This window comes from Rattus rattus, chromosome 7, assembly GCF_011064425.1.
Source record: "Rattus rattus isolate New Zealand chromosome 7, Rrattus_CSIRO_v1, whole genome shotgun sequence".
Classification (NCBI taxonomy): Eukaryota; Metazoa; Chordata; class Mammalia; order Rodentia; family Muridae; genus Rattus; species Rattus rattus.
This window is the reverse complement of record NC_046160.1, coordinates 97,774,839-98,021,257: the sequence shown is the minus strand read 5'-3', so window position 1 is coordinate 98,021,257 and position 246,419 is coordinate 97,774,839. Positions and strand designations below refer to the sequence as shown.

The following is a 246,419-nucleotide window of genomic DNA, read 5'->3' as shown; positions in this document are numbered from 1 at the left end:
ATATGTTCTGTATTCTGGTTATATATATCCTTTCTGGATAATGACTTCTATGCAGTTACTACACACAGTTCAAAATAGTGTTCCCTCTCTATCTGTCTGTCTGTCTTTATGTATGTAGGTATGTATATACATACATATCCTAAGCCTACCTGTACTGGAACGTGAAATTCTGGGACGCATGGCTTTACAGGTGAGAGGCACCACACTTGTTTTGCCCATGGTGTTTACTTAGACTCAGCTCCGCTCTCCCGAGAACTTGCATCACATGCTTGGTCTTGGGATCTTTTTGGTTTCCAAGCAGCAGCACCAGTTAGATAACCTTTGTCCACTTTATGCAAGAGCCGAAAAGTTGTACCAGTCTGTCCCTGAGATAATTATGACCTGAAGTCAACTGCTTCTTACTGACAAGTATGAGCTTGTCTCAGGCTTGGATTAAAGGTCTGTTTTGAGTCTAGTCAGCCTGTTAGCTTCAGAGCAATCAGGAAGAGAATATCATCTCACTGGAGAGCTCTGTAACAAAGGTGTCCCTTTGGAGCAACGGTCTGGAAGCTTCAGGAAACAGAGGACAGAAGAGAGAGGATCGAATGGGAGTATTTGTGACCAAGTAAAAAGGGATGAAAAAAGAAAGAAAATACCAAAATCATGGATCTGTCAAACACAAGGATCTGGTTTCCACATATCATCTTGTTGTTCTTTTTGTTTATTTGGGCTATTTAGTAAAAGCCGTACTGGTCATGAACATTCTGGAATCTTCATGCATCCTCCAGTGAATCAAAGTGAATTTTGTTCTTTGTTCGAGACAGAACCTTTAGATTGAGCTAAATCCCCAACCCCTTCTGTTTAACTTCTAACATGTAATTCTGTACTCAAGCAATCCTCCTGCCTCAGCTTCTAGAGACCCATGTAGCCCAGGACCTAGTTTGGTTTTTTTTTTTTTTGTTTTTTTTTTTTCTTTTTTTCGGAGCTGGGGACCAAACCCAGGGCCTTGCGCTTGTTAGGCAAGCGCTCTACCACTGAGTTAAATGACCAACCCCCAAGACCTAGTTTTTAAGCAGCATTTATGTACAGGTAAAACTATGAAAGAGAGGGAGAAGTGTCATATCCTGTACAATCATCCCCCTAGGTAAGTTTGGCCTTGTAAAAATCAGTCAGCTTGGAAAACTTGTTTGAATTTGTTTGGAAATTGCTATATTACACTGATAAGGTTCAGCTTAAATCTTTCTTTTTTCTGTGTGTGTGTGTGTGTGTGTGTGTGTGTGTACAAGTGTGGTCTATGTTCATGTGTTTGTATCACGCTTGTTCTGAGATCCAAACTCCAGGCTTTGCAAATTATTCTTCACCTGCTGAGCCAGCTCTCTAACCTATCTGCTTGTACTCTCCCAGGACTTTGCTATTGATCCTGCTGTCAATTAACATCATTCGGAAAAAGCTATCCGAGTCTACCCAAGATGAGAATACTTCGGTCTCCGATTCCAATACAGGAACTCAAAAATGCCCTGGTTCCTCTATGATCAGAACTCTAAGTAATGACAGCGTTCCCCTTCCTTTCATCTGGAGATTTCAAAGCATTCTGAGAACAGCGCCCATCCCCGAGGGAGCCGATTAAGCCACATCTTTTGCCTAGGGTCCACCCCATAAATTGGCTACTGAGCTGGAAATAGTGTAGGCCTCCTGATTCCAGGTCTCACACTGAACGCCCACTTCCTCTCTTGCCAAGCCAATCTTAAGGCAGTTTGTGCTGCTCCTACAGGGCACAGCTTTTATAGGGCCCTGCATCAGATCTGCCAGCCTCTCAGCTGTCATCACCTCCCACTGATTACATTTTTGGGTTCCCTGGTGTCCTGGCAACTAGGCTGTGCCTCAGCTGTCCTGGATGTGAGAAGTGTGAAAGCGTCTTTGCGGATTCTTCATGGCTCATTATCCTTCATCCCAATTTATCTCACCCCTTCCCTCCATCCCCCTTCTGTAGAAGTACTGTGCCCTCTGGCTTATTTTTTCTTCTCCATCCTCCTCCTTTGGAGTAGAGAGAGAGAGAGAGAGAGAGAGAGAGAGAGAGAGAAGAGAGAGAAGAGAGAGAGAGAGAGAGAAGAAAAGAGAGAGAGAGAGAGAAGAGGAGAGAGAGAGAAGAGAGAGAAAGAGAAAGAGAAAGAGAGAGAGAGAACGAACCACAACTTTCTCTTGCCTTGCCCTCTTGTTTCCAGTGAGGGACCTAGGGGATGAACCTTGGCCTGAAAGGATAATGAAGGAGATTAGAATGTTGAGTGTCCATTTCCAACACCCATCCTAAGGGAGTTAACTTGTTTTTGCCAGAGGAGGGGTGGGTGACTCAGTCCAGACCATAGATAGGGAACTCTGCTCAGAGCCTGAAAGGGAAAGCCACCGAGAGGCTTGGTTGGGTCTTTCATTTCAGACCAGAAAGGTTTTGCTGAGTTAAGGGAAATGGACTTCTGCCTGTTCCTTGTGTTGGCAATATGGAGGGCACTAGGCAACTCCACACAGATTGTCTCAAAGGAATGGCTCTATCTACAGGAATCTAACAGAAACAGGTAGTGGGATCCCAAATTCAGGGTGCTGGAATGGCCCACAAGTACTAGTTAGTGGAGAGCTTTATTTAGTCACTCTCTACCACTGTCCTTTTACCTACTAATCACTATGACCACCAGTGATCATGATATGATAATTAGTACATGCCTTTTTAAAAAATAAGACCTCAAAATAAATGACTGTGGCCAGGCTACTCCTAGAGACAGCTTCTGACTCACACATTCATTCACTAAATACTCAGTGATCTACTGATGTCTGGACCCTGAGGGAGACAAGGCAGTCATGAGGACAAATGATATGACCTTTGCTTTCACAGAGCTGACACAATGTAGGCTGGAAAGGAACTAAGTGACTTAATTAAGGAATGAAGGAGGTGCATGTCACAGACACACGTAATCAAGTGTGGCTGCACAGTACCTTTGAGGATGACCTGTTGGGTGAAGGGGGACAAGCAAATGAAACCCAGCTTTGGGTACAAGCTATGAGGTTTGTAAGAATTGTAGGAAACACAAAGTTTAACAAACCCCACGCTGCCTTCTCATGCTCACTCTGACAGAACCATTAGGCTATGCCAACCCCAGGCCCCCAGTTTTGTTTCAACACGATGGGAAGCTACTTTGAGAAAGTGTGGAATTTTACTCAAGGGGAAGACATTACTATTATATTGAAGGGGAGAGGGAGTGAGAACAGGAACCGAAGAGAGCATCAGGGAAACAGACTTGGAGATCAGCTTCTGAAGGATGAGAAGATGACTCAGCCTGAGCTCAGATTCTCAGCATCCATGTAAAAGGTCAGGCATGCAATGTGCATATCAGTCATGCTAGTGCTGGGGAGGCAAAACAGGAGCATGCTGGCCAGACAGTGGAGCCGAAACTGTGAGCTCTGGGTTCAGTGAGAGGGTTCATCCCAAAAAATAAGTCGAAGGGGTTGGAGCAATGGCTCAGAGGTTAAGGGCACTTGTTTCTTTTCCGGAGGACCTAGGTTCTGCTCTCTGCAGGTACTTGGTGGCTGCCTCCCACATATCCATAACTCTAGATCTCCTGACCTTCTTTTTACCTTCTTCTGACCTTCTTAGGCATCCGACACACATGTGGTGCACATACAGACATACATGCACATACAGACACACATGCATATATAGACACACATCATATATAGACACATATGCACATACAAACACACATGCACATTCAAGCACACATGCACATACAGACACATGTTCATATAAACACACATGCCTATACAAACACACATGCATATATAGACACATATGCACATACAGACACACATGCATATACAGACACACATGCACATACAGACACAAATGCACAGATACACATGCATATACAGACACACATGCACATACAGACACACATGCACATACAGACACACATTGTTCAGACAAAATACTTCTAAGAAATGTTAAAAAAAATAAAGAATAGTGATATACCCACTGGCCTCTGTACGCATGTGCACACATGCACACATCACATGCACACACACCTATCCGCACACAGTGAAGAAAACCAGCCTCTGCTGTTATTTCTAAAATCAGAACCAATTCTCTAAGCCATTGGGATGGTCTATGTCTGGGATGGGAAATACATTTGTCTGTCTCCACTTGAGTGACAACATCCTTTTTATCACTTGCTGATAAAAGACAATGATGTTCTTTCTCAGGAAACTAACAGGAAAAGAAAGAAAGCCTACCACTAAGTACACTTCCTGAGGGTGAAACCAAGCTGCCACTGCTCTCACTGCAGGGTAGGAAAAGGCTGAAAAAATAAACTCAGCATCCCCATGTGGAGCCAGTCTTCTTTCCCTTCTAAAATTGGCCAGTCTGCTAAGGGGCAGACAGAGGTCTTCTCAAAATATTAAGAGGTATTGAAACTCACTAATCTCTTCTGTCTCAAACAGAGGACACTTAGAAAGGAAGAGTCACCGGAAAGAGGAACTTGACATTGGTACATACCTTCCCTTTGTTCTGCTGGGTCATTCTCAGCAACTTCTGCTTTGACTCTTTCTTGGTACAAACGTGATAATGTTTAGGAATGTGGCGGGGGAGAAGAGGCCAGGGTTAGTGGTACTCAGAAAAACCTGTGGGCTTTAAAAAACAAAGATCCCCCACAAACAAACAAAAAAAGGTCTCACAAAGAGCAGGCTGGCCTTGAACCTGATATGCAGATAAAGATGAACATGAACTTCTGATCCTCTCCCTTCTGCCTCTGGAATGAGGAGGTTACAGGAGGGCACCACCACACCTAGTTCATACACAGAGCTTTGTACATGCTAGGTGGGCCAGCTATTGACCCAGCTCTATCCCTAGCCCCTCAGGTGACTTGATTTTGAGGCAAAGGCGTAAACCAGCATCACCTAGGGCTATTTATTGACCTTTAAGGTGCAGCACTAAGCAGATGTTGCTTAGAGATGACTCTGGATCTGAAGCCAGCTCCAATCTAAAGATTTCTGAAGTGCTTACCTGTGCGGATAGTGTAACACAGTAGAATAGAATATGGGAAAATGGGGTTGGGGATTTAGCTCAGTGGTAGCGCTTGCCTAGGAAGCGCAAAGGCCCTGGGTTCGGTCCCCAGCTCGAAAAAAAGAACCAAAAAAAAAAAAAAAAAAAAAAAAAAGAAAGAACATGGGAAAATATAGATGGTAGAGGAAGGAAGAGGGAGGGAAGAGGAGAGAGAGGGGAGGGGAGAGGGAGGAGAAAGGAAGAAGTGAGGGGGAGGGGAAGGGGTTTGAATAGGTATCCTGACCTGAAGAAATGAAATGGAGTGAATTGCAAAGACTTGGACCTTTGTCTCCCTGCAGGGCTCTCAGCCTGTGTCTCAAACCCCACAGGGTTTCCATATCAGATATCCTGCCTACCAGATATTTATGATTCCTAACAGTAGCCAAATTATAGTAATGAAATAGGAACAAAACAATGTTATGGAACGTGAGGAACCGTATTAAAGGGCACTGGGAAGGTTGAGAACCAGATATGGTTTTTGTACTCTTTAAAAAATGTATGCCTGTATGTGTGCAAGCACATGCCGTCATGTATGTGAAAGTCAGAGGATAAGACAGTTCTCTCCTTCCACCCTTAAGTAAGATCTGAAGTCGGATCCAGGCTAGTATGGTGATGCTCTCCCAGGGTGAGCCGACACTGGTACAGCTGGGTTATTCTATTTTGCTAAGTAGATCAGGCTGAGGCTGGAACAGAAGTTTCAGTTTAAAAACCATTTAGACTTCAGGAATTTTATCCTCCTCCCAAAGTCTTCTTGTATAATAGTCATGGGTGAGCCTTGAGAAATGACTCAAAGCCAAAATAATGGGGTTTCCTTGATTATAGTTCCTCCTTTCTCTGGCTAGAGGCCAAGCCTCAATATCCTCCTCCCTTATAAGGAAGCCAGCCTCAACCCAGCCCCGAGGGATCACTCTGACCTCCTAGTGATCACGCTGCAGACTGGACTCTCTTCTTACCATCTTCTAACTGTAAAAGCGCTGTGCATTTTCCAGTCTTAGCTCACGGTTCCGAACACCCCAAACCCAGGTGTGGGGTGCCGTCATCCTTTCTGCTGAGACATGAAGCTTCCTCTTTCGGATCCTTAAAAGTGACCAGCTTCTTTTGGGAGGTCAGAGATCACACCTCTAAGACATCACTTGTTCTTCTGGGCACACTCCTCCTTCAACAGACCCTGGATGGATACACACACACACACACACACACACACACACACACACACACACACACGCAGACTCTTTGGTTCAGAAGAGCTCTCATGATTAGCCTGTCTTGCAGGTTTTGAGCATACCCTCCTCAATAGAAGAAATATAGGAAAATTAGACTAGGTTATGATTCTTTGGACATATTTTAGGAAGTCTAAATCTAGAATTGGTGCTCTGGCAAGGGTAGGCCTCTCACTGAAAGAGGGAACATTACAAAGTTAGATCAACTTGTAAAAGTCACCATTTGATAGTATTCCTTTCCAATAGCTTGAAGAGAATTAGGTATCACACACTAATACTGTTAATAATAACTAACGGTTATTAATTAGTTATGACTGTCAGGATTAGATGATGTATCTCATTTATTTCTCATAAAAGATTTCCTTCTAGAAGCCAGGAGAGAAAACCAATCATTATATACACTCAGTAATAAGATTAATAGTAATAACAGTTATATATTTGTTACATTACACATCGCATTATATACGCTGGCCCTGAATTGCATACATTCTCTGAATTCGTTTTATTTTTAAATGAGCCTTGTAGGTAAGACTTATTATTATTCTAAGGTAGGCTAATTCTAAAAGGGTTCCTGAAAACGACCCTCCTGCTAGTGTTTCTATATGGTGTAAGCTTCTCCCCTTAAATGTAGGCGGAGCCTGATAGCATACTGCACACTAAATAACGTGGCAAAGGTGATGTGACATCACTTCTTTGATCAGAGTACAAAGGACGGTTAGCTTCCCTCTTTGTCTGGCCTTCTCTCTCTCTGCTTCTTGCTAGCTCTGATGAGGTAAACTGCCCTGTTATGTCATGATCCATAAAAAGTCTCCAGGGCGAGGCCCTGATGAAGGCCTGCTGTCTGTAACTCCTTAGGAACTAAGGATTTAAGGCAAGGAACTTAGTCCTGCCAAGGACCATGTACGAGAGCCAAGAAGCAGATGACCACACCTTAGAAGAGACCCAGAGCCAGAGGACACAGCAAAGCTGCAGGAGGATTTCGAACTCCAAGATACTATGAAATAATCAATGTAACAAACGTTTTAAGCTAGTAAATTGTAGGACGATTTGTTATACAGCAAAGGATATCAAATACGCATTTCATTTTGTAAGTAAGAAACTGAAGCTTAGGGAGGTGAACCAACTTCCCTAAAGTTACAGTTCTTTGTAAACGGCAGAACCAAAAATTATTAATGACATGGTGTGGGTGAGTGTTAGATTCAAGAGGATATTAGTTCAAATGGTGCATACCTTGCAGTCCCAAGACTTGAGCAGCTAAAGGAGGAGGGTTGCCACTAAATTTGAGGACAATCTGGGCTATATAATGAGAACAGTCAAAACATAACAAAGAAGGTTTAAATTTGCTTTCTTGTAAGGTTCCATGTAACTGGGACATGAGAGTTCTTGAAGGCATTTTGCTTGAGAAATCTTTGGAAAACAGCCATGTTTCCAGGAAACTCTCTTCACGCATGTAAAAACAGGGATGGGCAAAACTTTAAATGGTGCTAAGTACTTTGCTTGGCCCACTCCCTGTAGTAGAAGAATAGCTGGTCCACCCAGAGATCTGATGATAGTAACTAGGGGCCCTCCTTCAATAGCACAGCGGCTGCACTATGAGCTAACACCTCCTCCATTTTATAAATGAGCTCACTGTTTTACCTATAACAGGTGGATCAGGTAGAGGGGGCACATCATTTTTCTTGAGGATGAAAATGAGTATTTACTAATTAGGCTTGGTATGGCATTAAAAAAAAGATCACAGGCATCTGAAACAAACAAACAAAAAAAGCAAATAGTTCTGCCCGTGAGAACAACCCTTTCCACACACTCCCCAGTTTCTCCTCCTTATCCACGATCCAGTCTCAACTTTGAAGCCATAGTGCCTAGTTCCAGCATGGAAACCTGCTTGGTGCTTCCGTGTAATATTAGTTCTTCAGCTTGGGATGGTAAAATCATCTTTTCCCTTGTGTTCAGCCGGAGACACGTCCTTCCTTTGTCAGTTCTGACCTGCTGCCAGTTAGTAGGCTTTGGACTTGGGGAAGATTCCCAGGAAGATATGGAATGAGCGCACTACAGACTGCATCCGTGGCACTCTTCCCTTTAAGCAAGCAAACTAGCTAGAGGCAGACTCTGCACTTCTGCAAGGTATGAAGTCCACAGGCAGCGCAGGCCGAGGCCGCCTCAGCCTCACAGGCACCTCAGCACTTTCCTGAGCTCTCAGACTGCACTCTAGCTTTCCTCACCTTTTCCTCTCAGGTCTGGTCTCTTGCTTTTCTCCTTTTTCCCCCATTCTTTCTCCCCCTCAAGTCCCTCTTTTCTCTCTAACCCCTTCTACCTTGTTAGCCTCCTCCACCTTCTGGGATCAGGAAAGCTCAGGAAACCCGCCCCCCCCTCCGCCCCCAACCCCTTATCAAGCAATCTTGGCTTGCCTCCAATGGTTGGCTGGTGGCAGGTAACTGTGGCCCTTGTCTGCTCTCAGCAACTTACTTTTCTAGGCCATTTGGAATTGAAATTGCATCTAGAAACGGGGAGGTGAGAGAACTGAAGAATTCCATAGGCAAGAAATAGAGCTTATCGAAGGTGGGGTTTTTGTTCCTTTAGACCCAAAACAAACAAAAACAAACAAATAAAATACAAAACAACAAAAACCCAAACAAACAAAAATTTAAAAAAAAAAGCAACACAAAACAAAACCCAACAATAAGCAAAAAGAAAAGGAGACTTGGGTGTTGCCCTTTGAAACATGGCGCTGTAAGAAGGTAGACAGGAAACGCCATCAGTGCCCATGAAGGCCTGGGCTTCTCCTGCACCCCTCAGATATCGGGGTGCTATACTGAGCCCCCCATTTTCCACTCAGTTGGTATTTATAAGAGTCACATTTGCCCTTACCATACCTGCCATCACGGTCTGAATCAAGAGGTTCTAAACAGATAGCATCTGCGCCAACCTCCACAGACAGCCATAGAACACAGAGCAGCAGACAACCAGGCTCCAGGGCTCTTGATCTCTAAGAGGAGGTGTGGGGGGGCTGGGAGTGCCGGAAAAGTTCAACACAGAGCTGGAGGAAAAGCAAAGCTGGGGGTGGGAGTGGGGGGGGGGCAGTCACGTTGCCCGCTAACCTTGTGAGTCTAAAACCAAAGCGTGCGCTTTGAACAAGAATCTCTCCCAAACCTCCCGCGTGCTGCACAGGCTAACCCAACAGCCTCTGTTAGTTCAAAGTATGTGTGTTTAAGCGTTCCTTCCTTCAAGTCTTCCTTGTCCTGCTGTTAGCATACGTCTATTTTAAATTTCCTCTTATTTTACAAAGGAGAACGGTGGGAAAGGTGGAAGTAGACGGGTAGGCGTGGCCAAAAGCACCCTGGAAAAAAAAAAACAAACCTGTTTTCAGCAGCTGAGATAAGGAGTGGCTGACCTTTGTGGCAATTATCCACCAACCTTTGTGATAGTAGTCTGAGCCCCTAAACTTAGATGTCGAGTCCCCGTCGTGAGACTGGCCTAATTCTATGTTCCTTATGGCACCTGGTCACTGGCTGTGCAAAGCCGTTATTACCCAAAGTACCATAATAATGGCCGTGCCCTCCAATGACGTCATTGTTTCCTATCTGCTAGGACACTCATTGCCTTCTGACTTGCCCTAAAACTGGTAGCACGGCACACCGCCAAGGCTAGCGAGGAGGGGGCTGCTGGCGAAGCATTCAAAGGCTGTGTAAAGGGATGCTGGGATGCTGCATCCTCACCAGGTAGCTTCCTGTCTGCACATTCGCCTCACGTGGGATGTTAGCTCGGGCCTTCCGTCTTCACTTCCATCTTATCGTGGTCAGTGCGTGGTCTTTTCCTTCAGTGAAATGATTCAGGCGTCTCTGGAGTTATTTTGGCTTTCCCACTTTCCTTTTATGGATTTTCTGTGAGTCACTGAATCGAATGGGAGGTTATTTCTAAATTGGAAGGTGAGGATGAGAGAAAAAGGGAAGAAGGTTCCAGAAGATAACTGGGGGGGGGGAACCCCACTTTATTGTTATGTATAGTTACTGGAGGAATAATTTCTGCTTGGTTTGATGATAGAAATTTGCAGTTTATCTGAGCTCAACTAAAAATACATGCTAGAAAATAGACACCCCTCAACCCTGCCCCATCCCAACTAATAAGCTTCGTAGTTTTAGATCTGGAGCTTGCTTTGCAAAGGGCAGAGGGCTAATAAATAGAAGAGATATGGCACGAAGAGTTACAGCAAAAAGGCAGGGGCAAAGTACACAATTTCCAAAGTCCACTCCTGGAGCCACAGGAAGGCCTTTATTCCAAGACCTTGTGTTTGAGAGCATAGACTTCCTTAAAAAAAAAAAAAATCTATTATCGTAGCTTTGCATATTCCGGGTGGAGTTGTGGAGAAGGTATATTTAAACTTGACTTAGAAACTGAGAGAGTAACCAGGCCAGCATTTTCTTATTTAGAAGCAGGAAAAGCGCTGAAAAGGAAAAAGGAAAGCAGAGAGAGCTAATGACGAATGCATTTCTAGGAGCAGAGTTTTTATAGCAACACCAGATTTCTCAAAAAATGCCTACTGAGATTTGTACCCAAATGAATAAGAAGTGCAATCATTTATTTTCGTGTATTGTACCAAGTGATGGGGGGAAAAGCCCTGCGATTCATTCAATGGTCCTAATTTAGACTGCTAAGAATAGGAGAGGTAGAAAGAGAGCGAAAGGAGAAAGGGAGAGAGAAGAGGGAGGGAGGAGAGAGAGAGAGAGAGAGAGAGAGAGAGAGAGACACACACACACACACACACACACACACACACACACACACACACAGAGATTGATTGATTGATTAGTATCTGGCAGACAGCTAGCAATACAAGAACTCCTAAACTTAAAACTCAGGTAGTGCTAGGAGGTGGTAGTGGGCGCGTGAACTTCTTATTTCTAAAGCACTATAAGGATAAATAGCTGCCCATGTTTTCAAATCTTGATGGTTGTTTGGTCACTTGGCAGACCCAGGAGAGTGGGTCTGGAAGCTGAGAAACTCTTAAAACGACAGACACAATTATAAATATTATTTCTTGACGATATTTATAAATGCAATGGAAACAGACTGCTGCTTAATAAACAGTTGCGCTCTGCCCTAACCTTAAGCATGGAGACTACCGGAAAGAACTTCAGGGAAACTTGAAGAAAACACGAGGGAAAATTTTAATCTATGAGATACCTTTCTGTTGAGGAATTGGACCGTTCTTAGACACAGCCCCAGAAGTCGTTCCCTCCTTAAGCTGGCAGAGATGTTTCCCCTTTTAGGAAGAGAACCAGAAAAGTAAGAGTTTACTGCGCCAGCCCCACAACAAAGAGTTAACCCTTCCCGGTAACCTCGGACGTGAGCATCTGCCCCTTCTTTGCTTCTACTGCGCAACCAAACTGTGCACGGGGCTTGAACCAACCGCGGCCAGCACACTCCTTGCCAGTTAAGGTAACAGACACTATCAGTAGCCTATCATAACTTCGAACTACCCAATCATCAACCAATTACAACTAAAGCACGATCTAGGCCGGTCCAGGTCCGGGCGGGGGCGAAGACTCGGTCCAGGAAAAGGGGCGGTAAAGACAGGATGACGGGCAGGAAGAGTCAACCAATCATAGCAGAGAGCCGCCGCCCCTCCAGCCAATGGATAAGTTGGAAGTGTGGGATGGGGCGGGCCTGTTGTCATGGGGGAGGTGGTGGCGCTTGGTGACTACTGGCGGCGGAGGTAGAGTCTGAGGCGCCGGAGTTGTGCAGGGCCAGCGGCAGGTGAGTGCGGGTGCGGCGGGCCTGAGGTGCGGAGGCGGTGGCGGGCCGGAAACTCTAGCTGTGCGCTCGGGAGGCAGAGGCCGGGGGCCTGGGCTGCGGGCCCGGGTGCGTCGGGGTCGGGGTCGGCGGGAGATCGGCCGGGTTCCTGCCGTCGGAGTTCGCGCTGGGAAGGTAGGTTGGCGCGGGACTCCGGCGGGGGCAGGCCGGGAGGTCTCTTGGGCTGCCCAGAGGCAGCCCTGGGGACAGTGACGGGAGCCCGTGTGTGTGCGGCTTCCTGAAGAGACCGGAGCGGCGGGGGTCTGCGAGTGGGGGCGACCCGGAGCAAGTGGCCCCGGGGCCGGAGAGACGAGGGGATACCGGGGTTTCTCGGGGCTCTGGGAGCCTAGGGGGCCGAGAGAACTGGGAGTGGCCCCTGTCAGAGAGTGGTGGGAGGTGAGGAGACCGAGGGTGGCGGGGGTCCGGGGTGACAGGGAGTGGAGGAAAGGCACCGAGTACGGTGCGAACCCCCGTGAGAAGGGCAGCTGTCGGAGGAGGAAGGGTCTGCGGGGTGGAGACCTTGAACGAACTCCTGCGGGGAGGGACCGCGGCGCCCTGCCCCCCACAGCGGGTCTGGGACTGGAGTCTGGACTGAGGGAGGACCCTCAAAGTGACGGCTTCGAGTCGCACGAGTTGGGATTTGAGACTAGGATAAGGGTTCAGCGGCAAAGTGGAAGTTCCCCTTAAGCAAAAAGGGTTGGAGGTAAGAGGGGAAGAGTAATTTCCCTGGAGGGAGGGAGTTAAGAGAGATCTGGGGAAACTTGCCCGGGAGTGGGTGAGTGGTCTTGTGGTCTTGTGGAAGCTGGCCAAGCCAGTGGATATGAGAATTTAACAATGGTGCTAGTGAGGGCTTCCGAAAACAGGAGAAACTAATTATTACTAATATGCCAAGCTGGACCAGAGACTCCGTCCTTAAAAGCAAGGTTACAGTGTCTTGGAGGCTAGGGCTTTAGAAATAAGTTTTAGGATGACAGCGAAAATACTGGAAAATAAGAACATCAACAGGATGGGGAATTTGAGAGGAAAGGGGAAGGGATAGCCGAACTAAAGGACTTCTGTGACTTGATCAGATAGAGGGTATTCATGAAGTGGATAGGCATGCCCTGCTAAATTGAAAATAACTTAGAATTCTTGTACTATTACTTCTTTGGTAATACTAACAGTTTTTACTGAGAGGGATTTAAATTATATTTATTTTATTATTCATTCATACGTTTGTCAGAAAGGGTCTTTCTCTGAAGCCCTGGTGAGATCAAGCTCACCTTGAACTTATAGAGATCCCTCTGCCTCTGTCTCCTGAGTGCTGAGACTACAAGTATTCCAAAAAAGTTGTTGGTTTGTTTTTTTTTTTTTATGAATTTGTAGAATTTTTGGAGTGGTGACTGGTGCAGAACTCAGCACTGGTTTGTTACTTAGAAAGATCGAAGACTGGAAACACCTTCCTACAGGTTGGTTGGCTCCACCTGAGATTTCCGATCCAGAAGGCCTAGGGGTGGGGTTCAAGAATTTCTCCCAAGCGATGCTTAGTGTTCTTCATGGGATCATATTCTGAGGACAACTTGCTTTAGTGAAAAGTAGCAGCAGTCAGAACCTTAAAATACTAGAATACCTGCCCATCTTGCTGAAGAGATGAGAGAGAGAACACATCTTATTATAAAAGGTACCCCCCCCAGTACTGTGGGTGATATTAAATATCTCACACATGCTAGGCATGAGCTCTATAAAAAGTGCTACTCCCCTAACCCAAGAATTTTTTTTGAGATCTTAAAAAAATGGAATATTGAACATAAAACAGAATATACTACTTGATAAAGAAAACTCTTGTTTAGGGAAACTTCTTATATCTTTTAAGTCACAGTGTAAAATCTTTGTCTTACAGTCAGAAAAGTTTGACAAACTATTTTGAGTCACACAGCATGGCAGAAGCATCAATATTAAGCATTCAGTATTAAGGAATTAAGTTATTTATTTTGTGGTAGTTCTCAGGTGGTGATACAGCAGTTTGAATTACTGTGAATTGTGTTGAGCCTCTGATTCTGGGGAACTTTTTTGGATCCCGAGAACCTGGCATGCTCACTTACAGGGAACGTGAGGCAGAGAAACAGTGGCGTTGTTCAGATGGCCCTCTGCAGCTTCACCTGTGCCCTCCTGTTGCCAGTTTTCCTCTCTCTGTACTGAGAAGACATATTAACATTGATCAACTAACTCAACATTGAACTGGTTTAGAATATTTCATGTATAAAGGATAAATAAGCACAAAAGTAAACATTGCAAGAGAGAAAAATGAAAGGATAGCTTAATTTTAGAGGCTAATCTCAGCACTCTGATATCTGAGGCAGGAGGATTGCTGGAAGGCAGTGGCCAGCCTGAGCTAGAGAATAAGACCAGGCTTTAAACAACAAAACCAAGGAGGGAGAAAGGAGAGAGAAAAAATACTGATGGGGTAGAGGCTCAGTTACACTTGTGGGTTGTGAAGGAGCTTTTGTTTTGTGGATTTTATTTTCCTGAGAGTGAAATGGGTTCAGTATATCTTGTATACTTAACTTGTCTCAGGAAACTAAATGTAATTTACAGTATTTAAAGTGTATATGAACGTTTTGTCTTATTCTTAGAAAAGTGTTTTTTTTCTCTCTCTCTCTCTCTTTTTTTTTGAGCTGGGGACTGTTTTTTCTCTTGAAAACCAGATTAACTGTCAGGCATGTTGGTGCACAGTTATAATTTAGACACCTGAGAGGATGAAGCAGGAGGATTGATGTTGATTAGAGGCTAGCCTGGGTTACACAACAAGCTACCCCCCTCTATCCCCCTCTTTTTTTTTTTTTTTTTTTAAATCTTTTTGAGACAATGTAGCCCTGGCTGTTCTGGAACTGGCTCTCTAGACCAGGAACTCAAGAGATCACCTACCTGCTTCTGCCTCCTGAGTGCTATGAGTGAAGGGGTGTGCCACCACTCCTGGTGAAGACCTTTTCTCAGTGACAGTAACAACAAAACAAAACAAAACAAAACTGAGGACTAGATGGCTTGTTTTCAAACAAGATGGAATTGATTTAGATCTGTTTCTGTGGATATAAGAATAAAGAAAGCAGTACTGAAAACTGAAAAAGACAATCCTTGCAGGTCTCTTTAAAAACCTTTAATCCAGGGGATTATGCAACCTTTCGTTAATGTTTTATGAAATTGTGAAGGAATATTGCTGCAGCTGTGCATCAATACTTTTCAGTTTTTTTCTCTTTTTAATTCTATTTCAGATGGTTCCAAACTAAACAAAATTTTGATTCCAAAATTAAATTCCAAATGGGAGGCCAAAAACCATATAATCATTTTATGATTTCAAAAATAGTCTTTTCACAAAACAAATTCACTATTTGGGGTTGGGGATTTAGCTCAGTGGTAGAGCGCTTGCCTAGGAAGCATAAGGCCCTGGTTCGATCCCAGCTCGGAAAAAAAAAAAAAAAAAAAAAAAAAAGAAAAAAAAAAAAAAAAAATTCACTATTTGGGGATTGGGGTAGATGAAACTTCCAAAAATGTAAACTTTCAATTTTTTTTTTACATTGAATTAAATGCAGTTTTCCTATCACTATTGGATTGCACTTTATATCTTTGTGAGCATAAGAATTTTGTAAGAATTAAAATCTTAAATATGGAGAGAAATATAAAAGTTCATTCCTCATAATGTTGGATATTGGGCAATTAGATTACTTGCTTTAATAACTGGACTTTATTCAGTTAATGTATTATTCACCCATAATTTAATCATACTTATCTATGAATAGCTTTGATTGCTCAACTCGTTTTACAGTGAAATTCATTAATCTGTAGTTGGATAAATGATAGATTTTGAATCCCAAAGAAACCTTTCCCAACTGGACTTGAGACTCACTTGCACTTATCAAGGTTTATTTAGATAAGTGATTTTTAAATGAAACTTTAATTAGTAATAGTTTATCTTATTTTCTATTTTAGGCAGGCCTCTCTTTCCGTTATAATACCTTCTGTTCAGCCTTTTCTGCCTCCTGGCCTCAGCTACTCATATAGTAATCCTTGGAAATGTTGGTGCCTGGGAATCCAGCCTGTAAAAGCCAAATTCCCTCTCTCTGTGTGGTTTTTACTTTGCTTCAAGAATTCCTTTATCAGAAAAGATCCTATAGTAAACTCACTACCTTTTTTGAAAAGTGCTTTATTCAATAAAGTGCCTGAAAAACTCTATTTTTTAAAACCTTGGAGTTAAGATAAATCCTTTAGTTGCAAAGAAATTGTGGTTTTATAACATACTGTGAATTTTATCCTTAGATGTAGAACTACTGTACAAGGCTTTAGGATACACATTCAGAAGTAAGACAAGAATAAAGGGAACTTTTGGAGAATACATACTATGCACTTTGAAATCTTGATGCAAAAAGAGGCTTGAAGCTAAGGAAGAATAGGCATCCTTGACATGCTTAAGGAAGAGCTGGAGGATCTGCAGGAAATGTGGCTAGAGGAGGGAGCTGTCCTTGGCAGTTTTCCTGCAGTGACATATGTAAAGGAGGACGGTCCTGTTTGCAACTTTCTGGACTTATTCTTAGATCCCTACAGTTCCTGCTGCTTCTCATAACTGTGTTTTCTCCCACTCAGGCAGTAATGCTAGAATGCAAGTAAGTGAGCCGATGCTTCTGAGTCCTGCGAGATGAGAGGAAGGGCAGGACCGTGTAGGCTTATTGCTTCCCTCAGCCCTTAGTGCTGGTGATCTGACCCAGGACCTAGGAGTGAGCTACAGCCTTGCCTCAGCCCTGTGGAGTTAAGAAATCTCAGGATTAGCCAAAGAGCTGTTGTGTTAGCCATTAAAGTTCAATGACTTGGGGTTGGGGATTTAGCTCAGTGGTAGAGCGCTTGCCTAGGAAGCGCAAGGCCCTGGGTTCGGTCCCCAGCTCCGAAAAAAAGAACCAAAAAAAAAAAAAAAAAAGTTCAATGACTTCCCCTTCTCTCCCAGCAAAAGCTGAGTTTCTTTTCATTTATTTTGTATTTTAAATTAGGCATGGGCTGTGTTTTTAAATTACATGTGTGCGTAACTCACACACACACACACGTATGCACGTTTGTCAGACTTGGCAACAAGTTCCTTAGTGGCTGAGACAGCTCCTTGGTTGTTTTGTGTTTGGAGTACTGAGGATCCAAACCAAGCCTTACGAATGCTCAGCAAGCATTCTACTTTTGCGCTCCAGCCCAATTCTTCTCTCCACTTGCTTATTGCTTCCTTATGCTTTAATTTCTTTTTCTTATTTTAGTTAAGTTTTGAGGTGCTAGAAATCAAACTCATGGCTTTTTATGTGTTAGGCAAGTGTTAAAACACTTGAGTCTTAGTCCCAGGCCTAATAACTAGGCTGCTTTGTTTTAAAATTTTTAAAAGTTTGTTTGGAAGTAGGGTTTCAACTCATAGTTTAGTCTGGTCAGTAACTTGCTGTGTCACCAGATAGATTTAAGCTCAAAATCCTTCAACCTCAGTGACCATAATACTAGGCATACAGGTATGTACTAAGACATAGCAACTAGCCTTAAACTAGCTATCAGAGTCTTGGATTATCTTACTAGAGAGCAAGAGCTCAATTATGGTAATTTGATTATATTGTTTATATATTAATTCAGAAAATGATTATTAAATTTTTCCCCTAGGGTGTGTGTGTGTGTGTGTGTGTGTGTGTGTGTGTGTGTTTATTTAAAATTTTTCATACAGGCTTAGGCTGTACCTTAGGCTGGCCTTAGACTTTTCAAATAGCTCCTGGTTTTTCAGTCTTCACCTCCGCAGTCCTGGAATTATAGGTATTGTACCACCGTGGACCCCGCCTCCCCATTTTGTTAGTGAAGAGGAAGGATAGCAAAGTGAGAGAAAGGAAGAACCTACAAATTTGCCAATTTTATAACTTTAAGATGGATCTCGATTATCTTTTGCTTCGGAAAGGGATGTTAGTCTGTATGTCTTCATACATTTCAGTCATATTGTGGATAATGCTACTAATTCTTAAAACTTGCTTTTATTTTCATTTTTTTTAAATGTGTATTAGTGTTCTTGCCTTGTACTGTGTGTGCCTGCTACCCTCAGAGGTCAGAGGGGGGCATTGGATCTCTTGGAATTGAATTACAAATGGTCTGAGCTACAATGTAGGTGTTGGGGCTTGAACCTGGGACCTCTAGATGAGCACCAAATTCTCTTAACTGCTGATCCATCTCTCCAGCCCCCTTTATTATCGATTTTATATTTAGAATGAGAATGTATTACCTTTCCTTATCACTGACAAATTCCCAGAAAGAAGCTGCTGCTGAAGGAGGGCTTCATTTTTAGCTTACAGCTTTAAGGCAGGGGTGGCATAGTGGCTTTGGGCTCCATCTGTAGCAGGAGGAACTTGCATTGTAGGTTGTAAAGCAGAGAACTTGGACTGGAACTGGAGCTGAACCGTAGATCTTCAAGACCTACTGTCCAGTGATCCACTTCCTCCAACTGAGCTGCAGCTTCCAAAGCTTCCACAACTTCCCCATAAGCACTATGTGATGCCAAATGTTGAAACACCAGAGCTTTTAGGAGACATTTTACATCCAAACTATTACTTTTTTGTTGTTGTTCTTGTCCCTCATAAGCTTAGGTGTATTGCTCATAGTGTGAAATACATTTAGTTCAACTTCCAGAGTCCACAAAATTGTAACAGTACCAACAGTTACTAAAGTTCAAAGGCCAAAGTCTCTTGACTCTTAGCCGTGAGCAACTATAAAATAAAAACAGGTTGCCTACTTCCCTTGCACAGTTAAGAAATGAGGTTAGCAAGTAAAAATTAGCTGAAACAAGACTAAAACTCAGCAAGGCAAACAAATCCTGTACCTCCATATCTGGCTTCTGGGTTTTGTGGTGGTGTCACATACTTTAGTGGACTGGAGCTTAGCCCTTAGTGTTGTCACTAGTATAGCACATGGACCTTTCTCTAGGGCTGGCTCTTCTCAGTACCTGTAGCTTTTTCAATTTCAACAGACAGTTGAACAGATAACAATTCCTGGTATCTCCAACATGCTGGGTTTCCATTGCAACTTAGACTTCTTCCTCGGAGCGTCACACATCACTTTCTCAGGGCCTCTTTGTTTGTAGTGCCTCTCTGTTTATATTACTGGGCCTCATTAGCTTTTTTCTGGAACCTTGGCACAAGTATGCCTCCAAAATCAGCACCACCTGAATGGGGACTGTTTGCCAGCTCGGCATGTAGCTTGCTTGGTTCCTACAGATATTGTAATTGTAGCAGCCTTACCTGGGTGGGTGAATCTTAGGTGGCCCTGTTGGATTAGGGTGCCACTGCTCTGGCATTCTCTGTTCAAACACTTCCCTTTTCCAGGCACTCCCCTTTTAATTGAAGATTTACCAGAGGTTGCATTGTTTCACCCTAGAGCTTCCTCTGGGTGGGGTCTTTCAAAGTGTATAGCTTTTCTAAAGTGTAGCCAATTTAATAACGGAATATGGGTATTTTTAAATATTCATCTCATACACAACTTTAAATGTTCTTATGCTTTTTCCCTTGCCAAACTGCACATTTTTCATGCCTTTCTGCCCCATTTGGCTTAGATTTTTCATTGAGAACCTAGTTGAAAGCAGCCAGCAATAAACGTGTCACAGCCTAGATGCTGTGCTGTGCGTTGAAGTTTTCTCTTCCAAATGATTAATACATTTTGAATTTAACCTTACTCAAATTATCAGGATATGGAATATAGCCAGATTGCTCCCTACACCCAGAATGTAACTTGAATTGAGCCTGTAGACCAATTCCTGTTATATCTTTTTCTCTCAAAAGTTCATGAGTCTACTGTCTGCATGTCTAATGGCATTCTGTTCTTCTGATTCCCACCAAAATGGCTGGTTAAGCTCTGTTTACAGCATTCCAAGACTTGTTTAGCTTGCTGATCCAAACTCTTCCACATTCTTTCCATAAATTAGTTCCAAAGGCCTTTGAACCACACTGTCAGGCTTACTACAGCAACAGCTCCATTCCCGGTACCAATTTTCTGTATTAGTTAACCGTTGTCCCTCTGGAGAACTAAGGTAGGAGAGGTTTGAGTCATATTTTAGTGGAAATAGAGTCCGTCTTGTCAGGGAAAGCATGGTGCTGCGGCTCTGTCCTCTGTGGTTGGTTGGTGCTTTTGGCATGGTTTGTTATAGCTACATAGACAAAATAGAGAGCTTGGGCTCAAAGCCTGCCCCCTAGGAACCTACTTCTTCCAGCTAGGCTCCACCTCCTAAAGGTTGAACACACTCCCAAAACGGTGCCACCATCTGGCTACCACGTATTCAAACATGAGCCAGTGAGCCATGAATCCAAACCATAACACACTTTAGGTCTTGATATTTCTTAGTTTAAATAAATCCCTCTTTTATCTTCTTTTTTTTTTTTTTTTTTTTTTTTTTTTTTTGGGGCTGGGGACTGAACCCAGGGCCTTTCGCTTCCTAGGCAAGCCCTCTACCACTGAGCTAAATCCCCAACCCCCTCTTTTATCTTCTTAAAACAAAAAGACAAATCTGGAGTGTTACAGAGCCACAGATTAGCCTGATTATTACATAGACATATCTGTATCTGTCATATAATAATATTGGAAAAGATGTGATTACATCTAGCGGAAGCATGATAAAACGGATAAAATCCAACTTTTATAAAGTTGTAAAAGAATATAAGTATAAATTATATAAAGAAATTATCTTATTAATTTATGTCTAATAAACATAGTTTATTAGAGCTTTTACACTCAGTTTTTTCATCTATAAAATTGAATCTATTCTATGCTCATTACCAGGTTAATGTTGATAAATGAGAAGTCTTTTGTAATTTTATAGTTTATAGTTTATAACGTTTATGCTATAGTCTATAGTATTTGTGGGTAAATTGTTACAGTTAAAACAACTTTAGGCTTAAAAATTTCTCTTTTACAGATTAGCTGAGCTAATATCCCAGTTATTGTAATTATATGCCGTGTGGCAATTAGGAAGAGAGTATACTTTAACATTTTACATATGGGGCTGGAAAGATGGCTTAGTGGTTAAAAGCATATACTGCTTTTGTAGAGGACCAGCATTTGGTCCCTGGTACCCATGTCAGGTAGCTCATAACCTCCTATAACCTAGCCCTAGGGAGTCCAGCCCCGATTTTTGGACTCTGTGGATGCGGCACTCATGTATAAACCCCCACAACAGACAGCACACACACACACACACACACACACACACACACAGACAGCACACACACACACACACACACACACACACTATTAAAAGTAAAACCTTTTAAAAAATGAAATTTTACATTTTAAATCACTTTTAACTACTTTTGTTTTTGTGTTTTTGGCTTAATTTGTTAATTTGGACTAAAACTCCAGGCAAATTAGGCCAGTATTTTATTGTGTAGTTAAATGCTGTGTCTCTAGCATGTAAACTGAACCTCTTCCAATTAAGTAAGTTTTTACTAAGAGTGGCAAGGAAGCATTAACTCTCCTTTTTAGAAAGAAAGTTCAACATTATATTAATGGCTTTACTAACACCATTGCTTTTATTGAATGGTTTCATTTAATAATGCTGTTAATGTCTGTGTGTCTGTGTGTGTGCGCGTGTGTGTGTGTGCGTGCGTGTGCGTGTGTGTGTGTGTGTGCGTGTGCGTGTGTGTGTGTGTGGACAGAGTCTTGCTCTGTAGCCCTGCTGGCCTGGTACTTGCTGCTTAGTGCAGGCTGCCCTTTAACTCAGAGAACTTTTCCTGTCTCAGCTTCCCAAGTGCTGGGGAGAGTAGATAAATATACACAAAAAGCTGAGTCCCTTCCACAGCTATACACAAAAATTACCCCAAAGTAGGTCATAAATCGTAAAAAATAAGAAAATACATAATATATAGAGATATATTAAAAGATTATATAAGACAGAAGAAAATATATAGAAAATTATCTATACAAGGTAGAAAATACAAATCATGTCTGGTAAGAGACTTATATCCATAACATATAAAAAATTTATAACTCCTAACAATGAAAAGACAATTTTTTTTCAAAAGATAATGAATCTGTTGATAGGAGATCCGAATAGACATTTTTTCAAAGGCATAAAAGGCTAATAAACACATAAAATTTTCAACATCATTAACCATCAGAGAAATGCAACTTAGCATCTATTAGAATGGCTATAGCTAGTCTTAACACATGGTGACATATACCTGCTTGTAATCTGAGTTCTAGGGAGGCCGAGGCAGGACAACTATAAATGTAAGTTCAGCCTGGGATGTATAGTATGATCTATATTAAAACAAAAGTTATATATTATATCAAAAATAAGACCTGGAGAGTGTAGCACTCAGTGTAGTCCCCTGTGGTGGATGTGGCCCTTGGCTTGATCCCCAACATGGCAGGGAGGGACAAATAGCAAGTACAGATGAGGATGTGAAGAATCTGGAACGCTTAGAATCTGCGTGTGATCTGGCATGCTCGTAATTTCCATAATTGGGAGGCGGAGGGAGGAGGATAAGGAATTCATGGTCAACCTTCACAATATAGTAGAGTTGAAGGTCAGCTGGGGCTATATGATACCCATTTCAAAATACCAAAAGGAAAAGAAAAGAAATTGAAATTTCTATTCTCATTGCCTGCAGGAATGTAAATACTACAACTGCTTTTTAAAACTCTACAGGTGGAAGCCCATGACATAGCTCAGTGGATAAAAGCACTTGCCACACAAACCTGGACACTTAAGTCTGATTTCTGGAACGTACATAAAAAGCAACAACAAAAACAAAAACAAAACCCTACCATATAACCAATATACCCAATAGAAATAAAAACACATGTCCACACAAAAATTCATATATGATAGCTGAAGAGATGGCTTGTTGGTTAATAGTGTTTGTTACTCCTGGCTGGAGAGGTGGCTCCATGAGTAAGAATACTGGCTGCTCTTGTAGAGGACTCAGGTTTGGGCCCCAGCATCCATATTAGGTTTTCACAACTGTTAACTCAGTTCCAGGAGATCTAATGCCCTCTGGCCTCTGTGCTCATCTGCATGCATGTGGTACACATAAGCTCATACAGACATATACATGTACACAATTTAAAACAATGAGTAAATCTTCAAAAAGTGCTTGCTACTCTTTTAGAGTTCTGTCCCCAGCAACCACTTTAGGCGGCTCACAACTACCTACAATTAGCTCCAGGAACTGGCTAAAAACTGTAAGAAATGGGGTTGATGGATAACTCGGTGAATAATGGCCCTTGCCCTGGAATCCTGACAGTCTGTGAGTTTGATCCCAGGAACTCAGGTAAAGGTAGAAGGAAAGAACTGACTTCTTTTTTTTTTTTTTGGTTCTTTTTTTTCGGAGCTGGGGACCGAACCCAGGGCCTTGCGCTTCCTAGGCAAGCGCTCTACCACTGAGCTAAATCCCCAACCCCAAAAACTGACTTCTGACCTTTGTATGCATGACATGAAATGGATGCTCCCCCACACATCCTGTACAAACACTAATTGTAGTCTTTTTGTTTGCTTTTTAAATAAAAGATGGACTGAGGGTATAGCTCCTCAGTAAGGCACAAGATTGGAGCTATAGCAATACTAAGAAGAGAAAAAATAAATATCTTACAACTTAGAAGACTTATGTGACATTTTGAAAGAAACTTACTGGTTTATAGAACTCTTCTTGATTTAGAGTTAAATATATATTATTTGTTATTAAAAAATGTGTATACACACACACATACACACACACACACAAAACTTTTCTGTGCTGGATACCTAAGGCCTTTTGCATTTTAGGCAAATGTTCTACTGAACCATATCCTTACCATTAAGTTGGGCTTTTAAATTGTTTTCCTTGTTTTCTTTTTCTGTATTACAAATCAACGTTTTGTTTACAGCTGTGGGTGGTTTGTTTATTGTATGATTGTGTACCATGCACATGCAGTGCCTGCAGAAGACCAAAGAGGACACCAAATCCCTTGAGCTGGAGTTGCCAATGGACGCTGGGAATCAAATTAGAATCCTGGAAAAACAGACAGTATTGAGCCATCTCTCTAGCCCTTATGATTTTAATAGGTCTTTATTTATCTCTTCTGGATGACTTAAAAACAAAAGCAAGGGAAGTACTTACCTCTGCCTGTCTGTCTGTCTGTCTGTCTATCTACCTACCTATTTTCATATATATGTACATATATACGTATCTGTGTATGTGTTTTACATTTGGATTTTATGTGTCTCATTTCTGTTTTTAGGGCTCTGTTTCAGATATGAGGCCAGTTCTTTGCCAGGAATGGACTGACTTCCCGGGAAGCAGACTGCTGGCTTGATTGACATCTTGCCATGCCTTTCTTTTCCTTTTGTTGTTTTGTAAAAGTTGAGTTTTGTTCTGTGGAAAATTACTGACTCTTCTAATTATTTTTCCTAATTCAGATTAAATATGTTGGTGTATGTTTACTTTGCACTGAATTCTTTACTTTTTCATTATTAATAGATTTGTTAGCAGACTCTGAAGAACTTTGACTTCATTTGATAAATTGAGTATTCATAACTGAAATTACATTAATGGCGTTCCTTTAACAAATACTCATATTCTTGTGGTCTTTTTCCTGCATCCAGTAGACCTAGTTAGTGAGGGAGTATGTGTTGTTGTAAAAATATAAAAATAAAAAAGAGGTATTGTTGTCTTTTACCCCGCTAGGTCCAGCACTGCGGTGCCCCAAGATGTCTGCTAGATATCTTGGCGGAAGCACATCCCTACTCCATGGTGGCCCAGTGTCTCTTGCCACCACACACTTTCCTACACTCAAACTGTCACATAAAAGAACACACAACACAATAACCTTTGACCCAATTGGTAAGATATAATTGTCCACCCAAACATACAAAGCCTGGTACCATCCATCCCTTAAGAACATTTGTAACAACCTGTAAAGGTACAGCGTAGAATCTTAACGTCACCCGCCATATTGCCCTGCCACGGCTTCTCGCCTTGTCCCTCCTGTCTCCCTTCCTTTGGTCCTAGTCTCCTCCTCTTCCTTCAAACTTCTCTCCCGCTCATCCTTCCTTCTCCTCCAATCACAGGCTTCTATCCTGTACCTGCCCCTCACTTGTATTTTACAGATTCGATGGGGAGAAGGTTCTGGTGAAGTCACCTGGCCCCTGAGTACTGACTAGGCAGCTGTCCTTGGGGCAGTGGAACAGTGGAATTAGCATCAAAATACAGATAACTCCAGGGCAAACCATAACAGGTAGTGGTGGTGCAATGCCATTAATCCCAGCATTAGGGAGGCAAAGGCAGGTGGATCTACGAGGGAGTTCCAGAACAGCCAGAGCTACATCCAGAAACCCTGTCTTGGGGGATGAGTGTGTGTGTTTGTGTGTGTGCGCGCACACTCGCACCTGTGCGAATATATGCACGCGCCATAGCAATGTCTGTTGTTCCCATTATTGGCATACAAATTTAGTTAATGTGATATTATTTGAGTATACAAGGCATTTATGCCACTGGGGCAGAGGTTGTGAATAGCTTGGATTTACAGCTGGGAAGAGGACCATCTTGTTTTATATCATAGGCAGTGGGTGGTTTCAGCTCTGTCCAGAACAGGTGGAATTTTATATTATTTACCTTCTGTTCCTCTCAAGATGCTTGCCAACAGAACTCCTTTCATAATTAAATTGTAGAGTTCCTTAGGATGACCAAGAGTAAATTCTTTGGACTTGAGAACTCTCTTTTTTTCTTTTCTTTTTTTCCCCCCGGAGCTGGGGACCGAACCCAGGACCTTATGCTTGCTAGGCAAGTGCTCTACCACTGAGCTAAATCCCCAACCCCGAGAACTCTCAAAAATTCATCCGTGGCATGGTGATGCCATGGTGATGCATGGTGATGCCTGTCCTTAGCCTTAGTATGTCAGGAAGCAGAGGCAGGTGGATCTCTGCAAGTTAGAGGACAGCTTGGTCTGCATAGCCAGCTCCAGACCAGCAACAACTTTATACACTCCAGGAAGAGCCTATTCCAGTCCTAGTCAGCTCTGCCCCATTGTCTCCACCTGACTAAAGGTGAAGCTGACAGATCAAAGAGATTTACAAACTGGCAAAGACAGACCTGATCCCTCACAAATGGGTCTGGTCCTTGGTGTTGCATAGTACATGTGACTAGTAATAAAGTACTTTTTTTATATTTTTGAGACAGTCTCACTATGTAGCCCAGACTTGGCATCAGATTCAGAATCCAAATGCCTTAACCTCCCAAGTGCAGGATTATAGGCTTGTATCACTGTACCTGAATACAGTGAGGAACTTCAGTTTTTAATTAGCGTACAAAGTAACAGCTTTTCTTATGGCATTTTCATACATACTTAGTTTTGATTGATTCTGTCCCTCTCCCCTCTTAAATAGAGTATGCTTTTTAATATAAGTACTTGAAAATGGTTTACAGCTGCTGGGGATCATTTCATTCATTTCATCTTTTGTGCAATCAATTTTATAGCACTAACTTTTAGATTCTTTAATTTTCAGTTATAAATGACTAAAATTATTCAATGAACATTTTAAAAAAGTGTATTTTATGTGTATGGGTGTTTTACATGCATGTGTATGTAAGTATACCACGTGCGTGCCTGGTGATATGGGTGTTTTACATGCATGTGTATGTAAGTGTACCACATGCGTGCCTGGTGACTGTGAAGGCAGGAAGGGTTCCTAGAACTAGAGTTAGACCTGTGAGCTACCATGTGCTTGCTGGGATTTGAACCAAGCCCTCTAGAAGAGCAGCCAGTACTCTTAGCCACTAAGCCTTCTCACCAGAGAACATTGTTAACTATAAGTCTTCATTTATATTTCTGTATTTTTAGAATAGATTCTTTTTTTTTTTTTTTTTGGTTCTTTTTTTTTTTTTTCGGGCTGGGGATCGAACCCAGGGCCTTGCACTTCCTAGGCAAGCGCTCTACCCCTGAGCTAAATCCCCAACCCCTAGAATAGATTCTTATAACCAGAATGATTAATTCAAAGTATTTTAACAGACTTTCAGGCTTGGGAAAGCACTACACAGTTCCTTTCTAGAAGTGGTGCCAGTTTGTGTTTTTATTAACAGTGAGGCTCAAATGCTTGGTACCATAATGGGGAGAAAATGGTAACTGATTCTGAATTTTGTATATACTTGATGAATTCAACATTGTTGATCATTAGAACACTTAAAGTATGATCATACGGGTTGAAGCAGAGACTTAGTGGAGCATTTTTGTGTTTAACCCATGTGTAAGAAATGACAGTCCTGTAGGTTAGGTAATGACCAGCAGCGTCAGTGTGTTACAAGACTTGTTCTCAGTTCTTACATTACTCACTGACTTAATCCTCTCAGCAACCCGTTGAGTTGCTGTTTGGTTTTATTTTCCAGCTAAAAACTTTGAGGCATAGAGAGCCTGAGTTTAGCATACACATTGCCCTAGGTCCAGTCTTTGGCACCAAAATTACAAAATAAGAAAAATAAGCTCATTAACCTTTAAGTATTTCCTTTTAGTGATGGTATGTATGTCTTACTACCTGTCATTTGTCTTTGGGGTGACCTGTAAGGATGGATTCTTTGGGTGGATAGTCTTCAAACTTGTGATTCAGTATACAAAAATAATCCGTAGAAAATTGTTTCAAGATGTTTTCCCCCAAATTATAAATACCCTTTTGTATGGAGGGGAAATATATTGCCATTTCGCTAAACCAGCATTTACTGGTTTAGTATAGCAACAACCACTTTTGTACTAAATCAGTATAATCTGTAATTACAGTCTAAATATTTATCCTTAACTCACAGACAGGATGTGAGGACTGATAGAAAGTGGAAGGTTCATAATCTCACTTCATTAAAAACAAAACTACTTCTGAGAGCCTAAATGAATACAAGTTGTTAGATAGCTGTCTTTCTGTTTTCTTATCGTATATATCCAAAATAAACATACTATTTAATTTGTACAGCCTTAAGAGAATTTAAACCCACATGGTTTAATGGATTTAACATGCACCCCTATACCCTGTGACTGTTAAGGCTTATATGTGTGATTTCAAACATTCCATATTAAATTTTTTTTTTCTTTTTTTCGGAGCTGGGGACTGAACCCAGGGCCTTGCGCTTGCTACCTGTGAAGAGACACCATGACCAAGACAACTCCTATAAAGAAAAGCACTTAAGGGGTTGGGGATTTAACTCAGCGGTAGAGCACTTGCCTAGCAAGCACAAGGCCCTGGGTTGGGGTCCCCAGCTCAAAAAAAAAAAAAAAAAAAAAAAAAAAAAAGAAAAGCACTTAATTACAGTTTCAGAGGGCTAGTCCATTTTCATGGCTGGAAGCAGACAGACATGATGGTGGAGCAGTAACTGAGAGCTTTACATCTTGAACCATAGGCAGCAGGCAGAGAAACTGAAAGAAGGATGGATGGATGGATGGACGGACAGATAGATGGATGGACGGACGGACAGATAGAGGCAGACAGACGGGGCCTGATATAGACTTTTGAAACCTCACTCACTCACAGACAGACAGACATACAGACAGCGCAGGCCTCGTATAGTCTTTTGAAACCTCATAGCTCACACCCAGTGACAGACCTTCAACAAGACCACACCTCTTTATCCTTCCCAACAGTCCAACTAGGAACCAAGCATTGAAGTATATGAGCCTATGGGTTCATTTCACTCAAACCACCACAAGGTCTAAGCTTATTTTCTCTTAAGATTCAAAAACTCGTATTTATTGTTGTTATACTCTTTGTAAAACAGTTAGGGTTTTCATACATAGCTAAATGTACACTTACAATAATGATCTAACAGTAGTAGAAGATATGTATGCAAGTGAAATGAAAACATCACACAGAACCTTATATGCTTAATGCCTTAACTGCCTCAAGCCAGAAATTGTCTAGATATGTTTGTAACTGGTAAGCTGAGACACTTTGGTACCTCCATACAGTGGTATTTTACAATACGAGTGAATTCAGACTCGCAAGGCTATGTGTGATTCCACTACAGTATCTTTTAGATACTGTGCGCACGCAGGTACCTACAGAGATGAGAAGACGGTGTCAGATTTCCTGGAACTGGAGTTACAGGCAGTTGTGAGCTATCTGACATGGGTGCTGGGATCCTAACTTGGGTCATCTGGAAGAACCTCCTAACCACTAAGCCGTCTCTCCAGTCCCCCTCTGTAATATTTTAAAGCAGGTAAAACTACAGGGATAGAAAACTGTCTGGTAGTTTCCAGGAGTTGAAGGAAGGTTTGATTGCACATGGCATGGAGGGACTATTTTAAATATTCTGTATTTTTTATCCTGACCGCTAGAAAGGCTACCTGACTATGCAAGTTCATAGTCAGAAATGTACAGTAAAAAGTTGGGGTTTAGTACATGTGCAGTATATCTCAAAGTTCTAGTATATAAAATATTTAAAAATATTTGGAGCCAGACATGTTGGCATACATCTGTAATTTCAACGTTTGGGAGGCAAAGACTCTCTAAAGTTCAAGGTCAATTTGGGCTGCATAATGACTTCCAGGCCAGTCAGGGTTGCATAGAGACAGTGTCTCAAACGTAAAAAAAAACAAAACAAAAAGAAAACCCAACTTATTTCAACAATTTTGCAGAAATACATCACAAACAGTGTTTTAGCTTCAGCTTATTATCACTTGGGGAGGAGAATGTGGTATATAGGCATTATTAGCACTGGAAAAAATCTTTGATGTTCTTGAGAACATTATGCAAATGTTACATATCTTTATGCCTAGCTGACTTCATAGCATGCCTTTAAAGAGGAATTACAGTGTACATATGGTGGTGCATGCCATTAATTCCAGCAGACAGAGGTGGCAGAGGCACATAGGTGCAGATGACCTTGAGTTCAAGGTCAGCCAGAACTATATGGTGAGAGCCTGGTTTTGTTTTGTTTTGTTTTGTTTTTAAAGATAGTCCAGTGTTACAAGAGACTAAGAGACCTTGACTCTATTCTTATTTCTAGGTTTAGAGCCCAGACCTGGTTGGATTATCTAAAATTGAATGGCTAATTAGTGGCAGAAACAGATTGTAAATTATGGAATAGTAATTTGGTATTGATTTGACTTAATGCATACACTTAGAACTCTGATTTCTAGTTATTCTCTGTGGAGACTGTTTTAATTTCCTTTTAGAACCTTTCAATTGTGTCATCCTAAAAGTAGAAACCACTCCCTTCCTAGAAGTAGGAAGGCCCTGTGTCTGGATGATAGGAGGGCAAATAGCAGAGATCTCATGGCACTTGAGTTTGCTTATAGCCAACAAATTAAGATACTTATTTAGCTGAGTGCAATTTGGATGTTTATACTATAAGTTATCACGTACTTCCATTAAACATGTATTTTTAATTTTATTGTATTTAAAGAGGTTTAGTGACAGGATCGAAGGGATTTGAGTTTGCTGGGTTCTTTGCAGTTATCATAAGTGATGAGGATTTTCGTAAATACCGAGGAAGGTGACAGAGCTTCAATCATCTTACAGTCAGGGAATAGCGAATGCAGTGTCCTTCAGAATACAGCGGCAGCCTCAGGTCTTCTGGTTTTGAGATTCAGATTTCATTGTTCTCTGGGGCTCTGGTTGTGTAACATTTTTATAGTTGCCGCTGAACCCCGATTCTAAAACCGTCCTTAGATTTCCTTTCCCAGAGAGATTGATGGCTTGAGAGCTAGTAGGTGGCTGGATTCCCCCCCACCCCCACCCCAACACACACACACTTTGATTTGGAAGCTTTATCCATGTTCTCCAGGATTTCTAGTGCTTTTATTGTTTTTCTTAACCGTTATTTATTTTGGGTGTGGGTGTTGGTGCCGGTATATATGGAGGGCAGAGGACAGCATAAGAGAGCCAGTTCTTGCTTTCTTCCATGTTGGTCCCATTTGGGACCAGGGTGTTAACATTTGGCAGCAAGTGTTCTTACCTGTGAAGCCATCTTTCTGTGTCCCCATTTTCCCTCCACTCTAGCTTTTTACAGCGTGCATGGTAGTGATCCAAACTCAGTTCCCCATGCTGGCATTACAAGCACTGTGCCCGGTGAGTCATCTCCCCTCCCCATAGATTGTTCTCACTGAGGGTGGATATCCTTAAGTTTTTATCTACCCTCATCATATCTTTTTTCACTGTATAAGAATTTATCCTTGGGCTGGAGAGATGGCTCAGCAGTTAAGAGCACCCGACTACTCTTCCAGAGGTCATGAGTTCAATTCCCAGCAACCACATGGTGGTTCACAACCATCTGTAAAGAGATCCGATGCCCTCTTCTGGTGTATCTGAAGACAGTTACAGTGTACTTATATATAATAAATGAATAAATCTTAAAAAAAATTATTAAAAAAAAAGAATTTATCCTTGCCAAAGTTAAAAATTGGTAAGGCTTTTTATTATCACATTTAAGTTCAGGGTGTCTTGAAATCAAACATAGACCTCAGATTCTCCAAGGCCTTTAGTGTTGTTTTATTTTATAGTTTAGTTTTTGTTGTAGTTATTATTTTGACGGGATCTTTTCAGTGTCAGTGCAGGCCTTGACTCATGATCTTCCTGCCTCTATTGCCCAAGTGATAGGATTAGATGTTGGCCTGGGCCTAATTTGTAATGGGAACAGCATTGCTGCCTGTGACCTTCGAGGGTATGTCTCTTGCTGCTGTAAGGATTGGGATAGTATTGGTATTATGGTATAGCCATAGTATTCAGTGAGCAGGAAGCAACCAGAAACCCCAGATACCAAAACCCCAAGTATGATGCAACCATGTGTGGTTTCTTTCAAACATTCCTACAGACCTTTCTGTAGGTGAAAAACCTGTTCATACTCACTCGATCGGTATATCCATTTTGTTTTATATTTAAACACAAAGGAATTTTTAAACTTGGTTTTAGTAAGACTGAATTTCCTGAGAAAGCAGCTACTGAGTAAAAAAGAGAAACTGTACTTTGTTTTGTTGAGGGCTTTAGAAGAGTTGTTTGCTTCTTAGGAAATCTTACTCTCAGTGGCCTGCTCTGATTGTCCCATTCACCTCATTTGTCTCACTCTGCAACTTTAGCTATCATATTCATGGCAATTTGATATAAACGTACAAGTGTTATTTCCTTGATACAAACACTGTGTTTATCCCTGAGTACTTACATATTAAATTCAAGTGATTACTTTTCTTTTTTTGTCTTATATGATATTAGGCATTATATTAATTTTTCATTGTTTTGCAGTAAAATCTCACCATGCTTTCTTCCCAAATTCATGATCTTCGGTCCTCCTCTACAGCCACCATAGCACCTGGAGACCAAAGGTGCATGCCATTGTACCTTTTGTTAATCTTTAAAATTTGAGGGCAGGAGGCTGGAGAGATGGCTCAGTAGTCTTGCACAGGATCCCTCTGTGGGCACTTGTACTCAACATGTACATACCTCCACATGGTTATACACAATACTCATAAAAGTAAAACTTTAGCCAGGTGGTGGTGGCACATGCCTTTAATCCCAGCACTCAGGAGACAGAGGCAGGCAGATCCATGAGTGAAGCCAGCATGGTCTACGGAGCAAGTTCCAGGACAGTCAGGGCTACACAGAGAAACCTTGTCTTGAAAATCCAAAATAAATGAATAAATAAATAAGTAAAACTAAAAGAACAAAATGAAGGCAGATTTTCCGCTTGTGTAGTGTTTCTGCTTTATGCCCTTGGTAGAACAAATGTATTAAACCGTGTTTTCATAGTCATAGTACAGTCCAGGTTACATTTTGAAAAGAAATAAGATCCTCTGTTATTAATAATCACCTGTCTATTTTCCTCCTCCCCTTTCCTTTCCTTTTTCCTTCTTGTTATATTATAAAGTGTTTACTATATTGACAAAATAGTACATAAGTAATGATGCATATACTGTACTTTTTTAAAAAGATTTATTTATTATATATAAGTACACTGTAGCTCTGTGGGACTGTAGAAGAGGGCATTTGATGGGTGTGAGGCACCATGTGGTTGCTGGGATTTGAACTCAGGACCTCTGGAAGACCAGTCAGTGCTCTTAACCACTGAGCCGTCTCTCCAGCCCAAAACTGTACTCTTTATGAGTCTGTCTGTTGCCCAATTTAAGAAATGACAGTGCCAGTAAAGTTGGTATATTTCTCCTGATTTCCATTCAACTTAACACTATAAGTAAAACTATTCAGAATTGTGTTTTAATTTTCCATTATTTATTTATTAAATTTACATCTGTATCACTGTCATTCCCCCCCCCCCCAGAGTCCCTTCCCCTATTCCCACCCCTTCTTCTCTGAGAGGGTGAGGGCCACCCCTGGGTATCCCCCACACCTTGGCACATCAAGTCTCTGCAGGGTTAGGTGCATTCTCTCCCATGGAGGCCAGATAAGGCAGCCCAGTTGGGGAATGGATTCCACAGACAGTCAATAGCTTTAGGTGCAGCCTCTGCTCTAGTTGTTGGGAGACTGAGCTGCACATTTGCTATGTATGTGCCAGGGGCTGTGGTCCAGCCTGTGTATTCTCTTTGGTTGGTGGCTCAGTCTCTGAGAACTCCCAAGGGTCCAGGTTAGTTGACTCTGTTGGTTTCCTGTGGAGTTCCTATTCCCTTTGGGGCCTTCAGTTGTTTTGATTTTTGTTCATCAACCCCTTTTCCTTCAGAATTGTATTTTTTAATTTTGTAGTTTAAAAAAAAAACAAGATTGTGTGTGTGTGTGTGTGTGTGTGTGTGTCTGTGTCTGTGTCTGTGTCTGTGTGTCTGTGTACTTAAGTATAGGTGACTGTGGAGGCCAGAAGGAGGTGTTGGAATACCTTGGAGCTGGAGTTACAGATGGTTGTGTGCCCTGGTGATGTTGGTGCTGGGAACTAGATTTAAGCCCTCTGCAAGAGCAGCTCATACTTTTAAATACTGAGCCATTTCTCTAGCTTTTAGTTTTGCTGTTTTAAAAATTGTACCATGAGGGGTTGGGGATTTAGCCCAGTGGTAGAGCGCTTGCCTAGCAAGCACAAGGCCCTGGGTTCGGTCCCCAGCTCCGAGAAAAAAAAAAAAAGAAAAAAAAATTGTACCATGGCTGCCTGTGCCTGGGACTACTCACTGCTGACCCTACCTACCCTTAGGGGTTGGAGGTGAGGTGGTGCAGAATCAAGGCTCAGACTCTAGGAGCAGGTGAGAAAAGCCACAGCAACAAGCTCCTCTGAATGCTGCTACAAGCTCCTTTAGTACCCTCCACCCATGCTTCCAAGACTGCATCTCTTCATTGTCTGTGTCAGCAATCCTTGGTCTCTCAGGCAGCCCTCCTTAGGTCCTCCTGCAGGAGATCCTTTTGCAGCTGCCCAGCCCTCAGCGTTTACATAGAGGTGGCCCTGCTGTTCCTGCTACATTTCCACTCTTTTGTTTTTAGACTTTGACTGCCTAGTGGGAGTCAGGGTGCCATTGCTTGACATTGTTGACCCCACCTTAGAGGATTTCCAGTATACTGGACTGTGCCTGTTTTAGGTTGTCCTGTCTTCAAGGATCTTACTGATCATTGACTACCAACCCTCAAAGAGATAGCACTCTGGAGCTTGTCACACAAGGAAGAGATGAGGAACAGCCTACCTGGTGGTCTGACAGATCTCTGCCATCTGTGCTTTGATCATTTCCTTAGGGGGGCACAGTTGGGGTTTTTGAGAGCCATCAGCACCTGGAGGGTCTCCTTATTTATGGAATGCTGCCTGGAGATATGCTGTGTGAGACATTTAAACAAAATAATTATTAGTATGACAATTCCTCCCATCATAGCATAAGTGGTTATCCATGAGGGGTCAAATAGCCTCTTAATTTTGTCCCAAATTCTCACATCTAGGGAGAGTACAGATAACCTGGTCTCATTGATGTTGGCTACTCTCTCCCTTAACAGCACAGCATAGTTAAGGAATTTGTCTGACCAAGTAACTTCAAGATATTGAGCCAACTGTTGTTGGGCTTCAGTGGGGTTATGTATCTGGTTAGGACTTAGGTGGGTCAAGTGAAATCTGGGGCTGCATACCAATAGAGACATGTCCCTAACTCTTCTGCCAGTGATCCGTTGTTATAAAATGTGGATGGATTGATAAAGATGTTGATTTAGCACCTCCTATGCCTGTAGCACCTCAGTTGACTTACAGACTACAGCATTGACTGTCTCCACCAGCGTGACTGTCTGGGTCAAGGCAACAGCAGCTGTTGTTGTCCTGGCAATGTCTATAATGATGAATGATGACTGCAATGATGGCAGCTGTAATACTAGAATCTTTCTTTCCCCAATATAGGTGTCATCAGACTGTTGGCATGAAAGTGAATGGTATTTACCACAGGCATCTAAATGGCGGCTAGTTCCCTCATCAGGACAGCTGCTGTTCAATACCCCAGCCAGCAGGCAATCAGGAGACATTTCTCATTAAAGAAGTTAAGGCTGCCTCTGACAATGGAGAGAGGTATTGGTGATCAGAAAGAAAAAGGGAGGTCAGACACAGACTGGTGTGGCTTTCCAGCCAATATGGCTGCCAATAGACAATGATCACATTCACTGGGGTTCCATGCCCAGCATGCCCTGGTCCACATTTCACATTGGAAGAGAAAAGAACAGGCTGACCAGTTTATATAGGCAAAAATATGTCCCATTGAGGAAAAAAAGCAATTGCCATTGAGTTTATTGAGTCCCTCCATCTAAGGACAGGAAAGGAGTATCTCTCAGCAAAAATGACCCATGTTTCTAAGCAGGGCTTAGCCCTTTCTCATCAAAGGAGAGAAAGTTCCCATGGAATAGGACCTCTACCAAGACTAGGTGTAGATCTCATGGATTCAGGGGAGGTGACCTGAACAAGTGCTCCTTCTATGATAGATTGGCCTTGAGGATTATAAGGTATCACAAAAGAGTGAATGATCCCCCATGAGGATAGGAAGGCACTGAACTGCTGAGATGAATAAGGCTGAGCAAGTATCCACCACAACATGTACCTACCTAAGATTATTAAAGGCTGGGTACCGAGTGACATCCATTGGCCAGATTGCATTGGGGAATAGACTTCTAGGGTTAACTCCTGATCTGCCAAGGGTCCCCAATGGTGCAAGAGGTGTGCATGTTGCACAGGACTTTGCAATATGTTTACATTTCGACATAGGCAATTCGGGCAAGAGCTTATGTAAATTCTGAGGAGAAAGGTGAAACATTGCTGGTGTAACATTCTGGCTTGTTCTAGCAATTCCTTGTCTACAGCCCTAATCAGGGCATCAGTTCTCTCATTTTCTTCTGCAAATAACGCCAGGCAATTTAGAATGCAATCTTATGTCTGAGGTGAACGAGGGATGTGCCCTATTCACAAGAACCCCCTGGATAGATCGCATGCAGGCATGTATAGGGCTGTTTTGCTCTTTATTATCGGAGAAGGACAGGATATGAACAGTTTGTACTGCATATTAGCTATCTGAGAAAATATTAACTGGCTCCTGTTGGCAACATTCAAACATTTTCAGGAGTCCAAATAATTCACCCAGTTGCACTGAGCCAGGATTAGGGAGAATATGAGTTGTGTCCTTTTCCTCTCATCTTTGGATAAAAACCCCATATCTGGTGTTATTAGCATCAGAAAAGGCCATGGTTCCCTTGGGAATGGGGCGAGAGCTAGGTATGCTATGGGGTCTAACTGTAATTGGCAACTGGGACAAAGCAGTAAGTTCCCATGGAACAGGACCTCCACCAAGGCCAGGTGTAGATCTCTTGGATTCAGGGGAGGTGACCTGAGCAAGTGCTCCCTCTTTGATAGATTGGCCTTGAGGATTATAGGGTATCACAAAAGAGTGAATGATCCCCCATGAGGATAGGAAGGTCTAGTGGTATATGATTATCCAACAAACCTGTAAATCCCGCTACTGTTTCTTGAAAGCTGATGGAATTTGCCCATAATGATTGAGAATATTGTAAGGAGAATGGTAAATTTAGGCTAGTTCCTTGTTATAAGTTCTCCTTGCTAAGCCTCTTGCCTTGAGGGCTAGGCAGAAGGCAATATCAAACTTTGAGGTAACCTTAAGTAAATTAGAGTGGGCCTGGTGCAACCACATGAGGGTCCCATTCTGTCATGACACTCCTAGGACCTCATCAAGGGACCACAGAATTATGGCCAGGAGGGGTTTCCCTGGATCATGCCTTTCCAGAGTTGATAGAGAAAGGAGCGCCATGACTTTTCCTGTAGTAGGTTGCTAGCCTCAGATGGGCTACTAGGCCCCTCCAAGAGGGGCCTCATCTGACCTAGAATAGGCAGGAAAGGTTTGAGCCACACAACTGTTGTAGTTCCAAAAGAGAGGATTCTTTTACCATGATGGAGAAAGCCAGGGGTTTAGTCTTGTCAGAAGTAGGAAAGCCCAGGAAGGTATATGGGGGACTCTGAAACTTTTTGGGAGCAACCTTCAAGTTGAGGTTTTTCAAGTTATGCAGCAATTGAGAGGACACCTTTTCAAGATCGGGCAGCTAGGGTATGCAAGCATGATATGTAACCCATGTAATGGGTTACAAGGACATCCCTGGGGACTCCCTGTATGGCTTCAGCCACATATAACTGACATAGTTGGGTTATTTTTTCATGCCCTGAGGCAGGCAGGACTGTCTACTGATATCTTTTAGCTGGTTTATTCATATTAGGCTTCCATATTGTGAAAGCAAAATAGCATCTATCCTGGGGAGCCAGAGGGATGTGGAAAGAGCAATCCTGTATCTAGGACCATCAAATGGGACAGCACTAGGATGAGGCAATCCCACTTGAGTAGTCCTCATTTTTTCCATGTGTTCATTAATGGCTCTCAGATCCTGTAGAAGCCTGTATTTTCCCTGACTTCTTTTTAATAACAAAAATGGGAGTATTGTGTCTGCTGGTTGAGGATTCCAAATGACAAAGCTAATTGTTCCAAGACCAGTTCCTTGAGAGCAGAAAGCTTAGTTCCAAGATGGGCCATTGGTCTACCCAGATATCAGCTTTAGACAGCCAGGCCAATGATATAGGGTCAGGTACCTTGATGCCAATTGGCACTGGGTGGCCAATGGCCATTAAAATTGGGGGTGATTTCCTACTTTGTGACCCATGTGGTCTACTTGGTCATGTTGCATAACGTCATAAAAAAATGCACTACAGACAGCACCCATGTCTTCCAGAATATATATCTCTCCCCCAAAGTTGTGGGGAACACCAGCCACAACAATATAAAAGATCCCAATTGCATTCCAAATCCTGCCATTAGACAGCTTGGGTAGTTATTTTTGTGGCCTGTTGATCTCCAAATCCTGTAATGGAGGGACCAGGCTGAAATCTCCAGTAGGGAACCTCAATGATTCATTTTTTGTTATTATAGTGACAGCTGCCCCTGTGTGAACCAACCCATTAACGGGTATACTGTCTAAATGTACAGCCATCATCAACCCTGTAATGGGTATACTGTCTAAATGTACAGCCATCATCAACCCTGTAACAGGTCTACTGTCTAAATGTACAGTCATCATTAGGGAGTTAAGGAAACACATGCAAAGTCCAAAAGACTCCTGACTGAGCAGTGGTCCCTCTTAACTGGTGGGCTGAGGGGTCCCCCCTTTTGGAGTTTAAATTGTCTTCCTGCTTTTGAGAATGACAATCCTTAGCCCAATGGAGACTTTTGTTACTATGAGCGCATCTGGTCTTGGGCCTAACTGAGGAGTATAGGCCTTACTGGCCTTAAAGGCTAGATCAGCAACCTGGTTAGGTAAGCATAGAGCCCAATAGTGGCCTGAGTGACAGTATTAATGTATGCCCCATGGCTAGTAAACATGTCAAAAGTAACATTAAGGTTATAGTCCAGGTTAATCCCAGTCTGATTCTCAGCCAAGCTATGATATGCAGACCTCTAATTAAGAAACACAGCAGGGTCAAGCACTACCTTAAAGAGATTATATCAACCGTAATAGATCTGGAGGTGCATGGCCCATTGCTTCGGTACTTGGTCAAAATAAAGGGAATCTGGGCCAGAATTGTTGGCAGCTTTTCTGATTAGTGCCAAGTCTGCTAGAGGAGTGGGAATACAGGGCCTAGTCCCTGCATCAGGGCCAAGATTGACAAGGGAAGCATGAGGGTTGAGCATTGTAGAAGTGACCACCACAGGGGTGACCACAGGAATGCAAAGTCCCCCTGAATCACGCCAGGGGTAAGGTGAGGGGTACCTCTGATGAGGCAGGAGTGGAAGGGCTAGTAAGTGAGGGACCTGGGACAGCAGCACTAGAGGACACCTTGGAGCCTGACAGCCAGAGGGCTGGAGCAGAGCTGCCCTCATCCTCATCGCTCAGATCAACCTGAGAAAGTGGGCCAGGGTCAGTAATGGGAAGGTGAATATTAGCCTGGCAGTGTTCATTAGGGGCAGCCACCACTCCCTCTGGGGAAGAATTCTTAAGACTGGCGACTGCAAGGAGGATAGGGACAAAGAACAAGGGAGGGGTAATTCCAAACTGTACCCCTTGCTTTCGGGCAAGGAAGAGAACATGCATCCAGAGGTCAGGGTCCTGTATTTTCTCTGGTGATATCCAGGGGCCGAAATAGCAGCTTCCTCCCCAAATTGGTCCAGATTGTGAGTCTTAACCTTGAGTCTTAACTTTAACCATGAGTAACCAGAAGGGTTTCAGTGCCCTAATCTGGGTTTCCTTGATGGTGGAGGGGAGGGAACCCATAACAACGAGTACAAATGAGGAACAGATATGACAAATATGACAGGGGAGGTGATGGAAAGTCACGTACTAAGCAGGGGTCTCCCTCAGGTGTAGTTCAAAGGCCTTATGCCTGCATAGTGTCTCTGGGATGGAAAAGGAACTCGGGAGCCAATCCCTGGTACCACTACCGTGGAGACCAGCCCCTATGTCAGTTACTGGGTTGAATCCAAACCAAAAGTGAAAATGAGTGGACAAAGAAGACAGAAAATATGTCCGCTGTATGCTCACTTCAGCCCACTCGCCCAAAGACAAAGAAAGAAAAGATGGCCGCTGCAAGCTCAACCTCACACCGAGACCAAAAGTGAAAGTGTGATGGTCACTGGAATGAACAACAAAAAAGACAAAGAAGACAGAAATGAGGTCTGTGCACTCACTTTCTCAGGACCCACAACATAAAACACTAAGGAATCAACTCACGAAGAAGCGACTGAAAGGGGCACAATAGCAGCACCGTAAGGAGAAGAGCTTATCTTGTCGAACCATGAGCACAGTCCTTGAAGCAACAGGCAAAGAATGAGCCTCCTGAAAAGGAGATTCACAAGCAGCCACAAAAAAATGATGTAGTCTGTCTACGTTGGGCGCCCATGCACTGCCTGACTCCACGTGCACTTGTGGGTTGGAAGTGAGGTAGTACAGAGTCAATGGCACAGACTCCAGAAGCAGGTGAGAAAAAGCACAGCAAGCTCGTCTGAATGCTGCTACAAGCTCCTTTAATACCCTCCACCCATGCTTCATTCGATCCATTCGTCCTAAGAAAGCATCTCTTCTAAACAGCACTTCCCATTGTCTGGCATTGACTGTGTCAGGAATCCTTGGTCTCTCAGGCAGTCCTCAATTAGGTCCTCCTGAAGGGATGCTTTTGCAGTTGCTGGACCCTGGTGTTTACATAGAGGTGGCCCTGCCATATACTTGCATGCATGCGTACATGCATGCATACTTACATTGCTTTGTTGTAATCAATATTGTGTTTTCAAGAGTCTGTATTGGCTGCTGGAGGTGTAGCTTCTTTGGGAGGGTGCTTGCCTGGGATGCTTGAAACCCTGGGCTCAGTCCCTAACTGTATAAACTACCTATAATCACAGCACTCAACAAGAGGCAGGAGGCTCAAGAGTTTAAGGTCATCTTTGGCTACATGGTAAACTGGAGGCCAGCTGGGCTATGTGAGATCTTTTCTCAAAAAAAATTTTTTTTTTAGTCTATACTGATATGTAACTAGTTCATTTTTTTCAGAGAAGTACATTGTCTAACTATTTCAATTCATTCTCCTAAACATGGATTTATTTATTTATTTATTTTTTGGTTCTTTTTTTTTTTTTTTTTTTTTTTTCCCGGAGCTGGGGACCGAACCCAGGGCCTTGCGCTTCCTAGGCAAGCGCTCTACCACTGAGCTAAATCCCCAACCCCATGGATTTTTTAAAAGACTGTTATTACATATTTTTCTTACGTCTTCAGGTACACACGGACAAGATATTTTTTTCTACAGTGAATTTTTTCTTTTTTTCTTTTCTTTCTTTCTTTTTTTTCTAAATTTTTTAGAGGGCATTGGATCCCATTACAGATGGTTCTAAGCTACTATGTGGTTACTGGGAATTGAACTCAGGCCTCTGGAAGAACAACTAGTGCTCTTAACAACTGAGCCATCTTTCCAGCCCTCTACAGTGAATTTTCTTTTTCTTGTATTTTTTTTATTAACTTGAGTATTTCTTATTTACATTTCGATCTACAGTGAATTTAAAAAAAATTTTTTTTGAGATTAATTTTTCTACATAGTACTAGGCTGTTCTTAGGCTGGTGACCTTGCCCTTTGCCTTCTGAAATGCTGGGATCACAGGTGTACACTACTGCACTATGTTGGATTATAAATATTTTTGACTGATTTCTTATAGAGTTAAAAGAAATTATAAATCATTATTCATCCATGCGTGTGGAATGTAGTCATTTTTTTCCATTTCTTCTTCCATGACTTCTCCTTAAAGCTTATTGTGACTTAAAGATATCACAGTTTATTTTCTTAGTTGAAGAGATGTCCTGATATTCTTTGAAGAGGGAATGTTGAGCTGCCATTCCTTTCTTTCAGGTTGTTAGTGAGCAGCATCTCAGAGAATGCATGCCTCACTAAGCTGGAGCACTGCTCCCCGTGCCTAGAAACTTAGAGGTTTTGGGCTCAGTGGAGTTTGCGCTGGGACTGTATATTTAGATTTAGTTATTAAATATCTCTCTATCTCATGAAGTAAATTTCTGAGGTGCCCTAAATAGTTAGGGTTATATCAGTCACACCATTCTTTGAGGATGCAAGGGGTGAGATAGCATTGTTTCCATGGTGTGTGTGTGTGTGTGTGTGTGTGTGTGTGTGTGTGTGTGTGTGTGTGTGTTTGGGTTTGGTTGGCATTCCTCAGTCATATACCATAGGCTAGCTGGCCAGAGAACTCCAGTGATCTTCCATCTTCCTGAGACTCCTCCCCAGTACTGGGATTACAAGCGTAGGGCACCATGCCCAATTTGTTGTTTGTTTTAACCTGGGTTCTGGGGATCAAACTCTTGTACTTATGCTTACCCAGTTCCTCCTTTTGAGGCATGTTCTTAGTTGTAGCTCAGATTGTCTTCAAATTCACAGTCTTCCTTCCTCAGTGTTGGGTGCACTTGTGGAAGTCAGAGGACACTTTGCCAGAGTTGCTTCTCTCCTTCCACCATCTAGATTCTGGGGGATCAAACTCAGATTGCCAGCTTGGCGACAAACACCTTTACTTGCTGAGCCATCGTGGGAGCCCCTGTTGTTTGAACTTTTTGAAGCTGGGTCTCATGTATTCCAGAGTGAGCTCTAACTTAACTGTGAAGTGAAGGGTGACCTCGAACTTCTGATTCTCAGTCTTTACCTTTGCTTGTTTGTTTTGCTTTGTTTTTTCAAGATGGGGTTTCTCTGTGTAGCCCTGGCTATCCTGGAATTCGATCAGTAGATCAAGTTGTCCTCTAACTTACAGTGACTCACCTCCCTTTGCCTCTGTAGTGCTGTGATTAAAGGTGTATGCCACTGTACCTCTACAACTCATGTACACACCAGAAAGTGCTAGGCAAGCACTCTTAGCAAATGTGGTTTATCCTAGCCTCAGTTATTTACTCATTTTTTAAATATAAAAGTGTTGTACTTATACTAAGTTAGATTGCTTTTTATGGATATCTAAATATTAGATCTCTTATTTCCTCTTTTTTGGTTAATTTTAGGTATATAGGATGTGGTCGATGGGTTAATTTGCTCTAATGTTTTGTATTATTTGTCTTAATTAAAGGCTATTGAAGTGGGTATTTTGATTGGTATTTCTGTGGTATTAGTTGCTTTGTCCTTTTCTAGCCCAAGTCTCTTGATTATGTATAATCTTCTTCTCCTTCCTCCCTCCCTCTCCACTTTCACTGGTGGTGGACTGTTGTGTGTAGTTTTCAAATCAAAACCCATGCTAAATCTGGCCATTCACTGGCCTCGGTGGTTTTGCCTACCCACATGGCCAACCCCAAGCGGCCATCTTGCCCTGGTTTCCACTGCCAGCCTGCTGCCAAGCCACTCTGGTCAAAAACTTGCACCCAAGCACTCTTAAGTCTCTGCTTGCTAAGCTGACAGAACCAGTCTTTCCTGAAATGCCTGGAGTGGCTTGCTTGTATTTCTTAGGCCATCCACCCCTGTGACTTGGCCTGCAGAAAGCCAGTTACCGCACACTCAGATCCCCTTAGCCCTGTGAAATGAAAACAAGAGACTTAGAGTATACAAACCAGATTTATAATGGTAAATCTCCAACCAAAATGCCTGTGCAAAGAATACACAACTCAATAATATAGTTATAAGCTGCACACTTAGATTAGACAAATATTCCACTTCACTATTCTACTGCCCAGCTGCGTAATCCCTAGCTACTGAGGCTCCCCCAGGCCATGTGGGTCTGCACCATCTTCATCTGCTTCACCTTCACCTTTCTCTCCCTCTGTCGTCCCTCTTGTCTGACCACCTTCTTCCTCCTTCCCCTCTCCAAAACTTTCTGCTCCACCTTTTCCCTCCACTGCCCAATCACGGGCTGTAGCCTTATCTGACCAATTAAGATTTCACCTGACCTCACCTGAGTGTGTGATCTATTCCTCGTTGGGGCAGATAATACAAACAGCTATCCACAACATTGGACAAGTGCTCTGATGTCACTGTCTCCTGTAGAGTTACTTTTATTCCTTTCCTTTTGTTAAGAATTGTGAAGTCTGTGTCATCTGAGCTAAAGATCCTTTGTTTTATTTTTGTGTATGTATGTGTGAATATGGGTTCATGAGTGTACATATAGGTACATGCATAGAGCGAAATGGATGTGTGTGTACTTGGCAGGGTTCAGCTGGCTCTCGCCTTTTCATTCAGTCTGGGGCCTAGCCCATGACTTGCTGCCACCCACATTCAAGGTGGGTCTTCCCACGTCTATTAACTTAATTAAGAAAAATCCCTCATAGGTATGAACTCAGGCCAATCTAATCTAAATTGTTCTCATTGAGACTACTTCCCAGGTGATTAGTCTAGATTGTGTCAAGTTGATTAAAACTAACCATTACATAGTGTTTTAAATTGAGACTTTAGAGATTTAGATATTTTTCCTTTTAATATTTTTAGAAGTAATCTATTTTCATATTTTTTAAAAGTAACACCTAGCCTATTCTAATCCTAAAATGCCAAATAGTTCATGCATATGTGTGTGTGTATGTGTGTATTTGTATGTGTATGCATGTGCATGCATGTAAGCATGTATGTGTTTTGAAACAGAGCCTCAGTGTGAGGCTGGCCTCAAGCTTTTGGTCCTCGGGTTGTCTGCACTCTGGGATTTCAGGCTTGTTTCACCATGTCTGGCTCTCACTCATAAATTCTGTCTCCTTGATTAGTGTTAGGATAGTTGACAATAGCCACAAGACAGTAAAAAGGCTTCATTTAGTTTGCTGTTACAGAAGCAGAGAGATGGAAAATGTCCTGGAAGAATGTGAGATTTATCCTAGCACTCTAAATGTCTACTTTTGGTGTTAAGTTTGCTCAAGTACATGTCAGGTGTTTTCACTAGTAATATGGTTTAACATATCTGAAAAGCAGCTATACCTATTGTTACTTCTCTGTGTTTTGCTGCTGTTTAGTCTCTTTGATAATGTAATTGTTAAAATTGAAAGTAAAATATTAAAAACTTTACAATCTGTTCAAGAATTAGGCCAATGGAAAAATGAGCTGAAACACAATGTTGGTTAAAACTAATGTGCAAATTACCTCTGAAATTGTTTTGGTAGTGCATCTATTGGAATGAAATTCAGCGGTTGTTATTCTGTTATTTATTTATTTTTTTAATAAATATCATTATCCGAGAGTAGATGGCTGTGCAAAACAAGTTGTGAATGCTGGTCAGCTTTTAACTCCTTCCCTCATTTTTCCTTTAAGGCCATATAAGCTGTTCCTATGTACCATCTCACACACAAGCTAGTAAGAGAGAGAGAGCGCTGGGATACAGCACAATGGTAGACCCTAGATTCCCAGTGCCCCAAACGGTGTGGGGGTAGAGACAGAAAGAAAATTACAAATGAACCTAGCATCATCATCATTATTAGCGTTAGTATTTTGCAGAGCTGAGGGTTGAACCCAGGGCTTTGTACATGCTAGACAAAGAAATACTCTACCATTGACTTGCTTAGTGTCAGTTTAGCGTTGCAATGCCACATTAAAAGGTCTTTGAGGGCAAGCACAGCACTATATAGTTATGTTTGACCTAAGCAATAAAACCTCTTCATGTTCTGTTAGCAAAAGTATTTGTAGCAAATGTTTCTAGTTTTGGTAAAAATCTAAATTTTATAAGTAAAATTGTTTTTTTTTTTTTTAAAAAGGACTTTAGAGTCAGGTATCCTGATCTGTCTTATTAATTTTTTTAGGATCAAACAACTATTTTTTAAATTGAAAATAGATTTTTTTTTATAGAATATATTGATTACAGTTCTCCCCCAACACTTCCCAGATCCTTACCACCCACCCAAATTCATACCCTTTTTTGTTCTCTATTATTAGGAATAAAAAAATAGACATCTAAGGGAAGAAAGTAAAAACCTTAGCCCCACCAGTTAGCAATTTTGTGCCCTTGAAACTTTCTAAACTGGCTGTACCTCAGGTTTGCTAGTTACAAAGCGACAATGTTAATAGCTCATTTTATGAGCCATTAAGGATTAAATAACTTAACTCATAGAAATTGCCTAGGGAAAATTGGCAACTAGTACCCAGTAAACATTAGCTGCTACCCACCTTTTTATTCAGAAACACTTCTGTTGTATCAATATGGTGAATTTGTATTGTGTGTGTTTGTTTGTTTTGAGACAGGTTTGTTTGTGTACCCTTGGCTCTACTAGAACTAGCTCTGTGGACCAGGCTGGTTTCGAACTCACAGAGATCCTCCTGCCTCTGTCTCCAGAGTGCTGGGATTAAAGGTATGTGCCGCCACCACCTAGTTTGTATTGCTTCATAAAACAGGCACATTTTGATTCCAATATGATATATGTGGCTAATTAGACTACACACTGAAGATTACTGCTACGTGGAAGCCCTAAGCACTCTACTTTCAGATTCTGTACTAGCTAGTGTGTGGCTACTAGAAACAAGACGGAGCTGTTTGGGAAGAGGGAACGTCAGTTGAGACAATCTTTCCACTAGACTGGCCTGTGGGCAAGCCTGTGCACAGTGCATGTTCATGATTAAAGACTGATGTGAGAGAGTCTAGCCCACTACAGGTTTGACATCCCTGGCCAGTTGTCCTGCATGGTATAAGACATCAGGCTACACAAGACCTGGGAAGCAAGCCAGTCAGTAGTGTCTCTTGATAGCCTTTGCTTCATTCAGTTCCTGTCTCTAGGTTCCTGCCTTGGGCTCCTACCGACTTCCTCAGATGGTGGACTACAGGTTGGGAGATGATATTAAATCTTTCTTCCCCAAGTTGCTTTTTGGTCATGATATTTTATTACAACAATAGAACTCAAAGATAGAAATCATAACTTTTTTGTTTTGATTTTGATATAAGGTCTCATAGCCTAAGCTGGCTTTGAATTCACTGTGCAGTTGAGGATAACTTTGAATTCCTGATTCTCTTGTCTCCATCTCCATTGTGCTGGGATTATAGGCAAGCAACACTTGGTTTTTTGATATTTTGAGACAGTTTCTCACTCTGTTGCTCAGGCTAGCTTAGAACTTACTATGAAGTCCAGACTGGATATTCCCCAGTGCCTATGTGTGGTATCTCCTGCCTATAATTCTAGCAATGGAAACTGTTTTTGATGCTGTCACACATTAAACAACAACAACAAATACTGTGTTATCATACTATAATAAAACAAGAATTTAACCTCAAAAAAATAGGAAAGGCAATCTCATATTAAGCACAGTTGATAACTTTATACACACTGTCTTGTCATGCATGATACCTGTTTAGGACTGGATTTCAAGAATTAACTAATTTAATCTCCTCTTTTAAAGACAGGACTGCCCCTAGGGGTGTATCAGAGCTCTTATAGCAGAGTAGAATGACAACTGAGTCTAGACCCAGATCACCCAAGTTGTAAACCTATCCCTCAGTTTCCACCACATGAGAATTTGTGCTATAAAGAACCAGGCACAGAGAATCCATGACTTAATTAGGATCAGTAGTAGCTCTTAAGAAAACAGAGATGGGGCTAGGCAAGATAGGCACACCTGTAATCCTAGTACTTAGATCACAACTTTTAGACTGGCCTGGGTTGATGGGGAGACTATCTTTAAAAAAAATAAAAAAAGGAAGGCTGGGGGTTGGGGATTTAGCTCAGTGGTAGAGCGCTTGCCTAGGATGCGCAAGGCCGCAAGGCCCTGGGTTCCGTCCCCAGCTCCGAAAAAAAGAAAAGAAAAAAAAAAAAAAAAAAAAAAAACTGGAACTTGAATCTACAGTACCCATCTAGTTTTTGCATGATCTGACTCCATTTTTAGTGGAACTTGTTTTCTATGTACCTTAAGAGACTGTGTTCTCCTATACATTTTTATTTGTTTAGTGTGTATGTGTGTGTGTGTGTGTGTGTGTGTGCATGCTTGCACATGATAGGAAGGGGGCAGGAAGGGTGTATACCATAGTGTTCATATGGAAGGCAGTGGAAAACTTTGTGGAGAATTGAGTCTCTGATTCTACTTTGGATTCCAGGGATTAAACTCTGTCACTGGGCCTTTTTAGTTTATGGAGGTAGACTATAAGGAATTGAAATTGAAAAGATGTATCTATATTTAGAATTTCCTTGTGTTGCAGTTTTCAGATTTTGGAGCCAAAGAACATTTTTCAGGGGAGACTGCCAGCACAGCCACCTTGGCAACCAAGATCCTGACCCATAGCCACAGACTGGAGTACTGGTGGGCCACAGTCCTCAAATACCTGCTTAAGACAGGTAGGCAAAAGACAGTGGGGATGGAAAAGTGGGGTCTTAACTGCAGGAAGTCTTTCCTTCCCGTTCTTTCTAAATTCTACTTCATATGTATGGGTATTTTGTCTGCACGGATGCCTGTGTTATATGTATATCTTTGTACCATATGCATGCCTGGTATCTGAGAAGGCCAGAAGAATGTGATGAATTTGGAATTGGAGATAAAGGGTTTTTTTGAGCCACCATGTAGGTGCTGGGAATCATATCTGATTCTAGAAGAGGAGTCAGTGTTCTCAGTGGCTAAATCATCTCTTCAGCACCCTTTCTGTTTTATTTAATTGGCTTTGAATTTTTAGCCCCTTTTCTTGGTAAAAACAAAGCACCCCAAATCTTAGGCAGTGGGTAATATACTTTGTTTATTTTAAAGAATATTAAATATTCTTTAATAAATATTTATTTAATGATAAGTTTTAATTATTTTAATATTTAATATTTAGTTGTAAATATTTAACATTTGGTGGTAAAACAGGATAATTTTGTTTCCTTTTTTGCATTTTTTTTTTTTTTTTTTTTTTTTTTTTTTTTTCGGGCCTGGGGACCGAACCCAGGACCTTGCCCTTCCTAGGTAAGCGTCCTACCACTGAGCTAAATCCCCACCCCCTCCTTTTTTGCATTTTCAAATTGTGTTTATGAACTTGTGTGACAGTGATTTTATTACAAATTACTGTAAATTTAGTAGCTTTTAGAGCATTAACTATCTCTCTGTTACCTATTTTGTTTTGAGATAGGGTCTTATTCTGTAGCCTTGGCTGGCCAATAACTTGCTATGTATTCCATGCTGGCTTTAAAAAACTCAGAGCATTTCACCTGCCTCTGCCTCTTGATTGCTGGGATAGAAGGTGTATGTTACCATACCTGGCAGGCATGTTTGTTTTAATAATAGAATTTGATGGTTTGCTTGTCTTCATTAACATGGTATGAGGTGGGGTAGCGAGGAGTGTGACTCAGTGGCTAAGAAGTGGAATTATTTAAATGCTTGCTCACTCCTGTGTCTGGTGGTGGATGCTGACTTGGCTGAGTGCTCAGCCTGGGCTGTTAGCCAGAACACTTACACTACACTTCTCCTTGTGACTGCTTGGCTTTCTCACTGCATGGTTAACTAGATTCAAGAAAGAACATCCCAAGAGAGGAGGGTGAAGGGACATGACTTACTTGACTTAGCTTGGAAGTCACATAGGATCACTTCATTCCGTTTTTCAGAAGTTATAAGAGTCCATGTAGGTTAGGAGAATTGGAAAGTGGAGGGCAAGACTATCAGCATCACATTGTAAGAGCATTTGATAGGGAGTCAGCTGTTCTAGATACCTTTTGGGGATATAATTTGTCACAGCTTGTATTTTTAAAATTATATTATTAAATGTGTGGGGGTTTACATAAGTGCCATAGCACACACGAAGAGATCAGAGGGCAACTTTCAGGAGTCAGTCCTCTCCTTCTACCATGGGCACTCTTGGGATTAAACTCAGGTTGTCAGGCTTGGCACTATGCACCTTTTCTCACTGAGCCATCTTGCAGATCCAAAGAAATAATATAATGCATGAGGCCTTGGACTTGATCCCCAGCACCACAACTTTATGATATATAGATATGGTAGTACACACTGTAATATCATATTAATAAATAACTTAATCTCAGTCATAAATCTGGGAGGCAGAGGCAGGTGGCTTGCTGTAAGTTTGAAGCCACCCTATGCATTGTAAATTCTAGATCAGCCAGATTTACATAGCAAGAATTTGTCTCAAAATATCTGAGTGTGTTTGTTCATGTTCTAAGTGTTGTATATACTTACAGTCCCAACACTTCAGAGACTGAGACAGGATTAAGGGTTTAAAGTCAGCTTGCCTGGCTATAAAGTATGATCCCCCCACCCCCATTCAAAAAACAAAGGTGTAGGGCTGGAAAGGTGATCCACTGGTTAAGAGCACTTGCTGCTCTTTTAGAGGACCCACATAGTGGCTTGTAATTCCCATTCCAAAGATCTGATGCCTTTTGACCTCCTTTGGCACCAGACATGTACATGATGCAAATCATACATACATGTAGAATACTTGTATACATAAAATAAAATAAATATATGTTTTAAAAAAAGGTTTAAGCTGGGCATGGTGGCACACACCTTCAAACCCAGCACTTGGGAGGCAAAGACAGGTGGATCTCTGAATTCTAGTCCACCCTGTTCTACAGAGTTAAGTTCCTGGACTACATATAGAAACCTTGCCTTAAAAATAAACAAACAAACAAACAAACCAAACAGAGGAAAGGTCTTAGGGCCTCAAGTCTAGACGAAGAGTCACAGGTAACTGAGGAATGCTAAGATTGGGAATGATAAATAGTTTCTTAGAAGAGCACCTTACTTGGTCAAGGACCCTGAAATCATAGACATACAAGCAGTATTATATATACTGACAGGTTGTATTTAGGGACACACACGCACACACACACACACACACACACACACACGCACACACACACCACACACGCTACACATTTGACAGAGAGCCAGTAGATTCATGGGAAGAGTTGGAGGAAAGAAAGGGAAGAGGGGAAGTGATATAATTTTTTTTTTAATTTAAAAGGTAAAAACTGAAAAGTTTATTTTTAAAAACCAAAGGGTGTATGTGTTTGTGTGTGTGTGTAATGAAAAATATGAACATTCTGTAAGAATTTGAGTTCTTCTTGTCTAGTGGAGTATGATTTTAAAGTAATTAGGGCTCTCGAGGAATAAAATACAAATACACATATTTTTTAAAAGGATTGTATTAGATCGTCTTACACTTGAAGTCTGTCTAGCCAGTTCAGCAGTGGTCGTATGCATGCTTAGAAAGACAGAGAATCCAGGTAACTTCTAAGTCCATTAAGTAAGAATGAGGGGGAAGGAAAGGGGCTCAGTGATGCCTCCCGAGGGAGGCTGAAGGCCTGGAAGTCCCCGCACGGTTGCTGTGCGAGTCTGTACTGAAAGCCTAAAGAAACTGGAATCTGATGTCCACAAGCAGTGGCAATAACAGTAGATGCACTCACTACTCAGGAAGAGTGGAGTTTGCACACACTGTCTGGCTTCCTTCCACCTTTTGTTCCATCTCCCCCAGCATCTCCCCAGGCCCCTCGCCTGTTAGAGGGGCCACCTATAATCAAGTGGCTTGTTTTTCCTCCTTAGTTGCTGCTGCATATGCCAATCATCTCTAGACATGCTCTCACAGACATACTTAGAAGTCTGCTTCATTAAATGTTCTAGATGTTTCTCCACCGAAGCAAGTTGACAGTCAAGATTAATTATCCAAATGCCTGAATACAAAGAAAAAAGACTTTGGGTGTTAATTTGTGATATCAAAGTAATAAATACATAATTATGATGGTTATGATAGTAATTTTACAATCTAGGTGGATTTTTCCTCATTTGAATAATTTGAGAGTTATTTGAGGAATTGATGTTCAATTTTAAATTTGAAAAACTAGTATCATCTACTGTTGAGTTTTGTGTGTGTGTGTGTGTGTGTGTGTGTGTGTGTGTGTGTGTGGGTATGTGTATGTGTGTGTGTGTGTGTGTGTGTGTCTTTGCTTCCTTTGAGAAAACTATAGCTGTCTTTTTAGAATTGTACAATCCTACTTGGTAATTTCTTGTAAATTAATTGTAAAAACATTCATTGATACAAGAAGACTTTAAAGAGTTGTGTAGTGTTTGGTTGGTTGTCTTGTTGATTAAAGTTACAATTATATAAATTTCCTGTAACAGATTATACCTAGTTTGAATGTGACACTATGATACTGTTAGATAATGCTTCAATAATTACAGAATTCTATATCCTGTTTTATATTTATGTTTGTGGAAAATAAAGGAAGGTAAGGTAAGATTTATCAGAATGGAAGGCTTCCCATCATTTTTGTTTTAACTTGTTTTGAAATGGTTTTGGAGTCATAGGAGATTGTAGCAAGAAGGCAGTGAAGTGCTCATTACCTAATTTTTCCCTAGAGATTATATATTACACTGTTATAAAAGGAAATCCAGTCCAAGAAAATATATTAACTATGATTTTTTACTATGAAACCTTTCGGATATACAAGGTTGTACAGAATAGCATGTTGAGCATCTCTGTATTTATACGGATAATTCTGCAATATTTTAAATTTACATTGTGTGTGTGTGTGTGTGTGTGTGTATGAGAAAGACAGACAAGACACAGAGACAGAGACATGGAGACATGCATGTGAATGGATTGAGGTCAGAGGACAGTGTGTGTGTGTGTGTGTGTGTGTGTGTGTGTGTGTGTGTGTGTGTGTGTGTGTGTGTATGAGAGAGACAGACAAGACACAGAGACATGGAGACATGCATGTGAATGGACTGAGGTCAGAGGACAGTGCGTGTGTGTGTGTGTGTGTGTGTGTGTGTGTATGAGAGACAGACAAGACACAGAAACATGGAGACATGCATGTGAATGGATTGAGGTCAGAGGACAGTGTGTGTGTGTGTATGAGAGAGACAGACAAGACACAGAGACATGGAGACATGCATGTGAATGGATTGAGGTCAGAGGACAGTGTGTGTGTGTGTGTGTGTGTATGAGAGAGACAGATAAGACACAGAGACATGGAGACATGCATGTGAATGGACTGAGGTCAGAGGACAGTGTGTGTGCGTGGGTGTGTGTGTGTGTGTGTGTACGAGAGAGACAGACAAGACACAGAGACAGAGACATGGAGACATGCTGAGGTCAGAGGGGACAGTGTGTGTGTGTGTGTGTGTGTGTGTGTGTGTGTGTGTGTGTGTGTGTGTATGGGACAGACAAGACACAGAGACAGAGACATGGAGACATGCATGTGAATGGATTGAGGTCAGAGGACAGTGTGCATGAGTTGTCTTCTTCTACCGTGTAGATCCTGGGGATTGAACTCGGGTCCTCAGTCGTGGTATACGTGTCCTTTATTTGTGGAGTGTGCCCACAGTGGTATTTCTCTAGTGTTATTTATATGTCAGTCAGGCCAAGGTATTTATATGTGATGGTTTAGTTGTTCACATAACACTATGGAGTAAGTTAGGGTTTTTTTTTTTTTTTTTTTCCGGAGCTGGGGACCGAACCCAGGGCCTTGCGCTTCCTAGGCAAGCGCTCTGCCACTGAGCTAAATCCCCAACCCCGTAAGTTAGGGTTTTGTTATATCCCTTGCAGAAAAGAAAACCAAAGTTAATGTGTTTGTAAAGTGCATCTAATCAGCAAAGACTTGGAGAAGTTGTTTCTCTCCTTACATCATGTGGCCCCAAGGATCAGACTGAGGTTGGTCAGGCTCTGCTCACTGGGCCTTTTTGCTGGCCTGTTTTGTAGTTTTGATATAACGGTCTGTAGCACTCAGTGAGAGGTCCCTGACTAACTTCTTGTTGAATCTGTACATTTAGACTTCTTTGATGAGACACAAAATGAAACTAAGACCACAAAAATACCATTGAGTTTCTTTATTTGTATTAATCAACTCTAGGGCCTGCCCTGGAGTGTAGTTGATATATCCAGTGAGACTCCATTGAGAAAACTGATTTTTTTTCTTTGCCAGCTGATCTCACATGCAGATAGCTCCTTAGTTAGGGATAGGGTCCCATGTCCATTTTCCACCTCTCAGTGCCACAATCCCATCTGGCTTGAACCTTGCATGTCCTGTGCATGCTGTGACTTCATATGTGCACCATTCCTGTTCTGTTAGAAAGACAGTTTCTTTGAGGGCATTCTTCACCGCCGCTCTTAAGATCTTTCAAATCTTTCTACCTCCTCTTCCATATAGATCCCTAAGCCTTGAAGGGAGGTGTTTGATGAAGATCCCATTTAGGATTGAATCTACAGAAGTCTCTGACTCTTGTTCAGTTGTGAGTCTCTGATAATTCCCATCACTATAAAAAGCAGCTCCTCTGATGTGGGTCGAGTGAAGCATTGATCTATGGATATGGCATTATGTCATTAGGAGTCATTTTATTGCTGTTCCTTCAGCAGAAAAATTACTCCTACAACATTTGTGCCACTTTTACACTGTATATCTTGGAGGCAGGTCACAGTTGTAGCACAGGGGTTGTAGGTGGGTGATAATTGATAATTACCTTTCCCCTCTGGTAACCTGCAGAGTACTTTCTAGCACCGTGAACACTAGTCAGTAGAGGTGAAGGCTCTAGATAGGCACAACTCAACTTCTCTGTGTTCTATGACCACAGTAAGTGCTGTCTTCAGCAATAGGGCCTTACTGTTAGGTTATGAAGGACAACCAAAAGCCTTGGCAATAGCCTGTGATGTTTGGTGGTTTCTGTGGGACTCCCTTGGCTAACAAGTCAACAAGGTATAACCTATTCCTGGCATTGTAGGTTTTACCTGATGGCCTAGTTGGAGCTTTGTCTCCCTATTATGTGGTGACTCCATTTAGATGTCTTTCATATATATGAAACCTACTGTAGAGCCTTCATATACATACATATATGTATGTGTCTACATATATACACAGATATGTGTATTTGTACATATATATGTCTGTGTATATGTATCTGTCCATCCATCCATCTGTCCATCGTCCGTCCATCCATCTGTCTGTTGTCTGTCTATCCATCCATCTGTCCATCTGAGACTTTGTATACATGTATAGTAGGTTTCCATATAATTTTTGCAAACTTTAATGTTAGTTGTCCCTTCCTATTTAATTCTCAAATTCTAGTTTCTCTTTGTCTCTGTAAATACTATATTCTATTTCCCCTTTCTTGGGAGATGATCTTTTCCTCCTAGTCCCCAGGGATCTTTCTACTCCCCTCCTCCCGGAAGCACTGGGATTTTAGGCTTACACTCAGCATTTATGTGAGTACAGGGGATGGAACTCCAGCCTCTATGCTTGTCCAGTAAGCACGTTAGCCATCTCCCAACCTTTATTTGTTCTTTGACAATTTCATTTATGTATACACTGTATCTTGATCATAATTCAACCCTACATTCTTTTCCTACTTTTTCTGAGTTTCCCCAGTCCTTCTCCCTCCTACCTGTATATCCTCTTTTACTTTTTTAATAACTTAGAGAGTCCAGTTAGTGTTTCTGCATGTGCACTGTTGTGAAGCTAGAGCATGGGCAACGTAACCGTCACCCTACAGTCTTGGCTGTCCAGCACTTCTGCTAATGGTTCCTAATTTGACAGTGCTTCAGCCTGGGAGAAGAGAGTCCTGGGAGAGGCAGAAAGTCAAGTGTGTCCTTTAGTGTCTCTCAGAGCTGTTCCTCATTAGACCTGCCTGCCCACTCCTATCAGCCAGCAGTTGACAATAGCTCCTTAGTTAGGGTGAGGGCTGCTTACAGTCCCTCTCTTGTCCATGCTGGGTTGTTACCTGGCTTGATCTTATGCAGGTAACTGTAACTACTGTAAGTTCATTCTGTACAAGAAAATTGTACAAATTGGTTTTCAGGTATAGTATAACTATTGAAAGTTGTGGGATGTAGTGGCATATGCCTGCAATCCCAGTATTCCAGAGGCAGAGGGAGAGGTAGGCCAAAGTCAAAGCCAGCCTGATTTACATATCGAGTTCTAAGACAGCCAGGGCTACATTGAAAGATCATGGGGGTTTTGTCTTATTTTGTTTGTTGTTGTTGTTTGTTTGTTTGTTTTTGTTTTATTTAAGTTTAAAGTTACTTAAAAATGTTTGTAGTCTGTTTTTCTCCCATGTTTATAATTCCAGCACTAGAAAGGTATAGGCAGGAGGGTCAGGTGACCAGGGTCATTCACTTGTATATAGCAAGTTTGAGACCAGCCTGGGCTACATTTTACAAGAAGGGTTTTCCTGAACGTTAGTTTTAGTGGCAGGTCTTCCCCAAACACCACCTAAGAGTCTTTTATCCTTCACTTGATCATACCCCGCCTCTGCCCCCGTATAGAATAGAGTTTATTCAGGGCGTGGGGAGGGAAGTCAAGAAGGTAGTAGGGGCAGAGAAAGTAAGAGGGGGGGAGGAGTAGGAGTAGAGACTGGTCATGAGCACGTGGGGGGAGGGATGGGGAGAGAAGGGACAAAGGGGGAAAGAGGGTAAGAGAGCAAGAGAGAGCAGGAGAGCAAAAGCCTTCACTTGATTTCTTAAAGTCTCAGTGATTGGAACTAGGCTGAGTACTTATCAAATTCCCAGGAAAATCTCTGTGGCTTTAAAGTCTTTAGCATGACCACATATTTTAAATTGGAATTACTTATTTCTATTTTCATCTTTCTGGCAGAATTTCCAGGTGGTGGTCAGTTAGGACAAAGGACTTTCCTTCTAGAATCCAGGAAGATTAAATATGAGTTTCTGAAAATCTTTTTACTTTGTAGAATGTGCTTTCCTGACAGAGTAGCCACTGTATCTCAGTAAGAGAACCCATTGCCAGAGCATCCACTAGAGCAGGAAGCTGCCCTGCTAATGCTGAGGTGGCGGCCTTGTTGTTTTAAACCTACAAAGAAATTTAAACCTACAAAGAAATTATTAGCAACGTTAGAGCACTGATCAGCCTTTTCCTTCTCCAGAGGTTGATAGGGCAGAGCAGAAAAGAGGAGAAGAAAGGAGACTGAGCTGCTATAAAGGATTAAGTAATACAGTAAATGAATGTTTAATTAGCTGTAGTCATTTTGATCAAAGCCTCTCATTAAGTATAATTTGAAGGCCTCTAAAACGTAGTTGTTCCTAAATCACATTAAACAAATCAGGGGCAGGGGCATAGGTGATCACAGAACTTTTTCTCTGTAAAATTCTAGAAAAGCCCATTAGTTGTATTGTAGCTAGATTTCACAGTTACTTTTTGTATAAGTATATTAGCTTTACTTTTTAAAATCTTCTCATTGATCTTTGTACTTCAAAATTTTCAGCTACTGGAACAAAAAGAATGATTTGAGTACTTATGTATCGCCAATGACTAAGCTTTACCTCTATCACACTGACTCGCTCTTGTCCAACTATTATTTATTTATTGTTTTTATATGTCACCCTGGCTGACCTGGAACTCATATAGAACAGGCTGGCCTCAAAGCACAGAGTCTCCTGACTCTGCCTCCCAAACGCCGAGATTAAAGTTGTGGGCCATTATGTACAGCCCAACTAATTTTTAAAACCAATCTCATTATCACTGGTATCTGTTAATGTTTTAGAGTTATGCTACCAAGTACAGAAGCCATTAGCCATATGTGGCTGTTTAAGTTTAAATTAGTTAAAACTGAGTAAAATTAAACTCTGGCACTTCAGTCAAACCATTTATATGTCTCTCAGGTATTCACTAATTAGTGATTACCATGTTAGCAGAAATATCTGTTAGTTAAGATTGTTCTGAAGGCTCCCCATTCTATCTTACTTCAGGGATTTTTGTTCTTGGCACTGCCAACATTTTAGGCCAAATAATTCTTTGCTGTGGAGGCCTGTTTTGTTGGATGTTTAGCAGCGTGTTTCTGGCCTACCCTCAGTCAAGTAGGGGACTGCACCTGTCCATGAAGGCCGAAAATGTCTGCAGAAATTTCTGTCAGTAAACATTCTGTTACTATACTATCTGCCTAAGGTGATCTTATAAATTGAAGAGGTTTGATTTTTGGATCATAGTTGTGGATGTTCAAGTCTGTAATCAGGCGGCCTTGTTGTTTGACCTATGATAAGGTTTATTAGTCATTTTTTTGTTGTTGTTAAAAATAACAAGAATGAACTGACAAAAGTAAGTTAAGAATGAAAGGATTTGGGGTTGGGGATTTAGCTCAGTGGTAGAGTGCTTGCCTAGCAAGCGCGAGGCCCTGGGTTCAGTCCTCAGCTCAGGAAAAAAAAAAGTTGACTTTAAAAAAATATTTAAAAAAAAAAAAAAAAAGAATGAAAGGATTTATTTTAGCTTATAGTTTGTGGGTACAGTCTATCCTGATGGTGAAGTCATAGTTGCAGACACTAAGGCAGTTGGTATGTGGTATTCATAATCTAAAGGCAGACTCAGGAATGCTCTGAAACCGCAGAGGAAGAATCCATGGCTTCTTCACTATTAGCATCTTTCAAGTTCAGTTTTGGTTTTTATATATTATAACCTAAACTTAGCTCAACGAAATTTTCTATTATCCTTGTTCACCTCTTTTTATTCTCATTCAACTTCCCAACAAGTACCCCTACTACTGCCATGTTTTGGTCTGATTTGGTAACCCATTGAGTTTTAGTAAGAGTTGCTTGCCTGAGTTTGATGGGGAGATGTTATTTACTGGAAATAGACCAGTTACTAGTGGCTGCAACACTGAAGATTTAAAACAGTCCCTTTCCCCTCCCCATCCATATGGAATGCTAAAATACCCTGTTTTGTGCAGATTGTGTTTTAAGCACAGGTGTGGTTAGTTCATGAGTGTTATGGCTATGTCGTATCCAGAAGACAGAATTTCACAGGACTCTTCCTTACTGTCTGGTACCTCCATTCTTTCTGCTTTCTTTCCGGTGATTGCCCCTGAACCTGGGAGGATGTAGTATAGATACTTATTAGATACTGGTCTCTGCACGTTGACCACTTGTTAGCTTCTGCATTAATTGATACCTGCTACACACAACTTTCTCCCACTTCATTGCAGTCTGAGCCTCAAACCGTGAAAAGTCTCATCCACATTTAGAGTTGTCTTTTATGTAACCTAATCAGATAATGCATCAGAGGAGTCTCTAGAGTCTCCTTGATTTTAGATCCTGTCGTTGAGAATCATTAACTATACACAACTCTAATCCTTGTGAACTCAAACATATCACTTATCCATAGCCTTCTCTCCTTGTCTCTGTAGGCTCATGGCCATCTCACAATGCAAAATTATATTGTCTAGCTTCATATTCTTTAGTACTTCCAACACTTTTTGAACATGTAAATGCAGAATCTCGTGTAAGACTTGGGCAGTCTCCCTCCCACCCCCCAGACATGGTTTCTCTTTGTGGCCTGGCTGTCGTGGAACTCACTTTGTAGACCAGGCTGGCATTGACCTGAGATCTATTTGCCTTTGAGTCCTGAGTGCTAGGATTAAAGATGTGCCCCACCACCACTTTAGGCAGTCTCTTAACTATGAGCTCTTGAACAAATAAAATGCAAATTACATACTCCAACATACACTGATTCCAAGTAAATATTATTTCCATGAGAATAAAGGCATTGCAAGCAAAGATGAGATTAAAGCAAGACTCAAATTCAACAGGGAAACACCAGAGCATGTAGCTCCATGTCTGGCATCTGGGCCTTGTGATAGAATAACCTGGGCCTCAAAGGCCTTTGTTTAGGCCACTCCGCCAACTCTGATGCCTGCACCAGGCATGGCTTCTCTTTTGAGCCAGTTCTGTTCTATGCCTGACGCTTCCTCTGCAGACATTACGCTATTTCAGCATCTCTAGTGTACTGGTGTCTCCAGTGTAACTTAGGCTTCACTTTGTGTTGTGTTTTGTGATGTCTTTGTTGTTTGTTTGGTTTTTCCAGACAGGGTCTCTCTGTGTAGCTCTGGCTGTCTTGGAATTCACTATGCAGACCAGGCTGGCCTCCATCTCAGAGATCTTCTGCATCTTCTTCCTGAAGGCATTCATCATAATGCCTGGCTTACTTGGGCTTCAATTTTGTAACTTCAGACAGTTTTCTCTCAGAACTTCATTGTTGGGACTTTGGTTCAGGCACACATTTCAGAGAGCCACTCTGAAACCAAGAAACGAGACTCCATGACCTCTTCTGTGCTGCATTTTTCATGCCTCCAAAATGAGTACTACATACAGTAGCCTGGCCTCCTTAGACCACAATTTTGGCAAACCTCGATATGCTTTGATGGCTAAATTTGTACTCTTAAGAACTACTTTCTTAGAGTTTTTGAGCAGGGAAACCCTACACAACATTCTAAGTGAGGTGGATTTGCATTTTTATAAGCTGGAATCTTTGCCTTCAGAACACCTTTCCTGTTTAACAGTTACAGATGTCACGTGTCTTACTAGAGTTCCTATCTCTTGTGATGAACTTTCAAGACCAACAGCAAGTGGGGGAGGACAGGTTTTATTTTGTTTACACTTCCTGCTAACAGTCCTTCAGGGCAGGATGCTGGAGGCCGGAGCTGAAGTAGAGGTGGCAGAGGGTGCTGCTTATTGGCTTTTCTCATGGCTCTCTCAGCCTGCTTCCTTATAAGGTGCCATCTCAGGGGTGACACCACCCACAATGGGCTAAACACTCCAATATCAATCACTAAGTAAGGCAATGCCTTACATGCTTCCTACCACCTTATCTTATCGAGGTCATTTTTCAGTTGAGCTTCCTCCTCTCAGATAACTCTAGCTTATGTCACAGTGACATAAAACTAGCGAGCACTCTGTTGTAAACACCCTCCTTATCTCTCATTTAAACTTGCTTACAAAAACTTTTCTTTCTTGTTTTTCTTGGTTATTTGCTGTCCCACTATAGATCTGAACAAGAGCTGTGGGCAGTACCTATGTCATAGCCTAAATGCTATGCTGCTTATGCCAAAGAAATTAGTCCAGTACTTTTAAATTGAAATATTCAAGTGCTCAGACATGAGCAGAATACAACTGGGATTTTCAGACTATCACGTGAATGGGGCAGTTCTCCCCCTCTGAGACTTCTGAGCCTGGTTGCTACTGTCTATGTTTCTTATTCTTAGCTTTCCAGGCTTCCACCAGAATGGCCTATTAAGCTCTTCTTAAGGTATTAAGGCTTTCAGTCAGAAGCTCCAAACTCATTCTACAAATTACTTCCAAAGACCTAAAAACCACATGATCGGATTTAGTGCAGCAGGGACCCCACTTCTGATCCCAGTTTTCAGTGTTAGTTACCTTTCTGATTCCTATTGTTAGGATGCTAACATACCCAACAAAAGCAATGTAAGGGAGAGAGGATTTACTTTAGTCCACAGTTTGAGGATACTGTCCATCATAGTGGGAGGTCATGGCAGCAGGTGCTTGAGGTGTCTGGTCACCAGTCATCTACAGTCAGGAAGCAGAGAGCAATGGATGTGTGTGCTCAGCTTCCTTCTTTGGTTCTGCCACAGCTAAAGGGAATCTTTCTATCTCAGTTTAGCTGATCTAGATAACCCCATAGCTATGTACAAAGGCTGTTTCTTTGACAATTTTAGCTACTGTCAGGTGAGGATCAACATTAGCTGTTCTGTGCGGCAGCAGTATCATGGTGGTTGGGCACTATGTTCTACTGGGAAGTATACAAAAGGTGAAGAGGAAGGAGCTGGTATCCCCATCCACATTCTGAACTTGCTTCAGTGATCAGAAGATTTCTCATTCTTTGCTGTAAAATTATAAAAAATACTGTATTTTACCCTACAGTAGGTCTGACACTGTAGTGCCCCAAGATATCTGGGTAGATATCTTCTCAGTCAGCAAAGCCTCTCACCACTTTGTTATATCTCATATCACACTGCCGATGGCTTCTCTCTGAGCCTGGCAAGAATCTCTCTACCCATTTAGTTCCCAAGGCAGGTTGCTACCATGCCAGATACACAGGTCTCCAGCCACCACATACTCTCTTGAACTTAAGTTGCCATGTAAAAGAGCACATAACACAATAACCTCTGATCCAATGGATAAGATATAATTTGCTCATCTAGACATACAAAGCCCTATACACATCCATCCCTTAAGAATATTCATAACAAGGGGTTGGGGATTTAGCTCAGTGGTAGAGCGCTTGCCTAGGAAGCGCAAGGCCCTGGGTCCGGCCCCCAGCTCTGGAAAAAAAAAAAAGAATATTCATAACAACCTGTAAATGTGCAGAGAGGAATCTTAACATCCACCTCCATGTTCTTTAGGCTGCTTCCTCTCCTTTCCTTGGTTCCTTTCTCTTGCCCATCCTTCCTTCTCATCCAATGACAGGCCTCGTTCGTTCTTGTACCTGCCTACACCTGTGTGATGACATCATCCTACATTTCACCTTTTTTGTCTAATTAAAAAAAAAAAACTTTTCTCTCAAATATAAGCTGAGCACAACTATTATCATTTTGTAACTAAAAGCATAAAATATATCTAACACCCAGCCCAACACTTTATCAGTTAAACCGAACATTTAGTTATCGATTTCAGTTTAATAAAGGTTTAAAATCTATGTTATATCTTGGCTAGCTTGTATACTATCTGATAACTATCTAATAAAATATGTATTTTCGAAGTTAAACAGCCTGATAGGTTATGAGACTATATTCAGTCTTCAACCCTGTCAGAAATCTGAGAATGACCAATTATCTATAAACATAGGAAGCCTAACACGGCTTCCAGAACTGAGAGGTTGTAGAGACAAATCTCCACTAGCACAGTCCCCTGTTAGCAACATGTGAGTGCAAGTCTTTTGCCTTCTGGCCCAAAGTCAACTAACAGACTCTTGAAATGCAGAAACCTCAAAGGGCTGATAATTCTGACTCGGTAGAGATTATCAGTCAACAACCCTTCTGCATAAAGTATCCCTTTTTGGACAGTATCAGTCTACAGATGAAACAGGCAGTTTCTAGCCAGTGGCTGCCTAGCCACAAAGTATTGCCTCACCTGGAGGTAGAGATGCTCAATTTCTTCATTAAATCCACCAAAGGGGAACTGTTAGGAGCAGATATGTCTCAACAAAAGATAAATAAGTTTACGTCTCATAGTTTGGATTTCTGACGTTTTTTGAAAACCATCTATCTATATAAGGTAATCTGGACTGTTGTCCATCTGTTAACTATCTTATTATTTTGAAAGTATTCTGACAAACTTAGAACTGTGAATTTGCTACTTGGCCCTTAACTCACATGTATAATCAACTCAGAAGTTTGTGATGGCATCAATAAAAGGACTGACTCTAAACCTTGTACTTTGGAACTTTTTTAACAAATAAATTCTATACCAAAGCAAAGATATGATTTTAGCTTAGATACCAAATGAGATTATGGCTGTACAATTCAATCTAACTAATTCCTCACTGTTAAATTATGACCAATTCTAACTTCCTCATGAAAACAACCTTAGGATAGCCACTTTCAGCCCCCCTAAAGGTCCAGGGAATTGGGGCGACAACTCTTCAATAACTTCTTCAAACTGTACGTGGGCATTGAGATATCCTTGGGAGATAGGGGGTAGGGAAAATGGACCAAATTATGTAGTGGGATGTGTGCCTTGACTGGACCCAACTCAAAGTCCTTGAGACCAGGAATCCAAATAGATACATTCTACAAAATATAATTCTCAAGACAAAGGTTTAATAGAGATACCTTTTTGTTTGATTCTCTTGAATCTAGTTTTTCAGGAGGTCTCCCTCTCTCAAATCTGATCAGTATGACTCTGTGAGGTTTCCAGAGCCCAATCACTGTTTTTTTTTTTCTTTTTTTCGGAGCTGGGGACCGAACCCAGGGCCTTGCGCTTGCTAGGCAAGCGCTCTACCACTGAGCTAAATCCCCAACCCCCTAATCACTGTTTTTAAGAACACAAAAACAAAACCTTTCTCCCAAAATACTGTGTTCCTTAGTCTGTAACCAGAAAAGCTTGTATCTTGCACGCTCTCCCAGAGTAATAATATAACCAGAAAACTCAAAGTCACACCCATTATGAAGATTAAACAATTTTAAAGAAGTAATCTAAACAATAATATATGAGCCTGTCAGGCTTTTTAAATCTGTCATATCAGGAAATCAACCCAAAATTCCCGTGGAGCCCACCTTAAGAGAATCTGAGCTTTCTATTGTGGAAAATATAAAAAATAACCACAAACCCTCATTAGCCGGCATCAACGTGCCATAAGGTCTTTAGCACAGTAATTCATAAAACAAACTAAACTTTCTATCAATTCCAATATCAATAAGCAACTTATCAAACCAGGACTTTAGCCCAAAATATATCAATCTGTAAGCTCTCTACCTGGAACCTCAGATTTTTATTTAACCTTAATACCCAAAATATATCAATCCGTCAAGCTCTCTACCCAGAGCCTCAGATTTTTATTTAACCTTAATAACTTGTAAATATCATAATTCTCTACTTGGAGTCAGTGACTAATTTTTCCCTAACTAAGTCCCGAACCATGGGTGAAAATCCCCACGTGATTCGGGCAATCTCTGTACTCTCAACTTCTTTTTTTTTTTTTTTTTTCTTTTTTTTTTTTTTTTTCGGAGCTGGGGACCGAACCCAGGGCCTTGCGCTTGCTGTGCTCTACCACTGAGCTAAATCCCCAACCCCCTCTCTACTTCTTAAAAACAAACTTAATCACCTTCTAATAATATCTGTCATTAAGAAGTAGCTTATCTAACTAGAATTTTAACCCAAAATGCCCATGGAGCCCATGTCAGAAGGAATATGAGTATTCTGAAAGACTTTCTAAACAACTTTTTAAAAAAGCAGCTTTTAATCTCTAACTCTCTGAGCTGCCACTACTTATCACAGCAGGGGACCTACAGCCTGCAAGCCTAGGCTGCTACTGTGTTTCTTTAAGGTTCCCACGCTTGAGATATCATGTGACTCAACATGGCACTGGCCTCCTCTTACTTAGAAAATAAAACTTTCTTTCAACTCTCAGGACTACTAATGGATTCTTGCCCACCACGTTGGTTCACCACCTGTTGCTGTAAAAAGAGAAGCCATTGGCAGTGTGATATGAGATAGAGCAAAGTGGGTGAGAGGCTTTGCTGACTGAGATGAAGATCTCTACCAGATATCTTGGGCATTGCGGTGCCGGATCTAGTGCGGGGTAAAAGACACCTTCATTTTTTATAATTTTTCAGCAACACTCATTAGGCTTCAACTTCAGTTGTAGAGCATTTGTCTAACATGTGCTAGACCCTGGGTTCCAAGCTCTATCAAATTTTTTTTTAAAAAAAGGGCTTTTAACACGTAGACCTTTGAGAGACATTTAAGATCCAAACTATAGCAACCAGATGTCTATAGGGGGGGAGCATAGTTAACCCTGTTTGAGGATCACTGGTCCATATTTAAGCATAGTAAATACACATTTAAGTTCTGTAGCTTGTGTGCATTAAAGCTTAGTTCATAGTTGGTAGACTAGCGTTGTCCAGCGTACATATAAGGAAGCATTTTTTCTCTTTTTGTATGAGTCCTCCGTTAGGCTAGCTCATTCGCCTGATGGTTTGAGTTCTGGAAGTAGCAGGGGAGAACAAGTCTAGTTGTGCAAATGCTTTTCAAGTCTCAGCTCATTTTCTAACGTTTCAGTGGCCACAGCAAGTCAGCACAACCAAGCCAAATTCTCTGGGAAAAGAGATAAATTCCATCCTTGGATCTGAGGAATAGCAAAGCCATATTGCAAAGAGTTATGCGTAAAGAATATGAGGGATTATTATTGCTAGTTTTACACACACTTCACTGTTGTTTTCTGTGCCAGTTTATATTATTCCCATATAATCTTGTTTTGATTCACTGTTATTTGAAATAATCTATGGTTTTACTTTTACCCATGTTTCTTCTTTGTAGTATTATTTCTTTCCTGTTACTGTACTTCCATCTGGAATTTTCTGTTTTGTTGTTTCTTTGTTTGGAGACATGATTTCTCTGTGCAGCCCAGGCTGTCCTGGGACTCACTCTGTAGACTAAGCTGGCCTTGAACTCAGAGATCTGCCTGCTTCTGCTTCCTGAGTGCTGGGATTAAAGGCATAAGCCACCATGCCTGCTGGAATTTTCTTGCTTTTTTTTTTTTTTTTTTTTTTTTTGAACTGGGGACCGAACCCAGGGCCTTGCGCTTCCTAGGTGGCGCTCTACCACTGAGCTAAATCCCCAGCCCGCTTTTTTTTTTTTTTTTTAAGATTTATTTATTTTATGTATGAGTACACTATTGCTCTCTTCAGACACACTGGAAGGAGGGCATCAGATCCCATTACAGATGGTTGTGAGCCACCATGTGGTTGTTGAGAATTGAACTTAGGACCCCTGGAAGAGCAGTCAGTAGCCCCAAGTTCTCATATGTCCCAGGCAGGCCTCTCTATGTCCCAGGCTGTGTAGTCAAGAATGACCTTGTATTTCTGATCCTCCTCCCTCTACCTCCCTGGTGTTGGACTTATAGACCTGTGCCACTATACCTGTTTTATGTGGTGTTGGAGATTGAACTCAGCAGGGCTTCCTATGTTGTTAGGCAAGCACTCTACCAACCACATTTCATCCCTAGCTGCTGCCTGCCATGCTACTGTCTGTGCTCTCCAACCTTTTCCCACAGGGCTCCACCTGCTTTGTACAGATGTACATTCTACTTCACTTCATGTCCAATCTACTGCTCAAGGCATCTGCTATATTGCTAATTATATAGTATTTATTAGTTCTAGAATCCCAAGGTTCTTTGTTGTTGTCTGTTTGTTTTTATAGATTCCAATTCTCTGCTAAAATTCTTATTTGTTACCTATTTTCTTGAACAAGTTTATACTTGGTAATTACAATGTTTGGATATTTTGTGGTTGTTGTTTTGTTTTGTTTTGTTTTTATGTTGTCTGCTTTTTCTCTTGGTTTTCAGTCATTTACTCCTCTCTCCTTTTTCTAGTAATTTTAGAAATGAATATCAAAAACTTGTATCTGAGGAATGTAGATGCTCCTGATGCTTTGCTTCCTTAAAGAGGATCTCATTTTCTCCTGACGGTAATTAAAAGAAGAAGCAAGTGACCTTGATCCATTGTAGGATTGAGATGGCTTGAGCCTTTGTTTTAGGCTTTTCTAGTTCTGGTTTAAATCCAGTTTCCACTTACTTCAAGCGTTGCCTTTCAGAGGTATCAAATGAATCCTGGGGTGTTCGCCAGGACCTTTCATTCTTGGCAGGTCTTGAACTCTTAATTTATTTCTCTCTTAATCTGAAAGTTTTACTTTTTTATATATACTTTAAAATAAGACGTTTGCTTATTTTTCGGCCTCTTGCCTCATCCAGGTTAGGATTCACTAAATTACTTTGAGAACAGCAATACAAGATGTCTACATTTATTTTCCTGTAGTTTCTTTTCCTCTGGATTTTTAGACCCTGTGCTGGCTAGTTCTAGGTCAACTTGACACACAAAGTAGTTATCTGAAAGGAGGGCGTCTCAATTGAGAAAAACGGCTTCATACAATCTGACTCAAGTACCAACTTTTAATTTTACCAAGTTTTGATTAACATTAGTAACTTGTAATAACAAATTAACATATTGATCATTAATTTGCTGTATGAGAATTCTGCCCTTATACAACTTACATTCTTGTAGGGAAAATAGTTATTTAGTACTTACTTACTTAAAATTGTAATAAAACAGTAAAGGAGAGGTTCATAGTATTATGAGCTTTTAAAGGTGACCAGTGTGGTGACAATGTGGAGGTGGTTAACGGCAGCTACTTTGAAGAAGAGGCTTTTGAGCAAGGCTCTGAAGGATATACAGATGAATTTAAGAGAAAGTAATGGCTTGTGAGGACTGTGGATTGCAGACTTTGAGATAAGATTTGTAGAGGATTTAAAGCTTCAAAGAAGGCTGAGATGTTTGTTGGACTGGTAGGTAAATGCTAAGTCATGCTTAACTTTATAAATTATAGTAAGGATTTTTCTTAGTTTTCCTTTTTCTCCCAGCTCTAATTTGATCATTAATCTGACTCTACTTTTTCATTAGTCTCCTCTACCCCAGACAGATATATTTATTCTATAGAATTATATTAGGTATCTTTTATTGGTAAAATTTAAATTTGGTACTGTAGTAGATTAAAGAAAATGTGGGTATTCTGCAGTGCTGGTCCTTGAACCAGAGTCTTACACATAACTGTGTCCTCAGCCTAAACAGTCACTTTAGCTTCAAACTAACTTTAATGTTAAGTGTAGCTCTATAACTTTCTTTTCCTTTTTTTTAAGATAACAATAAATGGGTTTTTTAAAATTTTTCTTACTAATTTTTATTTATGTAAGTACACTGTAGCTGTCTTCAGACTCACTGGAAAATGGCATCAGATCCCATTACAGATGGTTGTGAGCCACCATGTGGTTGCTGGGAATTGAACTCAGGATCTCTGGAAGAGTAGTCAGTGCTCTTAACTACTGAGCATCTCTCCAGCCCCAATAAGTGGTTTTTCTTTTTTTTTTTTTTTTTTTTTTTTTTTTTTTCTTTTCTTTTTTTTTTTTTTCAAGCTGGGGACCGAACCAGGGCCTTGCGCTTGCTAGGCAAGCGCTCTACCACTGAGCTAAATCTCCAACCCCTATTTTTTAAGTTTTAAATTTATTCTTTGAGAATTTCATTCATGCATAGAGTGAAATAAGATCACACATCTTTTTCCTCTATAACTTCTCCCGGATGACTCCTGACACATATACCTCTCAATTTCTTGTCCTATTATTTCTTTAAAAATCTTCTAAATTCAACTAGTGTATATGTGCACGGATTTGGCATTCACTGCATCTTGGGCAATTTACCAGTAGCTAACACCCAAAGAAGGAGGAGTCTCCTAGCATCGAGCTTTCACCAGCTCCTCATCTAGGGTATATAGCCCCTCCCCACCCATGCTAGAATTTGATTTTGTGCAAGTCTTAGTAGGAGCCACAGCTTCTATGTATTTGGGAGTGTATCAACTATGTCATGTACAGAAGACAGTATTTTACAACCATTCTTCTCAATCCTCTGGCCCTTTTACTTTTTCAGTAATGTTAGACATTTGCAGTATAAATAATGGACAAAGGATGGATTTCCACATGACATGAAGAGCGTCTACAGTGTGATATGTAACAGACAAAATAGCAAGTGGGAAAGCAGGGGAAATATATGATCATGAATTTCATGCACACACAAACTCTGTAAAATGGTAATGGTATGTATGAGTGCTATAATGGTCCAACGCATCACTGTGAGACGGGAACGTTTTGCTGTGTAAGAAACTGTACAGGAACCGGACTTAATTATCTCTAACCACAGTAGTTAATCCACATGCTACTTTATAATCAGCTCAGGAAACAACAGTGACTTCTTACCCGAAACATGACCCCTGCAAACCCTACAAGAAATATGGGTGGAGAACCAGCCATCTCCATCCCAGTCAGTCAGTAGATGCTCTGTCTTCTTCACGAATAGGAGCATAGTAAGGAAAAGCAGGCAGTAATTTGCATTCATTATTTTTATAAAAAAAAATAGAAATTTGTAACTTAGCAAGTATTGCTCAAGAAAGAACATAATAGGGGTTGGGGATTTAGCTCAGTGGTAGAGCGCTTGCCTAGCAAGCACAAGGCCCTGGGTTCGATCCCCAGCTCTGAAAAAAAGAAAAAAAAAAAAAAAAAACAAGAAGAACATAATAAGAATTCTTAGGTTCTCAGAAGAGTTTTGCTTTCTAAAATTATAGGGGACTGGAGAGTTGGCTCAGTGGTTAAGAATACTGGCTGTTCTTCAAAAGACCTGGTTCAGTTCCCAGCATCCATATGGCAGCTCACAGATGTCTGTAAGTCCAGCTCCAGGGGATCTGAGAGATATACAAAAACCAAAAACTTAAGAAGTTTTTAAAACTTATAATTATTTTAGAGAAATTTAGATTTTGAAAAAAATTACAGTGTTCTTATAATGTTTTGGCCCACAAACCATTACCCCCTTGTGGTAGTTTGATAAAAATAGCTCCCTATAGGTGCATGTATTTGAGTGCTTAGTCATCAGATAATGAACTATTTGGGAAGGACTAGGAATTAAGGCCTTATTAGAGGAGATGTGTCCTGGGGGTGGGGGAGGGGTACAGGTCCAGTACTCGTCTCTCTGCCTGTGGACCAGGATGCAAAGTAACTTCTTCATGATCTTCAATCGGTTAGTTTCTCTTAATCTCAAATAAATACAGGCAAGCCTAAGTGAAGTATTACTCTACAAAATAACTGGTCTGTCTTGTTGAAAATTTCAAGTCAAAACAATAGAGAAAGACTGAAGAACTATTTGAGATTAAATCTTAAAGAAACCTGACAGTTGTAATTCATGATCCTGAATTATATCCTGAACCAAGGCAATAAATAAACCTAAGGCAAATAATTTTATAGAAAGTGTAACATTGTTGTAATACGTATTTGTTTAGCTGTATTGTGATCAGCTACGCAATTATCTTCATTCCTAGGAAAATACAAGGAAGTGCTTATGACTAAGTGGTCCAGTGTCTGCAGTTTACTTTGATGTGGTTGTTTTGGTGTTTTTGTTTGTTTTGTTTTTCAAGTGTGAGATAAAACCCACCATTCAGGAGGCAGATGTAGTTGGATCTCTGTGAGTTCAAGGTCAGCCAGGGATACAGAGTGAGACCCTACACAAAGGGAAAAAAATATAAATATAGATATAGTGATAAAGTAGAACAAAATAGTCTTTTTTTATTTCCTTTTTAAATTTCTTCTACTTTGAGGTTATGTAAAACTAAAAGTTTATCTTAAAACTCATAAATTGCTGGGTGGTAGTGGCTCATGCCTTTAATCCCAGCACTGGGGAGGCAGAGGTAGATGGATCTCTGTGAGTTCTAGCCCAATCTGGTTTACATAGTGAGTTCTAGGGCAGTTAGGCCAACACGAGGAAACCCTGTCCCTAGGGAGTGGTGGAAACTTCTAAATTAACATCTCTTTATATATCTGAGTTGTAAAAAAAAAAAAAGAAAGAAAGAAAGAAAGAAAGAAAGAAAAGAAATTATATAGTATACTGGCTGATTTTTGCATGTCAACTTGACCCAAGCTGGAGTTATCACAGAGAAAGGAGCCTCCCTTGAGGAAATGCCTCCATGAGATCCAGCTGTAAGGCATTTGATCAAGAGTGGGAGGGCCCGTTGTGGGTGGTGCCACCCCTGAGCTGGTAGTCCTGGATACTATAAGAGAGCATGCTGAGCTGAGGGGAAGCAAGCCAGTAAGGAACATCCCTCCATGGTCTCTGCATCAGCTCCTGCATGCTACCCTGTCTGAGTTCCAGTCCTGACTTCCTTTGGTGATGATCAGCAACGTGGAAGTGTAAGCTGAGTAAACCCTTTCCTTGCTTCTTGGTCATGATGTTTTGTGCAGGAATAGAACCCCTGACTAAGACATATAGAGAATGATTGGTTGATTGATTTTATATATTTTTGAGACAAAATCTCATATAGCCAAGATGGATTCTGAATTCCCAATCTAGCTGATGTATCTTGAACTCTTAATTTTTTTTTCTCCTCTCAAACACTAGGATTATATTATAGGAGTGTACCACCATACCCAGCTGTAATTTATTTTTAAGAAGCCAAGATAATTGTTCTCATTATTTAAAGAAAATAAAGTGTTGCAGGAATTCCCAGTCATGTAGAAAAATTTCAAATTAGTAATATAATATTCTTACTATAGGACCTGAATGGTTTTGTTTGTTTTGTTTGTTTGTTTAATTGTTCTGTTGCCTCAAGGAACTTGTGTCCTATATTTTGGCCCAAATATTTGTAAAATAGGTATTTTGAAGATTTCTTTTTATTACTATTATTATTTATTTAATGTCTATGAGTACACTGTAGCTCTCCTCAGACACATCAGAAGAGGGCATCAGATCCCATTACAGATGGTTGTGAGCCACCAGGTAGTTGCTGGAAATTGAACTCAGGACCTGGAAAGAGGAGTCAGTGCTCCTAACCACTGAGCCATCTCTCCAGCACCCTGAAGATTTCTTAAATAAACATTTTCTGTCTAACTAATATGCTTCCTTATGAAAGAATATTTTGTAAAAAGTGGATAGCCTTCCATTCCATTCAAATACCTCTATGAATTTACTTCTAAAATTTTAAAATTTTAAGCCAGTTTTGACCCATTCTAGTAGCCTGAACTCAGAAGGGTTGTGAGTAGGAGGTCAGCACAGGCTCCATTGAAAACCCTGCCCCCAAACAAAGAACAAGTAAGATGCAGTGTTGGTACTTACTGAAGAACTGAGATTCAGGGGACAGCTATAATGATAATTTAAGTTCAAATTCTAAAATGCCAGAAAGGGTAGGACATGATATACAGTTGTAATAGGAAATCTAGAAAACTTTGTCAAATATTTCAGAGCTTAACATGTGCAAAACTGTGGTTTGTGTAGTAGGGAAAGAAAATGAATGGCATGTTCTTTTTAAGCAAGCAGTTCAGACAGTGCTTGTAACAGAGAACATTAAATAACATAAAGCATAGTTTTAGTGGTGGGAGATAAAGCGAAGAAGTAGCATTTAAATACAAGCTTAAACAGGGAGGATTCCAGTGTTACATGTGACAAAGAGGGGCATCCAGCAGAGGGAATCAAATGGATGCTGGACAAAGATTGTATGAGACTACCAGTTTTATAGCTTCACCTTGAGGAGAGAAGAGGAAAATTAGGAAACTAATTCAATTCAGCATATATTTTATATCAAATACTGTATTTCCTTGCTTAAATACCACAGCATTATCATCTTTATGTCAGGGATGGAGAGTGAGACATAGTCTCACTATTTAGCTTTAGCTGGTCTGGAGCGCACGGTGTAGGCCAGTCTGGCTTTGAGCTTAGAAGAGGCTGCCTATCTTTGCCTCCTCAGTCCTAGGATTTACTTTTTTTTAAAAACAAGTGAAAGTGAATTGCAAACACTTTACCATTTTAGCCCTAAACATGGTGATTAACACTATGTACCACCGTGCCTGGCACAAACTTTATAATTTTTCACTGAAGAATTGAAATCCTAAATAAATTGTCTAATGTTTGCTATTGTTGACATTGGAATTCAAATTCACATTCGTTTTAAGATTGTGCTTTCAGTTTTTTCATGAGTTGATTTTTAAAAGTTAAAATCCGGGACTAGAGAAATGACTCAGCGGTTCAAAGCATTGGTTGTTCCTCTAGAGGACCTGGGTTCAATTCCCAGCACCCACATGGCAGCTCACAACTGTCTGTAACTCCAGTTCCAGGGGATTCATGGCACCAGGCATGCATATGGTGCACATATTTATTGCATGAAGGCAAGATACCATACACATAAAATAATCTTTTTTTAAAAAAATCTTACAAGCATGGAATCTTGATGATCAGTTTGACTTCATTTAGAGTCCCCGTGATGACTCATTTCTGGATATGTCCGGGAGAGGGGTTCCAGGGTGATTTAACTGAGGAGGGAAGACTCTTCCTATTTTATATGGGTAGTGTTATAATTAGGCTGGTCTCCTGACAGAATAAAAAGGAAGAAAGTAAAAAACAGAAGATCACCCATATAGCTTCCTGTGATAAGGCACATTCCCTTCCCTACCACAATGAATTGTACCCTCAAACTGTGAACCAACAGGAAACCTTCCTTAAGCTGCTTTTGTTGGGTATTTCTGTCAGAGAGAGAATAAACTCATAGAGAAAATTGGTATCAAGGAGTAGGCTCCGATGATAAACCTCACCACATGATTTATGCCATTTTCCAGAGGAATGTAGAACTCCAGGCTGGAGTATTGCATGCAGAACTTAATAGGCCATTCCTGTGGGACTATGAAAATCCAAAATGCCAAGAGAAGTATGGGCAGCTCATAAGGGGATTTTTAAAAAAGTAAGTTTCTAAAGTAGTAAAAGTAAATAGATAACCTGTTATTTTAAATGTGTTTTCTGTTAGTCTTTGAAGTTTTTTAGTATAGAACTTTAAGGTAGTTGAAGTAAATGGAAATTTACAAATATGGTTATTGTTGTCTGTCTCGGGGTTTTACTGCTGTGAACAAACACCATGACCAAGGCAAGTCTTATAAAGGACATTTAATTGGAGCTGTCTTACAGATTAAGAGATTCAGTCCATTATCATCAAGGTGGGCAGCATCTAGGCAGGCATGGTGCAGGCAGAGCTGAGAGTTCTACAGGTTTATCTGAAGGCTGCTAGTAGAATACTTGTTTCCAGGCAGCTAGGATGAGGGTCTTAAAGCCCACACCCACAGTGACACACCTATTCCAACAGGGCCACACCTTCTAATAGTGTCACTCCCTGGGACAAGCATATACATACCATCACATTCCACTCCCCTGGTCCCCTTAGGCTTGTTCAAACATGAATCTATGGGGGCCATACCCAAACATAGCATAATGCAAAACCCATTTAGTCCAACTTCCAAAGCCCCAAAGTCTGTAGCAGTCTCAACAGTGTTAAAAGAACAGAGTTCAAAATCTCTTCTGAGATTTATCCAATCACTAAACTATAATCCCTAAAGCAAGACAGGAAATTAGCTGGGCAAACTTCAATTCTGCATCTCCATGTCTGATGTCAAAGCAGTCTTCAGATCTCCAACTCCTTTTTCATCTTAGTTGACTGCAACAAACTTCTTTCTCCTGGGCTAGCTTCCTTAGCAGATAGCCCATGGCTCTGGCATCCCAAACATCTTGTGATCTCCAAGGCAACTTCCATGGTAGAGCTTCTTGTTCCAATGTCTGGGATCCACATGATCTTCTGGCCTCTTCCGAAGGACTGGCGTCAGTTCTCCAGCTCTCCCTCTGTGGCAGTATAAGCTCAGGGTGATCCACTCCACTGCTGCTGCTGATCATGGTGATCATCTGGCATCTCCATACACTGGGATCTTCTGCTGCAACTAGGCTTCACCAATAGCCTCTAATAGGCTCTCTTCATGGTGCCAACCTCAAAACCTTTGCATGACCCCTTCAGTCCTAAGTTGTCAACTGCAATTAAGGCTGTGCTTTCACCAATGGCCTTCCATGGCCTCTCCCAGTGCCAAGCCTCAGCTGCACTTTATGACCCCTTCATGCATTAAAACCAGGATCACCTGGGTGGTTACCAAGTCCAGCTGCAGCTGAGGTACAACCTTGGCTATCTCTGGAACACAGCTTCTTTGTGCACTCAGAAAACATTTCTCAGAAGATTTCACCTCAGTGATGCTGGGCTCTTCTTCTTAATCACCACTAATTTCTTAGCTCCTGCTGACCAGCATCAATTGCCCCAGTAGTCCCTTTTATTCAGACTCTAAAGCCAGAGACACGTGGCCAAAGCTGCCGAGTTCTGCTTGCTGGGTCTGGAACGTGGCCCCCTTCTTCTATTATATTATCACCAGCTTTCTGTTTCCAAATCCTTCCAAGCTTCAGTGCCTAAGCTTGGCTGCCCTGGAACTTGCTCTGTAGACTAACTTTGAACTCAGAGATGGCTGTCTCCTAAACACTAGGATTAAAGATGTGTACCAGCAAGCCTGGATTTAAGCTGTTCTTCCCCTAGAACTTGCTGTGTTCTAGGCTGGCCTTGGACTCAGAAATCTGCTTGTCTTTGACTCAAGGGATTAAAGGCTTGTACTACCATGCCTGGACCTAAATTTAGCTGGGTGGGATCTTGCCCCAAGGTCACCACTCCCTTAATTCAATTCAATATCCTTAACATAGGATTCAGCTCCACTTCACTTGGTGCTGCCTCTTTGATACCATGTATTTTATATTTTTTCTTTCTAAGCTTGCTACGCTTGTTCAGAATGCTCTTCATGGCACTTAACCAGAGAACAAAGTCTCTGCTGGGTCTTTTGAGACTTCCTTTGTCGGTACAATTAATATAAATCTCTTTGCCTTAGCCTCAGGTAAACTCTTCAGACAAGAGCAAAAAGCAACTACATTCTTCACTAAAATACCACAAAAACAGTCTTTAGGTCACATACTGAAATTCTTCTCTGAAACCTTGGGCCAGGTCTGCACAGTTCAAATTACTCTCAGTAACAAAGTTCTCCATATTCCTACTAGAATAGCCCATTAAGCCCCACTTAAAACATTCTATGGCTTTCCAAATTCAAAGTCCCCAAATCCACATTCTTCCAAACAAAAGCATGGCCAGGCCTATCACAGCAATACCCCACTCCAGGTACTAGCTTCTGTCTTAGTTAAGGTTTTACTGCTGTGAACAGACACCATGACCAAGGCAACTCTTATAAAGAACAACATTTAATTGGTGCTGGCTTACAGGTTCAGAGGTTCAGTCCATTATCATGGAGGAGGGAACATGGCAGCATCCAGACAGGCATGGTGCAGGAGGAGCTGAGAGTTCTACATCTTCATTTGAAGGTTACTAGCAGAATATTGGCTTCTAAGCAGCTAAGATGAGGGTCTTAAAGCCCACACCCTCAGTGATTACCTACTCCAACATCCTAATAGTGTCACTCCGAGAGCAGACCACTACATTGTCAATCTTCTTTTCAAAAATACTCAGATTTATTTAGTACATTTTTGTTTTATATTCTCATATTTAATAGTAACCAGCAGTGACTATGCACCTTGTTGACTAAAGAATAACTTTGGATTTAATTTGTTTTTATATTCAGAACTTAGGGTTGTCAGTTTTTTAATGTTTTACTTCTTAAGAAACCTTTCATTTTTCTCTAACTCAGTAATCTCAACTTTTAAAGCAGATAGCAATTTGTTTCTTTCTAAATGCATTTTAGTGTCATAAAGGTTTATGTTTTTATATAGTTTTGGAATTATGAGAACCTGAAGAGATAATATCACTGTTCTTCTGTACTCCTGATACTCTCAATATTATAATTATATTGCACATAGAGAACGTTATATAAATACTTGACCTGAATTGTCCTTAGTCTTGAAAACCATTTTATAACTTAACTTTGCATGCACCGTGAGCCAGAGACCTTCAGTATACAGATTTCTGTTTTGTTGCTAGCAGATGTCTCAGTAGGTAAAGACAACAATGTTTCACCCAAGTTTAGTCACGGGAACCCACATAAAGGTGGAAGAGGAGAGAATTGATTCTATAAAGTTATCTCTTGAATTCCAAATATGCTGTGGCACATGGGCTCACACCCATCATAGAAACACTAATAATTAATAAAACATTTTTAAGAACAGATTTCCTGGGGCTAGAGAGTTGGCTCAGTGGTCAAGAGCACTGCCTGCTCTTGGAGAGGACCCAAGTTTGGCTCACAACCATCTGTAATTCCAGTTCCAGGAGATCTAATGCCCTCTTCTGATCTCCACAATCACTGGGTGTGTGTGATACATGTACACACACACACACACACACACACACACACACACACACACACACACATGGCCGCGCGCAAAACACTCATACATAAAATAAGTGAATCTGTAAATGATATTTTAGAAAACAGATTTATTTTCACCATGTTTCATGTGTGAAGATCCAGTTCCAGTTCTTAACTGTAATTCTATATTTATCCTTTATTGGCCTTGTATTTTCTTTGGCACTGGGAAGAAATATATAGAACAAAAAAAATCAAATTATAAATGAATCTTTAAAACATAGAGGAGCTTCTGTTTGATACAGGAAAATGAAAAAAAATTGTCTTAGTTGATATGAAAAAAAGGAAAAAAAATGGCAGTTTGGTGGTCCTCTCTGCTCCGTCCTACTCAGCTCCCTTTGAGACCAGATTCAGCTGCAGTTTTCAGAGGTTCCCCTGGTGCCTATGTGATCCTGGCCTGAACTGCCCAACCTGAGGCTCAAGGTCTGGCTCAGCCCTGACGTCCTTCCTGCCTCCACCAGCAGTCTCCCAGAGCTTTTCTTCCAGCTTTTCTGCCCCGCCTGCCGCCCTTTTTAAAATCTCTTGGGGGCATGGGTGTAGTCATGGAATTCAAGAATGGCCTGAGGCACTATTCCCCTCCCCCTCACTTCCCCTTTAGTGACCCATAACTTGGTGTCCAGCGGAGGACAAGGACACCTCTGCCTAATACCTAAGGTGTGTTTTGTTTTGTGAGAATGGATGAGAATTAATTCCTCTTGAGAAGGGAGGGCGAGAGCGCCAGGAACTGCAGACTGTATCTTTCTCTCATCATCCCTGGAGATGAGAGCTGCATCCTAGGCCCTTCCACGGTGACATTTGAGGGATGGAAAGAATCTGTTCCACATCAGAAATAAAACTCAGGATGTAAACTGGAAAGAAAGAAAAAAAGGAAAGAATGGGTAAGACTTTAGAATTAATCCTAGAGCTGCCTCTGTGATTTTGAGTAGGTTTCCCTTGCATACCACATCTCTGGGTCCATTTTCTACCTTTTCTCTTTTGTTCCCATAAAAACTCCTTCCTAACTGTGCCAGGAATTTTTGAAACTGAACTTACTCTTTTATCCCTTCTCCCTTGACCTTTCCTTTTGTTTTATTCCCAGGATCCAGTGTTTAGGCCAAGGAGTATGTCTCAGTAGTAGTAGTAGTAGTAGACTAGCATGTGCCTGCAAAGCTCGTGTCTGTCATTCTGTGTTGTGTTTAATCAGGGAGAGGATCTCGAAGCTACTCATTACTCATTGCACTTGCAGCAGAGCCATTTTCTTTTCTTTTTTTTTTTTTTTTTTTTTTTTTTTTTCGAGCTGGGGACCGAACCAGGGCCTTGCGGCAGCCCTAGGTAAGCGCTCTACCACTGAGCTAAATCCCCAGCCCGCCATTTTCTGACAAAAGGTTGAAAACCTTTTTTTTTTTTTTTTTTTTTTTTTTGTATTTTTGTCACTAAGAACAATTGTGTAAGACATTTATTATTCTCATTTTGCAGATGAGGAAACTGACACTTGGTGAAGTTACGAAATTTGTCCAAAGTCACACAGCTTGTAAAAGGCACAGCCAAGATTCAGAGCCAGGTCTGTCCAACTTCAAAACTACTAATCAAGGCTTAGACACTTGGAACTAGCAGTGATGCACCAACCTGTGATGGGTTGTATTAGTATTAATAATGTGGGTAATTTTTAATGGTGAGGTTTCTGTCCTTTTTGAGGATTATGAGAAGCAGTGTAGCATAGTAGCTAAGGCTGTGGATTTTGGAGAGAGATAACCTGGATAGAGAGGTTTAAGCTTCTATGTTTACTTGTGTGACATTGGTGAAGCTACTTAACTGCATACCTGAGGTTCCCTTTCTGTAAAACAGTAATAGTGCTGTTGTTCACCTGATGAGATTGTTGTGAACGTTGGGTAATTTAATACATGTAAGAAACTTCTACTTGTCTACACTACGTATTTTCATCTTTTAACAACTAGTAAAGAAACAGTCATTATTTTAAATTATCTAACAGGACATTGATTTGAGCAAAGTTTAGGCTACAGTATACACAAACCAAAATTAAGCTTGTATAAATTAGACCTAGAGAAAAATAACTAATTTGATCAAATTCAGATCTGCTGTGAATCGCGTAGCAGTTTCCAGGTCTGACATTTACAGGGACCTTATGTATTGTATTAGTTACTTTCGCATCACTGTGATGACAGCACCTGACAGAAACAACTTAGAGAAGGTGGTTTTGGTGCACATCCTTCCCACGTGTGAGGCCGTAATGGCAGGGAAGGCTTGGCAGAGCCTTGAATTTGTGCATAAGGAAGCGTAGGAGACTGTTTCCTGATTTAAGTCCGTGTTCATAGATTAACTTGGTGCTTGATATAGAGATGCACGTATGTATATGTGTGTGGATGTTTTGGTCATATCCATGCCCTCCCATGATTTTTAAAAGTATTTTCTTATTCTGTGTGTATGTGTCTGAGTGTGTGTATGTATGTACACAGTATGTGTACAAGAGCACTTGGCAACCCAAAGAGGCATCAGATGCCCTGGATCTGGTATGGGTAGCAGTGAGTCACTGTGTGCATTCTGGGAATGAACCCGGCTCTCTGGAAGAGCAGCCAGTGCTCTCAACTGCTTTCAACTGCAGAGCCTTTGTCACCCTTCTCATACATTTCTGTCTAGTAGTTTCTGCGCCATATTGTTGGCTCGCTAGTACTCATAAGATTTTTTTTTAAAAAAAATTACAGTTTTGCTAATTACTTTGTGTTGTTTTACAGTAAGAAAATTGGCCGGATAATCTAGCCTAAAGTGTTATTAGGAATGCTATTTTCTTCTCATTTTTATGAGCTTTTTTTCTATTTATGATTCCTTAAGATAGACACTTATCAACTTTTCTTTCTCCTCCTTTTTTTCTTTCTGTAGTTCTGGGAATTTAACCCAGGTCCTCACACATGCTAGGCAGAGGTATCCTAGTTTTCTTTTTTTTTTTTTTTTTTTTTTTTTTTTTTTTTTTTCTTTTTTTGCTGGGGACCAAACTCAGGGCCTTGCGCTTGCTAGGCAAGCACTCTACCACTGAGCTAAATCCCCAACCCCTAGTTTTATTTTCTAATCTAATTTAAAAGTGGCCCTGTACTGGTTTTTTTTGACTTCAAGTGACTTTTTTTTTTTTTTTTTTTTTTTTTTCCGGAACTGGGGACCGAACCCAGGGCCTTATGCGCTTCCTAGGTAAGCGCTCTACCACTGAGCTAAATCCCCCAGCCCCCATGAGCCTTTTATTATTAATTGTATATTTTCAAGTGCAAGGTTTTTATTTTTATCTTTCTGTCATGATCAGCTATAATCTGCATAAATCCATGTGTGGTCTTTTGAAAAGTGTGTATATGTTTATATATACACATGTGTATCTTTCTGTCACATTCGATTTGAATTACAAAACAAGATTCAATTGTCTTCTATAATCCAGAAGAGAGGCATCTGAAGCACAATGATCCAGACAGTCTAAGGCTAGAAGGATGAGCAGGGTGAACAGGCAAAGGAAGACGGTCAACAGCAGCTGCTGTGTGACAGCGGCTTGGTGGCTTCTCCTCATGCTCATGAGGCTTAAATGAAGGACCAGTGATCTATGTCTTTATACTTACAGTGGTTTCTAGAAAACTCACTTAGTGTTGTTAATAGAACAATAGTTTCCTTTTTCTCTTTCTGTTGATACTTTTCCTCCCTGTCTACCTCTTTGTCTTTATAGACTTTAACATCTCTGTAAACTAGGAAGTGCCTCTCATTTTATTTTTGATGATTTTTTCATAATTAATGAACATTAACACTTTCAGCAGCATTTTTCTTAGTGTAATATAAAATAGTGGTACACTTTGCAGTTGATGGTATCTCGTGTTACCGGTTTCTTGAGTCAGAGTCAAGTTTTCTGTCTCATGATCAAGAAGAATGAGGAACAAGGACAGTACAAGAAGGGTAGGCAAGCCAAGGTTATTGAGAAGAATCAGCTCTCTAATGAGTTGCCAAATAATGCTTTTGGAGCAGAGGGTGTTTGTGTCCTAGGAATGGACCAGTTTGGTCCTGTCTGTATACAAATGAGATATTAGTCTGTATACAAATGAGATATTAAGCTAGGATGAATCCGGTTAGTTAATTTATATGTTAAGTGGGTAATTCTGATCAGACAGGCAGGCATTTATAAGCTCAGGAAAGCCCACCCTAAGTTCCATGTCAGGGATAAGAACCAGCAAGTAAAAAGAACAGAGGCTGGTGGTTAACCACTGTCTTGATGGCTAGGGCTTTTGGATTTTGATTCTTTAGCTTACCAATTAGGTCATTCATTTAAAAACCTTGGTGTTCATTCAGAGCCTGCCCCACATGTGGCCCATGCATATACAGCCATCCAATTAGACAAGATGGATGAAGCAAAGAAGTGCAGGCTGACAGGAGCCGGATGTAGATCCTGAGAGACACAGCCAGAATACAGCAAATACAGAGGCGAATGCCAGCAGCAAACCACTGAATTGAGAATAGGACCCCCGTTGAAGGAATCAGAGAAAGAACTGGAAGAGCTTGAAGGGGCTCGAGACCCCATATGTACAACAATGCCAGGCAACCAGAGCTTCCAGGGACTAAGCCACCACCTAAAAGACTATCATGGACTGACCCTGGACTCTGACCTCGAGGTAGCAATGAATATCCTAGTAAGAGCACCAGTGGAAGGGAAGCCCTGGGTCCTGTTAAGACTGAACCCCCAGTGAACTAGATTGTTGGGGGGAGGCGGCAAGGGGGGTAGGATGGGGAGGAACACACAGAAAAGAAGGGAGGGGAGGGGATGTTTGCTCCGGAAACCGGAAAGGGAATAACACTCGAAATGTATAGAAGAAATACTCAAGTTAATAAAAAAAAAAAAAAAAACAAAAAAAAAAAAAACCTTGGTGTTCTTGGAGGTGACTATCAGTTCCACCAAGACATAGATTACTGTTTCCCTTGGCTCTGTATCCTGACTGCCTACAAGTGAAGGCTGCATTGCTCCTAACTCCTACTACTACATCTGATAAAATACACATTTTTACATATACAGTACAGCGTGGTTCTTTACCTCATCCTACTTGAAATGTCTCCTTTCTCCATTGTCACCTTATATTTAAATCATTCAAAACCTCTCAAGGATGAAATGTGTGTGTACACATACACACAGTCGCACTCTGTCTTACCCCTGCTAGTCGAGTACCATATACCCTGCCTGAGGATATAGTTCTGTTTTCTTATCCTGACTGTCCTTCCATTCTACACAGTCTTTTGTTGGATACAAGGTATTATTAGCAATTAAGGGAAGTATGTAGGTCTGATAAATCATAATACAGACTGTAATATTTATGTTAGTGACCAGTTAAAGCACTTTGAAAGAAATGAAGAGTTGTGGGATAAAATGGGGTCAAGTGTGGAAGCCCACACCCTTAATCCCAGCACTTGGAAGACAGAAGTAGTTGGATCTCTGTGAGGCTAGCCTGGGCTACATAAGAAGTTCTAGGACAGTCAGAGATACATAATACAGGTATCTTGGGGTTTTTTGGTTGGTTTTTTTTTTTCCCTAAAGAATTGTAAAGGACAGGAGAGATGGCTCAGTGATTGAGTGTGCTTGCTACTTTTACAGTCGACATGGGTTCAGTTTCCAACACCCAGATGAAGGCTCATAACCATTTGTAGCTGCAGTTCCACTAGGATCTGATGTCATCTTCTGGCTTCTGTGGGAGCCAGGTATGCATGTAGTACACATTACATACATGCAAGCAAGGCATTCATAGACAGAAATTTAAAAATAATTCTAAATTTTTAAATTTAATACCTTTTAAATAGATAAATCTTTTTTTAAAAAAACAAATTACAGGGAAAGTTATTTAGAAAGTGAAAATGACCTCATCGATGTCATCAGTCAGTGACATTAAAGGTGAAACTTGGACATATGACAAAGAAATAAGTTCTTGGAAAGTCAAGAAGAAAACATTTTAGGAAAAAGAAACAACAGGTCCCAACTAGAAATACTGGAAATAGCCTTCAGGAAACAAAAGAACTATAATGACTGACTTATGGAGATTGCTGTTCCAAGCTAAGAGTCAGGCGGGGGCCATATGTTAGTACATGTACATTTAAGGAGTATTTAAAACAGCATGCTGTTTTAAGCATCTGAGTCACTAAATGTTTAGTTTGAACTTGATTCGAAGATAGATTTAGAAAGCCAGTGGATGTTTACACAATGCCATAATCTATTTTTAAAAGATTATTCTGGGGGCTTGAGATGGCCCAGCAGGTAAGGGTATCTGCCACCAAATTTGTTGATCTGAATTTAATCCCCGGCACCCTCATGTTGGAAAGAGAAAACAGACTTCTACACGCAGCAAGTCAGTAAATGTAGTTTTAGGTATCATGTACATGGTTGATAAGAGAGGAGCAGTAGAAATAAGTCCTAGTTCTCACTTTACAGTATTCCAGGCAAGAGCTGAAGTTGAGTTGGGCTGTGGTGGCTCTGGCGGTGGAGGTAGAGTAGTGGGCAGGTCGAGGTGATTTAGAAGTGTTTGTTGAAGGCTTTGGTTAGGGAACAGGGATGTAAGTAAGGTGAGAAAATGATTAGAGAGGGTTAAAGAGCTGAAGACATGTAAAAATCCTTCTGAAGTGATAGCATTTCCGGTCCTGCCCTCTCCTCCTCCTCCCTCTCATTCTTTCCTTCCTCTTGCTTCCTTCTTTCCCCTCCTGCCTACCACTTTCCCGCTTCTTCTCATCCCCCTCTTCTCACTTCTCACTTTTGGAACCTGGCATATTTTTATTCTAGTCTGCCTCTCCAGATTCCAGCACCTTCCTACACTTGACAGATGCTTAGGAAAGGAGAGTCAGTGTAAAAAGTAGGTTATCATTCTCAGGAACTCTGCCCTTTGTCACAAACATGTTCCTTGCTAAATCAGTTGTTGTTATATAGAACAAAATTAAATTTTGTTTTTTAAGTGGAGGTAAGTTCTTGAGTATGTTCCTAATGCAGTCAGCCTATGAATGTGTGATGGCCATATTGCTTTGTTGTCTTTTGTTTTCTCAGGTCTCTCTGTTTAGCATAGGCTCAGTTTGAACTCCTGATCTTCCATCTCAGCCTTATAGGAGTGCTAGCACTTCAGTGTCTGGCTTTGAGTCTATACATATGTATTTTTAGTCTGTAAAATGTCAACATGACTTAAGTATTCACAAATCATAAATTCAGTTCACCAATTGTTTTCCAAATTAAAAAAGTAAAACTAGGGCTTGGCAGGATAGCACAGCAGGTAAAAGCATTTGCTTTGTAAACCTGATGGCCTGAGTTTGATCCCTGGGGCCCACAGTGGAACTGACTCCCTAAAGTTACCATCTGACCGATATGCTGTGGCATTTGTACACCAGCAGTCACAGTCATGTAATATATGCACGCTCAGTAAAATTAGTTTTGTGGTTACAAGAAGAATCATGTTTGGTTGGTTATGGAGTTTTTGAAGGGCTAAGAAATGAAGCCAGGTCCTCGTGCCTGGTCAGTGAGTGCTTTGCTGGTACCAGAAATCCAGAGAAGGCCAGGAGGAATTCCTCAATTACTGCCTCTGAGGCTTTTGCATCTCTCAGTATTTGAGAGAGCACATGGTGGCAGCAGGCAGACTAAGGCAGTAGTAGCACTCGCTAGTGTCAGTAGCTCTTGTGTATGTGCTAGTTAAGGAGACTGTTGGGCCAGCAAGTGTTAAGAGTTCCTATCTAGGTTCTGGGTAGTGATTGGCATTGCAGCTTCAGACAGGCCTTGGGTACTAGGATTTCAAAATTTGACAGCTTTTAAACTCTTCTCTGGCTCTGTCTTTTCACTTCAGCTGAAGCCCTCTATCATCTAGATGCCTAGTCAACCCCCTTGAACTGTTGAGCTGTCTCTTTATGCTGTGGCCGTCGTCACTGATGGCCAGTGTCAAGCAGGCAATTACTGCCCATCTTTCACCACCTCCACCATAGTCAGCTGCCAGTCTTTAAGCCCCATCCCCTTTGCAGCTGCCAGGGCACCTGGCCACTCTGCCACTTTTCCAGCTTGGCCTGCTGACTGCTCAGCTTTCATGGCTATTGTCTTGCTGTTTCTGTCACTGCTGCTACTCTGCTATCTGCTCTACTTTTCTTCATGTTACCGGCTCAGGCTGCACTGCTAAAGTAGGCAAGGAGAGACTACTTGAAAGATGGTTATTGGATGTAAGGTTGCAACATTAGGGAAGCAGGTGCAGATTCGTGCAGGATTGCCTAGGTCTGGTTCACGTAGGCTGTGGTAGCAGAAAACCTATTACATAATGTTTGAGACAGCCATGGCTGTACCTGTACCTTTGGAAGCCAAAGCAAACAGTTTCCGTTGTCTTGTAGTTTTTCTCAGTATCTATATGTATTCAAAAAGGCCAGTGCTGGCTTATGGGTAGTCCAAGTGACTGTTGAAAAACAATCCTAGCACTAATACTGATTTTAATAGTGCTTTAATAATGGGTAAACAATCCTAGCACTAATACTGATTTTAATAGTGCTGTAATAATGGGTAATACCAGTCTAGTTCTCCAGGAAAAGGTGGGTGATTCCCCCCACCCCCATCTCTGTCACTGAGTCACGCTGTGCCTATTGCCCTTACATTGTTTTTCCTAAATATTTCCAGGTTCACTTTTGTGTGTCTGTGTGTGTGTGTGTGTTTCCCCCAATGTAAGTCTTTTCTTGTCCCCAAAGAGCCCACACTGTGCTTGGAATCGGGATCTTGTTTCTGGAGCTGGTAACTTAGGTCTTGCTCCTCAGCCTGCTGTGCTGTTCCGTCTTCAGGGACACACAGATGCCACCCATTGTAGCTTGCCAAATCAGAGCTGCTGGATTTAAAACAGGTTCAGTATCTTTTCCTTCAAGTGTTAGTTCATCTTTCTGGGTTCAAGAGAGACAGAACAAGCAACACCTGTCCTCATCCAAACCCTACAGATGTATTTTTCACCCAAGAAATTTCAGATTTCGACCAAAGACCTATTCTCCTAAACAGTGACCTTGATGGGAAGTGGGCATACCTCACCTTGTAGCCGAAGCTCTTGTCTGAGTTAGGGTTTCCTTTGATGTGAAGAGAAACCATGACCAAGGCAACTCTTAGAAGGACAACATTTTTTTTTTTAACCCAACAATGAGATTTATCTGTTAAATTCTCATCCACAATAAATACATCCACACAATAAACTCACAACCTGTTGATAAGCGTATAAACCGCCCACCTAGATAAGATAAATTTGCCCACAGAAATCCATCCCAGCTACCTTGGCAATTCAAGACCACCCAGATCTTGGTCATCCTTCTCCGTCTCCATCTTGACTCTCCTTCCCTCTCCTTCTCTCCTGCCTTACAAAAGCTTTGAGAAGGACAACATTTAATTGGGCTGGCTTACAGGTTCAGAGGTTCAGTTCAGTATCATCAAGGCTGGAACATGGCAGCATCCAGGTAGGCAGACATGGTGCAGGAGGAAATGAGAGTTCTACATCTTATTCCGAAGGCCAACAGGAGAAGTGTGTCTCTCACTTGGCTAGAAGGGGGTCTTAAAGCCCATGTCCACAGTGATAACACTTCCTCTAACAAGGCCACAACCTGGGCCAAGCATATTCAAACCATCATAACCCTTGATCATGTTCTGAACATGACTATAGATGATTCTGACAGTGGGCAGTTCATTTCTGTTACCCAATCACTTGTCAACCTGGAGTCTCTTTTTCTATCTAAGGAAATTCAACTCTACGTTAGTATGATTGAAGTCCCTCTGCAGAGTTCCCCCAGGGCCCTTCACAGCAACTGTGTGCCCCTTTAGAGTGATGTTGGCATTTTCTGGATAATTTCTGGATAACATTTCCTTGTAAGGACAACATTTAATTGGGGCTGGCTTACAGGTTCAGAGGTTCAGTTCAGTATCATCAATGTGGGAGCATGGCAGCATCCAGGCAGGCATGGTGCAGGAGGAGCTGAGAGTTCTACATCTTGTTCCAAAGGCAAACAGGAGAAGACTTGCTTTGAGGCAGCTAGGACGAGGGTCTTAAAGCCCATGCCTACAATGACACACCTCCTCCAACAAGGCCACACCTTCAAATATAGTACCACTCCCTAGGCCAACCATATTCAAACCACCACATTGCCTCCACTTGAAATACTTTTCATTCTTATACCCCACCATCTCTCACTAATTTTGGTTCCTGAAACTTAACTTAGATTGTGACTGCTTATAGGAAATACAGGCTTCAGGGTTTCGCTATTATCATAGTCATGTAAAGTCAAAGAGGAAGTCTTATTAATTTCTGCACTAGTTTTAACAATAGGGCAAGATCAGCACAGTGTAAGCTTTCAGTTTTCATCGAACCACATAAACTGAGGGGAAGATGAGGTCTTTAGGAATGAGAGGTAAGGGGATGATTTAAGTTATATATGAAGCAACATAGTATGCCCAAATAATGAATTTGAATGAAAGGACCAACCTTTTACAGAGCAGTTAAGGGGTATAAACGGTTTTCTGGGGACAGTGATACAGCTTCTTGGGTAGGGTCACTTGCTACCAAGCCTGTGACCTGAGGCATTCACATGCTGGTAAATGCACATGGACATGTGCACATGTGTACATGTGTACGTGCAGGGGCTTTATGTCGCTAGTCTTTCCCAGCCCTGACCATTTCATAGTGATTTCCTACCTACAGAACAGTCTTGGCATTGTGGAGGTCTGTTTTGTTTCTTCAAATTCACAGCATGTCATACATGACAGGCACCACATTAGGATTTAAACAAGTAGGGTACAGCCCACTGTTAAGAAAATAGAAATCGTGCCAGGTTCTAAAGTACAGTAATAAAAGTCAGCAGAACGCTTAAATGGAATCACGAAGATAGAAGGACAAAGGCCACACAAAAGCTCCTCAGGAAAAAAAAACAACTGTTTTGTTAAACGTTAGCGTCTCTTGAGCTTACACTGAACATGAGTAGACTTACAGGAGGCAAACTGAAATATTTTCTTTCTGTGCAGACAGAGGCACTGAAAAAGGTGGCTTTAGAGGACTATAAGTGGCTTCATGTAGCTGGCACTTGACATGTGAATGGGGGCTGGCAAGAAAAGGCATAAGATAAAGACTGTGTTGGCCGTGCTGAGCGTTTAGACTTTGAAGGTGATGTGAGCCAATTGGAGGGCTTTAAAGTAGGATGGCCACACAGTCAGATTGATGTTTTAGAAGACTGACAGTGATCGGGGCAGATTAGGGTGGGATGCACCTTTATTGGAAGCAGAGTCTAAGTGATGGCCTTCTACAATAAATAAGTTAAACAAAAAGGTCTCGGAATATTGATTCAGACACTGGCCACATACAGTCCTGTCTACCTGAGATGCTTAGGACAGAGGATCAAGAGTTCAAGGCCAGTCCCAGCAGCAGAAGTCCCCTCTTAAAACATTTAGCCATTTTACATAACATTATTGTGAGCCTCACAGTGACCCTGGAAGTAACAGTTATTACCACATCTGACAGAAGCATAAACTAAGGTTTAGAACTCACGTCAGCATCTATGGCAACACAACTCAAACTCAGGTCTCTCTCATTGTAAAGCTCACAAGATTCCTTCATTTATGCCAGGGTACCCCAGCTACATGAGCTAGATTTTGACCAGAACCTCAGGGATGCATTGTTTATTAATCATGAGTGTTCGCTGAACAGCATTCATTCAGTAAGTAGATGTGAGCAACCCCTCTACTGATCAGCTCCAGGAAGCCAGGGCATGAGCAGGGAACAGGATAGAATCTTGTCCTTGCAGAACTTATATTTCACTGGAATAGGTAGGTGATGTAAACAAAGAATGTTTTAGTTTCACACAGTAATTAAGCAAAGCTACCACAAAGAAAAAGCACGGCTTAGGGGATGTGCCTTTTGCCTTTGGGTTCTATCCCCATCGGGTTCCATGAGCAGAATGAGCAGAATAAAATAGGAAGAGAGAAAAGTGACTAGGAAAGGCTCAAGACACAGAATGCTTGTCTGGTCCGTACAGGACTGTAGTTTTAACCACTTGCCCTACAGACAAAAAGAAGAAGTGACACTCACTTGAGCATCGTGAGCTGTCCTGGCTCTTATCTAACCCCCAGGCACACTCATATCAGGGATATCTTCCTCTTGTCCACCAGCAACACTGACAGCTATAAATGAAGGGAGTGCAATAGAGTCTCAGATTGAATGAATCGTGGGACAAGGGCACGCACGGAGTGCATTAGATATTAAAGAGGTAAAATTGGTAAATAAGGTCACAGAAAGAAAGAATGGAGAGTTGGGCGTGTAACTCAGTTGGTAAAATGTGTGCCTGCCAGGCACAGAATCTTAGGTTCAGTCCTTAGCAGCACATAAACAGAGGCACAGTAGTACATTGCTGTTATCCCAGTTTGAGAGGAAGCAAGCAGATGAGAAGTTCAAGGTCACCCTTGTTGGGGGCAGTTGTCATTGGAGGGAACAGTAGTTGTCTTTAAAAAGTGGAATGAGAGCTGTTTTAGACTCACCGTCACTCTGATAGGAAGTGTGCTCACTTACTAAGCCATAACCCTCACGTGGGCCTTCAGGGTTTGGGGTGGGTTTTGTACTAAAATGATCATCTGAAGTTTGTGTAAGAATGTAATTGTTTGGTATTTCTTTACTGTGTCTCCAGGTTGTAAAAGTTAACATGAACAAACTACGGCAGAGTTTCAGGAGAAAGAAAGATGTTTATGTCCCAGAGGCCAGCCGTCCACATCAGTGGCAGACAGATGAAGAAGGAGTCCGCACTGGAAAGTGCAGCTTCCCAGTTAAGGTAAAACACAAATGTCTTTATGGTTCTCTGTGGGGGAAAAAAAACAAAAACAAAAAACCAAACCAAACAAAACACCAATAGCCCATAGGATATGCAATCCCATCACTCAGGCTAATGAAGAAGCATTCCAAAATTAATCTCCTCGAATTCTGCTTCAGTGATGAAATTAAATGAGAAAAAAATACATTGTAGTTGATGAATTTTTTCTTTTTATATTTAAACTATTTAAATAACAATTTGTGCTATGTAATCTGGAATGGGTATAAATAAGAACAGGTTGTGTGGGGGTTTTTTGGGGGGGGGTACTAAGAACTGACCTTTGGGCCTTGAGTATGCTTGGCAAGCCCTCTACCACTGGGCTACATCCCTGCCTTCCTTTTACTTATTTGAGAGAGGATCTCACTAACTTGTCTAGGCTGTCCTTGAACTTACTCTGTAGCCCTGGTAGGCTTTGAACCTGTGATCGTCCTTCCTAAGCTCCCAAGTAGGTGAGGTTTCCTAGAAGCCTGCACTATCGGGTCTGGCCAAGTAAGACCAAGTGACCAAGTGAGAACACCAGTCCTGAGGCATCTAGAGATCCTCATTACCGAGAATTAAATGACTTTTCAGTGAGGTGGGGTTTATTTCCAGCACTACCCAACAAAAGAGAAGTCAAAAGAAGGACCTTTCTCCCTACTCCAGTCAGTGCTGACGGCTGTTTGCTTAACTTTGTCATGGTTTAGCCCTGCATTCTTCCTGTCTGCTCTTGTTTTCTGTACTTACAATTTCTTGTTCCATCAATGCTAGATGATTATCTTGATGTTCCATCATAAAAAATGAAACACATATTTTCAAATTTATGTCAGATATTTTTATTTCATTTTTTTTCTTCACATATTAATAGGTCACTCATGTTTGCATTCTCTTCTATAAATAGTAATTCCATCTTCCATATATTGAGTTTGTTATAAAAGTTTTCGTTATTAGACATTAAATTGAATGCAAATCTAAGGAATATCCTACAATTTCTTCTCTTTAGAGCTATTGATTCATTGATATGTTTGACAGATAATTGCTGAATGTCTGCTGTCTGCCAAGTAGTGTTCTAGGAAGTGAGCAGTACAGACAAAATCTCTGCATAGTATTTTCATGGTAATGTATGCTAGAGTGTAAGCAAACAGAATATCTGATATACCAGAAAGGAATTGTGTATGAAAGAAATAAATGGGGTTGATCAGTTAATATGTTGGTCGTGGAAGTCCTCATTAGAGGGCAAAATGTCATTTCAGAAAACACCCAAAGAAATTCAGAAAATAAGCATTTCAGGTATTGAAGGAAACAGAATGTAGACAAGGGAGCAACAAGTGGAGTGGCTCTTCAGTAAGAGATACCTGGCATAGTAAGAGGCACTGAGAAAGCCATTGTGTACAGAGCCAGAGGAGCAGGTAGCCATGAGAGCAGGGAAGTAGAAGGTAGATTCTGTAAGTGAGTACTTTCAAATAATGTCACACCTACTAGCTGCATTTCTTGATACAATACTCTATAAATTTTAAATTACTGTTTACATAGTACCATATTTATACTCAATTATGTATATGAAAAAATAAATTTTGCTAAAATTTGTGTCTAGCATGTACAGTCTTGATTGACTTAGCAGTTACATGTGTGCAAAAGTCACTGTGTGTATGCATATTAAAATGAAATTAGATCAATAAAAAATAACTCTGGGTTGGGGATTTAGCTCAGTGGTACAGCGCTTGCCTAGGAAGCGCAAGGCCCTGGGTTCGATCCCCAGCTCCGAAAAAAAAGAACCAAAAAAAAAAAATAAAAAATAACTCTGAGTAAGCCTTTTCTGTATTACAAGTGTCCAATATTAGATTGTCATGAATTCATTCTTAGGCCCTTGTCTACTAGCTACAATTAATGTTTTCCAGTTATTATTACTACAAATGCCCTCATTACTGTCCTTAAACACTGAAAAATCATTTGTGTAGAAAGTTTTGGGGGTGGAAGTTGGGGGATGTAGAGTCGTGCCACATAGCTCAGGAGAGCCTTGAACTCATGATTCTCACCCTCTTGAGTTCTGTGATTACCAGCAAGCCCAATTCCATTTTAAGGATTTTGATTTTTATGTAGAGATGAGAAACCATTAAGATTGTTGAGCAGCATCATGGGACTTCTGCTCTCAAAGACACATAAAATAAACAAAAATGTAATAAAACAAACAAAAGTAAACCAGAATTTGGGGGCAGAGAGATGTTTCAAAGGTTATAAGCACTTCCTGCTCTTACAGAGATCCTTCCTGCCTCTGCTTCCCAAGTGTTCATATTTTATAGTCATATACTATAGATGAATACTACTTTATATTCTAGAAATCAATTAACTGTACATTCTTGGAATCTCAATTTGACAAATGCTTATCATGACCAAGGAGTTCGTTGAAAGGCATAGCTAAATTCTATATATCTTGTTCAAAAACTTCGTATCACAGTTTTGAGACATTTGGGCCTCTTTATTTTTTTCTTTATAATATTTTTGACAGATTATAATTTAATAAAGTAAGCCTGGCCAGATATAGTTGGCACAAGCTTGTGGTGCAATGCCAGCATACGTGAGAGGCAGGAGGGTTAGGACTTGAAGGTCATCCTTGGCAACAGCCTGTCGCATAAAACCAAACAAATAAACAAATGTGGGGGTATCTCTTGGATAGGGCTCTCTACTTCGAATTTCCTTCTGTTCCCAGGGTATACTTTCTAAGTGTTTCATCTGAGAGCATGGGGTGTTATTTTTCTAATATAGTTCCTGAATCTGTTATTGAAGTAAAAATGCCAAAAACCATCTTGATTATTAAGTTTTTTTGAATTGTTGGTTTCAGAGGGTTTATCTTTTAGCTTTTATTTCCCCCTGAAACACACACACACACACACACACACACACACACACAACTTTACTGGTAGGGTGAACTATTACACACAAAATAGTTTATCTTTTAGGGGTAACATCAGCCATTGGTGATCATTATCCAGCTCTTGAGAGGTAGAGGCAGGAGGATCTCTGTGAGTTGGAGGCCAGCCTGGTCAACAGAGTGAGTTCCAAGACAGCCAAGGCTGCACACAGAAACCATGTCTGAAAAAACCAGAGAGAGAGAGAGAGAGAGAGAGAGAGAGAGAGAGAGAGGGAGAGAGAGAGAGAGAGAGAGAGAGAGAGAGAGAGAGAGAGAGAGAGAGAGAGAGAGAGAGTATGTGTGTGTGTGTGTGTTGCAACAAAGGTGACTGAGCAGGTGGCTCATTGGGTTACGTCACTCACCACCAAGCCAGACAACCTGAGCCTGATCTCCAGGACCTACGTAGTGAAGTGTAGAAGTCCCTTTACTCATCAGATGCAGTTGTTTGAGGCTTACTGCTGAATAAGCTTCACCCTTTGTAGTTCTTTCCAAACTCCAGCCGACTGGTTCAACTCAGCTGTTCTGGCTCAAAACTCCTCTCCAAGCTGACTGACTCAAACTGTCTTCTCTTGGCTTCTCACTGAATTACTCTGCTTGGAAAAACTGCCTCTGTTTTGAACTGAACTGCACTGACTGCATGAACTCAATGAAACTGAACACAGTATTACCTGAACTCCGCTGAACTGCACTCACTGAACTGCCCTCTCTTCCTGATTCACTCTGTGCTGCTCCTACTACTTCTCTTTCTTTTGCTGTTGTCATGAGAGTTGGTCATATCCTATCTCTGACTCATTCTGTCAAATCTTTCCCTAATTCGTCACTTTATCTGCCCCTCAATTAAATGCCACTTTTAAACATGCTGTTTCCTTCTACAAACTGACCTTACCTTCATTGTTAGCTATTAAAGGTATTTATTAAGGGCTTGTCTGCATTCAGGCCGGATCATAAAGACCTAGAAAGTCTTTCTTTGGATATAATCACTTGCCCAAACAGGCATGTTGCTAGATTAAAACTTCTCTACATGGAAGGAGAGAACTGATTCCTGCAAGTTGTCCTCTGTCTGACCTGTATAATTGAACCATGGTACATATATGTACGCATGTACCCTCCTCCCCTACACCTACACATAGAGAAGCACAAAAAAGTGTACTTTGAAAAAGAAAAAGGGGGCTGGGCAGTGATGGCACACACACACACACACACACACACACACACACACACACACACACACACACACACACAACTTCACTGGTAGGGTGGATTATTACCTGAACATACAAACTAGTTTGTTATCCTGTTAGGGTAACATCAGCCATTGGTGATCATTGTCTGGGTTTATTATTATTAATTCATCGAGTTGCAAAAGAGGCCAGGCATACACCTTTAGTCTCAGCACTCAGGAGGCAGAAGCAGGTGGATCTCTGAGTTCGAGGCCAGCTACACAGAGAAACCCTATCTCAGGGGTGGGGGTAGGAGTTTACCAAAATGGATGACTGCTCTGTCTGATCACTACTTTGTTTTGATTAAGTAAATGCGTGTAAGAGCAGTGAACTATGAGCCATTATTTAAATAGGACAGTCACACATGTACTTTTAACAGAAAGGGAGGTAATTGAAAAAGACCTAGAAAGAAAAAGACCTGGGCTCTCTTCTTGATTCTGTGAGTTTACTAATTGATATGACTTGCTCCTTTAACTTTATTGACACTCAGTTAAAGGAAAAGTTCTTTCCAGTACTGAATTTCCACAATTATATTTAATAAATCTGATTATGTCATGACTCAGATGGAATCTTAAAATTTTAAAGATGAGAGTATTTTAATTTTCCTGGGTAAAAGACACATAAGACCTTGACAGTATTTTCTGTGCATTTGCATACCGTATTTGCTGTATGAATAGTGTAGTCTATATCTGCATAATGGAATCTTCATAGTTTGTTACAAAGGTGTAGTTACTGTGTTGCTATTAGCGGCTCTGGGAACTACTCACTGTGCAGCCTCTCACATCAGGCTCACATCAGGCTCACATCAGGCTCACATCAGGTTCACACCATGGAGAACGTGACCAAAGTGGAGCCAGGGGAGCTAAGTCTTCATTTTTTTCAAGAAAGGGAAAAATGATTTAATTCATGAAGAATGCAATTCCACATAGTAGTTTCCTAATGCACATTTTTATGAATAAAAGGTCCTTACTCAGAGAGTTTGGCTAAGGCATAAACAAAAGAAGATCCAACGTCAAATATTTTAGCCATTAAAGCATAGGTCAGCTGCAGTGTTTCAGTGAGGTAGTGTCTCAGAGAAGAAAAGAGGCCTTTGAAATGATGTTTATTTCTATTGTCCTGTTTTTCTCAGTCTACTGACACTCAGGGCTGATTTCCATTTCCACATTGTAAATAGATAACACCACTAAGAATCAGCATAAAATATTTTTATTCTTTGCTTTCTAAACCAAGTCTTCTTTCTTTGTTATTGTTGGCGTGAATGGTCACATGTGGCTAATTGAATTGATGGAGTTACATGGTAGAATGATTAGAAAATCTTGTATTCATTTCTAGAAACTCATAAAGAGGCCTACTTATTCTCTCATTTTGTTATATAAAATTGAATCAGAGACGTTAAATAACTTGGAGGCAGTAATAAAAATTAACCTTAAGAAAAAGAAAATACAAGTGTGTATGTACACATATAGATATATATATACACTTGCAATAGTATGTGGATATATGTAATATATACATTGTAGAGAGAAGAATGTAGAGAGATGCTACCATAGGCTCAAGGAAATTAAGTTATGTAAGCATTTTATACCTTATGCTAATGATTTTGAAAATTTAATGAACTATGAATATTCTAGATAGTTAAAATTGACTAAAGCAAAAAAATAAAAGTTGAATAGACCTTAGCCATGAGTAAAATGAGAAAGCTGTTTTTAAAAAGTGATACTTCTCTAAAGGACTAAGTAGAGATGGTCTCATGGACCAGTGTTTTCAAACCCTATAGGAATTATATCTGTAGTATTTAGATATGTTGAAATAAGTAGAAAATATGGACAGTTTTATACATTAATTAACAAAAGTCATACCTCACTGTCTGGAATTCATGGCAGTGTGACCACAGAAAACAGTTGTCATTTCCTTCATGTTAAAGAAAAATTTACTGGGGGCTGGAGAGATGGCTCAGCAGTTAAGAGCACTGACTGCTCTTCCAGAGGTCCTGAGTTCAATTCCCAGCAACCACATGGTGGCTCACAACCATCTGTCATGGGATCTGATGCCCTCTTCTGGTGAGTCTGAAGACAGCTACAGTGCACTTATATATAGTGAATAAATCTTTTAAAAAAATGGAAAAAAGAAAAAGAAAAATTTACCCTAGCAGGTTACCCCTGGGCAGATACCCAGAGGAGTGAAAGCAAGAGATGATCCGCACCTGACACACCAGTCCTCACTGCAGCTTTACTCAAACAGCAAAGCGGTAGAAATAAGCCAGGCGAAATGTGATGTATGCAGTGACCTATTATTTGGCATTGGAAGAAATCTGATATGTAGTACTCCATGATGGATATTAAAATATTAAGCTAAGTGAAATGAGCCGAACACAAAGGACAGCACTGTGTGGTTTCACTTATAGGAAATATCGGCATTAAACTAATTCTTAAAGATAAGAAGATTAAAAATCACCATGAATTGAGAGGTAGAGAGAAATGAGTCGTTGCCTAATAGTTGAGTTTCTGTTTGAAATGATTTTAAAAAGTTAAGGATAAAAATAAATGTAAACAATAGCATTTTAAATGTAATCATGCTACTGAATTGTTTATCCTATTTCCTCTGTGTGTACACATGCATGCCTATGTACACAGTACATCTGGCACTGCACATGCCTGGGGTCACCACGTGAGTCCTAAGGATAAAATTCAGATATTTAGGCTTGGCTGTATGAGCCTTTACCCACTGAGTTATCTTGCTGGCCTCTGAATTAATACTCTTAAAAAGTGTTAAATTGTATCTGGAGAGATCACTCAGTGGTTAATAGCACTTGCTCTTGCAGACGACCCAGATTCAGATCTCAACACCCAAAAGGCAGCTCAGAACCATGCATAACCCCAGTTCCAGGGGTTCTAGTTTCCTCTTCTGATCTCTGTGGTCACTAAGCATGCACATACATCATGCAGGCAAACATTTATACACTTAAAATTTTTTCTTTTCTTTTTTTTTTTTTTTTTTTTTTTTTTTGTTGGTGGGGACCGAACTCAGGGCCTTGCGCTCGCTAGGCAAGCGCTCTACTGCTGAGCTAAATCCCCAACCCCAAATTTTAAAAATAATAATAAGGACTGGAAAGATGGCTCAGGGGTTTAGAATACTGGCTACTCTTCCAAAGGTCCTGAGTTCAATTCCCAGCAAGAATATAGTGGCTCACAACCATGTGTAATGGAATCGGATTCCCTTTTCTGATGTGCATGAAGACAGAGCAGCCATGTACATAAAATAAATAAATAGATCTTTTAAAAAATCATTTTAAAAGTTGTTTAAATCGTTTAAATGGATGAGGGCTAGAGACAGGGCTCAGTGGCTAAGTATACTTGTTGCTCTTGCAGAAGACCTAGATTCAGTTCACAGCACCCATATATATGGTGGGTCAGAGCCGTCTCTAACTCCAGTTGTAGGAGATTCAGTGCCCTCTTCTGACATACAAATGGTTCACATACGTAATATGGAGACAAAACATGAATATACATAAAACATTTTAAAAATGTGATAATGGGCTAGGAATGGCCCATATATATAATGTCAGCACTCAAGAGACTGAGGTTTGAAGAACATGTGTTTGAGGCCACTTGCACTACATAGGAGGTCCAGTCTAGGCCACAGAAAAAGACTCCTCTTAAACCACAAAAATTAAACCAAAAACCAGATGGGGAGGGGAGCCACAAATGTAAAAGTTTTATGTATTTGCCAATTATGTCTACAAGAAACTTGAACCTCAAATATACAAAAGAATTCTCTAAACCTGGTAGAAAAGCTAAGTATGGTGGTTCGTGCCTATAATTCTAGCACTTAAGAGGAAGAGGCACGGGATCCTGAGGGCAAAGCGAGCCTGACTCAGTATTTTACAGACAGGAATTAAACCTAGATTACTCAAACGCAGTGTGGCTAAGGATAAGCATGCCCAATATTGTCAGTCACTGCAGATGCGATGACTCGAGCAGAAGAGCCTGGTGTAGCACATGACAACTGCACACTAATCCAGTATGTGTTTGCTAGAATCACCTCCTAAAAAAGGCACCACCAAGTCGCTGGTTAAAATGTGGTGCTCTCCAAACACTCACTTACTGCACGTGAGGATCGAACTACAGACCCTTTAGGAAAGAAGGTAACAGTTTCTTATAAAACCAGACATATGATTACTGTGTGTCTTAGCAGTACACTCTTCAACTTCGTATGAAAATATACGTCTTCGTATCAGGCTTGGGGCCTCTGGTTCCTCATAACTACGTGTGATGCTAGGTATGAAGTTTATTACAATTAATCAACTTTCAGGATCAGAGGTTATTGTCTCCACTCTCCTATTGTCTAATGTGTCTAATGTGGTCTAATTATTGTTAAACAGTGTGTGTGTGTGTGTGTGTGTGTGTGTGTGTGTGTGTGTGTGTGTGTGTGTGTTTTTATTCTATTTTTTGTTGTTGAGATCTTCTACTTTGTATTCATTTCATGACAACTGATCATTGCTTCTTTGAATGCTTTTTATAACTGCTTTAACATCTGTGTTGGTAACCATAGATTATTTTTCCACAGAGATGAATTAAATGGATGATTTTGCCATATGCCATCTGAGTATTGTATTCTAAGACTGGTACCCATTTCAGTCTTTTCAGGGAGGGCGCCTGAGGATATAGTGTGGTTGGTAGATCTCTTGCTGGCTGCATAAAGCCCCAGGTTCAGTTCCAGCACTGTGTAAAGTGGATATAGTAGCGTATCACATGCCTGTAATCCCAGCACTTGAATGATAAAAGCAGGATTATATACTTGGGTACATAGTAAATTTGACATGTCTCCTATTTATAAGTAAATATCTACATTTGTTTTGTATCCTGTATCTAAAAATGCATAGGACTAGAAGTGGTTTTCAGAACTTTTAAAACTTTACTATTTGCATATAACCATAGTAAAATATCCTATGGTAGGGTTCAAGTCTAAGTGTAAATATTTATGTTTCATATATGCCTTATACATATATTCTAAAGGTAATTATATGCAGGATTTTCAGTATACCTGGATTTTTGTCTGAGGCCATGTGTGGACATTACTACTTGAGTTACCATATCTATACTCAGATGTTTTGGAGGATTTTGGAGGTTTTTTTACTTAGATATCCTAATTGTATTTATTCCATTTTTAAAGCCTGTTATATATATAGCACCTTTTGGTCTTTGGAAAACCTGGGAAATGCTCTGTCTGTTGGTTCAGCTCTGAAAGTGTTTGATATATCAGTTAGAGGGCAGGTCCTTAGCTATACGGTCCAAGTTTAGTCCAGGACTTCAAAAACAAGCCAGTGGGATCAGCTTCCTAAGCTTTTGTGTTCCTTAATATTTTGTTCTTGGATGTCTCCTACCTGGTTCTTCTCTTTGAGGGGAGAATAGCCTGTGGTGCTTGTGTAGGGGTCAGAAGGCTGTCTGTGGGCATTGGGTCTCTCCTTCCTCCATGGATTCTGGGGGCTGGACTGGACTGAGTTGTCACATTTGGCAGCAAGCACCTTACCAGCTGAGCCGTCTTGCTGGTCCTGTGGTGCTTTTTATCGCATACTCTGTCTGAGGGTTGTTTTGTGTGTGCAGATAGAGAAGCTATAGCTCACTCAGTTATTATGTTACCAATCCCAGAGATTTGTGTAACATTTACTGACTATCATATGCGTTGTCCTTTACTCCCCTAGTAACTGTGAAATAGTCTAAATATTATTCCTATGAAAATACTGAGTGGGGGTTGGGGATTTAGCTCAGTGGTAGAGTGCTTGCCTAGCAAGTGGAAGGCCCTGGGTTCGGTCCCCAGCTCCGAAAAAAAGAATAAAAAAAAGAAAAGAAAAGAAAAGAAAAAGAAAATACTGAGTGAATAAAATTAAGATTACCTTCACTTCTACATCAGGCAGGAGTTTCTTGAATGCAAAAGTTGACCTTTCTGTCATCGGCTATCTAGTAGATAATAGCTTCTCAGGAAACATCAGTGGCTAACTCCTTTCCTTCTCTCCACAGTACCTTGGCCACGTAGAGGTTGATGAGTCAAGAGGAATGCACATCTGTGAAGATGCCGTCAAAAGATTGAAAGCTGTATGTATTTGGTGTTTGCTGACACTGATCTGTGTTCTGTCAGTATCTGTTACAAGATTGTGCTTACTGAATTTTACTCACAGTATCCAGTAAGAACAGTGGGTTTTCCCAAGGGAAAAGGTGTGGGCTACTGAATGAAAAGAACATCTCATTTTCTTTCTTCAGAAGATCAGATTATAAAGACCAGTCTTCTGGTCACATTACCCTTCACTTACTGTGGTCCATAAGAAACAAGCAGTGTGAAATCTGATAGAAAATATTCTAAAGCCAGCTAGACATGTTGCAGTTAACTTGTGATACCTGAACTATGCACTATTAATTTTAAATCTCTTAAGAAACAGCTTTCCCGGGACAGAAGTAGAAAATGCCCATGTGAGACCTGATGAGAGGTCTTCTCATTATCCTCATGCCTACCTCTAATCTTTAAATCCCTGTGATACAAACAACCTACTTTCTCTTCCTTTTTTTATAAACTTGAAGTGGACAACTCCTTTTCAGGGTGAATAATGCTTTCTTTGCCTGTTACACCATGGAATACACACTACGTTCATAGGTGTGCATTTAGTAAGGGAGAAAAAAAATACTCACATTTGATAAAAGATCAGATTGAAGTGTTTCTGTTTCCATTATGTCTATGAACTGTCTGTCCCATAACTCTTCATAGCCTTCCTTCTCTGCCACATGTAGCCATCCCCACTGTGCTGCAGAATCTTGAAGCATTATTTCCGCATGTGCCTGTCCCCAAACAGCATTAAATTCATGTCACGTTGGGTTCGTTAGTTTAAGTTTGGCTACTAATGAGTGCTTTCTATTTCTCATTTTGCTTAATAACCAAAACTTTCCTGCTTTATTGATATAGTTTATGTTACCTCTTACATTCCCTCACATGAAATTTAAAATTATACCAAAAAGATAGATTTGGTTTTGGAATGCCTGAATCTTCTGTAGAAGGAAAAGTAGGGAAATAACTAATTGTAGAACACAGAACATAGCAGCTCTGCACAGATGGCACATGTCTATATGCGTAGAACCCTTTCACCTCAGACTTTGAACATTTAAATTCTTAAATGATACAAGTCCAGGATGCGTCCTTGCATTCATCAGTGTTAAGAGGATTTATGTCTATGTTCTGTGGTCTATGAACTAGTTTTGCAGATTTGCTCTCTTATATGACTGTTCCCTAACTAAGGCTCAGATAATTTAGTTTTTTATTTTTATCAAAACTAGTTTGAAAGAGAAATAAAAAATTTAGAATTTTTTTCTTATAAAATAATTCTCCATTCCTCTAGAATAATGATAAACTTGATGAGTTTAACTAAGGATACTTTAAAAAATAATTATTTAACCTTCTTAGAGAATGTTTTCTTTTTTCTTTTTTAATAGTTTCTTCGTATAGCTCATATGTAGGCCAAGCTAGCCGTGAGTTTCTTGTCCTGCCTTACCTCTCTAGTGATGGAACTAGGCATGACCCCCATCCCCAGCCTAAAGGATATTTTACAGCACTGTGAACTAAGGATGAGAAACAGCAAACAAACCAAGAAATGGGGAGGAGAGATGGTTGGGCAGTTAAAGGCCTGGCTGATCTTGCAGAGGACCCACATTTAGTTCCCAGCATCCTCTTCAGTGGCTTTCAGCTGCCTGTAATTCCAACTCCAGGAGACCTAATACTCTTTTTCTGGCCTTTGAGGTCACACAAACATGTGCACAAACCCACATCCAGAACATACATAATTAGAAATAACAATAAATATTAATTTAAAATCCTGGGAAACATTAGATTATCCTTAGATAAACTGTTCTTATTAAAGCCTTAAATTTTACATTACCTAGGGTTATGAGGCCACTATGGAATCATACTTTAGAAAATCTTTTAATTTAGAAACAGTCTTCTTTTTCTGTGCTGAGTATCAAACCCAGGGCCTCACGTGAGCCCTGCTCTCTGCCGAGCCGTGCTTCAGGCCCTGCTGTCTAGTGTTGTGGATTTTGGTATCCGTCTGTTTCATTTGGGTTTTCGAGACAGTCTCAACTCCAGCACATCATCTTCCCCAGCTGCTTAGGTTAGGGTCACAGGCATATGTCACTTCATCTGGATCTTAAATTTTTAAAAAAATTAGAAGCAGGTCTTTATTATACAGGAAAAAATGTGTTTATTGTGTAAAATACAAATGAACCTGAGATTTACAAATCGGGGCCAGAAAGATGGCTCGGTGGTTGAGAGTATGGTCTGCTCTCTCAGAGGACCAGGTTCAGTTGCTAGTGCCCACCACATACTGGAAATACAGGTGCAAGCCACTCCATTCTGCTCACCTCCTAGTTTAAAACTAATTTTTTTTGTTTTATTTCACCTTTTGTTTTTAAAGCAAGAATATTGTTTGAGGCCTAGGACTGTTTAGATAACATTTAATGTGGTTTTTATATTCACCATATATATAACCTAAATTTACATTTAAAAAAAATTATAGTTATGCGGGGTCAGGGCCATGGGTTAGTTGGTGAAATGCTTGCCATATAATCACCAGAACCTCAGTTTAGATTTCCCAGCACCTATGTTAAAAACAAAAAGCAGTAAGGCTGTATATAATCCCTGAGCAGGGGAAATATAGCAAAGGGCTCTACAGCTCACTGGCCAGCCAGTCTAGGTGAAGTAGTGCACTCCAGGTTCAGAGAGACCCTGCCCCAAAAAACAATATGGCACAACTGAGGACCCCCTGCATCATCCCCTGGCATATCCAGGAAACCTGGGACAGAGCTCTAGGACAGCTAGGGATATGCAGAGAACCCCTGTCTCAAAAACCAAAAATGAACAGACAAACAAAAATACCACTGTTTTGTAGATAAGCTATTTAATACTGTACTGAGAACCTTGTAGTAAGTAGAAAGTGTTCAGAATATTGTTTCATGAGGCCACACATCTCTGATTTTTTTTTCTTCCTTTCAAATTTTCACTGTAGAAATAGTAGGTACCTCTTTCCTTTGACAACATTAACACAACTATCTAGGATTTATAACCTGCTGTGCCTGATCTAATATTGTACCAAATACTGTGTTACTAATATTTGTTTGTTATTAGTATAAAGATCATAAAGTTTCCTGAAAGTATTTTGGATAAATGGAAACAAATTTTAGGAGTGTATAAAGCTACAGAGAATTAAGAAGCAAAATACCTTTGCAATATGTTTGAATGCTAAAGCTTTAAAATATGAAGAATCCAGCTAGGATTCCAGTAAGCAACAAAACAGACTGTTGTGAATGACCTCTGAACAATTCTATTTCTACAGCTTTAAACATTGTAGGAAATTGTATGGAGACCTTTCCCCACATGGTCCCTTGTTTTTTGTTTTTTGTTTTTTGTTTTTTTTTTTTTTTTTTTTTTTCGGAGCTGGGGACCGAACCCAGGGTCTTGCGGCTTGCTAGGCAAGCGGTCTACCACTGAGCTAAATCCCCAACCCCCCCATGGTCCCTTGTAATCTAGAGTTACCTTAGCTTCTCTTACAGGTCGTTGGCAAAGTTGACATTCTCGAGTAAAGAAATTAGCATTGGGATAGTTTTTAAGATGGGTTCCTTGGACTACCTCTTACCCTTATGCACATAAAGTAACAGTTATTTTTAACTAATTTATTTTGTGACATAATTCACTAATTAGCTCCTACAGAACTTAGAGTGCATAGAATAAGTCTTAGAAACAGTGTTGCTGAGTCATGTGGCCTGTGCGGTACAGGCGATGAATATGGTTAAGTGGCGTGAGTTCTAGAATTATTACATCACGCTTTGTCTTGCTGCACTGTGATCCAAAGTGCCTTTCATTGTAAAAGGTTATTTTACTCCATTGTCTTCTGAATCAATCTCTCTCTCTCTCTCTCTCTCTCTCTCTCTCTCTCCTCTCTCTCTCTCTCCCTCTCCTTTTTCCCTCCCCTCCCTTCTTCCTGCCCCCTTTTCTCTTTTCTCTTTTTCTCTCTCCCCCTTGAGTTTAGATTCCTTTCATTGTATAAGTAGTTCTAGTATTCTAGTATGTTGGGGGTTTTATTCACTATTTGATATATTTGTTTTAATATATGTTCTTATTTTAGCAGGTAAAAGAATCATAACTTGTTTTTAAAACAACATTAACATTCTCTAATCCAATATCTGTCTTTCATGCATTTTGCATGTCACCTTTTTTCATTAACATCAGGGGTCTTTTGTAAGAAAAAGAAAAATCCTATCTTTAACAAGAGCTTTTCTAGGAGCTGAATTAAATATTACCTGTTACCTCCCTACCCTGTGAGAATGGTGAACCTATAACCTTGGTTGCATCCTTGAAAGCTAATTGTTACTCATGGTCTAACAAAACTAGGGCCGCCAAACTTGGCAGCAGAAGTAATTTTAGTCTTGCTGCAAAGCTACCTGGATCACATGACTATTTTTCCAGAGTTAGTTTAGAGATCTTTTGGAAATATTTGATGCTGTCTATGATTTTCAAATGTGGGGGAACATTCTAGTGTTTAAAAGCACTGAGTTCATAACTCATTTTTCACCATAGTTGTCTTTTTCTAGACATTTTTGGAGCAACCAAAGTTGATTATAAAAAGTAAAGGATTAAGAGTATAATTTAGCCCCAAGAAGGGAGCATAAAACTGGGTTGGGAGAATTTGAACCAATCTACTTTGTATAAGTTCTTCAAATTTTACTTCATAATCAGCTTGTGAGAGTGGTACTTAAGAATCGATGGTAGGGCTAGGTGTGGTGGTGAACCCTTTTAATTCAAACACTCAGAATGCAGGGGCAGATCTCTGAGGTTCAGGCCAACCTGGTCTACATAGTGAGTTCCAGGCTACATAGTAAGACTCTGTTTCAACAAAACAAATGGTGGTGGGACCATAGATTGTTATGGCTCCCTTCTTCTGATAATTGATAATTATGTGGTTATATCAATGCAAGAGTATTTGCTTTAAAAGAACAGTTAAAAGGTAAACACAACCCTGTTTCTTGTTCCATTTGTGACCCATGAATGTAGTTTGGTTCTCTGTTTTTGTTTTTGTTTTGTTTTTTCTGCACTCCAGTATAAACATTAGCTTTAGATCCTTCATAAATGACTTATTCTCACCTGGAGTAGATCCTGCTCATTATCTTTGTGTGTTGTAAAATTGATGAGCATTTATATATATATATCAAACTGATGCTAACAGATGGGAACACCTGTGATGACGCTTCCTACCTGACTTAGAAAGGGCGTGGCGAGAACTGTTGATGTGTGCTTATGATGTAACTTTATGGTTGTTTTTGTTGTGTGTGTTGTCTGCAGTGCATCAAACCAGCCTTACACATAGAAAGGAAGCTGCTCTACCAGCAGGCGGGTTGTTTGCTTCTGATCTGGAATCTCACTGTGAAGGCCAGGCTGACCTGCAGTGGCTTCTCAGGCTCCTGCTTTATTTTAATTTAAGAAGCAAGCTTTTACTATGCTACCAAGGCTGACCCTGACCTCCTGGGCTCAGAAGGGCCTGTCTCAGCCTCTTAAGGAGATAGGATGACGGGCACATGCCACCACAATGACTACCATTGATTTTAAGTAGCAAAATGTATGTAGAACTAACCTTTTATTTATTATTATTATGAATTTTAAATGCAACATCATGCTCAACTAGTATGTCCTAATCTTTTTCTCTGCTGCCAAATTTGGATAATCTCTTTTGGAAAAATAGAGATTATTAAATTGAGTAGTCGTACTGCATGAATATAGTCTCTGAGCTCCTCTCTTCCCTTGGACTCTTAGGTCGTGCAGTGTGTTCCCTGCATTTTCACGCACTTTCCCTTTTCCCTGTCACTCCTGGTATGGATAACTCTTTAAAACTCTCATCCCCACCCCTTCTCCCATTTTTCCTTCTCTTTTACTTCTGTATGTGCTTAATTGATGTGAAAACCTGGGACATTTAGCCCATACAATAATAGCACTCGACTTGTCCCCTGTTCCTCCAGGAAAGGAAGTTCTTCAAAGGCTTCTTTGGAAAAGTAAGTTTAATGACATAATTGTGCTTATTCATATAAGGAGTTACACCCCATTACAGCGATGACTTGCTAAAGGAATAAAACCTTGATTTCTTTACAAAACAGAAATAGATCTGACCCTATATAAAAATTAATGAATTAGTTGCTATCTGTGGTAGTACCTGTTTTTCTTTTGATACTAAATCTCATTTCTAGGAAAACCCAATAAAAGAATCACGTAAGTTTTTTTTTTTTAATGATCTCTTTATCATCTGCTATTAGGTAAACACTGTGATCTTTCAAAGCTGTTTTGTTAGTGTATTATCTATATTTTTAACAGGTAGATTTTAATTAGGGCCCAAAACAGACAGAAATAGAAAAAATATTAGATTTAGGTAAAAATTTAAGGCACCTCAAAATTTACATTCAATACTATTTTTTTAATCTAAGTTAAATTTCAAGGGAATAAAGTGTGAAAGTACATAAACTTACCTTTGAAGATTCTGCTGTAACCTTTAACCTGTATTGCTGATCTAGGAAAATCTGTTGTAATTAATAGTCTACCAAAACTTGCTGCATGGATGCTCTTTCTCTAGGTACCCTTACCCTTTTCTGGGGATGCTTATTCACTGCTCAGATCCTCCCAAGTACCAGAGCTGGGACGTCCCTCAGTGTTTGCCCAGCATTAGCGTGCATAAGACCTGCCATTCTATCTCCAGCACTAGAACAAAATAAGAGGCTAGAGAAATTGCCCAGTGTTAAAAGTGCTTGCTGCTCTTATAGTGGACCTGAGTTTAGTTCCTAGCACACAACCTGGGTAGCTCACAACCAATGTCACAGGCCAACCTGATCTCAGACTCTAACTGCCACAATGCTAGTTTATAGGACATATGAAAAACATATGAATCATTTTAATCTTGAAATAACGTTTCTATAGTGAGGAAGCTGAGGGTTCAGAGTTCAAATGGCCTTCTTAATTCCAGATCCAGTAAGTGGTAGGAGCTTGGATTTGAACCTTGGCAATCTGTCTTCAGAGTCCATACCTTTAGACACTGTGCTGTACAATCACTTTTTTGTTTTTCAGTTTTTCTTTTGCAGTGCTGGGGTTGCCCATGCCAGGCCAGTGCTCCTGTGAACTGTATCCACAGCCTTTTTTTACTTTCTATTTTGAGGCATGGATTTAGTGATGCTCCTCCTACCTCAGCCTCCTAAATAGCTGGGAATATAGGCCTGTGCTGCCAGGCTTCAGTTCTCCTGGAGCAGGGGTAGGGAGAGGTGGAAGGGGTTTGGAGACAGAGTGTCTTACATTCTAAGATGGCCTAGAACTTGCTTTCTAGCTAAAGACCACCCGAATCTCTAACTCTCCTGCCTCTAGAAGTGCTGTGGTTACCGAAGGGAGTGCACCTCTAGCCAGTGCTGCAAAGACTCATGCTTGTTATGCAAGCACTCGACCTGCTGAGCTGCATCCCTTGCCATTCTACTTTCATTTGAAAAGTAATTAGTTAATCAGGCAATCCTTAAATACCCAAGAGCCTAGTGTTCCACTGGTCGTTCTTGCCTTCTGCATATCACCATGGCCCGCCCTAACACTTCATTTTAACTTAAGAGACTTTTATTTATTTGTTTGCTTATTGGTAATGGGTCTCTATTATGTAGTCCTGGCTGCCCTGTAATTTGTTATGTAGTTCAGACCGGTCTTGAACTCACAGGTCCGCCTGCTGCTGCCTGCCTCTTGAGTTCTGGAATTAAAGACATTGTACACTCAGCTTATTTGGAGATCTTTTTAATAGTGACCAGGTATAGTGCACACAAGTAATTCTAGCACTTAAGACACTGGGACAGGAGAATTACCGTAAGTTTAAGTCCAGCCTGGGCCATGTAGTGAGTTCTGAACTAGCTAGTACTACAACAGCAAGGCACAGCTTCAAAAAATAAAACAAATCAGTCACTCAGTCCTACTAGTGACTTACTCCCACAATATTTTCTTTTCTTTTCTTTTTTTTTTTTTTTTTTTCCGGAACTGGGGACCGAACCAGGGCCTTGCGTTTTGCTAGGGGCAAGCTCTACCGCTGAGCTAAATCCCCAACCCCACAATATTTTCTTAAAACACTAAGCAATCTTAACTTGAGGACCATGAACATACATGACTATATAAATTATTTTGATGGACTAGAGAGATAGCTCAGCAGTTAAGAGCACTTGTACTTTCAAGGACCTGGGTTCAGTTCCCCGCACCCAAATCATAGCTTGACTGTCTGTAACTCCAGTTGCACAGGATCTGACACCCTCTTATGGCTTCTGTAGATACTAGACACTCATGATACACAGACATACATGTAGGCAAAACACTCAATATGCATTAAATAAAAATAAACCTTCTAAGTTTATTAGTGCTTTTTGAGGCCGTCCTGGTCTATCTGACAAGTTCCAGGACAGCCAAAGCTATATACTAGAGAACCCATGTTTATGTTATGGGGCGGGCCCTTTTTACAGCAGAACAATTTTGTCAGTCCACTTGTATTCAGTCAGTCCAGGGAGAGAAAGAACAAAGCAGAGCTTACAACAGCATCAGGAGTATGAGTGTGCTTTATCTGAAACACTGTTTAATCTTAAGCCTTTTGGGATTTCAGGGTGTCTTGGTTAAGGTTTCCATTGCTGTGAAGATACACTATGACCAAATCAACACTTATAAAGGGCAACATTTAATTGGGGCTGGCTTACAGGTTCAGTCCATTATCATCATGGCAGGAAGCATGGTAGTGTCCAGGCAGACATGGTGCTGGAGAAGGAGCTGAGAGTTCTACATCTTCATCCAAAGGAAGCTAGGAGCAGCTACTGTCTTCCAGACAGCTAGGAGGAGGGTCTCAAAGCCCACCCCCACAATGGCACTCTTCCTCCAACAAGGCCACACCCATTCCAGCAAGACCACACCTCCTAATGGGCCCAAGCATATTCAGACCACACCAGGTGTTGTCATTCTTCCCTACATTAATCTCTAAGAAATAGGATGAAAAGACTTAATGTGTCAAGTTTGCTAGTAGGCTATTTATTATTTAGCAAAAGCCAAAAGTTAATTTTTTTAACTCTTTTATTACATGTAGTGTGTGTGTGTGTGTGTGTGTGTGTGTGTGTGTGTGTGTGTGTGTGTGTGTGTGTAGTGTGCACACATGTGCTTACACCATGCATGGGGCACTGTCTGAAGACAGTTGTTCTTCCACTACATGGCCCCCGGGAATGGAACTCGGGTCGTCAGGCTTTGCAGCAAGCGCCTTAGTCTGCTAAGCCGTCTCAGCAGCACTAAAAACGAAGACTCTGATGCATCAGCATTGGAGGGCCAGGCATGCTGGCACACAGGCAGTCCCATCTGTCCGGGAGACTAAGATGGAATCGGGGAAATTGGCATTTTAGCAAGACCTGACGCAGGCTGGAAGTGCAAGTGAGCAGTGGGTGCACAGTGGCTGCGCAGTGGGTGCGCAGTGGTCGAGCACTTGCCCAGCATGCGTAAGGCTTCAGTCCCCAAGAACACACACAGTGGTAGGAGGGATAATACTGTGTATACACTTTGAACTCTCCCACGTGAAGGTGGGGGAAGAAGAATCAGGAGTTCAAGGCCCATCTACATATTAACTCTGAGGCTAGCCAGCCTGTCTCAAAAAACACAATGCAAATGGCAGGTGGTAAGGAGTTTTTCTTAGTACATCTCTTCGTAAATTATTAGTTTAGTCTTTGAGGCTGTATGGTTTAATGTCCCACGATAAAGAGAACAATGATAATTTTCCCACCACACACTTATGTAAAAGTAGTCTTGATTTCAAATTCATTAGTCATAGCCAAGAAGCCACCTTCTTCCCCAATTTCACTTCTTGATCCATGGTGACAACAGTGCTTCCAGAAACTGCAGTAATAAAATCATGCACTTCTGATCGGTTACAGAATTTACCATGAACATCTAAAAAGAAAAGGAGAGGAAACTACACCTGAACTTAACTTCTTCCAAACTAGCAAATCGCTCTCTGCGATCCCAAGTACATCTAGCTTTTGAGAGATTTTTATATGTGCATCTGTTAGTATAGCTGCCATGTTAAATACTTTATTACCAAGGAGCTACATAACCACTTAAAAGGAGTTTATAATATTAATATGTTTAAGAAATCTCATGAGCTAAGTTTAAGTAGTCTCTATCCCATTTTATGAGAGAACCAGCTCTATTAGATGAAAATGCCTAGGTTATTCCTTAGGTCTCGTCTTAAGCCATATACCAGTGGTTATATTGAGCTTTATAGCTTACGATATGTCCTGACCAGATTTCTAGTTTGCTACTTACAATAGCTGGGTGAATTGGCTGATGGTTCACGAGACTATACTTTACCAACATATGAAGACAAGTTCATGAGGCTGCTTACTTAGTATATTTCCCATATGCAGAAACCAGACTATTACAGTGAATGGAGAAGTACGGAGCACAGAGAGCACTGGACTGCACAAGGGTGCGAACAGATGCACAGATGTGGGTTTCAGCACTTGGAGATAGTTTAGACACCAAGTACTCAGCATAAAAGCCAGCTTATCTCAGAGAATACAGCATGCGTGTGTGAACGATAGCCTGAGGTAGCAGCTGTGCCCTTGGGCTGCCCTTTAGCCCAGCTCCATGGTTCCTTCACTCAGCGTGACTCGCTGCTGGTTGTTAGCCTGCCTTGAACTCTGTAGGAATATAAGTTTGTGAACCTGTCTTGGATTTATGCCATTCATTTCTGACCTGCAACAATTAATAAGAGTATGGTATTTGTACAAGTCACTCTTTAATTAGTCACAAGCTGTCTCCCCAGCCTCTAGATCCTTTTATTCCTCTTGTTTTCTAAATTCCTGAACTCTTCCTTAAATTAATTTTATATTCTCTAGGTTCTTTTTAGATATTTTTTATTAAGTTATTTACATCCAGATTGAAGCTTTCCTTCTTCTCCTCCCAGTCCCTCACTCTCACTTCCCCTCCCCTCATCCTCCCATCCCTTTCTTAGGAAAGGGGAGGCCTCCCATGAATATCAACCTGCCTTGGCATATCAGGTTGCAGTAGGACTGGGCTCTATTGTGTCTTCTATTGTACTAGGCAAGGCAGCTCAATTAGGGGAAGGGGATCCACAGGCAGGCAGCAGAGTCAGATACAGCCCCTGCTCCTTCATATGACGACCCAAGCTGCTCAACTGTCCATGTGCAGAGGGCTTAGGTCCATCCCACGCATGCTCTCTCTGTGTTTGGTGGTTCAGTCTCTGTGGGGCCCAGGTTAGTTGATTTTATATGTTTTCTTACAGTGTCCTCGACCTCTCTGGTTCCTTTAGTCCTTCCTTTCCCTCTTCCATAGGATTCCCTAAGCTCTGAGTTTGGCTTTGAGTGTTAGTTTCCATAAGTTGCTGGGTGAAGTCTCTCAGATGACAGTAATGCTGGGTGCCTCTCTGCAGGTATAACAGGATATCACTAATAGTGTCCCTCTCGTGGTATAATAGTGTCCCTCTCGTGGTATGTTCCCTCAATGTCTGCTCCACCTTTACCTGTGCACATCTTGGATTCTTAGATAATCTTTAGGACTTGCTTTATTTTTTCCTTTTGAAAGTACATTTCAGGGACTGGGAAGACAACATAAGTCAGTGAAACAAGCATGAGGATCTGAGTTTGACGCCTAGCACCCCTGTAAAAATGTCGGCTAGTGTGGTATTGATAACACCAGTGCTGAAGAGGAGACAGAAGGACCCTGGGGCTCACTAGCAGACAGTCTGGCCTGACTGGTGAGTTCCAGAGTAGTGAGAGACCTTCTCTTAAAGTGTGCAGTCGGTGTTTCCAGGATGACACCTAAAGTTGTGTGCACACGTGCATGCACGCACACACACACACACACACACACACACACACACACACACACACACACACACACACATGAAAGTATAAGACAAAACCTTGACTTGAGAGGAAAGAAGCAAAAGGCAGGAATAACCATAAACTTTTATATTCCTCCTTTGTCTTCTTTTTTTTCTTATGTGGTGATCAAGTGGTCTTTTAAAGGTCTGGTCACTGACTTTTTTTTAGATTAAGGGGTAAATTATTAATTTTTAGAAGCCCTCACATACACGCACTGTATTCATAGCATCTCAGTGGCTCTCCAGTCTCGAGTCAGCTTTAGTATATAAAATATATTAGAGAATGGGCCATCTTTTCCTAACAACGATAAATAAGAATCTTGATCTTCAGAGCACAGTAACTCTTGTTTTTAGGTAACTGTATACTTCTTTATTTTCCCTTAAACTTTCAGAATTTCCCAGTGTTTGGGAAGCAGAGGCAGGTGGATCTCTGTAAGTTAGAGGCCAGCCTGGTCTACATACTTAGTTTCAGGATAGCAGAGCTACACAGTAAGACCATGTCCCCCAAAAAAACAAAAAACTATTACCACAACAAAACAGATAATGACAGGGAAGCTTTCAGGATGTCTTACGCCATTCACTGTTTTCAGCTCGCTTCCTACTTCACTGATGCAGCCAGGCTGAGGCCCGCCACTGAAGCAGAACACTGCCCTATGGGAGGGAAGTTCTGGTTCCGTCTTAGTGTCACGTCCACTTGCGTCTGTAACCTGTGCCTTATGTTCCTGCTTCTTCCTTTTGGTTTGGTTTTGAAACAGGACTTTTCCAGGTAGGGCAGGCTGACCTCTTGCATCCTCTTCCCTCTTCCCTGGGTGCTGGGATTGACAAGCATGCACAGCTTCCAGTGGTTTCTTGCTGCTTCAGTTCTTACTCCAGTCCCTCCTTCCTCAGTAGTTCTTGCCCTAAAGGAAGAAAACCTATTTTTAGAAAAGTGATTTGGTGTCTTCAGTTTTGCCATCTTGTTTATGGACCTCATGTAATACCCACCACTGCCTTGCCTTCCGGCTTTTCACTGAAGCTTCTCCTTTCAAGTCTTTTATTGCAATTAGTATCACCCTCATCCCAGATTGTTCTCAGCATTTGTCACCGTCTGACTCTCCTTGAAACATTGTTCATTTGCAGTAGAGAGAATCATATACTCCTAGCTTTCCTTAAATCTCTTCCTACTTACTTAGTTGTGGGTTCTTCTCTGCGTGCAACTCTCCATAGATGATGTCACCCAGTATTGTGTTATGCCAGGTATTCTGACCTTCGTACTGGTATTTCTGACATAGAAATGGGATGGCATAGGAATCTAAGGTTCTGGAGCCACTTCTATTTAATTCTGCCTCGTGATTAATGCCTACCTCAGCAGTAATGCCTTTATCTGGACCTTAGAGGTCATAGTACAGATATTCCCTCTGTTCTAGTTCCTCTCCTCTTAACCTGTTTATTAATAATTTCAAAAGAGACACCAGGCACACTCTTATGTCAGGGCCCTTGTTGTTCTGTAACTTCTGTGGAACACATACCATCCAAACACAGATATGCATGACTCACTTCCCCATCTTTTTCTTTACTCAAAAGTATTGTCTAAATGAGGCATTTATTTACAACCGCCTTAAAATCCCACCCCTGTTGTCTTCACACATACTCCCTGTTTCTTTCCCAGCTTTATTTTCTGTTACCTCATTGGTCGTTCCATACACTCTCCTTATTTGTTTGCGTGTCTCTTTATCACTGTAACATAAGTTCTCTGAGGACACAGATTTTCACCTAATTTGTTTGTGGTAGAATTTTCAGTGCCCAGAATAGTATGTGGCCTTTAGTTTGTACTCTACAAAATTCAAGTTTAGTGGGTGAATTAATGACATGTATACTCTCAAGTTCACTCTATAATACAGAGTCAGTCAGTGTTAGTGAAATATTACCAAAGTTTCCAACAGAAACATGATGCTAAGTCAGAAAGGAAGCTTAGATGTGAGAAATTATAATGACGGCTTCTGGAGAGAGCACCGAGGCTGAGGCTGCAGATGGAATTTCTGTTAATGTAGTTGGAAAAGAAATGGGAACTTTTAATGAAGCAGCCATTAGACACAGAGGCAGCCTTCAGTCTGGGGGAAGCCGTGTTTCTACCCCTTTATTTGGGGAGTCTTTGCGTGTTTGTTCAGCCATGTCATTCTCCTGAAACTCGAACACCAACTTAGTGACTTCAAGGCCTTTGCCCTCAATTTTTAAATAAAATTTAAAACAACAGCTGAACCCAAGATCCCTGTGGGAAACAGATCTCTTATTTATTACAAGACATGTTGCATTGTGATTGCCGATGTGACATCATTACTCTGTGGTGCTGCTTCTGGGAACATCATAGCTGTGCCACATTTGCTTCCTGGGGCTTAAATGAAACCGTTTGTACCCTTTTACCCTTAGCTGTCCTAAGCTAAGCTTTACCCTAACTTTCTTGTCTTCAAATAATCAGTTCTGTTTATGGCAATGTGTTCTATCTTATTAGTGATCTTGGGAATCATAGAAGTTTAGATTTAGACAAAACCCTAAGATGTGAGTCACAGTCTCAAATATTGGATAGGTTATAAACATGGGGTGGGGGGCAGAATAATGAATTATCTTCCAAAACATTCAGCTAATGACTACATTGTAGAAAAATCTTCAGAGCATAGCCCACCATATTTGTCTTTGAAAATCAAGTTTTATTGGAAGGAGACCACACATTTTACTGTGGCTTTTCGCTACAGTGACCATTGAAGAGTTGCCATGCAGAGTATGTGGCTGATAGTGTCCAAAACTCATTCCTGTAAGTATTTCTTCCAGCTTAGCATCAGTGTGGCAAATGAAAGCAGTGGAAGGCTCCTCTAGTCTGCAAAGGTTGTCACCAGCATGCTGTGGTCACTGGCTTTCAATTCATTTTTAAAAGTTATTTCTGCTTAATTACTCTGAAGGACTGAGGATAAAGCTCAGTTGACAAAGTGCTTGACTGTCATGCATAAGGTTCAGTCACAACACATCATATATAAGGCATAGTAGCACCCTCCTGTAATTCCAGAAGGTAAGGCAGGGGAATCACAGGTTCAAGGCCAGCTGCTTCATAGAGAGTTCAAAGGTAGCAAGACCCTGTCTCCAAAGCAGGCAAAGATTACAAAGTGTGTAGTTCTCTTACTAGCCCCAGGTCTCCACAGTGGCTTTAGTAATCTGTAGTTGACTTGTTGTCTGGAGTATTTCTTCAATGTCAGAAACTGCTTAGGAGCCATATAGGTTTAGATTAACAAAGAGTTGAGGCCAGCCTAGACTACATTGTAAAACTTTGTCCTAAAGAAAAGAGAAGAGAAAAGAAGAAAAAAGAAAGGACTGGAGAGATGGCTCAGTGGTTAAGAACACTGACTGCTCTTGCAGAGGCCCTGAGTTCAATTCCCAGCAACCACATGGTGGCTCACAACCATCTGTAATGGGATCCAATGCCCTCTTCTGATGTGTCTGAAGACAGATACAGTGTACTCATATATAATAAATAAATCTAAAGAAAAGGAAAAAAAGAAAGAAATTAAAACTTAAAAGATTTGCTCATAATAAAAGAAATTTAAAGCAGATATTGGTTTTTTAATTTCAAGGTGGGTATGTAGCAAGTAAAGTGGCTCCGTCTAGTCTTATGTCCCACAAGGCCATCTGTGTGACCATCTGTGTGACCGTGGGTTTGGAACTATCCATTGGACACTGCCTCCCCAGAATCCCACCATCCTATATATAATACATTACTATATTTTTTTTTGTTTTCATAACTATAAAATTGAGCCAAGAGTGAATTTTTAAAAATCTCTGAATTTTTTCAGGAATCTATCAAGGAGAACAATTCTAAAGTGACTTATTTTCCCCACCTCCAATTGGCTAACCTTTTGCTATCTGTTGCTGCCAGTGCTGCATGTAAACTTTACAGTAGTATAGTGTGAGGAGTGATGATGAGTCTGCAGTGAACATACTAAGAACTGTCCAGACCACGTAACAGCTGTTTTTGTCATTGGATAGCAAGTCCAAGTACTGTATATAGTCTCTAATCCTTTTAACACATGTACCTATATGTTGCACAGGAAGAAGTAGAAACTGTATCCCTTGCTTGGCTTTGAAACAGTAGCACTGAATCCAGACTTGTTTTATGTTTCTAGAATAACTAGCAAATGTGTGCTAATTTTCACAATCTTAGAGGCATCCTTTGGGCCTCTGCCTGCCTCTCTGCCCTGTATGTGACTCTCCCTTTTATGGAAAAGGTTTTTTTTTTTTTTTTTTTTTTTTTTTGAAGCATAGTCTTGCTATGGATGCTCCTACCTTAACCTGTTTAGTGTGGAGATTACAAGCATTCAGCACCATGTCTAGCCTTAAATAAAGTTCATTGTTGTCATAGTTGTTTTGAGACAAAGAGAGCTGCTTTCTAGACTAGGCTAGCCTTGAACTTACGTGCATGCTTCTGTCAGTCAGGTGCTAGAATCAAAGGCTGTGCCAGCACCCTCAGTTAGTAAAGCTTTTAAAAGTGTTTTCATTCTTACCTTTCGTTACTTCTCAGCCCATTCTAATCTACTTCCACTTCACTACCAGTCAGGTCCTCCAGAGAAGCCAGCTTGATGATAGGTGAACATGGGTGCACATGCATGTGCATGTGAGATAATCTCTGTGAGATAGAGTATTTTAAGAGTTGGCTCATGAGTTTATGCATGCAGTGAGTCTGAAGTTTGAGGCTAGCAGGCTGGAAACTCAGGACAATAGTCCTGTGTTACAGACCAAGGTAGGTTTTCTTTCTCAACTGATTGTACAGGACCTGCACTGTTAAAGCTAATCTCCTTTTCCTAAAGTCAGTTATTGTTTTATTTATAGCCCTGGCTGTCCTGGAACTTGCTCTGTAGACCAGGCTTTCCTTGAACTCCACCTAGATCCACCTGCCTCTGCTTCCCAAGTAGTGGAATTAAAGGCATGCAGCACCAAAATCAAGTGCTCTTAACCACTAAACCATCTCTCCTGGCCTTGTTTGTATTTTAAGATAGAGTCTTCCTATCTGGACTGGCCTAGAATTCATTATGTAACCCATCTCACTCCAACACATGCTCTTGCCTTAGCCTCCTAAGTGCTGGCATTGCAGGCATGCCTGGCCACAGCAACTTTTAGACTAGTGTTTGACTTAAACAACTAGGTAAACCACCATGCCTAGGCCTAAACTTTTCTTTACCTGGAACTTACTGTACCAGACTGGCCTTGTCTTCTGAGATTAAAGGCATGTACCATTATGCCTAGACCTAAGCTTTTAAGTTTGGTATTGTAGTTCATTCTGGATATAGTCAGGTTGACAATTGAGAATAGCCGTCACAGTTCATCCCTTGACACACAACCATACCTCCTTATGTACAAATGAAAACAGTAGCCAAGTCATTTTAATGCCTGTATATTTAGTTGTCTGCTGAACCCTACCTAGCTGGATGCTTGCTTGGTAGACACCTTAACCTTCCTTAACCTTCCTGAAATTTCCTCTAAAATGCATTTTGTGTTTCTTTTCTATCTTAGCCAGAGTTACTTTTTCACTCAGTGATGCAAGACAGGAACCTACCCCTCTCGGATACTGTGTAAAACCACCTTTGCAATCTCAGCCGAGATAGCTCCGTCCTGATTCTCTCCCACCTGCACTCTTGCTTGTTGATCTCTGACTGACCTCGTGTACACTGCTTCAAAGTGGTGTCTTCAGTCCAGGTGCTGGAGAGATGACTGAGTTAAGAGCATTGCTTCTCTTCCAGAGGAACCAAGTTCCTCATTACCCACTTCAGGCAGCTCATAACTGCCTATAACCAACCTTCCAGAGGCTCCAAAACTACCTTCTGACCTCCACAGACACTGCACTTACAGGCACAGACCTATAAGTAAACACATAGAGCGATTAAAAATAAGAATTTTTTTTAAATGCAAATCCAGCACTGGTGAAATAGCTCAGGTTGTAAAGGCCCGCCCTTGGTGCCAAGTCTGTTGACTTGAGTTTAATCTCCAGGATGACATAGTAGTGGGAAGGAGCTGACTCGGGTGAGTTCTCTGCCCCTACATTTATCAGATGTGATAAGAAAGAGCAGAAATACAAACCAGCTGTTGGGTTCCATTCTTTCAGTGACTTTCAGTTGCCCAGAGAATTAAGATCCAGTTTCCTAGAAGGCACCTGAGGCCTTTCTTCCTGCTCATTCTGCTTTAAAACCCATACTGAGATATTTTACGCCATTTGCCTTGATGGTGTGTGTTCTCAGGCTTTGCTTTTCAGTGCTCTGTGAGGTGGTCTTGTAACCGCAGTGGCTAAACAGTTTCAGATGCTCACCTAGTATGTGGGGGTGGCAGTGTGGTCCTAGAGGCTTTTTAAACTAACAACATGCTTCCACAGCCAGGGTTCCTGGGCTTGGGGACATGGGGAGGAAAGCAGCGGTTTTACTGTTCCTTGACCTTCTAGAAGCTGCTGCTCCAAATTTAGCACCAGATTCTCTTTGATCTGTATTTCTATGACAATCTGATACCTGCCCTCAACCTGTCTTTGTTTTAATTTACTTATAAATGACATTAAGTACTATTACATTCCCTCAAAGAAGAAAAACATTGTCAGCTTGTTCAAAATGATTCTTGTTTGCCACTCAAACAGACAAACAAACAAACAAACCAAAAAACAGGCTCTGAAGGTTCACACTTTTAGTCCCAGCACTCAGGAAGCAGAGGCAGGCAGATCTCTGAGTTTGAGGCCAGTCTGCTGTATACAATGAGTTCCAAGACAGCCAGGGCTACAGAGAAACCATGTCTCAAAAACAGAAAACTGACCCTTAATCGTCCCTGTAATTTTTAAATCTTCCTATGCCCTCAGAATGTTCCCAGCATTTAATGTCAAATTAAAAGCTTGGCTAGACTGGGGCTGGAGCAGTGGCCCAGACGTTACTTAGTTCAGTTCCCAGCACCCACATGACTGTTTACAACTGGCTCTAACCCTCATCCCATGAGATCTGATTCCCTTTTCTGGTGTGCAGATATACATGCAGACAAAATGTCCTTTTACATAAAATACATAAATAATAATTTTTTTAAACCTAAGCTAAATCATAGTTAATCTTGAGGGAATAAATAATTATTTTTTTAAGGATTGTTCATAAAATGATTATGGTTTCTTGAATTTTTAACTGAAAATTTCAGGTGACAAAGGGTCACACTGGTTTTTAGAGGATAGCAGAATGGTTCAGAAGTGATTGAGACTTATCTGTCCCCTTCTGTACCTGCAGGTCTCCTGTGGTGTAACTCCTTATGTATCTATTATTGTCAGATTCTTAGTTTTCTCAGCTGAGTTTTTAAATGGATGAAGACTCTAGTTGGGAGTTCTTTGCCTTTTCTGGAATGTGTTACCTCGGTTTTACTTTTATCTGTCTCTTCTCCCTTAGTTTATCTTACGATGTTGTGTTGTATTTCTGAAGTAATAGCTTGGCTTTTTTTCCCCTGAATGTCTCTATTTGGCTTGAGTATCTGGCTTTGGGTATCGGTCCTGAAGCTGGATTTCCTCTTTCCTTGTGACTTTTTAGAAGATGGAAATCAGTATTTTCTGAGTTTCGTTTTCTTTTTAAAATTATGTATGTATTGTCTCCTCCCTCCCCCTTATCTTTTAAAAGACGGGAAAGAAAGCAGTGAAGGCCGTTCTGTGGGTATCAGCAGATGGACTCAGAGTTGTGGATGAAAAAACTAAGGTAAGAGTTTTGTGAGTTTAAATGTTGCGTCTAATGTGGTTTATCTCTAGTGATAAAATGTCATTAAGCTATTGTAGTAGCTCTATAATATCCTGCCACTGTGTCCAAAGTACAGCCTTTTGAGAGACTGTTTTAATGTTCAGGAAACTAGTTTAGTAACTCATTTACTCTATGAACATAATCTCTCGGCATTTTGTTCCACATGATGTAGCTTATTGTATGTGCCAAGCATTAATGCTTAATGCTAAAATAAGAGTTCTATTTTCTATGTTTACTTTTTTACTGTAATTTTTTTAGATGACAGGCCACATGTTAAATTTGCCCTTGTTCCTCGAGGAAATGTGTCTTAGAGAGGGATAATTGGGTCAGCTGCTGAAGGCCCAAGTCGGGTGAACGTTTAGCATGAGAGGTGAGGTTTGCTGAGGGTCCAACAGTATTCTAGGTAGCACTCTGTTTTTGAGAGAAAGGGACCCTAAACGACCAAGATATGTATGGTCAAGTAATCATTAGTACATTTTCTTAAGACCTAAAGACATGGGCTGGAGAGATGGCACAGGGGTTAAGAGCACTGACTGCTCTTCCAGAGGTCCTGAGTTCAATTCCCAGCAACCACATGGTGGCTCACAACCATCTGTAATGGGATCTGATGCCCTCTTCTGGGGTGTCTGAAGACAGTGACAGTATACTCATAATAAATAAAATAGGAAGGAAGGAAAGAAGGAAGGAAGATAGGTAAGTCTTGCTGAATTTTTTTTTTTTTTTCAGAGCTGGGGACCGAACCCAGGGCCTTGCGCTTGCTAGGCAAGTGCTCTACCGCTGAGCTAAATCCCCAACCCCAGTCTTGCTGAATTTGATCTAACAATTCCCCCGCGTCAACCTCGCAAGTGTTGGGATAATAGACTTGTGCCACCAAGTAAAGCAAATTTGGTAAAGCAAATTTGTCATTCTCGTGGCCATGTATTTGTTTGCCCTCTGGTGGCTACTTTTTTAGCACCTACATTTATGAATTTTGTTCTTTCCATGTTGACTGATAAGTTACTGGTGGTCAGGCTAGTTGAATTGGGGGAGGGGAGGTAGACAGGATCTCTCTGTAGCCCAGTCTCGTCTTGAGTTCAGTATGCAGCAACCCAGTTTGGCCTTGAATTTGCTCAGTTCTCTTGCCCTAGCCTCCCAAGTTCTGGGATTGCAGACGTGAGCCACCACACGTACCATAATTGACAGTTTATCACTATTGATTCCATTGCCCCACCTTTATATTTTACCTATTACCAGGGATAATACAGTGTTGGAATTGTGACAAGATCATACATGATCTGCACAAATTAATAGAGCTGTAGAAGTCTGAGCGTCAGGTCTCTGACTTTCTTTGAGCAATGGCCTGTGTCGTGGCAATGCATCGGTCTCTATTGTACAAAGAAATAGAAGCTGATACATTCTCACAGAGAAAGCAGAGCCAACCCCAGAATGACCCAGAAGAACAGGCAGAATTTATAAAGCAGGTGTTAAAATCGCACTGAGGGATATGAAGGAAGAAATGCTGCTGCTGAATGAAAAGCTGGATAATCTCGGAATTTCTGAAAAAAGAAGCAAATAAAAATGTCAGGGCCAGGCATGGTGGTACGTGCCATTCATCCAACCCGGCAGGCAGGCAGAGCCAGAAGGATGTCTGAGTTCTGGGACGGCTATGGCTACATGGTGAGACACAAACTCCAAAAAACAAATAGAAGGAAGGAAGGAAAAGAAAGAAATCAGAGAGAGAGAAAACTGTACATCTTTAAAATAGAATACTTGAACTAAAAGATTTCTACTGGACGGACATACAGTTAGTTGAAAGGGGGAAAGTATAGAATAATATGTATTATTGTTCTAATCTGTGTAATATATAGTGGGAACTCACTATTGTATGTTTTTGCTGTATTTGCAAATAACCCAAGAGGATTTAAACATTTATTTATGTACGCATACTGTCAAGTTGAATATGGCAGCTACTGTGGAGGCGCTCCAAGCTGGAACCACCTGACACATACACTCTTCAGAGCATAGCGATAAAGCTAGGGAGCCGTGTGAGTCAAGCGATGCCTCCTCATCAAGTCGCACCCTATGTGGGGATTCTGCATTGCAAAGGAGCATCCTGTGCTGCTGCTGAGAAGCCCGGATAACTCAGAAGCCTTCTCTTGCTCTCTGCTTCCATTTTCTAGGACCTCATAGTTGACCAGACAATAGAAAAAGTTTCTTTCTGCGCCCCCGATAGGAACTTTGACAGAGCCTTTTCTTATATATGTCGAGATGGCACCACTCGGCGATGGATCTGTCATTGCTTCATGGCTGTCAAAGACACGGTAAGTCCAGCATGGCATGTGCTGTCGTGAGTCTAGCTGAACAGCTTTCAGCTGGTGTTGGCGAAGCAGTCTCCACTACACTTTAATAAGAAGGTGATGATAAGGCTGCTTACATAAGTGCCTTTGTTGTAAGATTATTCAAGTCATTCTTGAGCTCTCTTTGAGCCTGCGAGCTGGAAATCACGAAGCAAAGCCATTGCCTAAGATCTAGTCTTTAAGTGAAGCAGAGGTTCCCTGGTAGGCGCGTTGGCTGATGCCCTGGTTCATTCCCCAGCACCACAAAGAAAGGAGGAAAGCAGAAAGCAAAGTGTCTGGGGACTAGAGATGGGGGACATGAGATGACAAGGAGACAACATGTCACTATATTTCCAACCTTCTTTAGTTGGAGCTTTTCATCAGTAAAGTGTTTGCAGATTTTGTTGGGTGGTTGTTGTTAATTTTGGTTTCGTTTTGTTTTTTGAGAGTAGAGTTTATAGCCAGGCAGTGGGAGCACACACCTTAGTTACCAGCACTTCAGAGGCAGAAGCAGGCAGATCTCTGTGAGTTCAAGGGCAACCTGTTCTACAGTGTGAGTTTCAGGACACTGGAACTACACAAGAGAAGCCCTGTCTTGAAAAACAAAAAGCAAACAAACAAAAAAAGAACAGATTTTGTATTCTCTTGATTAGCCAAGTTTGATTTCCCAGTACCTATATAGAAAGGACCATGACCTCTGACTCCAGGAGATTCAATGCCTCTGACCTGTTTAGACACCAACTACACTCACATGCACACAGCACAGAACAGAAAGGAAGGATTGGACAATGAGAGAAAATAATGCATAGAAATGGATTCTATTTTGAGACAAAGTTTCCTTGCTCTATAACCCAAACTAACTTTAAACTTATTTTTCTACCTTAGCCCCACTAAGAGCTGAAATTATAGGTATTATACCTGGATGGAGATGTATTTTTTTTATTTATTTCTCTTTTTTGTGGTGCCGAAAGTCAAACCCCAGGCCTTGTACCTTCACCAATGGCCTCTCCTGGCCTCTCACAGTGCTGTTCTCCATGACCCCTTCATGCCTTCAAAACCAGTACCGCCTGGGAGACTCTTACATATTACCAAGTACAGTTGCAGCACAAGGTCTTTCTCTGACACACAACTTCAGTGTGCTCTCAAAATATTTCCCAAAAGATTTCACCTTAATGATGCTGGTCCCTTCTTAATCACTGCAAATTTCTTAGCTCCAGCTGACCAGCATCAATTGTCCCAGTAACTGTCTATTCTTGTCGCTAACGCCAGAGCCACATGGCTGAAGCTGCCAAGTTCTGATGCTTGCTGGGGCTGGAACATGGCCCTCTTGTTCATTTGCAAACATGTACACAATAAATTTATCTGGGTGGGGTTTTGCCCCAAGGTCACTGCTCCCTTAATTCCATTTAATATCGTTGAACACAGGACTTAGCTCCATTCCACTTTCTGGCGCCCCTTTAATCTTTGAACCATATATTTTGTATTTTTCCTTTGTAAGCTTTCCATGCTTGATCAAAATGTTGTACATTTTCATAAGAATGAACCACAGGACAGTCTCTGCTGGACTTCTTTGAGACTTAGTTACAAAGCAGTTAATCTGAATCTCTTCTCCTTAGACTCAGGTAAACTCTTCAGACAAGAGCAAAAGCAGCCATATTCTTCACCAAAATATCACAAGAACATTCTCTAGACCACACATTAAAATTCTGAAACCTCTTGAACCAGACTCCCACAGTTCAAATCACCTTCAGTACCACTGTCTGCCATGTTCCTACTTGTATGGCCCATCAAGCCCCACTTATAGCATTCCACTGCTTTCCTAATCCAAAGTTCCAAAATCCACATTCCTCCAAACAAAAGCATGTTCAGGCCTCTCACAGCAATAGTCTAATCCCTGGTCTTGGGGTTTAATTGATGTGAGCAGACACCATGACCAAGACAACTCTTTACTTGGGCAACTCTTTAGTAAAGGATAGCATTTGGGGGGGCTGGCTCATCAGTTCAATCCCTAATCATGGTAACAGGAAGTATCGCAGCAGGCAGGCAGACGTGGTGCTGAGGAGGAGCTCAGAGTTCTACATCCTGATCCAAAGGCAGAAGGATGTCAGGTTCCTTGGGGTAGGTGATCTTCGCCATCATGACACCTAATTTCTTCTTCTTTGTGCACAGCTACTTAACAAACCACGACCCACAGCAACCGACCAACAGCCACCTCTCAGGGCTCTAGCATTTATGTACCTTCTGAGAAGTCCCCAGAATTCCAATGTCATACAGTTATAGAAACTGTCTGCAGCTGGCAAAACCATCCCTCTGCTAGCGCATGAGGCAAATCATAGTCATCTGCTGTGGACAATCTGAAGCAGATCCATATCCCACACCTGGGATTAAAAGAAAAGCACAGTTCTGTTTCTCTGTGTGTGTGTGTGTGTGTTTTTAAAGAAACCAACATCCTCACTTTAGTCAAGCATCTCACGACCTCCTGAAACTTCAGTTCCAGGGTGATCAACACCTCTGGCCTCTGAGGACACTTGTATTCACGTGCACATGCACTCACACACACGCACTTAAAAATTAAAGGGAATTTGGAGGCGTGAATATAAAGACAGTTTGTTTGGTGTGTTAATTTTAAACTGTAATTTGCAACAGCTGTGTTTGTATGTGGTTATTTGTGCTGTAACTCTCTCTCATAGAGCTTTCAAAACCTGCTCTCTACAGGGGGAAAGACTGAGCCACGCCGTGGGCTGTGCTTTTGCAGCCTGTTTAGAACGTAAACAGAAACGGGAAAAGGAGTGTGGAGTCACTGCTACTTTCGATGCCAGTAGAACCACTTTTACAAGAGAAGGATCATTCCGTGTCACAACTGCCACGGAACAAGCTGAAAGAGAGGAGATCATGAAACAGTTGCAAGATGCCAAGAAAGGTATAGTGTGTTCTACTCTAAGGTGTTTATTTAGTGCAGATTTTCTCAACATGTTTATATTTGAAGCTGTCAGAGACAAGTTTCCTACAGACAGAAGGAGCCCTTGGGATTGCAGCCGAAGCTCAGTGATAGAGCTTTCCTAATGTGTTCAAGGCCCTGGGTTCTATTTTTGGCCCCCCAATCCCTGCCCACACCATACACTCAAAGAGAGATTGCTTAGCAATATATGAAGACCTTAAAGACAAAACTAAAAACCTTACAAAAGTGCCTTCTTTAGACTGGCATTTACGCATTTATCCATTATAGTAAGTTCTTCAGGGGACGGTGAGAGAGAAGTTGAAGAAGCTACAGAGAGACATCCCTGCCCCTTCCTGTCCCTGGAGCAGATTTAATTCTGATGCACTGTCTCTCTGTGAGACAAATACCATCAAAGATCTGAGATCGGGGACACACACACACACACACACACACACACACACACAGCCCTAGGGCCTAGGGATACAAAGGAGCACTGGCTTTGATGCTGGCCGGGAGTTAATAATGATTCTATGCATGCTACAGTACTGGTATAATCCTGAGTACTTTAGTCACAAAAAACTATTATGGCTTTGGGGTGCTTGCATGTGTTTGTGTGTGTGATATGAGTGCTTAAGTGTTGGTGTTTTCACATTTGTATGAAGGCGCATGTGTGTGAGAGTGTTTGGAAGCCCAAAGTCAAAACCACAAATTGTCTTCAGTAGCACTCTATTCTTTTTTTATTTATAACTTTTTAAATTTTAATTTTTGTGTTGTGGGGGTTTTGCCTGCATGTATGGCTATGTGTACCTCGTACCTTCAGAGGCCAGAAAAAAGTGGTAGACTCCCTGGAACTGGAGGTACACGTGACTGTGAGCCACCATGTGGGTGCTTGGAATTGAACCCAGGGCCTCTGGAAGAACAGCCAGTGCTCTTCACCACTGAGCCATCTCTCCAGCCCTGTCCACCGTATTCATAAGACAGGGTCTCTCTGTTCAGCCCAGAGCTCACTGATTTGGATAGCCTAACCTGGCTAGCTTGCTTTAAGGATCCCCCTTGTCTCTTCTTTAGTGCTGGAATCCCAAGTGACCCACTATGCCCAGGAGGTTTTCTCATGGGTCCTGAGGATCCAAGCTCCAGGCCTCAGACTTGCAGAGAAAACACTTCACTTGCTGGGCCGTCTCCTCAGCCTCTGAACCACAGGTTTTTTACTAGGTTTACAGTACCAGATATGAACCTCTTCCTTTGGAAGGGGCCCAGAATCCAATTAAAAATTAGTTGGTTACCCCCACAATAGCCTTCGCATTGTTGGCTAGTGGGCACATTTTGCCTAGCCAGCCACTGTTGCTGCTCGTAGGGTCACACCTGGGTAACCCTGCGTGACAGTTTCCCCAGAAGCCTACGTAGCATCTTGTGCTTTTAAGACGAGGCAGCATAATTCTAACTTGATCTCTGTGACCCGTGCCAGAGCGTGTGTGTTTGGCAATAGGGTTTGCCATCTAGATGACTCATCATCCTTCTTTTTAAGATTAATTTTCTTTTTTTTTTTAGATTTATTTATTTATTATATACAAGTACACTGTCCATCGCTGTCTTCAGACACACAGAAGAGGGCATCAGATCCCATTACAGATGGTTGTGAGCCACCATGTGGTTGCTGGGACTTGAACTCAGGACCTCTGGAAGAGCAGTCAGTGCTCTTAACCACTGAGCCATCTCTCCAGCCCTAATTTTCATTTTTAATTTGTATACATAGGGGAGGTGTGTGATATGTAAGTGCGGTCGCCTGTGAAGTTGAGAAGAGTGTCTAGATCCCCTGGAGCTAGAGTTCCAGGATGTTGTGAACCACCTGATGTGGGTGCTGGGAACCAGACTTAGGTTTCTAGAAGAGCAGCAAATACTCTTCACTGCTGGATCATCTCTGCAGTCCCACATCACCTCTTAAGGACCTGCGTGAGGACTCCATTGGAGCTGGGTTATTATGTCTTAAGATTATTTATTTACACTGGACAGTGGTGGAGCACTTGGAAGGCAGAGGCAGCAGATCTCTATGAGTTCAAGGCCAGCTGGTCTATAGAGCAAGTTCCAGGACAGCCAGGGCTACACAGAGAAACCTTGTCTTGAACCTTCTCGACAAAAAAAAAGATTTATTTACTTTTTTTTTTTTTTTCGGAGCTGGGGACCGAACCCAGGGCCTTGCGCTTCCTACGCAAGTGCTCTACCACTGAGCTAAATCACCAACCCTTATTTACTTATTTTATGGGTGTTTTGCCTGGTTGTGTGTCTGCATACCAGAAGAGGGCACTGGGATCCCTTGGGACTGGAGCTACTGTTGGCTGTGAGCCGCCATGTAGATGCTGGGAATTGTGTTTTAATGGTGGATAAGACAAGCAGGCATTGTTAAACCTTCACCTGTTAGAATATATTAGATTCAAACATGGGAACGTGGATGAGTTGAAGAATAAGAGGACTTCTGAGGAGCTCTGTGAACTCAGGATATTTGAAGGTCATTGCTGAGGTCTAAGGTCTTTTTCTTTGGTTTTCTCGAGCTGAGACAGATAAGACCGTTGGTCCATCAGCGGCTCCTGGCAACAGTGCTCCATCGCCGTCCTCTCCCACTTCCCCAACTCTGGATCCCACTGCCTCTTTAGAGATGAACAATCCTCATGCTATCCCACGCCGGCATGCACCAATTGAACAGCTTGCTCGCCAAGGCTCTTTCCGGGGATTTCCTGCTCTTAGCCAGAAGATGTCACCCTTTAAACGCCAGCTGTCCCTACGCATCAATGAGCTGCCTTCCACTATGCAGAGGAAGACTGATTTCCCAATAAAAAACACAGGTAATGTGTTCTAGCTCCGTCAGAAACAACACTAATCTCTCTAAGTTACTCACGCCTGTCTCTCTGAAGCTGTCACAGTGTGTGTCATTTCATATGAGAGCAAACTAGGGCCATGAATAATTAATTTCTCTTCCATAAGTAGTGACAGAGCCACAATGGAATTTCTAGCCTAAGCCACAAAGTCTGTGGTTTGTCCTGATGTAGATGTACTGTCTCTCAACCAGCCTATTTCTGTACATAAAGGGCTCCAAATTTCCATTCTTACTGTACTCATAGGACCCCAGAGAATTAAATAGGCTTTAGAAACATTTACAGGTTAATAGCAGCACTGTCAAAGGAACAGAAGAAATGGATAAGTGTTCCTTGTATCTGTGGGAGGTTGACTTCATAGGAAGAAACTAAATGGCTCTCATATAGAGATCTAAGGTCTATCCATCAGCAGGAGGTGGTTGCTCACATTTATTCATGGCCGCTGTGTGTCTGTGTGTCTGCAGTTCATATGAGCTACAGCTAAAGTGTTAGGTCTGGTTGGTGCTTTACCAGCCCTGTCATCCATCCTTCCCTCCGAGGCGTGTCACGCACGCTGTCTCCTTAAGTGACCAGGACGAAGCTGTAGATCAGTAGGCACTCCTACTGACAGCACTGTGCGAGCACAGAAAAGACGGGCCTGTGCGCAGTAAAACTAAGCGTAAAGAACAGTTGGAGTTAGGTGGTCATGGCAAGTCTTTTCAGCTTTCAGCACCCTCAAAACAAACTCCAGGTGCTTCAAGTACCTCTTTGCAGTCTCCCTCTGGGGCAAATGAGGCACAAAATCTTTCTCTTTTCACAGATCAGCAAATTGTTTGCTCGGTAATGAGGAAATGTTCTCAGAGCCCCGCCCTGCCTCTACCTTCCCCTTTCCCCCTCCCCCAGGATCTGAAATTACTTGAACCCAAACTCTGGGCCAAAGCAGTCTTTCTGCTTGGCTTTCCAGAATTAGTATTAAGAGAGTCTTTGGGCTGGAGAGATGGCTCAGTGGTTAAGAGCACCCGACTGCTCTTCCAGAGGTCCTGAGTTCAATTCCCAGCTACCACATGGTGGCTCACAGCCATCTGTCATGGGATCCGATGCCCTCTTCTGGTGTGTCTGAAGACAACAATAGTGTACTTATATATAATAAATGAATAAATCTTAAAAAAAAAAAAAAAAAAGAGTCTTTAGCGTCCTACATTTCCACTAGAAACTTTAAAGATGAGAGTGCCAGGCAATAGTGTCACAGGCCTTTAATCCCAGCACTTGCAAGGCAGAGGCAGGCCAATCTCTGAGTTTGAGACCAGCCTGGACTACAGGGACAGGATAGCCAGAGCTATAGAGAGACCCTTTCTTGAAACACCCCTGCCCTCCAAAAAAAGAAAAGAAAATGAGAATGTTAACATGCCCTAATTTATTCAGAGAAAAGCTTTTGTATCTAGACTTAACCCTATTTTTCTGAAAAAAAAAAAAAAATGTTTATCAGCCCTAGAACTTGATTGGGTTGTAGCTTCTGGGAACTGGTTGACCCAGCTGTACAAAAGGCCTCACATAAAAAATCCGACAATGTCTCAAGAAGAAATAAATTAGGGATTTGCAGAGAAAGGCATCTTAGTGCATGAGTTATTGATGTTTTCTACTTTCCGGTCTGAAAGTTGAGGTGTTAATTAATTTACTGAAGCTGATCGTGTAGCCTGACAGTTGAGACTCGTCCTTCTGCAGGGACAAGAGTTAAAGTGAGAAATGGCTGCCTGCACTGTACTGTCATAGCTCAGGACTCCTCCGTCTTCTGTCCAGAACCATTTCCTGTTTGCCTTGCAGTGCCCGAGGTGGAAGGAGAGGCAGAGAGCATCAGCTCCCTGTGCTCCCAGATCACCAGTGCCTTCAGCACACCCTGTGAGGACCCCTTCTCCTCTGCCCCAATGACCAAACCAGTGACATTAGTGGCACCACAGTCTCCTGTGTTACAAGGTTAGTGACCTCTGGCTTGAGTTTTTCTCTTTAAACTAACCCTGTTAGCATGTGTCTCATGAGCTGGAAGTCGGCCTCCCTGGCTTGCCATTACCCCTCCTTCCTGTCAGCCACACCTTTGGGCTTTTGTTCTCTGTCTAAGTTGTCCACTTTTCATCACTTGGCATGTGTACATCTGTCTGTCCACACGTCCGAGAGTCTCGGTAGCCTCAGTCCACTGCTTTATTTGCCTCTTGACCTAAGGGACAGAACAGCCTGCCAGTTAGTTTAACAGAACTAACAGCTCTCAGGATTGGTTCAAGCTCTGGGATTCTCCACCAAGGACAGTTCTGCCCCTCGGGGAAAATCTGGTATTGATTGTGTGGAGACATTTGGGGATTACTGGAGCATGCGGAGTACTGCCAAGCATCCTTCAACATGCAAGACAGCACCTGTATCAGCTTATCATCCATCCAAAATGTCAGCGGTGCTGACATTGAGACCTGGACTCACCTTCTCTGTCCTGAAAGAGATTCATAAAGTAGAAGCCTCTCTTCTGGCTCCCTGGTTCATCTTGTGGTCTCTAAATTGGCCTTTGTGACCATAGAATTACTTCAGGGTTGGAGTTGGTGCCTCCCCCCGTCCCCACTCCACCCCAAGATGCTAAATTAAATTCCTAACTTACAGTAAATCAATGGCTCCTGACAGTTATTGCCCATCCCCATTTCTTTTGGGAACTTTCCAAGTAGAAAGGGCTGCACTGCAGGACAGAGCTGTTACTCCAGGAAGAAGCTACCGTACCCCTTTGCTTTGCTCAATCTTTTGGCATAATGCTTGTAATCTGTGCCCTCTACATCATCACATAGCTTTTCTGTTCACACAACAGACATTTACCGTACTAGGAAAAATAAGCTTGATATATTGAGCACTTAACAGTGCCCGCCACAGTGGAAAATGCTCACCCATTGTCTTATTTAATCCTCAAATAGCTCTTTAAGGTAGCCATTACAAAGAAGAAAAATGAGGCTCAGATAGGCTGTGTGACTTGTGTAAGCTGTGCAGCTGGGATTTAAACTCAGATCTTGCTGACACACTTACATCCCACTGCTGTCTGCTTATAGGGCACTGGGTATAGAGCCTGAACAGAACACAGTCCTTTGTCCTTACAGGACTTCCAGTAGCTGATGTAGTTTTGTTGCTGTTTCACAGCCCCAGGTAAACAATACCATTGCCCTGAGTGTGGTTGTCCATGCTAAATACCCTGGAAGGCTGGCATACAGGCTGGAGACTGGTAATGCAGCAAGCGTTAGGGCCTCTGAGTAAAGGAAATGAGGACGATCAGCTCTCTGTACATTAGGACAGGACATGAGGAAAGGACAGAGATAGCAAATTAGTAAAATTTTGTGGTAAATGACAAATGTACTAAAGAAAATGAAAACATATATCATTTGATTTTTCACCAGTTGTGTAGGCAAACTGTAGAGCCGTCATTCATGGTTTCAATTGCCTGTGGTTAACTACTATCTCAAATCATTAAATAGAAAGTTCCAGAAACAAAAAATCATGTTTTAAATAACTTTATTATGATATGTTATACAGTAATTATTAGCCTCTCAGTGTACCAAGATTATAAATTAAACTGTATCCTAGCTGGAATGTATAGGTAAAAACACTGCATTATGTAGGGTACTGTCTGGCTTTAGGCATCTGTGGAACACATGGGAACTCAGTCCCGAATCTCAGACTGAGGAGACTTTTGACAGAATTAAATTTGGCATATATAAAATATTGATAGCTTGGTGCTGAGAACATACTAAGAAATTATTATACTTGACCAATTATTACTGTTGACCTGATATGATCTTTTAGAAAAATGTAGAACGAATGCTTTATCTACTTAATTTTAAACCAAAGCCTGGGTGCATGAATAGTCATGATCAATTTAATTTGAAATTGTTTTTATTAGGCTTCATTCTGTCTCTCTCATGTACATATCTTCAAATAACAGTCATTTGACTTTATCTCCAATCACTTGACCCAGTCTCCTTCTTGTCGAAAGCTGTGCATGCCCACTGCAGGGTAGCACGAGCATCTTGTGGGCACCAGTGCTCTGTCTTGTCTGCTCCCATGTTGTACATGGCCTGACTGAGCCATCTCAGGTAGCTTGGCCACCCTGCATGAATTAACTCCAGCAATGTTGTCTGCTCCGTTATAGCTAATGGCACTGACTCAGCCCTCCATGTGCTTACTGCAAAGCCAGCCAGTACTGCTCTAGCACCCGTAGCAATGCCTGTCCGTGAAACCAACCCTTGGGCCCATGCCCCTGATGCTGCTAACAAGGAAATTGCAGCCATACATTCGGGTAAGGTGGCCACAGATGTTGAAATGGATTCTGGGAGCGAGTTCTAAAAAGCGGCCAGTTACCTGAATGAGGACTACTGCAAAAAATATATTCTTTCCTAGATAGAAGTAGCTGTGGAAAAAAGTCTGTAAAACTGGGAATAAAAGGATTAGATGCGATGATGTTCTTAGGACTGGGACTTGGCTACCATAGAATTTTAATAAGTCACTGGTTCCTGCCCCACCCCCAAGAAACCTTCTCACTGGATTTCAGTAGCACACACAGCTATCTATAAATGAAGGCGCCCTGCGTGGCCGGCTCATCGGAAGCGCCCCAGAGAACACTGGCAGCTTGTTTGGTATTTTTGCTAGCTTTTCTGAGATGTTTCAAGACATATCTTACCATATAACTCTGGCTGTCCTGGAACTCACTCTGTAGACCAGGCTCTGCCTGCCGGTGCCTCTGAGTGCTGGGATTAGAGGTGTGCACCACTACTGCTGGCTTTGGGGGGTATTTGGGGTTTTTAATTATTCATGTTTTTGGTTTTGAGTTTTTAAGACAGAGCCTTGTTCTGTAGCCTTGAACTCTCAGTCCCCCTGCCTCAAAAGTCCTTGTTCTGGGACACAGGCATGCACGCCCTTTGTGCCCAGCTCTTTGACCCATGGAGGATTGTAAGCCAGTGTCTCTCCTAGGGATGTGGCATGGCAGGTTTCTCACCTGGGCCTCGGCATGCCTTAGGATGGCATTGCTCTCACAGGTTCTCCTCATCCCACCAAAGCAGGGGCATTTCGATCATTCACACAACAAGGTTTTCAATGAGAAAGGCTTCTAACTCTTCCTTTCTCTCTCTCTCTGGTTCTAGGGACTGAGTGGGGTCAGTCTTCTGGTGCTGCCTCTCCGGGTCTCTTCCAGGCTGGTCACAGACGCACTCCCTCTGAGGCTGACCGTTGGTTAGAAGAAGTATCAAAAAGTGTGCGGGCCCAGCAGCCGCAGGTCTCAGCCGCCCCTCTGCAGCCAGTTCTCCAGCCGCCTCCGCCTGCTGCCATTGCCCCTGCAGCACCTCCTTTCCAAGGACATGCATTCCTCACTTCTCAGCCTGTGCCAGTGGGCGTGGTCCCACCCCTACAGCCAGCCTTTGTCTCTACCCAGTCCTACCCTGTGGCCAATGGGATGCCCTATCCAGCCTCTAATGTGCCTGTAGTGGGCATCACCCCATCCCAGATGGTAGCCAATGTGTTTGGCACTGCAGGCCATCCTCAGGCCACTCATCCACATCAGTCCCCAAGCCTGGCCAAGCAGCAGACATTCCCTCAATATGAGACAAGTAGTGCTACCACCAGTCCCTTCTTTAAGCCTTCTGCTCAGCACCTCAATGGTTCTGCAGCTTTCAATGGTGTAGACAACAGCGGGCTAGTCTCAGGAAACAGGCCTGCAGAAGCCCCTCCAGGCACCTGCCCAGTGGATCCTTTTGAGGCCCAGTGGGCCGCACTAGAAAGCAAGCCCAAGCAGCGCACCAACCCCTCTCCTACCAACCCTTTCTCCAGTGATGCACAGAAGGCATTTGAAATAGAGCTTTAGATGGTCCTTATGATGGTTCTTTCTGTCCTTAGGCAAGGGCAGGGGTGGGCAGAGGAGCAAAGGGGACTTTGCTTTCCAGATCAGCACACTTTTCACTCATCCCAGTGGTCCCAAGGAGCAAGTCCAAGCACAGTCCAGCGAGGGCTGCTGTCCCCAGAAGCGAGGCAAGCCTTCCTGGAGAGGACTGCCCTGCAGCTAGGCTAGAAACCAAGGAAGCATTGTCCTCTGGCCCCTAACAAATCTCTGGCAACAGAGAGGCAGAAGAGCTGAAGAGGAATCTGTATTCAAAGCACATTTACTGGGATATAAAACAAAACAGGAAGCAAAATGATCTCCCTTTCTTTTTCGGCCGGTCACCGTCCCTCCCAGTGCTGGGCTGTCTTAGAGCTCCATGGAGGACAGTGTGGCTGGTTGAAGGCAGGCAGGCCATGCTGCTGGGTTCACAGGAGGGCATCAGCAGCCGCCCAGTAGAGCTGTAGTCTGGGGACAAAGCTGAGCTTCCATTTTGAGTTACAGAATAAATATTATAAATATATATATATATATATCAAAAAAGCCAAAATCTTTATTTTTATGCACCTAGAATATTTTAAATAGTTCTCAATATTAAAAGCTGTATAAGTTGTAAGTAATCTTGCCAAAAGTGCGCAGGTTAGACGTAAGAGACTGTACATAAGATTGATTTATCATTGACGCCTATGGAAGGAAAAGGAGGAAGGGCTGGAAGTTGTAGGCGGAGCCTGGCTTCTTTGTGATCACTCATCGTTAACTGAGTAGCACATTGCAAACCAATCTACTGATGACCAGCGCAGTCGCTAGGCAGTACTTCTGATACGATGAGAGCAGTGTTGTCCTGGTTTCAGACGTGAGATTCTAACGTTATTTTAATGGAATCAATCTACGCTCTAGGGAATGTGTTGAATCTTTGTGTATCATTGCAATTTCCTTATGTTAATCCTCTAGCATTAAGGTGACAATGACATAATCATATCCAGAAAAGGGAATGCAGGCTATTGTGTTGGTTTGTAATGTGGGTCTTAATGGGTTCTGTCCTTGAAGTTTCGTTGCTGTAAGTTTCACAGGGATGAGATTCTGGTTTATGTGCTCTGTCTGTGTCTCTTCTGCCCCACCATGAACAGAACATCCCATGCCAGTTGCAGCTACTTGACAGTGGGTAACAACGTGAGGTCCCATCTCATTTTTACTTTCGGACGTTGGCCTTACAATCAAATGTAAGTTATATATACATACATATATATATATATATATATATATATATATTTGTACTGATGAAAATTTACAATCTGCTTTAACAGAATAAATGTTCGTGGTAGAGCTTCTGCCCATGAAGGGCTGTTCTTACTTGCAAATGAGTTTATAGTTCTAGTTTTTGACCTAATTCTCTCTCTACTGCTGATTTCTAGCTTGTGACTATAAAATCTTTTTTGGATTAGTATATCCTTAAATTTCATGGGTTTGACTGGGCTCTTTGGCGCTCAGAATTTGATCTACAGCAGTAGTATAGACGACACCAAGAAGCCCCAACCCAAGGGTAGAGTGGAGCTGTGTGTGCAGAGACAGGGTCTCACTGTGTAGTCCTGGCTGGCCTTGAGCTCAGAGATCCACCTACCTATGTCTCTCAAATGCTGGGGTTAAAGACGTGTACCACTGTGCCTGACAGCCCTGCTTCTCAGTCTTAGCTTGGAATTACCCAAAGTATAGCTCAGTGGAACATGCTTACATGCATGAGATCCCCAGTGCACACACAGGCATGTTCACACATCACCTATAATATCTGGCCTACTCACAAGGCCAATAAATCAGAATATCAGTGAGGAGAGGGAGGCTACCAAGCTGTGCTTTAGACTGAAAAGTCACTTGTGTGCTCTGTGTAGAATGAGGTTCAGGACTCTGACCTAGAACAGTTCATCCCTCACCTCCCAGTTTAGCCCCTGCTTCTACCTGCAAACAAAAATATCTGGCACCCAGATATTCCTTAGCTCTCTTCTTGAGCAAAATGGCTGGAGACGGCATAAACACACAAAGCTTTGTATTCTGGCCAATGTCCGAACTTTGGCCTCAGAGTAACCTATGTTACTAGACCGGCTCTAGATGGTCTTCCAGAGGAGTGACAGAAGTTAAAATGGGAAGAGCCCTGGAAACTCACTAAATCCTGGCCTCTTTCTTGAGCAGTAAGAAATCAGAATTCTAAAAGATGAAGGATGCCTTCCTACAGCTCAGACTACTAAAACCACTGCCCTGATCGTCACAGTGCACCCACATCCCGCTAATGCTGGGTTCTGAGGGTTGTTTACTCTGAGGCAGGATCTCACGCTGGCCCAGCCTCCCAAGCACTGAGATTGTAGGCATGTACCACCATTCCCAGCTGCTGTTCTAGAGACTTTACAGTTATACCGTTGTGTGCACACATGCGCGTGGCAGTCCCAGCTGGCCTGCTTCAGTTCTGCCTTCCACCAGGGTGGTTGCAGAGAACACAGTCCGGGCAGCAGGTTTGGCACTGAGTGCCATAACCACTGAGCCATCTCACCAGGCCCCAGCATAGTCTTGATTCTGTCTAGCAACAAGTATGTTCCAAAGCTTCCTACCGAAGGAAGATGGCTCTTTCCTACTCTGAGCAGGCCAGTTAGCTGCATAAGCTGTGAACCTTCCCAGCCTGCCTCTCAGGAACCCCTGGAGGTTGTGTCCCTGCAGTGTAGTTCTTTCCCAGTTTTTCACAGAGACACACAGATTATCAGGCTCTCTGGTTTTCCATCCCGCCTCCCTGCACTGAGGCCTGGTGGTTATTCTGCCTTGCTGAGTGCTTTCCCAAGCTTACACTGTGAGCTCCACAGCGATGGTGGTGAAGGCAGCTGTGCCACTGCCAGGAAGATGAAAAGGCCTGAGTGACTGCTCCCTACTGACCCACAGAGCAGTCCCCACCCCCTCCCGTCACAGACATCCCACCCAGCTGCTCTACAGTGGTGAGTAGATCTCAGGACAAATTGAGCATCCCTCACCCAAAACCAAGCGTGCTTTGAAACCCAGACAGTTTTGAAGGCTGACATGGCATTTGGGTGCTTCAAGCTTCAGAGCAATTCAGAATCGTAGGTTAGGGATGCTCAGTTAGTAAAGTCTACAAGTTTAAAACACTTTGGTCCAAAGCATTTCGGATAAAAGGTCCTCGATGCAGCAGAAACTAGAGAGGGAAGGTGTAAAGGGTTCCTCTTCACAGCAGCCCGTGGTCACATCAGGCAGACACTGCTGAGCACTAGAGGGGAGGCCAGCACTGGCAGCTGCTGGGGCTCAACCCTGGATATCTGAAAGATGACTCCCTCTGCAAGCCACGTCTTACCATCCCTTCTCCCAGCAAACTATCCAGAGCTGGTGCCACAGCCAGCCTTCATCCCTGCTGCCAACCGGGCTGGGCGTTCGGCTGGAAGCGGGAGCAGCTGGCACAGCAGAAGCTGGAGTAATACTCATTGCCACAGAGCTGGGCCTGCAGGATCAGCGCACAGTTGGCCAGCTCCGGCTGGTCGATGCAGTCCTTGCCTAGGTCCCTGGACTGTGCGGCCGGTGCTGCTGCAGGACAACGAGAGAAAGGGCTGAGGCAGCACTCCTACTGCGTGAGCCTCTCATGTGGCCCACACACACTTGATCAGGTAAGGGATGACGGCTTCCACCCCTTGCTGGCCTCACCAGGGGGCCTCCTGTGGTTCTTATCTAAGCCCAGAGCACAGCCTTTCCCAGACTCCCACTTCCTGACTCGACCATCAAACGGGCTCTTCACGTTAACTCCCTGCCCTGCTGTCCAGAGCTGAAGAGCCACGTGACAGTGTATAGGCCAGAGTGTCTGGTAATTGTCAGAGTTTGATTCCAGTCTCATCCCCAGTTACCCCCTTCTTCCTGCAGACTCTGTGCAGCACTGTCCCCACTGCCCCTATTCTTTCAGAAGACACCATGAAAAGACCAGACCACCCAAGAGGTTTGGCACTCTACCAGCACAGCCAGAGGACTGTCTCCATGCATGTGTGGTAGCAAACCCATGTATGCACACTGTAAACCCATGTATGCACACTGTAAACCCATGTATGTACACTGTATGCACACTGTAAACCCGTGTATGCACACAGTTTTCTCAAAGTCTAAACTGATTTCCGCTCTCAGCTGTTGAAGCCCCAGGCTATCATGATAGCTGCTCCAAACAGCCCGTAAGACTGTCACTTCCCCCATTTCTCTCTCTGTGAGCTGGAGAAAACAAAAGCATCTGCCTCAAAGCGGGGTTCTAAGGACTGTGCTGAGTTATGGTGTGGAAAACAGCTGGGCTGTAATCTCTGCCCAGGAGGCCGATGCAGACCACAGCTTCAAGGCCAGCAGGGCAACTCAGTAAGACCCTATTTCAAGCTGAAAATACTAAAAAAGGAAAAGAAAAGAAAGGCCTAGGGGTATAGTTTGGTAGAGTATAGGGTGCTTATCTATGACACAAAACCCACTTACAGCAGCACCCTGAGTGCCTACCACTGTCTGGGTTCCACCACAGCTTTCTCCCTCAGAAAAGGAGGCAGCAGAATGGGAGGCAGACCACCTTTGTCCATATAATATTTCATATTCACTCAACCCTTAGGCAAAAGAAGCCAGGGTGAGAAAAGCCTAAGCCACCACCCCATGCCAGTGACGCCAGTGCCACCAGTTGGCAGTGTGAGACACCGTGTGACTCCGAACCAGTGAGTAAGCATAGATCTGCAGCCCGGTCAATGGAGGAAGGCAGGCAGGCAGGAAGGGGGCAGCTAGGGTTCTGGAGAGATGCCTCCAAAACACGTGAAGGTGGATAGCATACAGAAGAGAACAGGAGGGCTTGTGGCCATGGGTGGGCTCCGGGAGCCCAACAGTAGCCTACTAATCACCATTGTCAAACAAGCTCCCATTGTCATCCCTCGCTTAGACACATCTGCCGCTCACCACAAATGTGAGCGTCCAGATTTCCTCCAGTGTTCGGTTTTGTGGTAGGTTTTGTTGCCTTTTGTCTTAAGTCAGGATATGTCACTCATAGACTGGCAGTCTTCCTACCGGTGCAGCCCAAGTGCTAGGATTCATGGGTGTGTGTCACCACGCTCAAATCCTCAGTCCCCAAAATGACTGTTCTCTTCACCATAGTAAATCTGCATTCTGGTTTTTCGTTGTCTCATTAGTTTGTTCAGTGTATAGATAGGTGAGTGGGATTTTTCTAGAAACATCAAAGGCAGAAGTCCTGCCATATGGTACTGTCACCAGAGTGTCGTCACACAGGCACACACAGAGTTACAGCCATGTGGGTCTCTGTATTGCAGAGAGTCCAGGGTCCCAGGGAGTTCAGGGAGTTCACAGTGGGAAGGGAGCCTGAGTGTCAGTCTCACAAAGCAACATTTTAACACACGCCTTCAACCCCTGGCCATTCCCAAACTCAGCCTGGCATCTAGGAAGACAGCCGAGCCTGCCCCAGTGGGCCAGACCTCCTATAGTGGCAAGGCATTGTTCAAGCACACCAGTCAGTTGGTGCCGTTACCAAGGAGTCAAGGACCCTTTCTCCAGGATGCACCTCAGGTTGTGAGAACTGGCTGCTTGGCTGGAGGCTTTGAGCTGTTTGGGGCTCAGTCTTTCCCTGAAACACTGAGATCTGTGGAGAGCACTGTGAATGGGCCCCTCCTGCCCTGTCACTTAAACACAGAGCTCCTGCAAGTTTGAACATTGAACAGCCCTGTTTCACCAGTTCTGAGATGTAGTTCAACAAAACAGGCATGGTAGCAGGGAGATTAAAGTTTATACCAGTCTTGGCTACGTAGCAAATTCAAGGCTAGCCTGGGCTACATAAACAAGTAAGTAAAATCAGGAGTCAAAAAGCCTGGGTTTGATTCCCAGCTGGCCACAAATCTGTGTGAATAGTGGAAAGCCCCTGGCGCTCTCTGGTGCCTGTCTCGTGTATAAAGGATGAGGGTGACCATGCCCTGTTACGTGCCTAGGTAATCAAAAACACACTTTTCCATCCTACAGCCATTTTCATATAAAATTTTTTAATCTTTATCTTTAAATTACAAACATTATATGATTTGGGAAGGAGACTATGCCAACAACAAAGGATCTGTCCTGTGCCTTTAAGAATGAGATCTTCCATTTACGTGCATTCTAAGTGTTTGTTAAGGTGCTGGGCTAGAGCCTGTGGCCTTAGACAAGAGCTCTGCACTGAGCCACAGCCCAGCTCCTCGGGGCCTCTGCCACCCTGATTAGAATCTGTAGACTTTAGTGGTCCATCCACGGTAAACATTATCCCGGCCAATCTTATTCTTAAGAATAAAGCTAGTAACCTTGAGTGACAGAACTCTGAACACTTTGCTATATCTTCACCTTGGCCTTAGATTGTGGGGTAACCCCAGTAAAGTGGGGCTCTGAGACCATAATAAATGCCCATCCCAGTTACAGTGCCACAAACTGGAACATGACACAGATGAGAGCGAGCGTCTTGGATCACTAAGCCTGTGGCCCTCGGTGCTCAGCTGCCTTCAGGACAGCAAAGCCCACGATGAGCCTTTCTCACCTGGGAGAGCCACCTTCACCTCAGTGCTGCGGCTCACAGCCTGGCTCCCACGGAAGGCACTGCATGTGTAAGAGCCTTCGTCCCTGGGCCTCAAGTTGTGGATCAACAGTGTGCCATCTGGGGACTGGTGCACACGGTGGCCATCAGCCTGTATTGGCAGTCCGTTCCTGGATGGAAGAGAACATTGGGAGAGCCATCCAGGGCCTGTGGAGACATGCCCTGAGAGGCCTGGGAGATGAGAAAGACATTAGCCAAGGCTGTTCTGAGCTAACCTTCTCTCCCAATGAGGGCAGGCAGCTGACACCTCAGGGAAGAGGTGCTCTCAACTGGTAGGAGAAAAGCAAAGTGGCACAACTCAGCACACTCTTCAGAGCTACAGGTTTGCCTTAGATCCACAAAGGAGCCCACGCCAGCTGGTCACTGAAAAATGCTGGCTCCCATGTCAGGGGAAAGGAACGTGTGCCTTCATGGCACAGGAGAGGATGCCAGTGTCCCGAGAGCCTCCCACAAAGAGACAACTGACCTGAGGAGGGGAGGCAGCAATAGGGCTGGCCAACAGAAGAGGAAAGTGGGGATCTGAGAACTTCACAGCCACAGCAAGAAAGTGGAGAGAGCCAGTAAGGATCCCGGGTTCCTAGCAAATGTTTAAGCTAGCAATGGGAGTGACTGGGGGCTCGAGTGGAGCAGGGACTGGCTGGGGTGGCCTGGAAGAAGGGCAAGCAGGGAGTAGGTGCTGCTTCATGCACATGGACAAGATGACAGGACACTGAAGTGTAGAGCAGTGAAAGTCAGGTGTTGGAGGTGGAGACAAGCAGACAGCTTGGTCACTGGGCAATGGCAGTTCTGGGGTCCACCACCTCTCCCCAGAGAACAAGCAGGTGACCAGGTCTCAGCTCACTGATGCCCTCCAAGTGAGAAGATATGAATAGTGAGATGGTGCTTTGAATCTGAGGTGCCTATGAGATGTCCAGTCTGAGATCTGGAACTGGAAAGTCCAGTCCCAGGAGTATATCATTGGCTCCCATGGAAGGGTACGTCCCCAGAGTTGTCCAGGCAATAGCTCTGAGGACACGAGGGAAGCCATGGGAAGGGAGTGTTTTGAGAAAACAAGTGACCAGTAGGACATCGCCACAGATGAGGTAAAGACTGAGACCATCCTGTGGTGGTAGGGGCAGGGAAGCGATTGATGGAGCAGGGGCTAGATGTAGATAAAACAACAATCAGGAGATGCAGCAAGATGTCCCCATGCTGTGAAGTGGGGACTGTGTGAGCAGGCACTGAAGCCCCTGGCATCAAGGCCACCCGAGAGGCAACAGCATCACTGTCACCAATGCATCCCTCCAGGATGCTTGCTGTTGGCCACTTGTTACTCCTCCCAAGAGCATCGTCTCCTCTCTCTACCTCCTGGGCTGCTTCTCTGACTCCCAGATCCAAAGCCTTACTTTTCTTTATGCCCAGTCAGCACCAAGGGGAAACCTGAGGGCCACCTCTCAGCTCATAGTGCACTGAGCTCAAGTGACCCCCAAATCTCCAGACAAATCTCAGTAACCAAAGTTCTGATGCAGTTTGGATCAGTTCACTGAAGTCGGGGCTGGCGAGTTGGTTTAGCAGTCAAAAACTCATCCTTGCAGAGGATCACGGTTCAGTTTCCAGCAACTGCGTGGTGGCTCACAGCCATCCATAATCCAGTTCCGGGAGCTCCGGCTCCTCCCCCTTTCTCTTTCTCACCTCCATAGGCACCAGACATGTATGTTGTACACATACACATTAGTACATTTGGGAAAAACATTGAAGTCGCCAAAGCTGCGTGCAGCCTCGTGGGTCTCAATATGGAGGAAGCAGCCATGTCTGGGAATTCTGTTCAATGACTTATCCTGGGCAGAGAGGATGCTACTGGCTCTAGTATGTGGACGTTCAGGATGCTGCTAGAACAGGCCTAAAACAGCAAGTTTGTCTGATCCAATATTTTGGTGATACTAAAATTAAGAAATCATTGCTTGGTGTAGTAGCATACACCTTTTATCCCAACACTTAGGAGGAAGTGTCAAGTAGATCTCTGGGTTCGAAGCCAGCCTGATCTACAGAGTTCCAGGCCAGCCCGGGCTACAAAGTGTAACCTTGTCTCAAAATTACCAAGAGAAAAAGAAACTGTAGCCCAGCCAGTGGAAAAACTGTCCTCTGGAGCTTTGTGGTGTAGGAAGAGGCTGCTGCAGCCTCCACCCTGGCCCTAGACCTCAGAGCACGTGGCATTTCTGGCAGAATGAAACTGACTAGAGTAATTTTTTACCTGGACCACCTAATGTTCACACTGTCTCCAGCCACCACACACAGAAGCCTGGCAGTGTCACCCTCTGGCACAGTCACGGCAGGAGGCAGGCCTGTGATTGTCAGCTCCCCTAAACATGGGAAGACATTGTCAGTGGCTGACTCCTCAACCCCTCCTCTGCCACCTCACACCACTTGACACCCATTGCACCCCCACTCAGGACTTCCTCCTTACTCTGAACTCTCAGCTGGACCCAGCGCTGGTCTCGGTCATGCCCATTAAAAGCAACACAAGTGTAAAAGCCACCATCTTCCACAGTCACTCGGCTGATGACCAGAGAGCCATCAGGCTGCACCTGGTGCCTGGGGACCAAACAGAGTCATCTGTCCTTGACCCAAGTAGGAGTTGAGCTGGGATCAGGAGAAGCAGAGTGGGGAAGGGGGCTGAACAGGACCTACTGTTCAAACATGTCTACTCAAAGAGCCGATGAGGGCCCACACAGTGCAGCTGCCTACACTTTAATAACTTGGTAACACCTTGCTTTTAAACTCGGCAGCACATTATTTCACATTTTCCTATTTAAAAACTATGGGGTTGGGGATTTAGCTCAATGGTAGAGCGCTTGCCTAGCAAGCGCAAGGCCCTGGGTTCGGTCCTCAGCTCCAAAAAAAAAAAAAAAAAAAAGCTATATGGGGCCAGGTGTGGCAGCTATAATCCCAGCACTCAGCCTGGCAAAGCAGGAGGGATGCCATGAGCTTTTGATGCCAGCTTGGTATACATAGTGACTTCCAAGCCAGTCTGAACCCTATGTCAAAAAACAGAAGTGGGGGAAGCCAGGTGGTGATAGCGCAAGCCTTTAATCCCAGCACTTGGGAAGCAAAGGCAGGGGAAATCTTGAGTCAGGTCAGCCTGATCTACAGAGCAAGTTCAGGTCAACCACGAAGACACAGAGAAACCCTGTCTCAGAAAACACACACACACACACACACACACACACACACACACACCACAAAGATGTCTAGGGAGATAACACAGTGCTTGTCGTGCAAGCATAAGGACTAAGTTCAACCCCTAGAATCCATACTTAAAAGGGGGTACAGAGGGAAGAAGGCAGGCCAGGTATGCTTGTAATTCCAGCACTGGGGTTGGCAACCTTTCCCTTCCCACCTTTCCCTCTGCCTGGCTAAACACCATGAGATTACATTCCTAAAGCTAGCAACTGTAGCTGACCTTTGTTTGCTACAGAACTGGGTTCTTTTTCCCACCCTTTATCACCCCCCATCCCGTTTCATCTTTCACTAGATAGGAGGGAAAGAAGGATAGAGTGGGAAGACAGAGACCCCTGAGTCTAATTCCTTTCCTTTTGTTGCTTCTTTGAGCACCCTGGGGGTGGGGGGTAGCATTTATGTATCCTCTGAAAAGTTGCCAGGATTCCAAACATCATACAATCACACGATTGTAGAAATAATCCACAGCTGGCAAAACCACACTTCTGCTAGAGCGTGAGGCAAAGTCTAGTCAGCTGCCAAGGACAGTCCAAAGCAGCCCCATATCTCTCACCATGGGTTAAAACAAAAGCCATTCTTATCAGGACAAGCCACCAAGGTCTGTTCCCTTACTCGGCCACTTCCTCCTCCTGAGGCTGACCACCAAGGTCCAGCTATCAAAGTATTGATGTCCAGCAATCAAAAGCCCCCCTTGGCTTATGTAATTAACACGCCCAATTGAATACCTCATCCTAACAGGGTTTCCTCTCATACCTTATAAACCACGTGGGCCACTCTAACCAGAGACAATATCTTCTCTATCCAGAGACAGTCCTTTGTCCCACTGTCGGACAAACATCTCTGCCCCATCTCCATCTCCCTCCTCCTCTAGCTCTTATGTCTCTTATTCCCTACCCCTAGTCCCTCAGAGACAAATAAATCAATCTCTTTTGTGCTGAGAACTTGGTTTTAGAGTTTCGGAGTGGATACGTTTCCTTTCGATGGCTCTTACTATGTAGCCCTGGCTATCCGGGAAATCCATAGTAGACCAGGCTAGCCTTAACCCACAGAGACTACCTCTGCCTCCAGGGTGCTGGGATTGAAGGCTTAGATGTATTGTTTTGCCTTGTGCCGACTGCCTCAAATCCCTATTCTGTAGTGAACTGTGCTGCTTAGCACCTGTGTGTGACCTGTATAACTCCCTGCAGCTTCCACATCAGCCAGCAGTGGGGACCGCCCAGGGCGTGCACAGCTGCCTCACCCCTTGGCTGGCCTGTCAACCATCCTTTGGAAATGCCCAGACATCCTCTCTTCCCACCCTGTCTCTCCAGGACCTAGGCCTGCTCTGGTCTCCATAGAATGGGGGGTGGGGGCTTGAATGAACCTGGGAGAAGAGACCAGCTGCCCATCTCTTTGCCACTCAATGGTGGGGACCGGGAAGCCTTCAGCATGGCAGGTGAGCTGGATCCGCTGGCCAGGACTGGCATCTACCACTCCAGGCTGAGTCCGGTCCAGACGTAGCCTACAGAACAAATTGTGCACAGCTAAGGGGCCCTGTCTTCCACTTCTCCCCACAGCAGAGTCCTCTACATGGGCCCCTTTCTCCCTCTCTAGCCAGTGTTGGCTCCCTAAAACCATCCTTTAGTTCTGTTTAGGACACCAACACTGTTGCTAAGAACAGTGGTCTTGAAGGGGTAAGGTCTGAAAGGCTAGTGCCGCCTGCCCCCTTGGCTGACTGAACACACAGTGTGTCTCTGCCTACCTCCTGCCCCATCTGCCGCTAAGCCTTTTCTGAGATGCTGCCTTTCTTTGCCCCCAAGTCCCCTGAGATGGAACCACCCCTCAAGACCAGCTCAAGGAGCTAGACTTTTCTAATTGTCACCTCTCGGAGCTCCAGGTCACTGGGTGGCAAAACCCAATCACAGCACAAACCTTCCCTCCTGCCCCATTGATACCATGGCCAGGAAAGGCTGGAGAATTGGCGGATGCTGTTACCTGGTGGCAGGCCTAGGGTGTGAGGAAGAGAGAACCCTGTGGCCCCCAGCTCCCGCTCCTATTCCACGGTTCCGAGGACCGTGACCAGGGTCTGGATTCCTGGTCTCAGGGAAATGCCTCGGCTGGACCTCAGACAACACTGCCATGTCACCCCCTGTTGTGAGGCCAAAAGAAGCAAGTATGAGCTTTGAGAAGGGAGTGGAAGAGGGCTCATGAGACCAGCAAAGACAGAGAGAGAAAAGAGGACAACGGTGTAGTTTCATCCCAGGAAGAAGTGACCCAAGGAAGAACTTGAGGCTTTCTAGGGTGGGTCGCCCCTGCACAGCCCCTCCTTCTCTCCCTCCGTCTGTCCCAACTCTGTTTTGTGAGACCCTGGGAGGTGGGAATGAACGGGGTGGGACAGAAACCTGTGACTCGAAGCTGTATCTTCTGGGGCTCATGGCCTGGCCTGTGGCTGCCACAGCTATAGATGCCAGCATCCTCCGGCCTTAAGGGGCTGATGATGAGGGAGCCATCTGCCTGTAGCTGGTACCTGAATGGAGTGAGGGGAGACATGACTTCCGGGCTCCTGAGGGCAGTAAGAGTCCTCCAGCTCCCATACTACCAGAGGAGACCATATAGCCCCACAGCGCTCTGAGCCCTCTCACTCCTAAGGAATGCCAGAAGGGCTTCTGTACGAGAAAGGACATTGCACGTACAGGAGATGAAAGGTAGCTATTGTTCACCGGCACCTTACGGTGAACCTCTCACACAGGACGTGGGACCATGGATTTACACACACCTGTTAGAGGAGATGGGCCGGCCCTCTTTCTGCCACCCTGCCTGGAATTCCGGGGGGATGTTGCCAGGGCAAAAGAGTTGGACCGCCTGCCCTGGAGCTGCCTGTACCAGGGACGGTTCCGAGCCTGCCAAGTTGATCCTGGAGAGATGGGAGGTGTGTATCTGCCGCCCCCTGGCACAGGAGCACGGCCAGGTAAACTCTCTTGTAGGCATTTGTAAGGCCAGAGTCCCACGGGAGACACCAGCCTTCCCTGACACATTCCCAGGCACTGCCCTGAAACAGCTGTGCAGCAGATCCAAGCTGACAGTCCAAGGGGGTAGGAGGAGAGCGAGAAGGGCCGCACGACACAGAATGTTTGACCCTTGCAGTGTGCGCTTTGGACCCTAAACCCCTTATTAATACCATGGAATAACAGTGATAATAGCAACAATATCAAAACCTACTCTATATTCAAGGAGTGAAACATTATCCGTATTCTACAAGTGAAGAAACTGAGGCTCGGAGCTAGATTTCTACCTGGACACAGACCTTGGTACAGTGGCTAAGGTCAGAGAACGACTCTAGGAGCCGGTACCTCTGCTATCCCTCCGCATCCCTATGTAACGAGATGATGACACGACCCACCCGGCTGGACTGTCTAGGGGTCAGAAAAGCATAGAATGGGGCTCAGCGCTAGCCTGGGCATCCTGTGCCCTTACCTGGGAAGCAGGCTCACCTGTAGGAGGGGCTGTGCGTAGGCCGCACTGGTGGCCTAGCATCTCTATCCAGTCCAGGGACTCTGGGCCGTTTCCCATGGGCTGGGATGTGTGGCGCCTGCCCCGGTCCAGGCTCTTGTTCTCTTGACCAAGGGCTTCCAGAAGGTGAGGGCAGTCTCGGGACTGTGGCTTCTATCCTGTGCCAATCAGGTTCCTGCTGGCCTCCGGGACCATGTTGACCACCATCCATGTGGACACGATGTCCAGCTGCTCCTGCCTCAGGGCGGCGGGGCCCATGCTGCCCCCGGCAGGTGTCCATGCACTCCTGCTCCGTAGCAAAGTTATTGGCGTTCCCGTGGCAACCGCCATACCAAAAGCGGTTGCACCGGCCCACTGATCCCACAAAGTACCAACGGGCAGCCCAGTCTCCACACGATCCTTGAGCACTGGGCAGCAGACACCGCACTGGGTAGGCTGTGGGTTGGGGATGGAACGTGTCACCTGGGTGGCCCGTGAGAACGCTACTCACTTACGGAACACACCTGCCTTGCTTTGTAAAGCACAGCCCCTCTCTTGCCAGGACCCCTGACCTCCCCTAGGAGCCCAGGACACTCTCAGGATCTGTCCTAGACTTGCTTAGATCACAACAGCCTCCACCCATACCAAACTAGAGTCCCCAGGAAGAAAAGACCAGGGCTTCCTGAGTAAGCAGATGTCCCTTCCAGCCTGGGCCTGGCGGTGTGGTGCTCACACAAACTAGCTGGGAGTTGGACTTCACTGTGCCTGACCCTGAGGGTCTATGAATGTGACCGTCAGGACAGCCCTGCTGGTCAGCCTAGGGAGCCTGCTCCTCTCTTCACGGTCCAAGCGGCCTTGGCTGCCTGTCCTTCCGCAGAGCCCTGGGCCACCAGCCTGTCAGACTTCAGATGCAAATTCCCATGACAGGTCCTGGAAGCACCACCCGTCGATCCCCCTGTGCTCCAGCCGCCGGGACCTTCTCTCTAAAACTCAGCTTCTATTCCCTGCAACACACACCCCATCTTGGGTATGGACAAGCCCTACATACAGCGCACTGCCCACTTTGCCCCGCCCTTCCTTCCTTTGGGAGGAGCCTGATCCCAGACACGGGATGGAGATGTCTCCTCCTCTGCTCCCCTCCCCCTCCCCTCCCCTCTGCTCCCCTGCGCTCGCTCTCTCTCTCTCTCTCTCTCTCTCTCTCTCTCTCTCTCTCTCTCTCTCTCTCTGACATAATCTTATATATCCCAGGCTGGCCTTGAACATAGTATGTAGCCAAAAATGACCTTAAACTTCTGATCATCCTGCTTCTACCTCTCAAGTACTGGGGTTATAAACCTGCACCACCATATCCGGTTTATGTAGCGCCGAAGGTTGAGCCCAGGGCTTCGTGCGTGCTACATAAGCAACTCTACCAACTGAGACAGCCTCAGCACTGAGGTTCTACTTAAAATCCTCCCAGACCAATGTAAACATCTTGATACAGGAACACTCATCTGTAAACATCTTAGAACATCCCTCTGGCCTGGTATCTGGTGTGTGCTCATGTATTGGGAAACGAGTCAATGGGATATCTGGCCATGGGTCGGGGATGAGGATTCACTGAGTTAAGGATCAGAAGCGGGACTGTCTCACCATAGCTGGGCTGACCCACACAGCCTTCCCCCAGAGGACCAGCTGCAGAAGCCACATTGTCATAGCAACAGCCAAACTGAGAGCTTCGACACTCGCTGGTCTCGCTTGGATGGGCCTGAGATTGGTGGATCTTGGGGTCCTGGGGAAGAAGTCAGAGGTTGGGAAGTTAGGAATAAATCTTGTTTCAGTGGGGAGCTTGGGCTGGCCAGAGGAAGGGTGACAGGAAAAGGGAAGGGACCCAGCCGTGAGTCAGAGGTAGAGAACCCCACCCAGGCCTGGGGGAGATCAGAGACCATCTCTGAAAGCCCTGGCCTTTGAAAGGATGACCTAGATTGCCAGACCTAGAGCCCTCCCTTCCCCAAGGCTGAAGCTGCAAAGAGGCTGGTAGCACTGGGCTGTGAGCCTGCCAGGGGAGCCACTTACCTTGGAAACTACTGCCCTGGACCCTGGCCTGTTTCCAGTATTGTCACTGCTGTGAGACCTGGTACAACCAGCCTGTTGGGGCCCCTTAGCTGCAGACACTCCGTCAGGGCAGCATCCGTACCTAGGAAGCAGTACACAGCCACCCTCACTGCCCTGCCCCTGTCCCTACCCTTCCACGGAGCCTGGTAGAACTTAAACATCCAGGTAGAACCAGGCTCTAAGGCTGACCACACAGCCTGTCCTGTGAGGGCAAGCCATTCTGCATGCCCCAGGCTCTCCTCACTCCCTCTGGAACCCAGGAAACTACAGCCCCGACAGAGGACCTTTGATGCAATGCACATCTCCAAAACCAGAAAAGGGGTGCACCTGAGCCCATACAAACATCAGACTCCATGCGCTCCCTCGCGGCTCCCTCAGCCCTCTTCCCCCAACCGGAGTGTGCAAAACAAGGCATGTATGAGAAGGAATCGCAATCCCCCTCACAGCTTCATTCAGCCGCAGCCATTGTTCCAGGCTCTCAGAAGAGAGCAAGAGAAGTCATTTACCTCATGTCATCCAGCAAAACATCTGGCAAGTGGCTGAGAGGAGAATGTCACCCCCAAGTTGCTGGCCCCAAATCCCAGACCCTAAGCAGTGCAGTCCCTCAGGAGCCCTGTGCAAAGTGGGTCTGCTGGTCAAGCTTGCACTGGGCAGGGATGCTGGCCCACTCACCCTGGCCCAGCCCTACCTTCCGTCTCTCCCCTGCTATGGAGGAAGAACAGTCTCAACCCACCTGCTCCTAAGACATGAGGCCCCAGCCAGGGGACAGCCTTGCCACTGTGGCCCAAGAGATGGTGTGTGGCCATCAGGGCAGCACCCATGGGGGCTGTGTCTGCAGTCACGGGCCCCTGAGCTAGGCCTCAGGGGTGGCTGGTGTGGCGCATGCTGCAGGGTTGGGGCCCGGCCTGCAGGTGACAGGTGGGGGTCCTGACCCTCTCTGGGGTTACTCTGAGCCCTGGGTCTCTCCAGGGTAGCCCACTGCTGGTCTCTGGCATCTAAATGTGAGAAAGAAAGGCCACTGTGATGTACCAACCTCCTCCCCCTCAGCCCACGTCTACCTTAAATCACTTTCCAAGGTGTCTGCTCCCTTGAGGTCGCACAGACTTCGTAGATGCTAGGACTCAGCTTCTCACCTCCAACGGGAGACACTTGGGGGCCTGACAGCATCCTGGGGTCTGAGGGGCGGGTCCTCGAGTCCTGTATACTAGGAACTTCTGTAGGGAACATCAGAAAGCAACATCAGAGAGAAAAACCAATATCCCAAACCCATAAAAGACATCTGGCAGAGATTTTGTGACTGTATTGGCCTTAAACACACAGGAATCCTCCTGCCTCGGCCTCTGGGGTGTAGGGATTGTAGGGATGTACCAACATGCCTGGATCAAAGACTTTCTGAAGCTTTAGCAAAATTAAGTCACTGTCCTGTTAGACCAAGTGACTCGGAGGCCACAGCAGCTGAGTTGGAAGATCGCTTGCCTAGCATGAACCAGGCCCTGGATTTGAGTCCCAGCAAGAGAAAAAAATGGATTTTTATGGCATTTAGTAGTTAATAGTCTTAATAAAACTGCTAGTTTTTTTAATCATAAAAATCAGAGAACTGTTTTTTGTTGTTTTGCTTTTTAAATAAGGAATTAAAGAGCCACTCCCCCAGTTAGTGTCTCAGTGAGGGTGAGGGTGGATTCTGCTCTCTCAGTTTGGTGTTGATGGAATAATTAACATAGACTTAAGGGCAGGTCTGTGGAGGAAGTGTTTGCTATGAGGTGTGAGGACTGGAGCCCAGAGCCTACAAGAGTGATGTTGGAGTTCTAGACCAGCCAGGGCTACAATGAGAATCAGCCTTAATAGGGTTAATTAAAATATAATTGTGGGGCTGGAGAGATGGCTCAGTGGTTAAGAGCACTGACTGCTCTTCCAGAGGTCCTGAGTTCAATTCCCAGCAACCACATGGTGGCTCACAACCATCTGTAATGGGATCTGATGCCCTCTTCTGGTGTGTATGAAGACAGCTACAGTGTACTCATATATAATTTATGCTATATATCTCGAGGGTGGAGACATCCCTGAGCACTTGTTCTTTCTGGACACCAGGGGTCAAGTTCCAGCCCCAACATGGCGGCCGACAGCCATCTGTAACCCCAGTTTCTGAGGTTCCCAGCGCCTTCTGGTTCTGCGGGCACTAGGCATGCGCAAAGTGCACAGATTCCATACACGCAAAATACGATACACATAAAAAACTTATATAGAATTTTTTAGAAGTCAGTTCTCCGTCTAGTATGGCGGTGTACGTCTATATCCCCAGCACTTGGGTAGGTAGAGGGACTGGTGAGTTCAAAGTCATTTTAGCTACACATTAAGTCTGGGGCCAGCCTAGGCTACCTTATCCTCTACAAACCAACGATCATACTATCAGTAGAGCATCACTGTGTCTCCTTTTTCAGTGTCCAGGACATTACACACATGAGATGCCACCACCATTTTACCTCATGGATTCCTGCCTTCTGCTCCCTGGAGCTCCTCCTGCCTTTCATCTCCTTCAGATGCCCCACCCCCACCCCGACAACGAACCCAATTTGTCTGCCTCCAGAACCATGAATGGCTTCCGTCCGGTACAGCTCAGCACCACTCTCTCCCATGGGGTCCATATGCTCAGACACAGTACCCCATGACAGCCACAAGGATGGACAGTCACCCTTGCTGCCCACAGTGTCCACGTGAGAGGACTCACACGTGCCCAGGGTCACACTGGGGTCAGCATGCTCATGCTCTGAGCCTGCCACGCACCTCCACTGGAATCCTTTTGTCTCTACCTGGCGCCCACACCTCTGGGTCCCCACACACCGACACGCCTACTTAGCCATGACCCTGACTTCCTCCAGTGTCATACCCACGCTTCTGCGCCCTTCCCTCAGCAGAAGGCTCCCGTACCTGAGAGGCCTTCTTCCCTAGAGGGATGGGGGAGAAGTGGAGGGCAGACAGGCAGATAGGCATTCGTTCTCTCTCCACTCATTCAGCCATTCAACAGTTCCTGAGTACCTCCCTCCCACATAGTAGGTGCACTGGGGGAGAGCATAGAGGGAGAAAGGAGCCATGCACCTAGCCCTCAGGAAGCTGGTCACGGCATGCGGCATGATGTAACGATGACATCTAAAACGACACTGAGTGAGTTTGACTCCACAGGGATCTGCATATGGATTGGCCACAGCAGGGGCAGCAATGGCCAGAGATGTGGGGAAGCAGCCAGGGGCAGCCAGGGGATGAGGGGCCGCCACCCTCCCTGCCTGATCCTTACCCTGAGGAAGATGGCAGGGTTGTCTGTTGCAGGCTTCTACCTCTGCAGGTTTGGACGACTGCAGGTCCACACAGCGACCGGGCGGCCCAATGGTACAAACGACCTGCCGTCTCCGAATGCCGGAACCACAGCTTTTAGAGCACTGAAGGCCCAGGGTGGGAGTAGAGAGAGAGAGAGACCCTAAGGCCAAGGACACCCCTGAAGAAGGAGGGGCCCCGAGAACCAGGCCTAGACAACAGGCATTGGGAAAGGATGGCCACTTACTAGACTCCACGAGCCGACATGCCAGGCCTGGCCACGGAACCCAGGACAGGCCTCTCGCACACAGGGCTCTGTGAGGGTTGGCTGGTCCTTCAAGGAGCATGCTGCGGGGTGGACCAGAGAGTCCTCGTCCCCTCGGCAAGTGACACTCCGCTTCCTGATGCCAGCTCCACATGTAACCGAGCACTGTAAGGACAGCTATCAGCAGGGAGGTCCCCCAGCCCTGGAGAGCCAGGTCAGCTGGGACAGCTGGAGGCCTACCAGCCTGGCTCAGGGGGCAGATGGCACTCTCGTGCCCTTATCCCACTCCTGAGCCCAGAGAGGCTGAGTCACTGTTCTGAGGTTGCACAGCCTGAAGAATGCTTTTCTCCTTTTATTTTTAGATTTATTTCGATTTATGTGTATATGCATGTCTCTCCATGTGTATGCTACTCGTGTGCATGTCAGTGTGACCAGAAGAGGGTGTCTGATCCCCTGGAACTGGAGTTATAGGTGGAAAAACCTGACATGAGGGTCAGGAGTCAAATTCAGGTCCTTCTGGAAGAGCAGCAAGTGTTCTTAACCACTGAGCTGTCTTGCCAGCCTTCAAGCCCTGTAATGCAACTTGCGTGCAGTGGACGCAGGAGACCCTTACCCTCAAGCATGCCTAGCTCTGGCTTCCGGCCAAGGCAAACCCTTTCCCATCTAACCCTGGGATGCTAGAGATTGTAGGAGAACCCTGGACCAGAATCTGGAAGCTGTGTCTCACCCCGGCTTTGGCCATGTCTTCCAAGATGGCCAGCTAGGTCCCTTACCCTCTGAGGACCTCAGCAGAAGGCAAGCATTTCAAACCCAGGTTCAGGACACAGCTCCTAGTCCTAGGCAGGGTCTCACCTCTCCCCAGGGCTCCACGCTCCAGACTGCACAGCGCTGCAGGTTGCAAGCCTGTGTGGTAGGGGGTTTCCCAGCTAGGCCGGCACACTGGGTCTCCTCAGCAGCTTCCTGGCCACCAGTGCCATCCGAGGACACGCAGTAGACAGAGCGAGACTGGAATCCACCCCCACAGGAGACTGAGCAGGGCGCCCATGGTCCTACTTTCCAGCTGACAAAAAAGAAAAAGGGGGTGGAGGGGACAGTTAAGTCTAGCCCAGGAGGCTGCAGCTCCCCAACGCAGAGTGCAACCCTCCCCAAGAACTCTGTAGAGAGACCACCAGCCAGGCCTCCTAGGCATCCCCTGTGGCCCCGGGAGGGTCTCTATAACCTGGCTGCTGCCCCTCAGACTTCCTGTCTGTACCCCGACTTTCCCTTTCTTCTTTTCACTGGGTCCCAGCACCCCAGCCAGACTCTGTGGGTTGCTAGCCTGTGTGAGGTGATCTCCAGGAAGGTTCTTCTCCCTGTATGCGGAGAAGCCCTGCCTGGCTGGGGGTACAAGGACCAAGAAGAAAGGGAAACTCCAAACACACCATGCAAAGCCAAGCCCACCACCATCTCACCAGGCCAGGAGGGTGAGGGGACCAACACCAGCCCTGCAGGAGCCCCCTGGCCCATGGATTACCTGTTCCCACACACATGCTGGGCCCCACCATAGCGCCACGCTCCAGGCCGGTGCAGGAAAGAGATCCTTTGTACACGAACAAAGGTATTTGCCAAAGTCTACTGGCACTTTCGCCAAATTCCTGCCTTACCCCTAGGCTTCTGCTTGAGCCCCCTGTTGCCTCAGACAGGGACCTCTGACACTGTCCCCAAATCCTCCTGTTCCCAGACTGGGCATTCTGAGTACTGCAAGGAATCGCATGAATGGAGAGAACTGTTCTGGGTCTCGTGTTCAGTCCCTGTGCCCCCCTCAGTGACAGTTGCCATCTGATGTGAGGAGCCCTGTCCCCAGCCTTCACCCTGTGTCTAAAACAGCTTGGGGCTTTCCCCTCCCTTCCCACCCAACCTGGGCTCTACCAAAGGTGGAAGGGATTGGCAAGGCCTCACCGCTTGGTCTTCGGACAAGGGTGAGTGTTACATGAACGTCGGTGGGCTGGCCGAGGCTGGTGTTGGCACATGTGGTCCGGATAGGCCTCGTTGTCGATGGTGCAGAATACCAGGCGGGACTGGTGACCTGTCAGGAGGAGGACCACACATAGCTGCTGCCAGGACAGTACTCCTCAAATGAACACTAGTCAGACACCTTCTGGACTGGACCCACGGCTCACCCTGCTTAAGTCCCACGTGTCCCTCTCTGACAGAGACCACCATCATCCTCAACTTACAGAGGGGGAAACTGAGGCTCAAAGAGCCATAGGTGTGAGTGACAGACCTTGTCATGAGCTCCAACCCCAGTGGGTCACTTCTAGGTCTCCCCCATCCTAGCATAGGCCGCAGCGTTTCATGGGGGCACCTAACTTTAGATGTCCCTCCCCGGTAATGGAGTACCTGAGGACAGGGTACTTGCCAGCCTGTGTCATCTATTGTCCCCACCCCCACCCCAGCCCCCGCCGACCGACTCCAGGGTTCACCTCCACCGCACTCAGCGCTGCAGTCACCCCAGGAGCCGTAGCTCCAGCTAAAACTTCGGCCGGGGTCGTTCACGGGCAGGTAGTACTCGTAGTGTACTCCGGGGTTGGATTCCTGGATGATGAGCTGCAGAGAGTGTCTTCGCTGAAGTCCCCCTGCCTGGCTCACGGTAGCCCTGGCAGTCCACCTGACCAGGGCACTCCCCTCTGTGACCCACTCACCTCGATGACCAGGGGCTCCGAGGTGGGACCCCGTGCCTGGAGCCGCTCAGGAGCCAGGTCTCCCTCCACACCCCGTTCGTATTGTAGGACTGTGCTGGCCACCGGAAGAGCCTGGGCTTCCTCAATGGTCCAGTGCCCATTGAGGTAGTACTCGCCGCGGATGCTCTTCACGGCTGTGGAAACCCAGCCTGTCAGGGCGTGTGGGGCAGCGCGTTGCCTCTCTGCGCCCCAGGCTGCCCAGCTCCAAACCACCTCTCACCCAGGAAATTCCTGCTGGCAGCAGCTTCCTCGATGTGAATACTAGTGGCCCCAGCAGGAATGATGAAGATCTGGTTGTAACCTGATTGGAACAAAATCCAGGTGAGGGCGCTGGTTTGCTCTTGGTGGGACTTGCTTGGGGAGAGTGCTTTTGACAGAGGAACTAGCTTTACAAAGGTCGGGGGTGGGGGCGCCAGGACAGCTTGAGAGAGAGCGATACGGGATGGGACGAGGTGGGGCGGGATGAGGGCAGCAGGCATCCAGGCGTCAGCGATGTGAGATTAGACTGCAGACGTGGGTGAGGGTCCCTACCAAGGTGGGTGCACGAGGCGAAAGATGCTGTGTAGGGCACAGCCTCTACTCTGCAGCCACGTGACCTGAGCCAGAACCACGGAGTGCCCTGAGGATTACTTGGCCTCAAGCTTTGGTCAGAGACCGTGACAGGCGAGCCAAGGAGGGCGGGCAACAGACCCCTGTGGGATCCCACCTCTGCTGAGATCATTGGCATCAAAGGTTCCTGTGATTGGGTAGCAGGATGAACCATCGCCCCCACACTGCAGACACTTGTCCTCCTGCTTGGTTGAGTCCAGCTTGTGATCACAGCCAACGACCTTCGGGGAGGGGGAGGGGAGGAGGGGAGGGAAGTGAGAGCAAGGTGAGATAAATGCCCCAGGCGGACTGCAGGATGTGGAATGGCTCAGACCCATCCTAACCACTAACTACTCCCTGCCTCCCTTTGGAGGTCCTGTCTCTCCCATTTTGGATGGAACTCCATAAATGTGGGCTCAGGAATGCCAGAGGGCTGTTCTCTCCTCAGAGATTGGTGAGCCCAGGCTGACAGGACAGACAGCTCAGACTCAAGCTGCTGGGGACTCCCGGGAGCTGTCAGACTGGTGTAGTAAGAGGCGTGGAGCTGCCTTCTTGTCACAGGCTCCTGAGAAGAGCCTTCATGAGTCCGAAGCTGACCCAGAGGAGAAGAAAGCAAGGGATGGGTAGAGCGATTTCTAGCATCTTCCATCACCTACAGCCACCCTTCACAGTTGGTTGGGTTTGGTTGAGGGCAGCTTTAGCCATCCAGAGAGTTTCTTTGATAAGGTTAGTGTTCTCAAGGGCAAAGTGGAAGCGGTCAGAGAACGTCCGTGATGACTGCTTTGCATTCTGGGAGCAAGTGACTTAAGAAGCCACGGAGCTCCTGGTCCTGCGGATGCTGGAGGACACCACCCGTAATAATTCGCCAACCATCTGGGAAGGGGCTTAACTCACTCGGCAGATGCCTTCCACACAGATGTCTCGTTTGCCGGGTTCACAGGGTGTCCCGTCCACCACAGCGTCCCTGTGCTTGTAGTAGAAGTTCTGCCCCTTGGGAATGCAGTTCAGCTCACACTTATTGGGGGCTGGGTAGGCAAGAGGAGAGAGCAGGCCCATGGCCCCAAACTGCGACGGTTTGAATAAGAATGTCCCCCACAGGCTCATGTATTTAAACCCTTGGTCCCCAGTTAGTGGTGCTGTTTGGGGAGGGTGTGGAACTTTGTGGGGTCGTGTGCATCCCTGGGTGTGTGGGCATTCAAAGGTTACAGCCTCCTCCCCTCACTTCTGCCTTGAGTTTTCTTATTGGGTGTGGTTGAAATCTCCCCAACCAGATTCCCATCCCAGCCATTACAGACAGAGATTCTCTCTCTGGAATCGCAAGCCCAAATAAACTCCTTTTACAAGCTACCTTTCAGGGTGTCTTACCACAGCAACGGAAAGAAACTATGCCTGAACGTCTGTTGGGGGCTGGGTGGGTAAGAGGGTGGGAAGGTGATCCCACACAGGGCCTTATAAGAACCCCCAAGGCAGGCATCAGCGGAGGCAGTGGTGGCGGCCGCGGAAGTGCACTCTTGCCAGAGAGAAGGCTTTTGTGGCAATGCCCCTTTCCCAAGCAACACAGACTCCCATCTTTCCAGCCCCTCCCCCACCACCACCACCATCATCATCATCACCACCACCATCACCATCACCATCATCATCACCACCACCACCATCACCATCATCATCATCACCACCACCACCATCATCATCATCACCACTACCACCATCACCACCACCATCACCATCACCACCACCACCACCACCACCACCACCACCACCACCACCATCATCATCATCATCATCATCATCATCATCATCATCATCAGTGTGTGTGCGTAAGAGACAGAGACAGTCAGTCAGTCAGTCAGTCAGTCAGTCAGTCAGGCAGGCAGGCAGGCAGAGTGCCATCTAAGGGTGGGAGACCAGAAGACGGTATCCGATTCCTTGGAACTGGATTTAGATGGTTGTGTTCTGCCTGACATGGATGACGGGAACAGAATTTGTGTCATCTGGGAGAGCGGCTAGTGCTCTTAACTGCTGAGCCATCTCTTTAGCCCCATGTGAAAGGTTTGTTTGTTTATTGTTGTTGTTGTTTTAATGTGTGTGTGTTTGTCCTGGATGCGTGTTTGTGCACCACAAGCATGCCTGGTGCCCAGGGAAGCCAGAAGAGGGTGTGAGATTTCCTGGAGCTGGAGTTACAGCTGGTTGAGCTGCCATGTGGTTGCTGGGACTTGAACTCTGGTCCTCTGGAAGAGCAGCCAGTGCTCTGAACCCTGGAGTCATCTCTTCAGCCCCCATCAAAGCTGTTTTTAATATGCGCCCCAGGAGTACTGTGTGCCCAGGGTGCCATTTCTCTGGCCATGGTGACCCCAGGACTACAGAGGGGATGGTGCTCAGTGTTGGAAATCAGAACGTGCTGCATCTCTGCAGAGAAAAGCAAAGCGCCAGATTCCTCCCGGGCTTGCCTTGCCTTTTAAGTTTATTTTTAGAAAGGGTATCACCCAGGCAGTTCAGGCTGGAACTCACCGTATATCCCAGGCTACCCTTAAACGCCGGACACAAGCAATGGTATTTTGCACGTATACACTACTACCACCGGCTTTAAGTTTTGGTTCTGCTTGAGCCTTGCACTAGGCAAACACTCTACCATAGCTCCTAAGAGGCCTTCTAGCTATTCCAGGATGTTTAGATGTATACACAGTTCTTTTCCTGAACCCCACCTAGTGTTTCTCAGACCACACGAGGGTCCCAGTAGATGGGATATTCCAGCACGGTGGCACTGTTTTCTCCAACCCCAAGCCTCTGGGGCAGATTGGAGACAAGTGCACCAGAGTTTTGCTTTTAAAAAAATGCATATTGAGGAGAAATAGCTGGAAAGACCTCACAACACCCCTGTAACGGGGTTGCAGTGGGCGCGCTAAAGATCTAAGTGGCAAGGCATCTCTGAGGGGCGGTAAGTACTGGGTGCTTCCCTAACAGTGCCTCCAGAGCCGCGCTGCTTACCTGCGTAGTAGGGCAGCCACCGGTAGCGCCGACCCTGGAAGTCGGTGCCATCGAATTCTGCACACTGCTCCGCCCGGAAGTCCCGCACGCTGTCTGGGCAGCTCTGCAGGAGAACATGGATGTCAGGTGTGCACTGGAGAGGTTAAGGTTCTCCCCTATCCATCCTCAGTGTCCTGGAGCCCTGGGGTCCTGCGCTTCCGTCCCAACCACACCTGTCCCAGGAGAGGCCTCTTGCTCTCCCTCAGTGATTGGCAGGCCGAAGGCGGGCCGTGAGGAGTTGGGGAGAGAGGAGGGACTGGGGAAGGGGCTGGGGGAGGGGCAGGCAGACTTTACCTCCGTGTGGCAGGTGCGGTGGCTGCGCGCAGGGCCCACGCAGCTGGCGCCTCCGTCTCTCCTGCAGAGCGAGAGCATCGGGAAGATCCCAATGTCTCCCGGAAGATCCCAATGTCCCCCGAAAGATCCCAATGTCCCCTTAATGTTCCTGGGCTCTCCTGGCCTCTCCGTGAGGCGCCCTGGTGGGCAAGGTTGGACCAGAGTCCAAGGCAGTTGCGGGGTGGGGGTTGCACTTGGACCCAAATCCCTTGGATGGGTGTAACCAGACTATGTTTTATGATTCTTAGGCTGACTGACCCTACCCTTGACCTGACTCCCAGCCACAAGGCCCTTGAACTTCACATACTACACCTACCTACACTCTACCTGTGGGTTCGATTTGCAACTTGACAATAAGTAATCCAGGATGTTAGAAGTTCTGGTTTTTTGTTTGTTTGGTTTGGTTTGGTTTGGTTTGGTTTTCGGGGTTGGTTTGGGGAGGATTGACATTGTTTTGTTTTGGGTTTCGTTTTTTTTTTTTTTTGGTTTTTCAAGACAGGGTTTCTCTGGGTAGTCCCTGCCGTCCCGGAACTCACTCTGTAGACCAGACTGGCCTCAAACTCACAGATCTGCCTGCCTCTCTGCCTACTAACCAAGTACTGGGATTAAAGGTGTGAACCACCACCGCCCGGCTGGCTATGTATGTACGTATGTATGTATGTATGTATGTATGTATGTATGTATGTATGTATGTATGAATGAATAGTTTTGTGAGATCAAGTCCCAGGTGAGGCGTCTCTGTAGGTGAGGACCTTGAACATTTCAGTATCCTGCCTCCACTTTCCTAGTGCTGGGATGACAGACCTGCGCCGTACTCTCACAGGTTCTCAGGAACCAGTTCACAAAAACGCCAGTAGGAGGCGCCTCATTACCTCATTACCTTTCCTTCGTACCCGACCCCCGCTCCTTGCAGTGCCCATCACAGCACAGTGCACATAGTAGGTTCTTAATAAGTCACTTGTCAGGGGCGGGTCCTCTGCACTTGACAAAGCAGCCGAGAGTAAAGAAACCTCAGCAACTAGGAACTGAGGACGGCTGCTGTTCATTAACTCTGCAAATGAAGCTCCCCGACGCCCCCCGCCCCCACGCTCCAACTCCACCCCATTCCACCCTACAACCCTCCCCGCGGCCCCCGGCCCCACCCCCGCCCAGCATGACACCACCCACCAACCGGCACGTATGGCGCCACAGGCTTGAGGCCGAGAAAGTAGATCCAGCCAAGCTCTTCTCAATCTAGGCTGAGTTGGAACCTGAGGTGAGTACACGGGAAATACTTGTTTTCGGGTATGCCCCATCGGTCTCCCACAATGAATCTGCCACATAACGGCCCTGATGTCAGGCTCCCACCCAGCAGCCACACATTCCTCACTTGGCCTCTTTTAAAACTGCTGCCTGGCTCTAGACCTTCCCTCCCTACCTCTGGGAGTAGCAAGGGCGCTCCCGGAAGCTGATGCCTCCTCCACAGGTCCGGCTGCAGGGGCTCCACTCACCCCAGGCGCCCCAGGTGTCGCTCTGGCGCCTCACTTTTTGAGCCTGTGAAAAACAAGCTCCTGGTGTGACTCACCCCCCCACCCCCCACCCCCGCCCAGAGCCCCGCAGAGGACCCTCTAGTAAAGATGCTCCCCCAACTAGTTCAAAGAGCCTAGAGGCTTCCAGTACCGACGTATTAGGACCCAGAAGTGCCACTGGGTAGTCCTAAATGTTCATTGTAAACTTAACCTGCTGTCCTAAGTAGTGGGAGGGCGAGCCAGCCTAGCTGTGACTGGGCTCAGTCAGCTGGGGAGAGCCTGCAGTTTCAGAAGGCCTGGAGGAGGGGCCCTACCCGGAGTGTAGGCATTTGTGGGTCCACTCTTATGTAGAAGAAGGGATCCTAAAAATGGGTGGGGGGGTATGTGGCTAAGACAAGGATACTTTGATGCATTACTCTGGGCCTGTTACCTAACTTCACTGTGGTCTACTTAGTAAGGTAGCCGCGTACTCTGGGTATCTACTGTTTGCCAGATGTGGTGCAGAAGAGGCGTTCTCCCTGACTGTGCTATACTAGGGCAAATTCAGAGCCTGGCTTGGTGTCCCTTGAATGGAGTCTGTGAGTCAGCCAACCTATCCCTTCCAGAGAGACCTATACAGGTCCTCAGGGAGGCAGAGAGTAACCCAAGACAGGACAGAACTTCGGTAGGATCCCCAGGAGAAAGCCACCCACGCCTCTTCTGCTCTAGACGTGAGTGAGCTCACTTCCAGAAACTTCTACGGTTCTGGTGTATTAAACGAAGAACTTAATTTTGTCCTCTGTGGGCTGGGGGTGGGGAGACTACAGTATTCCTGGTCATCTGTGGCAGAGACTCCTGGGGGCACCTCAATATGCATTTCCCCTGCCCCTTACAAGAGAACCTGAAAGCTTGGCTACTCGCTCAGTACTCTTAGTTTCCTGTAGCTATTACTGGGCCACCAAAAGCTCTCATCAGTAGCACATGAATCCAAGTGTCGGGCGGCAGTCTGGAGCACCCTGAAGAGAGTGAATGGGCATTTGTTCTCCTCCTCCTCTCACACTCCTTTCCACTGGAAAACTTCGTGTGATGACCAGAGTCGGAACTGCCCTTTAGGCTGGAATAAGATTAGGCCTCAAACCGGGGGAACTTTGTGAAATGAAACAGCCGTGCACTTTTGGCCCCTGAGCGTTTAGGTGGGGTAGATCTAATCTGCCTTCTCGAAATTACACTCGGGAAGTGTCATACTGGATGCAGAATCACATGGCTGCAGGGTCTCTCATCTATGCCTCATAGCCTAGTGGCTCCCAAGGAGAGTGACGCAGAGGAACAGCAGAAAAGCCAAGGCACCACACACTACAGACCCAAGCGCTCGTCCTACTGCTGGGTCCCCACCTGCCTCCGGGAACAGGCGGCCAAATGAGACAGTGGATCCTGAGCCACTAGGCAAGGGTGCAGAGGCAGGGGATACACTGTAAACTTGCCCCATGCGCTGAAGGGGGACTTAATTTTGAACTGTCATCATATGAACCTTTAGGGAATATAACTCCCATTAACTAAATAGAAGGGGTCCAAGTGTGAACAAAGACAGACAAGTCCTTCCCTAACTGGGAACCTCACAGCCTGCCGGTCTGAGGTGAGCAGGGAAGTTTGCTGAGTGTCTCATTACGCTTGCTGTTATAGACCACAGTTCAGAAGCAGAGCAAACCGCACTAAACTCGCTAACCACACACAGCCAAGCAGAGGCCAGCCAGACCAAAGGTCTTGCCTCTCATTGTAAATCATTGTCTCCTTCAGTTGCTGCTAGAAATGAACCTCCAAGCTTTCTAAACCAAAGTGCTGGCAGCGAAATGTAAGCTGGTTTCATTCGGCTCGAGGTTCTATTTAAAGTGGGGGCGCTTATTGTGTAGTAGATGTGGGGGTGACTTTCCAGACTGAGATTCTAGCCTGCATGACCCTCAAACCTTGCTGTCATGTGGTAGGTACTAGGATGTGGCCCTCACATGCCTGGCTACTGGTGGCCCTGCCCAGGGTCTATTTAGATATTTGTCTAGGCCTCTTGGTGCAACAGCCCCCCAAAATCCAACTCTTCTGGAGGCAAGATAGGGCCAACTCATGCCTCCACAGCTCTGGTCAGGGAGGCATTGTAGGTTGTCTTACAGATAAGGGAGTGAACTTAGGTCTGAACTCAGGACTCTCTAGAGGCCACACTCCAGCCAGGTGCCCTATAAAGACATTCCTCACTTCCTGAGACCAGCACCTATAAGGTAGGGGCCTCCTGCTGGCTCCGTGTGAGCCCTGGTCAGAACAATGCTGAACCACGCCCCCCCCCCTTTCCTCAAGCTGCGCGGTGATAGGAAGCCAGGAACTGGTGTGGCCCAGCCCTGCTCTGGGCCTGTCCCCGCCTGTCCCTGCTTGCTCTCCGCACCCCTCCCATCCTCCAGCCCCAGCTCCCGGCTCAGGAGCCCCTTCCTGCCTGTATCCACGAGATTCAGCTGCCTGATGAACACCAGTGAGTGTGGGAAGGAGACAGACATGACGGGGCAGGCAAAGGGACTCCCACCCTCACGTTTGATCGTTGTGCTAAGCCAATTAGTCAACCCCGACAGGGACCCTAGGGTGATCAGGACCCCATGGTGGATCCTGCCACCAGTTAGAGGTCACTGAGCAGCGAACCTGGATCATATCTCTCTACCAGAGGACAGGGAAAGAACCCAAACTCATCTAGGGTTCATGCTGGGGAGAAGGGAGGAAAGGGTGAAGCAGAAGGCCACATGTGTCCCCTACATGGGAAAATGGACCTCATAGAATCCAGTGTGCTTCCCAATCATTGATTCATGCAGGTGACAAGTGATGGTGTGGACATTAGATCACCCGAATCCCAGGAATCTATGGCTTGGAGGATGGGCAAGAGTCGAGCGGCTGTTCCGGAGTGGCTCTGGGATTTCACCCTGGGGATTTGATGCTGACATGGAGACCCCTCCACCCAGGCTCTCACCAGCCTGCACTGAAGAACCTCACAGCAGGACCTTGGGAGTAAGGGTTATAGGCTGGCACAGGCCGCACGTCAGAAGGACATGAGGCAGTGGGGCTGCAGCCCACCCACCAACTGCCTGACAGGCCCATGTGTCAGCATTGCGGGGGTTGCCCAGTGCCTGCCACCGGCACCCATTCCTGCCTGCCCTTCTCTCTCCACCCATATTACTGCAAAAGCAGCACTGCCCCCTCTCCTCCCCAGGGTTCCAGTCCTGGCTCTTTGAGATTTTCCGCTCTCATTTGGGCCTTCCTGTGGGATGCACAACACTGTGGTCTCCCTTGTGGGGAGATTTTCAGGGTAGAATGGGACCTGGCATTCTCTGTGTTCTCTGTTCTGCTTAGTACCCAGTTCTGCAGACCCTCTGTCCCCAGAGGGTCCCTGTCTAGCCTTAGGACTCCAAGCAGGCTTGCTCCTTGGGCTTCCCTCATGAAAACAAATACCTGATCACCATTTAGCTTCCAGAATCCACCCTCTAGGTTTGCTCTAACCTGGTAGTCACAGCCACCTCTATTTCAAAATAAGCTCCTTGGTTGTACACATTACAACTGTCCAATAATCACATGGACCCAGTGGCTGCCTACTGAACGAGAGAGAGAGAGAGAGAGAGAGAGAGAGAGAGAGAGAGAGAGAGAGAGAACATTCCAGCTATCACCTTCAGGCAGGGGTTTGGTAGGCTGGTCCTGGCAGTACATTAGTACATTTCTAGGTCTTTTCTCTTTGAAGGGAAGAAGTCATTCATGGCAAACCTTAGCCAGGGCCAGTGACTATACCCATCACCTTCAGGTAGGAGAGCCGAGTGGACATTGGTTCCTGCAGACTGCCTTGTGTCCAGTTAGGAATCTAAGTGCTCCAGTCAGACCTCCATGGCGCCCCCTCGTTTGTAAAGAGGCTGGGGGCTGTATGTTCAATCCTCGCCAAGTCTTCCCAGCACTGCCCGTCTCCTGCCCTCCTCCCACCTCTCCTGAAGAAACCTCCCAGGCCCTGACAGGGCTGCACTCACCCAAGACCCTGGCGTGGAGGCCAGCAGCAGCAGGGACAGGAGAAGGAGCAGCTGCATCTCTGTCTGCAGGAGAAGCCACTGGTTAGAGCCAGAGGGGCCACCACAACTACCCAAAGTGGTGGCTCTTGCTACGTGAGTAGCATGTTCTTCTCATGGAAACCCACTGGGCTTGCGAGAGCACAACAGTGGTCTCTAAACTACAGGCCATGCAACTCAGGAGGAAGAGGCCTGTTTGACAGCAGGCAGAAACTCAGGAACAATTTGTGTGGGAGTTCCAGAGGGGAGCAGGGTGACTGAAAATCCTGTTACAGAACGGAGTTTGGAATCAAAGTAACCAGAACGTTCAGCTCAGTAAGAGCTTAAAAGGACATTTCATCCCCCTTAAAGACAGCTAATAAAAATAGATTTGCAGTCAGTTTTCATTAGCCAAAGGGAGCGTGCATGCGAGCGTGTGTGTGTGTGTGTGTGTGTGTGTGTGTGCGCGTGCGCACGCGTGCATGGGTGTCTTCCTCAGCTGCTCTGCTCACCTTATGTTTTGAGACAGTGTCTGTCTTTGAACCTGTAGTTCAGCTTTTTCTACTAGGCTGGCTGGCCAATGGGTGAGAGGGACCCGCCTCCTCTCTCCTCCCACCCAGGGCTGGGGTTACAGAGCATGCTGCAGGTCTGAATGTTTGCACAGCAAGCAGTTCACTGATAGAGCCATCTTCCCAGCCCCCCACCACCCCACCGCACCCCCACTCCCACAAAGAGTCCCAGCTACTGGATGCTGAGTGTCCATCCTATAGAATACCACCAGAGCCATGAGTTCAAGGCCAGTCTGGGCAAAAAGTGCAAGTCTTGAGGTACAGTTCATGTTTAACCATGCGGAGACCCTGGCTTGGATCCCTAGCACCCATCCACGTTCTTGTTCTCTCTCTCTCTCTCTCTCTCTCTCTCTCACACACACACACACACACACACACACACACACACACACACACACACACAGAGTTTCCTTTTTTAAAACCAAACAAAAGCCAACCCTTGCCTGTACAGGAACACTTCCTTCAGTCTTGCTAAGGAGCGTACGCACCCTTGAACCCAGAGTTGTGTGCACACGTGCAGTCATGAGAGTCTTGTGAGCATGCGCACAATAGGTGTATGTGTAGTGCGGGGTGTGCTCGCATGTGTGCACATGTTTCTGTGTCAGAGACACGTAAGCACTGTGCAGTTCAGTACAGAACATTAAACAAGCGCCGACAGGTATGTTAATATTAAAATCTGTAATTCTACTGATGTTCTGAATTCTTTTGCCATAGAACAACTTGCAGTCATTTTATAGGCACGAAATGCAGCGTTCAAAAGCCACGCTCAGCAAAGGTTACCCCAGCATATGTATGGATGTAAACCCTGGTTAATTTGCTACAAACGGCAAGTCATTCAGTCATTCTTATCACAGACTCCTGGGGAGGAGGTTGGAAGGGGGGTCTAGTGCACACTTTAGGGGCTGTGGGGATGCTGGGGGCAGCAGCGATCAAGAACTGACTGATGACAGGGCTGGGAGGTGGGCGAGGTTTCCCGGGTTGGACTAGCCCGGATGGTGAGCTTGACCAGAGGGAGACTGAAGAACTCCACCCAGTGCTGCAGGTGCTGCCCAGGCCTGCGACCTAGTGCCTGCGATTCCACAGTCTGGAAAGTGTGACTTCTTTCAACTCAAGGCCACCCGAGTCTGGAAGACTCTTCCAAATCTCTTGTTCCTGTCCTAGGGCGGCGCCATGTGAGGGGCAGTTCCCAGGGGACCCTGGGTGTCTGGCAGGTTCTGGCTGTGGCCGGAACATCCCCAGGAGGTTCGCTGGGTCTGGAGGCTTCACCCCGGCAGTGCACAGGGGAGGCGGGGAATGCTGGTCCAGAAGTGCAGCCGGATTGTGGGGAACCTGATTACCCGCCAACCCCCACCCCGGGCTCCAGATGCGGAGCGGAGACCCTCCTCAATGCTCACACAGCCACCGCACAGCCGATCTCCCGTGGTCTCTCACTCCCACATCACCACTACCTACCCGAGCCAGACGGGGCAGATGCCCACAGATTCCCCGGGGCGTGCCCTGCCCAAGGCGCCCGTTTGCCTTCCTACCTGCCTCACGAAGCCCCGGGAGCCGGCTTATCGGTGCCTAGCCTGGGTCAAACTTGCCGGGACCGACGAAAGCCAGGAGAGGTTGGACTTTCTTTCCCCCGCGGCCGGCTGGTTTCCTCCCCGCCCCATCTTCCCCCACCCAGTCTGCTGACACCCACCTCCAATCCCTGAAGGAGCACAGTGCCCCCACCGAGAGGCCCCGGGTGCCCAGCATTGCCCCAGGTCTCCTCCTTATTGGGTTCCTGCCAAGGCTTTGCTTGTTCTTAAATCTGTGGGCTCTGGGTCTTGGGTCTGAGCCAGCCACCTTTTCAGTCCCACTTCCGCTACCCCAAGCCCTCGAGATCTTTGCCAAAACCCCTCCTCACTACACCGATCTCACACCGACACACCTGGGTGTCCAACCACCTTCTGGGTTCTATACTTTGGCCACAATCACTTCGCATCCACAGACAGACAGACAGACAGACAGACAGACAGACAGACAGACAGACAGACAGACAGCCAGTGTGTGTGTGTGTGTGTGTGTGTGTGTGTGTGTGTGTGTGTGTGTGTGTGAGAGAGAGAGAGAGAGAGAGAGAGAGAGAGAGAGAGAGAGAGAGAGAGATATTTCTCATTATGTTGAACTTACCCCAACCCTTTCCAGTTTTTGAAGCCTCTCACTCCATCCTGGTTCTAGAGGCTGCAGTCCTAACGCAGCATCGCAGTAAAAAAAATCTGTGTGAATCAACTGGCACTGGGGCTGGGTAACCACTGTAGCCACAGCCCTGGGCACGAGCTAGCATCGAGGTGTACGCTCTTACTGCTTCCACTTGTGGCAAATTTAATTTCCTTCCTGCTTTTACACTCCCCCCACCCCAAACCAAGACGTTTCCTGGCCTGTGATCCCTTTTCAGAAAACTGAGTTTATTTCTTCATCCCTAGAAAAGGGCCCTGACCCTGGGCCTGTGGAGGTCACAGAAGCTGGGGCTCCTGGCTGACCCAGACAGGTCACGTCTCTCCGTTTAAACAGGGCAGTTTGCAACAGGGATCTCCACCTTCTTCAAAGCTGGGCTGGACTGAGAAAAGCAGAAAGCTTGTTATTTTTCTCAGGAGGGGACAGAGACCTGGTTTCAGGGCCCCAGGGACATAGGGACTTGGGTAAGGATAAGGCTTGGCAGCGAAGGCAGTGGAGTTACTTGGAACCTCCCTAGAAAAGGAAAATGCTTCTTCCTTCAACATCGCTGTCCCCGATGGACCTTCCTGAACTGGGTCAAAGGTCATGGTAAAATGGGAGGAAAAGGCTTCTTTCTCTTCCGCATAAGGCTGGGGCCGCTAAGGAGCAACCTTTTCCACAACTTTTTTCCAGATGCCTGGACTTGGATCCTTTTGTTTTGCCTTACGGCAGGATCTCACGGAGCCTAGGCTGGCCTCAGTGTGTGTGGCTGAGGCTGATTCTCCCGAGTGTTGCTGTTACAGATCCTACTCCCAGTTCATCATGCATGCTGGCATGTGGGACAAGCGGTCTATCAACTGACTGCACCCCAGACCGGATCTGATTCTTTCTTGTTTTGTTTAAAAAAACAACAAAAAAACGACTTGTCTTAGTCAGGGTTACTATCGCTGTGATGAAACACCATGACCAAAAGCAAGTCAGAGAGAAAAGAATTTATTATTCATTGTATTTTCAAGGCAGGGTTTCTCTGTGTAGCCCTGGCTGTCCTGGAACTCACTCTGTAGACCAGGCTGGCCGAAAACTAAGAGATCCTCCTGCCTCTGCCTCTGCCGTGCTGGGATCAAGGTGTGCTCCACTGCCGCCACCACCCAGCAGGAAAGGGTTTATTTGGCTTACACTTCCACAGCACTGTGGAAAGAAAAGACAGGAACTCAAGCAAAGGGCAGGAACCCGGAGGCAGGAGCTGATGCAGGGGCCATGGAGGGTGCTGCTTACTGCTTGCTCCTCGTGGCTTGCTCAGCCTGCTTTCTTATAGAGCTCGGGACAACCTGCCCAGAAGTGGCACCACTTCTGTCCCCTGCTACTGAGGCTGCATTCTCACCAATGGCTTCTCCCAGCCTCTCCCAGTGCTAACCTTCAGCTGACTTCCATGCCCTACCCAATGCCTTCAGAATTACATGGGTGGCTCTAACAGAGGACCAAGATCAGCTGCCAGAAGGAGGTACACCTCTAACACAGTGTGTGTGTGTGTGTGTGTTCCCACACATGTGTGTTGACCCAGGAAACACTCCCCAATGATGCTGGCATTTTAATCACCATTCATTTCTTCCAGCTGACCAGCATCAGTTGTCCCCAGTAAAGTGAAGGTGGTTTTTGGTCTGGTTTTGTTTGTGTGTGTGTGTGTGTGTGTGTGTGTGTGTGTGTGTGTGTGTTGTTTTTGTTTGGTTGGTTGGTTTTTTTGTTGTTGTTGTTTGGCTTTTGTTTTTGTTTCTTTGTTTTTGGTTTTTGTTAGTTTGGTTTGGTTGGTTTTTCCTCAGTTGTGCCGGTCTCTTTGTTAATTACAGCTGACTCTTCATCCCCAGCTGACCAGAAGCACAGATCTTAACTCATAGCAAACAGCCCCATGAGTCTTTAAGTGCGGTCATGAGCCAGGCCTCCACATTGTTCTCAACATTCCTATCTACCAAGCTTCCACAGAACAGCTCACCATGCTTTGAACACTCAATGGCTTTTCCAACCCAAAGTTCCAAAGTCCTTCCACAATCCTCCCCAAAACAACTGGGGGAGGAAAGAACTTATCTGGTTTACATGTCCACAGCACAGCTCATAATTAAAGGAAGTCAGGGCAAGAAGGCAGGAGCTGATGCAGAGGCCATGGAGGGTGCTGCTTACTGGCTTGCATCCCATGACTTGCTCAGTCTGCTCTTTTCTTATAGAACCAGCACCACCAGCTCAGGGATGACATCATCCTCAATGGCCTTAGTCCTCCCCCATCAATCACTAATTTAAAAAAATGCCCAGCAGGATTGTCTGAAGCATGATCTTATTGGAGGCATTTTCTCAAGTGAGACTCCTTCCTCTTGGATGACTCTCGTTCGTGTCAAGTTGACACAGAACTGGCCAGTGCACCAGCCGGAACATTTATTTTTCACTAAGACTTTCCCAGAGGACATAACTAACCTTGTCCCCACCCCACCCCCCACGAAGGGTTAGTGCGCTCACTGCTATAAAGCAGACTCGGACAGTTTCAAGGACTGGAACCAACCTTAAATGGCAAAAATGCTTTCTATCTGAATTTTCATAAAAATGTTTTAAAAAAACGAAAGTAAAGGAGCAAAGGGGCAACGGTGGCTTCAGAGTGAAAAGATCATTCACGGTTCACGTCAGACATTCAATCTTGGCTCGAGTGTAACCCAGCGGAAACAGGCTCACTATCATACAAAAGGTTCGGGCACCTGTTCCAAGTCCACCCCCAGCCCCTAACGCTTCCACCTCAGTTACTTCCCAGCCTGTTGGGCCTGTCCACGGAGGAGCATGTAGATCTTCTCTTTGATCCAGTCTACGTGTCAGCTGAGTAAACAAGACAGCTGCGACCTTCCCGATCAATGCAATCCAACAGCTGACTGACACCAGGGGCTGCTAGGATTCATTATCCTTAGTTATTCTCCATACATTCTACCAACACGTTTCACGCATTTACTTGCCTGAGATCTGCCTTCTGGCCTCTTGGTAGGTTGTACCAACAAAGTGGTACGAGATGTGGCGCCAAAGGCTTTGCCGCAGCCGCCACCACACACCCAAGATCAGCATCCTTACTCCGCCATGTGGAGGCCTCTGGCGTTGAGAAGGCAGAACCTGTGCAGAGCAGAGTCAAGGAGCAGGCCTGGCCTCTCCCATCAATCACTGTTATAGACAAGGATGGTCTACTGGGCTCTCAAAGACTTGGCAGGCACAGTGCTCAACCCAGAGCTAAGTGGTGCACAGTTTAGAAAACAGATTCCAGGGCTGGAAGGATGATGACTCAGTGGTTAAGAGCACTGAATGCTCCTCCAGAGGACCCGGGTTTGATTCCTACATGGCAGCTCACAACTCTCTGTAACTCCAAGATCTGACACTGCCAACTCAGACATACGTGCAGGCAAAACACCAATGCACATTAAAAAACAAACAAACGAACAGAAGAGGGGACTGGGGTGATGTCTCAGTGGGTAAGTGCTTAACATGAGAACCTGAGTTCAAAACCCCGGTGCCTTTCCCCACCCCAAACCTGGGCCTGAAACTCCAGCACTGGAGGATCCTGGGGGCTCACAGACCAGCCAGTCTACCTAAGCAGAGAGCTCAGGAAGAGAGACCTTAGGTGAGTGATTGAGGCAGAGAGCTTGACGTCAGCCTTGGCCCCTATATACCTCTATATAACTCTGTACAGACAAGTAAGCTAACACACGTTTGTCTCTACGTACCAAAGGGCTAACACACGTTTGTCTATACGTACCAAAGGAGAGAGGATTCCAGCACAAAGCAGAAACCCACCTCACCATTTTATGCCCTGTGCACTGACATCGGGCTTCTCCCCGGCAACACGAGGGCCTCTCTGTCTAGCCAGGGTAGCCTGGGGTGATGGCAAGTGCTCCGCCCTGAGGGGCAGGCAGCCAGGGTAAGTTGCCCTGTGTGTTAATATGAGCAAGACAAGTCCCCCTTTGGTGACAAGGTGACAAACACTGAGAAAATGTTTTTGCTAAGTGCTGACCCATCAGGACGCAAGCCTGGCAGCCCTGCCTTTGCTTTGGGTCAAATTCTTCCTTCCTGAAGCAGTGAGCATGCGAATCACTTAAGGAGTGTCTGTCCCACACCAGTGACGCCCAAGAGAGCTCATCCCATCCCGTCAAGGCCTGAAGCCCACCGAGAAGTGTAACTGAGACATTTACTATCAACTTTAAAAAAACTGCGTGTGCACATGAACTCAGTCATGTGTCACAGCATGCAGATGGTGTCAGAGGACAGCTTTCAGGAGTCTGTCCCCATCCTTCTATCATGTGGTCCCTGTTGGTGCTCTGGACCTGGGAGAATGGAGCCTAGAACTAAGTAGACTAAACTCTCACGCAATGGCCAACTTTATTCAGAGCATCAGCCAATTTATACCCTGAGGGTTAAGACCTATCGCTGAGTAAAGTCCTCATGACTTTAAGCTGTATTTAATCACAAGGAGGAATTGAATGAGACGAAAAAGCCATCTTTTTCCATGAAGGCCTATAAACAAAGAACGATAGCCAGTTATAATGAATTATCTGAATTAAACTCACTCCTGTCTGAATTAAACTCACTCCTGTCTGCTATGCCTGGAAGAGCCACAAAAGCACATTCCAGGTAATTCCCCGTTTTTTTGAAGAAACTGAGGTCACCAGACTCATGTCTTGGTTTTCTCAGAAGCACTCAGTATTCCTCTCGCACGACTCCATTCTTGGGCCGTGTTCCAACAGGTCCAGGGGATCGAACTCAGGTTATCAGGCCTGACAGCAAGTACTTTTCCCTCTGAGCCATGTTGTTGGCCCCTTACTGTCAGATTTTACAGTGTTTTGTTCTAGACTGGCCACCCCAGAGAGGTGCCCAAGGGTGTCCAGTCACTGTCCTAAGCCTACGATTATCTTAGGAACAGTGGAGCCTCATGGTAGGGCAGCTGTCAGTGGTAGTGAGCTGTATGCTGGAACTTCTCATGGAAAGTCAAGTGATAAGGATGGCGTTGCGTGGTTTTGCAGGCTACACTGTGACTGAGGCTGTTCTAGCACGAGAGGCTGCCCCGCCCCAGTTCTTCCTCTGCTTAAACCTGAACCTCTCAGAGCGCGGAGGACAGACGCCCTTATGCGGTCCTTTTCCCAGTGTGAGCGTCAGTTCAATCTTCCTTTCTCTCCCCCCTTGAGCTTTTGTTTTTTTCTTTTTTCAGCCTTTGGGATGCCCAGAGCTATGATCCTAACAACTTGTCCCCTGGACCCTCACGAGGAGGAGAAAGAGGAAGGGGAATCAGCTTCCATGAAGCTTCCGTTCGATGTTTGTTGGAACCGCTGTGAAGGGGGTGGTTCTGGGATGGCTCAGAGGTGGAAGGACTTACCACCAAGCACCACTCATCTCCCAAGTCCAATCCCTGAAACTCGGGCAGTGGAAGGAGATACCTGCAAATCATGCTCTGACCTCCGCGCATGTGTGGAAACATACATGTGCATGCACACACACACACACACACACACACACACACACACACACACACACACACACACACACACAAAGTGTAATTTATATTTTAAGAAAAACAAACTAAAACCAGTCCTTTCCTTCTGCCTCCTGCCCTCCACCCTCAGGTTTTGTCCTTGATTCTCCACATCCTGGTCATTTCTGCAGGTTGTAGATCCACTGTGCCCTTCCCACGCTGGGCAGGATCCGCCAACCTCAGCGTCCTCCAGCGGCGGGATCATGGGGGTGGAAGCCAGGACTACACACAGCACTGAGACTAAGCTGTCGGGTTCAGTAGGTTCGTGTGGGAAACACAATTTCCTCTTTAAATATTTTTAGAAAAACTCAGAGATCACGGCCCCCCAGAAGGCCTGGGTTGGGTCCCCTCTGCCGAAAAAAAAAACAAAAAAAAAAAAATTTTTTGAAACTTCAGATCTGTGCCTTTTCAGCTTCTTTTTCCTTAACTCACTTTTCCTTTTTCAGTTTCTTTTCCTTCCTTTCTTCCTTCTTTCCTTTCCTTCCTTCCTTCCTTCCTTTTCCTTCCTTCCTGTCTCACTTCTTTCTAATTAAAAAAAAAAAACAAAACCATTAGGGCCATTGGAACATGTCATCTTGAACCCTACTCTATGTGTATACTTAGTAATTTATTTATTTGTAGAGCTGTAGTCCTGAGCATTCTAGAGAATTGCTCTACTACTGACTTCGCCCCAACCACTATTGATAAATTTGTTGTTTATTTTGTTCATTTTGAAGATTTGTTTATTTCTACGTTGTGTCTAGGCTGTGCTCGCACACGCACACATACGTACCATGTCAGGCAGTGCTCACAGAGGTCAGAAGGCATCAGAAACTCCGGGCACTGGCGGAATGGACAGTTGTAAACTGCCATGTGGGTACCGTGACCCAAACCCTGATCTTCTCTGCAAAATCATCAGGTGCTCTAACCCTCTGAGCCGTCCATCGCCACACCCCCTGTGTGTTCATTCAGCATTCCAGGCTGGCCTGAACTGCTTGCTCTTCAAGGACAACTTTGAACTTCCTTTTTAAAAGAAAGTTTTATTTTATTATTTTCTGAAAGTGTGTGTGTGTGTGTGTGTGTGTGTGTGTGTGTGTGTGTGCAACCAAGCATGTGAGTGCAAGTGTCTACTGAGGTCCCTTGAAGCCGGGGTTATAGGCAGTTGTGAACTGCCCAGTATGAGAGCTGGGCCCTGAACTTGGGTCCTCTGGAAGAGCAGTTCACACTCTGGGCTTCTTTTTTTTTTTTTTTTTTTAAAGGTTTATTTATTTTATTTTTGTAAGTACACTGTAGCTGTCTTCAGACACACCAGAAGAGGGCATCAGATCTCATTACAGATGGTTGCAAGCCACCATGTGCTTGCTGGGAATTGAACTCATGACCTCTGGAAGAGCAGTCAGGGCTCTTAACCGCTGAGCCATCTCTCCAGCCCCACACTCTGGGCTTCTTGATCCTCTGGACTCTACTTCCCGAGTGCTGGGTCACAGGTTTCCCACCTTGCCCAGTATTGTGCCATTCTGGGAACCAAGCAGGTGTTTGTAAATGCCAAGCCAACTTTTTTTTTTTTTTTCTGGGGACCCGACGAAGCCATATCCCACCCCCTATTTTCAATCTTTCCATTTTCAGTCTTTTGGCTAAAGGATAAAGCAAGCAAATACATAATTTTCACAGCTCAAACGTTTCTTAGATGATAACCTACAAAATATGCAAAGTTGAAGACTATTAAAATAATCAAGCCATATGATGTCCATAGTGAAGGCACAGAGATGGGTAGAGAGCTGCTAGTGCAGTGTGGGTAGAGAGCTGCTAGTGCAGTGTGGGTAGAGAGCTGCTAGTGCACTGTGGGTAGAGAGCTGCTAGTGCACTGTGGGTAGAGAGCTGCTAGTGCACTGTGGGTAGAGAGCTGCTAGTGCAGTGTGGTTGGCACTAAGGGTCAGAACTGGGTCTCAGGTCTTTATTTCCACAGCTTGTATCTCCTCAGGAGCTGCTTTTTCTTCCCAGAGTTTCAGATACTGGCAGGCAATTGTGGTGTGAGTATCTGTCAATTTCACATAAAAAAAATCTAGAAATAGTTTATAAGTTTAAAGTTGATCTTTTGCTACAGTGGATTATAATTTCAGTTCAATGGCTGTAATCAGTTTACTTTGCCGTGATAGTTGATGTTTTAAAATTACATGTATTTATTTACTTATTTATTACGGGGCTGGATGGGAGAGTGCACACGCCTGTGAGGAGGCCAGATGACACTGTGGGGGTGTGAATAGGAATGGCCCCCAAGGACTCACGTGTTTGAATGTGTGGCCCGTAGGGGGTGACACTATTAGGAGGTGTGGCATTGTTGGAGTAGGTGTGTCACTATGGGGGTGGGCTTTGAGGCCTCAGATGCTCAAGCTATGCCCAGTGTGGCACACGGTCTTCTGCCGACTGCTATAAAGATGCAGAATTCTCAACTCCTTTTCTAGCACCATACCTGACTGCATGCTACCATACTTCCCACTATGATGATAATGGACTGAACCTCTGAAACTGTAAGCCAGCCCCAATTAAATGTTTCCCTTTTAAGAGTTCATTGGGTTGGGGTTGGGGATTTAGCTCAGTGGTAGAGCACTGCCCAAGCAAGCGAAAGGCCCTGGGTTCAGTCCCCACCCCCGAAAAAAAAAAAAAAAGAAAAAGAAAAAAAAAAAAAAAAAAGAGTTGCCTTGGTCACAGTGTCTCTTACAGCAGTACAACCCTAACTAAGACCTAGTGGCCACTGAGATGTCTCCGATAAAGGCACTTGCCAGCAGGCTAGATGATCTGAGTTCCTGCTCCCAGGTCCCTACCCTAATTTCCCTGGATGGTGGATCACATGCTGTAAGACGAAATAAACCCTTTCCTCCCCAACTTGCTTTTGTTCATATTTTATCCTAGCAATAGAAACCGTAACTAAGAATGAATGAATGGCTTAGGGGATCCTGTTTCAAAATAAAGAGTAAAGAGCAGGCTGGGGTATAGCTTGATGGTACAGTACTTGTGAGGCCCTGAACTCAGTCCACAGTAATATACACACACATCACATGTACACACACATGCTCGCACATACAATATGCAATGCACACAGTATACACATGCACACATGTGTACACACATACACACGTGCAAACACATGCACACGTACAATATGCACATGCACACAGCACACATATGGACATGCATGCACACATATGTACATACAAACACACATAAATATGCACATATGTGCACACATGTGCACACATAAAAACACATGCATATGCACGGGCACACACATGCATGTGTATGCACTCTGGTTAGGAAGGCTTATAATGCATCTATTTTATCAAATAAGGTAACGACACAACCTATATATTATGAAATAACGTCCAGTGATATTCCCAGTTGAAGTTGTCACTTTGGTCTGTGTCCTAGATACTCAGGCTCTGATACCTTCCTCTGTCAGAGCAATTCTCACGAGAGAATTGAGAACATCTAACTCTACAATGTCCTGAGGAGAGCATAATGCCACCCAGGCAGGCGACCCAGTGACTTTGTCTCTGGGGAGGTCCTGGGGCCAGAGAGCCCTGGGTGGGATGAACCCTTCCTTGTATATTTATCTTCAAATACTGTTCTCATTTGTAAAATGAGGACACCTGGCCTTGGAGGCATCCACTTCTGGGACATATTAATTATAACTGCCCCATAGTTTCTGACTTCCCGGGGCAAGAGGCTCTTCAGTTCAAGAGGCAGAAGCATTGAAGAACCCCATTATGAATCCTCTCTTGTACTGAATGCTGTGATGTTGGCCTGGACAAACCCAAGATGTCAGAGAAGTCTCACCGGGGAGGAATGTCTTTTGGGTCCTTGATTGTAAACAAAGGGTCCCTTAAACACATAAGGCCTGCTACTCCATAGCACAGTCTTGTAAACAAGAGTGTAAATGTTTGTTCTTAATCAAAACATGGTCTTTCCATCCCTTGTAGTGGAAATCCCCTTTGGTAGACGCCAACCATTGCTGTACTGTTCAAACAGTTTCTCTCAACTCATAGGAGCCCAGGTTGGGTGTCCTACACCTGGGGGTCAAGACTCCCAGGAATAGGTGGCCGGCTGGCTATAAGCCATGGCCCCACCCCCACCCCACCCCCATGATTGGGGTGCATTTGCTCCCCTGTGGTTCCTTCTACAGCTCAAGGGCCTCGGAATGATGGAACATCATCTGTTGGCTTCCTGGTCTTGAGAGCTACACAGAGGTTGGCCTTGGTCTGGGAATGACCAAGTGGGGTAGGGAAGACCCAGGAATGTCACGCCTCAGAGAAGAATCAGATCCTTGGTCTCTCCCCAGGCAGAGGCAGAAGCCTGGGCAAAGTGATCTTTAGTGGATGGGGCCTGGATGGTGAGAAAAATGTGCTGGAGATAGGCCTGTGGGGGAGGGCGAGCTAGGGCGAGGGGCTGCAGAAACATCTGCTGTCTGCTGTCCCAGGGACCAGGGCAAGGGGGCCTCCTCCCCACCACCAGGATGCTGGAGCACTGCCAGGAAACTGGGAAGCAAAAGAAAAGCCCATGGCCTTCACATAGAAATGGTGGAGCACAGAGCACTGGCCTTGGTGGGTCTCTGCCTCAGGGGGCACTCCTGGCAACGTGTCACCTCATGAGAATGTTACCAGTGGTATATTTTGGCTTCAAACATAAATAAATCCATCCCCCCATTGTGTATCAAATGCCTGGAGCACCCTAAAGAATCTCAAATATCATTGTAAATCTTTATGGATGAAAGTTACATAATGGTCCCCAAAGTGCCCGAGGCTTACATATACTTACTTTTGGACAAGAGAGTGAAGGGGTGTCCACTCCTTACCATTTGGGAAAGCTGTCCCCCAAAGGATCACTTACACAAAGGGAAAGGGCAAAGAACAAGTGAGCTGCTTTGGAGCCATCTGTCACCCTAGGAATGTCCTGGCCCAGGAGGCCTGACCTCAGTTGCATGTGCCCTGGGCAGGGCAGGGGACTAGGTCAACCCTTAGGCGCTCTCTGATGAAGGCCAGAGGACCTTCATTTCTACCCATGGAGTTGGCTTCTGGATGCTCTCAGAAGTGACCACAGAGAAGGAGACACCACACTTGCAAAATACGAGGTCGTGGTCCGTCCAGCCCTACCCCAGAGCAGACATGAAAGCAGGCACCAGCATCCCTGCATCCCTCAGACTGAAAGGAGAGCCAATTTGGGAAATCAGACATCATGTATGCACTTCTATGTAGCTCGTAGGAGTTAAAGCAATCAAGTTCTCGGTTGTTTGGTAGCACAGGCAGGCAATTCTGATCCACAGAAAAGAAAGTGTAGCCTAGTGGGTTACAGTTTCCAATGATACATTTGAAAGCCAGGGAACAGGATGAAGTTTCAGAAATCTCTCCTCTGGGACCTGAGACACAATTGTCACTGTGGTAATGGCATGGTTTCGATATGAAACTCTTCCCCCCAGTGGGCTGGGGCTGATGTTTTTGTGTTGTTTTGTTGGGGTGTGTGTGTGTGTGGTGTGTGTGTGTGTGTGTGTGTGTGTGTGTGTGTGTTATGTATATGTGCTGGTTTTGTTGTTCTTTTTTGAGACAGGGTTTCTTTGTGTAGCCCTGGCTGTCCTGGAACTCATTCTGCAGACCTGGCTGACCTCAAACTCACAGAGACCTTCCTGCCTCTGCCTCCCAAGTGCTGGGACCAAAGGCGTGCGCTGTCACCACCAGGCCCTGTTTTGTGTTTTTAAGACAGTCTCACTTTATAACCCAAACAAACTGGGGGCTCTTTGTGTAGCCAAGACTAATTAGCCTTTACCTTATAGCAATTTTCCTGTCTCAGCCTCCCAAGTGACAAAGCTACGGGTGTAAGCCACAATACCCATCCAGGCTCATGGTTTGGATGCTTGTTCTCCAGCTAATGGAAGTCACTAGGGCTCTTGGCTCAGTTACCATTCCCCTGCCTCCTGCTCAGCCATGATGTGAGCAGACGCCACCGCGGGTCCTATTGACATAAAGACTCTGTCATGCCTCCCCTTCCCCAATAGTGGGCTGACACCAGAAGGCCGAATGAATTGTTTTCTCCTATAATAGTTTCTGCCAGATACTGTGGTCACAGAAACACAAAAGTAACCAACATAGAGAACTGGTAAGGGTTCAGATAGAAGCAAGGATTCCCTGGGGAGGTCAACTGGAGGTCACTCTTGTTACACTCTAGCAAAAGGCTTATTTATGTTTTGTCCATGTCACGAAAGCTTGAGTGGTACTAAACTCAAAAGGGATAGACTGATTTAGCAGAGGACATTTCAAAAGAGCACAGCATGCGGGCCGTGACATGGTTGTTGCTAGCTGCTTCTAGCCATAGTTATATTGAGAACTAAGATTAGAAAGCAGAACAGAAAGGTCTGAAAACATGCAGTTTGAGCAGAAAAGGAACACACTTGAAGTTGTAGGCAAAGAGGTATTTGTTAGAGAAATTAGCGCTAGTAATTTACAAGACTCCAAGTTGGGGCTGGAGAGATAGCTCAGTAGTTAAGAGCACTGCTGCTCTCCCAGAGGACACAGGTTTGGTTTCCAGCACCCATATGGTAGCTCAAGAGCATCTGTAACTCCAGTTCCCAGGGATCAGAAGGCCTCTTACATAACAGGCACATGAAGGATAAACAGGCATACATGCATACGTGCAGGCAAAACATCCATACACAATAAAAGTGTGTGTGTGTGTGTGTGTGTGTGTGTGTGTGTGTGTACTATGAATAGTTTGTCTGCATTTATGTCTATACACCACATGTGTTCCTGGTACCCTCAGAGGCCAGAGAGGGACTCAGATCCTCTGGAGCAGGAGTTAGAGATGGCTGTAAGCCACTACGTGGGTAGGGTGGTAGGTCTTGCACCATGGTTCTCTGGGGGGAGCGACAAGTGCTCTTAACCAGTGAGCCATCTTTCCAGAACCATAACAAATATTTTTTTAAAAAGCATTCCCTGTACAACAGGAAATGGGCTTTGAGAGCATTTTAGGGATTTGCCAGGACTCCTGGCTCCAGGACACAAAAATTCAAACTCATTTGAAAACCTTTCTCTTAAAAAAAAAAAAGAAAAGAAAAGAAACAAAGAAACAAAGAAAGAAAAGAAAGAAAGAAAAAGAGCGGGTGCTGCTCTTACCCACCTGGGAAGTTTATTGTGTCTACTGTGAGGGGCAGGGCAGTAGCTGGGACGTAACTAGAGTATTCTGCCTCTTGGCGACTTCTTTATCTGGTAGCAGAACTTGGCATTACACATACGGTATTGTGTGTGTGTGTGTGTGTGTGTGTGTGTGTGTGTGTGTGTGTGTGCGCGCGCGCGCGCGCACATATCAGAGGACAACTTGCAGGAGTTGGGTCCTCCTTTCTCCATGTGGATCCCAGGGACTGAACTCAGGTCATCAGACTTGGCAGTAGACACCTTCACCTCCTGAGCCATCTCGCAGGTCCCAGTGGTATGGTTTTGTAGGCATACAGAATGAAAGCATTATGGAACCATGGATTTTTGTACCCAGATTTTCAAAGAAGAGCAGACAGTGTAGTGAACTGAATTCCCTGAAGAGAGCCCCATGGTGCTCTCATGATGCTGGGAGAGTGGAGCCTGTATTAGTCAGGGTTCTCTAGACGACCAGAACGACCAGAATGAGTGTCTGTTTGTCTGTCTGTCCACCCATCCATCCATCCTTCCATCCATCCATTCACCCATCCACCTATCTGTCTATGTATCTATTTATTTATCTATCATCTATCTGTCTCTATTTATCTATGTATGTATGTATGTATGTATGTATGTATGTATGTATGTATGTATCTATCTATCTATCTATCTATCTATCCATCTATCTATCCATCTAGCTATCTAACTGGGATTTATAAGAATGGTTCACAGGCTATGGTCCAGTTATTCCAACAATAGCTGTTGACCAATAGAAGTCCAGAAATCTAGTGGTTGTTCAATTCACAAGGCTGGTATCTCAGGATATGATTGATCTTCAGTATACACTGGAATTCGGAAGAAGTAGGCTCTCATACTAGTGAGAGTAAGCACGCAAAGAGAGGGCTACATTCTGATCCTCAGGCAGAGAGAGACGGGGCCTGACACAGAGTTTGGAAGCCTCAAAACCCCAGTGATACATTTCTTCCAATAAGACCATGCCTACTCCAGCAAGAACACCCCTCCTCACTCTTCTCAAGTAGCACCACTCCCTAGGGACAAAGCACTCAAATAGGAACCTACAGGAGCCGTTCCTCCGCCCACCAACCCCCGAGACAGGCTTTCTTTGTTTAGCCTTGGCTATCCTGGAACTTGCTCTGTAGACCAGGCCGATCTCACTCAGTTGCCTGCCTCTGCCTCCTGAGTGCTGGCACTGAAGTGTGCCACCACTGCCCAGCCATTTTTATTCAAACCACCACAAAGCACACATTACAATGGACTTTAAGATGCTGAAGACATTGTTCATGGAGCATGGAAAGTTTGCTGAGGTGATCTGCAAGCACTGAGCAGAGAGAGCCATTTGGGGAGTAGAGAGAGCCCTTTGGGGAGTAGAGCAAGCGCAGAGAGAACATGTGCTGTTGGCATAGGCACTGGGACTCCAGTGCTGGGCACAGCCCTGTGGGAGAAGCACAGCCTTCTCCCAGTGAGGCTCGGAGGATGCCAACGTCTTTCTCAGGGTTTGAGTGTGAATATTGACAGCGCATGCAGAAACTTTCCACTGCAGCTTTCTCCCTTGGCTATTTATGGTCTCAAGACTGCTTCCCTACAGAGTCAGCTCCTGCCTAGATTAGCTAAACCTGCCCGATTCATCTGTCTACCGTAAACCCTGCCTCCCTGTTCTGTGTAGAATAAGCACACCAAGCTTCTGGGTGCCGTGGCTTCTCCACTAGAGAGCGTGTGTTTGTCTTGTCTTCACCTCCTGGCCAGTCTCCAGTCCTTGGAGCCATGTAAGAACTCGACACTGCTCAAGAGAAATGTGTGCTACAGTCAGCAGTGCAGTAGGGGAAGAACCAGCCAAGCCAGATGGTGTCACCGCATGTCTTGAATGCTGGACATGCGTCGACAGAGCTTGGTGCTTGTCACACTGGGTTTGTTCTGTCTCCTTCTGTCCCCCTGCTCCTCGCCTTGCACTGGGATGTTTACGTTACGGCACTGGCTTTTTGGAAGTCTGCACCTTTTGTAGCTAAGAACACGCGTTGTGTCTCTGTGGGGGCTTTGGCATACAGCTGAACAATATTTACAGCGTTTAGACCACGAGGCTTCTCAAAGGCAGAATAAACACATCATGAGATGATTGTGAGCCCTTTGGGACCCCAGAGGGATTGCTGTGGTTTAAAACCTTAAATGTTTCTGTGAAGGTTAATTTTGATTACTTACTTGATAGGATTTCGTGTCATCGTGGAGGCAAGTCTCTGAGTGAGGAAGTGAGGAGCTTTCTAGGTTAAGCTAATTAAGGTGAGATGTGTCCTGTGAATGAGTGGCACCATTCCCTGGGCTGTGGTCCCAGACTGAAGGAGAAAGGAAGCTAAGGAAGCATTCCTTGCTCTCTGCTGCTTCCTTTCGCAACAGTCTCACTTGGCGTTTGCTCCCAAGGGCTGGGATCCCCTCTGCCCTGCTCTCCCGATGCTTGACTGCTGATGTAAAGCGTGTCACGGTAATAAGACAGTAGACGAATACAATCTCCACAGGCTTGGAGCTTGAAGCCTCGTCCCTGTCTGGTGGTGGTATTTTGCAAGGCTTTGGGACCTTTAGAAGATGTAGCGTAGCTGGTAGGCCACTGTGGGGGCCAGCCTTCGAGGGTTATAGACTGACCTCTGTAAGCTTTCTGCTTCCTGCTTTGCTGAGATACAAGGAGCCCTGTCTTCCAGGATGTGAAAGGCCAGTGCCATAAGCTCCTGGTGCCATGACTGCTCTGCCACACCTTCCTCCCACTTCAGTGGACTGAAACTCTGATGCAAAGTAAAGTAAAATGAGCACCCCAAGTACAAGTCAGGCATACGGGACATATCTAGGCAATCCTGTCAATTGGGAAGTAAGGCGGGAGGACCAGAAATTCAAGGTCTTCCCTGGCAACACAGAGCTCAAGGCCAACCTATGCCACGTGAGATCCCATGTCGAGATGAGAGGGCATGACAACATGTCTCAGTGGATATTGCTACAATTCCTTTCCCGGGGGAGACATGGACCCTCCCACAGTCCATCCCAGTGACAAACATGTGAGCTCCCACCAACGTGCCCTCTGAGTAGCCAAGGAGTTTAAGTGCTTGCGTATGGAGCACGGGCGAGACATTACTTACTGAAGTGGGGGTGCTCCTCTCAACCCCACAAGCCAAACTGGAAAGTCTTTATCCCACGGTCACAGAGATAGAGCCCCTCCCCCAATCCTCGCTGGCCTATATACATACTCTAGCTTCTCCCCAAGGCCCCTGCTCTTACGTAGGTAGTGGCTGGATGCCCCGTGGAGGGTGCATGAGCCTGGCTGCCTCTGTAGGGGGATAGAAACAGTCGACGGGTCCAGTCAGGATAATCATTTGCGAGCGAGCTCGGCAGAGCTCCCCAGGCCAGCGGCTGTTTGGTGCAGCAGCGGGCAAGAGAACTTGCTGCGGAGATCCCTGAGTTTGAGTCCTGCAGGCTGGGCCAGGGTCACATGCATGTGTGCGTGTGCGTGTGTGCGTGTGTGCGTGTGTGTGTGCGTGCGTGCGCGCGCGCGTGTACACACACACACACACACACAAATATTTTAAAAATATGTATGGGTGTTTTGCCTGCAAATATGTCTCTGTACCATGCGTATGTGTGGTGCCCATGGAGGCCAGAAGGCGGCATTGTATCCCCTGGAACTGGAGCTGGTTGTAAGCCCCATTTGGGTGCTGAGAATTGAACCCGGCAGCCAGCACTCTAACTGCTGAGCCATCTCTTTAGCTCCTTAAAAAGAACTTTTAAAAGGTTAACCAGTTCAAGTAGTCCAGCAGCAACCCATGCTTAGCAGGTACAAGGCCCAAGGCTCGAATCTTACACTCATATGCCTCTCTCTCTCTCTCTCTCTCTCTCTCTCTCTCTCTCTCTCTCTCTCTTTCTCCCATTCCTTTCTCTGTCTGTCTCTCTCTGTCTGCCTGTCTCTCTATTTCTGTCTCTGTCTCTGTCTCTGTCACACACACACACACACACACACACACACACACACACACACACACACTCAGAAATTTAAAAGTAGAATGAATAGAGTTTTCTGGCTCCAAGTGCTTTTTCCAATTAAATGTTTTCGAGGGGGCATGAGAGGGAGCACAGCAGTTAGTTACATGCTGCTCCAAGGTGGTATAGAAGCCAACATGGAGCCCAGTATGATCCTTCTTCCTCAGCTTCCAAGGTGCTGGGGTTACAGCCCCTGTGCCACCATACCAAGCCTGAGGGGACGGGGCAAGGTCGCTCTATGTAACCTGTTGCTGGTCATGATGTCAGTATATAGCCTAGGCCAGTCCAGAACTTGTGGTGAACCTCCTGTCTCTGCCTCCCAGGTGCTGGATCTCAGGCAAATGTCTCCGCCATGCTTGGATTCTACACTCTTTAAATTTAGGCGCAAAGACTGTGTAACGGCGCACACCTTTAATCCCAGCACTTGGGACTATGTATGCATATACACATATTCACACACACACACACACACACACACACACACACACACACACACACACACCACACACGAGATGTACTATTGCTAATTTCAAAACTTGCTTCAAAGCTTTTTGCCTAGACTATTCCAGCCAAGAGAAGGAAACAGAGGGCCTTCTAATCTTGTAATTAATGGCTTTGCCAATCACAGCACCCTCATGGCAGCCAGCAGCAGAGTCATCCCTTTTGCGAACGTAAACTTAGGTGTGTCTGGCTAACGATTGGTTAGAGCGAGGAACAGTTAATTAAAAGACGGGCGGTCTCCACTGTGGAGAGCAAGACGGGTTCTTATGAAAGCCAGGCGCCCTGGGCAAACAGGGCCAAGCCTTGAACTCAGCGAGATAGTGAGAGGCCGGTGCTCCTCAGGATGGAGCCTGCTCTGTCTGCCACTCCGGCCGAACAAGGAGAGCACTGCAGAGAATTCCTTATAAACAAGCTTACAGCATTTGCTCTTGTGCCCGACAGACTTGACTAATAAGGACAAACTTGCTGCTAAAATGCAGGGGCGCATGGGGAATGTGTGTTTCTCACATGGTTCAACCTGTCCTAGCCAAGGTGTGTTAGCATCTGAGAAATTAATCCCTAACTACTCACGATGGGATTGAGTGGTGGGGGTGGAGGTTTGTGGTGGTGGCAATTCTGGGGTTCGAATGCAGGATGACAGGTACGCTAGACACATACCTTGGGGCTACACTCCCAGATTTTTTTTTTTTTTTTGTCTTTGTTTTTGTTTTTGAGAAGGCAAAAACTAGTCTCAAAGCCAGTGTGGGCAACACATTGAGACCCTGTGTCAGGAAGGAAGGTGGGGATGGCTGGAGAGACGGCTCTATAGTTAACAGCACTTGTTGTTCTTCTAGAAGACCCTGGTTCGGCTTCTAGAACCACACGGCGGCTCACAACTATTACAGCCATGAGAAACTCCAGTCTCAGGGGATCTGATGCTCTATTTTGAACTCCCTGGGCACCAGGCATGCATGCGGTGCACATACACACGTGCAGGTTAATACTCATACGTATAAAATGAAACGAATAAAGCTAAAAATAAACTAAATGTAAATGATATAAGCATTGTAAACACTGCTAGGCCATTTGAAATCTTACATTATGCCCACCGAAGATACTCACAAAATGTGGGGTTCTGAATACCAAAATATGCTTTTTAAATCTCTTATTATAGAGACAAAATTCATCTAGTCTCTTAGTAACTGTGTCTTATTCCATAGTGAAAAAAATCTATGAGAAATCATGTTTTTAAAAACTCAAAGTTGTCCCTAAATGCTGGTTTATTGCAGTTTGAAATTCACTTATGTGTTAGGTTTCCCTTTTCCCTCTGAAAGGGCTGTTACCATGGTGTCCAGGCTGGCCCTGACTTTCAGAATTCCACTGATCTTCTCCCCTCAGCCTCCTGTGACTGCAGGATCACCCACAAACCCAGCTGCCCTCTTGGGTCTTCGAGATATCAGGGCAACTGACATCCTCATGAGTAGAGGGAGGTGTGAAAGGTTTGTGAAGGAGTCTTGGCTTTTGAGACAGGGCCTTGTTGAATTATGAAGCCAAAGCCAGCCTTGGGCTCTGGGTCCTCCTTCCTCAGCTTCTTGAGTGCTGGAATTGAAGGCATGCGCCTCCACGCCCAGCCAAAAAATGATTTTACACGAGAGATTTTGTGTGTGGTCAAGTTGGCTGTGATCAAAAGAGAATTATTCGTATGTTTCTCTGAAAACTGAGCCTTACCAACATTCTCCAGATGAGAATTTTCTGTTACTGTTAACAGTTCAGCCATCCACTTCACAGTAGGCTGTTCTTGTCAAACATTTCGAAAGGTTTGACTTTTAATTCTGATGCCATTTTTCTTTCTCCAGCCACCTTTGGGGCTGTAGCTTTTCCCGTCCTGCAGGCTACATTTAATTTCTTTAATTCCGGGTTTTAAATGCTAGCACCTCTATTTAAGGTAGCAATTACATTTCTCAGAATGAGCTTTTCCTTTTGCAAATCCGTCTTCTAGAAGTTCGACTTTTGCTGTGTCTCACAAAGGTCAGCAGGTCATGTGCAGTTCAGTGCCTTCTTCCCCTCCCCTTCCTTTCCTAGGGAAGTTCTGGTTTGCTGTTGTGGTCTGGGGCAGACGCCATTCCTTTTATGTGTGTATATATGGTTTGTGTTTATGTGGTGTGTGTGTATATGGTGTGTGTGAGATGTGTATATTGTATGTATGTGTGATGTGTGTATATTTGGGGTGTGTGTGTGTGAGAGATGTGTGTGTGAATGGTGTACATGTGTGTGTGTGTGTGTGTGTGAGAGAGAGAGAGAGAGAGAGATATGTATATTGTATGTGTGTGTGATGTGTGTATATTTGGTGTGTGTGTGAGAGAGATGTGTGTGTATATGGTACGTGTGTATATGGTATGTATGTGTGTATATGGTATGTGTGTGTACATGGTATGTGTGCATGTATATGGCATACATATTGATGTGTGTGTATATGGTATGTATGTGTGTATATAGTATGTGTGTGTACATGGTATGTGTGTGTACATGGTATGTGTGCATGTATATGGCATACATATTGATGTGTGTGTATATGGTATGTATGTGTGTGTACATGGTATGTGTGCATGTATATGGCATACATATTGATGTGTGTGTATATGGTATGTGTGTGTATATGGTATGTGTGCATGTATATGGCATACATATTGATGTGTGTGTGTATATGGTGTGTGCACTGCATGTACAAGCATGTGTGTGCCATGGTGCCATGTGAAGGCCAGGGGACAACTTCAGGTGTTAGACCTTGCCTTCCATCTTGTTTTCTGAGCCAGAGTCTCTTGTCACTGCTCCACAGATAGGGCCCTCAAGCTCCCCAGAATTTCACTGTCTTTGCATCCTGTCTCACCATGGGCAACGGTGCCACATCTGGCTTTACCCAGGCCCTGGGTCTCCAAATCCCTGTTCTCGCACTTACAGAGCAACACGTTATCCACTCAGCTATCGCCTCAGCCCTGCAACGCTTCCTTCAAGGTCTGTGGAAACGCGTAAATGGACCCTGCCCTGTTGGCTTTTCTACACAGGTTCGAGCCATCCAGTTTAACCAGGAAATGTGTGCCTTTACTTATCTTTTCCCCACGCTGCCCTTTGGGTTTTTTGGGACAGGGTCTTGCTATGTAGCCTGGCGAGTCTCACATGGCAATCCTCCTGCCTCAGCCTCCCAAGCACTGGGATTACAGGTGTGAGCCACCAGGCCCAACTAGGACTTCATGCGCTTCGAGCAAGTACTCTAACGATGGCTTCTCTCTAGGTCACTTTCTCCACCTGAGGTTTCTCTGGCCTCAGGAAGATGCTTGAGGAGAGAGGGCACCATATTGCCCTCGGAGACTTTTGCCAGGCTTTTGACTTCCTCCTCACACACGAGGACCACAAAGGGCAGATAGGGCTCCTTATAACACGGTGCTTCCACTTGCTCCACCCCTCTGGGTCCCTCTCCCTCGAGATCTGATGCTATCGGGAGCAGCTCATGGTAGACACTGAAACACCAACCAGCTGTATTTGTTGTCCTGGATGTCAGGGCCAACACTGGGGTTCCTAAGGTCAGAGGAGTCACCCATCTCCAGCGGGACCTTCCTGCTATTGGTTGCTCTTCCCTACTGATGCCTGCCAGGGACATGGGAGTTAGGAGGAGTATAGAGCTGTCTTGTACTTGACAATAGATGCACCTCTGTCTGCAGTGTGTCTTCCCCGACCCACACGACCAGGAGTACAGTGATGAGTCCAGAGGCTGCCAATCTCAATTGGCTGGGAACTCAGCAGGGATTACTCCCACAGCGAACTTTCAGCAGGAAATAAACACAGGCGTCCAGAAGCAGAGCATGACAGATGATCTCCAGACCTATGCCTGGCTTCTGCCCCCAGTAAGTGACAGAAGAATGCAGGGATGTCATCTGATGCTGGGGGGGGGGGAAGGCTTGGCACAGTCCCACAGCAGCCAGGGCCAGCTGGAGAGTATCAGCATCTCACCTCCTTGCCTCCACCAGTTCCTGGGCTACCTGAAGCACAGGCAAAACCTGGTGGCACTTGCCTCCAGCAGCAGATCACTCCAGGAGCAACTTCACGGGTCAATAGCATCTGCCTCCTGCCTCCAGTCCATCCTCAGTCAGCATCTTGACAACATCCAATTTCAAATTCCTATTCATCCAGAGAGAGAAGCAAAATGCTCAGTAGCTGGCTATAGTCTCTCCTCGGGGGTCGACTCCATGGTTGAGTGACTTAATTTCCAGGGTTTGTATCTTTTTAGGGTTTTTATTACTTTGGAAAACTAAGTCAAGATAAATGGTTATTTTTTTTCCTGATCAAGGCTCAAGTTTAATATTCAGCACAGTGTAGTTTTGTTATTTTTTAAAAGATTTGTTTATTTAATGTATGTGAGTATGGTATCACAGTCTTCAGACACACCAGAAAATCCCACTACAGATGGTTGCGAGCTACCATGTGGTTGCTGGGAATTGAACCCAGGACCTCCGGAAGAGCAGCCAGTGCTCCCAACCTCTGAGCCATCTCTCCAGCCCATGTTTTGTTATTTTATTTTCACATCTATATATTTTTTAATTATTACTCTCGCTGAATGAGAGAATGCTATTTCACATGACCTGTTAACTCCTGGCCGGCCTGGGAACCCTGCTACCTGCTGTACCCTTTTGATGCTTCTTGGAAGCCAAAGTTTTAAGTTCAGTCTTTTTGACCTTGAGATAATTTTGGAATTATTCCCAAACGTCCCCTCCCCAAGCTCTCTAAAGCTCATCGATGAAAAGCACTCAACTGGTGCTGGGGAGATGGCTCAGTGGGTAAAATGCTTGTGGTACAAGTTTCAGATTAAAACCGGAGCTTTGAGCCCAGAACCCTTGTCAAGAGCCCAGCAGAGTGGCATGTGCCTGTAATCTGGAGCTGGAGGCTCAAGACAGAGGCTGGCCAGCTGTTCTAGTAAACTGAGCCTGTGTGTGGCGGCTATCCGGTGTCCTGCTTTGCCACATCCTCTACCCTATTCCTTGGAAGCAGCTCGCTCGCTGACCCAGCAGCTAGGCTGGGGACCAGCACACTCAGCTATCCTTCTGTCTCTTTGCTGCTGAAGTTACAGGAGCACGTGACTGTGCCTGAGTTTTTATGTGGGTGTTGGAGATTTGAACTTACGTCCTCATGCTTGCACAGTGCAAGCATTCTTAATTGCAAAGACATCTTCCCAGCCTTTAGATCTTCTTTCCCTTAAGTTAATGGACTACGTTGAGATGAATGTTCAAAACCATACAGAATATTTAAAATTGTGTTGCTTGTCATAATTCTTGTTATTATGGTAAGGTATTTGTATGCCAGACATAGCCATATTTGCTAAGTACCAGCCACAACACCTAGTAAAACAAAACTTAAATCTTCCTGGATTTCTACGTAATGTATGTAAGTCAATATTATGCTGCTCTCCACCAGTTCCTTAAAATTAAAAAAATAAACACATATACATACATACATACATACATACATACATACATACATACGTACGTACGTTAGGCCTGATGGGCACTCTCTTTAGAAGTTTTAATTTTTTACTTTTTTTAAAAAAAGATTTATTTATTTTATGTATACATTGTCACTGTCTTCAGACACACCAGGCATCGGATCCCATTACAGATGGTTGTGAGCCACCATGTGGTTGCTGGGAATTGAACTCAGGACCTCTGGAAGAGCAGTCAGTGCTCTTAACTGCTGAGCCATCTCTCCAGCCCAATTTTTAAAAAATTTTTTCAGCATTTCTCTGTGTAGCCCTGGCTGTTCTGGGACTCACTCTGTAGATCAGGCTGGCCTCGAACTCAGAGATCTGCCTGCCTCTGCTTTGCAGATGCTGGGATTAAAGGTGTGCACCCTCATTCCCAGCTTGCAGTCTTTTCCTAAAGTTTTCTACCACTTTACTCACTTTTTATGTGGGTAGGTGTTTTGCCCGGTGCCCACAGAGGCCAGAGGGCATTGGACTCCCTGGGACTGGAGTTAGAGATGCTTGCAGGCTGCCATTTAGGTGCTGGGAATGAAACTTGGGTCCTCTGGAAGAGCAACAAGTGTTCTTAACACCGAGAGAACTCTCCTGCACCATTTTAAGTTTTATTGTGTGTGTGTTTTGGGGGGTGGGACACTGGGATAGGGGATGCAGATGCTCACTGCCTGCATGCCACGGAGGTCAGTGGAATCTGCTCTCTCCTTTCACAGAGGTCCCGGGATCAAACTCAGGTTGCCCTCGAGTTCAGTGCCAGGTTCCTTTACCATTTCGCCAGCCCTAAAATCTTCAAGGAATGCCATGCATGGCTGGACATGTCTTTATTCCACTGCCTGTGAGCTTGAAGTCAGCCTGGGCTACACAATGAGGCCGTGTATGTCTCGAAAGCCAAAACCCGGTGCTGGAGACGAGACAGCTGGTAATAGATGTGATTTCATTTAGGAGATGGCAAGAGGAAGTAGTCCGTGTGTTTGGTACAAATGCAATGTTTTCCTCAAATGTTTGCTCTTTAGTTGCTGCGCTACAGATCTACAATACAGAACCATAAATAGCGGTTCTGAGCAGACTGGGTGTTGCTCTGCTCTAACCCACATTGCCTTGTTATCAGCAGAGAGCATCACGTTTCAAAGTGTCTTGGCATCTGCGAGCCAGTGCACAGGCCTTCACATCCCAGTGTTTCTCGGAAGAAAACAAGCAGGTTAGGCTCATGCATTCTTTATTCATTTGACAAATACAGGAAAATCTGCAATCATCTATCAAAATTATAGCTTCCCAAGAGTTTGAAAGGTATTTATTTAAAAAGTTGTATTCACAGTGTTATGTACAAAGTAGTACCCATGGTAGAAGCCAGGCTGTGACCATGTGAGAGTAAAGAACCCCTCAGAAGTTCTCACCCTGGCACTGCCACTCTGCAGTGGCCTTCAACAAGTCTGTATTTGAATAGAAGTGCTTTCGGGGAAATCCTTCCTGCTAGGGAGACATGTGTAAGCTCTATACTCTAGGGCCCAAGGGGACACTTGCATCCTCAAAGGCACATTGCTCCTCCAAACGCCCATTAAATGGCTTTGACAGTCAAGAAAGGGTACATTTCAGCACCAGGCTGTGCTTTGCAATATGCAGAGTGGGGGTTTCTAGCAGCCTAGTGGACCGATGAGGTGCAGAAGACCCTGAGATGGGACAGCCCACAGGTATCTGGATGGCACCATCAAGAAGGGCTGCAAGGAACACCAGTGCCTTTCCTTTGGTGTGCCTTTGTAGAACTGCCCAGGTTTGGAGAAAGACACAAGACCCCCGGGCTGCTCTTAAGACTCTAACTTATCGTCAAGAAATGGCATTATTTCCATCCCAAGGGTGAATGCAAATGTCCAGTTTCCAAATTGTCTTCAAATTCAGCATTAAAGACCCACAGGGAGTGAGGAGAGGTGGCCCAGGCTGATCTGCATAGACCACTCAAAAGCTCACTTAACTAGGGGGGCTTCTGAAGGAATGAGGTCCCCTTAACAGCACTCACTCTGTAAGCCTCAGGAGTTGAGAGAAGTCAGGATGGGTGGGGTCCGGGGGTGTAGCTCAGATGGTTGAGTGCTTAGCTAGCATGCACACAGCCCCAGGTTTGATCCCCAGCATAGAATAAACTGGGCACAGGGGTGCATGTGAGTGATCTCAGAACTTGGGATGTGGAAGTAGAAGGACAGAAGTTCAAGATCATCCTCTGCTCTAGAGTGGGTCTGGCAAGAGCCTGGGGTTTCTTTCAGAAAGGAGAAGAGGAAAGAACAAGAAACAGAAGGGAAAGGGGGGAGGGGAGGGAGGGAAAGAGGTAGGAAGAGGGCAGGTGAGACTGCAGCACCAAGCCAATCACTCAGGAGACTGAATAAACCCCTCAGCTTTTCTTCCAGGGTTAGATCACAAAGCCTGGCTCTGAGGGTCAGAGACAGAGCCTCCCAATAGAAGCCCGATCTTGGAAGACCTTATTTGGCAGTTAGCATCAATTTCACATTCAACAAGTTAGGGTCAGGAATATCCATAGGCCCAGCCAGATGGCTCAGTGGGTAGAAGCATGCACCTCCAAGCCTGAGGACCTGGGTTCAGTTCCTGGAACCCACATGATGGGAGGAGAGAACCACTTGCTGTTAACTCATGTAGGCACATGCTCTGTGCAGAAATATAATATATATATGCATATGTGTATGTATGTACATAGATGTAACTTGGCATGATGGTCCATGTCTTGTGACGCCCAGCACTTGTAAGGTGAAGGCAGAAGGATCATTAAATTGAGTTCAGCCTGGGCTACACGGGAGACCCTATCTAATGTGCGTGAAAGCACAGACAGACCAAGCAGTAAATGTACTCTTCACTTGGGCATCTATCACAAAAGACACTAAACTTTCAAGCGAAGTTTGCAAGCAAAAACCACAGATCTTTGCTCCTTTCGTGGTGAAGTCAATAGATTGCTTTTGGCTCTTGTCTTTTGCACACTTTCTCTAACAGATCACATTTGGCTGCTGTCCTTTGCTTGCTCGCTCTCTCTTTTCCTCTTGGAGAAATTTAGTCATTCGGTGTGAAAGCTGTGAACCTAGGATCCCTTTAACCCAGCAGAATCAAAACCAGGAAGAAGCGCCCTTCCTCTCCAGCCCCTCGATTGCAGCTGGCACTGCCCATAAATGCCCCATATCCTGTAGGCATTGGACCAAAGCCCTAAAGCTACTACATTTCTTCCCACCAAGCAGGTGGGGGCAGTGGCTTTATTCCAGATGTTGCCTGGCTTGTGGCCACTCCTCTCCTGGACTTGAACACCTGCACACAAACACAGCCCATATCTTCTTGTTACTAAACACACGTCACACTTGGGACCCTTACACACACTGCTCTACCTGAGATTGGCAAAAGTGCCTCAAACTAAAACTTCCCATCTGCTGTCTGTGTGAGAGCGGCAAGGTCTTAGGAAAAGGGGCTAGTGAGGTGGCCAGGCTGGTTAGTGGCTCTTGCCCACAGGGTACCTAGTGACCTGGTTTGCTCCTTAGAACCCATGCACCACAGGGCTGACCTCACATATGCTTGATAATAAAAATGCAGAACCTTCTAGCACAAGCCCCTCTCCTCCCTACAAGGCTCTCTTCTTCAGCCGAGATGATTCTGTCTGGGTTCATATTCTTTAAACACAGCCTGGGAAATGAGCGCAGGGCCTCGAGGATGTTGCATGTACCAAGCTCTCCCAAAGCTCGCCCTCAGCTCCTCCGTGTGTCGTTCCTCAGGAGCTGTCCACCTTGCTCTGTGACATAGGGCTCTTCATTGGCCTAAACCTGGATGGGGCTGGGCTGACTGGCCAGTAAGCCCAGGGACCTGCCTGTCTCCGCCTCACCAGAGGGGACTACTAGACTACTAAGGTCAAATCCTTGGATCACTCCAGGCCTCACTTGCTAGCATGCCCAAAGCCCCCGGGCTAGATCAACAGCACAACTGTGTGACCCAAAATAAGTATCCTAACCCTCAAAGTGGTTCCTAGGATAGGCTGGGAGAGAAAGCCAGTGTCCTTGCTTGAGCCACACTAGTTTCTCAAGTCTTACCAGCTGGTGTCCTGGCTGAGGTGGCTGCCACAGGTACAAGGGACTACTGCTCAGCCTGACAGGTCCACAGCACCCATGCTCACTGTAAACTCAGCAGCATGGCCACTGCTCGCACCACACAATGGAGCACTGAGATGAGAGAAGAGGCAGACAGACCAGAAGCGAGAGTGAGGCCGCTCTTCTACGGCTCCTGAGGAAGCAGAGCCTCGTCCCTCACACGTGCCTGAGCAGCTAACTCACTCTGCCCCATGGCCGTGGGAGGCCCGTCTTTCCTCTTGGCGACTGGTTTAAGTCCTGCGTCTAGGTTCTTTCACGGCTAACCAACAAACAGCTTTTCTCCAAACCCTTGGTTTTTTAGACACAACTGATTCATGAACTGACCAACTACCAGCACTAGACATTAATTTAAATCTTGTGGTTTTATTTTTTTCCCCCCAATGCTGGGGACTGGGCCGAGGGCAAGACAGGCATTGTATTTGGAGCTGTCCCCCAGCCCCTAGTTTTAAATTCTGTCCTTGACAGTGGATTGCGGTGACAAAAGAACAGTCAGGACAGAGAGCGCTTCACCAGCTACCCGTCACTTTAATTCTTTGGGCATACATCCTGTTTGCCGTCCAGGGAGCTGTGGCAGCACGGCTCACTGCACTGCTTGATTGACACGGAGTATTTGCATCACATGAGGTACCCCCTGGGTTATCAGGGCCACTGGCTCCCTCCCAGAGCTGCCTTGTCTGCTGTCAGAGGGAACTGCTGTGGGACAAGAGAGACAGGGAGAGGAAGCATCCAGGCCAAAAGTAAACCTAAAGTATGTCTAAAAATGAGGAATTTGTGGAAAACCCAGAAGTTACTTAAGGATGACAGGGGACTGTTGAGAAATAGTTCCATCATTTCAAGAGAAGTACAGACTTTGGAACCTGAGATTACAACTCTCAGGATAAAGCCACCCCAAATTCATCCAGACTGGCCTTGGGAAGAAATGGCAACCACAGATAATAGAGTCAGTGCTTGAGAGCAAAAATGGTCAAAGTCACTGATGTGACAGGGTTGGGGCTTGGGTGGGGTGGCATCCTTATTTAAACTTACAAGTGGGCAGCAGAGGAGACTGCGGGGACCTGGGTCCAGTGCCACCTCTGCACAGAACCTCCTGGACAGTGCAGGACTCAGCTAGGGCATGTTTTATTTCCAACATGGCATGGAAGACGGCAGCTCTGCTTGGCTCACTTCACTTCATTTAACCTCTTGAGAGTTCCCAGCGCTGGTCAATCTCCATGTCCAAGGGTCAAAGTGCTGGTAGAGCCCAGCAGCTTCTCGGCCAGCACACTTCGTCCTTGTCTCTCAGCCTGGTAGTTTCTTCACTGAGTGACATCGTCCGATGCAATGACAAGTGTTGGAAACCGTCTTCTGTAGTTACTTCCTTCCCAAGTCCAGTAGTGCAGGTGGCTGGGGAAACCGGAAGGAAGCGGTCAAAGCCAAGCTGGAGTCGTGACTTTGTTGGCTGACACAGGACAATCATCCATGCCCTGCCCAGGTTTGCTTTATGTTTTTGTTTTTCTGATAATCAAAGAAGAATCATCCATGGTCTGAGTGTGGAAATGCTAGATATAAAATTGATGGAATGCAAGTTGGTCCATGAAGGGCTGCACGAGATAATCCGTGGCAAAGTAGAAAATGAGCCCGAAGGTGATGGAGATGGGAAGGGCCGGCAACGCTTTCTTGAAAATGGCGAGCAGGAGTAACGTAAGGCACAGGCCCTGTGGAGACAGAGGCTCATTTATACACACACAACCCAGACTGGGCAGACGAGTTACCTTCCTCCCTCAGTCTCCTAAGTGCCAGGATGTAAGAGTGTACCATGATGCCTCGCAACCAAGCTGGCTTCAAATCCCTTACACAGCTAAGGAGGACCTTGAACTTCTGACCCTCCTCCTCCTCTCCATAGTGCTGGGACGTGCCACGGTGCCTGTTTCATGTGGTTAGAGGTTGACCGCAGGGCTTTGGACTATGCGGGCATTCTCACACCTGAACTGTATGCCCCAACTCCGAGCAGCAAGGAACAGTTCATGTGTCATTAGTAAGTCAGATTTTTGTTTTTGACATAGGATCTCACTATGCAACCTAGAACTTACCAAGGTTGGCTTTGAACTCATGGGTCAACCTGCCTGTGCCTCCAGAATGCCACCAGGATTAAAAGGTGCAGGCCAACACACCCAGCTTTCTAAGTCAGTTTTGAAAGCCACAGCCATCATAAGCAAGATGGAACTTGGGATTATGCCCTGGGCTAGCCCCTCTCACTCCATACCTGCCGTCCCAAGGCAAGCACGCTACAGGTTGTACATCAGATGTAAAACCACTGATCAGGACAGTCTTTGTTGAGTCCTAGTCCTACACACTCTCTCTCTCTCTCTCTCTCTCTCTCTCTCTCTCTCTCTCTCTCTCTCTCTCTCGGGTTTCTCTGTGTAGTCCTGGCTGTCCTGGAACTCACTCTGTAGACCAGGCTCACAAACTCTGCTTCCCTGGCGTTGGGATTTCAGGTGTGCACCATCACTCCTGGCCCACAGTGATTTCTAATGAGAAATACTCAGTTTCCCGGAGAACTCTTAAGAACTACTCAAAACTAATTACCCAAGGGGGGGACAGAGATGAGCACAGGACTGAGACCCGAGCTAGTATGCAAGGAGAACACAGCAAGCCCATGGTGCGCCCATTCTTTAAGCCTCAGCGATACACTTCGCAGGAAAGACATAGCTAGGCTGGTAGCTTGGCTGGTTTTAATGTGTGGCCAGAGTGGGGAGAGATCAGCAGGCTCTGACTGTCCATTGTTAAAAAGCTTCTCAAGGGATTGGAGTTCTTCGCCTGCCTTGAGTCAGAAGAGACTTCTCGGGGCTGGAAAGATGGCTGGGCGGGTAGAGGCGCGTGGCCCCCGATCCTGAACACCTGAGTTAGATCCCTGGAACTCTGTAAAGAGCTGGATGTAGTGGGCCTCACCTGTAATCCTAGCATTGCTTTGGAGATGGGAAACTAGAATAGGCCAGAAGCTACTTGGAGTGCACGTCTCACGGTAAAAACAGAGACCCTCCCTTAGGTGGAAGGGGAGCCCCAACTCCCAAAAGTTGTTCTCTGAGAAACCCTGCCTCAGGTAGAAGGAAAAACATTGTCCTCTGTCACACAACTTCCATAATATATGTGCACAAACACACTTAAAAGAAAATTATCATAAAGGCATGCAGAGTCAGTCAGTTCTGACAGCTTTTGTCAGCATATACTTACGATCAATATGGCTACAAAGCAGGCTATGGTTGTGTTCCAGTCCCCACTGGCGGTTGCTGAGGCCTTACCAACCAGAACACTGTAGAAAATGAAATCTCCCAGCCCAAGTTTTACTCCTCCTAAAAGAAGAAAGATTAAGTTTGTCATTGTTTCCTGTGCTTTTTTTTTTTTTTTTTCCAGACAAGGTCTTGTTATGTAGCCTAGGCTGGCCTTGAACTTGTGAACCTCTTGCCTCAGTCACTCAAGCCCTAGGACTACAAGTGTGTACCACCACACCCAACTCTGTGACTTCATAATTCAAATATCTGGTCCCAAGCTGGGCATGGTGGCACGAACCTGCAATCTGAGCTACTCAGAAGTCTGAGTAGGAGGAGAGTTTAAGACCAGGAGTGTGAGACCTGGGCAACATGGTGACACTTTGTCTGAAAAAAACAAGGCCAAATGAATCAAAAAACACAGTCCCACACTGAAGAAGAAGTCAATAAACAATATATCCAATTTAGGCCTCAGAAGGACCATCCTCTTTATCTTCTGTTCTTTCTACACCAGGAGGTTTAGATTCTGTGTGACTCTGGAGTCTCATTACCCACCTCCCCGCACAGCTGGGCATTATCTGCTTAACATCTTAATTCATCTCTCTCTCTCTCTGTGTCTGTCTGTCTGTCTCCCTTGTGTACATGTATTCAAAGAGGGGCACTGAGGGCTCGTGTTCTGTGTGTACACAGTACATAGAGGCCATCTGTTGATGCCTGGTGTCTTCTTGAATCATTCTGTAGCTTAGTTTTGGAGACAGCACAGCACACAGAGCAGGAATGGATTCAGGTAGACTGGCTGGTCAGCAAGCCCAGAGTCCTCCTGTCTCTACCTGCCCAGTGCTGGGATCACAGGTGTATGAGGCTGTGCTGACCTTTTTTTTTTTTTTTTTTTAAATGTGAGCGTTGGAGAGGGATTAAGCTCAGGCCCTCATGCTTGTGTGGCAAACACCTGAATAAGCTATTTCCCCACAACAACTCAGTGTACTGAGAGGCAGATAATACTGCCCTTAAAGAAACCCGTGGTTTCAGACCGAGACGATGCACGTACTTTCCTCCGGGTCTTCAGTAGTGAGGATGCTCCCAGAAAGTTCCTGGACAGCAGCCCTTGACTCAGGAGTGGAGCGATGAGGCCCCAGGTGACTGTCTCTTTGGGCCTCCCACTCCTCACTGAAGCCACCATCATCGCTCCCAGTGCCAGTGTCCTGTGTCTCCTCCCTCTCTGCTCCTTTAAGAGAGAAGGTTAATTAGAGCGCTAGTCCTTAGCTCACCCCTCCATGTTCCAGAGGGCGGGGTCTCAGCTAAGGCAAGCATGTTGACTCTTCCATTCCTCTTCTCCATGTACACGCTACAACTGAGAAGCTGGGGTGTGGCACTGTCTTGGAGGGCTGACATTTTCCCCTTCATGTCCTCTTTCTACGGAAGGAAGAAATGGCTTCCATCTTCCCTGTCTGGATATAGGCCCAGCACTGCAACTGTCAGGACTACAGGAAGTGACAGTTGAGGACAACAGTATGTCAAAGGTGGTACAGCAGGAACTGTGAAGAGCCTGCACCCTTGTGAACCAACAGGAAACATCTTGTTCAGTCCTCTCTCCCCAGAGCTTAGGAAAACATTGAGCAAACACCCAGTGGTTGGTCAGCATTTGTCAACTTACCAAACATACACTTTCTCATATAACAAACAATGTGCTGGCTACTGCGCCAACTTGTCACAAGCTAGAGTCATCACAGAGGAAGGAACAATTGAGAAAAGGCCTCCACAGACAGAGTTGGAGCTGTACGCAAGCCTACAGGGCATATCTTAATTAGTAATTGGTGGGGAAGGCCCCACCCACCGTGGGCGGGACATCCTCGGGCTGGCGGTACTGGTTCAAGAAATTAAGAAAGCAGGCTGAGGCAGCCGTGGGGAGCAAGCCAGTAAGCAGCACCCTTCCATGGTTCCAGTTCAGCCCCCGGCTCCAGGTCCCTGTCCTATTTGAGTTCCTGTCCTGACTTCCTTTGCTGATGAAGAGGGATGCGGAAGAGTAAACTGAATAAACCCTTTCTTCCCAAGTTTCTTATCTATGGTGTTTTTTGACCCCATAGTAACCCTGACTAAGCAAACAACCACAACTTCTCTTTAGTTTAATATGATACTTGTGGCTGGAGAGATGGCTCTTCCAAAGGACGTGGGTTTGGTTCCCAGTACCAACATGGTGGTTCACAAGCACCTAAGTCCATGGGATCTGATTTCCTCTGCTGACCTCCAGCTACTAGCAGTACATGTGTACTACATACACACAAGGCAAAACACTCAAATACATAAATATAAACACATATGTATACACATAAATAAAAATTTATTTTAAATTAGGCCAAAAGCCTTAATTAGGCCTGTCATCTTAATTTTCTTTTTCAACTTTCTAAGAAAACTCCTTTCTGCTTTAGTTTACAGCACACTGTTCTTCACTTGTTTCTGACTGAGCATCTGATGATGTTGTCCCACTGTCTTCTGCAGTACCCCCAGGCCTTGGTCACCAGCATTATCAAGTCCACTGAAATACTGACTTCGTTACACGCCTCCCACCACATGTTTTCCGTTACCCTGGACATACTGGACAAGAGATGCCCTGTCCCCACTCCCACACCTTTTGGTGACAAGATCTCTCCACACAGTCAAGGCTAGCCTTGAACTCACAGTATCTTGGGGAATTTCAGCTCCTTGAATAGTCCTATGTGCATTTACTGGGGATAACCAGTTTCTCTAGGAGATTCTCTGTGACAGCTTTGATTATCACCCTTCTCCCTACATCTCAGGCTTCTCAAATGGCAGGCAAACTCTGGCCCTGAGCTTTAGCAAGGAGAGTGTGACCAAAGAAGACTGAGATTATTTCTTCATCATTTCAATTATTTATCTACAAATGATAATGAACCTGAAAATTAGGGCATTTACAAACGAGCACCACCTACCTTGTGTGCTATACTTGGGGTTTTTGGGTACCCTCCTTTGGGCTTCTGGGTCTCCTTCAGCCATATTCACCAACCACACCATGGTTGCTGTTGAGGAAGACAAAGCTGAGGTAAGTTCTCAAACCCACGGCACTTCTCTAGCAAGCACGAGGCCATTACTTCTCTACAGAAAACACTGGTCTTTGTGCAGAAGTAACTCAGGGTTAAAACAACAGAAGATTGCAGGTTAAGAAACAAACACACGGGGCTGAGAGATGGCTCAGCGGTTAAGAGTACTGACTGCTCTTCCAGAGGTCGTGAGTTTAAATCCAGCAACCACATGATGGCTCACAACCATCTGTAATGGGATCTGATGCCCTCTTCTGGTGTGTCTGAAGACAGCTACAGTGTACTCATGTATAATAAGTATATACATATAATTTATATACATAAGTATATAAATCTTAGAAAAAAAGAAACAAACACAACTGAATGTACTGGGGCTGGAGAGATGGCTTAGGGGTGAGCCATGAATGTACTGCTCTTGTAAAGGACCTGGGTTTGATTCCCAGCACCCACATGGTGGCTCAGAACCATCCATAAATTCAGTTCCAGGGATCCAATGCTCTCTTCTGACTTCTGACCTCTGTGGTCCAGCATACTTACAGGAATAGATAAGAGCTGGAAAGAGAGTCTCATTTCTTTCCTGAGCTGTTTCGACCAGCATACGAAGTGGACCTTTGGGGCACAGAACAGCCACCAAATCTAGAAAGAGAAAAATAAAAAAAGACACCCAGTAAAATACACTGACTAAAATGTATAAACAGATATACACAAGGGAGCACTTCCTGAGAAAACAAATCTAATGTTTTCTTTAAAAATGTTGGGTAAAAATGAAAATATTTGCAGTTAAGCAGCTAAGAGAAAAAGCAAGCTAAACAAAGTAAGGCAGAGCCCTCAGAAGGCCGTGTAAATTATACTCTGGCCTCACGGCTATGAGCTCAGTCTACGGTATATGATTACTGGGGTCTAGACACGACTCTTCTTAGCCTGAGGGAAAGAGGCAGAGACAGCAAGACAGAACTACTCTAGAGTTCTCATTCTGGAACAAGCAGAGATGGGAGGGAGCTATTTTTAAAAAAAATTTACCTATAAATTACAAATAGACACTTTATTCCAAATATCAAACGTTTTGAAATAACAAGAGCAGAGTGGAAGAGAGTGTCCTTTCTTCACAGACAGTGCAAATGGGGATGTGCTGTTGTAACACACGTGCACAGCACGTGTGAGGCCTGCACTCATTCCCCAGCACCACAGAGAAAGCTGGTTGAAACAGCTCAGGAAAGAAATGAGACTCTCTTTCCAGCTCTTAATTGCCCATAATTAAGGAATTTGCAGTAAGAGAGCAACAAATTTAAATGAAATGATAGCTCTGTGCATGATAAAGTTTAATATTTCCTCAGTTTCCAGTCAAGTAAGGTGCTTCACAGATATTTACGTCTCAGAACATATGGTGGTGCTAAACACTGACCTCAGAGAAACAGTGATATGCCTAAATTATGTCTGGTTCTAACACCATTTTCTCCAATTTTTCTTTCATTTTCTATGTTACAGAAATGCAGAAAATAACGTCAAATATTTAAACATATCCAACAGGTATAAAACAGTAAGGGGACTGGACAGCTGCTGTCACTCTCTGTAGAACCGTAACAATAGCACGGCGGCCCCACTCTCCGCTACACTTCCATTTATATGTTTGAGTGAAAAAGCAAGATTTCCTGTACTAGCAACTAATGAGATCTTCAGCTGCTTTAAAGCTCCCACATCCTGTAACTATTTTGGTTCTATGACATGTTTCCCCTTATAGAATCTTGAAGTGAATAGATTCAGTTATTTTTAGGGCAATTAAAATGAATAAAAATTAATTTACTTAAAAGGTTTCAGACCACTTCTGACAAAACTCCTCGAGACTTTGTAAGCAGCAGGTTGAGAGTCACTATGTAAACACTGGGTGCCCAGCTCGTCCACACTCAGAAGACCAAGGTCTCCCCTGTGCTGCGAGCAGAGGCTGAGGGTCATGGAGAGAATAACATGGGCTTGGAATTCAGACTCTAGGTCAAGCCACATGCAAGCAGCCAGGCAAACAATTTACCTCTGTAACCTTTAAGCTTCTTAGCAACCAAAACCCTATGATTACCACCTCGCTGATCGGCAGGGTGGCATTCTGAATCACACTATTTATTGTGCTTTCTCACACGAACAAGGGTGTGTGCATGCGTAACTTGCAGGAATTGGTTCTCTCCTATCATCTTGTGGCTCCTAGAGTCCCTCATGTTGTCAGGCTTGGTACTAAGTCCTTCACTGGCTGAGCCATCTCCCTAACTCACAGCAGCATTCCTAAGCAGGCTTACATGGAGGATTTACAAAACATCAGTAAGATGACGTTACAGGAGGTGAGGGGTAGAGTACGGCTTTCTCACCCTGACTAGATGCTCAGGTATACAACAGAACTGGCTCAGTTCTAGTCCCCAGGTTTTTCTCCGTCAGTTAAAGGGAGATGAGTTTTCAGTTACAGGTCACCACACACTAGTGTTTGAACAGTGACGAAGGAGCATGCTCTAAAACGGTGACCACTGAGTAGTCTCTGACTAGTCTCTGGCTTTCATGTGGGGCGAGAGTGGAGGGTAAAGTCAGTCCCCGGTTACTATGGCTGGAGTATCATTGTGACTTTTCAGGACCCATGTCACAGCAGCTGTTAAAATGTATGTTTAATATTTTAAAATTTATTTTTGTTGTTGTTTTGTTTTATTCTAGACAGTTTCTCTGTGTAGCCCTGGCTGTCCTGGAACTTGCTCTGTAGACCAGGCTGGCCTCAAACTCAGAGATCCTCCTGCCTCTGCTTTCCAAGTTCTGGGATTAAAGGCCTGTGCCACCAGCTGAAATAATGGGTTTTTACACGAGTTTTGGGCTCTGCCCATAGGTCTCCTGTAGACTTAACTTCAAATACAATAAACAAACAGGCGCTGGGCTTATTTTACAAATGTAAACCTCACTCTCAGAATCCAGACAGGCTCTCAAAATATAGCCTAGGCTGAACTTTTAATTCTCCTGACTTCATCTGTGATCCCAAATGTTGGGATGGGAGGTGGACATTACTACCTCTAACAGTTTACTACTTATTTAATTAAAAAAATGTTTTTTTGAAAACAGGGTTTAAAGAGGCCCAGGCTGGTCTGAAACTTACTATACTAGCCATGGATACTAGCCTTGAAACTCCTGGTCCTCCTGCCTCTACCTCCCAAGTGCTGGGATTACAGGTGTGCACACACAGCAGGACAAAGTTAATCTTTAAAGGGTGATTCCACTGAAGTTGCTGTATGATTCTGAACTTGAAAATGAATTGAGGAAATACGACACCCTCCTCTGGCCTCTGCAGGCATAAGGCGTGCATAGAGTGCACAGACACACTTACAGGCAACACACTACACATCAAGTAAAAACTTGAGAAGAAAATTCACTGAGGGCGGTGAGAAGGCTCAGCAACGGTGCCTGCCACCAGGCCACCCTTCTGGGTTCACGCGGTCCCAGGATCCGAGGAAGGAGAGCTCTGACTGCTGAAGCAGTCCTCTGACCCCTACACTCCAAATCCGAGCTGACGGCTGCAGGTGTCCAGCACGCTGCTGGCACATCTCAGTACACACTGGCTCACTGGACTCTCTGAAACCTGGAGACTTGTTCCCGACTTACAAGGCCATCATAACTCGGGGGAACTGCTGGTGTGGCTGCTGCTTTGCAGCTTTGTTTACGGGGTCCAGGGACTAAAGCCAGGGCCTCGCATATGGGAAGAGGACTGAATCAGTCTTCTGAGCAGCAAAGGATGGCTCCTCCCATCAACCCAGCTCAGGGTCCTACCGAACATTTCACAAATTCTCACTCTCGGGGCTGGGATCGGGGTCACAGCATGGCCGTTGCCTAGTACCGACGAGTTGTAGGTACAATCAACCCTTAGCACTCTAACAGGGAAACCACTGAAGAGCTATGGGAGATAACCATTAAGAGTTTCCTTAAATCAAGAGAACTAGAAGAGGAAGGAAAACACACCAGTGAGTATTTCTGTGATGAACAAAGTGTCAGTCTTGAGTTTTACCATATACTGAAATCACAGCCAAGATGAGCCATGCGGTCCATTCAGGGAGGTACTTGATAAATACCAGGGCCATGAGGGCACTGATCATAATGAGATACGCCTGCTGCAGTCGGAGCGGGCCTTTCCAGTGAATGGCAATCATCCCGACCACACCAAAATTCCAGATCAGGAGTGCAACCGTAATGTAGTCCACGGCGACATTGTAGGTCTTGAATACTTCCCTGGAAACAAGGATTTGAAGTGACTTATGTGCAATAACTCTCATGAACACACTGTTTAGAACCAAGATTCTGAAATGTTACCTACTCACATCCCATATTGCTTTTACTATGACCTATGCTGTACTGTTGTTCATGTAGCACCTTGTCCTTAAACATTACATTTTTCTCAAGCAGAACTTATTTTAACAGGCACTATATTATTCACATAAATGAACACATAAAAAAAATCACAGGTCACATCTGTAAAAATAAAAACAAATATTAAAAAAAGAAAATCCTATCACTTATACTATCATACTGTATTTTACGAAATTCTACTTTAAAGTATCTGAAATTAGAAAAAAATGAGCCATTAATTTTTATAGTGAAAACATAGATAATACAATTTTCATAACATTAGAATACTTTAATATCATTAGACACTGATGAGAACAGTCTTATTAAATGACTCAGAGTGCCTGTGTGATGCTGGATGGAACCCAGGGCCTCATGTGTACTGGGCATGCGCTCCACCATGGATTTCATGCTCCTAGCCGGCTGCCTGACACTGTGTGTGGTAGATGGGGTGAGTCTGCCTATCAAGGCTCATGTACAAGCCGTAAGTTGACATTCACCTTACTGTTTGACACGATGTCTCACTGAACTTGATGCTTGCTGTTTTGGCTAGCTTGGCTGGCCAGCAAGTCCCTGAGACCTGTCTGTCTCTGCCTCCCATTGCTAGGGTTACAGGAAATTGCTCCTGCACTGGCCTGGCATCTATGTAGGCTCTGAGTATCCAAACTCAGGTCCTCATGCTGGACTAGCAAACACTGACATCTTAGCCACCTCCCCAGACCCTGGTGAACTTTTCTAGATGAAGAAAAATATTTTAACTTCTGGAGAACAAATCTATCTATCTAAGCGATTGTAACTATGGTAGACAGCCCAAGAGAAAAAATATATATAAGCACAAACTGTGGGCCCTGGGGTTGTCCAGGAAGATGAATTTTCTGTTTTGAAATTCTAAAATAAAGCAAGTTTTACGTTTCTGAATGAGGTTGCAATGCATATTATACAAAGCTTTGCAGGTGTTCTAAACTGAAACTAACCTCAACTCTTAGCTAGGTACATATAATTTATATAAAGATGTGTGACAAGACAAGTCTCCCTCCCGACTGCCCCATAGTTCTCCTCTCCAGGGAAAACCCTGCTGACACACACAAGTTGTCCTCTGACTACCGCGTGTGTAATGTAGCACGTGGTTCCCACCCTTATAAAATAAGTTGATGTGTGTGTGTGTGTGTGTGTGTGTGTGTGTGTGTGTGTGTGTGTGTGTTTGAAGCAAGATGGCTCAGTGGGTAAATGCACTTGCCTGGCAAGTTTGACTACCTAAGTTTAATCCATAGGACCCAAAGTGGAAAGAGAAAATGGACTCCTAGATGTTGTCCTCTGACCTTCACATGGGTGCCTACACTCACATAATAAATTAAGTAAAAAGACAATATCCCTACCAACACTAACTCAGCTTTTATGTACCTGTTAAGATATAGTATGCAGAAAAACGATTACTTAGAGAATAATTCATCAGCAAGGTACATGGCTCTACGGGCAGTGGTAGATGCAGTTAACGAAGAGACCGAAACCTGCATTACTTACCCTAAGTAAATGAATGAAAAAAAGAACAGCAACAACAGAGACGAAACAATAAGCCAGGCGTGGATGACCTAGGAGAGAGACAACTCAATATAATCAAGGGATTCCACAGTTTCTAAACAAGGAGACTTAACACGAGCAGCAGTCGGTGCCAACGCTCTGCTTTCTGGTTTCCTTTGCAGTGGCTGGGGTGGACCAGGGCCTTACACATACTGGAACTGCTAGATTGCTGGGTTCTGCCCCATGCCCATATTCTACTTTTTCTTTCTCCGAGACAGGGTTCTTCTGTGTAGCTTTGGCTGTTCTGGGACTCACTCTGTAGACCAGGCTGGCCTCGAACTCAGAGATCTGCCTGCCTCTGCCTACCAAGTGCTGTGACTAAAGGTGTGTCCACCTCTGCCCAGCTTCCACATCCTCCCTTAAATGGCAGAACAAATGCAGCTTTGGGATCAGTGCACACTTATAGGAAGATCTTGGGTGTTAGGGTATAAAGCAGAAACATAAAGACACACACACACACACACATTTAGACAGAGTTAACTTTTTTTTTCAGTTCTTTTCTAAAATAAACAAAAGACATCACTTGGCACTCACTTGTCAAAAATATGGACGAAAAGAGCAATAAAGGGGCTGGAAAGATGGCTCAGTAGTTAGGAGCATACGCTGTTCTCAGGTGCCCAGTGCCCACACGGAGCAGCTTCCTAGAGAGGTGAACTTCTGGGCTCTGTGGGCACCTGCACATTCTGACTTACCATGTTTGTTCCATTCTTTGTATTGTGATTTGCCTGTAATAAGGGTGTAAAATTTCCCAGTTTATACTGGTCACTGAAGCCTTTCCTGATGACCAGGAGCTCCCCTAATCTGCACAATCAATGGTAAGCAAGCCTTCTCTCCTCAAGTCCCTAGGTTAGCGGCTCCCACAACCCCACAAAGGCCCCGAAAGTCAGGAGCTCTGCTCCCAACAGTGAGCATTCTCTAAACCTGAGTGATCTGTGCTAGAAATCTTACCACAGATCATCTGTCACAAATGCATCACGACCAACTGCCTTTTCTGTGTCTGTCCCTGTAAGAGACCCCCTCCCCTTCTTGCAGACACAGTACAATCAAACTACTGCTAGGAGAAATCCTCAGTTTATTTGGAAACAGGTCCCAGCAAGCTGCTTCTGAATGTCTGGCTCAAAAGCTCACTCTAATTCATGCTGGAAGTCAAAGTAAACAACATTCTTGTCTGGAATTGGCTGTGCTTCCTAAGACTCATTAAAAACCAACACGAAATAGCACAGAGGAACGAGGGTGGAAACAGAGTTGGGTACCAACATTCCAGATGTTTTCAAATTTAGCATAATTAAAAGATGTACAGTACTGACCCAAACGTTAAGCTCGGGTCTAGCTGACAGAATTGAGCACATTCCATGGTCTCTCCTCCGCACGCAGCTACACCTGGAAGAACTCAAACCCCAGCTGGCTGCACTGAGAACGGAGGCGGCAGCTAGGGAAGGGCAAGTAGCCTTGCTTCAGTAGCACTTAGCCCTTCTGTTCTGCTCACTAGCGAGACAAGGGGAGATCCATTAGTCTCTTCTCCCTTTCCCTAGCCTCTTAAGCTCAGCCACCCCCATTTGTAGGAAAGAGGTGGCTGGGGCCCTACATTTAGGGAGAACAAAATCTTCCCTGTGATGGGAGCCACAGTGTGTATCAGGGTATGAGGTGAGTCTTGTTTAGCTCTCTGACTTCCCAACTTTTGGCCCTGACACCAGGAAACAGTCTCAGGGTTTGGCTGGGAGAACAAAACCAGAAAAGTGCCAAGAAACCAGAGATCATTTCTGGAAGCTGCTCATGAGCTCCCTGGTCTATCTCCCAGGAAGCATATATGACCATGACTCTTTGTTGGTTTTAAAAAATTATTTTATATGTATGTGTGTTTTATATTTATGCACTGTGTGTCTGTCAGTGGCAGAGGCCAGAAGGGGGTGTCAAATTTCCCTAAACTGTAGTTACAGGGAGTTGTGAGTCTCCATGTGAGTATTGGGAATTGAACTCAGGACCTCAAGAAAAGCAGCCAGTGCTCTTAACTGCTGAACCATCTCTCTAGCCTCTTGTTTTCTAGATAGAATTTCACTATGAAACTTCCTGGCCTGAACTCTTTATGTACATTGGGCTAACACGCATGTACACACAGACAGAAATAATAATAAATAAAATACTTGATTTAAAAAAACTGAAAACAAAGTGCCCAAGATACAACCCAAATTACACAGCATATAAATACTAGAAAAGGGGTTGGAGATTTAGCTCAGTGGTAGAGCACTTGCCTAACAAGCGCAAGGCCATGAGTTCAGTCCCCAGCTCCGAAAAAAAGAAAAAAAAAATACTAGAAAAACCTGTTTGCATGGAAAAAGAATCAATAAACACAAATAGCAAGATAACACGTATGTTACAATTCTTAGTTGTTAATGAAGAAAAGAGAACATCATTTCCCAACACATTCTATGAGTTCAGCATTAACTTGATAACAAAACAAAACAAAAATACATTTAAAAAACCCAACCCAAAAATCCACTGCATCAACACTCATCTCCCAGTCACATATGCACCCTAACCACTGGTGGGACACTAGTGCCGAGGCAGGAGGACAACCCAGGGTCAGAAGGACACAGCAACTGGAGGACCCCACTCTGGCCAGGATAGGGATGTGTGTGCGCAAATACACACACACACACACACACACACACACACACACACACACACACACACACAGCAATGCCTGTCAGGTGAGGGCAGTTAAGAATGCATGCCAGTACCGCTGAGAAGTACCTTGTAGCCCACAACAATAGACAGATTGTTTTTGCTAACCCTGAAAACACTGAACTAAAATAAACCCATCTTTCTGTACTTATAAAAATACAGTGGGCAGATTCTCTAAAGTTTTCTTCCTATGTTAGGAGCAGAGAGAGAGAGAGAGAGAGAGAGAGAGAGAGAGAGAGAGAGAGAGAGAGAGAGAGAGAGAGAGAGAGAGAGAGAGAGAGAGAGAGAGAGAGAGAGAAGCCTGCCTGCCAGGCAGGTCAGCAGGTCAGGGTCTGCTGGCAGACTTCCCGGGCTGCTGAGGCACAGAACAATAAGAGGAGGTGGACTTGAGGCTCAAGGCGAGGGGCTGAAGACCCTACTGACCTTGGTGGAAGGAACAGGGAGGCTTTGGGATGGGAACAGAGGTCTTCTTATGTGTGGACTTCAGCAAATTGTTTCTGTTAGCTCGTGGCTTTGCTTCCCGAGGTCCTATAGTATAAGGAGGCTATGAGAAGTACACTGGCAGCTGCTGTGGGAAGGACCTGCAGCCCTGCCGTGTCTGTCTCTTGCACAGTTTTTCTATCTTGCCTATAATCATCCTTGCTCCCCCTCTCAGAGGATTGTTTTGACTTCACACCGGCCACCCCCAGAACCTTTCTAGAAGACATTAATCTTAATACTTGAATACAAGCTCAACTACGGTTCAAAGTGACAAAGAAAAGGAGAAATTCTTAGAAGCCCTCTTTTCCCTAAAAAGCGATTTGAAAGAAAAGTGGAGATAAGGTCGAGTGACTGACGGTCACGGGCACTTTCTGGCCTGTGCTGACAGCTCGCCACAGCTCACGTGCATGCAAAGTGACTGTAAAAAACTCCCCAAACATATAAACTCAAATGACTGGAAATCACTCACTCAAGGTATAAATCACCACGAGTAAAAATCAACAGTATTATCCTTCACCAAAACTTCAGATAGTTTAAGTATAAGACAGGAAAGTAATAAAAAAAATTAAATATGGACAAAAAGACTACATCCAAAATGATCTAACATCTTTAAAACAGATAAATATAAATTCTACAAATTGAAAATATAACTATTAGATTTTTAAGTAAATGTATTAACAAGCCACATATACTGGAAAGAACTTGAAAATATACCATTAAGTTAGGAAAGGGGGTGATGTGAGAGGGCATTAAAACTGTGGGGGGGGGCAATGATTGGGATATAAAGTGAATTAAATAACTAAGTAAATAAGTAAGGTTTTATAAAAAGCTACAAAGCAGACCTATTGAAGATAAGGGGTGAGGATATGTGTTTGTAGATATCAAAGCAGAATTAATAAATCAACCAACAAACCATGGGTCCAATGAGCAATGACTTCTAGACTGAAAGCACTGAATCAAAGTTGTATTCAGGATAGCAAGATGGCTTAGCTGGTGAAGGCATTTGCTGCCAGGTATGACGACTGAGTCAGATCCTCCTGGATGGCGTTTATTCTCCTCTGGCCTCAGACAATCCGTTTAAAAGGTGGGTACTATCAACCACAAAAGTCATCAAAGGACACATATCTGAGAAAACAGAAACTCACAGGATTCTTGAGAGCCGTTCCACAACGACATATAAAGGAGCAAACAACTGCTTGGGTGGAGACTCTGATGGCCCAAGTACAGAAAGAAAGGTATCTGGGGGGCGGCCCACAGCTGTGCAGGGAGCTCCAGGGTGGCAGCTTTCGGGATCATCACCTGTGTTGGAGTGGCCTTTTCAGTGACAGCTGCTTTCAAATCATGCCTGCTCCTTGTAAGCGACCCCTCAGTATCAGTATACTCTTGTTAGTAGCCCCAGTAAAAACTCACTAGTTCACTAGTTGGACACTGGCCTGTTACTTTGGTGTGGCATGCATTCCCTTTCTGGGGTGAGCAGATGTGTGTGTTGTAGGAAAAGTCTGTCACACAACATGGAAGGAGAGAAATAACTCCTGCAAACTGACCGTGGACTTCTACACATGAGCCAATGGCACATACATGTTCACATATATATCTGCACATACATGTACATATAGACATACATATATAAAGTTAATTTTAAAAAATTTAAAGTTATATCTGAGGGTACAAAATTAAGCCTGAGAATAAATGATTTTGTTTTAAAGTTTTATTTTTACCTTATGTGTATTCATGGTTTCCCTGTGTGTGTATCTGTGTACAGTAAGTGCATTTGTGCCTGGCGCCCCAGAAGCCAAAAGAGGTTGTTAGATCCCCTGGGAACAGAGCCAAGATGTGGGAGTAGGAAACTGAATTCATCAGTTTCATGTCCTCTGCAAGGGCAGCCAGAGCTCCTCCTGATAAACCATTTCTCCAGCCCTAAATATGGTTCTCTAAGAAACAAAGGAGGGGAAAGATTCCAAAGCCTGGGACTGGGTTTGTGAGCCCAAGGGGAAACTGCAAGGAGGAAGGAACAAAGGCCAGAGAGCACATTAACAAGCCAATGACAAGAAGGTTCAGAAAAACTAAGTTCTAAAAAGGCAGCAGATAAAACTAGGGAAACAATGTCAGGCTGGATAAACACTTTCCAACCAGAGAGAAAGAGCAGGCATAGTTTTTAGGAATTGAGGATGAGGTTTGAGAGGATTTTACATAATGGCCGTAAGTTAATGAAGGTCAAATTCTAGACTCAAATTCCCAAACGGATTCATTAGCTTCTGACCCTGTGACCTACAGCAACTGTGACCCTGCCCGTTGCCTCAGGAGGGTGTGCACAGCACTGCTCGTGAGATGTTAAAGGAAATAAGGCATGCTCACATAGTCCATACACTTGGCTTACTGTCATTAACAGATCAGTGCATGAAAACTGAAAGCAGACTAAGAAACTTCCCAAGATTAGTAGGAAAAAACTCAGGAAATTCAATGCTGAGTCCACAGCTCTATACATAATACACAGGTAATTTTAAAAAAGAAAAGCAGGAAATCTGGAAATGTGGGAGAAAAAACATGGGAGAAGGCAGAATTCCACCCATAATAAAATCTGAAAAGGAGGCAAAAAACCAAGCCTAAGCCATAATCAGCCGAACTCCAGAAAGTGTCCACTAAGGCCAAAAAAGGGACTGGGAGGTAAACACTGGCATGCAGACAAACACAGGCAGCAGGGAGAAGTGCAGAGAAGACCACTGCAGAACACGTATTCCCCATGTGGTGGTGGCACAGATCTTTAAAAGAGGAGACAGAGGCAGGTGGGTCATTTGAGTTTGAGGCCAGCGTGGTCTACAGGGTGAGTTTGAGGCCAGCCAGGGCTACACAGAGAAACCCTGTCTCGAAACAAACCAAGCAAAGTAAACAAAATCCCACAATAAAAGCTAGGAGGAAATAAAACATAGACTGCAATACAGAGAGTTAACATTTACTCTTCCTGTTACTAAGGTCGATTTTGAGATTCCATGACTTGTATTCCTTTGTTGATTTTCTCAGGTTTGAGTATGAAGCATGTACTGGGTAGCTGAGATCCAGGAGGCAGTCACTTAGAGAGAGTTAGAGAGAGAGAGAGAGAGAGAGAGAGAGAGAGAGAGAGAGAGAGAGAGGAAGGAAGAAGGGAAGAGGCTGGGAGGTTGGCCCTGCCTCTTTGCTGCAACCTTTCTCTGCCCAGTGGCTAAGGCAAGAGGCACTGCTGCTCAGAAATGACGCTGGCAGTTCCCCAGCGAGGTGGCCCGTCACTAGTGATTTCAGAAGCAGCATTTGAGGGTGGCTTTACGGGCCACTTAAATCCTATAGCACTATTTGTGAATGACGATATACACAAAAGTCTTTGGAATGCCACAGGCACATTATAAATCAAAATACTGAAAACACATAAAAACACCCATTTCCCATGTACATCTTCTGGTACTTTCAACATGCTCCAGAATGAAAGGAAAGATAACGCAGACCCAAAACACAAGACTCTTTCTTCTGGGGGCTGGAGAGATGGCTCAGTGGTTAAGAGCACTGATTGCTCCTCCAGAGGTCCTGAGTTCAATTCCCAGCAACCACATGGTGGCTCACAGCCATCTGTAATGGGATCCGATGCCCTCTTCTGGTGTGTCTGAAGACAGTGACAGTGTACCCATATACATAAAACAAAACTCTTTCTTCTTTGCTAGACCAAGTAAAGACTATAATAAGGCAAGAAGGCTGTGAAGTGGCTGGGAATGTGAAGCCTGCAAGCTTGAAGACTCGATGTCTAGAACCCAAGCAAAGACGGAAGGAGAGAACCCCTTCCACCAAGTTGTTGCATCAACTGCACATGTACACTCTGGCAAGCACAGGCTTGCATACACACACTCATATTCTCTCTCTCTCTCTCTCTCTCTCTCTCTCTCTCTCTCTCTCTCTCTCTCTCTCTCTCTCTCTCTCCATCTCACACACATAATAACAACAACCAATAAGCAGGTCCAGGCAGACAACAGTGCTGCCTGGCACTCACCTTGTAGCACCTGTACTTATACAGGACCACCAGGAGGATGGTCATAACGACGATGACACTGATCATGATGGCGGCATTCAAGATCGAGTGCAGGGCTCTCTGGCCTACAGTCTCGGTGTCTTCTGTGAATGGGGTATAGATTCTAAAGAGGGAAAAAAAACCACAAGAGTGTTAATGCATATGTCAAACCACATACTCCTTCAAAACTGGAATTAATTGTGAAGGTTCTGGTTTTACTGAGTCATTCAGAATGCACCTTTTGGAGCTCATCAGTAAACTAGGAGTTTTTTATTTGGTTGGTTAGTTTTTAAGACAGAATCTAATAAGTAACCCCAAGCTAGCTTGGAACTCACCATGTAGCCCAGGCTGTACTTGAATAGGTGCTCTCCCTGCCTTTGCATTCCAAGTGTGGAGATTATAGGTCTGTATCACCCTAGCTCTAGGTAATAATTTTTTAAAATGTAGACATATATACTTTTATTTAAAGTGTGTGTGTGTGTGTGTGTGTGTGTGTGTGTGTGTGTGCGTGAGTGCACTGTGTGCATGCGTACAGATGTCCACGAAGGACAGACACCCAAACCCTGGAGTTGGAATTAAAAGTAGTTATGGGCTGTGTGATGTGGGTGCTATGAACCACTCAGTACGTCTGCAAGAATGGTGCACCCTCTTAACTGCTGAGCCATTTCCAACCCTCTCGCTACTAATTTTTAACTTAAGAAAAATAGCTATCCTCTGAAATAACTTCTTCAGAGTAAAAGAAAATAGACTGAAAAGATGAACTCACACTAGGCACTGGCTCCATCTAGTGGATGCTTTGCTCTGAAATGATGATCTCACCCAAGGTTTTCTCCACAGCTTACTAAAATCTGTTAAATAACCAGGTTCTGCCACATTAACTCCAAGGCTGAACAACAGTTACTAGAGAGAGGTGGCAGGGTTTGAACACAGGTTTTCTATCTGTAGGGTGACTATAACTGGGGTTATCTTCTTGTTTTCATTTACATAAAAATACCTTAATTCCAGGTGCCAAGGCTTCCAGTGTAATGACCTTACTTCTGCCCTTATAGCAGCTGTGGCCATGAGACTGCGTAACGGCCAAGGAACTTTGAACAAGCCACAGAGGCAGTTCCTGCAGGGAGTGCCCTGGGCTACGTGATGCCTATGTCCCCTTCTCAACTCCCTCCTGCTGTTGAACGAAAGCTCAGGCTGGATCTTAAAGAAACCTAGGACAGAAGCTGAAGAGAGAAGCCCACACGCTTCATAAATAAAAGACCGGTATACCAATCTCGACTGCCTATCCCTGCACTGCTCTGAGGGAGGAAGAAAGAAAGGTGTGTCGTCTGCGTTTCTATAACAGAGTCATAAACTGGGTATGGTGGCACACATCGGTAATTCTAGCACTCAGGAGGCAGGATCAAAAATTTGAGACTAGCCAAGACTACAAGTGAATTCCAGACTAGCCTGAGAAGCAGGGAAAACAGGCTGCTATGAGAAATACTAGAAAGGTTCTAGTACCGATAGATGAAGATAGCTGTCCTTAAAGATTTAGCATACAAGCCACGATGAGGACAACAGGAGTGCTGCTTTCAGACTGTCTGTGTAGCTCAGGCTGGCCTGGAATAAATATTTGCATACAGCAGAAGATGAACTTGAGTTCCTGATTGTCCCTTCTCCACTGCCAAGTGTTTTGACAGGCATATGCCACCGTGCTTTTGTGTCTCAAACACCACATGGTGGGTCCCACACCCATGGTTTCTAAACCTCTAAACTTCCGTGAGCCATTTGCCAAGTGCTAGGATTTCAGGCCCTGCCACTCTGCCTGCTGGCTCAACAGTAAGAATTCGAAAGGTTAGAACTAAAACAACAACAGAAACAAAACATCAAATCATCAATCCCTGCCATCCCCATTGCCTCTGACCATCAGAAAAATTGATAGTCCACAGGCACAGAGATCTTCGAGAGGATAACAACATGCTAAGGGGGAGAGCACACTGGCCTAGAGAATGAAACACTTATACGTACAGCTGCCCATCCTTCCGGGTGTAGAAGCTGACTGACTTGATGGTGGCCACCACAACGACCATGCAGAGGGTCACAGGAACAAAGAGCATGATGACGTGCTTGGCTCCATATTTCAATGTCAGCTCTTCGTCTTCCTCCTCATCGTGCTCTATCACCTGCCTGGTAAAGTTATTCTGGGGTCGGCCATTAGATATCGGCTCAGGGTTGTCAAGTCTCTGTCTGTCATGATGCTGCTGCCGTTCTTGACTGTCATTCTAAAAGCACGAGAAATGCACTCAGTAAACCAGACTCTCAGCACAAGGATTCTGTAAGAAGTACACCTGGGATTCATGGTAATGGCAACATCAATACTGAAGTTCTAAACATGTGAAGCAAGAAAAAGCCGCCTTACAGCCAGTTCTAATGACTAGATTATTATTTGCTGCTGTGGCCCTCCCTGTTACCTGGGTTCTGGCTCACTTCGCCCTCCTCCTATTCTCCTCCTAAGACACTCATGCTTCCTCTTTGGATGCTCGGCTTAAATACTATATTTAGAATGACTGAAAATCAAAGGATATGTATTCATAGTCCCTGTTTCATGGGAATAGTGTCTTTTTCCTCCATATATTTCTTTTTTTCTTTTTCTTTTTTTTTCTTTCTTTCTTTCTTTTTTTTGTTTTGTTTTGTTTTGTTTTGTTTTGTTTTTGGAGCTGAGGACCGAAGCCAGGGCCTTGCACTTGCTAGGCAAGCACTCTACCACTGACCTAAATCCCCAACCTCCCTCCATATATTTCTATGCACCACACATACACCTGGTGTCCACAGAGCCCAGAAGTGGGCAATGGATCCCCTGGAACTGGAGTTAAAGATGGCTGTAAGCTGCCATGTGGGTACTGCGAACTGAACGTCGGTCCTTTGGAAGAGCAAGTGCTCTTAACCAGCCACAGAGCCAACTCTCCAGCCCTCAAATTTTCTTTATGCAGCTTCAAACTTAGTAATCTCATCTTTTCAAATTCATGAAGTAGTCCCTATCTGATTATTATTGTTGTTGCTGTTGTTTGATTTTTTCCAGACAAGGTTTCTCACGCAGCCGGAGCTTTCCTGGCAATAGTTTCACTCTGCAAAACAGACTGGCCTCAAACTCAGAGATCCACCTTCCTCTGCCTCCCAAGTGCTGGGATTCATTATTAATAATACTTTAAAATACATATAGTGATGTTCAAGGTATTCCTCCATATTCTTTCTCACAACACCATGTAAGACTACAACCATTTTTAAAAATGGCTTAGTTTAAAAAAAAATTCCCAGCCAGGCATGGTGGCACGCAGCTTTAATCCTGTCACTTGGGAGCTTAAAGTCAGCCTGTTCTGTAATGAGTTCCAGGCTAGCCAGAACTACATAGAGGAATCCTAACTCCAAAACAAACAAACAAGCACTCTCCTGAACACACACAGGCCTTAAATTATCCCCATGTTCCCTGTCCTCATCTTCCTGCTCTCACTAAGCCTGATAAAGAACATAAATGCTAGATGGACAGACTGAATGAATTTACAGTCTTTTCTAAGAGCCCATTTTCCTTGGTTAAACCCAGGTCTCATCATGTTAATAGTCATCCTTTGTGAATTTCACACCATGCACCTTAACCCCACTCATGTCCTTGTCTCTCCATATTTGCTCTCCAACCTTTCAAACTCCCTGGCAGACGAAAACAAAACAAAAACTCTCCCCACGGAAGCTGCAGTGTGCCCCACAGTACACCCTTTTGCCCACAGAGCTTTACTTGCAAATGTTCACTGCAGTGAGTCACTGCTCTGGTTCGAGGCCTCTGGCTTGCTATCAACACTGGACACTCACTACTGGATGCTCATTGGAAGTCATCCTGGACATCCTGTTGTCGCCCTGTGTCATGAAGGTCCTACAGCTTTGGCTCTGCGGACTGACCCCTTCGTGTGCTCCCATAGCTCCCACACGAGGTGTTATGCTCATTCTCATTGTGCTTAGCTTTCTGCCCTGTCTGTTTGTTTGTTTGTGTATGGTACTATAAACTGAACCCAGGGCCTCACACACATGCTCAGCAAGAACTTTGCCATTACCAAACTAGAGTCTCAATACCTAGCTTTATTTTAAGTGTGTGTGTGTGTGTGTGTGTGTGTGTGTGTGTGTGTGTCTGTGTGTCTGTCTGTCTGTGTCTCTCTTACTTTCTGCTCCAGCCACTCTGCCTGTCTGCTGCCATGCTTCCCTGATATGATGATGAGACTCCAATGCCCCTGGACGCATGAACCCAATAAAGCCCTCCTTCCATGATTTGCCTTGGTCATGGTGTTTTATCACAGCTCAGAAACGTACCTAAGGCAGGGCCCCACAAGTAATCAGGGACTTCTATGTACCCCAGACACTCTGCAGTAACAACACCCTAATCAGTAAGCGTGGACTCTGAGCTGGGTGTGGCAGGGCACACCTGCAATCCTCCGGACTCAGGAAGCTGAGGCAAGAAAAATACAAGTTTGAAGGCAAAGTGGTAAGCCCTGGTCTCAGAATAAAATTTTAAAGAGGGAATGTAGCTCAGTGGTAAAACATTACCTACCAAGAGCAAGGCCTTGGGTTCAAACCCCAGTCCCACTGAAAGGGCGGTGGCTCTAGACACTCTGCTCTTTTAAAAAGTTCCTTTTAGAGACAGGTTATAAAAAACTTAATTTGTCCTATCAAGGACTTGAGACTTTATCCCGTGAGCACATACACACACACACACACAGACACAGACACACACACACACACACACACACGCACGCACGCACGCACACACACACTCCCTCCTCCTCCTCCTCCTCCCCCTCCCTCCTTCTCCTCTCTCCTCCCTCCTCCTCTTTTCCTCCTTTTTTCTCCTCCTCCCTCTCCCTCCCTCTCCTCCTCCCCCTCCTCTCTCCCCCCCACCCCAGAGATAAACTAGGCTTCTATTTTTCCAGAGAAGGAAGTGATCAAGCCATCAGCTACAACTGTGGCATCTGTCTTTAGCAATACAATTCTAACTAAACATGGGTTAATGTTCACATGAACTAAAATAGGTGTGACTTTCTTGACATCACAGCCCTGGCATCTGTCTGTATGAACAGTTAATTAGGCCAAGATAGATTCAGCACTCACTCCTACACTGGATATTCTGGTTTGTAAAGAGCATAGCCCCACCCTGCCCTGTCCCAAACTGAAAATGGTCTGGGAGAGCATGGTGTACTTAACAGTGAATGGTTTTCTCTCACACAGGTCCCACACACTCTCTCTTTCTCTTAGCCCTTAGTCTTTGTTTTCAACTTTTAGAAGGTACAACTTATTTTAAAGGTTAAATGGTTTTAAAGTAAGAAAGTATGAAAAAGTACACCCTGTTTCTCGTTTTCTTCTTTGAGTTTAGGGTCTTATAAGACCCGCTTCTGAGTGCTGCTGACCTGAGCGGAACCCAGAGCCCCCTCTGCACACAAGGCTGTGCTTTGCTCCTTGAACTCAGAGAGAGGTTCTTACTCACCAGGTCAAAGACATCTTTTCTTTATTCCAACTTGAGACAGAGTCTGCTACTCTTGCCCTCTAAGTTAGTCCTGGACTTAGGACGAATTCTCTGTCTCAACATCTGAAGAAGCTGGAACTATAGGTCCCGTGTCTCTGTACCTGTCTCTTCGTGTTTCTATTTCTTAGTTTTCTAGCCAGCTACACAGCCACTGTATAAATGCACTGTACTTATTTGCCTGACCCCTAACAGTGGAATTCTAATTCGCTTCCAACCTTTTGCCTTATAAACAACACTGCAAGGAAGGCTTCCCTAGTCACTTAGCAACACACACTTAACCAACACATTCTACTACATCTGCCAACCTGCCCTCATTTCTGAGATTGTGCCAGCTTAGAGTTTAGCCAGTGTAGGAAACTGCTGATTTCACCGCGCCCTTGCCAAGTCATGGGAGCAAATGTCTGGATTTCTTACCAATCTGGTAGGTGAGATACAAGGTCTCAATGTACTTTTTAATTTTTACTGAACACTTAGTGCTCTTGCATAGGACCCAGGTTTAGTTCCCAGAACTTACATAGTAGTTCAGAACTGTCTATAAACTCCAGTTCCAGGAGCTCCAACACTGTCTTCTGACCTCCTACATGAATGTGGTAAACATTTACTCTCACACAACACACACACACACACGCACACACACGCACATGCACACGCACATACACGTACACACACACTTACAAAAATAAACTATATTCCTGACTTTTGCCATTCCCCTGTTACATAAATTTGTTTCAGTTTTTAAATACTGATTACTATATTTTTTTTACAGTGTGTGTGGGGGGTGGGGGAGCGACTGAATGTCAGTCATTTGAACACAGGGCACTGGGAGCCAGGAATAAAGCGGTGAAGCTAGAGAGACAAGGTCCTGGACTCCTGAACTACTCTGAGGCTAGGGACACAAATAAGCACAATTACTACAGTCTGGAACCATTCTGCAAAGGTATAAAGAATAAACAGGTAGTAAAGAAAAATCTGGGATGTAATTACTTTTGGGCAGTATGGCAAAGACATCAGAAAGCCAAGCCAGGTGGGTAGAAAGAGTTAAGGGCCCACTGAACAGTAAAGCTATGAATTCAGTACCTCAGGGTCTTCTAAACCGAGTACCTGCCAAGAAGACTCTGGCCTGCTCAGATCCTAGGAGGTATCTGTAAGCCCTTGGAGAATCCTATTAGGACTGTTTGTAGAGGCCTTGGGACACACCGGCAACCTAGACTGTGATCCATGTGGAGGACAGTCAGCTTGGTCCCTCAAGGGGGCAGACAACTAAGGCCAACCATGCTTGTATGGACCATTAACAGTAAAAGCCTGGGCCTTGAGGCCCAAATCTGTTTTTCTGGTTGAAAATAGTGCAAGTGTGTTGTCACATGCTGTGGCCAGGAGATTAAGCACTGTCTGCGTAAATGCCCTGGAATCTCAGGCAGGTGCCCTTCTATTTCCAGTGATAATCTGTACTCTTTCACTGAAGTCAGCTGTAACAGCAAACACTATAGTTTTCCTGAGGTCTATGAGACTTTGCAGTGAATGAATTACAAAACCAAAGGTAGTCTAGGGACTCCAGCCCCAAATGTCTTACACTTGAAATTGCAAAATGGTGCTACGAGGTATTAAAGAACAAAGGCAAAACAAACAGGGCTACACCAACAAGAAAGGGCATCAAAGGAACTAACAGCAGAGAACAGGTAATCTACAAATGCAAGGAACTCTCAGCAAATTCTACTTTCGGAACAAAGCTTTCTCACACTGCTAGGATGCTAGCCACCATCAAAAAACACCCCATAAAAGACAGGCTGGGCGTAGCTCAGTCTACAGTGCTTGCCTAGGTAGAGACAGAGTTCTAGAAAATGAAACAGGAAATGACAAGCAGTGGTGATGGGAAGAAACTATGACCTTCGTACTTTGTTATCTGGGAAATAATGATACAACCATTAAGGAAAGCAACACGTGATTCCTAAGGTGGGTGGGGGTAGCCATGGTGGCACAGCCCTGTAATCCCAGCACTCAGGACATTGAAGCAGGAGGACGTTAAGTTTAAAGCAAACCAAGACTCTCTCAAAATAACGAAAAATAGCATATGATCTAGCGATCCTACTCTGAGTATATTTATTAAATTACTAAATTGCAAAGAGGATCTCAAAGAGATATATGCAAAGTCATTTTCACAGAATAGTAGGGATGTGTCACTGGTACAAGAACTAACTGACCAGCGAGACAGAGCCGAGCCTAGATCTGTGAACCGGTGTGCCAGGGCACAAAGACACTCGACTGCAAACAGCAGCAGTCTTCTTCAAACGTAATCCTGATCAGAACGTTCATATGCAGAGAAACGACCTCTGACCCTTACTGTGTTACACACACAAAATCAACTTAAGACAGACCACAGGCCTAAATGAAGGCTGTCTGTGAGTCTGGGCTGTTTAGGCTTGCCTCAAGTGATGCTCTTGCCTCAGCTTCCCAAATGAGAAGTTGGGACTACAGTGTGTTTCATGATACCCAATAACAGATAAATTGTAAAGCATAAAACTATAAAGAAAAAAACATTTGGAAAGAAACTTAAAAAACTTGATACAGGATAAGATTTCATAGATAATATCACAAAAAAAACCCCACATTTTCGAAAGAAAAAATGACAAAAAGGACTCCATCGATATTCAAAACTGATGTGCAAGGTATATGTACTATGGTTTATATAAGGAGTTTTCACAATTTGAAGAGGGGCAGCAAACTGCACTAGAGAAGGCTCCATCAGTGTGATAAACAAAAGCATTCAACACCATTGCTCGTTGGAGGTATGCACATTAGAGCCACAAGGAGATGCTACGACATACATTCTACAAGGTCTGTAAAGCTCAGGGCTGACGCTGAGGGCTGACAAGGAGGGGCTGACGCGACTCTCATACAGCGCTCTAAGAGCGCAGTTATGCAGCCGGTTTGGAAAACTGGGAGTATCCTGAGAAGCTAAAACAACCTGCAGTACTGGGTTACGTTCTACTCTTAGGCATTTACCCAAAATGAACGTGTACATGGCCGTTTGAGGTTTTGTAACTGAATTCCGCAGTGCCTTACTTGTAATGTCATATTGGAAACCCCCCAATACTGAAACAAGGAACTGGCCAAAGAGCTATGGCCAGCACACATGGCTCCCAGTCAGGAGGGAGAAGGAAGTGCCTACTGACCCATCAACTCAGGACAACCATGCCAAATGAAAGGAGGCAGACAGGAGAGTCCGCAGGGCTCGATTTAGTTTTGATTGTGAGCCTAGCCTTGAACGGCTGAGCCATCTCTCCAGCCAGCATGATTCTATTTATATAAACTTTCTGGAAGAGCAACAGCAGAGGAAGGTAATAGAAAAACCTGAGAATGGTTGCTACGGGTGCGGAAAGGCATGAGGACAGCACAGAGGGAACATGGGCAACTTGCGGGTAATGAGGTCTGTTCTCATCTCTACTCCGATGGAATCTGATGAGTACTTATGCGTGTTATAAGTCATCACATTGAGCCAGAGGGCTGGTGCACACCTTTAATCCCAGTGCTTGGGAGGCAGAGGCAGGTGAGTCTCTGTGAGTCTAAGGCCAGCCTGGTCTACAGAGCAAGTTTCAGGACAGGTAGGGCTACACAGAGAAACCTTTTCTTGAAAAAATTAAAAAGACCATCACAGTGAGTACTCTATGTGTAGTTATGGCGATTAGCCCACAATGACGCCTTCTTAAAGACTGCCAGCGAGGTCCAGTAGCACATGCTTATACTTCCTGGCTGAAGCAGTAGATCTTGAAACTGAGGTGAGTCTGGGCTATTCGCCAAGGGCTGATCAAACTAAACTGGGCACAGCAGCAGTCAACTGTAACTCCAGCACTGGAGAAACCAAGGCACAAGAACTCTGAGTTCAGTCTAAGCTACACAGTAGAATGGACTCTCTTTTAAAATAAATGAAAGAAAGTCTAAGCATCTTTTAAAATGAGTTTTAAAATACACTTCGAGTTCTAGTATAGCCAGGGCTACATAAAGAGACCCTATCTCATCAAAAAAAAAAAAAGAAAGAAAGAAAGAAAGAAAAATGTTAAAAACCATTAAAATGAGAGAATACTGAAAATACTTTCGGGGTTTCCAGAATTAAAAATCTAGTTAAGTAGACATAGTGTTATTTTAAGAGAAATTAAACCCAGAAGTTTTCCACAGGCATGGTGGTACATGCCTATATCTGAACACAGGGGAGACTGAGGTAAGAGGGTGATGGAAAGTTAAGGGCCAACCTGGGCTCCATAGCAGTTTCCAGGACAGCCATGGTTACCAGAAAAATAAAATGAGAGCCAGCAGTAAGTGTTTTATGAAGGAAGAAGCTCCAACAGTGCCAGTGACACACACTGAAGTCCTAAGTGTAATTACCACTAGGCAGACACTCATGTCCCTGTGACTCCTAAGGAGTTTTATCATTGTGGCTAGAGAGATAGCTCAGAGGGAAAACACTTACCAGGGTTCAGGTCCCAGAACCCTCATCATGTGACACTCTCTTCTGTCGTACAGACAAACATGTGAGCTGGCCTCAAACTCACAGAAATCTACCTGCCTGTCGCCCAAGTATAAGAATAAAGTCATGCACCACTTCCTTTCCTGATTAAAAATTCTTAAAAAAAAAAACAACAAACAAACAGAAATGTAAATAAATTTAACAAAGAAGAAAACTGAATCATTATAAGCTTTCATTTTAATTTATCTTTTGACTTTGTTCATGGAAATTTTGTGACAGATTTCGTATCTTTGTGTAACTAAATATGAACTTAGGATTTTACAAAGAAAAACTTACCCCAAATTCTGTTTTTCAATGTATATGAATACATATATATTTATAATGAATGTCTACAAAGAATTCTATTGCATGGTAAGTCTACATATGAGGCTGGGTTGTATCTTTAAGAGAAGGAAAGAGTCTCCAGTCTCCTAAGACCTCATGCTCATGGCATAGATTTCTACAGTTAGAAATATGGAGTCCTAGGCCTACCCTGGGGGGTTAGAAGAGTAGTTTAGCTCAATGATTGAATGGGAAACATGAAAGCATTTACTAGTTATCGGCAATGTTTCCAACAGGAGGAACTGCAGTACACCTGCCCAGCCTCCCTGATCCCGGCGGTGGAAGCGTTACTCTAACGTGTCACTTCTCTCAACAACTGACATTGAGTGCCTAGAGATTATAGTTAACATTTATGGGGCTGTTAGTCTTGAGCCTAGAGTTTCTTCAAAGTATTAAGACGAAGGTTTCCAACTTTACTGGCATGTTCTAGACATCAGAGATTTTCAGTTTTTTCTTACTTCACATTGATCTAATTGGGAAAACAAATTTATTATGATAAATAGTACAAATGTCACAGGCTGACTTGGCCTGTAGGTCTGACTCGGTTCACACTAAGGTAACTCTTTTACAAACTTTCTCCTTACTTTAAATCACAGCTTATATAGAATTCCCTTTACTCCCTTTCCCCTTTTTTATTCTTTGACATTTCATATATGTATATACTGACAAGGCATTTTTATTCATGAGGTTAATTTTGTTTGCTTGTTTGAGGCTATCCCCTGGCTATCCTAAAACTCACTCTTTAGACCAGGCTGGCTTCAAACTCATAAAGATCTGACTGCCTCTGCTGGGACTAAAGGTGTGCATCTACAGAACAAGTGCTGGGCTAGCTAGGGCTATATATCGTAAGATCCTGTCTCAAATAAATCAAATATAATGTTTTAAAGTGATCCAACACCATTCAGAAAATGAAACCATTCTACAACTTGCTAACAAATTATTAAAACTCTCTCAAGTCAATGTTTTAAAATCTAGGAAGATTACAGGTGATTTTCTTTCCTAAGGATCAGTTATCTACATCTAAATCTGGCAGCCAAAGGCTGTAGACATACACATGTTCTTCAGCAACTGCTTTTTATTTCCCTTTGGTGGTGGTACTGAAGAATGAACTCAGTGCCTCCCGCATGCTAGGCAAGCACAACACTGCTATGTCACATGCCCAGGGAGCCCTCAACAATGCTTTTTACAGAGAACCGTTTGGGTCTTTCGCTTATTTTTATTTTAAGGCTTCTTTTCAGCTAACAAATTACTGATTGTAAATTAGTTGAAAACTTTTCTTAAGGACTAGAACATGTGAGCCAACACACTCTCAGCCTTCTTTCTCTTTTACCACCTTTTACTTCCTTGTGCTCAGAGTTGTTGCCAAATTATGGTCCCTGAAGGAGGACTGGCAAGATAGGATAATTGCGAATTCTAGCCCCAATCCAGACTTACAACCTTAGAAACTGTCAGAAGCCATCTAGGAAAGGCTATGGCAAGCAAGTGAATTTTCTACAGATGGCCACCATTTTGCATGGCTGTGATAAGTGTACTGAGAAGCAGGGTCCTCAGAGACTTCATCCCACGATTGCTGCTTCTCACTGCCAATATGCCTTTCCTGCCCCTGTTATATAGCCTAGTGGTTCCTGGACATCAGACTACCAGACAGAGCAGATCTCTGGCAGACTCATTATGAATATGTACTTTCATGTAATGCTGTGCTGATAATTTCATAATTCCTGATCATGATTTTATAGAACTCCTAAACTGATATGAGTAATCTCAAGACCCCTATAGAATAAAAAAGCTGCAAATAGAGCTCTGTAAACCTCCGTGTGTCATGGGCTAATTGCACTAGGAAGAGAAAGCAGGCTTGGAACAAATTCACAATCTACTAAAACATTTCTTCTAGGTTGGGGATGAGGCCACTATCTGGTAACTAAAGGCCATAAACTAGAAATGGACAATTTATTGTAGGTGCAAGGACAGAAAATAAATGATGGGCTAGTTTATCTATTCAAGACTTCAAAATAATATGACTCAAGGCAGATGACTTATCTCTCGACAAAGCCATGCTAACTTGTAACATAAAAATGATTGCTTTAGGGTTGGGGATTAAGCCCAGTGGTAGAGCGCTTGCCTAGCAAGTGCAAGGCCCTGGGTTCGGTCCCCGGCTCTGAAAAAAAAAAAAAAAAAGAAAAAAGAAAAAAAAAATGATTGCTTTAAACTTAACTTACAGAGCTATTAATAAGGTACTAGTTAATGGAAAGACATGTAAACAATTCTGCTGTAACTCCTTAAGTCTTAGAAACCTAGGACATGAACTATTGCCATAAACTTACTATGAATGTGTGGAAGGTAATGCTTAAAATGCTTAAAGAAACCACGTGATCAATTATCTTGAGAAGATAATAAATCAATGGTGTAGCCTTATCTGCTTCACCAATATACATGTATCTCTGTGTGCCTTTCTTCCTTTCTGTTTCTTTTCTCTCTGGCTTCTGAAGAATTAACAAATCTGAGCCTCTCAATGGCCAGTGAGGGGTCTCTGAGTCAAAGATAAAAGAACCCAAGTAACTAAGTTTCTTTTTCCCTGCAGCTGTCATCAGGAGTTAATTGCCAGAAGCCATCAGCTTTGGGGCCTAATCACCAACACCACCCTCTCTGCCTGCCTTGGTTTACCCTGTGATGTCAAACTGGCCTTTGACCAGAAACCTTAAGGTTGGTGGTCAGAGAATTTGACAGATTAAGGGAGACCAGGGCTGTAATTTATACTCTAGAAGGCTTGAGTAACAACATAACGTGGTTAGCTTTAGGCCCAGAAATTGCTTTAGAAAAGTAAAAGACAAGAGGCAGGTGTGGGGGTGCATATCTAACCCTGCACTTATGAAGCTGCAGCAAGACAACTGCAAGCCTGACACCAACCTGGACTACATCGCAGGACCGAACTTCAGAGAACAACAAGATAATTACCTACTTTTCCCCCAAACTGCAGCCAAATAGCCAGAGTTTTTACTAGAGCTCCCTTAATACCATGTTTATATGATAATTTGGGACACAAAGACTTCAGTTATTTATAGCTTTGAAAACTTTTCTTTTTTCAGAAATAGACAAACCATTATTACACTAAGCTATCTTCTCGTCTCCAGTGCACATATACACAGTAGCCAACCAACGGCATCCACACACATGTGGACATGGAGGCAGTGCTGGGTGAGTGGATGGCGGGCAATAAACCTTCAACTGAATGCAGTCTCTAAGGAAGCAGGACACGGGGTGAGGGCTTTGTGTGAGTGTGTGAGAGAGAGTGTGTGTGTACATGTGTGATGCACATGAAAAGTGGGGAAAACCATACAATCTCCACTGAACCCTGAGACAGACAGGTCATGCTATCCACTGTTAGTTGTTCTTCTAAAAATGGCAGATCCGAGGTAGGCTACACAGGCATAGGACACAGGACAAAAGGACAGACAAAGCGCATTATGGCTTAGAGACTTAGCAACCACAGGGCCACAGGGTCAACATGTTTTATCTATCGAATCACTGGCCAACCTGGTTGGGAGTGCATGGTCAACCCAGATTTGCTTTTTACAATGGATTTCCATTTAGTTAGCCTTACAAGACTAGATGTTCCCATCATGCATCTATTGCCATGCCATATCTAAAAACTTGATAAACACAAAAAGGGTAAGAAACCCTACCGAGGAGAGAACCCCAACCTACTAGGATTCCTATCTGGACAAATCTCCCAAGAAATCCAGGAATCCCTTCTATTAAGGCTTACCTATAAACTATCCAAAATTCCAATATGGCTCTCCTGAGAAGCCCGAACATTCTGAGTATGTACCTTTGTTCTAGAATAAACTATCCTTCCAGTTCCTTACTTTGTCTCATGTCTGAGAAACACTGGGCAGAGATCTCCATCTGGTCTCTAACTTCGAGACCACTCCAGGCCTCACCACTGGCAACAGATCTGCTCAGTATGCGAGAAACTGGCAGATACCAAATATCTGTGAACAAACAATTTTATATATTCACCAAAGAAGGGAGCATAGGAGAAACACTACACATGCGTACAGCTTTGAAAGTCTGTGTAATGTTGCATGATTATAGTAAACATATTAAGAACATGTCAGAGAGTAACTCCAGAGAACAAGGGGTAAAGACAGGGAAGAGGCTCTTCAGCTGTTTCTGTGTAGTTTGTTGTTGTCACAAAACAAGATTCTCTTTCCAAAACAAAGATTTATTTTATTTGCTTGTGATTTCACTGAGCTTAGGATCAATAAATAGAAACAGGGACTGGAGAGAGCTCTGGTTTTGAACTATGGTATCACAGAAAAATAATGAATAGTTCTTTTTAAGAGTCACAGAAATAGGAAAATCATAATAAAAATGGCCTTATATGCCAAACCAAAGGTTTTTTAACCTTTCCTTTATCTGCATTTATTCATGCTGAATTTATTCCCGTGCAGGAACGGCACACACGGCTTCTTTAGCATGACATCCTTCTGATACTTACTTGGGGGCTTTGCGGACAAGCATACCCTTGATGGCCTGCAGTTTCCTAGGTGTTCTTAAAGTGAACCTCTTGATTTGCATGATTTTGTGGGGTTTTATGGGTCAAGAGAGAAGTAAACGATCTTCACAGGTCACCTTTGGCGGATTACAGGAAGAGGAAGTACAAAGGCTACCGGAAGAATTCCACGCAACCTTTAATAAAGCTGGGTATTTGTTTGTCTAGATCAGTGGTTCTCAAGCTGTGGGTCACAATCTCTTTGGGGGTTGAACAACCTTTTCACAGGGGTAACATATCAGATATCTTGCATATCAGATGTTTATATGATTCATAACAGCAGCAGAATTACGGTTATGAAGTAGTGATGAAAATGATTGTATGGCTGGAGTCACCACATGAGGAACTGTATATATTAAAAGGGCTGCAGCATTAGGAAGGTTGAGAACTGCTGCTTTAGATTTTTAGAAATCTTTGGGTTTTAAAAAAACATCAGCTATCAAACATCAAGTCCCTTTACCGTCAGTAAGATTAATTCATAGCAGCCCAGGATGACTGTTTTCTGGACTCCTGCAGTCTATGGCTGCATCTGTTCAAGAGGTTAAGAGGACATGGTAAAGCCAAGTGCTCTGTGGAACAAGGGCCACTTTACATGTTCTCCCTCGTTCATTCACCTAACAACACATGATGGTGCTTAACTTACACGAGACTGTCAACTAAGTACCACTCGGCTCGTCCTCCCAAAGTCACTTCAGGTTAGTACAGCTGTGGTAGTAGGAGTAGCCCCTTCACTCTTGATCCTACTTGTTCAGGACTGTAACGGTTTTAAAACTCCTACATCCTAGTTGCAGGCTCCCCCAAACTCCTGGGAAAGTGAGGAACCCTAAATCTTCAAAGTACAAAAAAAGTCTTAAGGCTCAATCTTGAGAGACAGACAGACAGACAGACAGACAGACACACACACACACACACACACACACACACACACACACACCCTTAGAGACCAGAAGAGACCTTCTGGAGCTGGAGTTACCAGGCAGTTGTGAACCACTTCATATAGATGTATCCTGGGTCCCCGGGAAGAGCAGAATTGTTCTGATGCCCTGAAGCATCTCTCCAGGCCCCTAATCCTTATCTGCGACTTGCCTTTAATAACAGCTTTTACTAGCAGTACACACTATCCCCCAAGGCAGACTTGCAGACCTGAGACTGGCCTTTATCAAGGTTTCCCTCCATCCTGGTTGTACTCAGAAAATTCTACCAATTCCTAGATGTCTCAGGCCTGCTGTGGAGTCTACCTCCAGTCTGCAGTGCTTAGCTACTGTGGCTATAACAGACAGGTTTAGTGAGTGTGGTCTGTGACGAGAATGTGTCCATACCATGTATCCCACCCCTCTCCTGAACTCACAACAGTTTACCTTGCACTGTATAGTCACTGTCACTAAATACTTACTGAACACTGTCGGAAACTGGCTGGCACTAGAAACAGTAATCAAATGTCACTTCTTCCGATAGAAGAGTAGGATCAAGACAGACACTGTGGGGCATGAGATCCTTACACATCGGGAAGATGGAGAAAGTTTCAGCTGGGGTGGTATGAGGGTAAGTTCCCGGCAGAACAGAGGCAAACAAAAGCAGTTTGGGGTCCCCTAGCAGCAAGCATTTCCCCTCAGCTTAATGTTCAACAAGAAAAGACATTCAGCAAAGTAAAGAGACCTGTTAGACTCAGCAGCAGACATGGACACTGTACCTGGCTACGGACGGCACTGCTGGAGTGGCTGTCCTCAGACATCTGTGCATTCTGGAAGTAGGACAAAGGTGCAGGTATCTCTGTCATTGGAGCAACTGTACAGAAATACCTTTTCAAAGAAAACAAAGCCTCTGGGGATTCTGAAAAGGGAAAAACAAAACAAAACCTTATGCTTTAAGATGACCAAGTTGTTTTTAAACTCTCTCACGAATTTCATTCTGGAAGAACAAACCTTTCTCTCATGTGTTCTCCTCCAGGCCAAGCTGCCTAAGGACCTCGAAGGGCTGCTGTCTTGTGTTGGTTCCTGGATTAAATATAAAACAGGATTTTACCAAGCCATGCATAATAAGTCAAATCCACTAGTAGCCGTTGGGCTTCAGACCCAGGACAAACAGCTGAGGTGCATATTTTACATACCAAGATAGGAACTGACTTCCAGGTTCTCCCAGCATCCCTCAGTCCCTACACTGGCTTCCCGTCCCCAAGAGGCTCTTTCCTATATTTGCAAACATTTCGGTCTCTTCCTGCCCCCTCTCCATTTTCTCTCTCCCTGTGTACACATGGTCTCTCTCTTCCCCCCTCTCCCTCCCCACCTTGAGACCAGTGAGCCCACCTGAGAGCTGCGTCCCAAGAAACCTGCCTTAATATACTTTAACCTGGCTTGAACTGGCTCATTTCACCAGTGGAGAAATAACTTATCATCTGGTGTCCTGACTTGGGAGGAGTTGAGCCCCTAGCCACAAGGCAATAGGGACCTCTCCTTTCCCCACCTTTCTCTGCATCTGATGCGACAGACTTTGGGCTCAGACGAGTAACCACCTCCCAGCAGCCTTGGAGCACTGAGTGCCAGAAGCCAGCCTGGGAGCCTTGGGATCAAAGACATTTGACCTGAAGCTAACCCCCCAACTCCCACTGTACGACCCCAGGCTTATGTACAGGATGCTGTACATTTTGAGTCTTTGGTCCCCGGCAAAGCTTAGAATGGGAGTCACCAGATCTAAAATTGAAAAATTTACCCAAATTGGGCGGAATTTCATATGTCAAATTTTTGGGAACTGCATTCTCGCCCGCCCCCTTTTCACCACAACAGCTTCAGCAGCTGACCACCTCCCCACGCACCCCTCCAGGTGCCACCTCCCCCACCTCCCCCAGGGCCATGCACTGCCTCGGTGGCAACAGTGATGGTGAGGGAGCAAACTGCTACTTTTAAATCACCTGCTGCCAGAAAGAATACGACATGGCTGCCATCTTTACCACAGGATAAAGAGGGTGAAACCATGGCTTCACCAACATCTTGGTTAAGGGCAGCAACATGGCTGGCAGACACCCCTGCTATGGGTTCAAGAAAACAAAACAAAAAACAACCAAACCAACCACAACACAACACACACACACACACACACACACACACACACACACACACACACACACACACACACAACATACCTTGCTGGGTGGCCCTGACAACCAAACCTTGTAACACAATAGTAACACACTCGGTATTAATCTTGGAGACATTAACTTGTTTATACTTACTAAAACTTGGTTTTTGTATTCTGAAATTTATGCTCTATGTCTTCACTCTTTAAAAGGTACTTTATTGGGGCTGGAGAGATGGCTCAGCGGTTAAGAGCACTGACTGCTCTTCCAAAGGTCCTGAGTTCAATTCCCAGCAACCACATGGTGGCTCACAACCATCTGTAATGGGATCTGATGCCCTCTTCTGGTGTGTCTGAAGACAGATGCAGTGTACTTATATAAATAAAATAATCTTTAAACATTTTTAAAAAGGTACTTTATTTTAATATTACAGATACAGTTTAGAGCAGATAACCTCAAACTTTATTTACCCACCTGTACATGCTTTCAAGGCTAAACCTAGGATGGATAACTAGAAACAAGCCAAGTTTGTCTATTCAAATATACTTTTGATAGATTGATGGTCCTCGGGCACTTCAGAGACCTGCTGAATTTGGCATTTAAGATGCTTAAATATACCATGACAGACAGAGATTTCCAAAATGTAGCAGTGCCAGGCTCCAAGGTCTCCAAGAAGATATGGGCACAACAACAAAGGACTCCACCTGGGTTGTGGATACACTACCCATAATTGCTCCAGTACCTTGACCCCTGTCAGGACACCACCAGAACTGTGGACAAATGATATCAGGGCTAATTGTCCTATGTTGTCTAAGACAAGGTTAGGTTGGTCTCTCCCAAAGCAGACCTGGCCTCCAGATTCTCCCAGGATCCCTCCTCCATCCCTACCTGGCACACCCCACCCTCTACTCTGAACTTTCCAGCCAAAGGGCTGGCCTTTCCCTCTCCCAGAAGTTCTTTCCTATATAATCCAGATATTTTGTTCTCTCCCCACAACCCCACATCTCCCCTCCCCGCATCTTCTCTCTCCCTGCCTGCACACATGCTTTTTCTCTTGCCCCTCCCCATGGTGACTTCCCTGTCTTGTTCTTTGGGACCAGTGACTCAGCCCAAGAGTGGCTTCCCAATAAACCTTTCTTTACATACTTTAATTCTGCTTGCATTGGCTCATTTCACTGGCACAGTACCAATCAAACATTTGCCAGCCAGAGGACATGGGTTAACTTGCCATACCTGACCTCTGGATGACAGGTTTACTTTGTTAAGGGTAAGGCAGTGAGACCTCAAGCTCTGAGAATGCTTTAACTTCAGACAATGGACTCACATGCTTTTAAGAAATGTTCTCTAACTTCTTTTTCTCTTTTCTTTTGTTTTTTCTGACAGGGTTTCTCTGTGTAGCCCTGACTGACCTAGAACTCACTCTGCAGACCAGGCTCAGAGACCCACCTGCCTCTGCTCCCTTGGCGTTGGGATTACAGGTGTGCGCCACCAACGCCTGCCTCACGGTAGTGTCTAATGAGAAATACTCACAGGTTCCCGGAGAACTCTTAAGAACTACTTAAAACCCCTGGGTTCGGTCCCCAGCTCCGAAAAAAAAAAAAAAAAAAAAAAAAAAAAAAAAAAAAAAAAAAGAACTACTTTTAAAACTAATTACCCAAGAGGGGCACAGAGATGAGCACAGGACGGACCACTGTAAACTGTCTTTCACATTATATTCGTCTTTCTCCTTCCTTCCATGCAACATTTGAACAGAAAGTGAGAACACCTCTCTCTCGTGCCCATGTAGCCTGTTGAGCCAATATGAGGACGCACACTGGAGCTGTGTGGGACAAACCTGTAAGAGCCATCAATCACACAGCCGCCACTTGAGCATGCCCCTAATGCCATTTTCAAAGTTATTTTCATAATCATGACTCTGTTTGACTCTTTAAAAGCTCCCATGAGAGCCGAGCACTCAGTGGCAGAGGCAGACAGATTTTGAGTTTGAGGCCAGCCTGGTCTATAGAGTGAGTTCCAGGACAGCCAGGGCTACACAGAGAAACCCTGCCCAAAAACAACAACAAAAATAACAAACACCCACCCCCCAGTTCCTGTACTGGCAGGTTTTTTTGTGTCAACTTAACACAAGCCAGAGTCATCAGGGAGGAAGGAGACTTAGTTGAGGAAATTTCTCCATGAGATCCAGCTGTAAGACATTTTCTCGATTATAAACAGAGGAGGGCCCAACACAAGGTGGGTGGTCTCATCCCTGGGCTGGTAGTTCTGGTAGTTTCTATAAGAAAGCAGGCTAGCAAGCCATGAAAAGTAAAGCCAGCCAGTAAGCAGCACCATTCTTGGCCTCTGCATCAGCTCCTGCCTCCAGGTTCCAGCCATGCCTGAGTTCCTGTCCTGACTTCCTCTGATGATGGACTAAGAGCTGGAAGTGAGAGCCAAAAAGAAACGCGTTCTCCCCAGCTTGCCTCTTGGTCACTGTGTCTCTGTCTGCAGCAGTAGAAACCCTTGGGGGCTGCAGCTGGCTCGGTGTCTGCCAAAGGGCACTTGCTGTTCTGGCAAAGGATCCAGGTTTGTTACTCAGCACCCACATGGTGGTTCGTAATCATTGATAACTCCTGTTTCAGGGCATCTGATGTCTTCTGTGATCTCCACAGTCACCAGGCACACAGAAGTGTACATATACGCACGCAGACAAAACGCTTAACACATAAAATAAATCTACAAAAATGTCTGAAAATAAATAAAATTTCTCACGAAGGGACAACCCTCTTTTGAATCCCCTATCTCCCGTCCCAGGGAGTTCTTTCCTTACCTTTCCAAATAAATAAATAAATAAATAAATAAATAAATATAATAAAATAAAAACCCAACAACTTCCTTGCTTGCTCCCATCCCCCCAAAAACTTCTCAGGAAGACTCTGCATTCACGTGTCACAAACGTCAAGGAGAAGGCAAATTGGCCTGTGCAGGTTAAGGAGCAAATGAGTAACACCACCAATCCAGAGCCCAGGTGGTGAGGACGCTCAGCCCAGGGCTCCTCTGATCACCCAGAGAAATCACAGGCCTCCCAGGAACAGCCTCCCAGGAACAGCCTCCCTGATAGAAGAAGCCCAGAAGCAGGCCATAGCCAGGTCATGGAACACACACATACTCCTGGTACAAAAAAAGAGGTAGGCCAAAGCAGAGTTGATTGGGATCCGGTAACAGCCGAAAACAGCGATGGAAAAATGGCAATGGCTCCACTGCTCAGGCAGCATGGCAGAAGTCCCTTGCAAATTTGCTAACATTCTTAGCCGAGAGCTATGAACACCAGAAGCCAGTACCCGAGAAGAGACCCGGATTGCAGAGGGTGGAGGAAAAGGGATGTAGGTCTTGGTGCTTTCCTTTCTGCCCAGCTACTGAAGACAGACACACTGCATGCTTTCCTGTCATCTATCTCCTTCCTCTCAGACACTTGTGTGGAGATGAAGAGGTCAAAGGGCAACAGTAAAAAGCGACATTGCTCACTAACAGTCAGAGCCTAACTATGCAGTGTGTGCTGCTGACCCTCAATATACAACAAGACAGGCTCCTAATGACCAGAGTGCCTTACCTGACATGGCCAGGCTACATGGCCAAGACAATGAACAGGCTACCTCTCATTCAGATTGGACCCCATACAAATGGCTCAGAAGGTAAAGCCAGGCAATTTGTCTCTTGACTGCTATAAACAGACCCTAGTCCCTTTTAGGAACACCACCTGTTTCTGTCCACAACGTTTGTTTTTTTTTTTTTTTTTTCACTAGAACTTTCCTGTCAGTTCTGATCTGATAAATGCTTCTTTACCAGCTGCTTTGGGCTTGTTCCAAGCACGACAACTTGGGCAGTCAGACAAAGGAAAAAGAAGTCATTGTTTTGATGAGCAACTACAATTTCTATGAGGCAAAGACTAGGAACTGTGGTCCATCCTTAGTATTGGGGAAAGCTGCAGCCTATGAATAATCTCAAAGCTTAGATGTGCTCCACAGAAAAGCCTACGCAGGGTCTGGGGAGATGGCTTAGTGGTTAAAGTGCTTACTATGCAATGTGAGGACTGGATATGCGATTCCTCAGAATGTACCTAAATACTGGTTGAGTCTGGTAGCTTGTCTCTAATTCCGGAACACAGAGGCAGAAGCTGGAAATTCCCCAGAGCAAGCTGGCCAGCCAGACAAGCTCTATCAGTGAACTCTGGGTTTGACTAAGACCATAGCTCAGTGAAGGAAGTGGAGAGTGATCCAGAGACTCCACAAGTCAGCCTCCGGCACACACCCATGTATACACACCCATGAAGATGAGGAAAAAAGTAAGGAAACCTATCCAACTAGAATACCTTCTCTGTACATCAGAACTTCTGAGACATCTCAGGAGCAATGCTTAAGCTTCAGAAGAGATTCCTAAGAGAAATTCCACTTCACCGAAGCACCCACGGCACTGGGGCATATCTTGGTTCACAGAGTACTTGTCTAACACTCACCAAACCCCGGGGTCAATCCCCATACACATAAACGAGGAATTTTAATTCCAACATTTGGAAGAACGTAGGCAAGAGAATCAGAAGTTCAAAATCATCCTTGGCTAGAGTGAATCTGAAGCCAGCCTGAGCTACAAGGGACCCTAATTAAAATTTAAAAAATCTTAAAGGAAAAAAAATAAACCCAAAAAAGATGCTTTCTCCCATTTTACTGTACTCGAAGATCACACCTGAACTCATTTTCTAACTCTTGGGGCAAATGTAAACAAAACTGGTACACTACAAAAACATCAGTGAGACGTTCAGTGAGACACAATCATGGCTTTACCACCACAAAGGGCTTGTGGTTTAATGTTCCTAAGCCACTTACCCAGCTTCTATCACTAAAAAAAAAAAAAAAAGAAAGAAACTACTACAATTATTTTTTGCTAGACATAAATGGCTGTAGTGCTAAAAAGTTTTAAAAGGGTGGAAATAAATAAATAAACAAATAAATAAATAGTTTAAGCTCTTGATTTATTTTCCTCCAACAGTAGCTGGTGTTGCCAGGGACTAAAGTGTGTGTGTAGAGGAGGGAGAATCAGACTAGACACAGTCTGAGCAAAAGTTTACTTAGCAATGCGTATACTCCAGAGAGAGTGGCCTACAAGAAAAGGCAGGAGGAGCGGAACAGTGGGTTCTGCTCTGAGCTACAGATTTTAAAGACTTTATGATGGACTTTGAGGTGAGTGGCATATTCATGGTAACTTGGCTCTTTATTCCACGAAGTGATGTTCTGACGTAAGAGGATCGGAGTTATCAAGATCCAGCCTTTCTTTTTATATTACCTCATATCTACTCCCTTTGAGACTGCTGAAAGCCCCACGATTTCAAGGTTGCCTGCTTCAAAACTAAAGCTTTATCACAAAAGTTGGGGCCAGGGTATCACAACTGACTGGCAGACTGCACAAACAGGCTGTTTGTCTGTTTTTAGGATCCTCCACACCCTCCCCCCACCCCCAGTTTTTCCAATTCATATCTCCGTGATAGGGAGCCCAAATTCTGATTAGAGTGTGAATTTTGATTTACTCATTTTGGTTAGTAGGAAGCAAATGCTAGGAAAGTGTTCTGTCACTGAGTCCCACCCTTGGCTCTCTCTCTCTCCTTGGTTATTTGTTTGTTTGTTTGTTTGTGTCAGGGTCTCAGTTCTGTAACCCTGGCTGGGCAGGAATTTGCTATGAAGATCACACTGGCCTCAAACTGAGAGATCCTCCAACTTCTGCCTCCCAAATGCTGGGATTAAAGTGGTGCCATGGAATTTCTATATTTATTTAGACAGGGTCTTGCTCAAGATGCTTGAACTTGAGGTCCTTCTGCTTCCAACCCGAGTGCTAGGATTACACGTGTGGACCACCAAACCTGGTTCTACTCGGGTTTCTAAAGACCACAGCAAATGTAAGCAAGCCCTAAACTGTATTCTAGAACGTGACTTAGGATACCCAAGACAGGCTCGTGATTTGTGAGGCAGAAAGAGCGAATCGTTTCCCCAGCCCCACAAGACATCTTTTGAAATAGAACTAAAAAGAGCAAGGGCAGTTCTGCATCTTATTGAGGGTGGTGTTTTTCCCTCTTTCCATCCCACTCCACCTCTGTGAACCATCTGTGGTAGATAAAATTATTATTCAGTAAATAGTCTCTCCTTCCCCCAGTATTCCCAAGGGAAGAATGGTTAGTCTTCATGCATCTAATTCAGGATCCTTGGATTCGATCAACTGTAGACTGAAAACATCTGGCATGTAGTCCTTACTGTTCTTCATAACCAACACAACGTAATGATTATTTATGCAGCATTTAAAATAGTAGGCATTAGGATGGCGAGATGATTTAAAGTGCTCAGGAGGAGCAGGAAAGTATATAGGAGGATTTATAAATCATAAATATATTTTAGTTCAGATTTCTCTCTTCAGTGTTAGGGATCAAGCAAGGTCTCTGAATATGACTACATTCTCACTCCCAAATACTACTGTTTGATATAAGGGCTGGAGCATCCTCAGATTTTGGAAACTAGGAGTCCTAAAACCAATCCCCTGAGATTGCTCTTTGGCCTCTTTATGGGTGACATCCATTACCTAGTCTAAGTCTTTATGTGAGCTCCTATAATGTGCCTTTGTCAATGCTCTCTTAGCTGCACTGTTTGTGCAGCTGGCCTTGTCTTCTCATGCATCTGACACTGCCTTGGGAAGAGAGCAGCTTGATGATTGGTAGTCCTTGCCACCTCAACCTGGGCCCCCTAATAAGATGCTCAAATCAAAATGGTCCCAGCTGACCCACACATCCCACCCTGAAGCAGAGCCCTGAGTGAACTTAAGTGCTCTCAGTTGTTAAGGCTGGGGGAGGTCTGCTATGGAGACTTACTGCTGCAACTTATTCTAAAACAATGGGAAAGCTAGCTGGCTCATAAGAGGCAATGAACATGGGCTAAAATCAGCTCAGAATTTATTTCAAACCTTCGGGATTAGACATATTTAGAATATGGACTCTCTTTTGGGTTTTGTTAAGGTGGCATAACGCAAATGAATATGCTCAATAGTACATCCAGGAGCCTTAGACTCACAAAAGTGAAATCCATCCAGGTCTACGGTGAAGCACAACAGTCTCAAAGTGTATCAAGACAGTAGGATCTAGGGAGTTCGCTCAGAGGGTAAAAGCGCTTGCTGTTCAAATCGAAGGAACAGAGCTCAGATTCCCAGCAGCACATCAGAGTCAGGCATAGCTACTGCTCCCAACACGGGGAGGTGGGAAGAGGAGGATCCTGGGAGACTGATGGACGGCGGCCCAACTAGCTGAAATAGCTTCAGGTTCAATAGAGACCTCGCCTTACAAAATAAGTTTCAAGTGTTCAAGAGCATGTGGCACACATGTCTGACAACCAGGAATAAATCCCCAGCGCCCACATAACCGTACATAAGAATGATTCCATAAAATGATCCTTTGAATTATGACATCTGTGTATCACGGCACACATGCTTCCCCACCACACAATTAAGTTTTTAAAAATTCAAGCTGGGTGTGGTGGCAGATCTCTGTGAGCTTGAGGTCAGCCTGGTCTACATAGTGAGTTCCAGGAAAGCCTGGGCTACATAGAGAGATCCTGCCTCAAAAGACCAAGCAAAACAAGACAAAACAAAACAAAACAAAATTAAAAGGGGGGCGGGGGAGGCTATCAAGATGGCTCAGGCGGTAAAGGTACTGGTCCCACATACCTGGAAACCTATGTTCAGTCCCCAGTACTAACATAAAGGTGGGAAGAGAGAGCTAACTTCAGACTTCTGAATATGACCATGGAAGCCCCCAACCTTGCACACAAAATAACATTTTTGTTACAGCAAGGTGATAAACAATGGAGAAAAACACCCACTGTCCTCCTCTGGCCTCTGCATTTGCAAGCATATAGACAAAGACAGCTTTGCATATAAAGTAAGAGGCCCACACACACACACACACACACACACACACACACACACACACACACACACACACACACACAAAAGATTCTCCATAGTCTTTATCTATTCTATCTACCTTGACAGCATATAAACAGACTATAGGCTATAATAGGTTCAGATCAGATAGAATGAATTTCCTCTACCTCACATCATTCACGATCTCTGTTAGCAAGGCTGGCCTTGTCTTTCTGGCTCAGCCTTCCAAGTAGCTGGGACTCCAAATGCATGCCACCATACCTGGGAACTATAGAGATATCCCCCCAAAGTTCTTTTAATTTTAACAATTCTGTAATGAAATTATTTTTATTGTGAGTCAGTGTCTCAACCTTCTGTGGAAATGGATATTATACAAATATTTTTAATTAAAAATAAATGTTTGCATCTAATTAACCTGCATACATTCTTTCTGCTTTCACTCAAAACAAGGAACTGGACAAGACATCTGCAAACCAAATAGGAATTCTTGGAGCAGCAAACAGGAACCAGGTTTCTCTTACACAAGGAAACACTGTGACAGGTGCTGGGGATACTGTAGAATCAGGAATTGCTTCTGTTCACTTAAGAGCCTACCATCTAGAGGGGAACACAAGTTAATTTGACACTGAGTATCTGTTAAACTGAAACTGTTAGCTATACTGGATTAACAAACCGTTAAAACTAATTTCACTTGCTTCTTGTTACCTTTAAAAACCTGTTTGTGGGAAGGTTTAAAACTAGTATTTGTGGTTCACATTCATCTTTCAAGGGTACAATGGTACAGGATCTTCTAAAACAACACCGGGCCTTTCATTCCTAATCGCTGACAATGCTCCCTGAAGCTTCCCAGTCTTCCTCAGCTTCTGTGACACTGCACTATTATGGTTCTCCTGCATTCATCCTCCTCAGCGACCTTGTTGCCTCCTTCTACCTGGCTCTTGGTGTGTTTCCTAAGTCTCCACCCAGTTCGCTGCTCCAACATCAAACAGTAAATCTACTTAAGTGACCCATATTTACAGTTTACAGCTCTGACCTCAGGCCATCTTTACCCACTGTCAGTTCAAAAGTGGTATTTCCAAACCACTTTCTAACTTCCTTATTTTTCTCTTATTCTCCGAGTTTGAACCCTGTCAATCTTAAGCGTTAGTTGAACAGATCGCCTGTCCTACTCACGTTTCTTCTACGTTTCTGTTACTGGAACTCTCATTTCTCCTAGTTATGTAAAAAGTTACCTCAATTGTCTTATGCACTCGGTCCTCCACTACCAGGCGGATGTGCTTGAAGCAAACCTCTGTTCACCGCAGTGCCACATTTGAGAACGTGAAAAGGAAGAAAAAGCAAACACTAAAGGCATCTACAAGCTTCAGACACATGCATCGTGACAGTTCCGAAGAAAGAACAAGCGCCATACGACTCTTCGCCTGTCACTGAGAAGTTAGCCCTGAGTGCCACTCACTCACTTCTGGACTATGACACACTCGGGACACGAGAGGCAGAGTTTCACCAGTTGCTCAAGCCGACCCAGCCTAGGGCGCTTCCTCTATCTCTTGCTCCACTCCAATCCGTGAGGCCACCCCGACGCCAGCCAGCCACCTGCTCCGGGTCGCCCGGGAAGCCAGCACTTCCGGGGTACCAAAGCTCGGAGAGGTGATACCTCAGCCTGGCCGCACCAGCCCGGGCCGAGAAACCGGCCTCACCCCGTTTCCCACGCGGGGTTCCTCGATCTCCGCCCGACCGGACCCCGCCCCTCATCCCCGGAGACGCCAGCTACGCGGCCCACAGAGACACAGGCCCGGACCACCCGGCAGACGACGGTGAACATAACCCGCAGAGACACCGTCCGCACCACACATCCTGGGCACGCACCTTCGCTCTCGGCGCCCGGGCAGCCAGCTCGCAGCTAGGTTTCCGCCTCAGCTGCCGCTGTTTTGTTTCCGACGAATACTCGCGGCCCACTGAGCAGGTCGTCCTAGGCCCCGCCCTAGAGGTCTCACCCGTGTCGCAATTTCCGGTCTCAGCGACGTTGGCCCCTAGACCCGGGAGGGGACGGAGCTTCCGGCGGCGCGCGCAGGCCCCGAGGGTTGGGGGGCTGCAGCTGACCTCCTTCTTCTGAATAGGTTGTGCGCGACCTGAGGACTCTCTAAGGCTTGAGGAGAGTCTAGCGTTCTCCGTCTACAAGTGATATTTTCCCTTTGTTTTAGATCGAGGCTGCGATTTGTGCGTTCCCTGCCCATACCCTGTAGGAAAAGATGGCCTTGAACCTATTTGGTCTCCATTTGTGTGGGAACACCATGCCTTGCTTTGCGGTGACATTTTAAATCTAATCCTTCCCATTTCTCCATAGTACTTACTTGAACAGTTCTTCAAAACGGATATAATTTACTGTTTGTGCCCTCAATAAACCAAAGCGATTGGTGGATAAACAGAACCTGAGAAACTACTCTTAGTCTTAGGTTCTGAATCTGAAAGTCTTCCTACACAAGTTTCTGGAGTGAAGAGAATGTTTCCATATCTTCATTTTTACATCCCTCGAATTTTACTTAATTGTAGAGACAATTTTCAACTCCACACCACACATTTCACATAGGCAAAAAGTGAAAGAGAAATTATTCATAATCCCAAATAACCAGAAAACAGCAAGCGTGCTTACCAAGCACACACAAGGAACTAGGTTCTACTCCCACCAGAGACAAACGCATCGGGAAGGAATTGTATCTGTAATCATGATACAGGGGCGATGGGGGCTGGACAGTGAGTTGAAATTGGACTGAGATTCCTAGCAAATTACAGGTCAAACTGAGGATACACAGAAATTACCTTTTCTCAATTTCCCAGAAGGCCTGGTTCTAATAGCGCATCAAGCTCCATTTTCTCCCCATCATTCGCAACCCTGCTTCAATACACTCAGGCTTCACCATTTTCATGTATAAAATCTTCATAGTCTTTTCCACCAGCAGAATGGTAGCTGGGAGGAGACATTGAATACACACCCTAATTTTATGCCCTTAGGTAGTTTCCCCCCAATTATTTACCTATATGGGAAGAATGCAGAAAACAGTGTCGACCACACAGAACAAGCTCAATACACTCGCTAGTAGACAAGCATAGACTAAATGCCATTTGCAAACTTCACTAATTGCAATCTATTTCATAGAATGGCAAATGCTGTAAACTATGTAAAGAGCCAATTTCAACAAATATTTTTGTGCAAAGTTGGAATACTGGTATATAAAAATAAAGTTAGGGACTGGAGAGATGGCTCAGTGGTTAAGAGCATTGGCTGGGGGTTGGGAATTTAGCTCAGTGGTAGAGCGCTTGCCTAGCAAGCGCAAGGCCCTGGGTTTGGTCCCCAGCTCCCAAAAAAAAAAAAAAAAAAGCATTGGCTGCTCTTCCAGAGGTCCTGAGTTCAATTCCCAACAACCACATGGTGGCTCACAACCATCTGTAATGGGATCTGATGCCCTCTTCTGTCTTAAGACAGCAACAATGTACTTACATAAATAAGTAAATATTTAAAAAAAATAAAAGTTAAACATCCTACAACAAATCATAGTCCACCGAGATTATAAAACTCGTGAATGAAAGCTATGTGCAAGGGAATTGTCCAGTGGACAAAGATGGCAGCTGTATTTGTGTTTGAGTAGATCCTTGCAAAAAGTAAACAAACCCGGAAAAACAAGTAAAAAGGAACTGAATAGACTACAGATACTTCTCCTGTTTTTTATATTCCTTGTTAGGAATATGAACACCTTATACACATTACATAAAAGACATGGGAAGACTGACACTAGGGAAGGGCAGCGGTGATTAAACATTACCCACCAGTGAACAGCAAGGACACAGCCAATGTTTTAGAGTGCCAAGACAAGCTATGTATCCCATTCAAGCACCCATGGAAATACAGAGGCACCCACACTTCTAACCACTTGAATGAGCTGAGACATTTAAAAGGCACATTAAATAACTTTCTATTTTTCAATGTAATGTAGCATTGAGGATCTGGAAACAGTAAGACTGAAGAACGACCCAACAGTACCAAAGAATACTAAGACTCTCTGCAACATGGCATTTATTTTCCCCATTATTCAAAACTTGGCAACAGGGACAGTGGTGTGCGTAACAATGTGCAGATGAGAAAACCCAGTGAAGTGACCCAGGAAATGTCTTGGACCTGAAAGATATCCAGGATTTAGGAAGAGGATTCTGCAAGACAAGGCTAGGAATGAAGTCACTAAAGCCAGGACCTTAATGAAGACAGGTCTTACTACCAATGACTCCAAGGTGACATTTGCATATGATAATTTGCTTTTAATCACAAAAGCACTTATGATTTCCTACAGAAATGTCTTTCAATGACAAATATGCTTTTATTTAGAATATCACATACAAACATACTTATCCAAGAGATTGAAGTATGTTTCTTCATTAATTCTAATTTCCTTATTTTCTTTAACTGGGTACAACTATCAACAATGTAAAGCTGCCAGGAAAAGGAAAAGCTGTTAACTATACATTTTTCCTTTTGTTATCAAAAAAAAAGGAATCTGAGGGGGCTAGAGAGGTAGCCCCAGTGGTTTAGAGCACTGATCACGTCCAGGCAACCTTGTGGTGGCTCACAACCATCTGTAATGGGATCCAATGCCTGCTTCTGGTGTGCTGTATTCAAATACATAATATACACCTTAAAAGAAAAAAAAGAGGGTTGGGGATTTAGCTCAGTGGTAGAGCGCTTGCCAGCAAGCCCAAGGCCCTGAGTTCGGGTCCCCAGAACCAAAAAAAAAAAAAAAAAAAAAAAAACAAACTCTGAGTATTGTCTGACTTCTTTCTCGGTATTTCAGAAGTGGAGGCAAATGATTAACGTGAATTCTACAATTGGGCTCCAAGGCCAGACAGGCACCTAAAGACCAGGAGAGACAGAAAGAAGTGGGGAGGAAATGGGGATGAAGGACTTCAAAAAATGAATCTACAAGAGAAGTGCAGACTTAAAATGGCAAGGTTTCTAGCTGTGCTGGTGCACACCTCTAATCCTAGGATCTCTCTGCGAGGTCAAGGTCACGCTGCTCTAGCAGAATGTTCCAAAACTGACAGAGCAATACTTTCCCTTACAAATAAAGAGAAAAAGAGGCTTTGGCTACTGCACAATTCCACTCCCTTATAAAAACCATCAACCCAATTAAGTAATGGAGGATATAAAAACACTGCTTGAGAAAAAAATTCTTCATTCTTGTTTTTAATCATTTATCCTGTGGCTATTTCTAACTATTTCTAAATTGGTCATTTCAGAACTCACATAAGGCAGGGCAAGGAAGTAGGCTGGTCTCTCAAAAACAAAAGCAAATAAAAAAGGGAAGTTAAATATTTGAATTAAAAAAAGGCATGCTCTCAAATGCAAATAGATAAAGCTGAACTAAAAACCAGAAAAACCTCTATCTATTCTGACATAAAAACCTTTATTCTACAGTCATAGACCTGCATACCAAGTTGAATAAACAAACCTCATAAACACTGGGTGCCTACTTACATGCGTTTGCAATTATATTTTCTTCATAGTAGGTGAAAAAACATATAGGTATCTATTTTGGCTCAAGCCTGTGTTTATCTACCGGTGCTGATATTAGTACCAGATTACTTAAAATTTTACTCTGAATAAAATATTACTTAGTATTACATAATTCATAGTACATAAAGAACTACATAGGACACTATGATAGTTCAAATGAACTTTTAAAGAACCACCCCAGGGACTAGCTGGGATGTATCTGCAGTGTTCTGGAGCACTGTTTTGGAGGGTTACTTTGTGCACAGCTAACTCTTTTTCTCAAGCATCACCATAGTTGTACCGTAACCTTTGGATTGCAATGGAAGAAAGGAGTCTGTGATATAGGGAAGTTCCAGGACAGCCTGAACTAGATTATAAAACTGTCTCAAAAAAAAGGTAATGGAAACACTATTTTCTTTAAAACTTGGCAGTTGGGGCTGGGGATTTAGCACAGTGGTAGAGCGCTTACCTAGGAAGGGAAAGGCCCTGGGTTCGGCCCCCAACTCCAAAAAAAAAAAAAAAAGAACCAAAAAAAAAAAAAAAAAACTTGGCAGTTATAAAATTTAAGGTATTACCTACCCTCCTAAATCACTTAGTCATTTTAACAAGACACAGCAGCTGACAAAGGTGCCCAGTAAAATGTGAGAAAAAAAAGTCATAAATATTTTAACTACTCTTTTTCCTAACATACTTGAAATTTATTTTGGTGTCAAATGAGGAGAAATCATTTTAGTTTTAAGACATTCATGTGTTTTTATCACTTGAATAAGCAATATCAACCAATATAAAACCTAACAGGAAAGAATGCATAAATCTATGATAAAAACTAAGAAGTATACACAAGAGATCAGTGACAAAATCTAGTTGAAAGTATACAGAACTATTAATTTTACCATCTTTTCTCCAACATAAATGACCATCCCAGCTCTGCTGAAATGGTGTATGATTTGAGGGACAACATAAATGACCATAAAAGATAACATCATCTCTAGTTTGTATAAGTATCTGAGAGACTAGTAAGGTAAAGTAAATCTGCTTGA

The 246,419-nt window shown here is 44.3% G+C and overlaps 3 protein-coding genes and 1 pseudogene across 8 annotated transcripts; 1 reads left to right on the top strand and 3 right to left on the bottom strand.

The window, feature by feature from the left end:
* Window positions 1-11,958: 11,958 nt before the first annotated feature.
* Numb (NUMB endocytic adaptor protein) lies at window positions 11,959-135,087 on the top strand. Of its 6 annotated transcripts, none has more exons than XM_032908102.1 (11): window positions 11,987-12,036; window positions 78,560-78,644; window positions 89,747-89,887; window positions 100,048-100,122; window positions 119,633-119,707; window positions 121,906-122,046; window positions 124,777-124,981; window positions 127,546-127,836; window positions 129,667-129,816; window positions 132,011-132,157; window positions 132,999-135,087. In XM_032908102.1, exons 3-11 carry the CDS (start codon window positions 89,762-89,764, stop codon window positions 133,712-133,714), a joined length of 1,926 nt encoding a protein of 641 aa, XP_032763993.1. In that variant the 5' UTR covers window positions 11,987-12,036; window positions 78,560-78,644; window positions 89,747-89,761; the 3' UTR covers window positions 133,715-135,087. The 6 variants fall into 6 exon arrangements, with proteins under 6 accessions (XP_032763994.1, XP_032763993.1, XP_032763995.1 ...); XM_032908100.1 differs by lacking the exon at window positions 11,987-12,036 and adding an exon at window positions 48,087-48,217; XM_032908103.1 differs by lacking the exon at window positions 78,560-78,644 and having other exon boundaries at window positions 11,959-12,036.
* On the bottom strand, window positions 134,256-164,928 carry Papln (papilin, proteoglycan like sulfated glycoprotein). Its single transcript, XM_032909135.1, has 27 exons — window positions 164,872-164,928; window positions 160,768-160,883; window positions 159,312-159,372; window positions 158,979-159,081; window positions 156,888-157,018; window positions 156,112-156,235; window positions 155,626-155,706; window positions 155,367-155,539; window positions 155,148-155,271; window positions 154,624-154,750; window positions 154,199-154,264; window positions 153,538-153,745; window positions 152,668-152,850; window positions 152,404-152,545; window positions 150,248-150,328; window positions 149,848-150,109; window positions 149,076-149,196; window positions 148,653-148,791; window positions 147,023-147,476; window positions 146,308-146,445; window positions 145,934-146,058; window positions 145,527-145,680; window positions 144,916-145,053; window positions 142,780-142,907; window positions 142,567-142,675; window positions 140,280-140,446; window positions 134,256-137,290 (listed from the first exon to the last, which is right to left on the bottom strand). The coding sequence occupies exons 1-27, from the start codon at window positions 164,926-164,928 to the stop codon at window positions 137,115-137,117; spliced, it is 3,888 nt and encodes a 1,295-aa protein (XP_032765026.1). The 3' UTR covers window positions 134,256-137,114.
* Window positions 164,929-170,410: 5,482 nt separating this feature from the next.
* On the bottom strand, window positions 170,411-174,024 carry LOC116906153 (annotated as a pseudogene).
* Window positions 174,025-191,552: 17,528 nt separating this feature from the next.
* On the bottom strand, window positions 191,553-241,499 carry Psen1 (presenilin 1). The gene is made up of 12 exons (XM_032908099.1): window positions 241,301-241,499; window positions 230,746-230,817; window positions 230,514-230,653; window positions 215,900-216,153; window positions 213,878-214,019; window positions 206,650-206,717; window positions 204,794-205,014; window positions 201,313-201,411; window positions 200,668-200,754; window positions 198,768-198,944; window positions 197,685-197,803; window positions 191,553-196,168 (listed from the first exon to the last, which is right to left on the bottom strand). The coding sequence occupies exons 3-12, from the start codon at window positions 230,598-230,600 to the stop codon at window positions 196,013-196,015; spliced, it is 1,410 nt and encodes a 469-aa protein (XP_032763990.1). The 5' UTR covers window positions 230,601-230,653; window positions 230,746-230,817; window positions 241,301-241,499; the 3' UTR covers window positions 191,553-196,012.
* Window positions 241,500-246,419: the final 4,920 nt, after the last annotated feature.

Coding starts and splice junctions, on each gene's coding strand:
- Numb (XM_032908103.1), top strand. CDS start 89,762: ATGAACAAACTACGGCAGAGTTTCAGGAGAAAGAAAGATGTTTATGTC. Junction 119,708..121,905: donor TTGTGGATGAAAAAACTAAG/GTAAGAGTTTTG, acceptor TCCATTTTCTAG/GACCTCATAGTTGACCAGAC. Junction 124,982..127,545: donor GTTGCAAGATGCCAAGAAAG/GTATAGTGTGTT, acceptor GGTTTTCTCGAG/CTGAGACAGATAAGACCGTT.
- Psen1 (XM_032908099.1), bottom strand. CDS start 230,600: ATGACAGAGATACCTGCACCTTTGTCCTACTTCCAGAATGCACAGATG. Junction 198,945..200,667: donor CCCCAAGTATAGCACACAAG/GTAGGTGGTGCT, acceptor TCTCTCTTAAAG/GAGCAGAGAGGGAGGAGACA. Junction 196,169..197,684: donor GCTTTGTAGCCATATTGATC/GTAAGTATATGC, acceptor CTGTCTCCACAG/GGCCTGTGCCTTACGTTACT.
- Papln (XM_032909135.1), bottom strand. CDS start 164,928: ATGCAGCTGCTCCTTCTCCTGTCCCTGCTGCTGCTGGCCTCCACGCCA. Junction 154,751..155,147: donor CAGCGCTGAGTGCGGTGGAG/GTGAACCCTGGA, acceptor TCCTCCTGACAG/GTCACCAGTCCCGCCTGGTA. Junction 150,329..152,403: donor ACCCTGCCATCTTCCTCAGG/GTAAGGATCAGG, acceptor TGTTCCCTACAG/AAGTTCCTAGTATACAGGAC.